This window comes from Episyrphus balteatus, chromosome 4 (genome assembly GCF_945859705.1).
Source record: "Episyrphus balteatus chromosome 4, idEpiBalt1.1, whole genome shotgun sequence".
Taxonomy (NCBI): domain Eukaryota; kingdom Metazoa; phylum Arthropoda; class Insecta; order Diptera; family Syrphidae; genus Episyrphus; species Episyrphus balteatus.
This window is the reverse complement of record NC_079137.1, coordinates 16,839,644-17,128,001: the sequence shown is the minus strand read 5'-3', so window position 1 is coordinate 17,128,001 and position 288,358 is coordinate 16,839,644. Positions and strand designations below refer to the sequence as shown.

Here is a 288,358-nt window from a genome sequence, read left to right as displayed (position 1 = left end):
TTTAGAATTTTTTCTTAAATGCAGTTATCCTTAAATCAGTCTCCTCTATCTATTACAAAAAGAATCAACTCTCTACCACCACGTGTTTAGCCCAAATTTCATCTTTCCGTTTTACCCCTGTTTACCTTATTAAATGACGGAATTTTTAAAAATCCTTCATTTGGATTAGGCTTTAGATTATTATCTTTCAAATAAGCTTTAGGAGATTTTTGTATCTCTAACAGTTCATTTTTAATTTTGAATTTAAATTTTTTGCCGCACTGCGAAAGTGCGAGAGTGTAACGCTAGAAAATGGCGTCACTTTTTTGTGGTGGCTGCCATGGTTCATCGATTTATAAGACGTTATCACGTCAAAAATCAGTTTATTTTTTGATCTTAATCTATCAAAAAAACAATTTTTGATCGTTTCAACTACAATTAAGTAGTCGCAACAACAGTTTTTTGACAGATTTAGATCAAAAAATAAATTAATTTTTTTACCAAACGAAAACACCATCAGATTTTTACACAAAAATCTCAAAAGCAAATAGAAAACGACATCAGAATTGTTTTATGCGGTTTTCGTTTGGTAAAAAAAAATACAAATATTTTTTTTGTTTAAATCTGTCATATACCTTTGGATCCAAAAATAAATTGAATTTTTATCAAACGAAGACTCCATTAATATTGCTGCTGCACTTAAATCATTGAAAAAAAAAAAAAATATATAATTATGTCACTGATCTATTAGAAGTTAGAACATTTATTAGGTTAATATTTTCAGATGGCGAACACTTGTGTTGTGATTGTGCCACATTTTCAATTAATGTTTCGAAAATCTTCTGTTATATCAAAATCTTATTGTTTTGAAATATCCATCGACATTTTATTTGAAGAGAATTAAATTTATTTAAAATAATAATATTTGTTTCATTACAGAAAAAAATCTATATTTTGCGTTTGATCGTACTAGCAACTGCTTAAACAGAGCATTTCGTGTGTTTAAAGTTAGACCACAGGTTAAGTCCTAAACATAGGTCTAAAATTGTTTATGAATAGGCTAAACTCTGGACTTCCAAAGTAATAGCTTAGAAAGAGCTTAGTAGACAACTATGATATGGCCCATTCTATTCAGCATTATAAAATACTTTAACATAAATGAACATAAACAAATTTTCCAGCTTGATCAATCGTCTTCCCCTACTCATACAAATGCGTTAAAAAAAACAGTAGATAAATACAAAATAGAGCACGTATGCGCCACATGTATGTGAACAACGTTTAAAAAATACATCTGTAAAATTGTCAAATGTCAAAAAAAAATCCAAATCCATAATAGTTATCATTGTATATATATTTCTATAGTACTATCATGAAGTCGAATTTAGTATTAGTTCATGTCGCCACTTTTTTGAGGTGGCGCTCAGCGTATTTTTTTCATACAAATTCTGCTTTTTCGAGTCACCACTAGAGTTCCTAATATCGTTTCACTTCATGATAGTACTATGGAAATATATATACAATGATAGTTATCCCGATTTTAACTTTGAAAATAGTTAAAAAATAGTTAAAAATTACTATTTTTTCTCTGTGTGATAGTGAATATTATGGATTTGGATTAATTTTTGACATTTCAATTTCTTTACATCCATTTTTTAAACTAGTGAATAATATGGCCGTAAATAACACTTGCGCTCAATAATTGTCTTCAGTGTTAAATAAACAGTAAAACAAAATCCTTTGAAATAAGAATAGAAAACTTAAAAAGGTTACTTCAGGCTCGTTTATTTAAAAAGTAAATACAAAAACGAAAAAAAAAAAATAAAGAAATATAAACCAAACAAATACAAACAAGCAAAATATAAAGAGCATTTTTTAGTGCAGCTTTGGTCACATAGCAAGCAGTAACCAAAAAGTCATTTAAGGGATTTTTGGTGATCGAATACACCAACACAATCCTGTAAAGCGGCTTGTGGTGGGGTGGCACATCTCATTCACAGCGAATGTTTTTCCTGTTTTCACTTCTATTAAGGCTTGGCCACACCGGAGGGTATGCGGTATAGCTGTAACGATATTTGTACTAAAAAAATTCCACACCTGAACGTTGATGTGTCAGTTTGGATTTTTTTTCATACAAGTACCCTCACCGCTACCCGTACCGTACCGCTACCGCATACCCTCCAGTGTGGCCAAGCCTTTACTCAGAGAAAAATAATCATATATACATAACTTAGAGCTGTAGCAAATCGTATGTATTCGTTACTAAAATGCGGGTATTTGCTTCAGTAACGAGTAACAAAACGTTACTTTCTAAACAGTATCGTTACTCGTGTGTTTCGTTACTGGGTACTGAAGTAACGAAACATACGAGATACGAAACATATGTAAGAGTAACGACCGCATTCCAATTTCAATACTAAATCATCCGATACATGAGATACGAAACGAAGTGATACATTCAATTTGTCGCATTTAGCATCTTCTATCGACATCGTTACCTTAGTCGGAATGCTAACTCCAGATAATTATCTTGAGTTCACTTTTATCTCAATAAAGACAGTAGTTCCAAGGTATCGTTGTGTTATCGATAATAATTTATACAGAAATATCAAAAGAGACACGTTTTGGAATTTTCTCTATGTGGCCGAAACCAATGTGTTTATGACCTTTTTGTTAATGGCCTTGAAATGTAGCTTAAGAATATACAAAAGTTTTTTTGGTTTTTCAAAAAATTTGTTTATTTTCACTGCAAAATTTTCAACTAAAAATAAAGCAGAGAAAACGAGGTTTGAAAATCACTCTCAATAGAAAAAAAAAAATGAAAAATTGTTCGACATGGTTGTATTGAAGTGTTAATATTCCGAGATCTACGAGATGTACTTTTGAAATAAAGGTCTCTAAAGAATTATGATAAGATTACTGAACGAATATAAACAAAAAATTAACAAAGTTTTGTCGAAAAATTAGGAAAAAAATAAAATAAGTTTCCACGTTTGATTAAAAAAAATCGAAAAAAAAAAATCAGTATAGCTACCTTCAAACTCTTATAACATGAGAATGCCGCAACTTAAATTAATGTTTATGACCTTAAAATGTACCTTAGATTACACAAATTGTTTTTGGTTTTTTCAAAAAAAAAAATTTTACACCCAAAGATTATAGAATACTATAATATTTGCTCATACCTACCAACGCACAGTGTGGTAATTCGCCAATCTGACTGGACAAAATAGAAAAAAAAAAGTTTAGCCACATGATTTTAAATCATGAGTTGAGCTTCTCAATAAAATGGGTAACTGTAATTCATGTTTGGTTTTTTTGTTTTCATCTCGGATTAGCGTAAGCTAAGCTTGAAAGTTGGTTCTTGTTAACAGTTGGATGGAGATAATACAAAGTATTCTATTTTTCGCTTGAGTTTGGTTGACGATTAAAAACGCTGTGGTAGTTTTTTGGTTCTAATTGTTTTTTTTAATTGTTAATCTACATTTGGAGGTAAATTGTTTTAATTTTTATTTATTAATTAATATTGCAACTATTTAAAAAAAAATAAATTCTATAAGAAGGCTAGGAAGTGCAAAAAAAAAATATCTTTGTTTTTCAATTAGAGGTAAAGTTAATTTTTCCGCATTTTTCCGGTCTGAAATTAATTAATTAATGTATTGTGGAGTGTTGTCATTAAGATCAGCTATTTACATGTCTCGCGTTTTTTCGACCGCCATACAACTTTTTTCACTTTTCAAAATGAAGTCAAGATTTTCAAAAAAACAAATTTTCGAAAAATGTGTCAAAACTGCCAAATAAGATCGAAAAGACAGTTTTTTTGATCTTTTAATGAGCAGGTATCATCTTTGGAACATTTTTGACAATAAAGAAAAATTAAAAACATATATAAAAGTTTTGTGCTTCAAGTTAAGCGAAAAAAAAAGACAAAAAAGGTGGAAGAAACATTGGACCGCTCTTTAAACATGAATTTCATTTTGCTTGACCAATATTATGTGATAACTAAATAAACAAAAACAGTAGATAGTGAAACAAAAGTAGAAAAGAATTTTTAAAAACTAAAAAAACGGGAAAAATATAACAAACGGAAGGTTAAAAGTCTCCTAAGTGCACCTATCCATTAGAAAATAGTTAAAATCAGCAGAATCGCTCTCCGCAAAATTGAAAAAGCATATTCCAATAATACCGGAAAGGATTTATTGAAATGAGTGAAGGATCAAAATGTATAAAAAATTAAATTCTGATCCTCTGGAACTACTAAACTACTGGAATTTTCAACTAATGAGGCATTATCATTGATGAATGATGCTTTTCTGTCGGAACATCTTAAACAAGTTCAATGCAAAAAGCAAGCAAGTGTAAAAGGCCAGAAATAGGGTCACGAAGAAATTTAGAGAATTATTAGCTTGAAAAACATCGAAGGTAATATAAACACAGCTGTTTTTAATAGGCCCTTCTGTTTCAAGTTTGCATCGCACAAAAAGGAGTTACTTTTTTAAATTATCTGCAGATATTTTTAAAGGTGATGCCATTTTTTATGATTGTGAAGCATATTTAATTAAAATCATTGCTAAAATTTTAATTTAAAGCATGATAATGAGAAAATAAATCATATATGTCACCTGTCAAAAACGTGTGTAAAAGTTCTATTTCTTAATAAAAACTAATTATTCCGCCTCTCTTTTTTCGTGAATAGCAATAGAGCTTTTATTTATTGAGATTTTTCAAGCGTTTTTTTAAAATAATTAAGTATATCCAATCATTGAATACGTTTACGGAAACATAAATTCAAATACTATAAAAATGCATTTTCTTCATCACTATTTTGACCCACTTTTTGCAGAAATTATAGATTTCTTTTTAAAAAATATTTCTTTTTTATAGAATTTTATCTATTCACATTCATTTGTTTAAAACTGTTTAGAAAAAAAGTCGATTTAACGCGAGTTATTAATTTTGTCCAGCTAGATTCGTGATTGGCCACACTGTGCAACGTACGAAAAATACTTAAAATACCTACCAAACACACGAAACGTATCAAATACATAAAATATACGAAATGTACGAAACATATGAAGCATGCGAAAGTAACGAAAGTAACGAAACATGCGAAACACACGAACCATACGAAATATACGAGATATACGAAAAATGCGAAACTTACGAAAGTAACGAGTAGTATTATTGATGCGGGTACTAGTATCAAAAGTAACGTATACATGCGGGTACTCATTTTGTCGTTACTTTTACAGCCCTAACATAACTATTACTGGGGAGAGTACGATAACTTAGGCGACAAGAATTGATAACGGTATTTTGTAGAGGAGTTGAATACAATCATTTTTTACTATGGGAGGGGGGGTCTATCTCCCCCCGTTTAGGCGGGTGGGGTAATTTTCTAAAAGATCACGTAAAATACAAAAAAAATATTTAAAAACAACGGCAGCACTTACAGATATGAAAGATACATACCTTTTTCAAAAGCCAGAGTTGTACACTTCATTTTTATTTTTAAATCAAATTATTTCAATTAATTGTTTTCGAAATAATCAACTTCAAAGTCAAAATTTGGGAAAAAAAAAGTTTAAAAAAACACATTTAATACTATTTTGAACAAGACTGTTAATTTAAATATGAAATGAATTGATTAAATAAGCTGCCTCAATTAATTTCTTATCAAATTCTGAAAACCATATGCTTCTATGCCTTCTAGTTTTTGAGAAAATTGAAAATTAAAAAACTACCTTTTTATCAAATTTGTATTTTTTAGCTGTTTTCGTGTTTACATAAACATAATGCCCCCTTGCAACGCCACTGCTTGGGCACACTATTATAGGATTTGGGTTGGGTGCAAGTTTGGGTGTAGGCAAATTTTCTTCAGAATTTAACAGTTTTTTTTTCGAATTCAAAAGAAACTTTGTGCATACCCAACTTTGACCCAACCCCAAATCCTATAGTGTGTCCAAGCAGGGGGGTTGCAGGGGGGCAGCATGCCATCCCTTACCCATCTCACTTTGATACGCCTTGATGGACTTCATACCTATACCATTTTTATTTAATTTTAAGAATTCGTTTTCTTTCAAAATTTAAAAGTTTTTTCGAATCCAAAAGAAACTTTGTACATACCCAACCTTGACCCCACCCCAAATCATATAGTGTTCCCAAGCAGGAGGGTTGCAGGGGGGCAGCATGCCCCCCTTACCCATCTCACTTTGATACGCCTTGAACTTCATACCTTTACCATTTTTATTTACCATTTTTATAAAAAAATCGAGAGCAGTAACTAAAGTAAGATGTGCAGCTGGAGTCACCGAAGAATTCGAAATCACAGTAGGTGTACACCAGGGAAGCGTCTTGAGTCCTCTGCTCTTTATTACCGTTCTTGATTACCTGCTTGAAGGCAAAGTGACGGACCCAAAAGTGCATCAGTTATTCTTTGCTGACGATGGAGCCATCATAAGTGAAGACCCGATATCCCTGCAACGAGCACTTGATGTATGGGTGGATGTTCTAGAAGGTAGTGGGTACCGCATGAGCGCGAAAAAGACAGAATACCTATGCTGCCCATTTTCTGATCCACACAGGCCTATTCCTGACATTTATTTGAATGGTGTAGTGCTTCCCAAGTGTGAAAAGTTTAAATATCTGGGGTCTATGATAAATAACGAAGGTACTTGTGATGACGATATCAATCATCGCGTAAGCGTAGGGTGGATGAAGTGGCGGGAAAATTCTGCCATCTTCTGTGATCGAAAAATGCCCCCTAAGCTGAAAGGAAGACTCTACACCGCAGTTGTGCGTCCAGCACTCACATACGGTTCACAATGTTGGACAATGTAACAAAAGTATGAGAGTAAGTTAACGGCAGCTGAGATGAAGATGCTTCGTATGACAGCAGGAGTAACAAAGCTTGATAGAATTAGAAGTAAGAAGATCCGAGGAAGCCTTCATGTTAAAAACACCATCTCCCAAAAAATTGAACACGACCGACTCAGTTGGTATTGCCATGTTCAAAGGAGAGATCCTGAGAACCCCGTCAAAAAAGCAATATCATACAACGTTCCAACACGAAATAGAAAGAAAGGTAGGCCTAAAAACTCCTGGTACAAGCAAATGCAAAACCACCAGCATTCAGTTGGCCTTAGAAATGGAACAATACAAAACCGGGAGGCTTGCCGCCGATTTCTGAGGTCAACCCGGCGAACCCCACAGGCGGATCACTAGTGTGAAGCAGTTACGTGGGATAGTTATGATCCCCTCGACATCGAGATCATAACAGCGCCGAGAAAAAGGAAGAAGAAGATCAAAAAATCGCGAGATTCAAATGGCCTAAGAGAAGCAACGAATTTGTCTGAGTGGGACAGAGGACCCAAAAATCCTGAGAACCCACTAGGCCAGTCATTATGTCGGAAAAAACGGCTTAGAAATGCAAAATGACCGAGAAAGCTAAATTTTGGATATGTTGTAGAGGATGCTTAAAAAAGCTTAACTTGAAGTTTTCGACCAAGATTTCCTATGAGCTTTTTCCGCCATTTTGAAAAAAAGGATAAAATTGGTTTTTTGACAATAACTTGGCTATCTGACGAGATGCGAAAATTTTACAAGAAGCTTTTGTGTAGCTTTTAACGAGTTCTACAATTCATGCGTACACATCTTTTGTGTATCATGAACCGTTTTCGAGATATCGATTAAAAAAGTCAAAAATTTAGGACATGCCATTTGTTTTTTGACATAATCTATTTTTGGGTGATGAATATCGAAAAAATTATTAATATACAATTTGTAGACCACATTCAGACCTACAATTTCGTATTTTTATATTTTTGTTTGGACAAAAATTACGACTTCCAGTCGGCCGCAAAGTCGTTTAGTCAGCGCCCACCGACAAGCAAGCCGCAAACAATCATTCATGTTTTTTTTTAATATTTATATTATTATATCAGTAACACATACATACAAATGTATGTATTTATTTAATAAATAATGAGAAGAGGATGGTAATTGTTTTTTTGTAACCCCAATTTTATTAACCCAAATTTTGTAAATACAGTATACCGGCTTTTTGTGTTGATTGTGCATTTTGTAATTTGCTTCAATCTCTATATTATTTAGTTCATCAAAATTGCAATTAGATCAGTGCCAATAATTTTTAAAAATAAAAAAAATTATTAGCAGCATATGGGTGGTTGGAAAATTTAGGATAAATGGTATATGAAAGCGGAAAAATAAATTGCCCACAAACTAATTGGGGGATAAGGGTGGGTGGCGAAAAAGTGGGGTTGGTGTCAAAAATCGTGGTTTTTTACGATTTGTGTCAAAAGTAGACCTCCTATCGAAAAAAGTTAAATGCAAAAGTTTTGGATATTAAAAGTGTCATAACTTTTACTCAAACCATTTTTTTAATACATATAATCTTAAAAATATTGAAAAAATGCAAAAAATGCGATTTTTTTATTATTATCTTTTACCAAAATGGTTGGATTTTAACAAATCTTGGTTAAAAATTACTTTGTTATGTTGTCTATCTATTTTAAATGTTTTTTGAGCAAAAAGTTAATGTTTGGATTTTTCACGAATTTAATTTGAAAAATTGCCTATTTTTCAATTCAAAAAGTTTTTGATTTTTGAAAAGCTTGGAATGCAGTTACTTTTAGATTAAAACCTGTTATTGAAGATTGTATGGAAAAACTATACTTTTGATTTAGAAAATATTGAGAAAAATTGAAAAAAAAAAAAAACAGAAAAACGATTTTTAAGATCGATTTTTCCGTAAATGACAGGAATATTGGCGAGAAATAATTTCCCATAGAAACCAAATTATACTTTTCTAATGGCCTTTGACCTTCTTAATTTCAATCTAGCATTAGAATAGCTCTAACGTGCAAAGTTTTTGAGATATTGAATTTTGAACGTTCAAAACTTTATTTTTGTGATGTATTGGCATGGTAATATCTCAACGTGATGTGATAGAATTTTTCTGATTAAATATTCGAGCTTTTTATTTTTAAAAATTATTGGCACTGATCTAATTGCAATTTTGATGAACTAAATAATATAGAGATTGAAGCAAATTACAAAATGCACAATCAACACAAAAAGCCGGTATACTGTATTTACAAAATTTGGGTTAATAAAATTGGGGTTACAAAAAAACAATTACCATCTTCTTCTCATTATTTATTAAATAAATACATACATTTGTATGTATGTGTTACTGATATAATAACATAAATATTAAAAAAAAACATGAATGATTGTTTTTTTACAACCGAACGGGCGGCTTGCTTGTCGGTGGGCGCTGACTAAACGACTTTGCGGCCGACTGGAAGTCGTAATTTTTGTCCAAACAAAAATATAAAAATACGAAATTGTAGGTCTGAATGTGGTCTACAAATTTTATATTAATAATTTTTTCGATATTCATCACCCAAAAATAGATTATGTCAAAAAACAAATGGCATGTCCTAAATTTTTGACTTTTTTAATCGATATCTCGAAAACGGTTCATGATACACAAAAGATGTGTACGCATGAATTGTAGAACTCGTTAAAAGCTACAAAAAAGCTTCTTGTAAAATTTTCGCATCTCGTCAGATAGCCGAGTTATTGTCAAAAAACCAATTTTATCCTTTTTTTCAAAATGGCGGAAAAAGCTCATAGGAAATCTTGGTCGAAAACTTCAAGTTAAGCTTTTTTAAGCATCCTCTACAACATATCCAAAATTTAGCTTTCTCGGTCATTTTGCATTTCCAAATGTATATAATGACTGGCCTACACGAAGCGGGTCAGGCATGATAGGTTAGGTTAGGTTAAATGGGCTGACAGTTGATCTTGTTACCGTCACACTTAGTCAATGTAGATCCCTTGTGATACCCTGAAGTATTGTAACTTCATGAAAAAGTGATAACCTATGAATGCTATGGTTGTTCGAGCCATTTGGAGGACTTTACAAAGTTCAGTAGGCTATTGCCTGAAAGTTCCGAAAGTTCTTCTAATTCATTAAAGAAGTAGTTTCCTAAGAATTTTTTCCTAGTGCGACAGAGTGCTGGGCAGTGACAGAGGAAGTGAACAGTGTTTTCCTGTTCGTCCTCATTACCGCAGCCTCTGCATAGATCATCCGTACTAAGCCCCATTTTCTTTTTGTGGTATCCTAGTAGGTTATGTCCCGTTAAGATGCCTATTAGGGATCTTAAGGAAGGTTTACTAAGTAGTAAGATCTTGTTTGATTTTTTCTCGTCGAAGTTCGGCCATAGTTTCCTGGTGTGACCGCAGGATTCTAGGAGGTTCCATCTTTCATTTGTTTTTGTGAAATATTGTTGACAATATTTCGTTTTATTTCACATTGTGGGATTCTGATGTTATGGTCTATGAGAGAGGGATCAAGAACTGAGCCCTCCCTTGCAAGCTCATCCGCTTTTTCGTTGCCGAACACATCACTGTGGCCGGGAACCCAGCAGAGTCTTACATTATGCTGCATACCAAGAACCCTAAGCTCTTCGCGACAGCAAGAAACAAGCTTTGACTTGATTAAGGTGGCAGAAATCGCTTTTATTGCCGCTTGGCTATCAATGAAAAAGGTGATGTCAGCAGGTGATATCGCCATCATGGATATTTGTTTAGCAGCATTTTTCACTGCCAATATCTCGGCTTGGAAGACACTGCTGTGATCGGGGAGCCTGAAAGAACTGGCAAGGTTAAGGTTTTCTGAGTAAAAACCTGCACCAACCCCAGTATTCATTTTCGAACCATCAGTAAAGATGGCGATAGTCGACTCATTTGAGAAAGGTACACTGTTTTCCCAATCTTGTCTGTTTGGGAAACTGACATTAAAAGACTTGTTGAAGTCTAAGTAAGGGGTCATGTAATCTGTACTTACGTTGTTGCCAACGTAGTTAGAAAGGATCGTAGTGTGGCCGTTTTGACTAGTATTCCAAATGTTGGTTTGACTGAGTCGTAGGGCGCTGTTTGCTGCTAATTCTTGTACAAATAGATCTAAGGGAGTGAGATTAAGGATTGCTTCCAGCCCTGCGGTTGGAGTGGACCTCATCACCCCCGTAGTGCTAATGCATGCTGTTCTCTGTACTTTGGTTAGGGTCTTCAAGTTCGTGGATTTCTCCAGAGCTTGCCACCAGACTAAGCTGCCATAAGTTAGAATGGGTCTGACAATGGCGGTATACATCCACATGATTATTTTAGGATTTGGTCCCCAGTTTCTGCCAAGAATTCGATTGCATGAGTAAAGTGCAAACGTGGCTTTCTTATATCTTTCTTGAATGTTTGGACCCCAGTTAAGTTTCTTATCCAAGATCACTCCGAGATATTTCGCTTTATCCGAAATCTTAAGTGGGGTGCCATCAATTTTTGGCACTGCAAAAGGAGGAATTTTCCTTCTGTTTGTGAAAAGTACCATTTCTGTTTTAAGGGGGTTTACTTTAAGACCGCATCTCCTGGTCCAGTTACTGACCTTAGATAATGCGCTTTCTAATTGTTCGCTTACAGTGGTTAGGTATTTACCTGTCGCTAGAAGAGCTAGATCGTCTGCGTAGGCTATAACCTTGACACCGCTGTTATTCAGTTTGATGAGAATCTCATTCATCACCAAAATCCAAAGAAGAGGTGATAAAATACCGCCTTGCGGAGTTCCTCTAGATGCGTACATTTTTATATGTGACCCACCTAATTCACTATTTATTTGTCTGTTTTTCAACATGCACACGATCCATTTTATGACCGTGTCTTCTATTTTAAGATCAGTGAGTGCTTTTCCAATTGCACTATTATGAACATTATTGAATGCTCCTTCTATGTCTAGAAATGCTGCGAGGGTATATTCTTTAACCACAAGTGACTTTTCTATTGTTCTGACTGCACAATGTAAGGCTGTTTCTACACTTCTACCTTTTGTGTATGCATGCTGAAAGGGTGATATAGTCTCCGGTCTTAAATAACTGCGGATATGTATATCGATTAATCTTTCAAGAGTTTTGAGTGTAAAAGAAGTTAGACTGATAGGTCTGAAATCTTTTGGTTCTGTGTAACTGGATTTACCAGCTTTAGGTATAAAGACAACTTTGACTTCACGCCATGTTTTAGGGACATATCCCAGTTGTAGGCTATTTTGGAATATTGAGATCAGGTATGGAATAATGAATTCACTACTTTTTTGCAGCATCAAGGGGAAGACGCCGTCCAGGCCTGGAGATTTATAAGGAGAGAAGGAGCTGATGGCCCAGATCAACTTTTCTTTCGTAATAATTTCTCTAGGAATTTCACAAAATGAGTGCAAAGAGTTTGTGGAAACATTTTCCAATTCAGAGTTACTACCTGGGAAGTGAGCTTGCACCAGGAGTTTTAAGCTGTCTTGACAAGATTCAGTCCATTGGTTATCAGGCCCTTTTAGGGAGCCTATAGGAGTGATTGTTTTGGAGAGGATCTTCCTTAGTCTTGCCGAATGATTTGTACATTCGATAGTACTACAAAAGTTTCTCCAAGAACATCGTTTGGCTCGTTGAGTTTCTGTCTTAAATTTTCTTTGACTGGTTTTGTAGGATTCCCAATCACTTTCAGCTCTAGTGCGTTTAGCACGATTGAAAAGTTTTCTAGTTTCTTTTCTTATGTTACTGAGCTCAACTGTCCACCAGGGTGGTTTGTTGTTTTTCTTCGTCGCGGTAATAAGAGGACAACTTTTGTCCAATGCATCGCGTAGAATTCCTGTGAATTCCTCTGTCAATTTATCTAAGCCATTTGGGTCTAGATTATTATCAGTCCTCAGGGGACTGAGGTTCTTAACTATTTCCCTATTGAATACCTGCCAATCGGTACGCCTATTATTCCTAAAGGGCTTATTGTGCCTATCGGCATCAGGGATATAAAATTCTATTAGCCTATGGTCGGAAAAAGAGATTTCATCTAAAACCTTCCATTTTTCTAATAGGCAAGTGTCTGAGTTATTCGTCAAAGTAATATCAAGAACCTCTTCACGTGTTTTTGTAACAAAGGTGGGGGTGTTGCCTCTGTTAGCTACCACAAGGTTATTTTCGATAATATATTCGAAGAGGGACTCGCCCCTAGTATTTATGTCAGTGCTTCCCCATTGCACATGATGTGAATTAGAATCACAACCTAAAATGATATCAAATTTGTTCTTACTTGCAAAAGATATCAACGTTTTAGTGATATCTGCCGGTGGTCCTTCTATGCTATCATACGGCATGTAGGTGGAAGAGAAGATGAGCGTTGGAAGCCCATCGCGTTCCAGTTTTACCGTAGTCTGGTCAATGTTGCTGTAAGTGTTAAACACTGTTTCTCCAATAAAAATGAAAATACTTTATTTTATTTTATTATGAAACAATGTCTTTATTCTCCGGAGTCTTACTTACGACTAAATTGAATACAAAAATTAAAGCATCAATATGCATCATTGTTTATTTGATAGTCTGCACATTCTTCGTTTTGAATGTCCACTTCAAATCATAAATTCCTTTGTCAGCAATTGCATAGAACATATTTTGTTTATCTAACATATTTTGTTTATCTTTCAAGTAGAGACCAAAACGTCTCACCATTAAATTCATCTTAAATATTGTTTATGCATACCACTTCGTTTCTTATCTCGCTTGTGTGTCGAATATGAGTATTGAGTATCATATTCGATGCCTTTGTTAAAATAAAGATTATTTTATGCATAACAGCATAACACCTCCCCCCTTTAAAGTAAACAATAATCTTGAAGAGATTTTGTTTACAATCTATGTTCATCTATTGATTCTCTTGTTATTCGATTTTTAACATTTAATATTCTATTTTTCTTATTTAATTTTTTCTTACAATTTTGTTGTTGTTTAACGCAAAGTATACAAATTAAAATTAATGATATAATTATTATTATTCCAAAAGTTCCAAACATATAACTTAATTCTTCTTTTTCAAATTTATTATATAAGCTATTTATGCTTTTTGATCTACATCATTCAAAGGAATTGATAAATCTCTCAAAATTTTTATGTTTCTTATTTGTAACTTTTCAATTTGTTTATTATTTCTGTTATATAAAGGAATGTTTTCGCAACAATCATCAAAATAAAAATGATATTCATCATCATTTGTTTCACTTATAGTTATGTTTTTTGTTACAATGTATGTATTTTCTGAATGAAATTCGCAATTTGGTTCAAAAATAATTGTACCAATATCATTTAAATATCTTTTTGTAGTACCATTTAAACATTTTTCTTCAAAGGTTGTTTCTTTGCTTAAGGCATATACAGGGTGTCCCACAGTCACCGCCCCAAATGAAAACCATGGGTTCCTGAGGTCATTTTAAGTCGAAAAACTTAAGAGGTAATTTTCTTGTTTTCGTCCCGTTTTCGAGTTACTACGGTTTTTATGATTTTTTCTCTCTTGTCCTTTAACTGGCATTATCTTTGCCAAACTACGTTTGATTTGAAAGATTTTTTTTGCAACCAATCAAGAATTTATTGCAGTTTTAGTTTGTCTCAAAATTTTTTTTTCTGCGGACAACCGTTTCTCCACAATTTTGCATCAAACACAATTTTCTTCGTTTTTTAAGTTGTTTTTTACACTTTTAAATCATTTAAGTCAAAAAAATACGTTAATAAGTATTAATTTTTTGTGCTTATTATTAAAGCCCAGTTTATTTTCATAAAAAAAAATAAGTTTTATTTCATAAAAAAGGCTACTGAAAGTAATTAAAAAAAAATTAACAAACTGAGTGAATGAAAAAAAAAATAATTTTTAAATAAAAAATTAATTTAAATGAATTAAAAACTTTTTCTGAGCTATTGTGGTTAAGAAAAGAACAAATAGATAAAGCTCAGAAAAAGTTTTAATTCATTTAAATTAATTTTGTATTTAAAAATTATTTTTTTTTTTCATTCACTCAGTTTGTTAATTTCTTTCAAATCAAACGTAGTTTGGCAAAGATAATGCCAGTTAAAGGACAAGAGAGAAAAAATCATAAAAACCGTGGTAACTCGAAAACGGGACGAAAACAAGAAAATTACCTCTTAAGTTTTTTGACTTAAAATGACCTCAGGAACCCATGGTTTTCATTTGGGGCGGTGACTGTGGGACACCCTGTATATAATAGTTTTCACTAACTTCATGGAATATTTCCATCTCAACACTTAACTTATTTAGTTTACAATCATTTGTTTGTTTTCGCATAAAAATATCTTTTATACAATTGGGAGTTTTGCGAATATTATTAGTAATTAAATTGTCACAAATAAAATACGAATTAATCTTTTTACATTTTTCGGGTGTAAATGAATTTGTATAAGCGTTGTTTTCTATATTTATTATCAAATATTTTTCATCTTGGTTTAACATGTAAAACTTTTTGTCTTTTAAAATAGGAATGTATATTATTTCATATGTTGCAAATTTGACTTTAGATATTATAGGAATTTCTAATACAATTTTTATTTCTTTATTTTTTAAATAACATTTTACTGTTGATTCTGAAATAATTTCGTTATAATTTTCGATTTTTTGGTTCGTACAGTAAGTTTTCTTTTTCATTGTGATTATTTAAAATTTCTATAAGTTTACTGGGTTTTAATATTATAGGATGTAAAATTTTAACTCTGAGTAATAAAATTGCTTGCAAAGCTATATCTGTCTCAATATCTAATTCCATTGTTTTATCTAATATATTTGATTTTAATTCTCCAAATAAGATTGGTAGATTATTTTGTTCTTCAGTTTTTTCCTTATTTATTTTATCAATAATTTCATTAATTTTCAATTCTTGTTTGTGGTAACCTTCTTGTAAAATTTGATTTTGTTCATTGAGGCTTTTCATTATCTGTATATTAGCAATTTGGACATCGACTATCCTATTATTAGAACCTTTAAGTTGAGATATTCTTTCTTCAATACTTTCTGCATCTTGTGAATCCATTGTTCCAAACAATACTTTTAATCCGGTACCTATTATATTGATTAAACCTCTTTTTCCTCTTTTTCTATTATTTTCATCATTTAAGTTAAACCCTAGTATATCTTTTGTATCTTTTAATCTTCTTTTAATTTTATCTAAATGTATGGATAACGCTTGATTAAATTTGTTACATTCTTGTGAGTAATCTACACACATATTGTTCAAAATTTCTGAATTTGATTGTATAATTGAAATTGTTTTTTCCAGCTCTTGGAAATTTATTGAATTAATAATAATAATTTGTCCACTTTTCACGTATGTTGCTCCTAAAGATTTATAATAGACTCCGCTTGATTCGAATTTTCCATATATTACGCCATGAACGTATATACATTGTAAAATCAATCTGAAAAAGTTAATTTTCTCTTGGTGAGAAATGTTTTATTTTGCTTTTATTATATTTAATATACTGGTTATTTCTTTTAATAACCACTGAATCTCCAATAATTTTAAGGATTTTGTAAGGTCCTGAAAATTTTTCACCTAACTTATCTCTTTTATCGTTTTCAACTAAAATAATATCTTTTACTTTAAAGTCTTTTACTCTCCTACCTAAACTTTGATCGTATCTCTGTTTAGATTTAAATTTATTTTTGAGTTGTGTTTCCTTAACTTGTTTTTCTATTCTACATAATTTTAATTGAAGTTCCTGTGTATAATCTGTATGTGTTTTATAATTTAAACTCCCGAAATCACTAGGTGGATTCGCTTTTCTACCGAACAAAATTTCGTACGGTGTTAAACCTGTACTACAATGTTTTGAAGTATTATAACAAAAAGAAGCGTATTGAAATAGTTTTGAATACTCTGGTTTAGTTCTATCTTTTATCATTGTTCTGAGATATTCTCCTAATCTAGCATGTGCTCTTTCAGCAGATCCATTACTTTGAGGATAAGCACTACTTGTTCTCATGTGCTTTATTTTAAACATTTTGCACAAATCTTGCATAACTTCGTTTATAAATTCACCTCCGTTGTCTGTTAGAATGATTCTTGGGATACCAAAATATAATATCCAATGATCTGTAAATGCTCGGGCTATTGTTTCACTTTTCTTATCATCTATTGGGATAAATTTTATATATTTACTTAAATCATCTTGAATTGTCAAACTGTAAAGTGTTTTATTCCCTTCTTTATATGGTCCGGTTAAGTCCATATCAACCTTTTCTAAAGCATAATTTGCAGTAGAAGTTATTTTCATAGGATTTTTACCTGGATGTCTATCAATTTTTTGTTTTTGACATTGAACACACTTAGATATATAATCGATTACATCTTTATTTAAACCTTTCCAATGGAATCTATCTCTTATTCTAGCTATTGTGACCTTTTGTCCACCATGACCTCCTATAAAACTTTCGTGATTTTCTTTTATTATTAATTTGCGTTCTTCTAAGTCGTTAATATTATAAGTGTCCTCTATTGAATCATTTTCTTCGTCTGAACTATTTTCTGGTATTTCTCTTTCTCTCAATATATTCTGATTTATTTTTTGTCTAACACTTTTGCTTGTACATGGTTCGTCTGTTCCACATTCTTCTTCGTATATTCTACGTAAAACATTTTCATCTTCTTCATCTGAAGAGTCTTTACCAAAAATTTCTTCTATTAATGCATTTGTTTTTTCATCACTTCTAGTCATTACTGGATATATTTTTTCTCCACTTTGAGTTTCTACTTGATATATATTTCTACTCAGTTCATCTGCTACGACATTATCGACCCCTTTTTTATATTGTATGGAATAATCATACTCTTCTAATTTTAATCGCCATCTAATAAGACGACTTCCTGGATCTTTTACGTTAAATAACCATGTCAAAGGACGATGGTCGGTTTTTATGATAAATTTTTGCCCATATACAGGGTGTCCCAAAAGTAATGGATCAAACGAAATATGCTGATAGGCCTACTAAAGGGCTCTCAGAATTTGGTTACTTGTTCATCCCAAATCCTTCAGGTTTTCGTTAATGCAATTCTTGTGAAATTTTTAAAAATCCCTACTTTGCAACAGTATTTTGCTTCTTGCGCCCACTATTGATTTTTGTTTTTTAAAATTCTTTTACAAAAACATTGCCAAATAATTAGGAACAATTTATTAATCACATTATTTTTTATTCCATACGCCATTTCGGTGCAATTTAACTAACAGTTTCAAGTTTTATAAAAAATAAATTTCTAACTTTTATTTGAGCGCAACACCGCAAAAAAATGTGTACGGTGTGTGGATGGTTTATTATTTTAATAATTTGCCCTGTTATTGTCGTTTTCAAAAAAGTATAAAAGTTTCCGAAGTTGCAGTTAGATCGCAAAATATTACAATTTGAATTCAACAAAACAGAGTTTTTCAGAGCAAAAATAAAAACAAAAATAGAGGCTTTTGTTCATAGAAAAATAAACAAATAACAGTTCGAGAACATGTGTTTATTTTTGGTTGTTTTTTGTTCTGAAAAACTCTGTTTTGTTGAATTCAAATTGTAATATTTTGCGATCTAACTGCAACTTCGGAAACTTTTATACTTTTTTGAAAACGACAATAACAGGGCAAATTATTAAAATAATAAACCACCCACACACCGTACACATTTTTTTTGCGGTGTTGCTCTCAAATAAAAGTTAGAAATTTATTTTTTATAAAACTTGAAACTGTTAGTTTAATTGCACCGAAATGGCGTATGGAATAAAAAATATTGTGATTAATAAAAATGTTCCTAATTATTTGGCAATGTTTTTGTAAAAGAATTTAAAAAAACAAAAATCAATAGTGGGCGCAAGAAGCAAAATACTGTTGCAAAGTAGGGATTTTTCAAAATTTCACAAGAATTGCATTAAATCGAAAACCGTAAGGATTTGGGATGAACAAGTTACCAAATTCTGAGAGCCCTTAAATAGGCCTATCAGCATATTTCGTTTGATCCATTACTTTTGGGACACCCTGTATGTAAGGCCTAAAATGTTGAACTGCCCATAAAATAGATAAACATTCTTTCTCTGTAGTACTATACCTACTTTCTGCTTGATTTAAATTTCGACTAATAAAATGAATAGGTAAATCCTTACCATCTTTTTCTTGAGACAATACTGCCCCTATGCCACTATTGCAGGCATCTGTAGTTATGATGAAGGTCTTCTCAAAATCTGGATACTGTAACATTGTAAAACTTTTTAATTCGTTTTTTAACTTATCAAATGCATTTTGTTCTTCATCTCTCCATTTCCAAATAGAATTTTTCTTAAGTAATTTATATAGTGGTGAGGCTAATGTACTAAAGTTTTTGATGAACTTTCTGTAATAGCCTATCATTCCCATAAATGATTTTATACCTTTTTGATTTTGAGGCCTTTGTAAATTATTTATAGCTTCAACTTTCTTTAGATTCGGTGTCACGCCATTACTTGTAATAGTGTACCCTAAATAATCTACTTCTTGTTTTAAAAACTCAGTTTTATCAATTTGAATTTTTAGATTACTACTTTTAAGTCTATCAAATACCTTTGTTAATCTCTCATTATGTTGTTCTACTGTTTCTCCAAAGACGACTATATCATCCATATAAACAAAACAGTCTCTACCTTGTAATCCATCAAGTACCATATTCATCAACCTCTGAAAACATGCAGGGGCATTCTTAAGACCGAATGGCATTCGAAGAAATTCAAAATGTCCATAAGGTGTAGAAAACGCAGTTTTTTCTCTACTTTCTTCATCAAGTGGAATCTGATGAAAACCCGATTTCAAATCTAAGGTTGTGAAAAACTTTGCATTTCCTAGCTTATCTAAAATGTCTTGAATGTTAGGTATTGGATACTTATCGGAAATGGTGATTTCGTTCAACTTACGAAAATCTATTACCATTCTCCATTTTCGGATTCCGCTGGCGTCTAGTTTTTTGGGAACAACCCACAATGGACTTGACCAAGGTGATATACTATGCCTTATAACATTTTCTTTTAAAAGCTTTTTAATTTGTGTATTAACCTCTTCTTCATGTACTTTTGGATACCTATATGTTTTTACATTAATTGGTATGTCGTTTGTTGTTCGAATATTATGTTTAATAGCATTTGTTTCAGATAAACACTCATCATTTAAACTAAAAATATCCTCGTATTCTTTTATTATGTTTCTTAGTGATTCTAATTGCTTTCTATCTTTTATGTGTTCAATCCTCACTTGACCCCAAATTTCATCAAATTTTCTTGAATCAAAATTATTAAAGAACAGTGACTTTATAGGTGCGCTTGAAGAATCGTATTCTTCGATCCGTTGGCCTATGCCGTTTGATTCTACTAATCTATCTTTATCACCAAAATTTTTATTAGTGGACATTGACATTAAAGGTGCGCTTGAGGAATTATCTTCCTCAATCCGTTGGCCTTTGCAGTATGATTCTACTAACGTATTACTTAATTCGTCTTTGTATATTAAGTTTATACATTCTCTTTCATTAAAGAGCTTTTGCTCATTACAATCAATTTTGAATTTAAAATACTGAAGGAAATCACTGCCTATGATTCCATCGTAATAATTAAGTACATCTTCGGTTATTATATGGAAATTAAATTCATTAAAGATGCCGGGTGTCAATTCAATTCCTAATTTCGCAGTACCTAAACTGTTTCTGTTGCTTTTTCCAATTCCTTTTAAAATAATCGTTATATTTGAACGCAAATCTTTTTCAAAAATACATTTTTGTTTAAGTAATGATACTCCTGCTCCAGTATCGATTAACATATTAAAACATTTATTTTTATAAATCATTTCTACGTGAGGGCTTCCTAACATTACAGACGAAATAGTTGCCTCTTTAACTATTCGTTTTTTCGAAAATTTTGTGATTTATTCATATTGTTATGAAATGGATTTTCTCTATTTACTCGTAAATCCTGTTCTTTTCTTGGATTTTGAAGTTTACTAAAATCTTTTTGATTTGTATAATTATTTTGGTAATTACTGTATCTATTTGAATTTGACCTTTGATTAATTATATTGTTTTTATTTCTAAAGCAGTCTTTAGACAAATGACCTAAACGGCCGCAGTTGAAGCATTTCACAGATGTGTGATTTATTTTAATTAGATTTTTGTTTGTATATTCCCTGTTTATGTTAGAATCTTTCGATTTACTACTATAATATCCTAAACGTATTTCTTCTTCCATCGCTAGTTGACTAGCTTCAGAAAGGGTTTTGGGACGTTGAGTATTAACAAAAGTCCCAATTTCTCTTTTTAGTCCAGAGATAAATGCGTTAAGCATGTCCCTTTCAATTCCCATCATTTGACCATCATAAGTTGGGTCTTCAGAATTTTCTATGAAAAGTGATTGAATTCTTCTCCTCGTTAGAGTTTCGCATCTTTGTGTGAATTGAATCACTGTCTCGCTAAAATTTTGACGAAGTTTTGTCATCTCTAGATGAAGTTGCAAACTAGAGTGAGTTTCCCTAAACACTCTGTTAAGTTCATACTTGAGCTCTAGCCAAGTATTTATTTTTTTATTCATAAGCAAAATTTCTGCACTTCCTGAAATTCTACTTTTAATTACTGCAAGAAGCAAAACTTTCTGTGATGAAGATGCCAACTTCATCGCATTGTCGCAATTTTGAATAAAGTTGTGAGCCTTCATAGCATCACTGTTAAAATGTGGAATTATTTTAATTAAATCACTGAGATTTATTCCATAGTTTTCCTGCCTTTCTTTATTGACTTCTAACTCATTTGCACTTGTATTTTTAATGAAATGATTGAAATTTATTTCATTCTTTTGTATCCTATCTTTATTTATTAACTCATTTACATTTGTATTACTTTTCTGTGATTTAGGAATAGCGCCAGTTCTATTACCTAAATCTGCTAATCTTAATTTCTCTAAAGCTGTTTGTAGAACTTTAGTTTCATTATCAACTTTGTTTTCTTCCTCTAACAAAACTAAAAATGTTCTTCTCGAGTATATTTCATTTTTGAAATAAACTAAGTAGTCTTCACCTTCTTCACTATCTTGACTGGCTTCTTCTTCAGAAATTTTTTTGTTTCCTACTATTTCATAAACTTTTAAATTAAATATATTCCCAGTTTGAACTCCAATACATTGAAATTCTGAGTTCAATATGTCTTCATTAAGGTTTAATTCAGAATAATTTGAAGCCATCTTTCCAATATACAGATAATAAAAGCAATTAATTTATATAATAAAATCCCCCTTATTTATAAACTTTGTATAACTTTATACAACTGGTTTAAAATTTGAAAATTAGATCAAAAAGCCTGTTTATTGTTGTCTTATAGCTGTCAAACTTATACAAAAGAGTAGATTGTCTTAACCGCGAATAATGTGATTATTATTTTTATTAAATAAAGGATATTTCCAACAATTTGTAAAAAGTTATGTAGTGTATAAGTAGACAAAAATCTAATAAATACGACTGAATATGTATATAATATGTATAATGTAATATGTTAATTATAAAATTACTCACGTAATCAATTTCGTTTTTATTTTTATGAAATTCATTTTTTTTTTTTTACTTTGAAATTAAATGTTGACTTCGCACTTCACGTGACAATCCCTGATCCGCCAGTCCCAGTTGCTTCGGATTTGATTTGGCTTCAATTATTGGATTGTAGGGTTTTTGTTTTCCACACACTCGTAGTCATTTATGAATTTCGGCTAGATTTTTTTTGTTGCACAATGTATTTTTTTATAGGATAAAAAACTTTATTCAGCTTTTCACTGTTTTAATTTTGTGTTTTTTTTTTTTTTTTTTTTTTTTTTTTTTTTTTTTTTTTTTGTGTTGTTGTGTTGCACTATGTATTTTATAAGATAAAAAACTTTATTCAGCTTTCCACTGCACTGTTTTAATTTTGTGTTTTTCGGTAAGTTAATTATTTTTGACAGAATTTAAATGGTGTTTTCAGAGGAATTTAGAAAACCGCCTCGGATATAATTATTTATCTTTACCGCTGCCACCAATTGTTAAGCACTGTTTCTCCAATAAAAATGAAAATACTTTATTTTATTTTATTATGAAACAATGTCTTTATTCTCCGGAGTCTTACTTACGACTAAATTGAATACAAAAATTAAAGCATCAATATGCATCATTGTTTATTTGATAGTCTGCACATTCTTCGTTTTGAATGTCCACTTCAAATCATAAATTCCTTTGTCAGCAATTGCATAGAACATATTTTGTTTATCTAACATATTTTGTTTATCTTTCAAGTAGAGACCAAAACGTCTCACCATTAAATTCATCTTAAATATTGTTTATGCATACCACTTCGTTTCTTATCTCGCTTGTGTGTCGAATATGAGTATTGAGTATCATATTGGATGCCTTTGTTAAAATAAAGATTATTTTATGCATAACAGCATAACATAAGTAGTTAGAAGAAAAAGATTAAACTGTTTCTTAGCTACTATGCATGTTCTAGGGTTACTATTTTGACTGTCAAGATTTGACTTGTACAGCAGTAGTTCTTTAGATTGTAGACCCTTGATATTCCCTCTTACAACCCAGGGTTCCTGTATCAGGGCTACGTCGTATTGTCTACTCTCCATGAGGTAGACAAGGTTAGCAGTTGCGGCTTTACTATGATGAAGATTGATTTGTAAGATTTTCAATTCCATTTATATAATAAAGTTTAAGTTCAACGCATTACTAACCTGTTTTCTCTCGTTGCGAATCAATCTAAGTTTGCACCTACACTGAGCCAAAAAACAACGTAAAATCAATCTAAACCACTTTGAATCAATGGAAAATCACTACATTTTTAGCCTAAAGTGGAAAATGATTGAATCAAAGTAGCACACTTTAAATCAAAGCTGTTCACACATTAAATCAAAGTTGTTCACACATTAAATCAAAGTTGTTCACACATTAAAAAAATAAAAAAAGTAAAACTGGCATCCGCTGGGGATCGAACCTGCTATACCTGAGTTGACAAGCTTGTGCTTTACCACTGTGATATCTCACTTATAAAAATTGATGTGACAAACTGTAAGTTAAGCATAGGACGACTTTTTAGAAAATTAATGAATATATTTTTTACCATTGATTCAATGTAGAACGGATTAAAAATTACTATGCGTTTTTTCTCTGGGTGTAGTGATCCCAACGCGTACCTTAAAGTCAGCCTTCCTCAGGAGTGGTAAAGATTTGTGACTCAATCTCACCACCACTTCGGTGCCATCATTCGTTCTTTCACACTTGACCCATTCCCATTCTCTGCTCAAGAGATCACTATTCAGGGATAGGATGTATCTCTCAAGCCGTTCGCTGGGAAGGGTCGGGCCTTTGACCAACAGCCTTCCAAGAGGTCTGTTGAGATCTTTTATCTCCTTTACGTCGTTGAGACGTAGTTCGGCGCCTTGCCATGGAGCTGATGTTTTCTGCAAGAACTCCCGAAGCCATTCGAGAGTCACGTCATTCTCACAGCACATCACCTTGAAACCATGGACAGTCTTAAGGTTACCGAAGAGTGGAACCGTCCAGCTCTTGACGATAGCCTCATTGACTTGCTCCAGGATTCTTAGTTCAAGGAGATGCCATTCGTCTTCAGTCAGTTTACGTGTAGGCTTACCATAGTCAGCTATGGCGACGTGGTGACCTTTTACGTTATCCTGAGAGGTTCTATACTTCTTCTTCGTCTTGTTAGGCGAAGAGCTGGTAGGTGAATTAGCATCGTTCCTAGCTCTTTTGGAGGTGCTAGGTGTGCTTTCAATTCCCTGTTCTGCCACTGCACGTAAACGCTGTTGTGATTTGTCCAGTGCTACTCGCTCTTTTGCCGTGAGGGACTCGGGAGTCCTCTTAGCAAAGCGACGGACAATCTTCTCAGCGTTTCGATTCTGACGGCGGCGAATCTCGCTTTCATCGATCGGTCTAGCCCTGGTCTTTTTGCGTATGACCGTAGCTAGGCTCTGGAACGTCGAATTGATCGATTGGTTTGCGGGGTCGGGTTCGGTGGTAGTGTTTCGGTTATCCTGTGGGCTACGGCCCACCAAGTTAGCTTCGCACCCCACTTTGCCCTTTCCCTCGACAGTATTGTCTAACTCACCGACCAGACCAGTCGTACCACCAGGCGGTAGGACTGATTCGGCAGATGAAAGGCTAGGCACAACGACGTGTGTCCGCGTGATCAAGTCCGTTTTTTTCTTTTGGCCTTTGGTCATACGGTTTACGGTTACGGAATCGATGGTGGTGTTTTGGGTAACCTGTGGGCTACGGCCCACCAAGTTATCCTTGCACCCCATTTTATCCATCCCCTCGACATTTGTGCCTTTTCCATCTACTTTATCACTCGCACCACCAGATGATACGACCTTTTTGGTAGATGAGGTGTCAGACGCAACGACGTGTGTCCTCACGATCAGGTCGGTAGTGTCCTTTCCAGACGATTGCTCGTTTGCTATCAAGGCAGTAGCACCCGACGTAGATGGGAAGTCCCCTTTCCCTTGTTTTGAAACATGGGGGGCAGGTGGTCCCATCACGGTCTTACTACTCGGAATTTCTGAAGAGGGGGGGTTTGGGATAAGTTTAGCTTTTCCCAAGCCCTCCCTGTCCATAAAGGCACGAGCATTGTGCAGCCTCATTCTGTCATCCTCGGACATCTGGTCCCAGTCCAGCTTTCCTAACCTCCGGATTGTTCTCTTACAGGTAGAGATTCTACTCCGCCTTGACGAGTTAGAGAAGTTGGAGCTCGCAACGGATGATATCATGCTGGCGCTATCATCGACGTCTATCGCGCTGGCTCCGTCCTCCATGTCTAGGTTTGAGAACGGATCGAGAAGTAAATTCTCCTCCTCCTCAGTTAGCTGAAGTTTCTTGGTATTTTCCATGATACTATCAGTTAAGAATTCGTTTCTCTGCTTACCTATATGTTTTTGTTCTGAAAGAAAATAAAGAAAAAGAAAAGAAAAGAAAACAAAAAAGGAAAAAAGAAAAAGATAAAAGAAAAGATATAAGCAGGTGAGATAAAAAGTAAAAGTTAATATGAAAAAATGTTGTCACTGGCGACTCCTCCTCTCGGTATTGAGACCGCGAAGCAAAGCCTAAGCCGGCAGCCGTGACTTCTACCGACCGTTTAGCGTATATCCCCGCTATGGTTGTATTCATTTAGTTAATTCTTCCATATATTCATAGGGGTGGGCCTCTCTTAGTTTGCTCAAACCCTAGCTGGTAGCTGGGAAAACTAGCCTGCTTGAGGTTCGAGCGTAAGCCCCCTCACCAACAGCAAGGTGGAGACCCGACGAGGGGGAGGTCAGGCATGATACTTTTAAGTTAAAAAAATGTTAATATTGGCGAAAATAGTCAAGAAAATGAAAATCTGATAAAAAGGTAATTTTCTTATTTTCAATTTTCTCGGAAACTATACGGCATTGAAGCATATGGTTTTCAGTGTGTGATAAGAAATTTATTGAGGCAGTTTATTGATTAATTTTATATTTAAATTCACAGTCTGTTTAAAAATAGTATTCAATGTGTTTTTTTTTTTTAAACTTTTTTTCTCCAAATTTTGACTTTGAAGTAGATTATTTCGAAAAAAATTAATTGAAATAATTTGATCTAAAAACTAGAATTAAGTGTATAACTCTAGCTTTTGAAAAAGGTATCATTCATAACTATAAGTGTTGCCGTTGATTTTTAATAATTTTTTTTTTTTTTTTTTTTGTGTATGCTTTCATACTTGCAGGGCAGGTGCTTGCTTAATCAATTTATATTGAAGGTTTTTAATGAACAACAACAACTTGTGTGTGTTACCACCAAGTTTATAGGCTGGAGTTATAGCTATTTCACGGGGACCAACGGTGTGGTGCGATGCGTAGTGGTGATGCGATGCGTAGTGCATCGGCCTCCCAACCGCTAGGTCGTGAGTTCAAGCCTCGCTCGGAAAATTTTCAAAATTAATTGAACATAAGCGACTTAGCACCACTGAAAGGAGTTTGATGATCGGGTTGGTCCCCGTGAAATAGCCATAACTGCAGCCTATGAACTTGGTGGTAACACACACAAATTGTTGTTGTTCATTCAAAACCTTCAATATATTTAGGTAAATAGTTAGATGGAGGGAGTGACTATATACAATGCATTTTTTTTACAGTGGCAGGGGGAGTGGTATATCTCCCAGGGCCGGTTTTAGGGGGGGGGGCAGCCTGGGCCGTCCGTCGGCGGCGTTTTGAGATTGCATAAAAAGTGGAAAACTTAAGGGTGATGTAAATCGACGTCAAAATACTAAAAAAATGATCTTCCGAATTGGACTAAAATCCGAAAAAAATTTACCACCCAACCCTCAACGTCAGCTAAGACTCTAACTCAAACAAATACAAATAGCCGTTTCAGAATTTGGAGGGGGCTCAAGCATCTGAGCTGCCTTTAAATCTCTAAGGGCCAGTTGTACAAATTTTTAATCCGTGGTTCAGCAACTTTTATCTTCTGAATTCAGTGGTAAAAATGATTTTTAGCGCTGGTTCTAGGTTTATATAAGTTGAAATTGCTAAATCCATCCTTGAACCAAAGTCGATCCACTGCTAATCCACCGAAATCGGCGTGTGAAATTCCTGATCCGAGGCTGAACCACGTTTGTACAACTGGCCCTAAGATTTTCTAACAAGTTTAAACTAATCATGTACATTGTGATGAAATCAGCCAAATACGCCTCAATACGCCACTGAAGGCTACGAATAACTTATATCAGAAAAACAGTATCCTATAGACAAAACTTGTAGCTGAGATAATTTTACTTAAAATTGTCTTTTAAAGCTTTCTTGTAGGTATCACTTATACGAGAGCCGGCAGCATATTTTGGCAGTTTTGATATAACCGAAATTCGAGTGTGCACATATCTAGATATGCACCACAGTATATCAACGGAACAAGTCTGGCAGTGATCTTTTTCAGCTTTCCCTTGCCAGACGCATGCAAAGTGCAGCAAAAAATCAATTTTTGGCGTTTTGGTATAACCGAATAAATGATACACCAAAAAATCATAAAAAATCCCCTGATTTCGAATCTGTGGGTACCGCAAGTTTCTTTTTCAGCTTTCCCCCCGCCAGACCGCTTTAAAGCATTTTTAAGTGCATTTTTCTAATAAAAACCCTGAATACTTATTTTCTGTTAGGTATAACCGTATGATGGTAACAAATTAATATTCTTTGTCTATTCCAGGTCTGGAAAATATAATTTTTAGCCAGCTATTTTTCAGCCTTCCCTCTGCCAGACGCATCCAAAGTGCAGTCAAAAATCAACTTTTGGCGTTTTGCTAGGTGTTAACCGAATAAATGATACACCAAAAAATCATAAAAAAATCCCCTGATTTAAAAAATGTGGGTACCAGAAGTTTTGTTTCAGCTTTCGGTCCGCCAGACCGCTTTGAAGCATTTTGAAATGCATTTTTCTAATAAAAAACCTAATAGCTTATTTTCTGTTGGGTATAACCGTATGATGGTAACAAATTAAAATTCTATGTCTATTCCTGGTTTAGAAAATATAAGTTTAAGCCAGATATTTTTCAGCCTTCCCTCTGCCAGACGCCCTTAAAGGTTTCCCAAACAGGTTTTTCCATAGAAAAAACACCTAGTTTCTGTTTTTTTCTTATAAAATTGAAATAATATTTTTTGTTTAGAGTAACCATATGATGGCCAAATATTAACTTTCTCTGCCTTTTCCTGATTTAGAAAATGTAAGTTTAAGCCAGTTTTGTTTCAGCCTACCCTCTGCCAGACGCCCTTAAAGGTATCTCAATAGTACGGGAAAGTTAGATTTTGCTATATGGGGCATGGGGGTCTGGGAAAAAATCCGAAATGCATTTTGTCTTCAGGGATTAAAATAGCATAAGCCCAGGGATCGAAAGAGTCTAAAACCACATTTTGTACAACCGCACCAAGAATCATTTTGTTTGTCCCTATACAAAAAATTGCAATTTTTTGAAGTTTTTTGCCTACAGATCGAAAACGGTGTGTCAAATCGAAAAACCAATATTGTAGCAAATGAAGGTAATTAAAAGATCTACAACTTTTACAACGAACAAAGGAGAATGGACAAATTTGTATGGAACGTGGACGTTGCGCGTCCATGAATGAATTTGTTATTTTATGATTTTATTAAGTCTTACATATGTTTTGCAGAAATTTTATCCTTGTGACGTACTTCAGAAACGTATAAAATGCATTTTTGCATTTAACAATTTTAACAGATTGTCTCTATGTTGTAACTTTACTATGCATTTTAAGTGCATATGATACCCTGTCATTTTTCCTGATTCTAAAGACCTTAATCTTGAATATCCAACCACCAGAACCCAAACTATTAGCTTTTTCAAATAACAATTTCAAGCCTATTTTGAGAGTTTTGTTGTTCAATTTTTTGTTAGTTTGAATCGTTTGAAAAACTGTCGAACAAATGTGGTTGGCTTAAAAATCTTGTATTATGAGTTCTATTGGTCGGATTTTCAAGATCAATGTCTTCAGGTTCAGGGAAAATGACATAGCTTCATATCATTTATTTAAAATAAAAATATAATTTAATTTCTCTTTCACACATTAAACGATGCATTAACAATACTAGTATTGCAATATCTTGCATTCTTAAAGCAATACAGCGAAACATCCAATGTAAAAGTTTTTCCTAAGCTATAGCTCTTTCATTTGATACCAATTTCATTAATGGCCGCTCAACGTCCAAAATGCCCATTCTCCTTTTTTTAAAAAACGCTCAAGTAAAAGAGATGTGACAAAAATATGAAAATCACTTTTTGACGTGTTTAAAAAAAAAACACCCTAACTTTTAAACCAAAGGGATAATCGAAAAATGTTATTTAACATATATTGTAGAAAATTAAATTATTTCAAGTTTGTCATACATACATTGTTTTTTCTGTAGGTTCAAAAATACGCGAGTTATGTGAAAAACTAAAATTTGTATAAAAAAAAAAAATGGCGGCCAAATGACTCTTGGTGCGATTGAACAAAATTTGGTTTACGACTCGTGTCTTTATGCCTTTCGAGCCCTGAAGTCAAAATGCATTTTGGATTTTTTCCCAGACCCCCATGCCCCATATAACAAAATCTAACTTTCCCGTACTATTGAGATACCTTTTAGGGCGTCTGGCAGAGGGTAGGCTGAAACAAAACTGGCTTAAACTTAAAACTGCTAATCCACCGAAATCGGCGTGTTAAATTCCTGATCCGAGGCTGAACCACGTTTGTACAACTGGCCCTAAGGGCAGTGGTTCAGCCATGGATCAGGTGATTTAAAGTGGAAAAAATGTTGCTTTCTCACTTTAATCTGAATTCTTTGACAGTTCAGGTAAAAGCTCGTGGAAATTATGTGGTTTTCCCAAATGATTGGGGTGCTTTTTTTATTTGTTTTGGATGTGTTTTTGATCTAAATAATAAATAAAATAATAATAACACAGCCACTTTTATTGATTTTTAATACTTCTTTATTTATTTATTTATTTTATAAATGGATACAATATTCTTCACAAAAAAAAAAAAACATAACAAAAAATAAATAAAACAACCTTCCAAGAATGCTCCTCTTCCTCATCAGCCCATTAAATGAATAGTCCGGCCGCCATTAGAAGTGGCCAAAAACTAGTTTCACTAAAATATTACTATACATTTGTGTATTTTATTCCAAATCACAATACGATACATTTTCTCGAACTTGTGCTTTATAAAATAAGGACAACTGACAGTGACATTAGGTATATATATACTAAAATTTTTTTGTATATAAGCCTGATCTGCGGTTCAGCTTACTCTCACTTGATCCAGAACTGTACAACCCACTCAAAGTTGAACCTGGTTCAAGAGTTAACTCGAGTTCAGCTGATCCGTGGGTTAACCCTCAATTTGTACAACTGGCCCTAAGATTTTCCAACAAGTTTAAACTAATCATGTACATTGTGATGAAATCAGCCAAATACGCCTCAATACGCCACTGAAGGCTACGAATAACTTATATCAGAAAAACAGTATCCTATAGACAAAACTTGTAGCTGAGATAATTTTACTTAAAATTGTCTTTTAAAGTTTTCTTGTAGGTATCACTTACCGATTATAAATTATAACGTTTCAAAATTTCATACGTATCCCAGTTTTTTTTAATTGCAAGAGAAAATCTAAAATTTAGTAATTTCTTAGCCTTTGACCCAGGCACGTAGCCAGGGGGGGGGGGGGGCTTGGGGGGCTGAAGCCCCCCCCCCCCCGAAATGATTTTCAAAATATACAAATTTTAATAATGTTCTTCGTCCTTTTTTATAAAAAGGTCTAAAAAGCAATTTCTTTTAATAGGTGTGTTTTTTACTACGACTGGGTTAAATTTTAGAAAAAACACAGTCGGGGCTAAGCAATTTACATTTTAAATACAACAAAAACTTAGCCCCTTGGCCTTAGTTAAGCCGAGGGGCTAAGCTGGCCTCAAATTAGCCCGTCGTCTCAAATTCAGCCCAGTCGTAATAAAGAATACATCTTTTGTCTAAAACATATAAGTAGGTACTAATACTATTACCTATTATTACTACATTAAGGTGTAATAACACCTTGTAAACCACGAAATCGAGCGTCATTTTCATCAGCGTATAAAACAAAGAAGAAATATTATTTTCTTTTGGTGTTTGTTTCGTTTAATTAAGTATGTTAATAGGTAACAGAATAGGCTAATGTTAAATTTTTTAATGATGTGAATTTTTTTAAATGGCGGTGTAGTTCAGGATGATGGCAAAATCCTGTGCTTCCATCGGGCGACCAACTAACTCCTACAGTTTTGAATTTTTAGGAAATATTTTTGAAATATTAAAATTTAACGATTTTATGGTCTTTTTTTTAACGAATTTTGTTTTTTGGAATGAAATAATTTTTTTCAAACTAATGCCATTTCTTTAAAAATTAATATTTAAAAAAAATTCTACGTACTTCACTAGGGAATAGTATTATTAGGCTTCACAAAAATTTCAGCCCGATAGGTTCAAAACTGTAGGAGTAAGCTAGTCCCCCGATGGAAGCACAGGATTTTGCCATCATCCTGAACTACACCGCCATTTAAAAAATTTCACATCATTAAAAAATTTAACATTAGCCTATTCTGTTACCTATTAATATACTTAATTAAACTTTTAGTGACGGTAATGATTTGAAATGGTATCCTATTTTAGAAATATAAGTCGATGAATCTGTAAAACTAGTATAGAGCTCCTCTCTTCACAGCTCTCGATAACAACAATTTTTAAAAAATACATCTGAATGTTAAATAAAGATCATAAAAAACCCCTGAAGAAGTCGTGAGTAGCGACGAAACGTTGGGTAAAAGATGGAATAAAGTTTTTTTATTTGCATTTAAAATCAATTGACCAAAGTAGCCCGCATAACCAAATATAAATCTACATATATTCATTAAAAAAAAAAATTGGTCACATAAAACATACATATATCAATCATATGGTATCGTTTTTTTTCTGGAATCATCCTTATTTAAGGAAGTGCAGTTTTAGTGCACTTTATTTTGGACTTAGATGACTAGACTCTGCAAGTATTTCACATCTAATACATCCGAATTTAAGAGCCATCCAAGATGGAAATTATTTTATGTTATCAACAGATCCACATAATGGCTGTGGGTTCTTATCTTAGTCCATCATGTCTCATGTGTATTTTGCATTAAAACAAGAAAACAGCATGTCGATTTGTCGATGATGAATCTCATGGAACTAAAACCAAGACAATCGGATTTCCTGAAAATGAGTTTTGCATGAAAAAACACTATTCATAATTTGAAATTAAGAATCGTCATAGCAACTTTCTGGGATGGTTTATGAACAAAAAAATCATGTTGATTATCTACTGTTTTTATTACATTTAGCATGTAGTATGTAGGCAGTCTTTAAATTATAACAAAATTGTTCACAAGATTTTGAACCAAGCCCCCCCCCGAAACGAAATCCTGGCTACGTGCCTGCTTTGACCCCTTATAACGGACCTAGTGGACGTACGTATACCAAAAAACAGCCTGTTACTGGGCAATTTATCTCATATTTTATTTTCTCAATTAATACCTACCCCATTTCTAACTTCGTTTAAAAAATTTACGTAATTTACATTAGATGTGTCTGTTATTTCCTACGCATCTTTTCTCTATTTCGTATAGGTATGTATCTATGTACCTATATAAATAAATATACCAAAATGGGCGGGATTTCGGCCATCTTCTGTCGAGCAGATGATGCTTATTGGATACACAGATGGAAGTACTCATCTGGGTTCTTCAAGGGATGACAAGAATCTCCTGCTTTTAAAAGTTGGGGTTGTGTTCTTGTTCGAAAAAACAACCAACCCCTACTGTTCAGTGATACTGAAAAAAGTGTATAAATCGATGCTGCAAAATGGTTTAGCTCACAGTCTCAATTCAAATATCGCTTCGTCGGCAGATATACCTTTTCGGCTATTGAAGAAAGTTAGTGAAAATAAATAAATAATTTACTTTCAAAGGCAATACTTTATGGATTAACATAGTTTACACGATATAAATTTTAAGGTAATTTTGAATGATAATAGCTGGAACATTACGTTTTATTGAAGCGTTTCAACTAATTCTATTTCGTTATTATGTGCGTACAGTCGTACACTTTTGAATTTATAGTGAAGTGTTGAAAATGAAAATATGTAACATGATTTAAGCATTTCCGTGAAGTATATTCATATTTTAAATACCTGCAAATTATGTACCTATAACCGTAACTTACGGGTGTATCTTCTAAAATCAAAGCTTTCAAATAACATAAAATAAGTAATTATTTTCCGATTGAAGCACTCCACAAAATTTTATAGAAAATTAAAATGGCGTAGCATCGAACAAAATACTTATCTACCTACTAACACAGAAATATTATGATTAACTCCGGTATAACTCGTTCACAGAAAATAAAAAGCATTATAATATTATATTTTCGGAAAATCGTGCTTTTCGATCCACAGTGCATGGCGGGAATGGGGAAGCGCTTCTATGTATGTATTTTCCTCAGGAGGCACAATTTGCAAAAAAAATTATATACATACATAAATATAAAATGTATAAGTATTTCATCAAATTTTCTAGTCCAGTCAACGAAGAAAAATGAAATGAAAAATATTCTGTAGTCTAGGTTGGTACGAATGACCTACAAGGCTACAAGTACCTATCTACAACATACCGAGGGTTCCCCTGCTTTGTATTTCATTAACGTTTTAATCCAGTGTTTTTCAAAGTGTGGGTCTCGACCCCCTGGGCATAAATAAAAAAATGTTTGTGCTAAAATAAAACACGAATTTCTCAAGGCGACATACATAATTTGCTTGTTAATTTTTTTAATAAAATTAAAATTTTACATTGATCCTTGATAATTTAAGGATTCAATCATTTTCCAAGTTAAGACTGTTTCTCTTCTTAGTTTTTATGTCCAACATTGAAAAAAATGTGACTTCACATAGGAATAATAATTGGCTAAGGACACTAACAACCGCAAAGCTTCCGATCAGCTTAGGATACTCTTAATCCAGAAATTGTCAATTGTTTTTAATTTTGATTCAATTTTTAGCCTGGCTATGCAGCAGAATATATAAGATTTTCTTTGATTTTTTACAAACGGTATGTGATTAAGAACCGAACTTTCCAAAGGGTTAAAATCCATTTTTTTTTATTTTCACTTTCAGAATCCATTTCTGGCAAGTAACTCAATAGATTCATCTCCAAATTAAATAATCTCTGTACGATGATAGGAATGTGGGAATTATAAAATATCGATTTTTCCGGTGAAAGTTCTTCTTTTGAACGCAGGGAAAAAATCAAAATCGTTTGCTTGTTGACCATAAAGTCCTCTCTTCCTTAAAGGTTCTTTTTCAAGTATTTTGGTAGTCAAAAAGATCAGCGAGATTTTAAATCTAGTAAAAACATGAATAATTCGGTTCCCAATTTTAAAACTCGTATAAATACCTTTACCATTGACAGCCACTCCCACTTGCACCCGAAGTGCAAGCCTTCAACGGTCTTAAGAAATTTGCCCATAACTACATGTTATCAAAAAAACATCACAATACTTAAAATTGTGCTTCAATTTCAAGTAATTTTGAAGAGTTTTGAAGAGATTCGGAATATTTAGGTTTTTAAATTACCCACATAAAAACTCAATAATTGTGCCGTTAATTATGCAAGTGGACTAAGTCACTCCTAAAAATGCCATCAAATCTAGCCTAAAACAATTATTATTTAAGGGGTAAAGTTTATTTGAAAGCGAAACTGCAGTAAATAAATTTCTTTATTGTTCCTTTAGTGATTTCATAAAAAAAATACAATTAAATCGTTATAAGAAAATTATTATGTACGTTTTTACTTGCGATATAGGTACTATAGGGCAAGTTTAGGATTCGTAAAAAAAATCGAACTCGAGATAACAATTTTACATGACATTACGATGATGGAGAATGCCAAAAAAGTGGGTCCGGCAATTCTGTCTGTCTGTCTGTCTGTCTGTCTGTGTGTCTGTCTCTATCTGGAGCTGCAGCCTAAACGAGTGAAGTGATTTTCTTCAAACTTGGTGGTTAGCAGTTTTTGGTGATTCCCCAGAGGAGAAATTGAAATTTTTTTTTTATGACCAAAACTAACGGTACCTGCCATATAACGGAAATAGAAAGGTTAATTTTTTTCAAAAACGGCTCTAACGATTTTGATTAAAATTTTTGTGTGTAGTACTACACATAATAGCCAACTTTTTAAATAAAAAAAATATTTTTTGTACCGTTATTAACGGTACCTGTCATAGAACGGTTTTTTTCGTTTCTGAATATCTCGTACAACATTAACCCGATTTAAATGAAAATTTTTGTACAAAAGTGTGTAAGTAAAGATAATATTAAAATTTTAGAAAATTTTCAAAAAACGCATTTTTGGTTTTTTTAAAAATATTTTAAAATTTTTTTTTGAAAAATCAATTTTTTGAAAACGAATCAATGAAAAATTTTGAAATTTAGTTTTTATATGTAAATTAATTATTTCTTCAAAATGGCATACCAACTTTTTTTTTGAAAAATGTTAAAAAATTTTTATATATAAAAAATTATTTTTTTAAAAAACGGCTCCTACAATTTTCGAAAATTTTTTTCTAAAAATACATTTTTATACAAGAAATAAAATGGCATATTTTTTATTTTTTTTAAGATAATTTAAAACGGAGTTTAATTAATTATAAAAACAGATTTAATTTTTTTATACTACTTATGAAATTTCTTCAAAATATCAAATTTTAAATTTCTTGAATGAAAAGCTTTAACATTATAGTTACTTTAAGCATAAGAGCAAGTACGTGCGACCCCAGTCGTGCAATTTATTCTTTAAACAATGCAAAAAGTGACTTAGTCCACTTTCATAATCAAGGGCACAATTTTTACTATAGGAACAATACTATGATCCTGAACTTTACAGACAATTTGTCTTGTCTTGGACAGCCCCCCAAAGTCGCAAAACTTGCTTGATTTTGAAAAATTAATTGGCAATCGTTTTCGTTTCATGAAAATCTAGGGGCGATATTTAGCAAAAAACGCAAAAACACAAAAAATTAACATAGGTAATAAACTTTAGACTTTAGACTGTAATAATGAACCGTTAAGTGCGGAATTTTTGGGTTGTATTTTATTTAAGAAATACCAAAAGGTAAACAAGATATTATATCCAATTGTGATGCAGATAGTTTCCGAAAAAAAACTCCAAGTGGATTGCAGTAAAAAATGGTCGCAGGAAAACAGAATGGGTTCATTGTATATTACGCGCAAGAAAGGACAAATTTAAATTGTCTGAATCACCTTAATAGTGAGACGGCTTAGCATCTAAATCGTGCACTTTGTGATAAAAGTATGAAATTTATATCATAGATTGGTAGTACTCAATATAAGAGTTATTTTGAGATATTGGGAAACCTTGTATTCCATCCAGGAGGGTAGATACAAGAGCTTTTCTGTGATGCACCCGCATTGTTGCATATCATAGTATAGCTAATGAAACATTTTTATTAATATAATACATGATTTCGAGGTAATTTTTAACACCCGAATGAATAAAGTCAATACTAAAATATCTGGACACTGGACCGTCATTTAAAAACTTATTGCATTTTTTATAAATAGTTATATACTTTAAGAACAAGAGCCAAAATATTACCAAGTACTCCTTGAAAATAAGTGGTAGGCTGATGCAATTTTGTATGCACGTTTACTATACCATATAAAAAAATAATAAAATATGCTCATCAAAATATTTCATGTTAAAGGGTGTTTTTTTTTGTTTAGGGCCAATTTTTCAATAGTCAGATAAACCTCAGTTAGAGCTTATTCCTAGGAATAAAAGTTTTTTTTTGTATTGACATTTATTCTTCTGGTAGTCTAACTGACGATTCAAAAATCGGAGCTTAGTGAGAAAAAACACATTTGAAATGGTACCATTGCAGCACATGGAAATTTTTTGCATTTTTTTTTTTGAACCGCATATATATTTTATACATCGTATGAGAATCAAAAATAATCAAAAAATTAATTATATTTACCTGCTATATTTAACTGCTTGCTTTTATTTTTTATTAAATTTTCATACAAATTAATATTTTGAAGGAGTGAGGTTTGTGATAAAAGGATCAAATTAATAGCATTGTTAGTACAATATGTAACCCTCATTATAAGATATTGGGCCACTTAATATTTCACCTATGAGGATGTTTATTACGATGCACAGAAAGCAATTTAAATGAAGTTTTGTGAAATTTGTGATTATTAGATGGCTCATGTACAATGTACATCCTCAGAACTTTGAGTAAAAGACAATTCATAAAGAGTCCAATAACTTTTTACATGATGGTCGAGACATTTTGGTTTTGACTTTATTCGATCGAGCGTTAGAAAATACCTCGAAATCATGTTAATACAAATGTTTCATTCAGTGGCGTACGTTGAGTCGCCGGGACCCCGGGGTAAGACTAAATTTTGGGGCCCCTTTGATATTTGGGGGCCCCTTTGTTACAAAAAAAAAATTAATAGGTATTGGGGCCTCTGTTCTGAAGTAATATTCGGAATGCCACCAATAACATAATGTTGTTATTTTGGGCCCTGATGTATTTATGTTGGGGCAGCTGAATTTATATTTAATTTTCCATTTGATTGTTTTGAACCACTTTTGAGGATCCTCAAATAATATTTTTTTGCTTTTTTGGGGCCCCTAATGTATTATTTGTGGTGGAAAAGATTTTTCAAGTAATATTTTTTGGGGCCCTAAGATAAAATTATAATTTTTCTTTTAAAAAAGCAGTTTATTTTTTTTGGGGCCCCTGGGGTAATCTTTTTTTAAAATCAATATACATATATGTATTGTGTGGCTACTAATGCATTATACATTACACTGAATGACATAATTTGTCTCCCTGGTTACTTCGTAACTCAATTTATGCTAACAGTTTCTTTCTCTGCATTGTCTCCAGTGGGGGCCCTGGGGTCGGTCGGGGGCCCCGGGGCACCGCCCAGCTTGCCCCAAGGGAGTGTACGCCCCTGGTTTCATTGCCTATACTATGATATGCAACAAATCGAGAGCAACACAGAAAAAGTCTTGTATCTACCCTTCCGGATGGAATACAAGGTGGCCCAATATCTCAAAATAACTCTCATATTGAGTACTACAAACGATGTTTATTTCGTGCTTTTATCACAAAGAGCACGATTGAACCATTGAATAATTACAAATAGAAGTGACACCGCAGACTACTCATGCGACTATAAGAGTACCGGAAGATAGATGAACTACAGGTTTGCGCCTCAGCTATCATGTATTTTCGAGTTGAGTCTTAACTAATAATTTTTTTAAACATTCATAAAAAAATTAATAATTATTATTATACATTTCATAGAGCTTATATTGATATAAGTTTTCGTATTTTGAAAAATCATATTAGTCTAGAGAACAAGGACGATGCCTTTTACTCCTACTGGCCTAGGTTCGAATACCGGTAAAATTTGAATTTTTTTTTTTTGCGGAGATTTTTTTTGAGAAATTTAATTAATTTTTATTCTAGTAATGTAAAAAAAAACAATCTCAATTTCCCGTCAGATTCGAACCTGGGCAGGTAAACTTAACAGACATTCACCTTATCCTCTAGGCTATCTTCACTTTTTGAAATAGGAAAACTTTTATCTATATGTATAAGCTGTTTAGGATTTGATTTTGGGTTGCTGGATTTGCTTTTGGATTGTTGGCTTTGCTTTTTTAATTCAACGCACGATACTAGCGACGACAATTTTACAGCGGAAGTTTCCCTGGGTGTCCAGTGTCCACTTCTATTTGTAATTATTCAATGATATAAGTTTTCGTATTTTGAAAAGTCATATTAGTCTAGAGAACAAGGACGATGCCTTCTACTCCTACTGGCCTAGGTTCGAATACCGGTAAAATTTGAATTTTTTTTTGTTTTTGCGGAGATTTTTTTTGAGAAATTTAATTAATTTTTATTCTAGTAATGTAAAAAAAAAAAAAAAAAAACAATCTCAATTTCCCGTCAGATTCGAACCTGGGCAGGTAAACTTAACAGACATTCACCTTATCCTCTAGGCTATCTCCACTTTTTGAAATAGGAAAACTTTTATCTATATGTATAAGCTGTTTAGGATTTGATTTTGGGTTGCTGGATTTGCTTTTGGATTGTTGGCTTTGCTTCTGGATTGTTGGATTTGCTTTTTTAATTCAACGCACGATACTAGCGACGACAATTTTACAGCGGAAGTTTCCCTGGGTGTCCACTTCTATTTGTAATTATTCAATGGTAAAACCATTGAATAACTACAAATAGAAGTAGACACCCAGGGAAACTTTCGCTGTTTTCGTATTCGTATTCGAACCTAGGCCGGTAGGAGTAGACTAATATGACTTTTCAGTATACGAAAACTTATATCAATATAAGCTCTTTGAAATATTTAATAATAATTATTAATTTTTTTATGAAGGTTTAAAAAATAATTAGTTTAGACGCAACTCGAAAATACATGATAGTTGAGGCGCAACCCTATGTAGTTCATCTATCTTCCGATACTCCTATAGTCGCATGAGTAATCTGCGGTGTCACTTCTATTTGTAATTATTCAATGGTAAAACTGAGGAGTTTTTGTTCTGCTTTTTTCTTCAAAAAAATAAGGGAATCATATCTTTTTTTGATTTTATATATCGCCATTGATTTCAATGTAAACGAAGCGATTGCCGTGTAATTTTTGAAAATCAGGTGAGTTTTGCGACTTTAGTGGCTGTCCAAATTGTGGAAGACAAAATGTCTGCAAAAATCAGGATCATAACTTTAGTTGTATGTCGTATCTTAAAATTCCTAACAAATCTCATTTGGCATTTGCACTGCATGTAAAATAAAATGCACGACTTGGTCGTACGAACTTGCTCTTAGAGTTAAAGTTGCTTAAATTTTTAAGAGTTTTTATATAGAAATTTGAAAAAAAAATAAAATTCGTTTTTTTTTTTTAAATAAAATAAAATCTGAAATCAAATTGCCCTCCAAAACAAGTATGCAGTTTTGATTGATATATTAACATGCATTTTTAGAAAAAAAAATTTCAAAATCGTTAGAGCCGTTTTTTAAAAAACTAATTTTTTATAAATAATTTTTTGGAAAAAGTTTTAAAATAAAATTGGTATGCCATTTTGTAGAAATCACTAATCAGCATCTAAAAACAAAATTTCAAAAAAATTCAATGTCCCGTTTTCGAAAATTTGATTTTTCAAAAAAAAGTTTTCAAAGTTTTTTTAAAAATCCAAAAATTATTTTTTTGAAAATTTTATTTTTGGTTTATATTTAAATTATATAAATGCTTCTTCACAAAAAGTTTAATTGAAATCGAATAAGCAGTTTCGGAGATAATCGAAATTTGAAAAAAAACGGTTCTATGGCAGGTACCGTTAATAATGATTTTCAAAAAAATTTTTTTTTTTTCATTTAAAGGTAGACCTTAGCTTAAAACTAACATTTGAATTTTTTAAACAAAATTGTTGGAGCCGTTTTCGAGATATTTCAATTTAACTAAAATCGGTATTTTTTTTTTTCAATTTTAAATTCATTTTTATTTTTCATCATCTTAAAACTAAAACTACTATCTTAAAGCTAGACAAAAATTCATAAAAACTAGCCTACTTATCAATTACTTACAACTAACTTACTGGCCCTATACGGGCACTCTAAGTTATTCTTCATTTTTCTTAATACTAATGCCTTTCGGCCTTAAAACTAATTTAATTCAAATAGTATTTCAAGGTTTTATTTTTTCCAAGAAATAATTTCTAAAAAACTTGGATTCTGATCATTTTTTTGTTTATTTTAAAACTTAAAAACTAATTAAAACTACTTAAACTACTTAAAAACTAATTAAAACAAATTAAACTACTTAAAACTACTTAAAAACTAGAACAGCCACAGCAAGCAATTTTGTTTTTTTTTTTTTTTTTTTTTTTTTTTTTTTTGTATTTTTTTTTTTTTGTCTTTTTTTTTTTGTATTTTTTTTTTCTTTTTTTGTATTTTTTGTGCCACCCCGACTGTCCCTGCTTAAAACTAAACACCTAAAACTATGTAAGCCGGCCAAGGCATAAAAACAAAGACCACTTTAACTATTTACACTATTATGAAGCCACCAAAACTGGTTCTCCTGCCTTACCCTATCTCTTCGGTCCCGATCGGACACAGTCCTACTGAACCGAAGACGCCCTTCTCCGCCTAGTGCTAGGATGTCCCCGTCATACAGCAGTCGCCTGTCCACGGTTCTTCGCCCGACGTGGTAGATTAGCGGAACTGCCAATCTATCCTGTACAAGCCCCCGACTATCTAAATAGAGGAATGCCTCAGGCGGAATATAGCCGTTTAAAGACACACTCTTGAAGTATTCGTCAGTATTCGTAAGCCCCAAAAATGTAGCTATTTGAAGAGGCCATCGCTCTTGAAACGTGGCCACGAACAAGCTTCAGCATAAAGTTATCAATTCTATTTATGTTGGCCCTATTGTATAAAACCAAATTGGAATAGTAATGCGTGTAATCAGATTCGGGTGTTCTGTGCAGACCAAGGCAACGTCTAAGACACTGCCTCTCAAACACCCGAAACTTTTCCATTTGAGATGGAGCAACGTTGAACCACACAGGGCATCCATAGACAATCATCGGCCGGATGAGGGCCATGTAGCAAATCACCTTAACCCTGGTGTCAAGCCGACTGCTATAAAACAGCTGTTTCGTCAGGGCAAAAGCTCCCCTAGCCCTGGCCAGAGCAGCATCCATATGTCTATTGAAATATAGATATTGATCTAGCCAGATGCCAAGGTACTTTACTACACTTTTACTCGGCAGTGGATGTCCGTGTGGTCCAGCGATCGCCAGCTTCCGCCAGTTCCTTCGCGTATCCCCTGAGGCCCTAGCCAAGGGAGTCCTAAATAGAATCGTTTCTGATTTCTGAAAGTTGATTTTCAACTTCCAGTAATCACAATATCGCTGAATTTTGTCAAAGTCACGTTGCAAGAGAATTCTAATGACCTCAACTTCGTCGGCATACGCAATTGCCTGAGTTAGACTTCCTATCAGATCGCTGGTGTAAAAACTAAAGAGAATCGGTAAGTTCACAGCTCCCTGTTGAAGACCATTTTTAATATTAAAAACTCCAGTAGAAGTTACATTGCCACTTTTGACAACAAACGTTCTACCATTGAGCATGTCATAAAGCATATATAAAAGTGGTTTGCTTATACCAAGTCTTGTTAATTAAAGATAGAGACCTTCTAACCAAACGGTGTCGAAAGCTTTTTCCAAATCAACAAGACAGGCACCCGTGCACTGTTTTTTAGATTTGTTCCACTGAATATCAGATACAAGTTTAGACGCGGCGTGAATAGTATCATGTCCTGCCTTAAACCCAAATTGATTATCCGGTATGATATTGTTGTCCTCAGCCCACTGAGACAGAGCCCTATTGATAACTTTTTCAAATACCTTGCTGATACTTGGAAGGAGACTTATCGACCGGAGATTTGCCGGATTGGAGTTGTCCTTTCCCTTTTTCGGTAGAGGATGTACCACTGCTGTTTTCCAACGCTTTGGATAATATGCATTATTCAGAGCGTTGTTGAACAAAATGGCAAAAATGTCAATAGCTTCTTGCGGTAGATGCCGTAGTACAATATTGGATATACCATCGACTCCTGCTGACTTCTTTTTCTTTAATGAATCGAAGATGAGCTTGAGCTCTACCTTCGTAACTAACAGGGTGTTACCCCAGCATGCTCGGCGATGATGGCGTTTGCCAAGTGCTCTTCATTAAACCGGGTAAAACCGCGATTCTCAGATCGCCATTGCGTAATATCATTACGTAGATAAAAGTGATGAAGGAGGGCCCTGTTTTCCAGGTGATGGTTCGGGTTAATGCTAGCATTAACCTTGTACACTTGCTGGAAGGCAGCACCCACCGCCTCCACTTTCTCTTGCGGATCTTCGATTATAAAGAGGTCGTCGTCCAAGATGGCTTCCCCTGGATTTATGCCTGCGGTCAGAAGTACGTCTCTGTTTTCCACAGTTCTCTGGAGCTTAAGACACGGAAGCTCGTTTTGATCATTCCGTCTAAAAATTTTATTAATCTGCGGAAACATACTCGGATCGCTAGAATTAATGGCCCGAATTTTTTTGTCCCAGTACAGATTAATAGACAACCTATAATTTTCTTTGATCAACTGGTTGATGTTTTTGATCGACGACTTCAGTGTTCTAATCTCCAGATCGTGTGGGTCGGTAAATCGCCGGTATAAACGTTTAAGTCTTGTCAATAGTCCGCTTTTTTGTCTGTGGAGTGCGTCAATAGTCGCGTTTCGGTAAACGTTATTTTGGTCACGTTCTTTGTATTTAGGTATCGTTCTGTTCATCGTTTGTAGGATGGTATCGTCCATCTGTTGGAGATAACCATCAATCTCACTGTTTGACAGATTTCTGTCGTTTGGAGGGGCTATGTTATTCGAACGCAGTTCTCTTGCTAAGGCGTTGGTGAAGCGTGGCCAGCGCATCTTACCGTAGTTGTAAGAATGCTCCGGTACATACTCCTCCAATTCCACAAGCTCGTTCGGAAGCTGTATTACGGCGGCGAGTCCGCAGTGGTCGCTGTCGTACTCAATTGTACGAAGGCAGTTTCTTGGGTGTTGGCCCACAGAGTCTGTTATTGACAGTCTTGAGTCTAGAAGCAATAAATCCAGAAAAGAGCCGCTTCTTGGAAACGATGGCCTTTCAGTAGCCAGCACATCAACCCTATATTCAATATTGTTTTGACTCATCCAATTATACAGATGATTACCTCGCTGATTCTGTATTTGATTTCCCCAATCTTGGTGTTTGGCGTTCAGATCACCGGCCATGAGGATATAGTTTTCCTCCAAATTCAGTCGTAGGACTTGAAAAAGTTTTTCGAGTTCTGCCGTAAAGTCAGCTGGTTAAGGTGCTTCTGGCGCATAAGCTGCGACTGCATACACCCGCTTTCCATGTTGAAGAGGGATGCATACAATGCACACCTCAAGCGATCGAAATTTTCGCACTTCACTATTGTATATTACCTTATAACTAATGCCTTTACGTATGAAGATTGCAACACCGCCCCCTTGAGTGGAGTCGGGCCGGTCTCTTCTTACGATATTGTAATTAATATTTGTCAGTTTATGTTTCTGGTTTAGCTTAGTTTCGCTAGCCATAAACACATCGGGACATAGATCTTTCAACAATTGGAAAAGGTTAGCTCTACGTTCGACCCTAATCAGTGAATTTACATTCACAGCTAGGATCCTAAGGGGCCTCTCTGACAGGGACAGCGCGCCCATTACGACCTAGGTTGCGTTAAGCTAGGCAGTTGAGTGTAGATATGATCTACCCTCACTGTGTGCTCCCTTATCTGGCTTTGAAGCCCTGTTAACTGTGCTTGAATGCTCAGTAACAAGGTCAAAACCTCTGATTCTGCCGCCGGTGCTTTAGGCACGGAGGCCTGTTGGACAACCTTTGGTGGCGTTTGTGTCGCCTTTGGTATTGCTCTTTGCGCCATTTGGGCGAAAGAGATACTTGTGTTGACAATCGGAGCACGCCCTACTGGACGTTTTTCAACGACAGTCTGCTTCGCCGTTTTCTGCTGCTTCATTTGCTGAAACCTCGGACAGCCCCGATAATTAGCAGGGTGCCCGACGCTTCCGCAGACTGCACATTTTAGCTGGGCCTTATCTTCGACCCGTTCCTCCCCGAGTTTACACTCCCCCTTATTGTGGTTCTCTCCACACTTGACACAGCGCGACTGCATTTCGCAGTTGGCTGCGGCATGGCCGAACCTTTGGCAGCGCACGCATTGAAGCATGTCACCGCGCCTTTTTAATTTATCCCAAGTGACAACCTGGTAGTTGAGGACGGTGATACTCCTCAAACTATCCAGTTTGCTGTTGGGTGAGAGCTGTACTAAAAATTTCGGCAGCTTCCTTTTCTCCCGCCTGGACAAAGCCGTTTGGAATGGCTTGACGCTGATGATCTCGAGATCATCACTCGGTATATGACAAGTACCGTTATTTTTGGTCCCTCTGGAGAGTCGAAAAATAACGCTACATACCAAGTTTGACATCAATCGGTCAATCCGTTTAGGCTGTAGCTTCGTTTACAGACAGACAGACTGACAGACAGACTGACAGACAGACAGACGGACTTCCGGGACCCACTTTTTTGGCATTCTCTACCATCGTAATGTCATGGAAAAATGTTATCTCAACTTTTTTTTTGTACGAATGCATAACTTGATATATAGTACCTATATCGCAAGTAAAAAATACAATACAAATGTATGTAAATATAAAATAATAAAATGCTCTTTGACGCTCCGCTGTTTACCAAATCATTAATCCAATTTCATTTGACATTCAATCCTCGTGAATTTTTTTCGATAAATATTAAATTTTATTGCTTATTAGATTATTGGATCAATGAGTCCAGATTTTTCACAACCTAACACAAAAATTCCTTTTCTATACCCTTTAGGGAATACAGCCCTTTCTTGTGTGTTCACCAGTTATTATTCTAGGTGTTGAAATATGCCCAGAATGAAAAATAATAATAATATAAACAAAAATATTTGTATCTAAAAGAATGTTTCTTTACTCGAGGGTTGTATTTGTAGAACAATTCAAATAAAGCACCCCACACACAACCCCGAGGGTGTTATAGACATTCTTTTCAAATTATAGTATTTAACAGTATACTCTGAAATGAAACGTGTGTTGCTTCTTTTCAAGTCGTTTTATTATTGAAGGGGTTGACATTTATTTCGTGCCTCTTTTAATGTTGTTGTTTTTTTTTTCTTTATAGGAGAAACATGGTATACGACATGACCCATTTGGTGCCATCTCATAGCATCTCTCTAGGAAGCTACTACATACCTGAAGAGCATGCCGTGATGCCATGTGAAAATGTACCACAGACGACCCCACATACACCCCGTCGCCGAACAACTCCAATTACGAATTTGGATCCATCCGAGCTGGTAGGATTATCACGAGAAGAACGTCGTCGACGTCGTCGAGCGACTCTTAAATATCGGACAGCTCATGCTACACGTGAGAGAATTCGAGTTGAGGCTTTCAATGTGTCATTCGCTGAACTTCGAAAGTTGCTTCCAACTTTACCACCCGACAAGAAGCTCTCCAAAATCGAGATCCTCAAACTGGCGATTTGTTACATTGCCTATTTAAATCATGTTCTTGAAACATAAAACCAAATTTACCTCATACAACAATAGTTCCATATTTTAAGTTTCAAAACCAACTACAGCTGTGTGATAATTTTTTTATTTATAATTTTAATTTAATTTAAGTTAAACTTAGCAGAATAAATAAAATTACTTTAAAAAAGTAAGATTTAACTATATACATTTTTCTTACTTATCCAACCCGTATTTTTATAAAAAAAAACTAGCTAACCCCCACCCGCTTCGCTGAGTGCACTTTTGAAAAAAAAAACCTGTTTGAAAATAATTAAAAAAAAAAATAACTTGTTTATTGTAGTGAACATTAACCAATTTATTGTAATGCTTTTTGATAAAGGTACAACATTTCTTGCATAACGAAAAAGTTAAAGTTATATGCGGTGGTTCCGCTGCTCTTGAGTCTTGAAACAGCATTTTCTGGTGTAAAATATACATTCTCCAAATGCACTGTTAAATGAAGAACTGCTTCGTTACTGCTTATGTAGCGTCCCATTTGATATATATTTGCATATATATTTGAAAGACTTCACAGAATTACAATACTCGAATTTATGTGGGCTTTGAATGATTTGGATAATATCGGTGAATATAGCACAATCCACCGATTGCCAACTTAAATATTCACATTTTTCACTTTCACGATCATTGATTTTCCATTGTCTTCAGTGGAACGCCTACGATGTTAAGGGTATCCATCATTTCCAGTAAGTGTTTATGATATCAAAGCACTTCGATAACGTTTCGAACATTTTCCACCAACCATACATACTTAGTCTAAGAGCCCACAGCAAATTTTGGGAGTGATAACCAAAATGTGAGTATGCAGATTTATAGCCTCATGCGTTCTAATAACGAAATCAAAAGTCTAGCAGCTTTAAATCGAAGCCTTATATAGATTTCGGGAGATTAGATATCGCGAGTTCAGTTAATGTGAGTAGGCTAAATTAACACAAATTCACACTCTGAATACAAACACTGATGCTCTGACATTTTCCCTAAGCCTGAAGACACCAATCTTGACGATGCGATCAATAGAACTTGTTTAAGCGGCTCTGATGTTTTGGAGACTTTTCTGTTTAAATTTTTGTTTGTATATTATCTTCTGCAATTTTATTCACCAGCCAAATCAAAATGCGGGCAAGCGGTAAACCCACTCTAACGAAGAAAAAATAATAAAAACAACAAAAATTATATTTATTTTAAGTGGACCTCAACTCCAAAGCGTTTTGCCCAGGTACGACAGTGGGCTCATCAGTTAGATCTGTCAGTTTAGTTAGTTTTGAGCTGTGACTGCATTTTTTTTTGGATTTTTATGACTTTTTTGGAGTTTTTTTGCATTTTTCTCAAAACTGGAGGGTGACCGGGCAAAACGGACTTGAAATTCGGATTCAGAGGGTTTTGAGCTGTGACTGCATTTTTTTTTTGGATTTTTATGACTTTTTTGGAGTTTTTTTCTCAAAACTGAAAAGTGTTCGGTCAAAACGGAATTGAAATTCGAATTCAGCGGGTCCAAAAACATATAGAAAGATAGGTCTTGTTTCTGGTACATGCAACTTTTTTTTTTTGGTGTGCTGGCACTGTCGCGAAATGTCGCTTTCATCCCCGGCACACAAAAAAAAAAGTTCCATGTACCAGGAACCAGACCTATCTTTCTATATGTTTTTGGACCCGCTGAATTCGAATTTCAAGTCCGTTTTGACCGAACACCTTTCAGTTTTGAGAAAAAAACTCCAAAAAAGTCATTAAAATCCAAAAAAAAAATGCAGTCACAGCTCAAAACTGGAGGGTGACCGGGCCAAACGGACTTGAAATTCGGATTCAGCGTATCTAAAAACATATAGAAAGATAGGTCTGGGTCCTGGTACATGACATTTTTTTAATTTTGTGTGCCGGTGTTATCAAAAGAAAATTCGAAAAAAGAGTCAAGCCTCTTGAGGCTTCATGTAATAGCTGACTTTGGAGTTGAGGTCACTTGACACGGTGGTCTTAAAAACGCGGCAGGTTTTATAAAAATGGATCCCAAAAGTAATTATGCAGATTTGTTCGAAATGATCTCAGGATTCCAAACTTGTAAGTTTCAAAATCGTATCTGATCCCTTTTTTGAGTTACAGGCATTATACATATATATACATTTGACTTGCAATGGAAAAAAAAAAATTAAACAAAAAACAAAAGCACATTATAATGTCCTATACCTTTTTGGAAAGCTTAAATATACTATTTTAATTTGATGTTTATTTGAAGTTGATTGAGTAAATAGTTTTTGAGAAATTTAATTTTAAAGTTATTATTTTAGAAAAAAATATTTTTTTTTCTTTTAGTTTATTTTACTCTATTGTTTTTAATAAAGGTTAAAATTTTTTTTTTAAATTAAATTTCTCAAAAACTATTTACTCAATCAACTTCAAATAAACATAAAATTCAAGGAGTATATTTTAGCTTTCCAAAAAGGTATAGGACATTATAATGTGCTTTTGTTTTTTGTTTAATTTTTTTTTCCTTTGCAAGTCAAATGTATATATATGTATAATGCCTGTAACTCAAAAAAGGGATCAGGTACGATTTTGAAACTTACAAGTTTGGAATCCTGTTATCATTTCGAACAAATCTGCATCATTACTTTTGGGATCCATTTTTATAAAACCTGCCGCGTTTTCAAGACCACCGTGTTGAACTTTAAAATTGAATCCAGCATTGTACTTTCCCAAAACCTTTATGTTTAATGATAAAATCCATTAATGATTTTAACTTTATCTTAAACAAAACGGGCTATTATATCATGTCTACAGCCGGCGATTGTCCATTAGGCAACATAAGATATTTAATTTCTATCCTCTTCGAGTTGCATGTAAAAGTAATGAACGAATCCGGACTATGGTAACGACGAACATTTATGACACATCTTGAGTCTATTCATGCATACTACGTGGACTGCGAGTGTATAAAGAAGGCAAAATAGTTGGTTGGATTATATCATTAACATTACCATCCAATCCATATTAATGGCATCACGAAGATGAATTTAGGTACTCCTTAGATTTGAGCTTCTTTTGAATAAAAGGAATAAAATTGAATCGTTCTGTCTTTTTTTTGCATACATATCCACAGCATATTGATGAAAATATCACCGACACAGCAAAATCTGATTAAGTTCATTTCTGCGAACCATTAACCTGTACGTAAATGTTGAAAATTATTTGTTTTACTAACAAATTATTTTGAAAGTCTGTCTAAATAAATTTGTTTACAAATTAAGCTTAGTTAAAATTTTTAAAAAGCGAGAGTGTTTCTTTACTCGTACAAATTGACAGCTATGTAAAGATAGGAGAAAAGGTATTATTTTTTTTTACACAAACCATCTACATAATAATACCTTTCAAACAAAAAAAAATTTACCAAAATCGGACCAGCCAAACGCGAGTTTATCGGCCACACACACTTAACGAACTCTTTTTTATATATAAGATGTTTGTAAATATCTGGTTTATGTACCCGTTTAAGATGTCTGCGATGGCATCAGTTGTTGTTTTTCCACTTTTGAAGAATGAAATGAGTTTTGTCTAGGAGCAGCACCTGCGCCATATATTTATGAGTATCCTTACTTGTCATGTACAATTCCACTCTAAAAGCAGGAGTACAATACGTTTAAATTTGAAACATTCAGAGATTTCACATCTGAGAAAAAACATTGGAATGAAACTCCATACTGAAACTCTTTGTAAGAATCCAAGTTTTTATGAGAATGCCGCAGAGATTTAATATTTAAAATTTTGTCGTTATGGAAGTCATTCCATGAGAAACTGAAGCATAAATGTGTAAAATGCCCCAAAGAAGTATGCAGAAAGTCATTCTAAAATTTTAAAAAATGAAGCGAAGGGTCAGATATTGACCTTATGATAAAACATTGGTGACAGAAAACCAAGGTAGTAAAATGTTTTTTGGAGACCACCTTTCTCTGGCCATCAGGATAGAGCCTTCTAAGCGATTTTTGTTGTTATATTTATAGACCGAGAGCCGATAGCAAACACCTATTTTCCACACCCCTAAATGGTTAAGGCGGTAGGCGGTCCAACCAAAAATTTTTTTTTATTAAAATGATTTTTATGAGATGTGTGTCTTTGCAAATGCTGGGAGTGAGGTATTACCAAAATGTGAGTATGCAGTTTTAAAGCCTAATGCGTTCTTATAACGAATTCAAAAGTTAAAAAAAAAAACTAAACATATCGGCTCTATTCTTGGAGATTTTTGAATAAAAAAAAAAAAAAAAAAAAAAAAACAGAAAAGTCTCAAAAAACTGCTTAAATAGCTTATATTTTTAGTTCTATTGATCGCACCGTCAAGATTGATATCTTCAAGCTGAGGAAAAATGACAGAGCATAAGTTCTTATATTCCCGAAAACCATACAAGGCCGCGATTTAAACATGCCACACTTTTGAATTCGTTAATAGAACGCATAAGGCTATAAAACTGGATACTCACATTCGGTGTTGTACCTCCACTCCCAAAATCTGCTCTGGGCTCTTAGACTACATATATTGTTTTTGTGCTAAAGCAATACCAAAGATCACTTTCACATTCGCTTTCCCAGTTGTCAGTTGACACCAAAAGATTCTCAGACCTACCCGTAGCGTATACACAATTTCATAAAAATCGGTCCACTCGTTTCAGATATATATTAAAGATAAAGGCTGACACTATGATTTACACAAAAAAGGTTATATTGAAAAAAAGTGCTGATAAAAATTTAATAAATACCTTTTGTGTGAAAACAAGAGTTTCAGAAAAATTCAAGGACGTCCTGCACTTGGCTCATTCCTTCTTGCAGTTGTTTGACAACTTGAGCTGTTTCTATTAGTGTGGTAAATACATTTTTGTTAAAGATTAGGAGACCTAATAAATCGAAATATGCCAGAATTCACTTTTAATAGCAAAACAAAAACCATGGGCACATTTATATTAGGTACCTTTTAATTTTAATTTATCTTATAAGAAATTGAATTGAAAAATTTGAATTTTTGAAACAACGAGGAATAGAGCGAAAGAGTAATACAATGTTCATTTATATGTTTTTAACCACAGTTTAAACCTTAAAACCTAATGCGCAGATCGTGCTAAATTTTAGCTTTCCTAGTTTGAGGACACCTGGTTCCTGAAGAAAGGTGTCTACGCTTCCAGTATGTCAAGCTTGACGGTTGGAGACCAAAGATTTCTATTTGATTTAAGCTTAAGCGGTGTATAAAATAGATAAATAATGAAACGCAGGAAGGTACATATCTAAGTAAAATATTGTTCTAATTTTGTACTAAAATAAAATAAAAAAATTAAGAAAAACTTATAACCGAAAAAGCGTTAACCATTGAAGTATGTATTATGTTGCTATCCTGGAAGATTGGAACGGGAATACGTTCTCACAAAAGGAACCATCCCAAAATCGAGCAAACACACAGGCTACAAACTTTGTAAAGGGTAGTTATGGAGTCATATCACAAACACGTGAACTGGCTTCTAGGATTAACTGATTTTCTGGAACGGTTTTGTTTTCCGGTGAATGGAGCAAGTAAAATATTTCAAAATAACAAGTTGTTAAGGAAATTCCAATGTGCGAAAGAAAAATTCCTGTAGGTTACACTCACTATTCAGTTCCTGTTAGAAAGTACCTACATACATTCGTGTTCTTTATTCACTTGAAATTTTCTCGGGATTTAAAAAAAATTGATTTATGGTTTGAAGTTTGAAATTCGAAATTAAATAAATAGAAAAAACTAATTAATAAAAAAAAACTTGGAGAAGCTCTTGAAAAGAACAGGAATAGAATCAAAGAATGGCCTTTAACTTCAGCGCTAACCAGGTATTGATTGCAAGTTTTTTTTTTCATTTATTCACAATGCAGATACAGTCATTAAAATAATTTGCCTTCGGATTGTATACTTGGTTTCCATGGAGTTTGTGGATCATATGGATAAAGTGTTTGTTTACCTATAAAAGGAAAAATACCTGTTAGTTTTTTTCTGTTCATTTCCTTATGAATGACCTATAAAAAGAAAATGAAGTTGCATGACGAACTAAAAACTATTTCGCAAAATTTGACAATTTGTGACAAATTTGTATTATTTGAATTTATGAAAAAGCTACAAAGTTGGTAGGTACTAGGTACATAATATTATGTAAAGCTTTCACTTTTGAGTGACTATCGAAATGGATTCGGTTATCTATATTCAAATAATTTTATAACATACTGTTTAACCCGTTTATTCAAAGCCAATAGTAGGTACCCAATATTTGTTTTATAGTACATGATTCCGCTATACATTGATCTTCGCTCATCAAGCTATAAACATAAACAAAACGTGTAAGGTTCGTTCAGTATAAAAAGAAATGGAATTCAATTCTTATTTATTTATCTATTCACTAATTTAAGTATCTTAATACATTAACACTTTGTTTAAGTATCTTAATACATATCAATTTTGTTTATTTGGTTTCAGGAAATGATAGTGTTGTAGTGCCAAACTTTTTTTTGGTTCCATAAAAAACTGCAGTGTCACTTTTTCTTAGAATGGGCGCCGATACAAGCCGGCAGACTTACGTGTTTACTATAAATGGAACTCCTTGCTCTATTTGGGAAATCTAGGTACTATATAGATACAAAAAAAAGAAAAAAACATAAATTTCGTTAAAAAAAAAAATAAAACAAAATCTGAAATCAAATTGCCCTCCAAAACAATTCCAAATTAAGATGCATTTTTAGAAAAAAAAATTTCAAAATCGTTAAAGCCGTTTTTTAAAAAAAAACTAATTTTTTATAAATATTTTTTTGGAAAAAAGTTTTGAAATAAAATTTTGTAGAAATCACTAATCAACATCTAAAAACAAAATTTAAAAAAAAACAATGTCCCGTTTTCGAAAATTTGATTTTTCAAAAAAAAAAAAAAAATGCAAAAACTATTTTTTTTTCGAAGTTTTATTTTTGGCTTATATTAAATTATATAAATGCTTCTTCACAAAAAGTTTCGTTTAAATCGAATAAGCCGTTTCGGAGAATATCGGATTTGAAAAAAAAAACCGTTCTATGGCAGTACCGTTAATAATGATTTTCAAAAAAATGTTTCCTTTCAAGATAGACCTTGTCTTAAAACTTACATTTGAACTTTTTAACAAAATCTTTGGAGCCGTTTTTGAGCAATTACAACTTTACTAAAATCGATATATGACAAGTACCGTTATTTTTGGTCCAAAAAAATTAATTCCAAAAACCCCTCTGGAGAGTCTCCAAAAAATGCTGGTTACGAAGTTATAAGTCAATCGACCATCCGTTTAGGCTGTAGCTCCTATACAGACAGACAGACAGGCAGACAGACAGACGGGCTTCCGGGACCCACTTTTTTGGCATTCTCTACCATCGTAATATACATATGTAGATATCATGGAAAAATGTTATCTCAACTTTTTTTTGTACGAATGCATAACTTGATATCGTCGCAGTCGGTCCAAAGGAAAAAGTCAATAAGTATATTAGTACAGGAAAGATAGACTTTTTGGTGGAACGAAATATAGGACGGCTGAATTTTTCAAATCTGAAAGAGGGGTATTAGAAAAGCTCAAGTCCTGGTTTTCGGGACGCCACCCCCCTGGCGAAATCCGCCATTTTGAAAAACGCGAATCGCTCTATACCTCCAAAACTATGTGTCCTAGAGAAATAGTTATCAGGACAAAGTTCTTATAAATTTAATTATCCTTTTCTTTGTAGTACATTATTTTTCAGATCGGGCAATAGTTTTTAGGTTATGTTGTTTTAAATTTTATTTTTTCGTTTTTTTTAAAGATTTTATCATTAACGGTTATAGTAACATAATTTTTTAAACAGTAAAAGTTATAGACCATCAAATTTCCAATAGTTTGGTATATTTTTGAAAGTCATGCGATGTATGAGTCGAAAATTATTGATCTGAAAGCTATAGTCTAAGTACAGGAAAGTTAGTAAAAAAACACAGGCATTTTGTGGAACGAAATATAGGGAGGCTGATTTTTTCAAATCTGAAAGAAGGGTATTAGAAAAGCTTAAGTCCTGGTTCTTGGGAAGCCAACCCCATGGCGAAATCCACCATTTTAAAAAACGCGAATTGGTCTATATCTACCCACTTAACTATTGGCTTGACAGAATAAGTTACTTAACCAAAGTAATATAAATATCTTTTCTTTTGCATTCACTTTTGTTCTGCGTGGACAACACTTTTGAGGTTATGTTGTTTTATTTTTTCGTTTTTTTTTTTTAATTTTTCTCAGTCTCTATGATAAAACGTAATTTTTAGCATAATTTAAGTTGTAGAACATCAAATTTCCATTAATTTGGTATCCTTTTGAAGATTATATGACTTTTCAAACCAAAGATACGGAATAATATTTCAATATTTTCAAAAAATATATAATATAAGATGAAACTTAATATTAGCTGCGTTCCTTTGGAAATATTTATCTACTTTTTAGTACTTAAAGCTGCTTTGAGCTACTTTTTCAATATAGCAAAAGTAGTTCAAAGTAGTTTTAAGTACTAAAAAGTAGATAAATATTTCCAAAGGAACGCAGCTATTGTGATACACATATTTTGTTTTTAGTCAAACATCCAACTTTTGTGATACTAAAAAATTTTGTTTCTATCATAGAGACTGAGAAAAATTAAAAAAAAACAAAAAAATTTAAAATAAAACAACATAACCTTAAAAGTGTTGTCCTCGCTGAAAAACAGTGAATGCACAAGAAAAGATATTTATATTACCTACAACTTTAATTGAGTAGCTTATTCAGGCAAGTCAATAGTGTAGCAGATATAGACCAATTCACGATTTTCAAAATGGCGGATTTATTAATGCGGTTGGCATCCCGAGAACCAGGATTTAGCTTTTCTAATACCCTTCTTTCAGATTTGAAAAAATCAGCCTCCCAATATTTCGTTCCACAAAATGCCTGTTTTTTTTTACTAACTTTCCTGTACTTAGACTATAGTTTTCAGATCAATAACTTTCGACTCATACATCGCATGACTTTAAAAAATATACCAAATTATTGGAAATTTGATGGTCCATAACTTTTAATTTTTAAAAAACTATGTAACTAACACTAATCTTAAAAAAACCGAAAAAACATAAATTAAAACAACATAACCTCAAAACTTTTGCCCGCTTAGAAAAATAATGTACTACAAAGAAAAAGATAATTAAATTTTCAAGAACTTTGGTCTGACAACCATTTCTATAGGACACATAGTTTTGGAGATATAGAGCGATTCGCGTTTTTCAAAATGGCGGATTTCGCCAGGGGGGTGGCGTCCCGAAAACCAGGACTTAAGCTTTTCTAATACCCTTCTTTCAGATTTGAAAAATTCAGCCGTCCTATATTTCGTTCCACAATATGCCTGTTTTTTTACTAACTTTCCTGTACTATATACGATTTCAATAGAAGTTAAGGGCCCAACCCGTAGAATCCGTTGCGTCCGTTCCGTCGAAGTTTTCAACTGACACACAGTGTGTCGTCCCCTTATGATAAATCACTTTTTTTTTTGTTAAAAATTAATATTTTTGCTATTAAAATATAATTTAGAAGTGTCAACTCATATGAAAACATATTTATCTTACAAAATAACCCAGGTTATGTATTCAAAATAAGCTCCGAAACATGAGTACCTCGGAAATTGAAAATATTTTGAGGAATTTATGGGAATCTTTGAGAGTATATATTTCACGTTTGGTAATTGTTTGAAAAATTTTGTTAATGTTATTTTGTTTATTTGAGTGTTGTTGTAAAACGTATAACAAAAAAAAATTAAATTTATAAAATTATATATGAGTTATTAAAATTTCTTTGATAAATGGCCAAAAAAAAAAAATTTAATTTTTAAACTTAATTTAAAAAAATACTTATTAAATCATATCGATAATTTTTTTATATTATTTTGCCATAGGCTTATACTTAATATTGGCAAAGTTTGGTCTGCTTCTGTTTGCGATTACCAGAGATATTCACATTTATGTGCTACGAGTCAAGTACTCAAAATAATTCATTTTTTGAGAAACATCTTCAAGGGGATCACAAAAATGAAAAAATCGATGTTTTTAATAATTTTTAGCCATACACAAGTAACAAAAAGCTGTTTATGTAATTAAAAATATTTTAAATATTGTTTTCAACAAGAAAAAAATTATATTTTTCTGCATACTAGATTTTTAATATAATTACTTGACCCGGCCACGCTCTACTGTGTATTATAGCGTATTTACCAACCTCGCCGATATAAGTATTTACGAAAATGCTAATAAAACGTTATTTCAAAATTTGAAAGCGATTGACAAAAAACTATTCGAGATTTGCTATGAAACGCAAATAAACATACGATTTTTTTGTATAAAGAAGATAAACAAAACAAGTTGACTTCAACTTAAGATTTCTCAAAGTAGAAAAAAGATATTGAAAAGATTTAAACGGGCTTTAAAAGAAAACATTTAGTTCTTTTAGAAACTGTCACAAATTTATTTAAAATAAATCACCACGTTCAAGAACATAACCCCAAAAACTGTTAAAAAACGACATTTCAGATTTTTTAACGGGAATATTTCAAAAACGTGATATGATAGAATTTTTCTGAGTTCGGATTCGAGATCAGCACACCAAAAACCTTACGAAAAGTATATTTTTGTTTATATATAAAAAAAAAATTAATTTTGCTCACAAGTGGCTTCTTCAATAAATGATAATTTCATAAATTATACTAAAAAAAAAAGTAATAGGTTGTTTAATTTGTTAACTTGTAATTTTTTTTCTATTCCTGCCATAAAAACACAAAAAAAGATATTAAAACTCCAAAAACTTAGCTGCAAGTATTTATGATAAACTTTTGTATGGGCTCGACACACTGTGTGACAGCTCGATAAAATACACACGTTCTTATGGGAAGCGACCCATAAGCGACGGATCGGACGGAGACGGATGGATTTGACGGAAGAAGTAGCCCAACTTTCTACTTTTTCATCCGTCGTATCCTTTGACATTGGTTGTCAACAATAGACCAGTTCGATTTTCTGTTCCTGAGTGCACGCCGGGGAATTTCAGAATTAAGAACTGTGTTCTTTTCTTCTCCGATTTTATGAATTGTGAACTTTAATTGTTTATTTGTGAAGAAAATGTAATAAAAGTAACATTTAATGATATATCTAATCAATTATATCAATTAAATACTCAAATTCTGTTGTAGAGTTCAATGTACTATGCCAAAGTCATACCTACAACTCATAATTTGTTATAAAAAATTGTTTTGTATTCTGAAAGGTTCTGAAAGGGTACAAAACTTGAATAATATGGAAAAATTACCTCATAAAAAAGTCGGATTTCTTAAGAAAAAAAAATTTATCTCGGTTATTTTTGAAATATTCCCAACAATGTTCTACCATTTTGAAAAGAGAATTGAACACACCAACTTTTAAGGCAACTTGCCGAAACATTGTGGTGCATTTTTTTTACACTACGGATCATTGGATTAGTATATCAAGTTATGCATTCGTAAAAAAAAAAAAGTTGAGATAACATTTTTTCATGACATTACGATGATAGAGAATGCCAAAAAAGTGGGTCCCGGAAGTCCGTCTGTCAGTCTGTCAGTGTGTCAGTGTGTCAGTGTGTCAGTGTGTCAGTGTGTCAGTCTGTCAGTCTGTCAGTCTGTCAGTCTGTCAGTCTGTCAGTCTGTCAGTCTGTCAGTCTGTCAGTCTGTCAGTCTGTCAGTCTGTCAGTGTGTCAGTCTGTCAGTCTGTCAGTCTGTCAGTCTGTCAGTCTGTCAGTCTGTCAGTCTGTCAGTCTGTCAGTCTGTCAGTTTGTCAGTCTGTCAGTCTGTCAGTCTGTCAGTCTGTCAGTCTGTCTGTCTGTAAACGAAGCTTAAACGGATAGACCGATTGATGTCAAACTTGGTATGTAGCGTTATTTGGCGGCTCTCCAGAGGATTTTTTGGAATTAATTTTTTTGGACCAAAAATAACGGTAGGTACTTGTCAGGGATGGAAAATGACATTTTTTAATTGTACTGAAAATTTGATTTTTATTGTACTGAAATGGGTGCAATTGTATTGAGATATATTCTTCATACGAGAAATTAATTTAAAATTTAATCAAAATGTTATATTTGCAAAAACTCTTAAGTTTTCTACATACATTTCGTTATTTTCTGCGTAAGCGTAAGAGAATTTTTATTTTATTTCGGTAAAAAATATATATGGGAAAAAGTTATTCACAGAAGACTACAAGAAGTAGGTACATATTAAAAAAAATTAAAAAAAAATGCAAATATGTGGGGACCCAAAAATAAAAGTGCAATTTTGGTTTTAAGATTACAATATTTGTACTATTAATGTCGAAAAAATAGAACAGTTTCATCAGTTTTATAAATATAAATATAATAAACAAATTGTAACATTTATTTTGGTTAAAAAAATCTGAAATCAAAATAAACATAAAAATAGATCTGTCGTTTGTTATTACTTTCGATTTCCTCGATTCTTTAAATCTTAGATTGCAAAAGAGACAGATTCAAAATTGTATCGAATTCAGACAAATTGTATTTTTGTACTCGAACAAACTCATTTGTATCGAATTCGATACAATTGTATCGACTTTTCCATGCCTAGTACTTGTCATATACCGATTTTAGTAAAATTGAAATATCTCGAAAACGGCTCCAACGATTTTGTTTAAAAAAATTCAAATGTTAGTTTTAAGACAAGGTCTATCTTGTGATGAAAAATTTTTTTTTTTAAATCATTAGTAACGTACCTGCCATAGAATGTTTTTTTTTTTTCAAATCCGATAATCTCCGAAATTGCTTATTTGATTTCAACGAAACTTTTTGTAATGAAGCACTTATATAACTCAAATATAAGCAAAAAAAAAAAAAATCGAAAAAAATAATTTTTGGATTTAAAAAAATTTTTTTTTTTGAAAAATAAAATTTTCGAAAAGGGACATTGTATTTTTTTGAAATTTTGTTTTTAGATGTTGATTAGTGATTTCTACAAAATGGCATACTAATTTTATTTTAAAACTTTTTTTCCAAAAAGTTATTTATAAAAAATTAGTTTTTTAAAAAACGGCTCTAACGATTTTGAAAATTTTAAACATTTTTTTTTAAATGCATCTTTATACAGGGTGTCCCAAAAGTAATGGATCAAACGAAATATGCTGATAGGAGAACTTAAGGGCTCTCAGAATTTGGTAACTTGTTCATCCCAAATCCTTACGGTTTTCGATTTAATGCAATTCTTGTGAAATTTCGAAAAATCCCTACTTTGCAACAGTATTTTGCTTCCTGCGCCCATTATTGATTTTTGTTTTTTAAAATTCTTTTACAAAAACATTGGCAAATAATTAGGAACAATTAATTAATCAAAATGTTTTGTATCCCATACACCATTTTGCTGCAAATTAACTAACAGTTTCAAGTTTTATAAAAAATCAATTTTTAACTTTTATTTGAGATCAACACCGCAAAAAAAATTTGTACGGTGTGAGAATGGTTTATTATTTTAATATTACAATTTGAATTCAACAAAACAGGGTTTTTCAGAGCAAAAATACAAACAAAAATAGAGGCTTTTGTTCAAAGAAAAATAAACAAATAACAGTTCGAGAAAATGTGTTTATTTTTGGTTGTTTTTTGTTCTGAAAACCCCTGTTTTGTTGAATTCAAATTGTAATATTATGCGATATAACTGCAGCTTTGGGAACTTTTATACATTTTTGAAAACTAGAATAACAGGGCAACTTTTTAAAATAATAAACCATTCTCACACCGTACAAATTTTTTTTGCGGTGTTGATCTCAAATAAAAGTTAAAAATTGATTTTTTATAAAACTTGAAACTGTTAGTTAATTTGCAGCAAAATGGTGTATGGGATACAAAACATTTTGATTAATTAATTGTTCCTAATTATTTGCCAATGTTTTTGTAAAAGAATTTTAAAAAACAAAAATCAATAATGGGCGCAGGAAGCAAAATACTGTTGCAAAGTAGGGATTTTTCGAAATTTCACAAGAATTGCATTAAATCGAAAACCGTAAGGATTTGGGATGAACAAGTTACCAAATTCTGAGAGCCCTTAAGTTCTCCTATCAGCATATTTCGTTTGATCCATTACTTTTGGGACACCCTGTATATTTATCAAAACTGCATACTCGTTTTGGAGGGCAATTTGATTTCGGATTTTATTTTATTTTTTTTTTTAACGAATTTTATTTTTTTTTTAAACGAATTTTATTTTTTGACCTATATAATAGGTACATACCTACATTTTCCAAATTTCTATATAAAAAGTCTTAAAAATTTGAGCAACTTGAACTCTAAGAGAAAGTTCGTGCGACCCAGTCGTGCATTTTATTTTTGACAAGAAATAGAAGAATGTGTGTAAAAAAAAGGAAATTATTTGGCTAAACATCGAAAACTAGAAATCAATTTTACTCTCGCAACGCACTCGTCTCGCAATATTGTAAACCAGGCATTAATGTATTAAGATACTTAAATTATTGAATAGTTATGTAAATAAATGAGAGTGAAAAACATACACCTAGGGCAAATTTTTCAATAGCCAGATAAACCTCAGTAAGTGCTTATTCATAATAATTTCTATTTTTTTATATTGACTTTATTCGTTTGAGAGTCTAACTGATGATTGAAAAATCTGGGCTTAGTATATTAATTTGTTCCATTGTTTTTAATATTTAAAGAATTCCAGCTGTTGTGTTGTCTGAGAATATCTTCAAATAAGATGTAACGGGCGTGAATTTCACACCCGTTACCTGGGCCCCAATATATGTATTTATTTTTTTCAGAAGCCAAAAAATGGTACGGGGCTCCAGTTATTTTGCTGCTTGTCACACTTATTTATCGGGGAATCATGTCATAAATTAAGTAGCTAATGTAACATAAGATCTGTTTGTCTCCTTATTTATTTATAATAACAAGATTCTTTGGCTATATGAAGCTGGCACCACCAAATTCTAATTTTTTTTTCAAACCTACCTGATTCAATTGCCCAAGGTTAGTCCAAGATTTCGTAAGCCCACCCTTAGTTCTAAAATTATTTTTTCACCTCAAAAAATATTTTTTTTATTCAGTGTAAAAATTGTTGGTTTTGCACTGTGGTTCGTGTGCCAAACGGATAGCCCAACTTTTTTGTCTTTATTCCACTATTTTTTCAAAAGGTACAACAAAAAACTTTTTTCCATATCAGAAACCGAAAAATTGTGATTTTTTTCCTGTGAAAAAAAATCTTAACATTAATTTTATATGGACTACATTCAATCAAGTACAAATTCTAAGTCAAATAAATAACATTTGAGGTGGAGTGCAATATAAAAGGTCGCACTGTGGTGTATGCGTACTTTTTTTTGTCAATAAAAACTATTTCTTCTATAATTTTAAAACTCAGCGTAGGATAGCGAAAATAAAAGTTGGGCTATTCTGTGCTAACCTTGGGCAAACAAACCACGGTTTTAAACTAACGATTTTTTCACAGGAAATTTAACAAATTTTTCGGTTTCTGATATGAAAAAAAGTTTTTTGTTGTATCTTTTGAAAAAATAGTGGAATAAAAAAATAAAAGTTGGGCTATCCTGGGCTAACGTCTACGCAAGAAATCCGATTTGTGCATTAGATAAACCCTCTGCAGGAAGACCTCCGTAAGGACATTTTTAGCTGTTTGTGCCAAGCTATTAACTTGTGGATTGCCTGTGAAGAAAAGTCCTATGCAATTTCAGTAAAATGCGCCAAAATGATTTGTATAAGACCTGTCCTTATTCTAATGCAAGCCAAATAGCTTGCATTGACCCTTATGACCCTTACTCATCTGTTTTACGAATACCTGCAGTTGTGTTCCCAAAAAAATCTATAGATGCATCAATATTTTTTAATTAGTTATATTACTTAAATGCAAACAAATGAATATTAACACTGTATATCATTTAAAAACTAGAGTAGAACAACAAAAATAATTCGATTTCTTATTCTATCAAATCACATCATTTAAATCAATATAACGTCTCTTTTGTAACCCTCGCGAAAAATCCAGTTGCCAATTAAAAGAAGATAAAATCAAATCACGGTTCGCCGAAAAAAAAACTAACAAAATTTCGTAAAATAACTAAATATAGAATTCTTGACATGCAATATCTCCAGGTAACGAAGTATTTGTTTGTTTTTCTTAAATCTCAAGAAATAAAAATAAGTAGTTCCCTTCCCTATACGTACCTATGTATACATAAGTATTTATTTTTATAAGTACATTTTGTGTACCCGAAAAAGAATTCAGTTTATAAGCAACTTTTCGCTAAAAAGGATTCAAACATAAGTTTCGCACAGTTATTTAAGTGAAGCAGATTCTCCATTCAATTAAGACAATCGAAAAGCCATCTGCTGGAAGGTTCTAAACGTACATATATTGATAGCAATTGAATTGTCTTTGTTGTATTCAACTATTGTGGAGATCAGAAGCGTGAAATTACTTTAATCGACAAATAGACAAGTGTTTTTCCATTTCTGTTCGCTTTTCTGTTCCAAGTCAAGTCCGCTTAAAAGGACTGACTATTCTAACAAACATAAGATTAATTGTGTATGGTCTGGCACCCTTAAAAAACAAAGTTCTACACGTGTCCTTTAATAAGGTGGAAGGGAGTGATAGCAACTTTTTGACTGAATAATCCCTTGGACGTGATAAATTATTCCCCGGAGGGTTGATTCAGGGAAATAGATACTTTTAGCTGGCGCATCATTTTGTTGCTAACTAATTTTCAGAATTGCACTACTAGCTCATCGGAAGTGTGAAAATGTAATTGGGTTTAAAATCAATTTGATTGGAGAGCTGCTTTTTTGATGCTGTTGAGAGTTGTATAAAAACTGATACCTTCGTTCTCTGATAACCAGCATGTAATTGCCGTGTAAATTTAATTATGTAACGATGTGATAATATGACTGGAACTATGGGGTTGGGAAAAGGCTTTGATCGCGTGTCAGGGAGTGGTTTCGGTATGGAAGTGGTAAACGTGTCGGGGTGTTTGGTCCATTGTGGGTTATTTTGAATATGAGTGATGAGTTTATTGTGCGGGTGTTGACTGCGGCTGCGGCTGCGACTGTGGTTGTTATCTATAATTTAAATATCAACTGAAATTATTACATATTCAAAAAAGCGTGAGACTAAAGAAAACTGTAAGGTTCTTTAAAATATTATAAATAAAAATGAGGACGTGAAAACTTCGCGTCGCCCGCCAGTCTAATTAGATATTCTGTGTGAGAAAGATTCACAACCCATGTAACCCTTCTCTTTCCTTGAAGGGAACATGTGACTTTTTTTGTTAGATTCCCACAAAAGTAAGTAAAATGAATAAAAACTGGCAATAACACTGGTCGGCAAAAATAAAAAAAAAGTCGGGAGAAAGAACTTTGTAAGGTGATTGTAACTGACTTTAGTGTGCTGAATTCAAAATTGTTTACAGTTTTCTTCTATCACGTCCAGTTTTTTAGCTATACTCATCTCAATTTTCACTATTAAGTCTCAAAAACTTATTTTCAATGAAGTTCTTTTTCATGTTTAATCAGAAGTAGCAAACTGGATTTTGGATCAAAAAAACCATTCATTACGATATGCACGAAGGTTTTGAGATATCATAAATTTCTTTTGTAATATCTTTGAGAAAAAAATTAATTTTGAAAAAAATGTAAATATATTAAGGACGATAAAATATTGCGTTTTAAAATTGCATAAGAAGATTTGCAAACAAATATTTTACGGTGATGTAATTTGACGTCAAATATACCCAAAAAAACGCGTTTTTGACCTGTTAATATTCAAGTATTTCGAAAACGTGACGTGCCAGTGAAATTTTGATTTCGGATTCGGACTTTTAGAATACAAAAATCCTTTAGAAAAGTATGGTTTGGTCCTAGCTCTATTTTCGTTGCCGACCAGTGTAATAAAAGAACAAAACTTGAGTGAATGTTTCGAAAAATTAACGGAAACAAAAGACGACATTTCGAGTTTTAGATATCAAGTCTCACTGTAGCAATTTATAAATTTTTCCAACTTTAGTCATTCATTAAACTATAGTTATGATATGATATGATATGAAAATACCTATGTAGTTTGGAAATTTCTCAGTTATCTGACTGTACTGTTCCTAATTTTATTTTTAAATTGTTTTCAAAAATACCCAGCTGGGGGTCAATTCCCGATCTGTGAAAATGTGAAGTGATAAGTTTTATCACGTTTTCATAAAAAATTCGATTCTTGATTTGTGAAAGAAATAAAACAAATGTCTAAATCTTTTCACATGATAAATTATTTATCACAACCCAATATTCTTGTGAAAAAATAATAAACAAATCATAAACACAATTAAAAATAATAAACAATCCCAACTGCACCCGGATTCGAACCAAGGCCAGTAGAGTAAAAGGCAACCGCCTTACTCACTACGCTAATTCGAATTTGTTTATTATGAAAACTTTTGTTCATATAAGCTATTATACTCAAAAATGAAAGTTTTTTTCACTTAGTACTTTTTAGTACACATCTTATCACATTGAGTTTGAGGGTTGCCTGTGAAGTGATAAAATGAAAAAACGCTGTGAAAATTGAAATGATATTATTTGTATCACTTCACAGTTTCACAGATCGGGAATTGACCCCCTGGACAGAATTAACGGAATTCTGACAGAAAGTGTTGTTTTTATGTCAATTTATAGTTTGATCAATTTGCGCATCGGCGTTGCATACGAAAACTCGATGGCCTAGTGCCTGTCTATATAGGTCTAAAAATGGGTTTGGGTTATTTGTTCTCTCGATTTCTATTTATCCTACATAAAAGTTGTGTATACAAGAAACGTAGGCAATAAAATTTCGCGTATTTTATTTTAAGAACATTTTTTCGATATTCTGAATATTAAAAAAGTTACAAGCCAAAAAAGTAAAAAAAACCGAAAAAATGACTATTTTAAAGTTTTGAGCACTTTTTATCAAAATTATGAAAAAACGTTCCGAGAAAAGATTATTCACCTTAAAATTCTCTATGTAGGAGAACTTTTATGTAGGATAAATAGAAATCGAGATATTCAACAAAAACTAATATCCAAGATGGCGGCCGAAAGGTGAATTTCGCGAGTGCGAAAAATCAGGGTAATGATATTCAGCCAATGCTCTATCGAATGAGAAAACAAAATTGGGGTTGGTATAAACTGCAGGGTCAAATTATAAATGCACTGGACTATAGTAGCAGTGTTTAATTGGGTCTCTTGAAGATAGTCCAAAACACTTCTTATACTACAGGAAAAAGTGCTATTATTCATTAAAATAATAGGTTTGGGTAACCCACGCACATAATGGTAAATAAATGGTTAATATCTTTCATCTACCACCGATAAATCTATGCGTCCTTACAAAAATTAAGCATCCTACTCATTTTATAGAGTTATCCGTACACAACAAATACTCTTCATTCTACAGAGAGATAATTGAAATTCTTGTGCAACTAAAAGTTACGGTACCTCTCACATACGACATACCCATTTTTTGTTTAAGTTTAACTTACCAAAAGTGCCTTTTACAAAAGTTTTTTTTTCAAAAACATTATAAGCAGAGTTCCATTAGGTTATTTTGAAGTACATACTTTGAATAACTTCGAACAACTTTAACCACAGAGTCACAGCAGTTTCCAGTATTTCTTGATTTTAGAGAAGGTTTCAAATAGTTGCTGTCAAAAACCATCGTTGGGAGCCTAATGGCTGCTAATACTTTCAATTCTTGTATACAAACAAGTTGTCCATTTTTTCTTTTCAAAAACTCGTTCCTATTTTTGAACATGTTGTTTGTGTATTGACTCTAATGGAAACTACAATTTTCCGAAATCAAGAGTGAATTTGATCTACACTACGATCACGGTATCAGCTACTTTCACAAAAAAAATTGTTGAAAAGCTTTTAAGACCATAAAATAAGTTCAATTTTCGTATTTTGGAAATACATATGTATTTAAGAATTTCAAAAATCTAACTGATGGTTCGTCTAATCGTACACAATTCTTGAAGTCTCTTTTGTAAAATTATTAATTAATAAATTAAATACCACCTTTCCGTGAATCAGAGTAGGTATTTAACTACGTTCTTTTTTTCATTTATTTGTTAAAAAGACAGATGCTGAAACCTCCTCTAAAACAAAACATAACTAAAATAAAATAAACTGATTTAAAGAGTTCAATCCATATGCCAAATCTGTCAAGGCACTTGCTTTTTCTGGTTTTATCGATGATAAATGATATTTGGCTTAGCTATGATTTACTTGTTTAGAAAATACTATGTGGCTTCCATAGTGTGTCTCCTTCTATTTGCGTTAAATAATTTCTAAAAAAGTAAACAACATCTTTGAAGGATTATGTTAAATGCATTTTTACACATGTCACCCCGCATCAAAGCAAATAATACACACACAGGCAATCATGAAAATTACACTGTAATAGGCAGGTTTTGGTGAAAATTTAAGGGTGTTTTGTTTAGTCATAGGAAGGTCGAGGGTAGATTCAATTAGGGTTGTACCGGTAATTTTTTATGGGGATTATAAAGGGATCAAAACGATTGCAAGCAAGTGCAATATAATTTATTGTCTTTTTATTAATCATTTTTTTCCCTGAATGTTTACATTGTTTGCAGATATATTTTGTAAGTTTATATTTCATTTTTAGTTCGAAAACTCGTTTAAAGCACAACGGCTGTGTAACTGGGAAGTACCCAAATGGTATCCTCCACGCCCACGTCAGCGCAAATGTTCAACAAAAATAATAGCCAACGATCGGGGTCATTTGTTGCCTAACGTTAAAAGGTGGTTTTCACGTTTTGTCATTGTTTATTTTCAAAACTTGTATTATGAAAAATAATTCTTTTATGTGTTTTAAGATCTGATGATAATCCTTGGGGATATTTTAAGGGCACTCACGAACTTCCACGTAAAATCTCTCGAGCAAAAGCAGAAGAAATTAACCGAAAGTTAACAGGCAAAGATAAATGGAAGCAATTATTTGAAAACAATAAGACAATCGAATGCAAGGAAGAGGAAAACTTTGAAAGAAGTGAATACAAACAAAAGAAGCTAGAGAAATCAAAAGTGAGTCAAAAGTATTTATAATTTAAATCAAAATACCAAATATTTATTTAATTTAGTAAATCACTGATCCTTCAATCATTTCGGAATCCAACAAACTCTCCCATGCCCTTTCGATACTTTCCGTAGCACTGTTATAGATTTGGTTATTGCACTTTCATGAATACGAGTTCATAATAAAAATAAATAACTAAACTGTACTTTCTATCTTGTATAGTCTTTAGATTCGGAATACGTTCCAGGAGACTTAACACCTTATGAACAACAACATATCTCGAAAGATCTTCTTTTACAGCAAAATAAAGAGCGAGGCAATAATAATCTCGAACCTCAACCAGAAACGAATGACTATAATTTAGAAAGATTTGAGAACGACAATCAATTTCTGAACAGAACTGGTTACAGCCAATCAGCTTTTCCAATTATAAACAACACTACTACTAACGAAGAGGTCGAGGATAATTTTGAAAAAATGCATCTATCTGTAAATAGAGGCATTACAGAAAAACCACATGAACGTTCCCCTTCACCGGTCATACCGGCTTATACAAACTTTCAGATGGCTCGAAAAATGCATCAGGATAATTTAGACCATCAACCGTTACCTGACTGTGTGGCTGATAAAGTATTTAGAAAGTTACAAGCTGAGGGAATCCCACACCCCGGCTTAGCCTTGAACATTAATCCGATTGCTACGGGTGTAGGGGTCAAGACCTACAATGCTGGTCCAACGCATTGTACAAAAATGAAAATTTTTCGCCCGAAAACCTGTGGAGTTGTTCCAAAGGTATACAATGATGTGGCTTCTAATCATCGCCCATTTTCATCCATCGATGCAAAAAAAATGGGTTCAATGGATTTGGCTATTTGTTGGGATTATAGACCAGATAATCCCGCAGATGAACCTAAACTTGCTCGGCACATAGATGGATCAAATGACTCGGCTGGTCCAGCTGTATTTACTTTTGTTAAGACTCCACGAACACCCGAAAAAGTTCAAACTGGACGGTCAGCTGGTGTCTTCACAAGTACTTTTGGAGAACCCGGATTTTTCGATAAAGATATAATGAGACGCAAAACAGACTTTGCTCAAGCCGCTCGTTCGGAACCAGTGAAATGTACCTGTGGAACATCTGCTATGGAATATAAAAATGGTAAAAGCTCGAGAGCCAAAAGTGTATCGCGTAGCGGAAGTTCAATAGCCAAGAATGATTTCGATCATAAACGATATCAAAGTTCTCCAAATCTTTCAATATTTAAAGTGAGTGACTACCTTAAGGAAAATGAGAAACCGTTGCGAGAACATTCATGTCGAAAATATGGAACAAAGAAAAATGATGAACCACAACCGGGATTCTTTAGAAGAACAGCCAGAATGTGTCACAAGATTGCACCACAATCATATGCAGATAATAATGAAAAACAAGAATACAAATCAGCTTTTCGAGCTGGTATACCGAAATTCAACGCCGCAGGGACAGTGGTAAGCTCGGATAGTGGTTGTAGCTCAATGTCGAGTGGATCTTGTTCAACAACTAATAAAGTTCTTGTTGTTCCGAGGCCTCGAAACCCGTACAATAAGAAAAATTATGATATAGAGACATTAGTTCCACCATTTACAAGCTTTAAAGGTGGCGCAGGACAAGGGGGCTACCCAGAGCATTGGAGACTAGCAAGTGTATATCAACATGCGTATAAACCAATTGAACAGCGCAAGAGACCGCTTCTTCAAACAGTCTATAAATAACTTATTTGTAGCAAGTTTCTTTTTATTATAACTTCTAAAAACTCAAACATCAAAATAGTTTTTTTTTATGATACTACATAAATAAAAGTTCACATTAATACATACATACATGATACATGCCTACACGGAATTTTAATTTAGTTTTTATAAAATATTTCTCGAAATTATTTATCTAAGTTCAAAATTACATGCTTCCAAAATACAGAAAAGTGCTTTTTTGTAAAACAACTGCAGTTGTGCATGACCAGGATTTAGCCAGTGAAAATTCTATATGAATCATGAATATAAGTAAGTAGGTATTTCATAGAGCCATTAAGATGGTCTTTCACGTTTGGACCATTACTTTAAGAACACCCTGTATTGGTTCTTTAAACTACAACAGCCAACCAAAAAATGCAGGCTCAGTTATAGCTATCAGTAAAACCCATCAGTAAATTTTTTTTGCTATTTTGAATACTTTAAACTTATTTTGGGCAAAATATTGATGAAATATGTATGTTGAAAATATACTTCATATATGTAGATATACTTCAGAAATTCATTTTATTAATTTTACTGATGAAATTTCATTTTACTGAACAGCTACTGCCAAATACCAAAAAAAAAAATAAACATTTCGGCCCAATTCCGAAAAAGTGAGTTTTTTTGTGTGAGTTTTTCTCTGCCTTGTTCGTAAGGCAATTTACACATTTTTTCGTGTACACAGAGGAACTTACTTGTGTAAAAATTTTTATTTTTGCACTGTGGTTCGTTTGCCCAACGTTAGCCCAGGAGAGCCCAACTTTAATTTTCACTGTCCTACGCTTAGTTTAAAAATTATAAAAGAATTCGTTTTTATTCACCACACAAAAAAAATTTACACATACACCACAGTGACCTTTTTTAATTTATAGTTAAGAAAAATTAAATCCACTGGTGTTTGCATTGCGCCTCAAATGTTATTTTTTTGACTTAGAATTTTGTCTTACTTGAATGTAGTCCATATATAACATTCCTGTTAAGAAGCAAGTTGATTTGTTTCATTTCACCTTAAAACCCACAACATACAAATATTTTTTCAAATGTAAAAATCATTGATTTCACTTGCTTGAAAATTCAACATTTTTTTACCGACAGATGGCGCTCCTATTTACTAAAGATAATTTGAGTATGCTTAAAACGATGGCGTCCTTAGTCAAAGTTGGCTCAGATAAGAAAGATTTTGGCCTTTGAAATTTTCTGTTTTAAGCCCAAAATCATAGAAAAGGCCCATATAAATTTGACATTTATTGGTTTTATATCGACGTTAATAGACCAAATATATGGTGTTTTAGTAGAATTACAGTTTGTAGAAGATATTTAATCAGTAAAATGACTATTTTGAAACTTTTAAACATACATGTTTAAAAAAAAAACACTTTTCTCTTTGTAAAAAAACTTTATATTTTACTCAGTTTTTCTTCAAATTTTATTATTTCACTTTTATATCTTATGGCCAATTAAATGACACTATTTTAATGTTATTTCCTACAAAAAAATTATCAAAATTTCATTTAATCTATATGTGTATGATATAGCTATGTATATCAATTTTTTTGCCAAAACTTTTTTTAAGCGGTTAGGACACTAAAAGTGCTGAAAAAAGGCTTTTTTTTTTTATTAAACGAAATGTGGTAGCAAAAAAGTTCTGAAGTACATATGATATATTGTTAGGCAAGTATTGGGTGTAATTTTAAAGAATCATAAGAAAATAACAAAACAGCGTCTTTACAGTGAATCTGAATAAGCGCCTTTGCAAAAAAAAAAAAGTATCTAGCTCAACGGCAAACAGCGCAGCTCAAGCAGAATAACATTTTCACTTAAAATTAAGTACAAAAATATTCAAAGCATTACTTTGCATTGAAATACGTACGGGATTTATAGATATTGTAACGATGAATTACTGAACTACTTTTAAGATAAAAGTCTGAACACACTACCTACTACTGCAAAGGTAGAAATGTGAACGGACCTTTAATAATCAAGAAACTACCTACCCTCTGAACACATCCCAAAATATCCAACTAGACTGGAAGTATGAAGCGCCCCCTCTTGGAAAGGAAGTTTCGAGAAGCAAAGACGAGAACCTTCGAAGACATTCTCGAATCTCGAAATTCCGGTATAAAAGGGCAGCCATAAACAAAAAATACCAAGACTGGAAACTTTCGTACGTCTTTCCCCCCGAAACCCTTTTGTGTACAGTGCTGTCTGTGAATATATGTGAAAGCCACCACGTTGGTAAATGACGTTAACACGCACACATTTATAGATTCACGACATTCACCACACATTTGACACATTCCACATTCACACACATTCCGGTATAAAAGGCAGCGTAAACACCGACCGGACAGTTTAATCTTGAAAGTGAAAGAGTACAGTACAAAGTGAAATAAAGTGTTGCGAATTGTTGGTAGTAAATAAAGTGATTTAAAAGTGTGTTTGTTTGAGCCATAAACAAAAAATACCAAGACTGGAAACTCGGCGGTCAACTGACGTTTGCCTACAAGCTGCGTGGTGTGGTTTGAGCGAATAATAAAAGTAAATTGAGTTGAAATGAAGTGTGTTCTTATTTGAACGGAAATATAAGTGGAAATTAAATAAGTTTTATTGTGAACCCGGAATAAAACATTACAATATGTTATTAACCCTCTACTGCATACGAAGCCAAATATGGTTTTGTCAGTTTGAAAGCACTTTTCTCTTCTCTGTCACAAAAAAATGGTAAAGATTCAATACAATCCTCTTCTTTGTGTTTCTGAGAACCCATAGAGATAGTTTTTTCGTGTGTCCGACACAAAATATAGGTGTATTTTATGATCACAGGTGAGTCGATCAGTCGGGTGCATTGAAATCGAAAGTGTAGAATATATTCATACTTTAAGTGTTAATTACTGCGTTTCTTTGGAAAGTAAAGTGGAATTAAAAATTTATTTAGGATCGATTGTCTAATTGTGTATGCTATGAACCAATTTTTATTGAAAAAAAGTTATTGGCCTGGTCTTGGGAGGGCAAAAAGTAGGGAAGCCATATTTGGCTTCGTATGCATTCAGGGGTTGTAAATCTACACTATATGTAAAACTTTTTTGTTGGAAAATTTTGTTCCTTTACATTGTTATTTTGCTTGGAAGCTATGTTTTATTCATAAATGGAGTCCCTTCGCTTTTAGAGACATTTTTCACATGTTAACCCCATTTCCGGCGGCGTAACCACACAAATTTCAGGGAAAGGGGGGCTCACCTATAATATTTTTCAATAATTTTATTACTTCTTAGCTTTTGTAAGATCTGGGAGTGGGTGAAAATGTTGGAGCAAGACTTACTTCGACAGTAAAAAGAATGTGAACCAGAAAAAAATATATTTAACGGAAAAAACAAATTTCTTTTCTCGGTTCCATGGCTTAAAATGAGCCAAATTTGAATTAATTCTTAACTTTTTGTAATGCAATGTATTTATTTTACATTATTTTGTTTTTAAATGATAAATATTTATCTTTTGATATTTTTAATTATATTCTTTACATAATCGGAATAAATAAAATTAGTAACATTTCTTACCCCTTAATGCATACGAAGCCAAATTTGGCTTATAAACAAATTTTTTAAACAAATTAATTAAAAAAAATTTTTTTAATGAAAACCGTTTTGAAACAACCCAAAGAACCCATGTAAAGCATTTTTTAATTTTTTCGTCCGCTAATATTAATTCATGCAGTAGAGGGTTAATACTAATTTTTTTTTTTTTTTTTTCAATTCATAAAATTTTTTCCCTAGGTCTGTTGTGACTATTTTTTTTTTCAAGGAAATTATCCATTTTTGTCTTGTCACACACACAAAATTACTCTCATTATGGTCTATCACTCCAGAAAAAGGAGTAAAAGAGTACTCCTTAATAGAGTGAAAAAAAACGACATTAGTGCTTTTTGGGCCAGCATAATTTTAACATAGGAGAACACATGTTATAAATTCAATATTTCTGTCGCCATTATAGAACTTAGAGGCAGGTCGAAAATGACCCGAGTTGGGTCCTGTAAATAAGAGTGTAGTATAATAGTTGGTAGAGAACTTGGCTAAACATTACCGTGCCTCTCGAATTCCTACAACATTTCATATTTCGAAATGTTAAGTTGTAAACGAGATCATACAATAAAAACGAGATCATTATAATGAGAAGTACCCATACACATTCCATAAACAAAATGTTGCCCCACAAAAATCCAATTTCCTTATTAATTTAATCTTACTAAAATAAATTAACATCATCTCAAAAAGTTGCATTGGTTTAATGATTTTATGTTTAATACTAGACTAACACTAGAAAGTTTACGTATTCAAAAGAAATCAAGAGAACTATGAACACAAAAGAAGACACCGATAACATCAAACAAAACTATGCTGTAGCACTTTAACATCAAGTACCTGAAAATTAAGCTGTGATATAAATGTCTTTCTCGTCTAGTTTTATAATTTATTTTTTTTGCTTGTTTTATTTTATATTGTATTTGTTATTTATTTTTAATTTGTGTCAGTGCTGTCGGGAGGATGCAATACGGAGTTTTTAACAATTGAATCATTTATTTGCAAAACATGATAAGTCCACTTTTTTTTTAAATTCGTTTTTTTGACTAAATTTGTACTCCAGGGATAACCACGTCTGTCTTTAAAATATGAAGTATCTACTCCATCTATATTCGATTTTACAGCTACGCGAAATATTTTTTTAGTATCAAAAACAGAATAAGTCCCGGACTTATCATCTTTTGAAAATAAACAACAGCTTCTTTTTGTGAAAATGGTATATTAGATTAATGGCTGAAAATCTTAAGTTTAAAGCTACTTTAAAGTTAAATAAGCAGTCCGGACATAGCATTTTATTCTCAAATACAATTGTTTGATAGACTGGGGCTAAAAGCAAAATTGCATATCCATTTAAAAACTAATTTCACATCCGTTTATTTTCAAAGTATGATAAGTCCAAAAGCGTTTTTATTTTTTATCTTTTGAGCTATCGCTCCAAAAATTAAAAACGAAACGGTATTTTGTAGCTAGGCAAGAGTTCTACAGAATGTATTTTTTATAAATTTTTCTACGCATATCAAAAGAAAATAGAACGTTTTTTTCTTCTCCCGAAAAATTTAAAATCATGGACTTATCATGTTTTGCAAATAAATGATTCAATTATAATGTGATTTAATACAAGTGTAAGAATTATTTATTATTTATTTATTATTTATTTTTGTAACAAAATTATGTATTTAAAATATTTAAAAAAAAAAAAAATTTAGTATTTAATATTTTTAAATTTAAAATGTATTATTTGTATTTATATATTTGTAACAATAGTCGAGTCAAATTAGACATAAAATTTGTAAAATCTCGGAATCAAGGGAAAGTCGATGCATCTGAAATTACTACTCTTAAGCTTTAAAATGGCGTTTCAAACAAAAAGATATCTTTAGTAGACGCAAAGCTATAATAATATAAAAATTAACTTCTGAAAAAGTTCGAATGCGGGTAGCGGGGAAACCACGCAACTTAAAATTAAATCATCATGGATTGGCTTCCTAACAGTCCTAGAGAACATCCCTACAAAGTTTGATCAAAATCTAAAATGAGGCAGCAATTCCGATTGACGCTTGCATACGGAATGACAGTAAACGGTCCATAAAAAACTGTTGTAATCGAGAGCGGTGAAATTTTTTTTTTTTAACTTTCTTATTTGACCCTTTTATAATGCAGCCCTATACTCGTTTTTCAGATGCATCGACTTTCCCTGGATTCCGAGGTATAAAGCTAATTTGACTCCACTACAGATTGAATAAAGAACAAAAATCCCCTGAAAAAGTAAGGAATTCTTACGAAACGTTGGGTAAAAGAATGGAATAAAGTTTTTTATTTATTCGCATTCCAAAAACAAAAAGACCAAAAGAGCCTAATAAAACATAATAAATTAATGATTTTATATTTTTATTAGATAATAAAAAAATGGACAAAACGTGTTAAATATTTTCTTAAAAAAATAAACTATACTTGAATAAATTAATAATAATAAAAAAAGTGAATCAAACAAAATATTATAATACTGGTGCAAGAGATAATAACTTTTTTTAAATCATTTAGAAAAATTATACTCTTCGATGTTTTTATGGAAAACTGACTTCATAATTTGGTTTTTAACATCTCGAGTAGATTTTCTCAGGCTACTCCGCAAAGAAGTCTTCCTCTCCGATGTCAGATCTTCCATTTTAATATAATCTCTTTGGTTTATATTCGATTTGAATTTCATTTTTCTTTCGCTTGTATCAATGATTGATACTTCACGAGCAGAAGGTTCAGTAAATGGCGTATCACTGGCTTCTTTTTGTGGTTTTCGACGTAGGCTATGCCTTATTGTTTCCATAAAATGATTACCCGGTGAATGACACTCTGAGGAAGTAAGCGGTTTCTTCTCCATTTTATCTTCACTAGAACCTTTGTTAGAATGAATCAGCTTCCTGATACTGTTACGAATGCTTTTCATTGTTGATTTGGTTTCAGCTCCAGCGGCGATGGCATCCTTTGATTCTTTCTTAAAAGTATCAATGTTATTTTCGATGCTCAGTGGTGATGGAGGAATTGGATCCGGTCTGCGGTAAGCACGCACAAACGGTGCTGGAGCTTTAAAATCCACAGCAACATCATCATCTTCGGTATCGTCATAGTCGATACCTTCATCATCGGTAAATGATTCATTTAATACCGGATCCTTGACATAAGTTTTGTTTACAGCCAATGTGGTCATCTCCTGATCGGAAGTCTTTTGAATTGGCGGTGTGTCTACGTCTTCAAGTCTCAATGTACCCTGGTTATTTTCTATAATTAATTTAACATTAGGTACTTCTGGCGTCTTAGGTTCTTGGGACTCAGATTCTTCCTGTTCTTCTTGTGAGTTTTCCTCAATGTCTTCTAGTTTTTCACTGAAAGTCCGGCCATCAGATTTTATCGTTTTTCTTTGTTTTGCTTCGTTTATACTATTTTCTAGCTCCAATTGATAAAGGTCGAGCTCTTTTCCAATGTCCATTGTGGTATCTTCTTCACTGATATCGGCCAAGACTCTAGGCGTTTTTGGATTCATAGGAGAAAACACAAGTTTTTCTGCCAACATTTTTGAAGGTGTTAGATTTTTGAAGTCAATACGACAAGCAGTAGTCGGCTTGAATGGAATTCCAATCCGCAATGGTGCATTCGCCAAGTCCAAGCCCGGATTTTCGATTCCATTTGAAGTATTTTCAAAAATCGGATTGTTGCGTTGTATTTCGAAAGGATTTCTAGCTGCAGTTGTTTCTTGCGTGCGAATGTTAAGTGCGGGATTAACAAAGCATTGTGGTTCAGTTGCTCTAACTAATTTTGCTGGAGACTCACGCTTGACCTAGAAGAAAAATATATTTTAAATTTAACAGAAGATTAAATATAAACTATAGTAAAAGGTAAAATTTCTAATTTTCAGCCTGGTTTTTTTTAAGGGTCGATCAAATTCAACAAATTTGTCTAACCAATGCTTTCAAGCATAAGAAAAGCAATATCAAATGGATGTAGCTTATACCGATTTTGTTAAAGCATTTTGTAGGGTTAGTCACCTCATTTTAGTTCAAAAATTAAAATTGTATGGTTTTTTGATGGTGCTCTACTAAATTGGTTTAGATCCTATTTTATTGGTAGAAAACAAATACATAGTTAGAATCGAATTTAATAGATATAATTTCAGGTGTTCCCCAAGGAAGCCATCTAGGCCCACCGCTTTTTGACGTATTTATAAACGATTTTTCATCAGTCTTATCGATGACGGATTGTTTAATATTTGCGGATGATATAAAAATGTTCAAAATTATAATAGATTACAAAGATTGTTTTGCATTTCAACAGGACATTACAAACTTTTATAAATGGTGTGAACGAAATGACTTACTTCTAAATCTGTTCAAATGTTCTATTTTGACGTATAATCGTTGGTTGAGTACTATCATTTTTAATTACATTTTAAAGAGCGTTAAACTATCTAGAGTAGTTGAAACTAAAGACTTAGGTGTAGTTTTTGACGAAAAATTAAATTTTGAGTCCAACGTTAGTCTCTAAACAGGGCCGGTTTTAGGGGGGGGGGGGGGGGGGGGGCAGCCCGGGCCGTTGCCCAAAGTTACAAAAGTTGTATAAATAACGAAGTCTTTCCAATCGATGTTTTATTTACGTATTTTTACTTTCACAAAGGCGCCCCAATTTTTTTTCTATTTTACTTTTTCAACGGCGCTCGTATTTTTGTCCTAAACTTTTTGGAGAATGAAAAATTTTTACTCTCCTAGTGAAAAAACAAAAAAAATATTTGATTTTTCACCAATACAGATATTAAAATTTCAGAATTGGGTGGAAGCGATTCAAACTTTTTTATTGAATTTCAGAATGAGTGAATCATTGAGTGATTCCAATCAAACACGACGTAAATGTACCTAGTTTAAAAAGTTTTTGAAAAAATATTGTTCGAATTAAACCAACTGTACCTACTCTTTAAATGTGTTTAAACAAAAAAGTCAGAGATAAAGGTAAAGTTGTCAATTGAGCCTAAACTACATGAATATTTAATTTTTTTTAAGTTAAGCTTATGTACTTTAATAAACTGCACATTAGTGTGGTCCACGTTATAAGGCAAAAAAAAAACCATATAATTCATTAGTTACCCACGCATTATTTTGCTACAGACATCAATACCAACACATGCTGAAAGTTTTAGCCCTCAAAAGTAAAAGGAAGAGGGCGCTCATCAGCTTTGGAATATTAGACTTTGTTACCCTTACCTTACCCTTAATATCTGATTATATTGTATTAGAACTTGGCTTGAGGTTGGAATTTGGCTTAAACATGATAAGCACGCATGTTCCCGACAACCATGTAAATGATTTTCATGTTTCTTTGGTTTTGAGTCACTAACTAACTTGTTTTGTTAACTTTAAGCAAAAAATACTTACAGACGAATTTAAATGAACAAAAATTATTATCTGTGAAAATATCACTTAACTATTGGTTTTTTATGAAAAACTTTACCACATCATAACTTAATCCACTTGATAAATCAAAAAAAGAGTTAATTACTAGGCATGAGGACCCAGCTATAACAGCATGTGAGCAAAAACTTTGAGCCTGTTGAGCGCCCACTTACACTTCACCTAAAAAGCTGAAATTTCACGTGTGTAATACAAAACACATATGCAACCAATTTTTGAGTGGGGAACAACGGAAATGTAAAAACCAAAAAATTGGACCACCCTACTGCACATTTTTAAAATAAATGCATTAACAAGTATATGAGAGGCAAGAGATAATCTGCTGTTGCTTTGTTTCGTGATTTTAAAAAAATGTTTTAAAATGAATTTTTTTTTTTTAAGAGGCGCCACTTGCAATCTTGCCCAGGGTAGTGCTTAAACCGGCACTGTCTCTAAATCAAACTCTATGTTAGTGTTTTTGAAGCGAAATTTTTCAGATTTTAAGAATCCTTACACTTTTAACTCGCTTTATTGTTAAATTGTTCGACCATTGTTGGAATATTGCTGTATAATTTGGAATCCTGATACCAAAAAGCTTATAACAAGAATCTAAGATATTCAAAAAAAATTTCTAAGATTTACTTTGAAGCACTTCTCATCTATTGATAATTCAAATCTTAATTACACAAGTAGATGTTTATTGTTAGGAAGGCAAACTCTTGAATCAAGAAGAAGAATATACAGTGTCTTATTTGTTCGGGATATTCTTTCTATTGATATTGATTGTGGCTTTTTACTCTCCTCAATTAATATTTATGCGCCTAGTCGACCATTGAGAATGCGGCAATTCATATTTGAAATTCCACTATTTCTCATTGCTGTAAATATTTTAATATGTATTATGATGATCTTGATTTATTTGTACAAAGATCCTAATTTAAAGCATCTTTGCCCACATTACACTGCTCTGCAAGGAAATCCTCCTTTTAATGAATCTATAATTTTCTATACGGAAACGCGTATTATTTATAAAAAGTCAAATATGTAAAGTAAAGTATAATACTTCGGATTCGAACTCAGCACATCAAAAACCGTAAGAAAAGTATACTTTTGTTTGTTTGTTTAAGATTTAGAAGGCAGTGTATCGAATGGTTTATCACAGATAAGATATTTCTAAGTAGAAAAATAGTAAATAAAATTACAAAACACGTATGTATAAATTTGTTTTAATGTACCATTTTATTATAGTTTACTTTATATATTTGACTTTTTATATATAATGGACGTTGAGATTTTACATTGTCTTTAATTAAGGTGTTTTTGTTCATGTGGAATTTACTAAAAACTGCAGGATTTCAATATTTTTGCTGTTTTTGTTAATTAGTGTAAACTTTATTTAATAAATACAAATTTTGTGTCATATGATAGATCATGTTATGAGAAATAAGTCCTCCAAATTCGAGCTTAATAAGAATATTAGTTTTATTTTTGTACTAGGTCAACCGAATCTAAAAGGGTTATTTGCTACAAACTACTCATATTTTTCAAAAACCATTTTTAAAAAAATGGTACGTGCTAGAATTTTTCTGAAACAGATGTAGATTCAAAAAATTATTTAAAGGGAAAAACAAAAATTATAAATTTAGCAGACCAGTGTTATTACACCCTTTTTCATAAATTTATATAAAAATGTATTATTCTAAATTAAAAAAAAAAACTTTAATATTATTATATGCAGAATCTGTGGATTATAGTATCGTAGATTTGAAATAAATAAAATCTTTCCTAAGCACCCTCAGTTCCTACTTTAAGCCAGAACTATTATATGGAAGAAGCAGTCGGAAGCTAATGTCAAATCCTACGTTTTTGTTGTTGTTTTCTTAGACTTTTTGATAAGTTTTCATTCGTCGAGTGCGGTTGCCAGCGCTGTTCCTCTTTGTTTCATCATCATCCGACGCTTCAGTCAATAACAGTTCTACCTTTATAATTAAGCAAACTTTTCTGTTCTTTACTTACCTCAAATGGGTTAAATTGCTTTTCTGGTATATCAAGATTTAATCCAGTATTTATAAAACAAGCTTCTTCTAAGTCAGCCTTCTTTTTCTTCTTTGGTGGTTTTCGAATCACTTCAAATGGATTACCAGCTTCGGCTACTACATTTTGGTTAACTAAATCAACAATTGATTTTACTTCCAAGCAAGCATCCGTTGTCACAAGACGACTGCCGTTTTCTTTGCCCAAGGGACGTCTTTTGCTTGGTGGAAATCTGTTAAATTTCTGAATGATACTTTGGATTTCTTTCTTTGGAGTTGACGAAAAGGCAGCATTTGAAAATGCAGATGCTTTGTGATGAGTCGTATTTGTGGGTGTGTCACTCGAAGGCAATTCTAGGCGTCCTGAATCGCGTTTTCTTTTACGAGACGGTGTTATTATCACTTCAAAGGCATTGTTATCCACTACACACGACATTTTTAATAAAAAATTAATATTTATATGAATGTATAGTATTTGGTTTATTGTAGATATTAGAGAATTATTAGATATCAATATTTTCGTTTTAATTATTTTTGATGACAAGCAAGGACAAAACGATGAAGGACCAACCAAGCAAAAGACGAACTGCCATATTTTAAACAAAATGGAAATACGAAATTGTTTTTGAACACCTGCCGTTTGAGAAATTCACCTCGGATCTGTGAAGTTTTATTGAATTGTGATTGGATCTTATTTATGCTGTCATTCGAATGCAATGCAAGACACTCCGACCTCCGACCGCGAAAGACGGGGTTGCACTCACACACTTGCAACTTTTTGTATATGAACACAAAGTCGAAGGAGAAATCGTGGTGAAAAAACCAATACATATAAAATCGGCTCCGCGGTGATTCTAATTTCCATACTAATTTGAGCCGCCTTCGGACCAGTTTCTGCCTCGAAGTCGGACTCAGCTCCGTCTGAGGCGGAGCGGATTCGGACCGAGGTCGGACCTGCTTGCTTGAAGGGTCTTTTGTTCCTTACCAAATGGTGCGTTCAGATTTGTATCTTCACAATACATCTTGGGCCTTACCAATAATTGGGCTTTTAAGCAATCTGTCTTGTCTTTTTCCTTTTTATCATAACTGTTTATTAAAGAAGTACAAGAAAAAACCAACCAATCAAATCAATTCTGAGTTAAACAAATGCATACATGCCTAATACACGCCACTTTTATTCAGAATTGAAATGTCAAAAGTTTTTTTTTCTGTTTTTTTTTTTTAATTTTTTCTTCTAAAAGCCCAATCAAATTTAAATCTCAGTTAAATATTTAGCTGAGCTTTAAATATTTCTCCATACCAATAACCAATTTAATAGTCAGGTTAAGGGTTAACGTCACGTTAATTTTATAGTTGGTCATTTGACAGCAAAAAAAAACATTTGTCAAGTCAACAAGTTGTTGAGAAAAATTAATAATATTGGCGGCAATTTATTAAATAAGTAAATGGAAAAATTTATTTGTCTATAAATATTTATCTTTTTTATTAATAAATATTCATTAGGGCCTGGCTACACAGTGTTGTGCCCAATCACGTTCCGATTCATATTTTGATTTTCTAGGAACAAACGTCAAAAGGAGGAAAATCCTCACCCCTCTTGCCTACAACCTGACTGGTTAGGCGATTGAAAAATCACCGTGTAGCCCGGCACTTACATTCAGAAAAGGCTGAAAAAGAAAACTAACCCCCTGAATACAATGGTGTAGCTGTGGCTGTAGCTTGTAGCGCAAGTTAAAGAATTCTCAACTTTTTGCTCAGCTGCAGCCAACTTTTGTTGTTGTTTCCCCCAGTAAAATTTTGGCAGTACTACAAGTTACAGCCACAGCTACACCATTGTATTCAGCCAGTTAAAAAGAAATAGATCTGCAAATTTACATCGTCGTACTTCACGATAGATGAACTTTTTTTTAAGCACTTTTGGCCTCCTTGCTTGGACTCCATTTTTTAACTTTTACAACCAAAATAAAAATATATCAAGATATGTAGGTATTTTTTAGTTATGTTTTTTTCATTATTAAGCCTTAACTACATTGGCTCAAAAAGTGAAAAAGTACAAAAGTGAAAATTTTCAAACTCATTTTTATATGAGGGGTATTCACGATCTGGTGCAACAGGCCTAGTAAAAATGTAAAATTTTATTTTTTTACAATAGACCGTGAACGCACCTCTTCTTATCTATAGTAAATATTGAAGCATGAATGATGTTTTTTTTCCTCCACCGTTGCTTCTTTTTTTCATTTTTTATAATTTAATTCTTTGTTTTGTTCGGGTTAATTAATTTTCACTAATTATTTTACATCAAAAGAAACTAAATTACGGGACATGAGTAGCGACAACCATTATAAACAGAATAAAAAAGACAAACTGTTTATCATGGGCGACGCGATGGTTATCTGCCATCTGTCAAAAATAATTTTACTCCATTGTATTTTTATTTTGCAATAGGGTTATTATATAGCAAAAGTGCAAGACCATTGTAAAATTTCAATCCATATATTTTGTTGTTGTAGTGTTGTAAGATTTTACACTTTTGCACTTTTGCAATGATACTAGACCAGTTGCATCGGATCGTGAATACCCCTATGGTTTTCCGGGCTGGAATTAAAACAAATGATGCAGAAAGCTTATTTTTTGGTCTAGAAAACAATTTGTACACTCTTTTTCACAATACAATTGCGCTAGCCAGAAAAAAATATTTTCACTTTTGTACTTTTTCAAAAAGTGGTGTATGTAGTTAAGCCTTTACATTACATGCAAAAAATTTCACTTCAATGATGTCATTTTAACAACAAATGTAATAGATCTGGTAATAGAAGCACAATCAGTTAAACGCGTGTTTATTTTGATTATTAGTACACATCCAATTTAACGCGACGGTAAAATTTAACCCGACGATACTTAAACGTGTGGTTTAACGATTCATTATTGGTAAGGCCCCTGTGTGTGTGAACTTCGTTAAGATTTGGGTTAAAAGGCCGCCTCCACAGGAGATAATTTTTGTCATGTTGACGTGTCTTAACAAGAAATGTCTTGTGGAGGCTCACCATTTCTTGTTATGATTCAATGTTAGACAACCGTGTCTTCGATTTTGTCTGAACACGGTTGTCTAACATAGAATTTGACAGATGTGTTTTTTTTTTTTAAAAAGAATTCTTTTGGAAGTGCAGTTTTTTCATTATTTTTTGTCCTCTCATGAGCAAGGTTGTCTCCGTAGTAGCGGATGACAAAATATATTTGTTTTTTTGCGAATTTTTGCATGTTTAATGTTGAATTGAATTAGATTTCATGAAATGGTATATACTTTTGAGTTTATTTATTTATTTTGAATTTATTTAACAAGTATTATAAATGGTTTTTATAAAAATAGCTTGTTTATTTTTTAGAAGGTAAAAAAAAAACAAACCAAGCAATAGGTACGATTATAAATTGAAAAAAAAAAAAATTAAAAAAAAGAAGTATTCATATAAAATTGACCATATAAAATAAATTTTGTCCGCAAAAAATCATACATCATGATCATCCTCTGGCGAACGAAGCATATGAAATGAATTGGCCGAACAAAATTTGCCCAGCCCAGCCCAGCCAAGAAAATGAAAATTGTTATGTTGTAGATGTTAGACATTGAGTTAGAGAAAAATATTTCCTGTGGAGGCGGCCTGTAAAGTTTTGACCTTGGTTCAATTTTATCCCTTCAATCAAACGAGTCCCACCTCGGTCCGAATCCGCTCCGCCTGAGTCTGACATCGACTACGAAACGGGTCCGACGGTGGCTCAAATTAGTATGGAAATTATAATCACCGCGGAGCCGATTTTATATGTATTGGTTTTTTCACCACGATTTCTCCTTCGACTTTGTGTTCATAGTCAACTATTACATGAAGCCTCAAGAGGCTTGACTCTTTTTTCGAATTTTCTTTTGATAATCATTCTGTGAGGCGCCTACTATTACACGACGCCTCTTGAGTCAAAGACTCAAATTTGACATTTCTCTTTTAATTTAAGTATTGTAGTTGTTGTATTCCACCAAGAAGCAAAAAGGAATGAAAGGGAATGTTGAAAAAAGAAAGAGTGGAAAAAGAAACGTCAAAAAAGAGTCTCAGAATTTTGGCCCACGACTCTCCGGTCGGATAATTTTTTGTTTTATCTTCTTTCTCTTTTGCACTCATTAGTTTTGAAAAGAGGCGCGCCTCTTGAGGCTTCATGTAATAGCTGACATACACAAAAAGTGAGTGCAACCCCGTTTTTCTCGTTTTGAGGTCGGAGTGTCTTTCTGAACTCAGTTTTCTTGTTTGAAGGGATCCTGCTCTGCAGCACAATAATTTGAAACTACTTTATTTATCACCAAAATGTAAGAATTCAATCAAGGTAAAAAATTTTAACGCTATTCACACGGCCTTAAAAGTGTGGTGAACGTTGATGTTCCAGTTTGTAATTTTTTTCATACAATTAATCGTACCACCGGAACGTCAAAGTTCTGGTATGGTTTTTTTTCTGTTTTACATAAACCCTGCGGTGGCTTTTTTGTCGTTGTTCGTTGACTAATACAAACTTAAACAATTGGCCATTAATTTTTCATTTAAAAAGCAATCGGTAGCGTGAAAGCACGTGTAAAAAAGAAAAAATTCGTTAACTCATATTTACAAATTAGTTCCTATAGCTAGAATAAAAATATTTTTACTTTTAACTTTTGTAAAAAGTGGTGAATGTAGGTACGCCTTAAATAATTAAATGAACAGTTCACAGTAGTTTTCTATTCCGTTTTGTGTACATTTTCTTTGCATAAGCACCAACACGTGTGGTGAATTATTTTGACATTTCGTTTTGTTAAACATTCTGAAGAAGAAAAACCATTGAATAAGAAGTACAGGAAGGGGTGTTTATCCAAATAAGTGAAGCCGCTTTTTATTAGTGTGAGTTGTACAGATGCACATGTATTGGTAAAGGGTCGGAGTGCAGATATATTGTTCACTCAAGGGGCGCCAACGGAAATGTAACTAGTCTCGTGAGAGACTTTCGTATAAGTGCTATTTTTTATCATAATTATATACGAATTTTAAACTGTTTCTTTTCTTAACTAAAAACAGACTGAAAATTGTTTTAAAATCATCAAGATTAGCTGAAACATTGGCGGTCAATGATTGTATCGCCTTGTCATCACCAATAAGAGTAAGTTCGCCCATGGAAAACGAGCTCGAAATTTGACAGATTATATAAAATTTTTGACAGTTTATATAAAATTTATTTTTTTTTTTTTATTTTTTTGTGGCTTCACTCGCCAACTCTATAGGTGTGACGTGTGATATACACCCCTTCCTGTACTTCTTATTCAATGAGAAAAACAAACATTTTCGTTCCCACTTTTTTTATTATAATTGATAATTTTGTATAAATAATATTCCCATGCCATTAATTATAATATCCGGTTTCCCATCAAGTGGAAAAACCACCAGAGCGAAACAATTGCAGGAGTTCTTAACGACAAAAGGTAAACAGGTGAAACTAATATCTGAAAATGCAGCCATCCCGAAAGCTGGATTCAAAAAGAATGTTTACTATGCTGATTCACAAAAGGAGAAGATTGTTCGCAGTGATTTGAAATCGGAAGCTATAAGGCTTTTGAATAAAGACGATGTTGTTATACTGGATGCTGGAAATTATATCAAAGGTATACAAAAAGTATAAAAACTTATTTATAAACACTATTTTTTTTTGGTTATTCTGGTTAAGGATTGTTACATAGATATATACATAGTCATCTTTGTGCAAAATAATAAAAACACTCCTTACCAAAAACGTTACACTTAAATTGGGGGGAAATGTTAAAAAATTTGGTATATTTTTATAATGATAATAACTTATGTTGTCAATATACCTACCTACTTAATGCATGATGTTATAAATACATACATTTATTAATAAAAAATGAATAAAGTTCTATTCTGTTATGTGTTTTAAAAATTCTGTCCTGAACTGTTCTAGGCATGGTCATTAAACACCAATAAGTAAAGCTGTTCGGAATAGCAATTTCCTGATTAAACCCCAAAAATTTGAACTTTTCTGTTCATTTCAAGAGGGGCTCATTAATTAGGATCCAAACAATGTATGTAATTCGATTCTACAAAAAATTCGTTGGAATTCGCAAAAATGATCCCTGTAATTCTGTAACCAATGAAAATGTTAGAGCAGATCTAGATTTGTGGAAACGCATGAACTACAGATGTCTCGAAGAGAAGTGTAATGCAGGGGTGGAATCGGCTAAGGTGATAGTTGACTGTCACCTTTTTGATTGTCACTTTTGACCATCACCTATTCTTTGCTCTGAAAAAAGTGATCACCAAAACCCTACAAGTGCAGAAATTTCGATGAGTATTCGACTCACACGCTGGAGACCGAGGTTCGATCCCTACCGGTGCCCATTTTTTTTTTATTATTTCTTAATAAATATTAAAATATTCTATATTTTTTCTTCACAAGAAACAATATTTTACTCAACGTACTAAAATTTTCGTATTAGTTTAGAATAAAAAGTAGTTCGCCGTTGAGGATTTCAATAAAAATAGAAAGTTGCATCTAAATAGCTGTCACCAACAAACCATAACAAAAAGGTGATCGTCACTTTGATAATCACCTTACGTGGAGCAAAAGTATTTATTGTGATGATCAACAATCACCTTAGCCGATTCCACCCCAGCACAGTTTCAAATTGCCTCCAAATAAAATCAAATTGTCACCCTGTGGAGCGTTGCAATTGTCTCCCAGTTCCACTAAATAGAACAATTTTGCTCCCGTCAGCCCTATTTTTCTATAGCCCAGTAATCTGACTTTCGGCAGACTTAAGGTGAGAGGCTTTATGTTTTCTTTTTTGTTAGTGGAACCTTTCGTGAGTTTTTGGCATTCAATTCCTTATCTGGTAAAGACTACAGATGATGACGGTACTTTTTAACAGCCCAAGCTCTTCTCTAATCTTATTAGGAGACGCAACATGATTTTTGCGTGGTTTTTCGTTTTTGTAACGCATAGCATTAGCAATCGCTGAGTCGGAGCATCCTTACATTGCCTTTAGTTCCTTGGAAAATTTGCCATAAGCCCGAAGATTTTTAAAAGATCTCTCTTTTTATCCGTACAAAGCTTCCTGCGGGTCTGAAAATATTTTAGATGGTGGAGACTATGAATCGAACCTATCTTGTAAGGTTTAATGTTTCGCAGGCTAGGACTATAAGCCGTGTTTTTTCTACAATTCACTTGCTTCTTAATTTTAATGTTACACAAAAATAACTAGCTGAATTTATAACTGCTTTTGCATTACAACTTTTTGTATGGAAAGAAAACGCTACCTTACCTCCAAAGCATCACGTTTGCACCAGAAATATTTTTGATGCACATTTTTGAGGCGTTTATGAAATGAACTCAGCCTTAGCTCGTATTTAATTTTCTCAATTTTCGTTAAAACTTTTATCATAATTTTTTATTCGAGACTACCTGTTAGAACGGATATTCCAGGAAGTCCAATTTTATAAATAAGAAAATTTAATTCAACAAAAAATTAAACAAGGTGTTTATTCAACAAGAAAATATGATCGAATAATTTATAATTGAAAAATATCGAACTTCAATATTGTTCGATATTAAAACTATAAATAAAATGCAACTTAATTTTATTTGAAGGTTATCGTTATGAACTATTTTGTGCAACAAAAGCAGCTCGTGGCACACAATGCACTCTCTTTTGTGGCATTCAAAAAGATAAAGCCTGGGAATTTAATTGTCAGCGTACCGAAGAAGAAACGAATCTCAATGCCGATGACGATTCAAAACTCAACAACTCCAATATACCCTATACGCGGGAAATTTTCGATGCGTTGTGTATGCGCTTTGAAGAACCCCACGGGAACTGCCGTTGGGATAAGCCATTATTTGTCGTCTTTCCTGAAGATCAACTCGACTGTGACGGCATTTATAGTTCACTGTTTGATTCAGCTCCATTACCTCCAAACATGAGCACACAAAACGTAAGCTAATTTTATGTATTATACTTTTTTAATGTCTTTATTTACAAACAAAACAAATTATGTATGGGATTAATGTTAGTTGTATACAAACAAAACAATCGTCAAGATAAATAATTTACATTTATTTACTATTCTCATTCCAAGTTATATTTGATTGAATTTTCAGGCTCCTATTAGTGCAACAAATTATCTTTTCGAAATGGACCAACTAACCCAACAAATAGTTGCAGATGTCATGTCATCGCGCAAAATAGGTATTTCCGGACCTGTACCAGTAAAGGGTAGCAATATTAAAGTCGATCTGCCAGACAATGTTAATGCTATTCAATTGAACCGGTTGCGAAGACAATTTCTTAATTACAGCAAAATGCATTCAACTAGCAGCACTTTGGATAAAGTGCCACAATTATTTGTTCAATTTTTGAACTCAAATTGTAAAATTTAAAAATAAGTGGATGTGAAACAAAAGAAAAGAAAAATAAATGAAAAATATAATGTGTGTGAAAAAAAAGAAAGAAACGTAAAGCTAATTCATTTTTGGAGAAGACAATGCAATGTTTTACTAGTTGTCGCTTCATTCAACTGTCATTTCCGCTGGTCTTCCATTCTGCTCAGTTTCTGTTGGCGGTTTCGGACATATACTTGGTTTGCGACACACCCAAAAGAGACTTTCATATTCACTCTTAAGCATGGATCTAGGGTTTTGTGCATATTTTGTACGTACACCAGTCTCACTCTTGATTGTTTCGAATCCGACTGCATCAATTATTGTCATTAGGTCTTCGTGCGTTGGCTCGATACTGTTTTCTGATTGCATGTCGCTGAAGTGATACAACAGTGGGCCTAGATTAACCCATATTCCACCAGGAACTAGAATTCTAAAATTAAACAAAAAAAATGTGAATGGGTGTTAGGAAAATAATTAGCATGGACAAATAACTTCATGCAATTACATTTTAAGAAAACAAGCTTTTAATAAAATGATAAAAATATTACACCATAGGACTATGAAAAAAAAAACATTATCTATCGAAAATTTATTGATTAATTGGATTATTGAAAGATATAAAAAAATGTGATACCGTTAAGCAAAAAAAAGCATTTAAAAAAGAATAAAGTTACACTACTATTATTATAAACGACACAATTTAGAATGGGCCATATTCATAAAGAATTATTAAAGTCGCAAATCCTAAGTCCACAGGGTAAGCTAATTAAGGTCAGAAAACTTAGCTGCTATTCACAAACATTTTCTGTCCAATGTTTAACTAAACTCTAATTTATTGATTTTATTGTTTATTATTAAAATACTAGCTAAACCCCACCCGCTCCGCTGAGTGCACTTTTGAAAAGAATGGAACCTGTTTGAAAATAAATTAAAACCGAAAAAAGAGAACTTGTTTATTGTAATCGGGTTGGGTTCGGTATCCCGATTTTCATAATCCTGTTTTTTAAATTACTGCCATTAATATCCGAATTTTTTTTTAATACTGTTTTTTTTTTTTAAACCCCGCTTTAAAAATCAAGTTTTTTATCATCTCGTTTACTCCCCTTTTTATAACCCCGCTTTTGGAATCAGCACAAGGTGTTTTATTTTTAAAATCACCGCGAGACCCACTTTTTCAGACATCTCCATCATCGTAATGTTGGTTTTGATTAAAATCTAAAATTTTTTTTCGACACGAAACCAATCCTTGCCCTATAGAGCAGGTAAAAAGAGTAAGCGGTTATCTATTCACAGATTTATGTCAGCTTCTCTCTACTATATGTAGTTTTCATACAAAATTTTTTTACAATTTTGACTACTTGACCTTACATTAGCTTCATTTAAAAAAAATATTTACCTACCAAATTTTCCATTGAATTTTTTATTTCAATGCATTTTTTTTTCTTTTTTTCGAATTGGCTAACTGATAGGTATGTAATACTGATAGTGTACCATATTGAGTAGCAGTTATGAATTGGGATTTGCTGTATAAACGGTATTTTAAAAAGCGGGCTTTCCAGAGACGGGATTTTGCTTAAACAGGATTTTTATAAGCGGGATTAAAAATAAAACAGTACCTACTTTGAAAACGGGATTTTAAAATTTTTTTTTCGGGATTTTAGAAAACGCGATATTGAAAATCGGGATTCCAATACGCTCCCATTTCATTATAGTTAACATTAACCAATTTATTGCAATGCTTTTTGATATACAACATTTTTTGTTTTTATATCTTTTGCAAATATAAATTGACCAGATGGTTTTCCTACACGCGAACAGCCAACATATAAAGTTGTCCATGAGAAAAAACAGAAAAATCAATATGTACCACATATTTTTAAAGATTTAAAACAGAATACGCTTTAAATCAAATGGGAAATCTGACGGCATCATTGGAATTCGAGAAGTCAAAACTTCTTCGCCTTTGAATTTTCAACAGCAGTTTTAAATCTTTAAAAATATGTGGTATTGATTTAGAGAATCCCGTTCTTTCTCAATCCACAACATATTGATAAAAAATCTACGACATAACAAAATCTGGTTTAGTTCTTTTCTGCGAACCATTAACCTGTACGCATAAAAATTCATTGCAAAACAGCAACGGTAAATACAATATACTATACTCACTTTGCTTTAAGCGATTCTCGGAAATCACTTTTACCTCGGTAAAATCCTTTGATTACGACTATAAGTTCTTTCAAAGTCCCACTTCAAAAGAAAACGGTTTTTATTTTGAAACTCTGTCTTAGTTAATATTTTTGCTACCACGATAAGTTCCTTTGAATATTGTTGAAAAATATTTATTTTACTCAAAATCAGGCTTGAAACGATAATCATTATTTTGAAAGCCTGTCTTAATAAATTTGCTTACAAATTAAGCTTAGTTAAAATTTTTAAAAAGCGAGAGTGTTTTTTCTGTCGTACAAATTGACAGCTATGTAAAGATGGTAGAAAAAGTATAATTTTTTTTCATACAAACCATCTTCTTATTAATACCTTTCAAACAAAAAAACAATTACCAAAATCGGAGCAGCCAAACGCGAGTTTATCGGCCACACACACTTAACGAACTCTCTTTTATATATTTTATATTAAGGTTGTTAAAATTTGTAGGGATTCCAACCCCACAATCTATTTTTGAGCCATCATAAAATGCACGTGTCGAATCTTCACAACCTAACCGTACAGTTCTTAACAATGTTTAAAGTAGGATTTCAATAGTCCGTGGATGTCAAAAACGTATCCGATGGTACTAAGTTCGTTGTATCGCTGTGACCGAAAGGTTTTAACTTCCAACAACCAGTTTCTTTTATTCTTAACGCTGATACTTAATAATTTTTAATATGAAGGTCGAGTGGTATGTTAGAGATGCAAGAGAACGTTAAGGGCCTCAGGAGTGCAAGACTTTCTTGAGTTTGTTAACCTTATATGCTTTACTGATTGCGAGCCTCCAAAAGTAAGAATGAGTCTTATGACTGCTGTGTAAGTCCATAAATTCAATTTTGATTTAAGACCCCATTTTTGTCCAAAGGTGATCCTGCAGGCATAAGCAATGCTCGCCTTCTTTACCCACTTTTCAATGTTTAGCTTCCAGCTCAATTTATCAATTAGATACTATTGAATTAGAAAAATGCATTCTCAGCTATCAAATGAAATCCGATGAAAAGACTTCATTGTGACTAATAATAGAGTTAAAATAAAACTATAACGAGCACTTATATCTATTCAACGTGCGGGCCGCATGTCCCATCTTGTTGTTCAAATGAAATTTATTTTTAACCCTTATCGAGAATGGCTGATTTAGTGTTTCTGATAAAGACGGAAAGACTATTTATGTCAGTGTGTATGAAACCCTTGGATCGTTATGGATGTACTCCTAGTTGTGACGATAACAAATCCGTGATACAGTTATTCACGGCTAGAAATGTTACACAATTTAGAAAAAGGGGTTCAACTTTTCCTAACCATGTGGTCACGACTAAACTAGCACTTAAGGGTCAAAATCATGGAGGTGGGAAATTTCGATGACCGAATTCTTAAAAAATCAACTTTGTTTTATGATAAAAATTTCATGCTCAAATGTTCGCTTTAGCCATAATTTGTCGGTTCATGAACGGGCAGAGCACAAAAATGTATATTTTTCACTTTACCGCAAAACCCCAAAAATTAGTACTAGAAAACGTTCCTCGAAATGGTGGTAATCTCTTCAAAACGACTTTAGGGGTCTAGAAATAGTATCAATGTGAATGATACACTATTATATTAAGGTAGTAGGTCCTAAATTAATTAAATATAACTTTATTTCTTAAGACAGAGACCGATCTCTACAAAAAAATGCTTTTATGCACCTCCGAAACACTTAGGCCATAAGTAATTTTTTCTTTTGTTTTCTTGTAACTTTTTTAATAAAAGTGTATATTACAGCCATACTTAGATAGATTGCTGAGTAAAAATACCCAAAAAATGCAAAATTATGAGTGTTAACTGCATTATTTATTCAGATTCTAAGAGCGTTCCCGGAAATGACGTTTTGACCTTAATTTTTATTTTTTATGTCACAAAGTTAAACGAAATATTTTTGAGATTATATTGCAGTGGCCTCGATTTTTTATCATAATATCACCAAAAAATTAAAATTTCAATCTAACTACACCCCAAAACGAGCGTTCCCGGAATGATTTTTAAAGGAGGATGACATTTGAAAACAAATTCAATCAGTATTAAAAGTATCATTATTAAATAACCATTGAAAAGTTATTCTCTAAAACGCAAAAATCAAAAACAATATCAAAGAATGAATACCAAAAAATCAAATCAAATCGCAATTTGATGGAAGTTATCTAATAAACACTAAATTTTCTACAAGATTCAATTTTGTCTGTCGTGCAGGATTGTTAATATAGCTACCAATATGTACCCCGAGTGTATAAAAACAACTGTCAATATATTTACAATACAAAACTTACTTATATATGGTTTCGATAAACTCTACAATATTATTTGCGCAGTCTATAAAGAAACATGTCGCCACACAGTCATATGAATTTGGTATTTCATAAACCTACAAAAAATAAAAAGTATATTAGCTCACATTAGAATTTACAAAAAAAAAAAAAAACAACAGATATTGCTCTACCTGTAGAAAATCGCCAGCGGTTATCATTATTTCACCTTTCGGTGGTGACTTTAATGGACACACATCGGGAAATTTAATAGGAGCAATTTGATCACATTTTCGTAAATTATTAACATACTGATGCACCCATGGATACAATGTAAACTGATTTTCAATCGTACATCTAGAGAAAGGAAAAATATTTAACATTCACAAAAAAAATATAAATGTATTGAATTTCTGATACTTACTGGTTCAGCACAAAATTGGAAGCAATCAACATAAAGTATGAAAACTCATTGCCTTCGCAAAAGTATCCTCGGCATGCCAGCTCATATGCCATTCGTCCTAAACCAGCTCCAGGTACTAAAACTTTGACTTCATTTAATTCCCTTTATAACAAACATTAATTTAATTAAAAAAAAAAAAACAACTTCAAGGTGAACTTACATTTTTTCAGGGTCAAAAAAGCTCTCAATTGCATCAATAATTGGTTTGTAACATTGTGAGCGTTCGGGTTCGCCTTCAGCGCTCCAATCACGTGCAAACTGCTTCAGTGTGGACTGGACCTTTAATAATTTAAAAGGTTCAACGACTGGCTGGTATGGTTATGTAAACGAGAGAAGAGCCGCAACACATTGTTTTGGAACATTTTTTTTCCATAAAATAATTAAAATCGAAAAGAATGGAGCTAGCTCATAAGAGGCCACTTTTTTCTACTTTTTACTTACATTTTCCATATCTTGATAACGCACTTTTTGCGACGCCTGACTATCTTCTTGACGAACTGCTGGACCGGGGTATTGGCAGAAGAGCTTTTCAACTTCATCCGAGTCACGTAGCATTTTTTGGATAACTTTAAAATTTTCGTCAATGCAATAGCGGACGTCTCCAATGTGGTTGCGATATTTGGCCAACATATTCTGATGACGTTCATTCAGAGTGTTGAGGTAGTATTCAGTTTTATCAACTCGAGCATATGAATATGATCTGAAATTGTTTTTATTTTGTTTTTAATATTTTGAAAATGAAAACTTAACATTGAAAATACTGTAGAGAGGATGTTTCGTTTCTAGGAATGGAGAAGAAAAAACTAAAAAACAATTCATTCAATGATTGAAGTTATATGAATAATATAGTCCGGAGGGGGAAGTTGAGCGACTGAACACAATTGTACCTATATTATATCCTTAACTGGATTCTGTCTTTCATTACGTTTATTGCAGAGCTAAACCTGTCGTAATAAATACAATGGCCCTATTAAAATTCGTTTGAAAGTAACAAATTTTTCAATGGAATATTTTAAGAGAATCAACAACCAGTAAAACTGTATCAAGAATTTTGTAAAAGGTGGTGTGTTATGAGAAGAAAAAAATAAAACGTAAAAGAAAAAACAGCTAATAATTTCAAAAATCGAAATAAAATATAAAAACATTTTATAACGGGAAATTTTAAATGCAATCTTTTAAAAGAACCATTTTCCTAACATAATCAACAAACATTTTAAAAATACAGGGTGTCCCAAGAGTATTGGATCAAACAAAATATGCTGAATGGTCAACTTAAGGGCTCTCAGAATTTGGTAACTTGTTCATCCCAAATCCTTACGGTTTTCGATTTAATGTAGTTTTTGTGAAATTTCGAAAAATCCCGACTTTGCAACAGTATTTTGCTTCCTGCGCTCATAATTGATTTTTGGTTTTTACAATTCTTCCACTAAAACATTGCCTAATAATAAGAAATAAATAATTAATCAAAATATTTTTTATTTCATTCGCCATTTTGCTGCAAATTAATTAACAGTTAAATGTTTTATAAAAACTCAATTTCTTACTTTTATTTCAGAGCAACACCCTGAAAAAAATTTGTATGGTGTTACACTGGTTTTTTTTGAAAACTTGCCGTGTTATTGCAGTTTTCAAAAATTTATAAAAGTTTCCAAAGTTGAAGTTAGAACTAAAGATATTACAATTTAAAAGAAACAAAACAGGGCTTTTCAGAGAAAAATAAACACATTTTCTCGACTGTTGTTTGTTTATTTCTTTTTGAATAAAAGCCTCGATTTTTGTTTGTTATTTTGATCTGAAAACCTCTGTTTTTTTTTTGCATTCAAATTGTAATATATTTCGTTCTAATTTCAACTTTTGAAACTTTTATACATTTTTGAAAACTGCAATAACACGACAAGTTTTCAAAATAATAAACCAGTGTCACACCATACACATTTTTAGGGTGTTGCTCTGAAATAAAAGTAAGAAATTGAGTTTTTATAAAACATTTAACATTCAATTTTAGAGTTTTTTTTTACTTGTTGTCCAAAATGCGTTTCGCCTAGGTACAACAGTTGGGCTCATCAGTTAGATGCTGTTGTATCCTTTCTAAGATGCAAAATTTTGGTCGATGATTACCAACACTTATTAAAATTACAGCATAAACTTAGTTAGATGCTGTTGTATCCTTTCTAAGACGCAAAATGGTGGTCGATGATTACCAACACTTATTAAAATTACAGCATAAACTTACTGTGAATTCTAATATTTCTAGGGGAATTTGATTAAATTCGTGCACCTAAAAAATATATTGCCGATGGTTTGGCTTGCCCGTAGTCTGGCATAAGTTATAGTAGAAAGAAAACAGAAAACTAAAATAATGATAATAATTTCATAATTTTTGTTTATGTTTTGTGGACTTTATGAATAATATTCAATTTTAGAGTTTTTTTTTGACTTGTAGTCCAAAATGCATTTCGCCCAGGTACAACAGTTGGGCTCATCAGTTACATAGATGCTGTTGTACCCTTTCCAGCATCTAACCTTGTACAGCATCTAACTGATGAGCCCAACTTTTGTACCTGGGCGAAACGCATTTTGGACTACAAGTCAAAAAAAACTCTAAAATTGAATATTATTCATAAAGTCCACAAAACATAAACAAAAATTATGAATCAGTAAACAATCATGAGCTGCGTTCCTTTGGAAATATTTATCTACTGCTTAGTACTTAAAACTACTTTGAACTACTTTTGCTATACTGTAAAAGTAGTTCAAAGCAGCTTTAAGTACTAAGCAGTAGATACATATTTCAAAAGAAACGCAGCTATGCAAAATTATTCCAGCCTTATATTTTTCAAGATTTGTTTTTTTAATTAAGTCACTTCGTGGTAAGTAACTTGGTTATTATAACCTCATGATGACGTTAGCTCGACATAAGTCGTAGTGATTAGTTAATTGGAATACGATGCTTTAACTAGGTGCCGGCATTTTTAACTACTAAGGAATACTATGTTTCCACCTACGCTAAATCCGATATTTAGCTAAGTAGATTTATTTTAAATCTCGAGATTTATTTTAAATCTACTTCCCTAAATCTCAGATTTGGGTTCAGCTACCCTAACGGCCATATTATTCACTCTGGATTTAGTTTGGATTTAAGTTAATTTTAAATCCAATCCATTAAATGTGGATTTCATAAATCCAAGGATTTAATTTTTTGATCATATTATTCACTCAAAAAAAATTATGTGTTTATTCAATAAATTTTGTATAATTTGCATTTATCTTTATTTTTCCTTCACAAAATACGTGAAAAAAGAACTGAACACTGTGAAAATTAATTTTACATCTGGATTTATAAAGTGAAACAGACCTCCAGAGAGCAGTTTAAATTTGTTTGGATTTAACGAGATTGGATTTAAAAAATTGGATTTAAGATTGGATTTAAGTAGTGAATATTATGAAATTGGATTTATTTTTGACATTTGACATTGTTTACATTCAGATGTATTTTTTAAACTAGTGAATAATATGGCCGTAAATCTAAGATTTTCACCTACTTTCAATCCGAGATTTAGAATAAAACTCGAGATTTATGCTAAATCTACTTAGCTAAATCTCGGATTTAGCGTAGGTGGAAACGTAGTAGAAGACACTCTTTCTGGGTTATAGCTACTATAACGACTAGTCTTAGAATGATCGCATACTTTTCTGAGCAAATGCACACCAAGCCTTATATAAACCGAATACAACGAGGCCATTCCTTAGCATTTTACTTCAAACTGCCCAACATTCCTTATCACTGAAATCGTCATACATAATCTCTAAGAGGTTAATGACCATAATGACCATCAAAGATCAAATAAACACATGTCTTGCATAAAGAAAAAAATACCATCTGGATCTTAAAAAAAAAAAAAACACAATTAGCAATCAATAACAAGGAAATATAGCACTGCGAAAATGTTTAAACATGGGATTGTATTTTAAAAGAATTAAGTACATAATTACATGAAAATTTATTAATAATTATAGTCGTTGGATCAAGTTGTTACCTGTAACATTTAAGAGCTTGAATAATGTTGAGGAAATGTCTGCGCTCATCTTCTTCGTCCTCTGGCCGCAGTGGTGGGCTGTATATTGGCGGCCTGTCGTTCATTATTGCTTTTGATTATTAATGAGGTAATGAATGTGCTTTATTTAATAAATTAAATACTAATTTAAATAACTATTTTATAAAAAAAAGGCATAAAAGAAGAAAGTAACAAAAATACTGTTCTTGCGGGTAGATGGTGGAATTAAATTAAATCACGAAAAATGCCTATCTTGTCAAAACATGACAAGGTCGGTTGTGCATTCACAATAGGTAAAAAAAAAAAAAAAACGTGCGAGCAAACATATAAATCAGTTATTCAGTTGCTCTCAAACTACAAATAAGAGGGTGGTTTGTATTTATTTGTGGAATAGAAAGCGAATTCGCTTGTAAAGCTTGGTACGCTGCTGATGCGAAACGAAAAAATTTTTAAGTCTCCTAATTCTAAATTAATTTAAAATCAAGAAAAATCAACATTAAATAATTTTTAAAGCAAGAAATAAATGAATTAAAAGTGAAGTCAAGAAAAATGCACAGGACAGTAAAATGTAAGTGACAAATGAGTGAAAACTGTCCAATTTTTCGCTAGAGCAGCGTACTGAAGCTTAGTACGCCGCTGAAGCGAAAAGAAATGATTTGATTTTTCTTCGTTTTATAAATAATAAAAATAAATAAAAAATAAATTTAGATTTTTTTTATTTTGACTTTGACAGAATACTCGATGAAATTTTTCCGTTAGCATTTTCGTTGTCGACTTTGGAGACTTGAAAATTTTTCGTTTCGCATCAGCAGCGTACTAGGCTTGAGAAACGAAAAGCAAAACGAAATTTTTCGTTCAAGATTTCGTTAACGAAATTTTGTATGGAAAATTTCTTTTCGCTTCAACAGCGTACTAGGCTTTAAGATGGAGAAATAAAAACAATTAGAATAAAAACTTTTGTATTAATAAATTATTTTTTCCCACAATTTGTATTTATTTAGGTACAACAATTGCTTCAGACCGAATTTTTATTTTGTTTTTGTTGAAAAAATGACAGCTTCTCACTACACCTACACACAACTGCGTATGCGTAAAGAATATTCCATAAATTCCAGGTTTGATTTGGAATAAATAGAATGCATTTCAAATGTTCCGGAATGGATAAAGAAACAATAGGGGTATTCACGATCTGGTGCAACAGGCCTAGTAAAAATGTAAAATTTTATTTTTTTACAATAGATCGTGAACGCCCCTCTTCTTATCTATAGTAAATATTGAAGCATGAATGATGTTTTTTTTTCCTCCACCGTTGCTTCTTCTTTTTTCCATTGTTTATAATTTAATTCTTTGTTTTGTTCGGGTTAATTAATTTTCACTAATTATTTTACATCAAAAGAAACTAAATTACGGGACATGAGTAGCGACAACCATTATAAACAGAATAAAAAAGATAAACTGTTTATCATGGGCGACGCGACGGTGAGCTGCCATCTGTCAAAAATAATTTTACTCCATTGTATTTTTATTTTGCAATAGGGTTAGGGTATAGCAAAAGTGCAAGACCATTGTAAAATTTCAATCCATATATTTTGTTGTTGTAGTATTGTAAGATTTTACACTTTTGCACTTTTGCAATGATACTAGACCAGTTGCATCGGATCGTGAATACCCCTAATAAAAAAGTTTATCCGGAATATTCCGAGGAATAAAGAAACGAAATAGGCGTGTGCCACGTTTTTGGAATATTCGGAAAAAATAAAGAAATACACTCAAAATGAGTTTGAAAATTTTTACTTTTTGACTTTTTGCAAATAGTGGCCGTTGTAGGTAGTTATGCCTTTACAAAAATAAAAATTTGTTTCATCATGTATGAATTAATAGCGCGGTACAACTCCCATCTAATTTACCGCTACCATCTCTTGTTTTGTATCGCCATGCAGCATTCGACTGTGCGTGTGCAGTATGGTACAGCGGATCTTTTGGTAAACACACACACACGATACAATCATCGCATGCGATCCAAATAAAATAAAATCGGTACGAAAATTGTACAGTGTATTCCATGCTTAACCACATACGATGTTCTAACTATTGTGAATCATAACAAATTTTGGGACACTTATCAACATGTATCCAATAAACACATCGTCATGTTGTTGTTTACAATCCTTGTATATACAAAGTTATATCTTGTGGAACTGTCAAATTGCGAATTACAAGGAATTACAAATAAATTCTTTTTCCTCGAAATTTTATTTAACATTTCTTACAAATAAAAACAATGTCGGAAAATAGAAAAAAGCGTTATAGAAAACCAAAGGTAAATACATTCTTTGATCTAAATTATATTATTTACCCTTTCCTTACCCCAAAAGCCTGAAGAAAAGCGTACAGTAATATTAGCTAAACGCGATCCAGATCGAACTACCGCCAAGACTTTTGAAGAACAACAACCAATTCAACCCAAGATTTTATTAAAAGCTAAAGATCGAAATGATTCCGGTGGTTCACCAACCACCGTCGCTTCCATATCCAATTTAGTCCCACAAAAAACAATTATTGTCACAAAAGATTCCATCTCAGTTGAAGGCGCCATCGCTGGCGTCTCCAACTTAACCGTTCAACCCAGCTCTCAAAGTCCGAGTAGCTCCTCAACACAACCACAAAAAGAAGTCACATCAGACGTACCTATTACTGAACCGACTCCTATTATGACTCGGCCGGCAACTGTGATTTCCTCAACATCCCAGATAAACTTCAATGCCTCCAAATTCCTGATAAAAAACAATAAAGATTTCCTCGTTGTGGGCATTGTGGGCAGGCAAGGTGTTGGCAAGTCCACTATCATGAATATGTTGGCTGCAGAGGAAATAAACAATGAAGTATACAAATCGATTTTCAAAGACCAAGAAAGTATCTTTCCGATTAAGATCAAACCCAATAAAGGCGCCGCTTGGCCACGTACCGAAAGCATTCACATGTACATTACGAAAGACAGAATGATTCTTCTCGACAGTCCTCCAGTTTTGTGCAATTCCTACAAGAAAGATGAATTGACAAATGAAATGGATGACATGCATAATATCATTATATTCCTGTCGGTTTGTCATTTAGTAATCTTTGTTCAGAATGATCACTTCGATATGAGTCTTGTTCGTTTGTTCACAATGTCGGAAATGACAAAACCAAATCAGGATACCAAACCATTTGTTGAAGATTACTATCCAAATGTTTTATTTGTGAAGAACCGAGCTAAGCGATTGGATTTCTCGGAAGAGGAAAAGGAAATGCAGGATAAAATGCTTAGATTTTGCTTTGAGGAAACTAAATTCAAAATATTTCTTGGCGAAACAGATGAACTGAAGAAAGGGCATTGTATTCCAGATGCGGATAAAATTGTCAATTCATTTCGGATACCAGAATTCAAAGGTACATTACTACACTCCTGCTCAAATTTAACGTACATCCTATTTATTAAACAGTAGAGCCCTACTATTACTTTATGCCACAGTATCATGGTTATTTTCTCAAATGAGACAGTAGTGATCTTAAATTCAAGGTATGGAATAAAATGTTTGTGGGGAAGATTTGGGGAGAGATTTGATGAAGTCTTTCTGTTAACCCGCGAACCTTTTAGAGAAGAGTCATATATTTGCATGTAGTAGAATCTGCTTTACAAAACCTACAGAGTTAGTGAGCCCTCCTAGACCTACGTTAAGCACCCAAATATACTTGACTGATGTCCTCGAACAGCATCCGGTTCCAATCACCCTTAGATTTGGTCTACAGTTTAGTCTGATGCACGATAGTGCTTGCTAGAGTTGTTTAAGAATATCTTCAAGATTTCAATATGCCGGCTTTGGATTGATCACAAAAAAATTCGTATTTGAATTCAATAGAACAGGTCTTGGAATTTTTTTTTTTTTTTACAGAAAAAATATTGAAATATTGAAAAGATGCATTCGATGAACAGATGACTCCGGGTTGTCATATGCGCTAGAGGAGACAATACCAAGTGTATTGAATAAAATTATTGGAAAAAACTTTCCTTGCTTCCTTGCTTCCATTTTTGAATTTTTTTTTCTTAAAATACAAAATTTATTTTAATATCAGTTTTCAGACCTTGAATTGCTTAATTTGGTTCTTTTTTTTTTGGTTGATAATACTGTTGCAGTTTATCAGTTTTTCGACTTGCTAAACAATAAGCAAATACAAAAAAATACACCAGAGAATTTCAAAGCCATTCTAAATAAGATACAGTTGTAAAACTAAAGAAGAAAAAATTGTGCGTTCATTTTGAGCAGGAGTGTAGTTTTTCATTTTTTTTTTGGTAAATTAAACAAAAAAATGTATTCTATTGTAGATGATGCGGCCACCAGCTTTCATTCTGATTTCCAGTCAATCGCAGAGGAATTAAGGCAACGAGTATTTATGACTCCGCGCAATCAAATCTACAGCGCTCCAGGTGAGCTGACCGAAGCGATTTGGTTTGAATTGCTTACAAGGACTGCAAACGAGTGGAATCATTTCTTCTTTAGGACATACAAGGAAGCTCGAATCAATCATTACCAAAATGGAAGTAATAGTGTTGATGCAGAAAAGTTTCAACAGTAAAATAATATATTTTTGTTCAAATACAAAAATTAAAACTTCTCAACACTCTACAAATGAAAGACAATGAAGTGGGCATAATTACTTCGATAGCTTGGATATTTTCTGACACAGTTAATAATTTAATAAATTGAAAGGTCAATTTAGACAAATAAAGAAAACCAAACTGGTAAAACAAATTGCAGCATTTAAATTTTCTTAGAATTAATGCATTTAAGGCTATTGCCTGACCTCTATAGAGTTTTACAATTGGTACGGAAAATGTCATTTTAATTTTTTATATTTCTTACTACTTTGGAACTAGATATACATAGGTAAATTATGTATTTACTTACTTGGGTAGGGCGACCAGCACCTTAAGGCGGCACGGCGCTTCAATCCATGGATTCGGGCCTCAGCGTCAAGCTTTTACAGCCAGCTCTACACTTATGTACATAGATAGCTGCTTCCGGTTTTGCACGCCAATTTGATTGAGGTTCCCTTCCACATGCGTGCGGCACCTTAGACAAAGTCTTCTTCTTCTTAGGTTATAGCTTAGTACAGGTACTATAGGTATTAAAAAAAAATGTTACCTTTATAAAACTGGGCAATAAGTTGGCTTTTGGAATAAGAATAAATTATCAAAAGGGTCTATATAAAATATTATATATATTATATATATATATAATATTTGTGGAATATATTCATATATGACACATGTTTTTAATAAAAACAAGCCAATATGATTACTCTAAGAAAAGTAAGGTATTGCCAATTTAACGCAAGGGTCCTTTTTTTTACTAACACGGGTCAAATATAACCGAAAATTATCTAAAAAACATGATACACTGATGAAATTTGGGATGGAGGTTTAAGATGAAGCAGGGAAAGAGAATCCATAAAGTCCTGGGGACTTTCTATGTATTTCGATCCGGAAACCGGAAGTAAAAATTTCTAAAACGAATATTTTGTACTCTATTTCTAAAGCGGAATGAAATCTACTACTTTCGAATTCAAAAGCGGAACGGAAAGCACTTTCGAATAGAATTGAATTTCGGAACGAAATACAGAGTAGGGCCCCAGAAAATAATTTTTTTTTAAGGGATTGAGTTAGATGTGAGAAAGGTATAATAACAGCTGACATAAATTTTATTTTATTTTTAAATGTAATCAAAAGGTTTTGTTTGTTTTAAACCCTTAAAATCTAAAGAGTCAGCAAAATTATCTTGAGGGAAAAGTTGTTTTTTTTTTTAAGAAAACATAAAATTCAGAATTAGTACCATAAAAACTGACCTTTGGTCCATTTCACACGAAGGCGGCCGGTTTTCGTTTTTGCATTCGTTGTCAATTTATTCGTGTGAAAGCGCCTATAAGACTGTGTAGTGTGTACCCAAGAACAAAGTGCACGGTGCCGTTTTTCCGGGTGCCAGCTTCGTGTGAAATGGGCCTTAGGCGGACAAATTCTCACGACCATGGAATTTTAAGGACACGGACAGGCAGATCAGTCGCATTTTTGTTTTGTAATTTTACAGTACGAATATAAAGAAGACAATAAAATAGCAACAATGCAATGCATAGTTTCTGATGCATCCGCGACCAAATTGTTTATGAATCCAAAATGCAAATATTAGGGCTCCGATTTCGATGATATATTTTGTTAAACTTAACTAGTTAAAAATGCTTCAACTTTTATGGGCTAAAAATTTCCGTTTAGTGAAGAAAAAATTGGCTATGTTTATTTAGACATTCTAAACATTAATAAACAAATTCAAATTTTTCGTTTGTTTATTGTTTTTTCTCTAGCATTTCTTTCATTCAAACAAGTATGATTTGTTGTTATTTTTGAGTTGATTTGTAGTAAAGAGCCAATAAAATTCAGTTATTTGTTCTGAATTTTCTTGGAAGGGAGAAAATATGCTCTGAGACAGGACTTTTGATTTAAAACGAGTTGCAGTAAAATCAGTGCCTTCAAGAAAATTTGATCACGTCATATCTAGGGAGTACCTTAGAATGAATTAATTCCTCAAAAAAAATATGGATTTTGACCCCAAATTTGATTTTGTGTTTTCCCTCTCTGTATACTTAATTTTGTGATATAATTTTTTTAATTTTTTTTTAGTTTTGAAATATGGGTTATGTAAGAACACATATAAATTCGGTTCGGTTTCTTTAAATGTTCTTGATAAATCAAAGTTAGGTCTGTATACCTTCTTACTTTTGTGATTTTAGTTTTTATTGTTGTTTCTAGATACATATTACCAAATAAATTAAATACCTATACTAACTTTATGGCCAAATTTTCAAAAATAAAAAAATGTAAAAAAATAGCCGATTTTTTTCAGTCGCTGGTGATTTCAGCCTATGAATTTGAATAAAATTCTCCTTGATTTTTTGGAATAAAATGAATTTTATACCAAGTAAAAAATATTTAACGCTAGTGATATAATTTATCACTAAAGTTACAAAGGTACATGGGTGCTGCTCTCGGTCTTAAAACAATGAAACAAAAAGTAATTGTTTTATAATGTAATGAATTTATTCAATGAATTCATATTTCCTTCAATTTTTTTTTGTTATAATATTTACATGATTTAATTTTTTACTTCTATTTTACATATCATTTTTTTCGGTTCTTTCGTGTTTTTACGTAAGATTTTCCTTTGCTATAACCTAATGTTTTTAATTTGTTTAATTTTACTTTTTATTTAAATATTAAATTTAATAACAAATTTCATTATTTTTATAATATGGCGATGAAGGTTTTTTTTTTAAATTTATGTTTAAATAACTACTGTAACTACAAATGAGTTTTTTTTTTATAATAAAAAATATTTTAATTTTTGTTTTTTTTTTTTTTTGTAAAATTACTTTCCAGTCTCTTAGAATTTAAATAAAAAAATTTAAGAATGCTTACATTCAGCGATAAAACTATGCATAATTTATGTTAGTACATTCATTATATAAAATATCAATTAACCAGAATTTGGAATTCACAAAGAAGAAAAAGAATATAATTTTTGTTTTCTGTTATGACATTGTTAAACACAGGTAATCTTTTAAGGCTGGATTATAAAATTTATATCTTTTTTCCAAGCTCTCTAATTTATTATTTTGATTTGTGATTTGTAAGGTATAGATGAGAAATAGAACTCAAATGAATCTTCATTTTTAAACATCGTATACTCTTTTTTTATATAAATAAAAATTCATTTTGTTACTTTTGGTTAAAACGATAAGTCCCAGAATTACTCGATTTAATTTGATTCTTTTTCACACTATCAGTGATGAAATATTGGTTGATCGAATTTAGATAGAATTTAGTCGACCGAGCTCAGGTGGAACGTGAGGATGAATCGAATTTACTTTAAAAACAGACTAGTTGTTAATGGATGACTAAAAATGAAGATATTGCGGTTGAATGCTATTTTTAAGAGCTCTATGGTTCTACTATAAAGAGGGTACCTATCTAAACCTGTTGCCAGAGCGGGCTATTGAATATTTAACTTGCTCCTTAAAATTTTGATTTCCGATATATCAAAATTTGTCTCTTAAAGTTTTGAACTTCTGGATTAAAGTTTATAAATTGAAGAAATAAAAAATAGCTATGAGAAACAAAAGGCTTACAGCTATGCCGATTAAAAACAAAAATGAAAGAAAATTTAGTTTCTCGTCGATTGCAAGACATGGATGGGCCTTCGACACTTGCATGTTCTGCAATGCATGTCGATTGTGACCACTGGTAATATTTTCTCTGTGTAAATGCGACAGATTCCAACTTTCAAAACTCTCAACCATACGAAATTTTCCTCTCCCATCCGGATTGGATTTCGCATGCGGTACATTCGGAATTGTTGAGTATTTTTTCTATCAGCAGCAATTGCATATGACGCATTTTACGTTTCCTGCACTTTTAGCCAATAAAAACAAGAAGAGTACATAAATTTGAAATTATGTAGGTATTAGAAAAATTTACCTCAGAACGGTATGAAGGTTTGAAATAGTCTTTTTTAAAACGATTTTAAATACATTTTTCTCTTTTGAAAAATCAAATAAATTGTCTGCTTTGCCGATTGAAAAATTGTTCATCTAAAATTCTATTTCTTTATAGATGCTAGAGTAGTGACAAAGTGAAATTATTGTTATATACCCTCATCTTCATTTTGAATTCTAGGCCTCTGCACAGATGCAGAATTTTTAAGTTTTTAAATCTAGAAATTGAATTTTCTTCTGTTATGTCTATCTTGAATTTTGTTTTATTTTTAGTATAACTTAAACCAACCACAGAATTTACAGTAATTTAGAAATATGGGTTTTCATTTGCTATATCATCTCAAAAAGATGTAAAATACCATCATCATGATAGTTTGTTTGACATAAGTTCATCGCTTTCTTATGAATACTTTTTAGTGGTGTTCTTTTACTCTCAAGCTTATATATTTTTATACTTGTATCTATATTATAATTGTGTTTTTATGTTTACTGTCAAAAGTTTTAATTCTGAAATTCCGTTACTTAATTTTTATATAAGCGTTTTTATTCTCGTTCGTACTTATTCTAGAAATTGTTTTTTTTTTTTTACTTTAATGTTTTATCTTTTTCATCATTGGGTCTTTAACAAATATACATTTAAATGCTAAAATTGGGTTTTTTTTACTTACAATCTAGTTATGTTTTAATTAATTTATTTGATTTCTACTTTTTTGTTTTGTTAAATTTTTAATAATATTTTTATGTATATAATTTAATTTCATATATAAATCGACTAAAACGCTTAAATATTACAAATTCAACATCACTAACAACAGTTCATGTTATTTTTCTTGCTTTTATAAATTTTTCATGTTTTTTTTTTGTTTTGTTAATTTTATTTTAATTTTAAGAATTGTATTTATGTAGTACCTACAATTAAAATTGTGTATTTCTAAAGTTTCGTTTTTTTTTTTTATTTTTTTTTTGTATTTCTTAGGTTATTTGGTATATTTCTGCGTAAACTACAATTTAAAATATGCAATTATTCGTTTGTTTAACAATTTCAAAAATTTGTTTTCATTTTCTAATTTAATTAATTAATTTATTATTTTTGTTTTGTTTGTGTTTATTATATTTTTTGTATTTGAGTAAAATATAATTATACTTTTCATGGAAAGTGACAAAAATAAATCAACAACCATAGCCAAGTAAGTTTAAATTTGTTAGATTTGTTTTCGTCTTAATATTTGGAGGTGTTAACGATTTTTTAATTATTAATTTTAATTCATAAATTTTTGCGACCGAACTTTGTGACTTATACAGTTTGACGGACAATTTGTGTTAAGTATAGATAAAAAAATATTAAATTATCTTAGGTAAAAAATATTAACATGAAAAGGACAAAAAAAAAAAAAAAATTGCAAAGAAACCAAGAGTATTTTAAATTAACAGTACGTCAAAAAAAAATTATAATATATACAATATATAATATTTTTAAATTTGAAATAAACTGTTTAATTTTCAAACAGACAAAAATCAAAACTTGATAGAAATCAATGCATAATAAAACAATATGTAGGTCAGATTTATAATAATAAAAAATAATCAAAGAAGCGCTAAATAATTTAATATCATAAAATATAGCAAATTGTCCTTCATGGTATTTAAAATTTATTTTTTTTTGTTTTTATAACAATTAAATTTATATAATGTTTATATATTTTTAAAAATAACAAGTCTGAAAAAAGCAAACAAACAGTCCTTATCTTGGATTCCAGACTGAATCAATATTTACGTTTCGGGAAATATTAAGGTTTCACCATGTTTTTTTTTTTTTTGTAGTCATGGCACCCATTATTATGACTTGCGAATTCATAAAAAAAATTTGGCGAACCAAAGTAATTGGGTCTATAATAAAAATAAGTAATTTGGAAGTTTAAAAATGATATTGGCACTTCGTTTTCTTTATTTTATTAGTAAATAATATTTTATTAATAAAATAAGTCCAATTTTTACTGTATATCTTTTTTGTATGCAGAAGAGAAACACGGTTATGGAGCCAGTGTAAAATATATGTAAGTACAGTACATACAAGTATGTTGAAAATGTTTTGCTTATTTTTAATGGGTAAGATAAGAGAATTATCTACAATCAGCTATTAAAAACGAAAAGGAGATTTATCACTCATATTAATAATCTGTAGACACACCCCTTTCTTGTGACGTGAAAGGCACACGGGTGCGAATTTGGTTTGTACTTTTCATGCCGTTATAACTTTTTTCGATCCCCATATTTTATGGGGAATATGTACATTAGACTGATTCAAAAAAAAATTTTTTTTTGTTCAAAGCATTGTTGAAAATATTGTTGGAAATGACGAAAAAAAAATATTGTAAAAGTTTCAGCAATTAATGTTAACATTTAGTACCGCCGCATCGCGAATTTCTATTTCCCATACGATTTGTATGGGAAAGATTGTGTATTTGTGTTTAGAATTTTTTATCTTTTCAATGGTTCATCAAAAAGGCTAGATTAAATCATTTTCTTGTATAAAATTGAACGCTCTACAAAATTGCATCTATAAAATTAAAAAAAAACGGACGCGAAAAATTAATTAAAATAATTTTTAGTTGAAAAAATGAATAATTCAAATTTATTGAAGAAATCTAATATGATAGTATTAGGGGTTTGAGAGTTATATAAAAGGATCTGTGAAACCAAAACACAACATAGAATACAAATATTCGAAAATTTTGCCAAATTTTTTGAAAAACCTAATAATTTCATCAAAAAATCGGAAAAAAAATGAGAAAAAAGTACTTTTTATATTTTAAAGTTGAATAACTTCGAAACGCGGGGGTAAATCAAAAAAATTAATAAGAGCTTTTTTGTAGAGCGGACAATTTCATAAACGAAAATGATTTTGTCAAGCCTTTTGGATGAACCATTAAAAAGATAAATTCTAAACACAAATACACAATCTTTCCCATACAAATCGTATGGGAAATAGAAATTTGCGATGCGGCGGTACTAAATGTTAACATTAATTGCTGAAACTTTTACAGTATTTTTTTTTTCGTCATTTCTAACAATATTTTCAACAATGCTTCGAACAAAAAAAAATAATTTTTTTTTGAATCAGTCTAATGTACATAATGAAATTGACGTAGAATTTTCCGAAGATTGAGAACACTTTTTTGAAAAATCGTTAATTTAAAATTTTTGTACTGCCAAATTCGCACCCGTGTGTCGACAGAGGGTTAAGAGTCATTTTCAAACCAATATAAGTATTGTAAGTAATTTTCTTTTGACCTAAATAAAGAAAAGAGTATTATCTGTTAACAGGATAAAACTTCAAGGTAGTAAAGACCTGAGAAAGTGATTGACAATCAAAGCCCTCTCTCGAGCAATAAATGTGTCGCTGTACAAAGCTCTCATCATCATTGTCCCGCAAAGGAACATTGACGAACATTGACGAAGATGGATGATAACTCTTCGGATTTTTTTAAGAGAAAAATTGTTCGGATGATTTCACTGGTCAACAAAATTAAACTTTTTTTTTTTGTTACAGAAAACAAGGTATACTTTTCTATAAGTTTTTGGTGTGCTGAGCTCGAATCCGAATATTGAATATTGTATTTGAACCATGAGATAGAAAACTTGTTCGCTGAAACACGTATAGTGTTAAGTAAACTGAAGAGAAATAGCAGGCGCACTAAATATAAAAAAATGTAAAAATAAAACAAAATCCGATAAAATTACATTGGGAAACGGATAGTTCGGTATTTAAGATCCACTATGGATGACCTATCAGAGTTAAGAAAACCTATCTAAACACTTTGGAAAAAAGAGGCTACTGGAATTGAAGAGTCACTGTGATTAGAACAGCAGAATTAGTATCGTGAAGAAAATTAATTTTAATCTACAATTCAATGTTTTGAATTTTCAACAAATGTTTCAAAAAATAAAATAGTATTTTCCATGGAAATCCAAGATAAGGCTGACGTTATTTTCATTCTTATTTTTTTTTTGATTTATAAAAAGTAGAAAAAAAGAAATAAATTGTAATTGGTTTTGTTTTTTTTTTTGTGTGTTTGTACATGTTATTTGGCAGTTGAAAATTGTTATTTATAGTTTTATGATTGAGGCAAGAAGAAAAAACTTTTTAAATGCATTGGAATGTTTTTTTTTTGTTTTATATTATATGTACTTAATAATTTGAGTTGTGTTTGCATGCCTTTTACCTTGTTTTCTATATAAATTGAGCTAATTTAATTTTTTCCTAACTTTTTGAAAAGAAAACATTTTATTTTATAATTGCTTTTCTGTACATTGTGAAGAAGTGTTTTCTTATCTTTTTAATTACATTTTAAGTATGGTTTCAATTTGATTCCTTATTCCTTTTTTGTATTTTTTGATTTTTTAAGGTCAATAGAAAATATTTCTTTGTTATCTGTATCTATAGTTCTTTGATTTGAGATTAAAACAAATAAAAGGAGAGTTGTTCTCAAAATAATGGGAATAATGAAATTGAAAATAATTGAAATTCTGTTAAATGGCCCCAAGTAAGCAGTTGCGTTTTGAAATGAAGGATACTTGAAATAACACATAAATTTGAACTTTCTGTAATAAATTGTGTTCCCTGGTTTATTGCGTCAAAAATTATGAATTACAGATTGATAGTTTTTCTTTAGCTCCAGTCAGTATTTTATTATTTGGGCAACAACATTTTTACTTTGACAATTTTTTTCGGTTTCATATTATAACCAAAATCGATGATAGAATTTCTGCATTCATTTTCTCCCAAAAGCCAAATTTTACTATCGCTTATGATCAATATCTTTGGGTAGATTCATAAAAGTTAGGGCCTAAATATTTAGTAAAATTTCTATGAGGAGGTTAGCTTTGCAACTTACCCGGAGGTGCTTGATTGATGTTGCGTTTAACATGAAAATTGCAGACTAAACACTAAGGATGTGGTTATAGGACGAAGAATACGGAAAATAATTCCGAGAAATTTATTGAGATTGTAAACGCAACGACAACAATGAGTCAAATGGATTTCGAACAGGTCTAAAACTGAAATAGACTATAATGTTGAAGGCGGTGTTAGGAAAGATGTTGAACTTCTAAAGTTCTACCTGCAAGCAGTGTTTCTGTGACTTTGAAGTCCAGTAAAAATCAGCTTTTTTAAAAGCTTTTGAAACTATGGAACACTCGTGCAAAAACGGCTTCGAAATAGGTAAGGGTTTGGAGCGTTTCCTGAAGAATTATTTTACATTGCATAAATCTCACGGTTATCTACAATCTACTATTTGACGACTTTTAGTTCTTGCCCTTTGAATATGAAATGCACGGCGTGAAGATGATTCCACATTATAAAACAAGATTGACGTAACCCTAATTCATTTTGTGTTGTTTTTTTTTTTTTTGGAATGTCACAAAAAATAAATTTTCTACACAAAAGAGAAACAACCTACATAATCTTAATCAATATTTTTTACGTAAGTTGTATCATATCTCCATTCCATTCCATCATATTCGTAAAAAACTAACAAAACCAAGAATATCAAAATGTGGATTAGGTCACTCATACTCTCAATGTCGAATATCTATGAAAAATCGACTTTTCTAAGATAAGGACAAATGTTCTTATTGCAGTTCTCTAACTTTTAAAAGGCAGTAAAAAGCGTCTTTATTTGAGAAAAAGTTAGGAAGATGCTTAAAAGTTAAAATTTTTTAAAAAGTTCCATGCTAATTTCATTTAAATAAGCTATTTTCAGTTTGGCGCCATAGACGTGCATTAAACGTTGATAAATAACGCAAGTCTTTGGTCCTCAAAAATAAACCTTTACTCTTAGGCAGTTTTAGTACTGGACCAAAATAGAACAAAGCTTTCATTTAGTATTGATAAAACTTAGATAGTAAAACGCGCCTAGTGTGATATAAATTTATAAAAGTTTTTTGTACCGATTTATAAAGGGACTGAATATCGACCAAAGCCTAGTAAGCTGCTCAGCAGCGTACTAGGCTATAGAAGAAAAAAGTTGGTCGATATTCATATATGTAGATATAAAAAGTTACTATATTCAACGACTTTCTCTGATCGATTATGATCGATTTTGCAACAGAATTAAATTAAAATGTAATTTAGATTTGAAAACTGAATCTAAAAAGTTCCCTTCATAATCGAAATAACACTACCAAACACCAAATGAATCATAACACTGCGGTGTTAACTTAAATTCACGTATTTGACGTATATTTTCGAGTTTTCAAAACATGTAAAGTGGATTTATGTAATGTTTTTTTAGTAGAGTAACTAAAACAAATTATTAGGGAACCCGGCCGAACAGCTCTGATTTTGACGATTTTTTTTTTCAAACGTAGGTAATTAAAAATACTTTAAAGTCTATATATTAAAAATTGCCGGTGTTGCCGTATTGTTTTTTAAAATTAAAATTAATTTTTTTCTTAACTAAACCATTTTTTTTTTTGCTTAAATTTCATAAAACAAATGATAGCAAAAGATTTTCTAGTAATTTAAGGAAAATATATAAAAGGCAGTAAGGGACAATCTTCCATCGTTTAAGCGATAAATGCAATTTTCTAACATTCTGACCTCAAACACAAAAAAAATATTTTGAAAACAACGGCAACACCTACAATATTTTAAAATACATTTTTAAAAAGCCAGAAGCTCATTCATATCTCTTAAATTTAAATCCACTAAATTTAATCAAGACTTTTTGAAAAAATGGTCCTCAAACTCAGAATTAACAAAAAAAAATGTTATTAGAAAAATTTAAAATGACTTTTTTTCAAACTTTTTCTAATAAAATATGAATTTATTTAAAAAAAATGTTTGGCCATAAATATTATCAGTTGAATTTCGAAGCAAAAAAGGTAAAATATATCACACATTTGAAAAAAAAAATGAAAAATTACTTCAATTTCAATGGTTTTTTTTTATTAAAACTGAATGTTTGCATTGAAATAATTAATTTTCTCAAAGACTGTGGTAAATAGGAACTTTAAATTTTTGCTATTTAACTTTCAACAGTAAGGGTTATTAAATGAATAAAAAATAATTTTATGTTTAGATGTTGAACTTTAAAAAAAAAATAAGTTACATTTTTTTTCAAAACTTTTATTAAAAAAAGTTCTTCGAAAATGAAATACTTTTTAATTTTTTTCATAAACCGCAATACATATTGACATTTCCTTTTATAATTTGAAATCATAATAAATGCGGCCAAAAAAATTTGAAAATAAATGCATTTTATATTACGACCAAGTTTAAAAAACGACATGTTAAAATTTTTTCAATAATTTTTTTTTTTTCAAAAATCTGAGTTCAATTACCATTCTTTTAAAAGCCGTTCATTCAATTAACTTAATTTTAATTTTACATATATGACTAAGCTTCTAGCTTTTAAAAAATGTTTATTTGAATATTGTAGGTGTTGCCGTTGTGTTCAAATATTTTTTTTTGTGTTTGAAGTCAATTAATAAGAAAATTGCATCTATCGCTTGAACTACGGAAGATTGTCCCTCACTCCTATATATTTTTTTTCCTTGAATTTCCTAGACAATCTTTTGTCATCAATTAATTTATGAAATTTAAGAAAAAATTTTGAAAAAAATTTGTTTTTGTTCACAAAAATCTTCAATTAAATTTAAAAAATCAAAACGGCAACACCGGCAATTTTTAATCTATAGACTTTAAAGTATTTTTAATTACCGACGTTTGAAAAAAAAGATCATCAAAATCTAAGCTGTTCGGCCGGGTTCCCTAATATTGCCAATTTTTGAGCTTTAGTTACTCCACTATTTGTGTTTTGAAAAAAGAAAAAAACATAAAAACTGACATTTTGAAAATGAACATACGTCGTCAATCCACGGCAAAACGACTGCAGAACAATCCAGTAAATAAAGGCTCTAAATTAAAAAAATAAATGCAAACAAATCGTTAAGTCTGAAAGGGGGTAAAGGCTCCCATTCAGGATATCTCGTTATTTTTTTTTGTTTGAAAACAAAGCGTATCTTGGAAAATTCATGATTTATAAAGTTAAAAGCTTATCAAATTGTACACAGAAAAATGATTTTATATTTTTTCTCCAGAAGCAATACTAGTCAATACGGAGGTTGGAAATGTCAAAAACTTTATAAACAATAGGATATTTGTTCTGTGCAATTAGATTTGGACAAGAAAAAAATATTCAAAAAAACTTTTTTCTGGTGTAAATTGTTGAGAGAAACGGACTAATTCACATCCCCTGAAAGCTCCCGACAATGATGTCAGGACTTTGGGTATATTATAGCTAGCGGTCAACACTACCATTTAAAATAATAAGCCAGGCTAAAAGATAATCTGCATTTATTTTGCCTTCGCTGACTGGATTTTATTATAATACGACAACAAGCACAAAGGATTTGTATTTTTCCTTCGCACTACATGAATTTCGAGTCATGACTTTTAAGATAACAAGATCTTGATAAGATTTTTATGAAATGAGTATGGGTTTTTTAATGAAATATCGATTATGATGGATTCTGTTTTAAATGTAATAATCTTTCAGTAAATTATTGCAATCCTATTATCTACACTATGTTTTTTTTTGAGAACTTTGTATGTATTGTATTGTATTTGTGTATTTTTGTTTGATTTAGTTTCGTTTCGCTTTTCTTTATGTATTTTGCTTTGCTTTTCTTTTTTTTATTTTTCGGTTTATTGACGTCACAAAAATTTATTTCGCTTCGAATTAATAATAAAAAATCCCTAGCAACATCTTGTCGTGTATCCTGAATCCTGATATACTGAAAGTGTTTTACTGATGGTGTTTTTGTGTAGAGTAGTGTCTTTTTTATTATTACCTCTGCCGCCTACCACATGTAGGAGGAAATTTTTATGACGTCTCTAAAAATCATACTTTGAATGTTTTTTCTCTGCGATGCTGTCGCTGCACTCCATTTGATGCTAGATTACCATTGCTAGCATGTTGCTGTTGTTGCAATATTTGTTGGCTTTGCTTAATGGTGGCAGCAACATTAGAGCGATGATGTTGTTGTTGTTGTTTCAACAAACGCACCTCATAGTCTCGCGCATCGGCAACGTCAAATGTCGCCGAACGCTGTGTTTTTGGATAGTAATCGTACTCGTGATCGTCACAACTAGGGTGGTTAGTTGGCGGGGCATGGTACGATAAGGAACGTTTACTAGACTTTGGATGTTGCCGATGCTGATGATGATTTGAAGAAGACGATGAATGGGACTGCGCTGCGGCTGGTGGAGCAGAAGTGGACGACGATTTTCCAGCTGGACATCGTCGTGCTACATCAACGCCACCGCCGCAGCAAGCACACTCCTACAATTCGGTAACGGAGTAGAGGTCGTTGTTGGCGTGAGATCCACCACGTTTAAGAGATCGATAATAGGCATTTTGTTGCTGCGGGTCGTAGTGGTTTTTGCTACTACTTTGATGATGATAGCCAGATGAGGAAGAATTAGCATTGCTGTGGTGAGAAGAGGCTGTAGAGATGACATTCGAGGCTTGACGGTGCGACGAAGATGACGACTGTTGTTGGTATTGCGGGTAGTGTTGTTCTTGTTGTTGATGCTTCGAACTGGTTTTATATTGCTCCATGTAAGACATTCCTGAGGAAGATTTGTTAGCGTTTTCTAGGCTCTCACTTCGTCGGGATCGTTCTGGTTGATGCGCCACATTTTGGCCGCCACGATCATAGCCAAAAGTGCTATGTGTCGATGGGTGTTGCTGTTGTTGTTGCTGACGAAGGCTTGAAGATTTTGGAGGCAGGGTTTGCGGATTTACATTGGAATGTCGCGAGGACGACCGATCTTCTTTGTGGCGATTCTTTGGTGGTAGGGTCGGTGGAGTAATCTTGGTATTTTGTTGCGGCTGTTGGTTTTGTATTGTGTAGGATTGTGGATTGTTTAGTAGATCAGCGCTTCGGGCGTTAGAAATTTGTAATTTTTGTGAAGTGGGACGCTGGAGGGAGCGGTATGAGTTCAAATTCGCGGCACAAAGTGGCTGTTGGGAGATCTTCGTTGAATGTTGTTGTTGATGTTGTGGGATATCGGGAAGCGGTTGATTGACTATTGAATTTTGTTGTTTCATCTGTTGTCTGGATTGTGATTGTTGGTGCTGCTGTTGCAGCTGTTGGGGCTGTTGGTGTGGCGGCTGAGATTGCTGTTGCTGCTGGGTTTGCTGCATCATAGAGGTAGCATTTTGATTTGGTTGGCTTGGTGGTGGTGGCCGATAGGGCACTGTTTCAATGCTATACACCGAAGGCAGTGGTTGCTGCTGTAATTGCTGCTGTTGTATTTGTTGTTGTTGCTGTTGTTGTTGTTGTTGTTGCTGTTGTTGTTGCTGCTGTTGTTGCTGCTGTTGTTGCTGTTGTTGATTATGATATTGTTGTAATTGCTGTTGTCGCTCACTCTCCTTTTTAGCAGCTGCGGCTGCAATCGAGCTGCCCACACCTGTAGTACCTGGAATGTCTGTGAAAGTGTTCGTTGTTGGAGTTTTCTTGTAGGGTGGTATGCAATCTGGTTGATTGCAATAATCCTTGGAAACAGTTGCAATGCTGGGTGTCTTAGCGCTTCGCAAATTTGGACTAGGACTCGTTACGCCTTTGAGGGACCCACCATACCTACCCACATGACGCAAAGTGGCGCATTTGTTTGCTGTTGCCGCTGCCACAATATTGAGATTATTATTTCCCCGGACCGCTTTTGGACCTATACTTATGTATTTAGGATCGAATCGATTAAAACTATTATTAGTTACATCGCGGGGGTCTTTGGTGTCGCCATTTTCGTCTAATTTGTTTGTGCTGCCGCCGAAGCCGTCGGTTGTTTTGCAGATTGTATGAGCAGTTGATGTGGTTGATTTGATCGATGAAGCTGATGAACGAGGTAATGTTGCTGATGCGAAGATGTTCTTCATTGACGAACTGCTGCCTGCATTTAAGTTGCAGGCAAGCGATTCTCAGTAAAAGTCATTGGATTCTAGCGTTTTACACTGTTTGCTAAGGGTGGCATATTTGCCATTATTTGGGCCGGCTAAATATGCCGATTGTTGAGATGGTAACCGACCCAATGTGTGGTGGCCACTCCTGTGAACAATAAAAAAAAGTGTTAGTAAAAATAATTATAGTGTTAAGAAGGAATAAATGTAAATATTACATCAATCTAAAGGCAACCAAACCGTGTAGTTGTGAATTTTTGCTATACGGTATGTTTCTATAACATTTTGTAAATCTAATACTCAGTTCCAAATTTGCATTTATAAAACAAAAGTTGGTTGAATTATTGAAGATTGTTTTACTTTTTTTTTTACAAGTAAAATTATTTTATGTACAAAGCTTATAAAAATTAGTTAATGTGTTTCGCAAATGTTTTTTATGATGATACTAGTTTTGAACTTTTGACTTCTTATTGATCTATCAGATCTTACACATTTGAGATAATTGCTATAATTGCTAGCTAAAAGATTTCTGGAAGAAGCCTTCCTAACCTAATTACAAAATCCCATTAAAAAGTTGACCAGTCTTCCTATAAATTAGGTTTAAAAATCCCAAATTTCAGTATTTATCAACTACCGATTAATAGTTGTAAATCGTAATAAGGATGTATTTTAAAAAATTGATTTTATTGTGACAAACTGAAAATAGTTGTAGTTTTCAGTTTGTCACAGAAAAATCTTTTTTTTTTTAATATTCAAAACAAACAAGTTATCAAGATCATGTATTCATGTTTTCGCTTTGACATGTATTCACTTTGACAAAAACAAAATATATTTACATAGATATTACCTGAAGTAAGTAATTTATGTAATGGGTCGTATGCAAAAAAAAAAGCTTAAGACCTTTTCACACTTATATACTGAAAGTGAGAAAAAGCTTAAGCTCATTTTTATTGAATATGACCCAATGAACCCAAGAAAGATTTACAAGTGCTAACTTTTATTAGATTATGTAAGAGGTGTTTTTTGTTTTTGTTTTTTTTTTTTTTTTTCTATCCAGCAGTAGTCTGAGAGCCCCTACAAAAAAGCAATATCTTACAAAATCCCAAGCATTCATTTGGCTTCAAAATGGAACAATACATAAACCGGGAGGCTTGTCGCCAAATTCGAGGTCAACCCGGTGAGTCCCATAGGCGGATCACTAGTTTGAAGCATTTACGTGGGAGAGTTATATTCCCCTCGACATCGAGATCATAACAGCGCTGAGTAAAAGGAAGAAGAAGAAGTATGGTCACCATATAACTCAGTTCACATAGACCGCTTTGAGAGCATCCAAAGAAGGTTCATTAATTTTTGTATTGTGAACTATGTGTGGAAGTGTCTATAATCGCCGGTATTCTGCTAGCTATCTAAAGGCCCGTGAAACTAGTGTTTAGTAATTGCTTTTTTCATAATTATTCTTCAATAACCTTTAATAATAATAATATCGTCACTTGAAAAGCAAACTGACATATTTACATACATATTATGTATGTAACTATGTAAGTTTGCTTTTCAAGCGACGATGTGTTGTTTTTGCTTCTTCGAGCAAAATTTTAACCAAATTAATTGGAACAGCTAAATTGAAATGCACAGATTAAGATAATCTCTCACAACATGTAGACAGCTAACTGAAAGACCCCACAACTAATTACACCGCATTCATGTCATCATAGGTTAGAAAACTTGTATGAAGTTTTAAATAATTTTACCTACCATTCCCTGCATTATAATAATAATAATTTTTTTTTTGTTGAGTTTAAAAACTTATTCCTTTTAATTTAACCTAAATAATGGCAAATCGCAGACAGTGGTAAGATTTTGATCTGAGTTAATATAATATGTAAATACTAAATATACTTAAATTTATACAAGTTTATAGCCAATTAACAGTCATTCAATATAAACCCTTTTTTTTACCTAACTTCACCTATACAGTTACATAGTATTTTTTTTTAGCGCGGTCATTATTGATTCTTATATATATTTACAAAAACTCTTTCTAAAAATAAAAAAGATACAAAACAATCAATATATGTGTTTACGGACAAACTCTAGTCTACACACATGCTAATACTTTGTTAGCATGAATAGTTGAAATTTTGAATTTCCTACGATTCAACACACACAAAAGTACTTAAATAAAGTTTTTAGCTACCCACTCGGGCGTATACTTAATATTTGCTTTAAAACTTCAAATAAAATTGTGCAGCATGATGATGTATACAAATGAAAAATAACCACTCAAACCAAACAAAATGTGAAAAAAAAAACTTATTAAAAGTTTACATTGAATGAGACAATAACTTGATGAACTAAAGAGAACAAAACTTAAATGTGCACATTTAATATAGGTATGCTACTAATGGAAACTTGTGTTTTTTTTTTGCAAATCCCTGGTTAGTTTGTGTGCTTGTTTAATAAAAATAAAATGAAGAACTGAATATTAATAAATAAATAAACTCATAAATGATAAACTAAAGAAATAAAAAATAAATAAATAAAAAAAAAATAAAAATTCAAGCCATGCCTTGTGCCATGCACCACAACATCATAACCGGGCGGCGGTGATGAGTTTCCATCACCACCTCCAACAGTGTTAGGGGAAGTAGTTGCTGTGTATGCCAACCCTGATCTCAATCCCGCGGTTCCATTTCGATGATGGTGTCCACCGGTTCCACCCACTCCACCACCCGCACTCAGAGTACCACTGTGCGCCTGTTGATGGTGGAGTAAAGTTCGATTAATGGTCCCTGTGCCAGCTGGAAGGGTGGGTGATATCGATGCGTTCGGCGCCGAGGATATTGGGAAGAGTGGAGTTGTTTCGGATTTATCAGCCTCCATGGGTGGTCTGAAATGTAGTATAATCATGTATTTAAAGCCTTTAGATTTTATTTATGTATTTACCTTTTTGTTAGATATATCCAGGCGTGTGAATCTGCATAGACAAGAATAGTGAGCAAGAATGATGTGAGTAAGCCGGCCACCATCATCAGACTCAGACCAAGAAGACCTCCACCACATAAGCCCCTGAGGGCATCCGCATAATGTTTGTCTATGAACCGACGATCCAGCGTCGCTGACAAAACACTCAAATTTCGTTTGGTTTCCTCGAGGTCGTTGTCCATTCGTTCGAGTGTGTGGCGGATGTCAATACGCGGAGAGACATCTTGGCTCATCCTGTTTACGAACGACAACACAAAAAAAGATATACAAATAGTTTATATTGGGAAGAGATGGCTAGTGGGTTATAATACACACCTTGATACTAGGTAAACAGATTCTCTAGCACGTTCGACCAAATCTCTGGACTCATTCAAACGTAGAATGAAACGATTCCTAAGAGTACCGCAATTTAGAAAGTAGACGTAGGGGCTCCGCTGCAAAAAGAAACAAATATTTATAGATTAAAACAAAATAATGAAGCATGATAAACTGTAATAAATGAAAAGCAATGTGAAGGTGGATATAATAATTGTAGTTATTAGTTTATTACTTATTATTATTTATTTTCTTCTTCCTGTAATTAACAAATTAAGTCATATGGGTGGTATTACGATCCGAAGGTGCTTTTTTGTATTAGAAGTACTCATTTCTGAGTGAAAAAAGTATACGAACGATAAGTAACATTAGTGTCCCTGTCTAGTCTCCATGCTTGGAACCTGAATTAGCTGTCGCAAATTCGAACAAAACAAGTAGATTTTTAAACAAAAATCTCAAAACCCACTCAACTTCAATATCAATACAAAAAAAATATTAACCCAGATCCTAGAGCATTGCACTCCTGCATTACATTAAAATGTACCCACCTTGTCAGCTCAATGAAAAAAAAAAAAACTTCACTCATATCTTGACAATATTTTAAATTTCGCTAGGAAAAAAAAATAAAACGCGCATTCATTCCAAAATCCTTTCAGAAATGTATGTAAGCCAAAAGAAAAAAGCAGGAAAATATACAGAATGATGAGATACCTTACCTTTTGCACATTGCTATATGATAAGCAAATGAATGATGTAGAAAATGTTTTTGCAGTAAGAAAAAAGAGCTCTCTATGTAATTTAACATTAATCAGGGAGTATAAATGATGTCCAAAGTACACAGACTGTTGCTATTAAAAAAAGTCCCTAAATGAAAAATATAGCAGTTAAAGTGAAAATGTAAGGACAGCATTATATATGCTGAAAGAACCAGAACACAAAAAAGGATAGCTAGGTAAGCAAGTTCCGGGATTACCCCCATATTCGTAATGGGTAATGTTTCAGCGATGTTTTCGTGTAGTTTTTGTGTTTCTTTTTTTAAACCGGATGGAAATTTAAAGACAAGATTTTGAAATGAATTTAAGTGAATGCTTAATGAATGAAGTTACTTTATATTAAGAAGGTTAACTACATTGTAAGTAACACAAGTCATAATATGGTGGCTTTTCAAGAATACCGGCATAACTACGGTGACCATCCGTCCCGGTTTACCCGGGACTGTCCCGTATTTCTATAGCTTGTCCCTGGTTTTTATTTAGGAAACCCGGGACGTATAAGTGTCCCGTATTTTGTAATTTGTCCCGTGATTGTCCCGTATTGCCACATTCTCTGATTTTTGTATTCAAAATTTGAATTACTTTGTACCAAAAACAAGAAAACAGTGGTTGGAAAATAAAAGTTTTTTTAATTTTTCGAATAAAAGCATTAGTTTTTAAAAATTCTTCATAAATTAAAATTTAATTCCAGCTTGTTTTCAGGTTGGAAAGCTACACCAGAAACATTTTTTTTCGAATAATGAACAACATATGAAAGAGAAAGAACCCAGCTAAATTTCAAAACTTTTCAATATTACAAAATTTCAAAATCATTTCAAATTAAATTAAAATGTTAAAAAACAGCTCTCACAATTTTGATAAAACAAATTTTTTCAGAAGTTATTAACAGCTCCTATTAGGCTCCGTGAAGCCAGAACTGCGACCTCAAAATTTTTGAACCAAATTTGTCTAATTCGTTTGTCCACCGTTTGTCCATGTTTGTCCACCCAAAATTTTCGTTTGTCCACCCTTCAAAAAAATTTTAGAGCAAATTCTTTTTTTTTATAGGAAGTCTGAAAAATGAAAAATCGTCTAAAACGCTCAAATTTTGAGATAGGCGTGTAAAACCAACTGCAATCGTTTGTCCACCTCGAGTTCTATATACATACCAAATATTATCGTTTTTCCACCCCCCGTTTAGGAGCAATTTAAAAAACAAATTTTGCACTGAAAAATTAAAACTCCCCTAAAATCCCCAAAAATCAATTTTCATCAAAAATTCAAACTGCTGTCGTTTGTCCACCTTGAGTTCTTTACGTATACCAAAAATCATCGTTTGTCCACCCTCTGTTTAGGAGATATTCCAAAAAGAATTTTTTTATAGCAACTTAAAAAAAAGTACGCATACACCACAGTATACCTCTACTGAAAATTAAAAAGTTCTCAAAAATTATTATTTTTCAAAAATTCAAACGGCAATCGTTTGTCCACCTCGAGAAATGGATACAAACAAAAAATCATCGTTTGTCCACCCTACGTTTAGGAGATATTCAAAAAACAAAATTTGTACTGAAAAATTCAAAGTCCCAAAAAATCTCCAAAAATTGACTTTTTTCAAAATTTCAAATTTCTGTCGTTTGTCCACCTCGAGTTCTACACGTATGCCAAAAATCGTCGTTTGTCCACCCTACGTTTAAAAGATATTCAAAAAACAAATTTTGTACTGAAAATTTCAAAGTCCCATAAAATCTCCAAAATTTGACTTTTTTAAAAATTTCAAATTTCTGTCGTTTGTCCACCTCGAGTTCTATACGTATACCAAAAATCGTCGTTTGTCCACCCTACGTTTAAAAGATATTCAAAAAACAAATTTTGTACTGAAAATTTCAAAGTCCCATAAAATCTCCAAAATTTGACTTTTTTCAAAATTTCAAATTATTGTCGTTTGTCCACCTCGAGTTCTATACGTATACCAAAAATCGTCGTTTGTCCACCCTACGTTTAAAAGATATTCAAAAAACAAATTTTGTACTGAAAATTTCAAAGTCCCATAAAATCTCCAAAATTTGACTTTTTTCAAAATTTCAAATTTCTGTCGTTTGTCCACCTCGAGTTCTATACGTATACCAAAAATCGTCGTTTGTCCACCCTACGTTTAAAAGATATTCAAAAAACAAAATTTGTACTGAAAATTTCAAAGTCCCATAAAATCTCCAAAATTTGACTTTTTTCAAAATTTCAAATTTCTGTCGTTTGTCCACCTCGAGTTCTATACGTATACCAAAAATCGTCGTTTGTCCACCCTACGTTTAAAAGATATTCAAAAAACAAATTTTGTACTGAAAATTTCAAAGTCCCATAAAATCTCCAAAATTTGACTTTTTTCAAAATTTCAAATTTCTGTCGTTTGTCCACCTCGAGTTCTATACGTATACCAAAAATCGTCGTTTGTCCACCCTACGTTTAAAAGATATTCAAAAAACAAAATTTGTACTGAAAATTTCAAAGTCCCATAAAATCTCCAAAATTTGACTTTTTTCAAAATTTCAAATTTCTGTCGTTTGTCCACCTCGAGTTCTACACGTATGCCAAAAATCGTCGTTTGTCCACCCTACGTTTAAAAGATATTCAAAAAACAAATTTTGTACTGAAAATTTCAAAGTCCCAAAAAATCTCCAAAAATTGACTTTTTTCAAAATTTCAAATTTCTGTCGTTTGTCCACCTCGAGTTCTACACGTATGCTAAAAATCGTCGTTTGTCCACCCTACGTTTAGAAGATATTCAAAAAACAAATTTTGTACTGAGAAATCGAAAAAAAATATTACGCATACACCAGACTGAAAATTTCAAAATCCTCAAAAATTACTTTTTTTCAAAAATTCAAACGACAATCGTTTGTCCACCTCGAGAAATGGATACAAACAAAAAATCATCGTTTGTCCACCCTACGTTTAGGAGATATTCAAAAAACAAAATTTGTACTGAAAAATTCAAAGTCCCATAAAATCTCCAAAATTTGACTTTTTTCAAAATTTCAAATTTCTGTCGTTTGTCCACCTCGAGTTCTACACGTATGCCAAAAATCGTCGTTTGTCCACCCTACGTTTAAAAGATATTCAAAAAACAAATTTTGTACTGAAAATTTCAAAGTCCCATAAAATCTCCAAAATTTGACTTTTTTCAAAATTTCAAATTTCTGTCGTTTGTCCACCTCGAGTTCTACACGTACACCAAAAATCGTCGTTTGTCCACCCTACGTTTAAAAGATATTCAAAAAACAAATTTTGTACTGAAAATTTCAAAGTCCCATAAAATCTCCAAAATTTGACTTTTTTCAAAATTTAAAATTTCTGTCGTTTGTCCACCTCGAGTTCTATACGTATACCAAAAATCGTCGTTTGTCCACCCTACGTTTAAAAGATATTCAAAAAACAAATTTTGTACTGAAAATTTCAAAGTCCCATAAAATCTCCAAAATTTGACTTTTTTCAAAATTTCAAATTTCTGTCGTTTGTCCACCTCGAGTTCTACACGTACACCAAAAATCGTCGTTTGTCCACCCTACGTTTAAAAGATATTCAAAAAACAAATTTTGTACTGAAAATTTCAAAGTCCCATAAAATCTCCAAAATTTGACTTTTTTCAAAATTTCAAATTTCTGTCGTTTGTCCACCTCGAGTTCTACACGTAAGCCAAAAATCGTCGTTTGTCCACCCTACGTTTAAAAGATATTCAAAAAACAAATTTTGTACTGAAAATTTCAAAGTCCCAAAAAATCTCCAAAAATTGACTTTTTTCAAAATTTCAAATTTCTGTCGTTTGTCCACCTCGAGTTCTACACGTATGCCAAAAATCGTCGTTTGTCCACCCTACGTTTAGGAGATATTCCAAAAAGAATTTTTCTATAGCAACTCTCAAGAAAATACGCATACATTCCTTAGTAAAAATAACCAAAACCCCAAACAGTTTTTTTACAATAATTTTAGCACTAATTCTTATTCAAATAACTTAGCACTTTAATTTACCATACTAACTTAAACTATTTATATGAACTAAATACAGTAGCCCAAAAAAATTTAGGAACAAACAAAATTCGTGATTCTTTTTTTAGTGATTTTTGATAAGTTGAAAAATAATCGTATCATGACAAAACAAAAAGCATGTGAAAGCTTCATTTTTCTGGTTTTACAATTTTAGAAGTAAAGATTTTATTTAAAATGGTGATATAGAAATAGAACAGTCTTATTTTCTCTTAAGGAAGTGAGAAATTTTTTTTGACAAAGTCATTTATTATTTTTTGAAAGGCTATTCATTTAGCTTATTTGTTTTTAAAGACTTCATTTTCAGTCTTCAAACAAATATTCATACTCTTGAATTAAACTATTCATACCTCAACAACGGATCACTTTATAAAAAATGAAAGGATACATTTGAAATACCTAATCATTTAATTTTCAAAAAAAAAGTAAGTTAATAAAAAAAAATTTTCTCACTGCAAAATTAAAAATTGTCAAACAAATTTTTGGCTTTTCATACCATTTTTGGATACTTTTTTTCATATAATTAGATAAAGTGAACCTAGTACTGAGAAAGTGCTTAGTTATTTGAATAAGAATAAGCTGTAACATTTTTGAAACAAAAATTTTTACTCTGGTGTATGCGCAATATTTTTTTTCGATTTCTCAGTACAAATTTTGTTTTTTGAATATCTTCTAAACGTAGGGTGGACAAACGACGATTTTTGGCATACGTGTAGAACTCGAGGTGGACAAACGACATAATTTTTAAATTTTGAAAAAAGTCAAATTTTGGAGATTTTATGGGACTTTGAAATTTTCAGTACAAAATTTGTTTTTTGAATATCTTTTAAACGTAGGGTGGACAAACGACGATTTTTGGCATACGTGTAGAACTCGAGGTGGACAAACGACAGAAATTTGAAATTTTGAAAAAAGTCAATTTTTGGAGATTTTTTGGGACTTTGAATTTTTCAGTACAAATTTTGTTTTTTGAATATCTCCTAAACGTAGGGTGGACAAACGATGATTTTTTGTTTGTATCCATTTCTCGAGGTGGACAAACGATTGTCGTTTGAATTTTTGAAAAAAAGTAATTTTTGAGGATTTTGAAATTTTCACTCTGGTGTATGCGTAATATTTTTTTTCGATTTCTCAGTACAAAATTTGTTTTTTGAATATCTTCTAAACGTAGGGTGGACAAACGACGATTTTTGGCATACGTGTAGAACTCGAGGTGGACAAACGACAGAAATTTGAAATTTTGAAAAAAGTCAAATTTTGGAGATTTTAGGTATGGGACTTTGAAATTTTCAGTACAAATTTTGTTTTTTGAATATCTTTTAAACGTAGGGTGGACAAACGACGATTTTTGGTATACGTATAGAACTCGAGGTGGACAAACGACAGAAATTTGAAATTTTGAAAAAAGTCAAATTTTGGAGATTTTATGGGACTTTGAAATTTTCAGTACACAATTTGTTTTTTGAATATCTTTTAAACGTAGGGTGGACAAACGACGATTTTTGGTGTACGTGTAGAACTCGAGGTGGACAAACGACAGAAATTTGAAATTTTGAAAAAAGTCAAATTTTGGAGATTTTATGGGACTTTGAAATTTTCAGTACAAAATTTGTTTTTTGAATATCTTTTAAACGTAGGGTGGACAAACGACGATTTTTGGCATACGTGTAGAACTCGAGGTGGACAAACGACATAATTTTTAAATTTTGAAAAAAGTCAAATTTTGGAGATTTTATGGGACTTTGAAATTTTCAGTACAAAATTTGTTTTTTGAATATCTTTTAAACGTAGGGTGGACAAACGACGATTTTTGGCATACGTGTAGAACTCGAGGTGGACAAACGACAGAATTTTTAAATTTTGAAAAAAGTCAATTTTTGGAGATTTTTTGGGACTTTGAAATTTTCAGTACAAAATTTGTTTTTTGAATATCTTTTAAACGTAGGGTGGACAAACGACGATTTTTGGCATACGTGTAGAACTCGAGGTGGACAAACGACAGAAATTTGAAATTTTGAAAAAAGTCAAATTTTGGAGATTTTATGGGACTTTGAAATTTTCAGTACAAAATTTGTTTTTTGAATATCTTTTAAACGTAGGGTGGACAAACGACGATTTTTGGCATACGTGTAGAACTCGAGGTGGACAAACGACAGAAATTTGAAATTTTGAAAAAAGTCAATTTTTGGAGATTTTTTGGGACTTTGAATTTTTCAGTACAAATTTTGTTTTTTGAATATCTCCTAAACGTAGGGTGGACAAACGATGATTTTTTGTTTGTACCCATTTCTCGAGGTGGACAAACGATTGCCGTTTGAATTTTTGAAAAATAATAATTTTTGAGGACTTTTTAATTTTCAGTAGAGGTACACTGTGGTGTATGCGTACTTTTTTTTAAGTTGCTATAAAAAAATTCTTTTTGGAATATCTCCTAAACAGAGGGTGGACAAACGATGATTTTTGGTATACGTAAAGAACTCAAGGTGGACAAACGACAGCAGTTTGAATTTTTGATGAAAATTGATTTTTGGGGATTTTAGGGGAGTTTTAATTTTTCAGTGCAAAATTTGTTTTTTAAATTGTTCCTAAACGGGGGGTGGAAAAACGATAATATTTGGTATGTATATGGAACTCGAGGTGGACAAACGATTGCAGTTGGTTTTACACGCCTATCTCAAAATTTGAGCGTTTTAGACGATTTTTCATTTTTCAGACTTCCTATAAAAAAAAAGAATTTGCTCTAAAATTTTTTTGAAGGGTGGACAAACGAAAATTTTGGGTGGACAAACATGGACAAACGGTGGACAAACGAATTAGACAAATTTGGTTCAAAAATGTTGAGGTCGCAGTTCTGGCTTCACGCAGCCCTCCTATTATAAAACCATTTTCTTGATTTTTGACTTTCTCATAAACGACTTAAATGATTTCAACGAAAATGTTCGTTTAAGCAATCTCATTTTATTTTATTTATTTTTTTTTGAAAAAACAAAGTTTTCAAAACGATCCAACAAATTTTTTACTGGTCCCGGGTTTCACTTTTAGAAATATGGTCACCGTAGGCATAACTCAATAAAGCAAGTTTACAGTTATTAGTTTTTTTTCACAGAATAGTTGCTGACTGGAGGAATCTGATTATTTACCATACCAAAAACATGGTTTCCACAGTTTGAAAACTGACTAATGGTCACGGATTCGGTTATGTTGGAGCAACTGCGTTAGCATTGTTTTATTTTCGCAGTTTGGTTACATATTCTGATTTTTCCTGACAAATGGGAAATTAAATCTTTTTTTGTAACTGTGTACGTACGAAATCTGTTCACATAAAACAAACTTTCCACAAAAAAAAAATATAACAATGTTCAGACAAAGTGAATGTGCTAATCTTGAGAAGAACCCAGATATTTGAATCTGAGTTCGATTTTTTTAAAATCTGAAGTTTTGAATGGTAAATGAAATAAAATAGAACACACATCTTTCGCCCTCTTTATAGCTGTCAGATACAGAGATTTGACACCGAATTGGTAAATGGAAGACATGACTGTTCTGACGATCAAAAACCAGTTTGATAACAGGTTAATTGAGTGTTAGAACAACTGTTTGATAGTTTGAGTTTGGTTTTTGTGTGTTGAAACAGTGAAATCGGTTTGCACAGTTGAACGACTTTGCAGAGTTTCGTTAAAAGATTGAGTAAGTGTGAATGAGAAACAGTTAAATTTGTTTTTAGAATAGTTGATTTCAAATAGTCGTTAGAGACCCAAGCAGTCCACCGTGCGGCTTGCAAGGTCTTTAAGTAAATAGCAAGAGTCCTAAAGCAGTCGCTTCAAAAGCTCGTTTTAGTTATAACCCCACTCTCAAAACTTTACTTCAGCTCTTAAACTAAAAAACACAGACAAGCTTACTATCCCTGATGATTTTTATGATTTTAATTTAAAATTTAAACTCGCGTTTCACTTAACTGCCACTATGGTCCACTTTAAAAGCTCTGGCGAGATTTTAAATTTATTAGTCTCCATAGTTCTATGTCATCTTGGGTAGGTAGGTCCTCCGCTTTGAGAGCGCGTTGCATATTATAATCCCTTAAATGGAAATTAATTTCATAAATCGATAGAGATAGTTTACCATGCTCTCGTGACACATATTCAGTTATAGGTCTTTCTTAAATTTTTTTTTCTTTTCGTTCACATCGCAACGCCCTGGTGGTACATGATCCATGGAATTGGATAAGCAAGCAACCCACTCGGAAGGGAGTTTCTCTGAGCATACATTCATTCGTTATATACATACAGTGCGGTTCACATGGTTAGACGCACCAATTTTCGTTTACATAAATTTCATTTTTTTTTGTGTGTGTGCAAGAATAACCAAAAAAATTGTATTTATTAGAATGGTTATTTAGTTCTTAATAGAAAAACAAAAAGAAATAGTAGGTGAGTGGAAGTTAACGGTACTTTTTAGTCCCTCTTGTCTGTGATGTAAGAAAAAGGGCAGCTTCTTTCGGTTCACATGATTAGACGCACACCTTAAATTAGTTAGTTTGGCGAGATCTATTGCACTGATTTGATTAAATTTGGACGATTAAACATCAAGAAGTTATTTTTTAGTGATTTTCATTCAAAATCTGTTAAAAAAATTTCTGAGCGCGAAAGAATAAGGGATAAATGACGCGTTGGATTCCAAAGGTCTTTCCATTAGCCCCATTGCCAAAAAAATAGGATGAAGTGACTATTTCGAGAGAAATTATTTAAAAAAACAGTGCCTCCTACGAAAAAAACTTCAAAGGAGGAACAATAGAAGCTTTAACACGTCAGGAAAAATGAAAATTTATGAAAAAAGCGTCGAAAACAGCTCTATCCCCGAGCAAAATTAAATAAAAAGCTAGGCTAACGGGAAGAACATCAACTTTTCGGTGAATTTTTTTGAATGCTGAACATCCTAGATTAAAATTAAACTTAAAATAGTTTTCAAAAAGCACAATTTGAAAGAAACAGCGGATGGAGATCGCACGTCTTCACATAACGTGGGAAACAAGTTTTTGAAGTTTTTTTTAAATTTGCGAAATGTGTTTTTTCTAATGAAAAAGAATTTAATTTGAATTGTTCTCATGGGTATTTAGACAACTTTCACGATTTTCACAAGGAGGAATAGTTTTTGACACTTCAACATTCAAGAAAAGGAGGAGTAATGGTTTTGGGAGCCATTTAATATTACTTTCGATTTAGTTTTCGTTTCAAACCGATCTTTTTTTCAAACGGCGTTTTTTAAAGACTATTTTTAAGTTTAATTTTAATCTAGGATGTTCAGCATTCAAAAAAATTCACCGAAAAGTTGATGTTCTTCCCGTTAGCCTAGCTTTTTATTTAATTTTGCTCGGGGATAGAGCTGTTTTCGACGCTTTTTTCATAAATTTTAATTTTTCCTGAGGTGTTAAAGCTTCTATTGTTCCTCCTTTGAAGTTTTTTTCGTAGGAGGCACTGTTTTTTAAATAATTTCTCTCGAAATAGTCACTTCATCCTATTTTTTTTGGCAATGGGGCTAATGGAAAGACCTTTGGAATCCAACGCGTCATTTATCCCTTATTCTTTCGCGCTCAGAAATTTTTTTAACAGATTTTGAATGAAAATCACTAAAAAATAACTTCTTGATGTTTAATCGTCCAAATTTAATCAAATCAGTGCAATAGATCTCGCCAAACTAACTAATTTAAGGTGTGCGTCTAATCATGTGAACCGAAAGAACCTGCCCTTTTTCTTACATCACAGACAAGAAGGACTAAAAAGTACCGTTAACTTCCACTCACCCACTATTTCTTTTTGTTTTTCTATTAAGAACTAAATAACCATTCTAATAAATACAATTTTTTGGTTATTCTTGCACACACACAAAAAAAATGAAATTTATGTAAACGAAAATTGGTGCGTCTAACCATGTGAACCGCACTGTACATCCATGCACATGCGATTGATATTTGCACTTGAAAGAAGGGTATAGGGTGTATGAGAAATATTCATAGAAAAAAATTGACGGCACATCTTCCGTTGCGGAGTTGGAGCTCTCGAGCTGCCGGATACAGACATTTTTGCAAACCGATAACCTCAAAGGCATGTAATAAATTTCTCCGAACGGAACGGGCTCTGACCTCATGTTTTTTTTTTTTATTTGCAGAAAAGAATGGTGCTCCAATCAAAAATTATTGTTGACAGTTAGTTTGGGAACGAAAACGGGAAACGTTCATATGGTGTAAGGGTAGTGAAAAGGATGGTTCTTATGAACAAATGTCAAAAGTATTTTAGGTTTTATTATAATTTTATACTTGCATTGTCTTATGGATTTGTGAAACTATATAAAAACAAAAACTTACCATTCCAACTTGGCGGCACATAAATTCGTGCGGTCGCATACAAAAATCACCCGCTGCTACCGATGATGCCAAATAAATACCGGATAACAGCCAACAAATTATTATACAAAATAAACCGGAAACACTGAAGAATATTAAAGCACATCGTGAACGTCTCGCTACACCTATTACTAATATCGTGCACAGGAGTAGCAGCAGAGTAAGAAAACCCAATGTTGCTGGCCAACGTATTGATTCGTATAATTCACCTAGCTGAAAAGTACAAAAGCAAAATTAAAAAAAATGGATAAAATTATTTTGTATTTAAATAAAAAAAATATAATAATACTAATTTAACTTACATGTAAAACACCTTTAAGAGAGGTATCATTTTCGGTTCCCTTCGTTTTCATAAAATATAGAACCATGTTGTCTAAGCTGGTTACGGCTCTAGAGGTATTATCGCGCACCAAACGACATGTGTCTAGCAGAATTGTAACTGCAGTTTGATTGTATTTCGATTTGTCAATTTGTTCTTCCAGATTGTAGCTTTGGACTTTTGTCTCGAGATTAATTTTAATGGATTCAGTCTGAAAAATGAAAATAGATTTTTTTTAAATAAAAGAAAATATTCATTAAAAGAGCTCTTTAAAAGTCACGGTATACCAAACGGCAATACCTTTTTACATATAGCGGAATTTAATATTCAATTCCCAAAATTTTCTAGTATCAAACATTTATAGAATTAAATATAAAAATGGAATTTTAAAGACGTCTTTTAAAACAACTTGGTAGATGCAGTCTAATTTACAAATCTGGGCAATAAGACAGAGTAGCTTAAGCCAAAAAAAAAAAAAATTAAATTTGAAAACCAATCAACTCTTATGTGCATTTACTCATTACATACTCATTACATACTCATTACATATAAATACATGATTCACGTAGAGACAAAAAAGTTTTTACAAAACTACATGATTTACCCTTTTCTTTATATACCTTATGCAAAAATATATTAGTACATTGTTTGAAAATTTTGAGAGGCATTTTTCTTTTAAGTTCCGTATCTTTGGTTTGAAAAGTTATAATCATCAAAAGTATACCAAGTTAATGGAAATTTGATGCTCTATAACTTTTATTATGTTAAGTAATTGTGTAACTATCATAGAGACTGAGAAAAAATAGAAAAAACGAAAAAATAAAAAGCAAAACGACATAACCTCAAAAATGTTGTCCTCGCTGAAAAATAGTGAATGCACAAAAAAGATATTTATATTACCTACAACTTTGGTTAAGTAACTTATTCGATCAAGCCAATAGTTTGGGAGATATAGACCAATTCGCGTTTTTCGAAATGGCGGATTTCGCCAGGGGGTTAGCATCCCGAAAACCAGGACTTAAGCTTTTCTAATACCTTTCTTTCAGCCGTTCTGTATTTCGTTCCACGAAAAAGTCTATCTTTCCTGTACTACTAATGTTTTTTTGAAAAAAAAACAAACGCTAAGTTATCTTGTTTTCGTTAAATGTGTTTTTTATTCTTACGAATAACGAAATGCAAACGTAAAAAGAGTTAAATGATATGTGCTAATCCCATGTAGGTAGTATTATCTTCTGTGTTAAAAACTTTTAACACTTAGGGTCAAGGTTCTTTATTGTTGTTTAAGTTGGTAAGTATTAAGTCAAGAAATGCCGTCTTTACATATATCCTCCAAAGTTTTCATAATATTTTCGCACTTAGGTATATACAGTAGCGTACAAGAGCTGTAATGTCGCCTGAGGCAAACTATTTTAATGTATTTATGGAAAAAAATACACTGTTTTGTACAAATTCTAATGCAGGCGTATTTCAAAGAAACGTACTTTTTTTTAAAAATTATTTGATTAAAAGTAATTTCTGGGAGAAATTATTCATCTTCTATAAATAAACACACAAAATTGAACTTGCTTTATAGAGAGGCGGCTTAGCAACAAAAGCGTGCACTTTGTGATAAAAGAATGGAAATAATATAATTGGTAGTACTCAATACAAGAGTTATTTTGAGATATTGGGCCACCTTGTTTTCCATCCAGGAGGGTAGATACAAGAGCTTTTCTGTGTTGCACCCGCATTGCTGCATATCATAGTATATCTAATGAAACCTTTTACTTAATATAATACATGATTTCGAGGTAATTTTTAACGCCCGATCGAATAAAACCAATAGCAATATGCCTGGACTGTCATGTAAAAAGTTATTGCACTTTTTATAAACTGCACAATTATTTTTCATACTTTTACTTTTGCACCTCCTTCAAAACATTAATTTGTACCTATAAAAATTTTATAAAAAATTAAAGCAAGTTTTGCATGAAAATTCAATATTCCATGGTAAATATTATTTATTTTTTTATTATTTTTGATTCTCATACGATGTCTAAAATATATATGCGGTTCAAAAAAATGCAAAAATGTTCTATGTGGTGCAATGGTACCATTTCAAAAGTGTTCTTTCTCACTAAAAAAACAACCTTTAACCCGAAATATTTTGATGAGCATATTTTATTATTTTTTTATATGGTATAGTAAACGTGCATACAAAATTTCATCAGCCTACCACTTATTTTCAAGGAGTACCTACTTGGTAATATTTTGGCTCTTGTTCCTTAAGTAAATGACTATTTATAAAAAGTGCAATAACTTTTTACATGACGGTCCAGGCATATTGCTATTGGTTTTATACGATCGGGCGTTAAAAATTACCTCGAAATCATGTATTATATTAAGAAAAATGTTTCATTAGCTATACTATGATATGTAGCAATGCGGGTGCAACACAGAAAAGCTCTTGTATCTACCCTCCTGGATGGAATCCAAGGTGGCCCAATATCTTAAAATAACTCTTGTATTGAGTACTACCAACGATATAAATTTCATTTTTTTATCACAAAGTGCACAATGGAGCTTTTTTTTAATGCTAAGCAGCCGCCTCACTATTATGCTTTATTATAGTTCGAAGAGTAATATTTCTTGGTGTTATGTTTATAGAACTATATTTATCCAAGATTCATTCTGAATTAAATAAAAATCTCTCTAGAGTCATATTTGAGCATAAGAAAACGTCAACTTTTAATCTCATGAAAAGCTACAGTATTTTTTTGGAATGAAGCTGCACATTTTATAAAAAGTTATGAAAATGTTTTTCTTAGTATTTTGATGTTCTTTGAAGTCTAAAGGGTAACATAAACGGATAGATCCCCTATAACATTAGCAGCGTTTTATTTTCTCGTGATCCAGATCAGATCATTGTATTAATTTGCGAAACAATAACAAAACAAAATCCTGTTTTTTTTGTAAAGCTAATAAAAACAATGATCTGATCTGGATCACCAGGAAAATAAAACATAGCTTTTATTAAGTTATTGCAATATTTTCGAAATAGGCTCTGACGATTTTGATAAGCTTTAAAATGTGTTAGAAATATTATGCTCTAGTTTTAAGAACATTTGTTGTTCCTACTCCTTACAGCAAAGAAGTTTGTTTCAAATAATAAATACAAAATACTTTTGTGACACACAGAGAAAAAGAACACCTAAAATTAAGCGGATTTCTGCATGGTTTTTTGCCAAGATGACTTTAGACTTAAATTAAGCGGAAATCCTCAAAAACAAGCAGGAATATGAATTTTATTACATATTTAAAAACTTTATTTTGTATTTAATCTTAAATTAACCGCTTAAACTACCTTAAACAAATTTTTCGTTACACAAATACCGTTTTTATTAGTTTTAATAATTTGGTCATGAAAATAAATAATCAAGAGGGGATACCCTCTTAGTTTGACAAATGTTTGCTCTTATGGGGTATTTGCTATGTTGAAAACGAGTACCTAAGTCTTAATATTTCGAGAAAAACTTAACGAACCGAAAATTAGAGCACCGCAAAAAGACCATTTGCTTATTTTCCACATAAATCTCACATAAAAAATTTAATTCTAGAAGTATAATTTCTATAAGAAAATCATTTACCACATTTTAACTTGGGCGCCAGGATTTGGTAACGGGTTTTTGTAGAGGAGTTCAATACAAACTTTTTTTTCTTTGGGAGGGGGTCTACCTCCCCCCGTTTAGGTGGGAGGGGCAGTTTTCTAAAAAAAAAATTATCAAAATAAAAAAAATTATTTAAAAACAACGGCAACAATTACAGTAATAAATGATACCATTTCCGAAAGGCAAAATTGTACATTTTGAATTTAATTTAATTTATTTTTAAATCAATATATTATAATAACCAATTGTTTTTGAAATAATCGATTTCAAAGTTAAAAAAAGACGAAAAAAAAATTTTAAAAACTCATTTTATACTATTTTTTGTCCAGACTGTGAATTTTAATAAAAAAAATTACTCACATAGAAAACTGGCTCAATTGATTCCTTATCGAACAGTGAAAACTATATGTTTCTATGTCTTCTAGTTTTTGAGAAAATTGAAAAATAAAAACAAATAAAAACAAAAAATATTTTGAAAACAATTTTGCCTTTCGGAAATGGCATCATTTATTACTGTAAGTGTTGCCGTTGTTTTTTAATAATTTTTTTTTATTTTGATAAAGTTTTTTTAGAAAACTGCCCCTCCCACCTAAACGGGGGGAGGTAGACCCCCCTCCCAAAGAAAAAAATGTTTGTATTGAACTCCTCTACAAAAACCCGTTACCAAATCCTGGCGCCCAAGTTATCCTACTTCGTGCCAAAACAACATTTTTGTTCTATACCTAAAAGTTCGAATTTCTGTATCTGGGTTGAAATCGTAAATGGGTAAAAATTTGACGAAGCTAGATTTTTTTCAATGGGTGAAGGTAAAAAAAAAACCGTTTTTTCCCCTAAATCCAGATTTTGGGGATGTTAGAGACTTTTTAAATACCGTTTCGTAATCAGTGCAACTAGCTCTACAAAACGTGATAGGTTTCCGCCCGCGTATATTTTGAGTGTTACACCGTGTTATTATTACTGTGAAAAGTTTGTAGTTTCGAAACATCGTCTATTTCTCTTATACTTCGTGGAAGAGAATTCCATAATCGAACTGAATATACGAAGAACTGACGCTCGGATGTGAGGGAGCAGGGAGGTATAGTGCGGATGAGTAAGCATACGATTCCTTTGTGAAGATGGCATAGTTATCATATCAGTGAGATATTGAGGTTCACGGTTGAGGAGTATCATTAAGCATGCCGCCCTTTCTAAAATGCCGCCCTAAACATTTTTGCTGTAAGTTTCATGCTTTACACGCGACAGGGTACATTTATATAAATTTCTATTTTTTCTTGCATTTCTATTCTGGTTTTTTTTTTGTGTGAAAATAATGCAGCTGTCATTCTGTCTAAAACCACTTGTGTCACATCATAACTAAATCCACACAAAATTGAAATGTGAAAGATTATGACATAATTGCCAGAGACCCAAGTTTGTCGCCGGTCGACTGACTTTTTACACATTAACCGTCCCTTATCCTTGTGCATACGTCAGTGTCATTAAATGAGCTTTTTTGTTCATAGTTTTTCTTTCAATCGTCCTTTCTTTCTTTCATTCTTTCTTGGGTCGGGTACACTACACCGTTTTGGCTCATTCTTTTACTGTAAGCGGATATATATGAGCTTATTATAAAACTCTAATAGTTCTTCATCGGGCGAAACTCCCCGCCCATATGACAAGTTTTTTTTTAATTTTTTTTATTCCTTGTTATCATTTGAGTAACTCTGCAGGACACACAGGCGACACATTAAGTCGTACAGACAATACGCCCGGAATGCAGGAGCGAGTTATGTACGTGAGGTGTACTGGTGGTGGTCTGGGTGGACGTGGTTGGGTGGCCTTTGCAAAATAATGACGGCAATTTGCTATATTTCATTAGGGGATAACAAACGTTTATACACGTCTGACTGACACAAACTGTGCGAGTGACATTGTTGTGTTTGGTTGCATTTTCCAAATGCAATGCGCCATGCCAGTCACGTAAGTTCACATAGCTATATGAATATTATGAAGCTAATTCGTTAAAGGACTAACTGTCAGGTTGTGGGTGCCGCTTGGGTTTAAGGATAGTCCAATCACCCTATTTACCACCCAAAAACTTCTAAGGGTTTTGTTTGCAATTGCAATGATGAATGAGTTTTAGTGTAACTAAGTAGGTATGTGTGTGTGTTATATGCACTTTGACGGGAATTTATTAAAAGGAATTTAGAGTAGCTGTAATGGAATTCAATTCAACTCCCTCGACTGATGCAACTGCAACAACAAAGCGGCTTGTGATCTCGTATACAATTTTGAAAGAGTAGGTCGTAGCTTGAGTTTATTTTGAGCGCATATACATTACATACATAGGTATATGTTTATGTATGTATAAGGATAATAATTTATCTTTCTTTCTATTCTCAGAGATTCATGAAGAATCTAGCGGCAACTGCGATGTTGACGACGACGACAAACTCTTTAAATTCAATTTTACAAATACATACAAATATTTCCAAATTTGTAGGAAGAAACTTTCTAAAAGAAACCCTTAGTTTTCATTTGCTTGCTCCTTTTTTAGGAATTTCGTAGAAGATTTATGAAAGTGTCGTAAGTTGTCTTTTAATTGTGTTTTTTTTTCTTGTCACAAGTCATATTTTGGGAAATATAATTTTAAGCAGCTAGGAGGTGTATTTGCATCATGTGACTTTTAAAGCTTGACACTTAATTTAAAAACATAAACACTCGAAAGCGAGTGAATAAGGGCCATTTGCTGAAACGAAACTTAAATATTTATTTAGAACATAAACTCTTATTCTTTAATTTTTTCTCTGCGTAAACTGTCACATAAGGTTTTATGTAGAACATAAATGCTTAAGTTTCCTTTTAGCAAACGGCTCACATAGGGGTATTTAGTCAATTTAGGCGGACAAAACACGAAATTTTAAACTGATCCAAACGTGAAAAATCAACATCCTACTAAAAGTAGATATTTTGCTTAGCATTTTCTTATAGTTTTAAAATTGATTATCACTTCAGGTGATTAACAGCAGCGGTCTAGAGTTCAAAGTTTTCAGCCCAAAGATAAAATTAATTTTTTTTTGTAATTTAGCGACTGTGCTTAAGTAAGTACTTTTTTTTTTAAGTGGATGTAGAAAAAAGTTTTTATGGAATATTGATAAGGAGATACGAAACTGTCTACTAGATGTTGTATCTTAATGTTGTATTACTTTATAAATACAAAAGTGATATGTTGAATCTTAATAAAAATTAATCGTAAAAAACGTAAATTTCTGTGTTGGTAAGGAGATAAGTTATACAATTTCACAAAATTGTGTGCTAAAATTGAATGTTTTCTAAAGGTTAAACTCTTATCTAATTGAATCTGTAAAAAACAAGTGCAACTTCGACACATTATCCCTTCTTAAAGGTTTGAGGTTTTGAAAAATGGCTACCTTGTATTCAGCATCCATATTTTAAGTTTTTTTAAAGATTCAACTTCTTGAATTACAGAACCTGAATTCTTATGATTTTTCCTAAATTTTAAGACCTTTATCTTGGCGATACCATTAATAGAACTCCATTTATAAGCGTTTTAACAAACCATTGGGATCCATTCTTGACACTTTTTTGTTTGAAAAAAAAGTGGTTTAGGAAGAAAAATGTTTTCATTGAAATCAACACTTAAAACACTTTATTCCAGTACTAAATACAAGCTTTTACCTTGTTGATGAAGATAAACCGGAAAAATAATTTTGTCCGGGTATAATTGGCAAACACCCCTATGTGCGGCTCTAAGTTCATAATTTTGTTTAACTTCTATACATTTTGCGTGAAATTAGATGCTTAAGATTTTAGGAAAACAACGCGAAAGAATTATTTAAAAAGCACTTCTATTTTTTTAATGTAAAGTAGTCCATATCGAAAAAAAATTATATTTTTTCCTAAAACTGATGTAAAAGTCTAAGATCCCGCCATACACTAACTTTTTCTCATCACACTCGATGCGATGGACATTAAATTTTCGTGATAAGCAAAACGTGATAGGGTTGCCCGCCAATTTACCGAATATCGCATTCCAACTAACTTGAATAAAACCATAGAAAAGTAATATTTAAGTGGAGAACCAACATAATCTATTAATATCCTATTTTTCTTTCTTTAATATCAAAAGAATAACAAAATATAAAAATGCATCAGCTAGTTATTATAAACTCCGTCAACCCATTTTAATATTTTTTCGCCTTTCTGTGATCGTAGTAATTTTTAAAACCAGGAAGGAGAGCTTCATACATACATAAATCTTCATTCCATATTTTTATACATATAAACCCAGCCGTAGCTGCTATCCTAGCGCAATATTAAACTCAATCTTCTCTATTGGCTATGTCAACTTAACCAAGCCATATTTGAATGAGTTAAGGATGGAAAGGAGTATCTACCTATATTTTTCTTTGTTTTTTTTCTTTGCTGTATTAAAGAAACCAAAATATTCAACCAAACGGATGAGGAAAGGAAGATGGAAAAGTTTCAATTGTGCGATGTGATTTCCATCAGGTTTATTCAAGAAAAAGTCCTGAAAACTTATAGAGTATTTTTTTATTCAGTGTGGCAGGGAGCACAGAGGGGCGCAAAAGCAAAGCAGACTATTATTTGCAAATGCAAATTTAAAGGTGACACATCTTTTGGACTATGAAAAAAAGTAAACCAAATAACTGCAAGAAAAATATTTTTATACGCTTAGCAGAGATTTTAACTTTTTTTTTATTATTTGAAAGTTAAAGTTATGCACAAAATCTTAATGGAATTTGAATTGGGAAAGCAATTTAGTTTATTATATTGGGCTTTATGAGTTTGAAAGTTCAAAAGTTCATTTGAAAATTCTATGACAGAAATAAAGTTTGTGGTTTAGGCTTAGACTAAAGTACAAACTTTAAAGTTTAAACAGAGGTTTTAGATCTTTGAAATTTATTTGAAAACATTTTTGTTTATTAAAAATTAACTGAATACATAATATTGTATACAAATTTGTTGAATAAAATTTATACAGGGTGATTCAGAAGCAATGTGCCAAAAAGCTAGAGTGTGTAGGTTGGGTCGAGACAAGAAGAAAATCGTAGGAGAGGGCGGGGTCTATTCCCCTTCGTTAAGCGGGGAGGGGCAATTAAAAAAAATTTACTTAATTTGGAAAAAAAATTATTAAAAATCAACGGTTACACCTAAAATAACGTGCTATACCTTTTTGTAAAGCCAAAACGGATCATAAGAAAACTATTGAAATCAGTGAGCATTGGTTTGGATACGAATATCTTCTAAACGGTTAAAGCAATCAATTTGATTCCAAGGAATTTTTTGTAGAACGTTTAAGCCCCTACAAGAATATATCTTGCTAATTTGAAAATAATGAAGTTTCAGTGAATTGGAAATTTCTTAAAAATATAAAATGTTTTTATATTTTTTTTTAACTTTGTCCTCGAATATCTTTAGAATGGTTAGATTAATGAAAAAAGTTACCAGACCTTTTTTGTGGAGCAATCAATTTCCAACAAGAATATGTCTTGCGCGTTTGATTATTATAATTTTTTAATTTGTTACAAAATTAAGAACAAAAAACGAATTTTTAAAGATTTTCTCGATTTTTGACCTCAAATATCTATTCAACGGTTAGATAAACGAAAAAAGTGTTTAAGGCCTTTTTTGTAGAGCGTTCAATTTCCTACAAAAATATGAAAAGAAATTTGCTAAAAAGTCAATTAATAAAAAAATTATTTTTTTTTTAGTAGAAGCTTGATGTAAAAATGAAAAATTGCAAAGCGGAGGACCTTCCCATTAATATAAAGAGCTCATATTTGGTGTGTATATTCTAGAGGTGTCTAGCAATCGGTTTTTAGGAGTACCAAATCAAAAAAAAGAATTTCGATTTTTTTGACCCACCCTACTGTACATACCCAAATATGTTATCATCACACGTTATAAGCCTTTTAAGCCAAACGTATCGTTTTTGATGAAATTAAATTATGTACCTACCTACCTTTTTTACACATTCAAAGTTAAATACGAATTTTTTTAAATAAAATAAAAGTTAATGAATTTTAGATGTTGTTCCGGTAGTTACATTTCTCTTTGAAACAGGACAATTTAGTGAAAGAGATAAATCTGACATGAGAATTTGGCAAACAAAAATATTGTAAAAGTAATTGTTTCATTTTGTGTAAATTCTGAAATAACATTACAACTGCTCTCTCTCTCCTGTTGTATAATAGGAAAATGGTTTGGGTATGTTAAACCAATGCCGTTTGAAATCCCATAGGTACAGATTTATTATATATTTATAGCTGTGATTATGAAAAACTGAGGTCAAGGTTAATGATCTACTCGCCTAAATTTTAGTAAATCAACTACATACATTTAATATATTCATGCGTCGACAAAATTACTCATTTATCATTCAAATTAAGAGGAAAACAATAATGTATTGTCATTTCATGGCTACTTTCGAAACTCATTTTATAAATAAAAATGCCCTTACCCTAAAATATATTCTTCACGCACCCGTTCCACTTAATTATTGGCAACATAAAACACTTTTTGACAACCGTAATGCTTAACGGTGTTTTGTAAAACATAAGGACATTATAATGCTTTTTGTGCACTCGAAAAAATTACGTTGTAAATGTTTAGTTTAATTGTATGTTCGATTAAATAGCACATGAGCCGTTTAATTTGTTCAACAGCAAAATGTTACACATACGCCACAGGGAACATCTTTAAGAATATATAGATTTTTATATTATATTTTTTCGGTAATGAAGTCTCAGTTATCAAATTTAAGTCAACATATTTACTAGTTTTCTTACACATCTAAATATAAAATATTTAAAATTGTTTTTAAGTTTAGGATTCGTACGGTTTTTTTGGTTTCTGAATATCTCGTACAAGACTAACCCGATTTCAACGAAAGTTTTTATACAAAAGCGTTGAAGTGAAGGTAATATTTAAATTTTAGAAAAATACATTTTTGTTTTTTTAAATATTCCAAAACTGGTTGGTGAAAAATTTTGAAATTTCGGTTTCATGTGTAAATTAATTATTTCTTCAAAATGTAATACCAACTTTTTTTGTAAAATTTAAGAAAATTTTTAAATATACAAAATATTTTTTAAAAAAACGGCTCTAACGATTTAAAAATTGTTTTTCTAAAAATTTCTTTTCATACAAGAAAACAGATGGCCTACTCTGTTTTGTGATCAAATCATTAAAAACGATTTTTCATTAATTATTATAAAAACAGATTTTAGGTATTTTTTTTTACATTATCGGAAATGTTCTAATAAAAGCTTTAAGATAAGAGCTTCTTTTACCATAACAGCGACCTAGTCGTGAATTTTATTTCTATAGTATGGTACAAAATTGACTTAATTTGAAAATTTGTAACTCAGGTCTGAGATTTCGGACAGAAGTAAAATTAATAATAAATTTGTATCTCGTTTTTCTTTCAGTGTAAATTTTATCAATCTTTATGGAGATACCTATAGAGCCAATTTGATCTAAAAATCTATACATATGTATATCTGCGCTGCTAACTTTTATTAATTAAATAACCAAAAATGTATATTTCACTAAAAGGCGCTCCCTGGTAATGAAGGTCATCATTCATATTTTAACGAGATACATATAAAATATGTAAGTACCTATTATCTTTTTTTTTTCTGTTTTTTAGAGTCCATTTTATATTCACTTCTATTCTAACACAATGTGCTGTGTTTTGAGTACCTTCTCTGACAGACACTTTTGCAAAGAGGTTTTTAATGATTCTGTACTCCAAACTGACCGTTTAATTGACAACATGCTAAATTCTAATTAAGTTCATTCTATTTCGAAAAGGAGCTTTTGTAAACGACCTTCTCCCTTGATGACATTACTATTTAACTATTCAAGGTGTTGTTTCATATATTTGTTCTATTTCATTGCCGTATTGTTGTTCTTGAAATAAACATACACACACTCGTAGAAAATCCTGAATTTTAAACACCTAGAGTTATATGCATAAGCACTAGGCAGGCATACATAGGTACATTACATACATATGTTAACTCATTTTTTGTTAATAGAAGTGGGGTAAAAGGGGTCACGTATTTTGTATTTGTAAAAGGTTGTTTTTTAGCACCGTACTTACTTTAGAAAAGTTGTACCTGTCAAACTATTTGATCAGTTTGCAAATAATCAGTATTGCTAAGACGGATTAGCTTTTTCAAGGTTGGTTTCGATAAATGCCTCACCACACAGAATGCGTTTTAAAGCCTCATTGCATTAGTTTCATTTTTGGTATGTTTCCATACTTGCAGTTAGACTGCTGTTTTCCGCCAATTTTAAACATTGCCAATCAGAACGCGTTTTCAACGCCGACGCACAGTAAGACCAATCGCTCATCTAGCGGAATTTAATTAAAAAATCACTTGCAAGAATCTAATACCTTGTACTAAGTAACTGTACTAACCTTGTACTAATAACTGATCTTAAAGTTGGAATTTGTGATTTTTTGAGGTAAAATTGAGGTTTAAAGGTGCTTTGGTTTTTTAAGTGTTTTTTAATTTGTTATTGAAAATTTTGTGTGTTTTTATTAAATATAATACAGGAGCATATCAATTTAAGTAAAATCTCATTTCATATGATGTTCAATACTTTGCTATTTTGCTTAAAAGTTGAAAAATCGTGTTTTTTGGGTTAATTTTTACATTAAATGGAGATAATTTAAAATTATTCCGCATTATTCCATTGAGAACCCATATTAATTTTAAAGCTTGATATATTGGCTTTCCTTTTGCATTTTAAGTGGCTGCGCATAGCTGCGACACCCATACTTTTTTTTTTTCATTTTCGAACTAGGCTTCCAGAAAAATAACTACTATTCAAAGAATCAAAAACAAAATTATAAGGATTGTAATGTTAATTTGAAACGTTTTTTGTGTGGATTTTTGTTGCCATTAACAGGTGTATTAAATGGTCTTTATTCTTGTTTTCTAAAAATAATTTTCGTAATTTTAAGACGCAAATTCTTGATGTTTAAGTGTCTTAATCTAAAATTAAATTCCCTGCACCACCAGTGCTAACTCAATACTTACAGGGGTATCTAATTTTTGTTTTTCAGGCATCTAAAGCTTCCAACTAACTCTATGTGTTAAATTTCAAAGACAAAGTTGTTTCCTTATGTTTCAATTTTCTTAAAAACTAAAAGGCATAGGAACATATGGTTTTTAGTGATTGAAAAAGAATTAATTGAGACAGTTGGGTGTATCAATCAATTTTGCATTGACATCCACAGTCTTTAAAAAAAATAGTATTCTATGTGTTTTTTTTAAACTGTTTTTCCCCAAATTTTCACTATGAAATCGATTATTTCAAAAACTTTTTATTATAATAACTTGATTTAAAAATAACAATTCAGTATAAGTATTTTGTCCCTCCCTCTTAAACGGGGGGAGATCGACCCCCTCTTGTATTTAACTTCTCTACAAGAATACGTTACAATTTTTCACCTTCTAAGTTATCGAACTTTTGCCCAAAAATGACCCAAATTAACCTCTTTTGGCTAAAAATATGAAAAACTATTGACAAAATTGTTGCTTAGTTTCATTTTCTATATATTTGTTATAAATTCAACAAAAAAAAAAATCCTCGAAACTTGTAATCTGTGAGCGCTATTAATTTAATTCCGCTAGATGAGCGGATTGTCACACTGTGCGACGACGCACATAGGAGTATTGTCATCAAAAACCTGGCCATAATTATTTTTTATGGTTTTTGTTATTATTTCTGTTTAAAAAGAGTAGTCCTACAAGAAAATACAATATAAACCTAGTTTTTGTTATTTTGATTTTTTTAACCAAAAACTAAAAAAATTGATTAATGGCCTGTACTCCGCCTGTCGACATTATTTTTCTCAAATTTTTTTCCTCATCCGTCATCCCTAATACGCAATTCTCAGTTTCTTTTCTCTCTTCCCCAACCTTAATTAAGATCACCCAAAATAAAATACACTACTAACATCAGTAAATTTAATTTAAAAATAAAAAACGTTGCATAAAGTAAGCAGTATTTTCTATCAGAAAGTGAAAAACTAATTGACCCTCGATTCTCTAAAGAGCACCTAAGAGCACCCAATTTTTGTTGCATTGTGTTAAAGAATATATAAACTAACTCATAAGTTTCAATTCATCGCAGAATAACGGGGTATACTAAAACAAAATCATTAAAGTTCAAATAATAACTTACCAAAAATATCAAGTTTTTAGATACTAGTTTAAGCCTGAATTAAAATAGAAAAAACCATCTAACATTTTCAAAACTTTATTAATATCCCCCATTTAAATTTTTTTAGATTTCTATCACAACACTTCGATATCGCATATAGAATAACTCTTACCAAAATACTTCGCATTCAAATAAAAATGAGGTGGATGTAACAGTTAACTTTGAACTCATTTTTTTACAAGACACAGACAGTTTTTACTGCAAATACTCCTATGTGCGACGGTCGGCCGCGTTGAGCTCAACGCCAACCAAAAGTTAATCCGGCACCGTAAATTTCTGGTGATTAAGCGTGTCTCCGGCATAAAAAGGGTGAATGGCTTAAATGCCCTTAAGTTTATTATTCAGAAAACGAATGCAATTTTGCTTCGTTATCGCCATTAACTACCCCATCCATGCAAACCTGTGCTAAAATGAGCATTCGAATATAGTTTTTGCTGGATATTAAGGTGGGAAATGTTGAACTCTTCTTCGTATACATTTTTTCAGTTCCCTGCTTTTTTTTCCTGTCGGCGTCTGCCGTCTACTTCTTAGTCTACAGAAGAGGACACTTTATCGTAACGAGGGGACATCTTATTCAATTGACTTCATGTTTGTGATTTAAAAAAAGAAAAAAAAAATCTTCACAGTTGAATTTATTTTCATTTCTGTGATAAAAATGTTGTTGAAGAATAAAGTGACATCTTTCAAGAAGGGTTCTATTCTTTAATTAACATTTTGCAGACATCTCTTTAAAGTTTTGTTGTATTTATCAAAAATGTTGACATTTTGCTATGATACATAGCTAAAAAATCAAAATACTTAACAGCAGTACACAATTTCGCATGTGAACAAAATTAACATAACTCTTACTTTAAAAAGCATTGATATAAATTCCTGCTCAAATTTAACACACATCGTATTTTTTTACAGAAAAGTCCTATTATTACTTTATGTCACAGTATCATGGTTATTTTCTCAAATGATACAGAAATGATCTCAAAATCAAGGTATGGAATAAAATGTTTGTGGGGAGGATTTGGAGAGATACTAGCCGAAGTCTGCTGTCAACCCGCGAACCTTTTAGAGAAGAGTCATAAATTTTCATGAAGAAAAATCTGCTTAACAACACGTACGGAGTAAGTGAGATCTCCTAGACCTACGTTAAATACCAAAAGATACTTGACTGATATGGTCGACTAGCATCCGGTTCCAATCACCTCTAGATTTGGTCCACAGTTTAGTATGATGCACGATAATACATGCTAGAGTAATTTGAGAATATGATTCAAGTTTTTATGCCAGCTTTGGATTGACCACACAGAAATCTGGATTTAAATTCTTGTCTTAGAAATATTGGCGAGATGTATTTGCGATGAAAATCCACCTCCAAGCAGTCTTGATCAACTGAAAACTTCAGTGAAAGAATAGTTACAACAAAACCTTTAAAAGTCAATTCGTGGAATGAACAGACGACTCCAAGTCGACAGTTCCAAGTATTGAATAAAATTATTAGAAAAAACTGTCACTTGCTTCCATTTTAAAAATTTTTTTTTTTCTAAAAAAACAAAAATTATTTCAATATCAGATTCCAGACCTTGAAGTGCTAAATTTGGTTCATCTTTTTTTGGTTGATGATTTCGAATTGCTAAACAATAAGCAAACACAAAAAAATACACCAAAGAATTTAAAAGTCCTTTAAAATAAGATACAGGAGTACTACGGAAGAAAAGAGTGTGCGTTAAATTTGACTTTTAATTTTACTATACAAAAAATATCGTGTTTCCAACATTTGCTTAGTTCTGGCAACAGAGAAATCTACGGTGTAAAAATGTTACTGTCTATTTTAAGAAGAGCCTCATCGCGATTCAAAGTGCTTTTTTTATTTGTGTAAATGCACGAGATTGAAAAGTTTTTTTTTTTAATTTAAGTGTCTTAATTAGAATTGAAATATATTTCAGACTTATATGAAAACTATTCTGCATTTAAATATTACACTGGAAGCGCAATACCTGCTCCCAAAATAATTTCTCCAAAAATTTATCAACCAAATATTAATATAAATTTAAATTCTTTAATCACACTAACGAATAGATACAAAAATTTTAATTTTATTTCTAAAAACTACCATCTCATTCTGCTCATTTATTTATTTGAGAATATATATGTATTTGAAATAATCTCATTCGTTATATGGCACAGTTTCACATATACGTTTATGTGTGTAAGGATTTTATTTGGTTTGGTATGAAGCCATTATAGCAAAACTCGAAGTCGACTTTAAAGATTTCGGAAAATTTCATGAATTTATAAGTCCCCCAAGAGCATTATCAAAGACCAACAGCGGAAGATATTCACTTTTCGAAGCTAATTTGCACCCCATATGTACAAAAAAAAAAAAATACTTTAGAAAGCAAAAAAAAAAAAAAAATAAACAAACAAACCCAGGCTGTCATAATACAACCGGGAAAACATAGCCAGCTATAGTGAACACTATGCACTTGTCTTCCTGCTGCCCGGCTTAAGGTAAATCTCTTTTCATTCAGAATATGTGCCACCATTTTTTTGTCCCTGATGTCGCCTCATGTGCTCGTAGATTTTTCTATACAAATATACACACATTTTTTTTTTTCATGCCTACATTCTAGTCATCATTTCTACATCATCCTCATCCGTGTTCGCCATTGAGTGCAGGACACTTTTCCTTCCTCTTTTATAGAAACTATCGTCCTCATTCTTAAGTTGAATTCCAGAGGCTAAAAGGAAAGACAGAAAGAACAGTGTGCAAAGAAACCACCTTTAAAAAAAATCAATTCCTTGCATTTATATAGACAGCAGCCCAGTAGCATCAGATGATGGGAGACCAGCCAAATGGAATCCTGGTTTGTGGTTTCTTTCTGCTCCTTTTACTCCCGTTTCAACAGTTTTTTTTTAATGTTTGCTAAGGCCATCGTCATCGCGTTGATGTTCACCCATAACCCATATAACTGCAGAGATATTTTCTTTCTTAATCTCGGCAGGAATCTTCCTCGAGGCGTGGCTGATGCTTGCATGTTGGAAAATTGGGATGGGTTTCTATACGAAGGATTTAGTGGTTGGAATAAGATTCATAAGATATAATAAAACTCATTCGCAGAGCGCCATTGGGAGCGGCAATTATCTATTGGTTTTTAAGTGTGCTTTATTATTTGTCAAGTTAATCATCCATATCGAGTATATTTTAAGATGCATTTTGACTAAATAAAAAAGAAGGTTTCAATCCTATAACTTCAAGATTTGTTCGCCAGTAAGAGCATTTGAGTTAAAACCCCCTTTTAATTAAAACCCAGAATCCAGACAGAAACGAAAAGAAACGAACGTTTTCATTCAGCCCATTAACCCTTGCAGGACTTTCATCCACATACAAAGTGCGGAAAACATTTCTCGGAGTGCAGTTCAAGCCCACTCCATTCGTTCTGTCCTCCATAGCTAGGTACATACATAAAGTTGCCGAAAGAATAACGTTGCAATGACGATGTTGTAAAGTTTTTTATTTGTTATTCTTTTTTTCCTTTTCTTTCAACACTTGGTCTAGGTATTCGCATAGAATATGAAACTCATTCCCGTTGCAACTCGGAAAGTTCCATCCTCAACAAAATCATCAAGCACGAGATCGACATTCGACACACATCATAACCATGCAAGTATTGATTTTATTTAACGGTAGCAAGAAGCCGGCTCATTAACTCCCGGTCCCGATGGAGTTTTTCTGGGTATAGGGATTTTTCTTTTTCTTTCATTTTGTTGTTCCTTCTCGATGTGCCAATGTGCAGTGGTGAACAATTTTCTCCGATACTCGATTAATTCTTTTTAAAAGTCAATGTCCTTGCAGTGCATTCGAGCAAGAAATTATTTTCCGAAAGCAGCAAGCGAACGAAACCCGAAAGGTGATATTATTGATTCTGTGTCATAGCCATGGCAAGACTCATTTTGGTAAATTTTTAATACCGACATGATGGGGGATCTAGGATACTAAAGGACACGGCAAACGACAACGACATCGTCCTTTCCTATATCGATTTCAATTAATACCTCTTTCATGTCGTTGTGTCGTCTCGTCATCTAAGGATAACCGTATTTTTTTTTGCATTTTTATAATGAATGCGACAGGCGAATGAAATGGACACTATGGATTAAGGTGATCCACTAAGCCGCCTAGACAGTCAAACTTCGGGTCCGGTCCGGGTCGAAATCACTTAAATTTTATTCTGTTTCGTCCCCTCTTATATTTCTGGAATAAATCTCCCGATCTTTTGTGCAAAAAGCAAATAATTACTTTTCATTTAATCTCTTTTCCGCTTCATGTTGGAGGCTTTATTGGATTTTTTCATTCTTCTTTGTTGGTAGTTTTCGAATTTAAAAAAAAAAAAAAATTTACGTCTTTAAGTGTTTCGGGCATAGAACCCGGCAATTCGGGACTTGGATGCTAAAGCAACTATTTTACATATTGTATCTGCGTTTTATTGTAGTTTTTTTTTTGGTTTCGAAGAGAACCAAAACTTATGTGTGTTTGTATATCATTTTTATATTTTGGAATAAAAATAAAAGTTTCAGTCTTGGGGGTTTAAATTAATTGTCAAAGGAAAGGAAATATTTGCATACCTATAGTAAAACCTATCACTTGGCAATGTGGAATTTATTACATTGCCTTTTCCGTGGGTGTCTGTACCTGGAGGACATTCTCGAAGAAAGAAACAAAGAAAGAAAGAATCAGTTACTTTCCAGCTAAAGTTGGATTACAAAACGGATTTAGGGAGCGATAAACTTGTAGATGATAATAAATCACAATTAAACTATTTAATATTGCAGAATTTGTAAGTTAAAAAATTTTTTTTATTGAGATAACAGGGACAGTGCGGTGGTTCCAGGAAAAGTTTTTACGAGCTCGTATGTTTAAACTTAAGGACAAAGGATGTTCGAAAAAATGTCGTTTAAAGGAGTTTAAATGAAAACATTTAAAACAGAAGACCATAGAAACCAATCTTCCAGCAAAGGGTCATGCCTTCAAATAAGATTTCCTCATTTAGGTGCAAGATCTTATCTTCCCAGTTCAGATGTATTCGGGGAAGAATGAACTTTGATAAAAGTGGATGAGAACGATTTAGATTAGATTGTTTGGTAATCCAACAAGTTTCCAAAGTAGTTACCAGTAGGCGTAGACAACGACACGATAGTGTTTGGTTTGTGAGTATTTAAAAAACTACATACTTTCCACTGAAATAATCCGCACAATTATACATTTTTGAGACATCTCCTAAGATAGTGTTTTCAGTTTCCATTTCACTATCTCCTAAGTAGACCAGGGTCGATAATTTTTGAAACCAAAAAAAATTATAGTAGAATGAAACCCATTGGAAAAGGAGGTGAATATGATGAAAATTAAAGGAAAAATAAATTACGCGCGAGCCGAGTTCGGGAAGTGGTAGGGTTGAGTTTTTAATGGTTAAAAATGGTATATCTCGATTTCCGGCAAAACTACAAATCCTATAGAAAAAAGTTGTATGGCAAAGTTCTAGGTAATAAAAAGATCTACAACTTTTGTATTAACAATTTTTTTACATAACCTCAAAATTTATGTGAAAAATTAAAAAAACCGAGTTTTTGGTTTTTTATTTTTATCTTTTTCAAAAACAAAAATTTTTCTACGATATTTGGTGAAAACCTACCTTATTATATCCCAAATACACTGTAATTTATTTGATTTAAAATATTAATTTGTTCTCCTTATTTTGACTTAATACCAAAAAAACATCCAAATTTTCAATCGAAAATTCACGTGTCAAAATATCAGCTTTTTTCAAAAAGTCGGTGGGCATTTCGTTCGTTAAAATGTCTATTTTCTGATGGTGTAAAAAAAAATTTACATTAGTATACTATAGAACATGTTCTAGTAAAATTCAAAAAATGAAAAAAGCTTGAATTCGAAAAAAAATTTTTATCATTGTTTACAATTTTGGCCTATTTATTCAAATTTACACTTTAATTATTCAAAAAACGTAAGATTAATCAATGTTACATGAAATCTTACGTTTTTTGAGTAATTAAAGTGTAAATTTGAATAAATAGACCAAAATTGTAAACAATGATAAAAAATTTTTTTTCGAATTCAAGCTTTTTTCATTTTTTGAATTTTACTAGAACATGTTCTATAGTATACTAATGTAAAATTTTTTTTACACCATCAGAAAATAGACATTTTAACGACCGAAATGCCCACCGACTTTTTGAAAAAAGCTGATATTTTGACACGTGAATTTTCGATTGAAAATTAGGGTGTTTTTTTGGTATTAAGTCAAAATAAGGTGAACAAATTAATACTTTAAACCAAATAAATTACAGTGTATTTGGGATATAATAAGGTAGGTTTTCACCAAATTTCGTAGAAAAATTTTTGTTTTTGAAAAAGATAAAAATAAAAAACCAAAAACTCGGTTTTTTTAATTTTTCACATAAATTTTGAGGTTATGTGAAAAAATTGTTGATACAAAAGTTGTAGATCTTTTTATTACCTAGAACTTTGCCATACAACTTTTTTCTATAGGATTTGTAGTTTTTACGGAAATCGAGATATACCATTTTTTACCATAAAAAACTCAACCCTCCCACTTCCCGAACTCGGCTCGCCCGTAATTTATTTTTCCTTTCATTCTTATCATATTCCCCTCCTTTTCCAATGGGTTTCATCCTGCTATGATTTTTTTGTACTTTTTAATGTTTTTGAAGGCATCGGCACTGGTCTAAAGATAGTGTTTTCAGTTTCCATTTCACTATCTCCTAAGATAGTGTTTTCAGTTTCCATTTCACTATCTCCTAAGATAGTGTTTTCAGTTTCCATTTCAACTATTTTCATACTTCTTCATTAGGTAGGCTTTGTTACATTCGTAAAAAAATATGTTTGTTTTCTCAAAACTTTGCTTGTTTGGATGGTGAGATGGTTTACCTCCAAAATCGAGGTAAAGAGAAGAAAGAGATTATTTTATTAGTGACACTTATTCAGCTCTTAGCGATGCAATTGCTTATTTTCTTCAGAGCCCATTCCAGGTTTTGATTAAACTTTTCTATTAGTTTTATTTTTTGGAATTATTTTACCGGGTCTAGATTTGAGGTATTTCCAGGATTTCATGGGCTTTGGTTGGAGAATAAATCACGTAAACTTACAAGAAAAATATCTCAACCCATGCAAAAGCACCACTTTGAACATTTTGGATCGGAATGAAGTCTGAATATTTTTTTTCTATATGGATATAATATAGGATTACAGTATTATTTAAAGCCTGGAAAATGGGTTATCATCAAAATATTTTGATGCCGTTCTGCTCTGAAGCCATTTTTTTCCAAGTGATAAACAAGAAAGTAACAGTAAATTTTGTCCATCCATTCATTGTTTTTATAAACTTTTTCGTTACTTATGTCGTTTTCTTTCACTCTATTAAGGAGTACTCTAAATTTTTACTCCATTTTCTGGAGTGAATGAACATAATGAGAGTATTTAATTGTGTGTGTGACAAGGCAAAAATGGATAATTTCCTTGAAAAAAATAGTGATAACAGGCCTAGGGAAAAAATTTTATGAATTGAAAAAAAAAAAAAAAAATTAATATTAATAACACATAAAGCATAATAAGCGTTCGTTGATAATACTGCTTCTACACTTCCTTTTGATTTTCGTTTCGGTCGATCCGGTGCGTCGCGCGCTTCTACACGTAGTATTTTTTTGAAGACACAAATTTGACAGCTATTTTCTTTGGTTTTATTTTGTTCTTGTTTTCGTTTGACGACTTCTACAGGAAGACGTAAACGCACAAGATGCACATCAGAACAAAGGAGAGAGAAAGATCAATTTCTACTGTGATCTTATGTGCATCTTGTGCGTCTACGAATGCGTGTAGAAGCAGACTGTATTTAAATTCCAAAAAAACAACACCAAAATATACAAAACGAAAAAATCTTCCTTCCCTTTTTTCGAACTCTATTTCTCCTTTGCTCTTATGGGCGTCTCGCGCTTTGCGTCTTCGTGTAGAAACGGACTTAGTTTTAATTTTTGTATATTTTTCATTATACTTCTGATCGTTTTTTTCTGCCTAATTGACACACACCCATAGTTTGATTATTGTAAAATAAAAATATCCCATTAACACAGAAAAAAATGGGATTTTTTTTATATGGGACAGGATTTTTTTTTATTGATGAAGAACACTGGCTGAACAATTTTTTTATTCGGTTTTTAATTTCATTTTGGAAAAAGTGAAGAATTAACGAACAAAATGGAAGAAATATATCTGGCGGAATATAATACAATGGAAAATATATTCATAATGGTTGTTTTTGTTCATAACAAAAGAGTTTGAAAGAAAAACTTTTCGCATTTTTCACTTTTCAAACAAAATTTTAAAATGTCAAACTTCAAATTCGTAAGTGTGTGTGCAAATCGGTGTAAATCTGACTAAAAATGTGGAGTAAATCTGGGGTACTCCGTAGTACTAAAATTACTCCGGAGTAATTTTTTTTTTAAACTTTTGTGGCGTCAAAGAACACGAAACCTTCAAAAGTGAAAAAATAAGTACTAAAAGGGTACTCTCATTGAAGTGAAAGAAAACGACATAAAATTACTCCGGAGTAATTTTTTTTTTACACTTTTGTGGCGTCAAAGAACACAAAACCTTCAAAAGTGCAAAAATAAGTACTAAAAGGGTACTCTCATTGGAGTGAATGAAAACGATATTCTAAAAATTCAAAATTCGTTCCAGTAAATGTCACCTAATATTGTCATCAATTATTTGGTTTATTTGTCGTGGTCTTGTTCCGTCATTCTTTGAATAACCACTCGCAGTATATAAATCAAACAATTTTCCTTTGGTAACATAAAATAGGAGTAATTTATTAGAAAAACATCCCCATACTTGTAAGAATCATATTCTTAAATCAAACTAAAAACTAACCACCCCACAAAGAACCATTACTCAACAAAACTTCAATTGTTTTAAATGTTTGCTTACTCTCAATTGCCTTTTCATATCTGGTCTTTACTATAAAATCTAAAAACATATACAATACATCCGTAACTTCTGAGTATTAAGCAAAAAAAAAAAAATATATACAATAATAATATAGAAAGAATAAAGAAAACCTCGATCAGAAAAGGAAAATTCCGTCTTGCATTTTAAGAGGCTTCATGAATCCTTATCTACATCCATTTCAAAATATATTTAACCTCATACATGCTCTCTAAACTTTAACCAACAACAATAACCAATAACATCCTTGATGTCGACACGCCCAAGGACTTTTCCGAAAAACTCTGACTTCCATATAAGAGAAAAGAAATTTAAGAGGTTTCGTTTTATTTCGCCTTTACTTGCATTGCTTTGTCCTAGTATCATTGTCGTTGTCGTCATCGTCGACCTAAAAAAATTAAAATAAAAAGAAAAACACCAAGAAAGTGGTAAAAGTTCAAAGTTTTTGAAATCTCTTCTTGTCTGTCTGCCATCGTTGCCGCCAATTTACGAAAACTTGCATGTCCTATGCAACTTCGATAAGGACCGACCCAAAAAAGGTGCGACACACAGAATCTAATCCTCCTTGAAAATTCCCTTTGTGTGGGCATACATACATATCTAAACGACAATAAAGCAAAGACTTCCGGTCTACACCCCTTTTGAGTGCCAACATGAAAAAAGAACGACGATAAGAATTTTTAAACTTTTTATTTTAACATTGTTTAAAGTGTTCACCAATCTTTATATGTGTAGGTATATAGGACAATGTACATGTCTTTAAAAACGAGTGTTTTCTCTAAGATGTTAGATTTATCAAGAAAATCAGATCTTAAATAAACAAGTTCAACTTCATATACATCATCAATCTGTTCTTCTTAACTCTTCTAAAGATAAAATAAAATAGAACTTGACGTTTTAAAATTAGCAAAAGTCACAGTGACAGTGACAGACTTCGCTTAATTTTAAAATATGGATAAATCTAAGAACAAAAATTGGTTTGGACACTTTAACATCGCTTTGGGTCGGGAATTTAACAGACATTTCGCATCACTAAAACATGAGGAGGTTCTATTTACAGAACTGTGTAGAAAAATAAAAAAAATTCATACTATGTTTCTGTATATTATTTTTTTTTCAATGAAAAATATACCTATGTACGCAAGCAAATTTTAAATCAGTTCGAGACAAAATGTCTTTTGTTTTTGTGCCAAATTTTCATTTGAAAAATTCGACATGAAGCACAAAAAGTTTTGAGGAGCCAGGAAGAAGTATGATCGTTCAATTTTGTGATATTTGATGGCTAATATTCGTGAAAAAAATTACACGGTACCTCAGCACAACATTGTTAAAGGAGCAAATATATTTGAAAAAATAGTTTTTTTTTTTGTAAAATGCACGTTTCAATTGGGTTTGAAAAACTCTGAAAGAAGTACGGAAAAGCTTAGTGAGTGGTTGTGTTTTGGATTGGCTCTTTGAAATTCATCTTTTAAATTGGTAAAAAGCGTATTGGCATTTAAGTTTGTAACAACTCGTGACGAATAAGGTGTGGCAGCTGTTTCCTCATATTTGAATGCATTGCTAGGCCGAGTTAAAGCGCGCAAAACCAGAAATAATATTTAAATTAATACGCTCAAAGCAAACAATTTCGTAGCTAAGTGCCGTCATTGAGTGCTTTCATATTTTCACCAACGAGTACTGCAACTCTAGTAATTGTGTGAGTAGTTTGTATTTAATTATCACTTATACAACTATATTATTTCAAAATACACCGCAAGAGCAAACACCTACACCAACATTTCTCAAAAATACAGACCCTTTACCTTGCGCCCTTTTTCTAAACCTCGTCTCTACAAATCTGAAGCTTTAATCTGTGTCGTACTCTGGAGAAAAGAATTGAAGATGCTGAGAAGTACTCCAAAAGATTTAATATAATTGTAAGAGGTCTAAATACTAACTGCGTAGATGAAGCTAAACAAGAATTTCAACAAATTTGTAGTACAAAGCTTAAAGTCTCTGCTATCACTAACTCGGTTAGGAAGATTGGACGACCCAATCAATTGCCTTCATCCTACATTTTCGAACTTTCATCGTTAAGTGATGTGCATTCAGTATTATCTTCATCGATTCTTTTGAGAAATTCACCTATATCCATTAACAAGGACCTTACAGTGAACGAAAGATCAGAGAAATATCATCTCCGTCAGGTGAAGAAATGTCTTTTGAAGGCCGATGGTAGACTGAAAGTAGAAATTAAGCGATGGACCCTTTTGGTGGATGGTCGGCGCTATAAATGCAACAAAGACAGTTTGATTACAACATTCAATGAGGGTGACAAAGTTTTTATATCGAATCTTTTGAGTAAAACCGAATCCGAGTATCCAGTCAACTTAGCAGCTTCAAAAAATGTTCAAGAAAAGAATAAAAATAATTAGCAACCCATTGTCTGTCAGGTTTTGTTTTATAATATTGCTGGTCTTGTAAACAAATCATTAATATGTAACTTTTTTAAATATATTTGTAATTTTCAAATCTTTTTTTTATTTGAAACGTTTGTATTGCCTGAAAACTTTAAGAACTTTGAAAAATTTTTTGTCGGTTTTAAATTAAAATGGATTCCTGCAACAAAAACTCACAATTTTGGGAGAGCCAGTGGGGGGTGTCTTTTTGGATATCAAAAAACCATCGAATCTGTTTATCAGCTTAAGTTCATCGACACAAACGATATGATATTTCTGCAGGGTTGTTTTGCTGGGAACTATCTTAGTTTAATACCAATTTATTTGAATTGTAATAATTGGAAAAGGGATTTCCTAACTCTCAAAAACTTTTTCTCGGAATTTGGTTCTACCAATTTCATTCTTGGCGGGCACTTCAATGTAAGGACTGGAATAAATGGAAACGTAGACTGCCACTCCATCCCTCCAACTTTTGTTGAAAATCAACGACGTTCCAAAGATTCCACCTGCGACTCCAACTGTAACTCTTTTTTAGAATTTATTGAAGATATTGGAGCCTACTTACTTAATGGCAGAGGGTTCAAGGATAAAACTGGCGAATTCACGTTTGTAAGCAGCAGGGGTTCGTCGGTTATTGACTATTGCTGCCCCTCTTATGCTGCTTCCTATTTGGTAGACGATTTTGTTGTTGGTTGCGAAACCTTCTCTGACCATATGCCGGTGATCTGTTCCATTAAAACTAGTGAAACAATAAGTGCAAATAAAACTATGAATCTTATGCCTCGAATCGAATATCTTTCCTATAGAAATAGTCTTGAGGCACTCATACCTAGAAAAATAATAGAATCGGATTCTTTGGAACGCAGATGCAATGCCATTAAAAATTGTATCTACGAAGCGAATGGCGTCCCCAAAAGTTGTGTAATTAAGTTTGAGCCTAAGAAGCCTTGGTTTGATTTGGCCTGTTTTTTAGCCCGAAAAACTGCTTTTAAACATTTAAAAGACTTTAGGAAATCCAGCCTCGATATCTGCAGAAACAACTACAACACTGCTAATAAGAAATATAGGAATTTATGCAAACGGAAAAAGCAGGAATGTTACCAACACATTGCGAACAATTTGCAGTATATTTCTTCAGCCAAAGAGTGGTGGAAGATTGCTAAAGAGATACGTGGGGATACGTTAAGAACGACAACAGTTGTTCCAGCTAATGAATTCAAGACACATTTCCAGAAATTACTTACAGTCACACTTGATAGTGCTTCATTCAATTCTGAACTTGTTGCAATTCAAGTACCACAGTTGGATTGTCCAATTGAGTTAGATGAAGTTTATTCTGCGATATCATTGTCCAAAAATTTAAAAACTCCAGGTATGGATAAAATACCATATGAATTCTACAAAAACGCGACTCCGTCTCTGATTTTTGAAATACATAAGCTTTTTGTTAACATTTTTGATTCTGAAAGCGTACCAAGTTCGTTCAAGAAATCAATCATATACCCCCTTTTTAAGAAAGGAGATGCTAACCTAGTGTCTAACTATAGAGGACTGTCTTTTCTCGACACGCTTTATAAATCATACACCTCCATTTTATTAAAAAGACTTACGACTTGGGTTGAAGAATATAACATCACCGAATTTCAAGCTGCTTACAGAAAAAACTACTCTACTGTAGACCAAGTATATAATTTGTCGTGTCTTATACAGCTTCAACTCAATGAGAAAAAGAAACTATATGCATTTTTCATTGACCTCAAAGCTGCATTTGATAACGTCGACAGAAATGCCTTGTTTCACAAGCTTTCAGCACTGGGAATCTCAACGAAAATGGTTGATGTAATAAAAACGCTCTACTGTGATACTGCTGCTGCTGTTTGGGATGGTATAGGCTCCACTGAGTTCTTTTCTACTAACAAAGGTGTAAGGCAGGGTTGTGTCTTAAGTGCGCTCTTGTTTGTTCTATTTTTAAATGATTTACACGCCTATCTTCCTATTGGACTGTTAATAGAAGGACAAGCGCTGAATATTCTACTTTATGCCGATGATATTGTGCTTTTATTTGATAATCCAGCCAAACTACAACAACTCATCAATAGCTTTATAGCATATTGCAACAACTGGAATCTTGAAGTTAACCTTGCTAAATCTGAAATAGTTATTTTTCGAAATGGTGGACGTAGAGCTGCTAGTGAAAAATGGTTTTTCAATGACACCGAAATAACAGTTGCGAATCACTGCAAATATCTCGGTGTTGTTTTTAATTATAACATGTCCTGGGATGAACATTTGAATAATAGGCTTTCATCATCAAAAAACTCAATTAATTCTACATGGTCAAAACTTCTGCGTAATAAATATGTCCAACACTCAACAAAGTTCAAAATTTACGATGCTGCATCTAGATCTATTATGTTGTACTGTGGTCAAGTATGGGGATACCGTGAACGTAGTCAACTCGAAAAATTACAACGGTTTTTTATAAAACGATGTTTTCTTCTACCGGATAACACGCCGAACTATGCTCTTCACATCGAAACTGGTCTGCCTAAGGCTTTTCTCACAACTTTAAAACTGCACTTTTCTTATATACGAAGAACCATGTCTCTGTCTAATGATAGGCTTCCTAGAATTTTATCTGAAGCAGTGATAAGAAAGAGCATCTTCTGGGCGAAAGAATGGTTAGACCTCTTTCACGAAACGTCTATAGATTTCACTTTCAATATAGATATAAATGAGTGGAATGGATTGCATAGTATTTTACTATGTAAGCTGAATGAGAAACATTGGAGTGAGGCTACTACCAAAGCCAATTTATCCCAATTCCATGACGAGTACTGTAATTTGTTGTACACTGGAGTACCAAACTATTTCGATGATACAAACCCTCGGGATATGATCAGTCTCATCTTCAAGGCTCGCTGTGGACTTCTAAGTATCAATGGAAGGGCTTTCCAAAGAGACACCAATGGGATATGCACACTTTGTAACCTCGATGCATCTGAAAATACTTTTCATTTCATTGGAATATGCCCTATTTTCAAAGGATACAGACTTAAATTTCTTGGTAATAGAGCTGTGTCAATCGTGATTGATTCGGTCTTTTTGATCCGTTCACCGAAAATTCTGAGTGATTGCAATCACTATAAACCAAATCAATCAATCCTTATATCAATCTCGTTCATAAAATAAGAAAGTACGAAGTAAAAAAGTACGTTTCGTTCATCCAAATCGTTTACAATCAAAAACCAGGAAGTGGAAAAGAACGTTTCGTTTATCCAAATCGTTCACAATCAAAAACCAGGAAGTGGAAAAGAACGTTTCGTTTATCCAAATCGTTTAGAATCAAAAACCACGAAGTGGAAAAGAACGTTTCGTTTATCCAAATCGTTCACAATCAAAAATCATCTAAAAAATCTCTCAGAACTCGGATTTCGTTCATTCCATTCATTCTCAATCATCATTTCGATTCCATGCATACAACTGATACAAGTTTATATAAGCAGGTTCAGAGTTTGAATTGAATCGGATTCGATTGGGAATTTCTATCGAATATCTGACCTTGACTTTTTATTTTTGATGTATCTATTTCGACGTTTTGAACTTGGCGGAGACATAATGCCTTACTAATAATCAAATTTACCATACAAATTTTCCAAAAATATATTTAAAAAAAAAAAGCGGAGATAATTAGATTTTTAAAAAACTCTCATAGAAAATATAAACGAAAAATTGTTTTATATGGTTGCATTGAAATGTTAATATTTCAGGTTATACGCGATTTCTTGTTTCTTCTCTCATTTGTCAGAACGAAATGAGTGAAAAAGAAATGGTTTCGATTAAATGAACGAAAGAACGATTGATAGAAAAGACCGAATCTTTGGTGAAATCAATCTTTGAACGATTCGATCTTTTGAAATGAATGATTTGCCCAGCTCTACTTGGTAACTACGTGCTTTCACACTCTCAACTCCTAAACATCCTAAATGGAAATTGCTATGATAATCTTTATCTCTATTTAAAAGCTGCACTTAAATACCGCTACCTCATTTTAAATGAATTTTCTTAAACAAACTAACTCTTAAGCTTATATTTTTTTAATGTAACTTTTTTTACCTGACAGACAACTTAATGTTATTGTCTAAACTAATTTTAATATACCAGCTTAAGCCATGTTTTTGTTAATCACTTTTCATGAAAATAAAATTATATCTATCTATATTATATCTATCTATCTATCTATCTTAAAATCAAAAAGATTCTATCCCAACAATCGAAAATACTAAAGGACTGAAAAATACGGAAAAGCTGCAGTTATTCAAAATGGCGATGGCGGTCAGAATATTTTTTTTATAATTTAGAAATGTATCTAAATTGATACCAAAAAGGTGTTCGATCTTCAATTTAGGTACCTACAGCTGTTCATGTTCCAAGAAAAAAAAATCAAAAAAATTGAAAACAAAATTTAAAAATTGCCAATTAAGAAATATAATACTTTCACACCATTCATTATGCCATTTCTTGGATTTTTTGTTTGAGCAACAATTTTCACACTATCCTTTTTTTAAATTGACTTTTTTGGCATTCTATTGTTGCCAAATATGTTTTAATGTAAAGATAAAAAAAATATTAAATAATAAAAAAGTTTCAATGTTTCAAAACTGAGTATATAAATTTTCGTTTAACCAAAATATAATTTTCTATATAGATTCTAATTTTCTAAATTTGAATCTAAAGCAAACAAAAATCTATCATCTCAGAAACGTGACGGAGGAGACGTTTTTTTTGACTCCGGATTCGAATTTAGAAAATTGGAATCTATAAGAAAAGATATTTTGGTTCAGCGAGAAATTAAACAGTGGAATTTTTAATTATTTCATGTTTTTAATCTACATACATCTAAAAAACAGGAAATGATCAAAAAGGTAGTAGCAATCTGCTATTACAAAATAGCAGATTTAAAGAACACATTTTCGAGTCGCATAGAGTTCGTTATGACTGGTTGTACCTTAATTCATGATCGAACACATTTTTCATATCAATTTAGCTAAATTTCTAACTTATATACTGTTTTTTTAAAAATAAAATTATATTTACAATGTTTATTCTGTCTGCCATTTTAAAGCCGCCATTTTAAATAAAACTAATATGCTTTCTTGACTTTTCGTGAAGAAATGGCCGTGCAAATGATTGTTGACGTCAGAAGCACTAAAGGCACCACTGTGCAGTGGGGTAATGCACTGTCAAGTCAAAAAAAAAAACCGTTAATGTGAATTGAGCCTTTTGCAACATTGAATCGTAAGCAATTTTATACTCAACGACACTGAGTCTTTACTAAGGGTACAATAATTAATCGATTGTTATGCAAATAGTGATGAAATTAGGAAACATTTTACTTACATATATGTACATAATATGTATATATGTACATATAGTATATAATATAATACCTTTATTATATTCTCTCAATTGGTATTGAGAAATTTGTATGCCGATTTGAATTTCCCATCATGGAAAAAAAATATTGAGCTCAAAAATCAAAAACCTCGTCATTCTATCATGAAACCCATTGCATTAATTAACCAGTTTTGAAAGCTTCTTTGTCTCTTTGTTTTAACTTTTAACCTCGCATATACGAATAGATTTCAAAATATTTAACAAACGATCATCATTAAAACGAGGTTTTGAAAAAAAGTCCTTGATCCCCTGTAAACTTTAAAGCAGACAATATTTGAGGATTTTGTTTTACAACATTGTTGAGAAAGATGGATAAGGCATATTGAAAACTTACACAAAAACCTTTTTGCCATGAACGTGTGAGATTGAAATTCTCACTCTATTTTCGTTGCCTTGAATGCACCATTTTGTTTAATATTTTACAATGTAAAAGTTAATAATTTATTAAGATACAGCTAGGGTTCATATCACGTACTGGCACTTTTATATGCCGAATTCTACCCCTGGGTCATTTAGTAAAAGTGAGTGTGCAATCCCCTAAAAACTATATACACGAAATCATGGCACGTGTTTTTTTTTGCTTCAAAGTATGTATCTTTTCTCATGTTTTCCGCTCTTATATTATAGTTGACTATAGAAATCTCAATTGGAGCAGGGTTTTGTAAAGTTAGTCTTAAAGTTAGAAAGAGAATGAATTTATTATGTGTGACCTCATACCAATGGACACCAATCATGTCCAATGCGATATGAATCAATGCTGTGCCCTGAACAATACTCATGTGGGTCACTGTACCACCACCGAACCGAAATGAAAGTGTCAGGCAGGAATTCAAAATGACCGTAATACTCCATTTTATAGAGTAGAGCACAAGAGAGAACGAGAGGAAAGCAGCCTGCCTGGTAGAATGGCATACTTTTAGGCTCGAAATGTGTTGTATGAGATTTTATGTGTTGGCTTCATCATTTCTCGTGTGGAGTTGTGCTGAAGAATTATTTATCCGATGTTTTCTCATTTCAACTTTTTTTTTTATTTTTGTTTTGTTTTTGCTTTTGCTTTGTTTTTGAAATTGTACTCGTTTTAAATCGAAACATGAACAGCAAATGGAGATGGGGTAGCGGCAAAAACACGGATACACTAATTGGTCAATTTGTAAGCCTTTCGTTGCATATTTTTATACAGAAAAAAAGTGAAAAAGCGAGAGACGGAATAGACAAATTGGGAAATATAGTTCTAAATTGATGAATAGAATTAGTTTTTGCAACTAAAGTTACAGGATATTGTGGACAACGAGAAGGAACAAATAATTTTCCGGGCATGCTAGTGAACGAAATAATTTATTTAACAAGTAACTTTACCTTGAACATAAGTTATGTGTATGTTTAGATTATTGAGGTCATGTTGACAATGATATGAAATTCTGCTGCAAAAAGAGTTATTCACATAAGCTAATGGTTGTGAAAAAGGCCAGTTATGACCATGTCGGTGCAGTAATTAAAACTGTCAGAAATACATCCAGAGCTTGTTAATTTGGTGCATGAAAATTGTATACAAAACAAACATAAAGGTTTATATTCAACTATCGTTCAGTATAATAAATTAAACGCTTAATTGTTCAAAATTGAGCATACGAATTCGTAGGCAAGAATGTCATTTAAATGAAAATATATTATATTTTTATACATTAAACTTTTCCAAAAGAACCTCCAAACCTGTCAGTATTTAGGAAAAGTAACGGTGTTGATAAAGGCGAGAGATTTATACTTAAATCGACCAAAGTCAGCAAATACCTTGAGTCATTGTGCGATCAAATCATCGACGATCGAGTTTAAAAGTATGTCCATCAGCGGCAAAGGGCTATTTGTGTGTGAAGGTGCGTTAAAAGTACCTCTCATGGGACAAATTCGTTCAAGAGTTTTAATTGCTGAATATGATTCCTTGCCATAAAAGTGCATTTCTGAGAAAACGGCAATACTGGTGGGTTATCAGTTTTTTTTTTTTTTTAATTTAACTCGAATACCAAGCCTTACTTTAAAATGGCTTAAAGACATTTTTTTTATTAAACTATCATGTTGGTTAAAAAATTTGGTTACTGGTTAGTTAGACTAATAGTCCAGTGCATTTATAATTTGACCCAGCAGTTTGTACCACCCCCAATTTTTTTTTGCTCATTCGATAGAGCATTGGCTGAATATCATTACCCTGATTTTTCGCACTCGTGAAATTCACCTTTCGTCCGCCATCTTGGATTTTATTTTTTGTTGAATATCTCGATTTTTATTTATGCTACATAAAAGTTGTGTATACAAGAAACGTAGGCAATTAAATTTCGCGTGTTTTATGTTAAGAACACTTTTTCGATATTCTGAATATTGAAAAAGTTACAAGCCAACAAAATAAAAAAAACAGAAAAAAGTGACAATTTTTAAGTTTTGAGCACTTTTTATCAAAATTATGAAAATTATAATTGCCTACGTTTCTTGTATACACAACTTTTATGTAGCATAAATAGAAATCGAGATATTCAACAAAAACTAAAATCCAAGATGGCGGCCGAAAGGTGAATTTCACGAGTGCGAAATATCAGGGTAATGATATTCAGCCAATGCTCTATCGAATGAGCAAAAAAAAATTGGGGGTGGTACAAACTGCTGGGTCGCCCATATATGAACATCATAAATGCACTGGACTATAAAATTTTATCCTAAAATCAATGAAAAAAAAAATTAAAACAAAAAAGAGGATTTTAATTTATTTTACTAAACCACTTGCCATTTGATGTCGGTATACGTACAAACTTTGTATACTAATAAAATAAAGTAGAAGTAAAATCCTTTGATTATATGCATATTTTAATTTTTACTTTGTTTTTCAAAAATTAGCACCTTTTCCTTATTTTTGAATTTTTTAGTAGAAAGCAAGATTTTAAAATGCGATAAAAAGGTAATAATTGATTACTTTTGGACTTTTAAAAGTTAACTGAACTTAAAATATTCATTAAATATAAACTAAGAAAGATAAACAAAAATCAAAGTGCCTCCTTATGGCTTTGTGTGCAATTGTGTGTATGTGTATTTTCATAAATACTGATCGAATGGGTGGACCGATTGTCATTAGACTTGGTTCATTGCATAGAACAATAAACATAACATAAATTATCTCTGATTGATGTTAAATAAATAAATAAAATAGAAAACAATTTTATACAAACTCTTTTCAATGGCATAAAATAACGTTTCTTGTCAATCAACAACCATCGAAGAGTTTCTCTTGAAAAATAAAACAAAAAAATAGACCAATGAGTTTTAAACAAAATTTTTCGGCTAGCCAAAAAAGGGATCAAAATCAAAAAGCTTTCCTTCAGTTATGTTAAATTTGTCTGGCCATTGAACAAACGTTAACTAGATTGAGTATCTAATAATAGAATATGTTCTTGCTAGTTGATCATGTTCTTTCGGATATATTCGTCTTTACGAAAAATTTGAAATAATTTCATTTGAGGATATATTTTGAAAACAATAGGCTTTTTTTTGCAAAGCAATCCGCAGTAGAATTTCCAAATATTAACACTGAATAAAAATGTATATGCTGGCACCAAGAGAAAGGAAAACGTAAACTTACAAACTTCGTCGAAATTCTATCCACAGCTTGGCTTAGCTACTAATTTTATTGGCAGCTGCTTGTTGTTTATGTAATGCATGTAAACGCCACCGCGGATACGGATAGCAATGCAAAAAAAATAATAGTAATAATAACAGCTAATAGTAAATTGAAAACAAAACAGATTAGAAGTAGTAATTTTTCACTATTGGCACTCGAAACATCGACCCGTTTAGAATTAAATTGAAAAAAAAAAATATTTACATCAACAACTAAAAATAGTGTGTAAAATATAGGTAGTTTCCAAGTTTTTGTTTTTTAACTTACCTGTTTTTTCAAATTTCCTACAAGTCCTTCGACTTGTTTACCGGAACTAAAGGCTTGCAACAAGCCATTGTGGAAATCATCGTTTCCATATAAACCTGTAAAGTACAAACATTATTTTTATTTTATTAATAATTCTTAAAAATTTGTTAATTAAAGTGTGCAGATATTATTGCCATAGTTAAGGAAAATAATTTAAACAACTTTTCTATAAAATCAATATTTTTAATTGATGCCATTTTTTACTTGCGATATAGGTACTATAGGGCAAGTTTAGGATTCGTAAAAAAAATCGAACTCGAGATAACAATTTTACATGACATTACGATGATGGAGAATGCCAAAAAAGTGGGTCCGGCAATTCTGTCTGTCTGTCTGTCTGTCTGTCCGTCTGTCTCTATCTGGAGCTGCAGCCTAAACGAGTGAAGTGATTTTCTTCAAACTTGGTAGTTAGCAGTTTTTGGTGATTCCCTAGAGGGGAAATTGAAATTTTTTTTTATGACCAAAACTAACGGTACCTGCCATATAACGGAAATAGAAAAGTTAATTTTTTTCAAAAACGGCTCTAACGATTTTGATTAAAATTTTTGTGTGTAATACTACACATAAGGGCCAACTTTTTAAATAAAAAAAATATTTTTTGTACCGTTATTAACGGTACCTGTCATAGAACGGTTTTTTTCGTTTCTGAATATCTCGTACAAAATTAACCCGATTTAAATGAAAATTTTTATACAAAAGTGTGTAAGTAAAGATAATATTAAAATTTTAGAAAATTTTCAAAAAACGCATTTTTGGTTTTTTAAAAAATATTTCAAAATTTTTTTTTGAAAAATCAATTTTTTGAAAACGGATCAATGAAAAATTTTGAAATTTAGTTTTTATGTGTAAATTAATTATTTCTTCAAAATGGCATACCAACTTTTTTTTTGAAAAATGTTAAAAAAATTTTATATATAAAAAATTATTTTTTTAAAAAACGGCTCCTACAATTTTCAAAATTTTTTTTCTAAAAATACCTTTTTATACGAGAAATAAAATGGCATATTTGTTTTTTTTTAAGATATTTTAAAACGGAGTTTTATTAAATATAAAAACAGATTTAATTTTTTTATACTACTTATGAAATTTCTTCAAAATATCGAATTTTAAATTTCTTGAATAAAAAGCTTTAACATTATAGTTACTTTAAGCATAAGAGCAAGTACGTGCGACCCCAGTCGTGCAATTTATTTGTTTTAACAGCGCGACGATATTTGGTATTTAATTGATCTTTACTTAAGAAACATAAACGAACAAATTTGTGACTTCCACTTTTTAGCTATACTAGTTTAAAATTCAATTGCAGTTTTTAACACGATCTTGCAAGCTGGTCTCGTCATTGGAAAAATTGGGAAAGGAAATTGCCACATTCAAAAGATTACCAAAATTAACCATATCAACGACCCACCCAATTTGATTTTATTGTGTTGGGGATGAAAGAAGACTTACGTTCTGTTGGATTCCAACAATGAAACTGGAGTAGTCAGGTAACTAAATTATCTTATGTCACTCAAAATTACACAACAGAACGAAATTCTAATAGGAGCACAACTTTTAAAGATGTAGGTAGGAGTGCATACTCCCGGCACTTGCCTAACCTTAAATGAAAAGAAGTCACTAGCAACACAAGAAGTTTCAAGTGGCGGATCGGCTTACAAATCAGACACAGTCTGAGGACCAATTGATAGGACAAGCTCTATTGGTAGTAGAGAAAATCTGAAAAACAGTCCTATCACTACCATTCCTATCCCCAGCAAAACAAAACGGGCCAAGTGCATTACCGCCAATATGCTGAGATTGAGAGCATTTCAGAACCAAAGGTCTCTAAAGTGAAGAACTCCATCCTCTTGCTGGAGGAAGAATTTTCCCTTCCTCGAGAACTGGCCTCAGTTACTGACATTTTAACCTTGCCATCATTTTCTTACTCTTTTTTTCAAAAGGGCCTGTGAAAGAGTAAGGTTATAGGGATATTAAGGAAAGCCTATTAGGAAAATTTATCGTAAGTTCCATTAGATCGTGGCAAAGATGTCATGGATTCCTAAGCGACGATTTACTCATAGCGGAGTCCGAGTCGAACTGTCGTGGCGAGCAGACTTGTATTAAGTGTGACAAAACATATTTCTGTATATTTGACTTTTACCTTGACGGCTTTTTGCCGCTCAATTAAATTTTCCTTGAGCCAGTGAGACAGTAACTCTATAAAGTGAAAATTGGTAAAAATACAAATAATATTATTCCAGCATTAATGCTGGAATCAGATAAAAGTGCAAATCAATCTAGTGCACGTGATTCCCTTGACATTTCAATCAATGATAAAAATAATCTACCCATTATTAATTCACACTTAATGAATGATAAGAGAGCAACAAGTAGTTCTCTCTTAAATCAGATTTCCGCGAAATCAAATGAACTAAAGAGAGTCGCAGAATATTCTCCGACTACATCTCCAAGCCAAGGGATTAATCCCTCGAAGTTCTTCGCAGAAGAGGTAACAAAAACAAATCAAATAATGATTGTCGATGGTGATAACAGTGTCACCCCCACCTCTGAGTGGACAACTGTCATAACGAATTTAAAAAGAGCCGCCACCAGCTACCAGCCAAGGCACATGAGAAAACAAATAAATGTATCATCTACGAGTAATTCAAATCTTTCAAACAACAAATTTGTTTTTTTCCTCTTGCAAACATAGAGACAATGCAAAAAAATACACAAATTGATCTTACTACAGCAAACAACAACAAACCAGATGAGCATAATCCTACAAACAATACTAATGTCAATTCTTTGCCTCTTAATGCGAACAAATTACCTTTTTTTCCACCAATATTTATTTTTGGTGCTAATTGCACACTTTAAGTGATTTAATAAAACTTGCAGCTACTGAATGTAAAGTTAAAGATCTTGAACATAAATTTGTCAATATGGGTTACTGTAAAACAAAGGTTTATGTTAGCCATGCTTCTGTACATAAGCTTAGCATTGATCGTCTTCGCGATACGGGGATAGGGGCTTTTTCATTTTCTCCAAAAGGCACAAAGAAAGTGTCAATCTTGTTGAAAGGTCTTGACGGGGGCACCCCAATAGATAAGATAAAAAGAGCTTGAGAGTACGGTTCCTAATGTAAAAATAAGCAAAATTACTCCTTTTACTACATCTAGAACTAAGCAATTAGATCAAAAATTAAATATGTTCCTCGTGCAGTTAGAGGTAGGAGAGTCCATTAAGGATCTTACTTGTGTAAGATGTTTACTTTACCATACTGGGAAAAAAAGCATAACCGGGCAGTACTACGATGCTACCGATGTCAAAGTTTTGGGCATTCTGGGGAGTGCTGCGCTTACGTCAGTCGTTGTGTTCTCTGCGGGGAGAACCACGGTTCCGTAGATTGTATAAATGCGTTTAAGAATCTGAAAGAAAAGAACAAAGCTGTTCCCACTCCGAAGTGTGCTAATTGTAACGAAACTGGTCATGCAGCTAGTTATCAGGGTTGCCAAGCATATCTCAAATACAAAGAAAAAAAAGACGCATATTCTCAAAAGACTAGACAGGTTGTAAGTAATACTAGAGATTTTGTTGAAGAATCTATACGTAATTTCACAAAGCCCAGTATTTCTTTTGCTGATAGAGCAAAAGACGCAATCGATATAACAAGAAGTTATACAGTTTTTTTAATCTGAAAAAAATCCAGCTTCAACAACCGTTTCAAATGTTCAAAAAGGAGAACTGAATGATTTTCTAAACGAAGCTAAACAGTTGTTTAACATCTCGTTTACAGATATTCTCATTAAAATTAGTATAAATTGATCAAAACCCAGGAAGAAAAAATGTTTTCTTACCTTGAGTTTGTTGCTTCTATTGTGGTATATTGATGATATCGATGAATTTAAACTCCATAATATCACATGAAAGAAGACTTCCGCTTTTAAATATATTAAAAACTAAAAACCCTCAAATTTGTTTCCTTTCTGAAACTAGACTATCCGAAAGATATAAACCCTCATTCGAGAGTTTTAATATAATAAGAAACGATATTGGTAGGAGGACAGCAATCTTACTTGACGAAAAGTACAAGTTTGGCTCTGTTGTTTTCCGAAGTAATATTTTCTCTGTGTGTCTTGCGTCAATTTCCTTTATAAAACCCAATGGTTCCAATTTTCGCCTTTTGGTTGGTAGCATTTATATCCCATCAGACGCAGGGACTGCTCTGCTTAGAGAACTAGATGACCTTTACGCACTTACCAATAACTATGATGGAACTATAATTGGTAAAGACTTTAACTCTCGTCACACCGCCTCGGGTGATAGTGTCCATAACAATAATGGAGTTCTGGTAAACAATTGGTTCAACAATGGTCCATATTTGAATCTCGATTTAATACCTTCGGATACACCGACTTTTCCAAGATCCGGATCTTATTTAGACTTTTTCATAATTTCGTCAACCCCTAATCCTGCGCGTTCTGTAAATAATTCTTATGTGGCTTCAATTTGTAAAACGTTTGCAACCTTTTCTGATCATTTTGGAATTGCTTTTGAAGTAGTTCTGGACGACTTTTCCCCTATATTAATGCCTTTGCCCACATACAGAAGCTTTAAAAATACTAATTGGGATGCTTTCAGACTTAATCTCCATGTCTCATTATCGTCTCTAGTTTTACCAAATGATAAAAACATGTCTAACTTAGAAATCGATAGTCTTATAGATGATTTAAATTCTACAATTGTTTCAAGCATAGAAAGCCATTCTAAAATACATAATTTGAATAATCACAAGTATAAGTGTATTTCAGATATAACAAAAAAACTGATTGAGTTACGAAAAATTTGGCTGAAACAACTTAAAAGACTATAACATCGGTACCTGAATAGAGTTAATCCTGAATATTTAGAGCTTAATTTAAAAATTCAGTGCATTAGTAAAATTATAAAAGTAAATGTTAATCTTGATCTTAACAATTGTTTTAGATCTAGACTACTCAAGCTTTCAGGGAAATCGATAAAGTTACCGGCAGGAAATTCTTTGGTACAGACATTTCCAAGGACATGCTTTTCCATAATGGGCAAGAGTTGACTGATATTCAGTCTAAATTAACTGCATTTAAGGTTCTTTACTCTTCAAGTTATCCTGATAGACAGCCGGATGACCGTATCTTTGATCATGAAGTCTTATCAACAGTTAATCTGTTCAAAGAGAATTGTTACTCTGAAACACTCATTACCTTTTCCTCGATAAACATTGCTAGTGATCCAGCAATATCGCCGTTTACTTCACCCAATAGTGTAAATATTTACAGATCCTCGCTCAATAATAAAAAGTCTTCAGGTGTAGATGAAATTTCTAATTTTATTTTAAAGAAACGCCCATATTCGTTGGATATAGTTTTATCATTGATATTTAATCAATGTATTAATAACACCGGCACACAAAAAAAAAAGTGTCATGAACCAGAAACCAGACCTATCTTTCTATATGTTTTTGGGCACGCTGAATCCGAATTTGAAGTCCGTTTGGCCCCATCACCCTCCAGTTTTGAGCTGTGAGTGCATTTTGTTTGAATTTTTATGACTTTTTTGGAGTTTTTTGCATTTTTCTCAAAACTGAAGGGTGACCGGGCAAAACGGACTTGAAAATCGGATTCAGCGGTCCCAAAAACATATAGAAAGATAGGTCTGCTTCCTGGTACATGAAACTTTTTTTTTTTGTGTGCCGGGTATGACAGCGACATGTCGCGACAGTGCTAGCACACAAAAAAAAAGTTGTATGAACCAGAAACCAGACCTATCTTTCTATATGTTTTTGGGACCGCTGGATCCGAATTTCAAGTCCGTTTTGCCCGGTCACCCTCCAGTTTTGAGAAAAGTGTAAAAAAGACCCCAAAAACTACCTTTTTTTGAGTTTTTTGCATATTACTCAAAACTGGAGGGTGACAGGGCCAAACGGACTTGAAATTCGGATTCAGCGGTCCCAAAAACATATAGAAAGATAGGTCTGGTTTCTGGAAACAGGGTAAGATCTTGCCAATAGCCAAGAAAAAGGGTACACGAGAAGTTGATAACTTTCGACCTATTTCGCTTCTATCTAAGAGGGTATTAGCCACCCCTTTAAATATCTTCTGTGAAGATATGGATATCATTCCAACCAGCCAGTTTGGCTTCAAAAGAGGAAACTCTACTGAACATGCTTTACTATTATTTCAGGATAAGGTTATTCAAAATCTTAGAAATAAATCTTGTACTGTATGCTTAGATATTCGCCCTGAAAAAGCGTTTGATTCGCTTTGGCATACAGCTGAACTTTTCGCTTTGGATTACCAAAATTATTTTTAGTTTCTTATCAAATAAGACAACATCAATTTTTATTAAAAATGAGCACACAGATTTTTCCCTGTGAATTCAGGTGTCCCTCAAGGATCGATACTGGGACCATTTTTATTCAATATTTATTTTTAAGACTTTCCTCTCTCAGACCCTTTTTCAGATGAACCTGGTTCACTACATTACGCCGATGACACCATCATTTTTGGCAAGTGACGTTCAACCAATTTTAGCCCTTAACAAAATTAAGCGCAGACTTCCTCTAGTGGAAAATTATTTCAAAAAATGGAGATTGAAAATCAATACAAGTAAATTGACATGCTTTAGAAACGCCAGTGGGAAGGGACATTATCTTGCGGTTAAAGAGAGCAAATCTCTTAACCTACAAATAAATAACTTCCCGATTCCATTACGTTTGGAAACAAAGTATCTTGGAATACAATTCCAAAATAGATTTCTTTTCAATAAACATGCAGGAAATATACTTAAAAAGGCGAAAATGCTTACAGGGTCATTAAAATCTCTATTCAACTCAAAGTTCGTGTTAGGATCAACGAAAATTCTAATGTTCAAAACCCTCATAAGACCAATTCTGACATATGGGTTTGGTACTTGGTTTACCCTATCACCCACAGTTGCAAAAGAATTAGAGATTTTTGAGCGTAAATTATTGGGATTTTGCTTTGGTTTGTTTAAAAAACCAAATAAAAAATGGTTTTCAAATAAAACAATATATGATGCTACCCAGGAGATTTTGCAGCCTAACTACAGTGGAATATTTTGCTGTGGTTTGTTTAGAAAACCAAATAAAAAATGGTTTTCAAATAAAACAATATATGATGCTACCCAGGTTACACCTTTAATGCGGTATCAAATAGATCTTCTTTTAAAAAAGATGGAACGAATAAGTTTCCATTCAAACCAACAAGTAAGATCCTTGATGGGCTCTAATACTAATGACAGCTTGGTTGACAATTATTATCTTTCACCGTTTAATATGCTTAATGAGGGGTCTGTAGCTCTTTTAAGACCCGATACAAATGGCAATTTTCAAGTCCCGTTTTATGAAAAAGCTTCTTCCTTAAACTATAGGGGATGACACTTTAGAAATATATGAAAATTTATTAATTTTTTCAGTGGATGCTAACATAAACTTTTACTTGTTGTTACGGTTTCCCTTTGTACAGTTAGCTATATTTTCATGTAAGGTGGATATCTTTAGTTTTAGTCTTATTTTAGTTTTAGTTTTAATTTTAGTTTGTAAGTTATATTTACCAAAATAGAGCAAAAAAGTTATTGTTCGCGGAGCAAGCGACCAAAAATTTATGATATTTATATAAGTTATGAATTATTCCTTACTTCGTGACCTTTGTTGAATTAAATATTTAATCCTATGTGGGCTTGAGGTCTTTTACTTAGCTTTTTCTAATTTATAAATCCGACGTTTCGAGTGTGTTTACACTCTTCTTCAGGGCTAAACATTTTTAAAATGAATAAAAAGATGCTTATTACAACGAAAATCCAATATACTTACATTCTATTTAATCTAAAGAAATTAATCTTAAGATCTTCTAAATCTTTGTTTTTGTTTTTTGGTTTGTTTATTCTTAAATATTTCAAAATTAATAGAGTATTGAGTATTAGAGACATTGTCTTTCGCGAAAAAAAACATTAAAATAATTACGGATACTTTACTTTCCAATTCCTTTCCAATACGAACATTATTGAATCAATATTTCAATCCTTTGGTTTAGACAAATTTAGTAACAAATGTTACACAATTTTCTTACAGTAGTGTCCAATATATTCCTCATCTTTCAAATAGAATTTTAAACGCTCCTATAAGAAATAAAGAAAATGTTCGCATTGCTTTTAAGTCGGCAAATATCCTAAGAACTTCATTGTTTTCGAATTTAAAAGATAAACTTTCTAAAAATGAAAAATCTAATATTGTCTATAAAATAAAATGTTTAGGAGATGGGACAAATTCTTGTCCTTCAGTTTATGTAGGTACATCAATGCAAAAACTAAAGAATCGTATAGCTGGTCATAGATTTGATATAAATAGCGGACATTCGCAAAAAACTGCTTTAGCTTTGCATTGTATTGATGAGGGTCATAGACCAAATTTCACTGACGTAGATATTTTAGACACAGAAAAACATTATAGTAAGAGAATGTTAATAGAAATGTTACATATATTAGATACCGATAATACGGTAAATAGAAGATCTGATTCTGAAGGACTTAGTAATATTTATAGTCAGTTTGTTCAAAGGATTAATTTAGGTTAAATATTATTTAATGGTAAATTTAAATTTAGGTTTAGTTTTAAACTGAACTTGATTTTGTAGATTATATTTGATAAGAAATTTTGAATTTCTTATCAGATTGATTTAAAAATTTTTTATATTTTGAAATTTCAATGATTAAAAACGTCTTTTTCAAGACTTTTAATTTTTGAATTTTGAAATATTTAAGAATAAACAAACCAAAAAACAAAAACAAAGATTTAGAAGATCTTAAGATTGATTTCTTTAGATTAAATAGAATGTAAGTATATTGGATTTTCGTTGTAATAAGCATCTTTTAATTGATTTTAAAATTTTTAGCCCTGAAGAAGAGTGTAAACACACTCGAAACGTCGGATTAATAAATTAGAAAAAGCTAAGTAAAAGACCTCAAGCCCACATAGGATTAAATATTTATATAAGTTATGAATAACTTTGAATTTTGATAATGTTTCCAATATTTTACTAATTGTTTATATAGTAAGACATATCTTTAAGTCGACCAAAAAGAAAACTTAAATTTTGTAATTGAATTATACTGAGTTTATTTGCCTCAATAATGTTAACTTGAACTTGAACTTGATTTACGCATAGCAAAATAATTTCAAGACTTCAAAAATGAAATTACGTATTTAGGTATAAAGGATGACGAAATCAATCTAATTTTTATAGGTCTACAAGTGAGAGTCGGTTTTTGATGATTTTGGAGTCTTATATTTCATCAATTTGTTGTCCTTAAAGTCCAATGAATTAAGTAGAACTGTTTTTTTTTTTTTAAGATACAAATTGTTCATTCATTTGTTTTTAATGTTTGTATATTTGGTAATTTGAAAAGGATTTTTACATTATTTTTTTTTCAACTAGGACTCTCTTCATCTAATGTAAATCAGTATTGATAGACGTACTATTTGAATTTGTTTCACCCGGTCTTCCTTAACTTTAAAAATGGTTAACTAACTGGACTACAATATAGTAGACTTTGCCACTCCCTTGGCAAATAGATTCTTTAATGAAAACGAAAAGGAAAGAAATAAAAAATACGGAAAATAATTTTTGTTTTAAGCGAAGTGATGGAATTATGTAATTCAATCTCAAGTTCAAATGACATTTTCTGATATATGCGTTTCGCTCAGGTACGACAGTGGGCTCATTAGAACCTCTGGTCTTTGGACGTAACGCATATTGAAATAGGGGTCATTTGAACTTTAAAATTGAATTAAATTCATCTCAGATATCTCTGCTTTGACAAGTAATTAAATACTACACAGATCGTACAATAGGTATGTAGAACAAAACTGACATTTTTTGTACTATTCATTATGTTAAGAGTAACAGACATACTTGATAAGTTTGACCCGTATGTGAATATGTATATATACATATATAGGGTGCTAATTGCCGACCCTTCAAACTTGGTTAAGAAGGAAAGCATAATTGCTTTTATCAATGTTAGTAAGTAAATTTGACACCTGATTGTAATTACACCTCAAAATTTACTTTTATTAATATAAGTTGGTACTATCTTGAACCCAATAGAGATGTACCTAAAAAAAAAACAAAACAGGCAGACAAGATACGAGATCTATTTTAAATGTCCGTCAAGTTAGCATTACCATTTTCGAATTTCGAAATTCTAATGATGCAGTGAATTGTCGTGAATTTGTCGTAAATTTGTCGTGAAAGAAAAAAATTTGTCGCGCCCGTTTTTTTAAAAATAACCCCTGGTAGTGCTAACTTGACAGTCAAGTTAGCACTACCACCCCTCAAAATGTCTCAAAACGAATTTTAAACCGAAAACTGAGTATGCAATTAATTGTCGTGATTTTGTCGTAGAAAAGTGGCATACTCAAAAAAAAAAAATTAAAAATTTTTTTTAAAAAATAACCCCTGGTAGTGCTAACTTGACAGTCAAGTTAGCACTACCACCCCTCCAAAATCTTAATACGAGCTTTAAATGGAAAAAAAAGTATGCCAATAATTGTCGTGTTTTTGTCGTAGACAGATGGCATAAAAAAAAATTTGTCGCGTCATTATTTTGGAAACTAGGCCTCCTAAACTGAATTTCATAACTACCTTTACCAAGGGAATTTTTTTTTTTTCAAAATGCCTAATTGCTATAAATTTGTCCATAATCTACTGTCCCTCGATAATTTTTAATAGATTATGCAAAATAAAAATTTTTCCCACCCTTATTTTGCAAATAATGCCCAATTAAGTGAATTACCCAAACCTAAAGCGCTAGGAAAAATGAAATACCAAAACCTAGCACTACCATATGAAAGCTTTTTGTTTATTGGACTTTTTTTTTTTGATGAAAATTTGTTATAAACAATTGTCGTAAAACGTCTACTATCAAATTCAGCCATAAAAAAATTTGTCGCGTCCTTACTTTAGCAACCAGACCCCCTTAACTGAGGCAACTAAAATCTGAAATTTTTTTTTTAATATTTTATTTTTTTTCTTTATTAATGCTTATTTCATATAAATTTTGCCATAATCTATCGTAACTCGACGACTTTCAACAAATTATGCCAAAAAATAATTTTTCGCGCCCTTATTTTGAAAGAAACACCCAAAATGGTGAATTACCAAAAGTTACCACTACCATATGAAAACTTTTTGTTTATTGGACTTTTTGATGAAAATTTGTTATAAACAGTTGTCGTAAAACGTCTACTATCAAATTCAATCATAAAAAAATTTGTCGCGTCCTTACTTTAGCAACCAGACCCCCTTAACTGAGGCAACTAAAACCTGAAATTTTTTTTTTAATATTTTATTTTTTTTCTTTATTAATGCTTATTTCATATAAATTTTGCCATAATCTATCGTAACTTGACGACTTTCAACAAATTATGCCAAAAAATAATTTGTCGCGCCCTTATTTTGGAAGAAATACCCAAAATGGTGAATTACCAAAAGTTAGCACTACCATATGAAAACTTTTTGTTTATTGGACTTTTTGATGAAAATTTGTTATAAACAATTGTCGTAAAACGTCTACTATCAAATTCAGCCATAAAAAAATTTGTCGCGTCCTTACTTTAGCAACCAGACCCCCTTAACTGAGGCAACTAAAATCAGAAATTTCACAAATTTTCATCAAAAAGTCCAATAAACAAAAAGTTTTCATACGGTAGTGCTAGGTTTTGGTATTTCATTTTTCCTAGCGCTTTAGGTTTGGGTAATTCACTTAATTGGGCATTATTTGCAAAATAAGGGTGGGAAAAATTTTTATTTTGCATAATCTATTAAAAATTATCGAGGGACAGTAGATTATGGACAAATTTATAGCAATTAGGCATTTTGAAAAAAAAAAAAAATTCCCTTGGCAAAGGTAGTTATATGAAATTCAGTTTAGGGGGCCTAGTTTCCAAAATAATGACACGACAAATTTTTTTTTAATGCCATCTGTCTACGACAAAAACACGACAATTATTGGCATACTTTTTTTTCCATTTAAAGCTCGTATTAAGATTTTGGAGGGGTGGTAGTGCTAACTTGACTGTCAAGTTAGCACTACCAGGGGTTATTTAAAAAAAAAGAATTTAATTTTTTTTTGAGTATGCCACTTTTCTACGACAAAATCACGACAATTAATTGCATACTCAGTTTTCGGTTTAAAATTCGTTTTGAGACATTTTGAGGGGTGGTAGTGCTAACTTGACTGTCAAGTTAGCACTACCAGGGGTTATTTAAAAAAAAAAACGGGCGCGACAAATTTTTTTCTTTCACGACAAATTCACGACAAGTAACTGCATCATTAGAATTTCGAAATTCGAAAATGGTAATGCTAACTTGACGGACATCTATTTTAAGGAACTCTTACGTAAAAAGTCTAAGCCTATAGCTTTGGTAATAGTGCGAAGTATTTTAAAATTCGACTTTGTAATTAAATAATCCAAACTGCAAAAACAGGAGTCCTTCGAAAACCAAGAACTCCAACATCTTATTTAAAGTTCAATAAACTAACCAGTCTCTGATTCTGAATTTAAAGAATGAAATCATTAAAACAAAGAAGTTGTTCAACCAATTGCATATCTGAACAATAAAAACAACACAATGCATTCCGAAAGTCAAAAATTTTACAAAAAAGGTATAACAACCCTTGAGTAATTGAAAAAAAAAAAAAAAAATAGGTGTAACTTAAACGAATTACCAAATTACAATTTTTATTATTCTCTATTTTTGGAATTATTTTAGACTATACCTACCTACACAAACATAATATTGCACTTACCTAAACCAATCGCTGCACAACACATCAATGTGATGATAACCAGTGTGCAGTTTTGACATCTCTGTGTACTTGGTTTCCTTGGCTTTCGATCACAGCATCTTGTCAATAAATACAGCAGTAAACCAAATAACGATAATATAAGTAATGCGGCGGGGATGGACGCTAATATACCCAAGCTCTGTAAATAAACAAAACAAAAATATAAATACTATTTATTTAACAATGAGTAAAAAAAAAAAGAAAACTTTATCCCTAAAGTTTGATTTTCAAGTAGGACTACGAATATAAAATAAAATAAATAAAATATAAAAGTTAGTCCATCGAAATGACCCGTAGACGACACTGATTCCTGTTTAGTATGCTACATTCATGCGAACTCTATTTTGGCTCTGAACTATACGTGTGAAAAATTACACAAAATGTTTAACGAAAAACGAAGTATTCATATTTGCCTTAGGAAACGAACACTTTTTCTCTGCATACAATTAGGAGAAAAGGGTTCGTTTTGAGTTTCCTGTATTTGTATGGGACAGAACTGAAAACTCTAGGACAGAAAAGAAAATAAGTAAAAAACTTCCTTCGGTCCAGTTCAGTTTTAAAATGCACACCATCAACGTTTTTCTCCGTTTGGCAGGCAAGGTTTTGTTGGTCTTGCATATTTTCAAAACATTCCATTTTATAGCTTCCAACCTGCCCGCTCGTCACAGTCGATCGCCATCAGCCCTTTCCGTTTTGGATATCGTCGTAAGGATAAAAGAATTGCAAAAACACATACAAAATACAAACATATATACACATTTTGCCCTTTTAAGAGAAAATGGATGTTTTTTGTTGTATCCTTGTTCTGTTTTGAAATTGGCATGGGAATGGTGAAGTTCGATGGACTTCATTCATTTATTCCAACACACAGACTGAAAATGCAGGCCCTGAGTTATCGACTGGTTCCTGGCGCTTTCTAAACAATACTTCCACATTTTTTTGTATTTTTTTTCCTTTGTAACAGTTAACTGCAAGTTTTGTAACTGTTTTTTTTTTTTATTATTATTTTACTTTTAGTAAACGAATTGGGTTGCATGGCAGGTTTTGGATATTTGTTCACGTATTTTGACTTGTTTTTTTCTGTGTTCGGGAGGCTTTTTTGATGTTAAGGGATGCCAGATGTAAATACCAAAAATGAAATGAATCGCATCAGCGTACAACTTTATAAGCTTAATAAAAGTTTTTATAGACCGAGTTCTATGGGACCTAATGCAGTGATTTTTAGGAATAGGAGTCAAGGTTTATGTAGAGGTTGTATGATTATAATTGCAGTTGCCAAACGTTCCAAAAATAACACCACAGTAACTTCACAATCATGTTAAGTAAGCCCCTCTTCACCACCACACCAGGTGTAATGAATTTTGTCAAGTTTAGAATAGAAATAACCCACGATCTATCAACTGGTAATTTTACGTAAAAACCCATGTCTCTACCGAGGTAATCCGTATTTTAATGAGCCAATCCTTAATTTTATTGGTGCGATCAGTTATCTTCCCATAGGACTCATGATTATACCAGGACGTGATTTTTCTGGGAAACCCTATTTATGTATTTTCGAGACTATTATCTTTTTATATTGCGTGATATACTCACAAAAAATTATCTTGTTTTTAAAATCAATCTTTTTTTAAGTATCATTCAATTTGTGCCTTGTCATTATTCAGTTTCCATGAACAATGTGAGTCAGACACTGCGTCAATTGGTAAATGCAGAATTTTGTTGTACTGTTGTACTGCTTCTCAATAATTTACAGTGTGTGCGCTCTCAAAAGTGATTAATTTAGACTGAAATCTATTTAAAAAACCCAAGGTAAGTAGGTACCATTGATTGATTAAAAAAAACTGTAGTTATTTCTGGGGTTCTGGGATTGGGCAGTTGGAAAATATGAAATGTAGGTATAACTAATCCGTTTGGAAACTAAATTGAGAGTGAGAATTTCCTTATGGGTCCATTTTCTTTTTTTTTTGCGTAGCCCTCCTTGTCGAAAGTTTCGCGTGAAAAATTCCAACCGGAAAACTTCATTTTCACTTTTACTTGAGGTATTTTGAATTCCGAACAAAAAGTTGTTCACGTTCGCAAAACTACAGGTATTTTTAACTTTTCCTACTTAAATTTTGATGGCCAACAAAAAACTAGTTTAGCGGAAAATATCAATTCCCTTCGTGTGAAACTTACAATAGCTTTTAAAATTCCGGATGGAAAAAATTTCTAAGTGGAAAGATTTCCACGTGAAACTCAGAATAAGACTGATATTGTTTGTGTTTTTCCCAACTCTTTGTGAGAATGTGGGCCTGTGTTTATTTTTTTACTATTATAAAAAAGATACAAAACATGCAAAAAGCAATAATTCGAAATGTTTCGTCTAACCTCCAATAATCAAATCGATAGTATATGTACTTGTTTATACATACATGACAACCCCTTTTGAGCCTGCGAATCTGTGAATCACTTTATTTAAATTTGATTTTCTCATTTTGTTTTAGGCTAGGCAGGCAGGCAGGCAGGCAGGCAGGCACACATAAAAGGTCGATCTTTAATTTACACATTGTTCCTGGGTGTTTTGCTTTGTGGGTTAATGAACAAAATCAATGCATGTGAATATTGAAACGAACAAACCCACATGAAACTTATCAAAGAGAATATTTTAATATATATTTAATGTTGCGTTGGAGCAAGATTTTTTTTAGTTTTTTTTTTTTTGATATCTCCGCAATTTAACAAGAAGGTAGAAAAGTGCAAATTATTGGACAAAGAATTAAATTTGTAGTTGCAAAAATATTTTTATTGTGCGAAACGGTGTTTGTAGGTTAAAAGGACATGGACACGGACCTATTTGCCATGTTAACATTGTATTTTATACCCACATTTTCTGTTGACGTCATGGATGTCATTTTTGTTGGCTGATTATGTTCTTGAATTTATTCTGTGGTAAAAAAAAAAAAATTGTGTATTCACCTTGGGAAATATGGAGTTTGGGGTGCCATTGACTTTTATTTTTCTGAGTGGGATGGAGAAATCTTTTCTAGAGGTCTAGAGTTTTTCTTTTGCTTTTGAATGAGCTTTTATGGTTCAAGGATATGGTCCAAAAAATTTTCATCAACAAAGTTGCATTTTAGATGTCAACAGAACAATAGGTTTGATATACATAGGTCTTGGTCAAGTTAAAAGAAATATTAATAAATGATTTGCAGGAAAAAAGATTATTAGGGCGCGGAAATAGGTTTTCCGCTATGTACGTGTATCAACTTTCCGCCTAAGAAAAAATTTTTTTTTGAAGAATATTTGTATGAAAGAGTTATGGTTAGGATAGTACTCAGAAAACCAACGACATTGGGTAACATACGGGGTAAGGGCTTTTTTGAAGTTATACTTCTTATGGGACGGTGGGTGTGAAAATTTGTTTTTTGACAAGAATGTCAAAGGGATTATGACGCGATCGCCATCTCGGAGACAATTGGGCAGCAGGGCTGTCGTTTCACCTTTAGAGTTGGTAGTACTTTAGTATTTAAAAATGCAGTACGGCAAAAAAAAAAACACATGAAAAGAAAACAACATAGATTAAAACTAATTTTGTATTGATATAAAGGCCATCAATCGTAGATAAAACTTAATTTTTTTTTTCTCAAAAATTTAGCCCCGGAAATTGGTATGAAGATTCTTAATTTCCAATTATAAAGAGAAGTATAACTTCAGTCGCGTGTACATGTGTACACACCACACTCTTTTTTTTGATTAACCTTGAACACTAAACAAGCTTTAAAGCAAATCTTAAAAAACGCCTATAATCCAGCATGGAAATGAAATCCTTTCTCAGCCGATTTTTTTTTTACAATAGGTGAAAAAAAACAACCATTTACCCACCAATTTTACACTAATTTCAAATTTTAAGTTTGTATAAGTTTGTACATACATATATACAAGATGTTCCAAAAGAGAAATATATATAGGTATGATGGATATTCAAATTTGAATTCAACAAAACTAAGTTCTGCAAAGGAAAAAACAAACTACGACTATAGACGTTCGTTTGATCGATCTTATCGCAACATTTAATTGGTGAAAAGTTTCTACAAAAATAGAAGGTCAATTAACACATTTTTAGTTAATTATAAGGCTTTTAATTTGAGAAAAATATAAGTATCCTTCAAACAACACAAATTGGCTGTACAGACTTGAGTTAATATCATCTCGGCATTTCTATAAATGCCTAAAATATCAAATACTGTAACCCCACCATTAGCCACAATTAAATAGCACTTCTACAATTCAAAACATTTTCATATAATTTTCAATGTTCATCGACCACAATCAATCATTCACTCCTAATATAATAGGGAATAAATCTCATAGAGAATTAATATACTACCCATTGCATTTCCCTTTGAATCTATGAATGTTGATGCAATTAAACATGTCAAAACCACTGTCTAATTCTGTTTTCAATCTAATCTCGAGTGCGCGCAATCGAAAATGTAACACAAATTATTTCAACTAACCAAAATGCCGCTTTGTAGATTTATTTATATATAAATAACACTTACATACATAGATACATATATCATTATGTACTGTTATACATATACTATGTAAATTTGTTTAGATCTCATTTATTTTGTATTGAAAATGTCAATCTTTTATTGGTTTTGACTTGAATGCAGCAGACAATGTTTGCATAGTTTTTAAAATCCTCTTTGACATAAAACCCAATCCCTTTGATTTTATTTTCAATTCAATTATTTCAATTGCATTTTTTTCAAATAAGAACAAAAAAAAAAAGAAAAAATACACACATAACATACAAAGATTACCATTGGGTAGAAAAGAACTCTTACCACAAGATTTCTCTTGTGATTGACACACATTCCATGTTAGGAAGCAAAACCACACAGTACCTAATTACATTCGAACAAAGTAACTCATTTATTGGACAATTTATCATCCTTCATTTCACGTTGTCTAGGCTATCCGCTATGCTGATAAAAGTTTCACTCGCACAACGTTGTACACAAAAAGGGATCCAGTAACACACAGGTTTTGAAAATAGCGTGGTTTAAATATTTTTATAATTATTTCATTACAATTTGATATTGTTTCGTTTTCAAATGACATGCATTTTCAATTCGAAAGATTTTTTATTAGGAGCGCTTGTCCGGAACAAATTTCTTCCGGAAGTGTTAATTCAGAATAGGGCTGATCAACTAAAAAAAAATTCGAAAACAGAGTCCAATTCACGGGAGGTGTTTGGTAAACGTTTTTTCTAGAAATAATGTTGAGTTTAATATATATTATATATATTAATTATAAATTTCCTTTTAGGGAAAATGACGGGGCGTAAGCAGTGTTGCCACCCAACTGATTAAAAATGTAGTCTGGAGGAGTCAAAACGTAGGTAGTAATTATTTAATTTTTGAAAATGCAGAAAAAAAAAGGTTTCAAATTTTAAAATAAGAAAAACATTAACATATAATGTTTTTTAAATTTAAAGCCTAGTTCACAGAAGAAACGAAAATTTTCTTAGTCTTCATAGTCGACAGCGAAAATGCCAACGAAAAAATATCATCGAGTATTCTGCCAAAAGTCAAAATAAAAAAATTACAATCAAGAAATGAAAAAACTTAATTCCTCAAAGATGAATAATTTTAAAAAAGCATTTGTTGAGTTTTGAAAAAACACTCCTCAATTATAAATAGGTTTGAGAGCCTGAACAATTCTTTGATTCTAAACCCCTCTTTTGTAACTTTTAAACTCATGGTAAACATTTTTAAGTGACATAAAATTCATTTTTCATACAAATAAAAATAATTTTTCTGATTTTGAGCGAAATTCAGTTATATTAAATGGATTTTATTGCAATTCTAAAATTGTGTTGTTCAGTGAGTATTCTGATTGTAAGTAGTAAAAAAAAAAATGTTCCGCTCCCAAAAACGAAAAGTCTCGCGATAGTTCCCCAAACAACTCATATGATTTTCTTAATGCATAAATTAACATACACAATCGAAACTATACCTACTTTCCTAGTTTTCAAGCTTCTTTTAATGCAGACTTAGAGAGAGCTATAGATTTATTTATTTTCTTTTCTTATAATTATTTGTAAACATGGGCGGAGCTCATTCTTTTAATACTTCTTCCGCAGTCCTATAAAAATTGTGTTCAAAATTGTAATTAAACAGCATTATCATTGGATGTTGCATTTATATTCATAAAAGCAAAATGACAATCAATATACTGTCTAGTAGACATGTTTGTTTGTCTGTTTTCTACTTCATCTTCTTCCTCTTTGACTTTTTTCTATTTGTTACTTTTTTTACTTGGCACAAAAGAAATAATATACCTATGTATTAGGGTACTTCTTAAAAATCAATTTTCGAAATTTTAATGGGACACCCTTTCATTTTCTTCTTCCTGCCTTAAATATAAATTGGGTAAAATTTGGTCCAGTTTAAACACGTTCTAGGGGTCCGCTACCACAATTTTGAAAAATACACCAAATTTTGTTTTTTTTTTTTTTTCTCAGAAAATTTTAAAATTTGTAATCAGAATTAAGTACTTTATATTAAATCTTTAACTGTTTTGAAAGAAATTTTGATAAAAATACAGCGGAATAAAAATGAAGTTTAATTTTGAATATTTTTGAATTTGACATTTTTTTTTTGTGTTATTCTGTAGAATAACTAACTGAGTGATCTTTCTTAATTGAAAAATTCAATGATTTTATCTGATTGTTTATGAGCCTAATATCTTTATTCGACAGACAGTTACCTGACTGTTTATTAGAAGATTGAAAAATCGGGTCTTAAGCGTACTTTGTATTGTAACGAAAAATTTTTTGTTTAAATTGATCTTTTTTTTTACTTAAATCTTTAGTGAATGGTAGCGACCCCTAAATTTTAATATTAAAATCGGTAAAAAATACCATATACCTACTATGCTTATATGGTATAACATAATGCAGGGGTGTCCCATTAAAAAATCAAGAAAAAGATTTTTTCGACCATATAAGAAGCACCCTAATATGTATCCTAGTTAACCTTGGCTTGTCATTTACAATTTGGGAACATCTTGGGACATTAGTTCCAGACTCAAAATATTGAGAACAATAGGTACGTAAAATAATTTATTGCAATTAGTTAGAAAAAAAAGATTCAGAGTCAACACTTCGTCATACATTGAAAAGTGTTCGATAGTTTTCAAATGGGAGACTATGATAGCTTGTTGCAGCTCTAGATTTACCATAATTTTACTGTAGATTTTATATTATAGAGCAAGTTCGGGTAATCCAGAGCAGGCGGGTAATGTGAACTCCTGCCATTGGAGCAGTGCAATAATATTTCTATTATCAAACGCAAGTTTACCAACCGAGAAAAGCAAATCTATAACTTTCTTTGAAATCTTGTTTTCCTTCAAACTTTTAATAAAAACAACCAATTTAAACAAAATAAATCATTAATAAAGCACCCTGTTTATTGGTTTATGTAAATTATCCTTTTCAGAGTTCCCATTAACTCCATCAAAATGCTGGTATCTATAATTTTGTTATGAAATCTGTATTGGAAATTGAAAAACAAAAGAATAATAATAAAACAGTTCATGACATGGTGGATTTTCTTCACAGAAGACAGACTAAAAATGTGTTGGTAAACGCTATAATTCATATAAATTAAACTCAATTTGCCTTTATTTCAATTAAATGCATGTCGAACTATTGCCGAAGGTACACCGACACAGATAGTTTATTATTCATACAAATTCCACATGAATATACATAAATTTAGCGAAAAATAAAATTGCCTTTTGTCTTTCTTTTAATGTCATCAAAAGTTTGATCATAATTTGCTTGGTGAAGTCAAAATAATTAACCGTTCTTTTGATTTGATTGCACTTAAAGTTGGAGTGCATCAATTAGGCTAAATGTTTGTGTTTTGCAAATAGCGCAAGCGATCTGCCGCCAACTCTATTATTTGTCATAGTTCGGAATGAAATGTTGCAATTAAGCAAAATATAATTTAAATTGCACGGCAAGAGTTTTAAGAAGTATATTTAAAAAATAGGAGAACCGAAAAACATAGAACAGAATAGAATAGAATAGAATAGAATAGAATAGAATAGAATAGAATAGAATAGAATAGAATAGAATAGAATAGAATAGAATAGAATAGAATAGAATAGAATAGAATAGAATAGAATAGAATAGAATAGAATAGAATAGAATAGAATAGAATAGAATAGAATAGAATAGAATAGAATAGAATAGAATAGAATAGAATAGAATAGAATAGAATAGAATAGAATAGAATAGAATAGAATAGAATAGAATAGAATAGAATAGAATAGAATAGAATAGAATAGAATAGAATAGAATAGAATAGAATAGAATAGAATAGAATAGAATAGAATAGAATAGAATAGAATAGAATAGAATAGAATAGAATAGAATAGAATAGAATAGAATTAGAAAGAATATAATAGAATAGGTATATTCGAATTTTACATTCCTCAATTTAATTTAAACCCAGGTCAATATGAAATTATTTCAAATCACTAAAATTTAACACTATCTCCCATACTATTAAGCCCACCATGCCAAGAAACTTATGTCATTGTCATTGGCATTTGGCAATTGAACACGCAAACTGAACGAACAAATTAATTTGCTCAAGAGATCATTTTAAAGTTGATTTGACAGATAAGAGGATATTTTCAAAGTGTTTGAATTGATGGGGCGTATCGAAGGAAAAATTGAGATAGTTTGGAAAGTATTCAACAGTGGATGGATCGCAAACTTGAATAACTAAACATGATACGCTTAAACTTAGTTCTTGTGTAGTTCTGCCATAAATGCTTGAAGTGTATTATAACTTAACAGCGATAATAATTTTCACTTTCTTTGGCAATAGAAACTTAAGATTGTAGTTGTCTTGAAGGTGATGGGCTTAAAAGTGGGTGTGTGGATATCATTTAAGAGAGAAATTATTCATCGTATTTCAATGATGAAAATGGAAAGGCCCAATCAGAAAGTGGGGAATTATTTATTCAACGTGCACTTTTAACAGTTTTTTTTTTGTGAAAAAATGTGTAACGTTTCTTTAATATCTGGATGATGGAGTTCCAAAGTTTTAAAAAATACATTTTTTTAATTGGTTAGATTCGTATGCCGTTTTGTTGAATACAATTGTGATGTTAATTCACATTCAGAAACCTTGTAACAATTTGCCATATAAAAGGCTTGCATTCAGCTTAGTTATTTTTGAAAATATAAAGGGTATTTTATTCTCTACTGTCACGTCCTGAAAAAAAAGCTGATTTTGAATCTCTGAATCTCTGCAATTTTATAAAAAAATATTTATTCAAATCTTTTATTAAAAAGAAAATTATTTAGAAGCGTGATTCATAACTTACAGATTTAAATAATACTTTGTTGTTTACTCCAATGAGACAGGGCCGTCTTTAACTATCCTGGGGCCCTTGGGCACACAAGAATTTGGGGGCGCTTTTGGAAAGTAAAATAAGAACAATGGTTGGCTTAAAGGCAATAAATATAAAGTACCTAGTGTCTTTATTATTGACAGGGGGTGCCAATAATACGTGCATTGAGACATCAATCGTTGCCACTGCCAATAATTGTATACTTTTTATACTGCCAATAATAATTAAACCCTGGTATCCGTTATAAGTTTCAGTTTGAAGAATTGGAAAAAAAGCTCAAACGGATTGATAAATTTGCTAAAAACTTGGTACAAACGATATGTACGTAATTTCCAAGAGCTGTTTTTTAATTTTTATTTTAATATCTCCTTTTCAACAAATATCTATAATATAAAGTTTTCGAGATATTGCAATTTTCTCAAAAACGGATAACGATTTTGCTTTGAAAAAAAAAAAACATGTAATGCTGCTCAGAAGGCCGCACTTTTGAAATAAGAAAAATATTTTTTGGACCGTTATTAACGGTACCTACTTGCCATAAAACCGATTTCTTAATGTTAAAATTAAAATTAAGAAAACTTTTAAAAAAAATTATTTTTGGATTACAAAAAAAAATTAATTCTTTTTTGAAAATAATTTTTTTTAAAGTTACTTATTTTAAATACGAGAGCAATTCGCAATGCAAATTAAACAATGTTTGGATGTGCCTACCGTTGTACAATGGCGTTTTCCATTGAACCAAAACATTGATGTACCGTCGACGAGCCGGCAATAGTTTTTTCTTAAACGTTTTCCAACGGAAAAAGTATTGATGTTTTTTTGCCGACGAATTGATTCTTTTTTCGTCTTTTAATACGATTCTACATATTATTTTTCCACTGATTTTAACACGCACTACAAATTTGACAGTTTTGAGAATTCGTTGTTTGTATTAATAAATAATAAATAATCTTACCTACAGTGGAAAAAAAAAGATATTTTTCTTGTTTTTTGAAAATATTATTGTCTAATTTGTTTTGAAAATTGAATTTGGGTTTGGTCGTTTGGATTTAAAATTTTGTCCGCATACAACGCCATTTAATTTTTCTTTTTGAAAACATATTTTTTCCGTATAGGTGTAGAAAAAAATTTATTTGATTGTTTGGTTGCCATATAAAAACTAAAATTTTTTGGTAGATGGTCTGCCCGACAAAAATTCTTTAAGAATAAATGTGTGAGAGAAACTTTCGTTCCTTCGGGGCCCCCCTGAGAATGGGGGCCCTGGGCACGGGCCCCGTGTGCCCTTATGGTAAAGACGGCATTGCAATAAGACCAATCGATCGGAAACTTACAGGATTTGGGAAAATATATGTTTAACAACTGTATTCAACCGGAATGGATAGCAAAAAATTGTATTTAAGCTATGCATATAGCACCACATCACCTCTTTAAAATATTGGCTAGTGCCTCGAATAATTTCCTGCTGCTTCTTTACTTTTTTCGTTTCACCGCCCTTTAACTTTCTGATTTTGGTTTCTGATCATACATGACCTTTTCAAAACTGGGAATCGTGACCATGAACCCGATGGAATTAATCACTTTCATCTAAGGATTTCGACACTCGGAGAAAAAAATTATTAAAAAAAAGTCTACTTCCTGTCGAGATACGGCGAATGAGTGGATTGTTTATTGTGTAAATTCTTGAATTCACAGGAAGAGAAACAAGTAATATTCATACAAACCATTCCCATACATAAATGAACAAAAATATGAGCTTTATTTCGTGTGTCCTTATGGCCATTGTAAATTATGGTGGTAATGGCGAAAATCATGAAATAAAAAAAGAAATTCAACATACCTCATCCTGTGACGAACCTTTAGTACAAATGTATTTTCCTGAATTTTAAAATTTTATATTACCATAGTGATGGCAAGTAACAAACAATACACCTGCACAAAACAATACCAACAAAAATAATGAATTCGCCCATACCTATAGGTACTCGTAAAATGTATGAATTTTCATTTCAAATGTCAGCGGTGAATTGCGGTGTGGTGAATTTCATATACGAATGAACGTCCAAACGGAAATGACATACAAATTATTACATCTGAATGCGTATGTAAGTAATTGATTCAACGAGAGAGTGCCTTCTATACCGCAACCTGTTAACCATCACATACACACGGCAAAGATGTCAAATGTCAGTGAGATAGCCGAATTGTGCGATTGTGCAATTCACAATACGGTGGCCACGACCTGTCGGAAGCAATTGGGTAAATGTGTTGTTCATAACTGTTGATGCATCAACGAACGGGAACTGTAGAGGGATGGAGATAGGGTTACTTTATACTGTTAATTTAGTTATTTCAAAATTGAAGTTCAATTCCATTTCATTTGGCTTTCAAAGGGAAAGAATGAGTCTCTTTGTAAATGCGCTCATCATGTTTATTCAATGGATACAAACAAAGAAATAAAAGAGAATAATTGTTGAGTAACTAAAGTCGAAACGCAGATTTTAAATTGGTCTATATAAAGTTTTGACTTTGATTTTTTTTAAGTGATGATGCCCTAGAGCGGACTTTAAGAGATAATAATTATAGCAATCAGTGGAATTGATGTGAAAGATGTTAAAGGGGTTAGTTGTTTGATATTAAATTTAGATTCCGAAATAAATGAATAATTTAGTAATGGCAAGAAGATGAAAGTAAATGGAAATAGCCTTGCTTTGTGGTAAATGACATACAAATTCATCACAAAGATTAATGTTAGTTAGAAAAGGGTAACGAGTAAAGAATAAAAAAAAAAAACAAAACATTTAAGCCAGTACCAGCAAAAAAACCGAAGATCCTATGAAAAGAATTCCCAGAAATACTTAAATACTTCTATTGACTAGAAGATAATTTGCATCCCCGATACCGATTCAATTGCTAAAATATGTGGTTGAGTTGCAGCATATGCAATATGGTCGAGATTGGTGACTGATTGTATTGTAATAATAATAATTTTATAAAAAAAAAAACAACCGACTGCTATGAATCAAAACTTGGATTTATGGTTTTCTCATGCACTCTTTTTTCAGAACTGGATAAAATTGGACCACACTGAATGCACCAGCTTTCGAATTTAAAAAGAATTATCAACATTGGTTCAACCAGTCCGAATTTATGAGGTAACAAACATAAAAAAAAAAATACAGACGAATTGATAACCTCCTCCTTTTTGGAAGTCGGTAAACAATGAAAATCAATCTAAATCTTAAAAAAAAAAAAATTGGTTGGGCCATGAATGAGACGCAAAGAAAGTATAAATTTTGTAATTGAGGAGAAAAACACAACATCGACTCGGCCAGAACATCACAATGGACAGATGTGATTTTGAAGTAATCAATCGTACAATGACATCAGTGCCAGTGCAGAGATAAGGCGAAGAATCACTATATATCCTGGATATCTGTGAACCTAGTTCTTAGACCTACAAAACTTGTACATCACACGATTGATTTTCGTCAAAATAAAATGAAAAACTCTACAGACTTATTTACACATCCATTTCCGCTCTAAAGAGCTCTTATATTGATCCAGAAATCGCATTTATAAATCTAAAAGCATACACAACACTGCATTGTTAATTGTTGTCTTTGTCATTGTCATCGCCATCACATTGGTGGTTATATTGCTAGACTCTTTTGGTAACTGCTGTGATCGATACATTTGACGCCTTATAGCCGTGAACGGACGAGCACAAAAATACAAGAAACTTCAATTATAGTAGAGGTAAAATCATTATGACTATGGAGTCATTTTATTTTTCAAGTTTTATTTGCTTTTTTTTTATGGAAAATGTTTGGTTTAGGTATGCCAATCACGTTGATTTAATAAAAATGATGGTCAGCGGTTCCTTTTCTTTGTTGGCATTCAAGAATATTGATCGTCGAACCTGGGTATAATCGATTATCGATTTTTTATGTCAAATAGGTAAGACACTATTGATTTTCAAGTATAATGTTGTAAGAAAGTTTGTTTTATGTGCGACTATTTACAGTTGAATTAGATCTTTTGGTATGGAGTTACATACATATATTTTTCTTTTTGTTATTCACTTATTTTAGGAAAATTCTATTGTTTGAAAGAAAATTCTTAATTTACCTATGGAAAACTAAAAAACTTGATCGGGAATGTCTTTTCTATTAAATTCTATTTAACAACTTGGTAACCAATCAAACCTCAACTATATTGATTGTTGTTCAACAGATAAAGAAAATTTCTTAAAAAAAAAAAAAAAACAAAGTTTCTTGCTTACAAGTTTCCTATACGGCGGGATAAATAAGAACAGAAATCAGTTAGTAGTTCCTTACAAGTAGAACTTTGAAGCTATACATAAAATGAATTTTTCCTGTGGTTCCTACTTTTTTTTAAGCCAATCTCAAAACTTTATGGTCCAGAAGTACATAATTTCAATGAAAACCATTAAATCGAATTCTTTTGTAATATTTCACTATAAATAGTCTTACCAAAAGCAACAGAAGTACAATTACCTACTTTCCAATCGATACTTCTATACCATCAACGAATGACTCGTGTAAAATAGTATGCGCATTCATCATATTTCAGCTTTCTTCTCAAGTTCGACGACTTTTAACAGAACCGCACAAAAAAAGACACCGCTATTCTATATTATATCCACGATAAAAAGAATAAAACCAAAAACGAAAAAAATAAAAAAAGAAGAAAAAGAAGAAGAAGGAGAAAAAAAACATTTCTTTCATCGCCAAACAATAGCAATCCCACAGTGGCGCACTGTGCAACTCAAAATGGAACTTCTCGTCCGATGAACCGAACCGATGATGCATGCAACTGAAAGCATTTTCTTCAGCCGTCATAAATGCAACAATTTTAGTTTTTCGCACGTGAAACGTGACTTACGCTATTTTTCATTTCTTTTTTTACGATCCTTCACAATTGATATAAAAAAAACACAAAGCAAAAAAAAAAAAATTTATAAGAACATTCTTTTTGATTTACATTCTTCATTGGACGGAAGGGGTAAATACACTATAGGAACCACCCAAAGCTTAAGTTATTCCTGAGGGAAACGCATACACTACATTTTAATTTACTTGACATATTTGTGTTCAACAACTTGCAAATGCAACTTTGCCATGGTTTTACTATGAACCTTATCGTTTGATATAATTGTGAGGCTATAAATACAAGGTGCGGTGTCGGTGTTGTTGTGTAGCGTTGTTCTCCATATGTCAAAAGTCTCACCATGCCAATGACCTGGTAGTAGGAACTTTGTATTGCTAAGTGTTGTACCTGCTTTGAATTGAACCTTTTGAAGATTGATTTTTTTTAGCTTTGAATGCGTAATAATTTATGTTAAGATAATTGAACATTAGGGTGTGTCACTTTTGTATGGCCGAAAAAAAGTACCCTAATTTTGCAATGCAATAGTGGTCAAAAGTTTTATTAGGGTCTAAGGTTTAATAATATGTAAAAAAAATGTATAATATCGTTCGTCTTTGGCTCGCTCAAATCGGTTGAAGTTGTTAGGAAAAAAACGGTTTTATATGAAAAAATTATTTTTTTTCTTCGCATATTATTTCGCAGCTTCTTTACTAAGTGTTCAATTCCAACAAATATAAGCTTAAAAGTTTTTTCTTATAAAGATATATATTTGTTTTTGTATTCAAACGGTGCAATTAAAAAAAAAACATATATTTAAAAAATCTCTAAAAATTCAAATTTCTTCGATTTCTTCCTATATTTTGAGCGAGCCAAAGATATTAATTAAAATGAAAATTTTAAACCCAGGATTTATTTTTGATAAGTAATGCAACTTTTAAAAGCTATTACATTTGAAAATGCCATACTTTAGCATTTTGACACACCCTATTGAACATTACTTTTAATGAGCTGAAACAAAGTTGTTGTCTAAGCTGGTTTGAAACGTGAGTTTAGTTTAGGGGAAAATAATTATCGCACTTGAGATATTCTGATTTTTTTTGTGTATCCAATTTTTTGGTAAATTTCGAAACACGTAACAATGCGAATGTATAAAATTATTTTAAAACATCAAAGAATCTTAACCATAGAGTAAATCTCTACACCGAGTAAAATCCTCGATTTATTATCGACATTATCCTACTAAACCGTTGTTTCTTTCATCCAAGAAACCTTCATTTTATCGGTTCTGCTTATTTTGCACCGAATATCGGACGGTAAAAAGGAAATTTAACTTTTTTGGTTTAACACAGATTTCTACACTTCACAAAAGTTGAAAAATATTATAAGCATTCGCTCATGCAAAGTTCTTATTTATAGTTATAACTCAACGTGAGTTGGCATTTCTACTTGAGAATTTCATAAGTTCACACTAAAAATTCAAAACTTCAGGAAGAATAAAATATTTTTAGTGGACATTCAAATCAGTTAAATTTTAGTGTACGCTCGATTGCGAAAAAAGAATCCTCATGTCAAGAATTTACTCTACTGAAGTGTCGCCTATATTTTTACTATGAATAAAGACTTGGCTTAAGGGGATGCTTAAGATGTTTCTCATCTTACCTACTGGAGATGAGAAAAATATAAATTTGAGCAACAACTAACAATTCAACTTTTATATTTTGTGGGCTCACATTAGTGTACTGATCCAAAGACAGCGCAGAATTGGATACCCTCTTGATCAATGGAGTATTAAGAGCTCCTCACGTAGTCAGGTATCGAAGCTGGGATATCTTCCAAAATTGCTTTTAGTTTGCATCATTGTGTAGGAAAGGTTTTGTAAAATTTCGTTAGGTATGTTTTTTACTGGATTGGAGTACAATTCCAGTACTTTTATCTCTTATCTCTTTTTTTTATATCTTTCATTTGTTCTTTCAAAGTTTCTTATTAATAGGATTGCATTCTTCAACTGTTCGTAGTAAAGCAAAGGAATCTTTGGTGACTCAAAAACTTAAAATCGGATTTCCTATCTCATCAAATCATTTCCTTGAAAAAACAAAATTTTACTAAATTGATCATTGATTAAATGCAAAGTTCAAGAATTTAGCTATTTAATTTTATAAGCAAACAATAATAGGTACTTTCGTAAGAAAATAAGACTTTACTTTGTGAACCAAGAAAATTTTTTATTTTTTTCTCTCAAACATTGAAAGATGTCTATTGATTTTTCAAATAATTACAAATTTCAAGAACGCCAATGGGATAGCAGGAGTAATTAACACTTTTAATACTTTTGTTGGAAAATTATTTTCTTCAGCAATATTCCTGTGAAGAAAACCTGGATAAAGTTTTTTCATCGATTTTTTACTCTGTTTTGTTGTGAAAATGTAAACACCTTCTGGTACAAATATTTTATAACTAAATCCTGTCAGTCGTTAGAAATACAAACTTTCATTGTAACATTTTATTGGTAAAAAAAATAATAAACCTAAATAAAGTGCATATACATACATTATATTAAATCCGATTCCCCATGACCAAATGTTGGTAGTCATTTTCCAAAAAAACTTACACCTGGAAGCGTTTCCACTCCGACTCTAGAGTACCTACCTACAATTTAAATTTCTAAACTAACTTTTTTGAATAAATTTCTTTTTCCCATAGAATTTTTAAACGAAAACATAAAAAAAAAATGCTTCGAAAATGTATCCTCATCACGACTGACCTGTACACCAAATTGCTGCAAAACTTCTCCTACATCGACACCCAACTTCGTCATAATCATCTTCTCTACGGAAAGATGATGATGATGATTCAGTTTTGCATTTAGATAGAATTCAACATCAACATCACTTTGCTTTCCAGCTAGCTACAGCTAAAGACGACTTTTACCGGAAGCAGATGAAAGATGTCAGAAAATTCTTACGCCAAAGCCATCATAGCCGCACCATAGCCACTTTCATATGCAAATGATTTCTCCTGATGTTTCTCTCTTTGGCTGTCATTATAATTCCTAATGGGGTGAACATAAAGAAGGATGCAATGCAAATTACAACTGGCAAAAGTGCGTTCTATTCGCTGTGCTAACTTACTCTCCGTCCCAGTCCCCGTTGCACGCGCAGCCAGTCGATTCGGATTGTTGTTGTTATTATACGATGATGTTGATGATGATTCCAAGGACAAAAGATAGACTGGGCAATAAAATCGTGAACACTCGAATCAACGGAGCGTGTTAGCTCAGATGGGAGTCGTTTACCTGTTTGTGTCTGGCTCTGAAGGCGGTGGAATTGCGTTGCACATATGCTGCATAAGTCTATGACCCTATCCGTGGACACATTCATGATGAATTATAATCAGTCAACTTTGTTTTTTTCTTCTTTTTTTTAATTGTTCCTATGTCGGCATGTCAAGTAGAGATGGGGATGTTTGTAATGCAAGCAATGCCGGATTAAATACAAAAGCAACAGCTTAGGGGCTTGTTTTCCCGGGGCCGAAAAACGCTTGCAGTAGCAAGGAGTTGAGCTGTTATTCTGATCTATTCATACATCAGCGCCTATTCTTTTTCGAGAAAAAAATTACTTCCACCATATTTTTTTGATTGAACTGCATTTACCTATAAAAGACAATTACCAAAAATGTATAAAACTGTATAACAGTACCGTAAAACCGGGTGACTTTGGCACGTTTTCAAATTCAAATGTGAATAACTTCTGCAATTATTTTTTTTTTTAATGAAGATTTCAACCAATTTACCTACTTCGCTCATTCTATAGGTATGAATAATCTTGAAGAAATCTGTCCGACAGTTCTATAGATAAATGCCAAAATATGGGTGGCCAAAGTCACCCTCCATTCCGGGTGACTTTGGCCGGTAGGACGTTTGCTATATTTCCAGTTCAACTACAAGTAGCACGTCAGTCTAACCCAGCCCAAATGAAAGAGCAGATTTTTTAAAACATGTGGGTATTTTTTTTTATTTTCGTACACAGAATTTTCGGTTTTTATTTGATTAAAAAAAAAAACAAAAAATTAAAATAAGCATAAATTTTGATATCCTTCAAAGGATATGGAAAAAAATAGTCTCTCTCTGCGGTCAACCATTGGAACAGGAAGTTTCTTCTCCAGATCATTTTTTGTGCAACGTCTTTTTTCTCTGAAGCTGTACCCAGCACCTCTTCGCAGGAATGACACTGTAGCCTCATCGTTATCAACATTTAAGATGCAGCCGAAGTAAAATGTTATTTTAGAAGCCTATAGGAAACACATCTTTCGGCACTGTTTTGTTTTCGAGTTTGCCATCTTATACGCTGTTAAGGTCTTCATCCATAATATTTTAAGAGGCCGAAAGAAGGCCATGTCTAGTGGTTGAGCTGCCAAATGTTGATATGTATGATCTGATAACATTTTAATTATATTCCCAAATATCAGTTTTGTCAACATATACCAATATATAAAAACAAAGTCTAGTGCAAAAATTAAGAGGGTGACTTTGGCCACCCGGCCAAAGTCACCCGATATGCCGGCCAAAGTCACCCTACCATATGGCATTTTTTATAAACAAATTAAAATTAATTTTTATGAAATAATTACAAGGGTAGAATAAAAGTAATTCAACTTGCAAAACAATACACATATCGGAGTTAAAGTCATTTTGCAATCCTATTTCTTCAACATGTTCAAACCATCCAACATTTTCAGGTGATTTTTTTTTAGCATTTTTAAGAAAACTAAATTTTAGTATAAATTAATATCTTATTTTAATTAAATAAAGCTAGTATGATCACTTTTGAATTCATCAAATTATACGAATTTACAAAGAAACTTGGAAAAAATCAAACAAGTCCTTCATATATTAACAATTTAAAAAAAAAATGTCTATGTCAAAGTCAAAGTCACTCGCCAGGCCAAAATCACCCGGTTCTACCGGTATAACATGTTATAATGGAGCAAATATACTTGCTTTTAGTGGCGCGGATCGTGGACTCAACCAAGGAGTCTCTGCAGAGAGGGAGAAAAAAGAACAATGTAAAATCAAATTAAAGAATTGTTGTTTTTAAAAACACACGATTTCAACTTTTTTAAAGTTTTTCATTTCGATTTGAAATGGGTTCGTTTTTTTCAAATGTCAAAGAATTATACTTTTTACTCTGAACAATGTAATGGTAAAATGTTTAATTGTCAATTGTACATGAAACATGAAACTTAAAGTTCCAGTCATTTAATTTTCTGCTCAAATAAAATTGAGAAAAAGATCAAAAACTAAACAACTACCCTCATTCTGCCAACTGTGGATCAGTTGTTAGAAAAGTGTTGCTCGAAAGTAAAACTATTCTTGGTTCAAATCCCGGCTGAGGTGTAGTGATGTAATTAGAGCTAAAAAAAAAGGCAATATTAGGGAACCCGGTCGAACAAAAATTAAGTTAATTGACTGAAGTGTTTTTGAAAAAATGGTAATTAAAATCAGATTTTTTGAAAAAAAAAAATTATTGACAAAATTTTAACATGTCGTTTTTAAAACTTTTTCGTAATATAAAATGCATTTATTTTTCAAATTTGTTTTACCACATTTATTTTGATTTGAAATAATAAAAGGAAATGTCAATTGTATTACAGTTTATGAAAAAAATTAAAAAGTACATTTCATTTTCAAAGAACTTTTTTTTAATAGAAGTTTTGAAAAAAAAATTTAACTTATTATTTTTTAAAGTTCAACATTTAAATATAAAGTTATTGTTTCTTCATTCAAAAGCCATTATTGTTGAAAGTTAAATAGCAAAAGTTTAAAGTTCTTATTTGCCAAAGTCTTTGAGAAAATCAATTATTTCAATGCAAAAATTCCGTTTTTATCAAAAAATCCAATGAAATTGAAGTAATTTTTAATTTTGTTTTTCAAAACTGTAATAAATATTAACTTTCCCTCTTCGGAATTCATCTGATAATATTTATAGCAAAAAATTTTTAAAAATAAATTCATATTTTACTACGAAAAATTAAAAAAAAGGCATTTAAAAAATTTTAATAACATTTTTGTTTCCAAAATTCTGAGTCGAGGGCCATTCTTTCAAAAACTCTTGATTACTTTTAGTAAATTTAATTACGGACCGACGTTTGATCATCATTTCTTTGTTAATACCTACTAATGGTAAAAACTTGGTAAAGTTATCTATTATTATAGAATAACTTGTAACTGCCTTCAAAAAATGTTGATGTCTTCTTTGGTTCCTCTCATATTCATTTTTTAATGCAGTTAATTTTTGTTTGCCCATGAAAACAACAAAAAGATGTCCCAACCTTACTGTTACTGTATTGACTTTTTTTAATGGAGACTAATGAACATCAATACGAATTCTTGTAGAACCAGGGATTGTATTCTCGAACCATCATCAAAAAGGTAACAACAGTTAGATTCAATTTATATTCTCAGTAAAATCCAAAAAATAATAGAGCATGCATACAAAATCAAGGCGGGCACTTAAATTATGCAAATTAAAATTATCTCAAACAACAAAAATAATTTTTTTATTTAGCCTTTCAAGACTAAAGCAAACAAAAAAAATTGTGATCGAGAGCTTACGGGAATGATATGGAAGAAGAAATAAATTTATTTCGAACCGCTACCTACTAAGACACCTCCTCAGTTCCTTTGCATTTCCAACATGGCGATATTTTCTGTAACTCTTGACAAAATAGTTCCGTGTTTAAATGGCTTAGATTAGGAGCAAGTTTTTGTCAAAATACATCATATGGAAATTTTTTAGAATTCAAGAAAATGTCGACAGTTTTGATGCGTAAGGGGGTTACAAGGTTTGTCAAGATTCAAATCAGTTTACAAGTGACCACGACAGGTGGAATCTTGTCAATTAGAAACATATTATGAAGTTTAATATTGTAACAAACCCATCTTATTGGGATTCCATTTGCAACATAAATAATTGACCCCTTAAAATTTAAAAAACTAAAAATCCTTAGGCAAAAAACTCAGTAGAATTGCCCTCTTTTACCAAAACGTAGTTTTTTATGACCATTGGGATTTGGATACGAATATCTTCTAAACTGTTAAAGCAATCGATTTAATACCAAGGACCGTTTTTAGTAGAACGTTTGAAAACCTACAAGAATACATGATCATTTGATAAAAATAACTTTTCAGTAAATAAGAAAATTTTGAAAAAGTACAAAATGCTTTTATAATTTTTTTTCAAATGTTTGATTAATAAAAAAAGTACATAAAACCTTTTCTGTGGAGGAATCTGTTTCCTACAAGAAAATGTCTTTGATGATTATAATTTTTCAATTCGTTACAAAATTAAGAAACAACAACGAATGATTTTTTCAAACTTTGGACCTCGAATATCCTTTGAACGATTAGATAAACGAAAAAAGTGGGAACCGGTTTATGTTGTAGAGCGTTCAATTTCCTACAAGAATATGTAAAGAAATTTCTAAAAAGTCGATTGATAAAAAATGGATTTTTTTTAAATATGAGATTGGTGCATAAATGGAAACCTGGAGAAGCAGAGGATCTTCCCATAAATATTAAGAGCTCATATTTGGTGAGTATTTTCTAAAAGTATAAGATCATAAAAAAGATACCTATTAGGTATTTTCGACCCACTCTTTTATAGATTTATTAAGCAGGCGAGTGTTTGTTTTCGCTGTGTGTAATATACAAAAACATACGCAAATATTTATATGTACCTATAGAAGAAAAACGCCCCTCATCATCGTGTTCCTAGTCCGCCCCTGAATATGGTACATTACCTGCCCACACGCGGTTAGAGCTACCGACAACGGTGAACAAGAGCCAGCTTTGTGTAGGTAGACGAATGGTGTACGTGGTAACAATGAAGCAACGAACCTGCATGCTACATTGGTACATATAAGGAAATTTTATGCTTTTATTAAATTATGTATATTAAAATGTTTTAATAATCTCGGACAATGATCCCGATGATGTGGAAATTTGTGAAACATTTCCAATTAAAATATTTAACGATGATGTTTTTTTTGTATCGTTTATTTTTGAAATTAAGAGCACACAGCTAAATTTTGGATAGTGAATTAAAAAAAGGTAACAAAAAGTTGAAGCGTTAAATAAATTAAATTTTGTTTTCCATTTGAGATAAAATGAATATTAAATAAAAAATTTATTATTAAAAAATTTCCTTGTATCGATTTTTCTATTTATAATAATGTACGTCATGCGAAGTTTTTCTATAATCATGACCTGCTTTTTTGTCGTGTCAATTTCATTCGAAATTTACTCTTTCATGAAACCAGAAAAAGTAAAAAATGATTTAAATTATTTAGTATGGCATACATTCTCACGAAGTAAAATAGGCAAGATATCGAATGAATGTGCCAAGTACTTGCGAGTGTAGCGAATGAAATGCGCCTAAAATGACTCTGGAAGAATTTTCGGGTTAGCAACAGAAGGACTGGTGATGAGATTCAAGAATTTGCAGAACTTTCACCAAGAAATTCTTAGTTTTACTCGGAATGAAATCAGGAAAATTAAGACAAAATGGTGGCCTATAATAGGTTGTCATTCGCAATAAAAACTTGAAGTCAATGTCCATCAACTTGAGATGGAAATTTAAAGGGAACTGGCTGGTGATCAAACTGTATGAAAGACACTCTTTAATCCCCTTCAACGCAAGGTGTACGCCTGTCCTTTTCATTCCTCTGCAGAAACTTAAACATGATGGGTACTAAATATAAGTCAAAATAATTTTTTTATAAACTAATGTCTAGCACCTACAATTGCAAGTAATAATTTAAAGAAAAATAATGAAACAATCGTTCGAATTTGTCCTAATTTTACAGCACTCAAATAATTGACAATGAATGTGTGGTTTAAGGGCGCGCCATGCAACACTAAATGTCAATACGCTCCATTGATTACAATGACAACAGTTTTTTTCTGCGTTTCGACGACAAAACCTCAACGGAAATACACAACCAAAATAAAATTAGTCGCATTGCTGAATTTCACTATTAACATTGGTTGTCTATTTCATGCTGGAATATAGGACCAATTTAATTGGATTGATGTAAATGACAATGGGAACTTCAACCAGAAAAAAAAGAAAAGAACTCCTGGGCTTTAGGTAATATAGGATGGTGAAAAAAAAACACAATTTGCAGTGTGACCCAGATTTTGGATTTTTTTTTAACCAGAACATAACGTCCTTAATCCTTGAGGAAAATTGCATTGAATCCTCCTACAGGATTAAATATTTAATAAAATCCAACAAATATAGAATTCTCTCTTGCCGGTTGCTATAGAGCTAAGGATTTTCCAACTTTTCGAGCTGTTCCTCAGTCAATGACCTGGCCGAGATGGAGTGGTGAATTACAATTTTTGGCGATTATTATAAAAACAAATGGAGGACGATAGATAGAGTCCTGTCGCCAGGCTTCAAGAGGATTTTTTTGCAAACGAAATGGGTGTGGTTTTTTTTTGAGGTTCAAGGGAAGAACAGATATTTTTTTTGTGGTGTTTGTATAAGCCAAAGCCTCAAAGAGATAAACGTCAATTCGTTTTGGGATTTAAAGTGTTTTCGTTTTTGGAATTGCAATTCACAACTGCTTGTTAGCGGTTGAATCTGTTCAAGGGTATTTTAAACATGTTTATGGGTTAGATTTTATAAGTTTTTTTTTTTTTTTGTGAATTAGGGGTTTTATTATTATTAAATTATTATCGTTTGGATTTTATTTAGAAAGCAAAGATTAAAGGGTAAAAAAACCTTATTCAAATATTTTCAATAGATAAAATCAATGTGTAGGTATATTTTAAAAACTCGTTTTGGTTCAAATATTAGATCAATTTGTTTAGTTTTGTTTAAATTCTCCATTAAAAATATAATTGTTAAAAACTGATAAAAACTTAATGCAATATTCTAACAATAACGATTATCAAATTGAAAAACGGTTGAGAATTGACTGAGAAATTTTTTTTTTTTAAATCAACCCAGGCAGAGATTCTAACTTTGTAACGAAGCGTAACATGCTTTACTATATATATATTCCCTTTTACCTAATAGGTAGAAACAAAAATATTAAGTAAAATCATACATTTAGTTTTTCTGACTTTTATAATTCACATCCAGTCATACAAAGTAATATAAGCAAGCGATAAGAAACCAGAACAAAAAGAGATGTACCACCAGGGGCCAAAATAAAACCTGCTGATCAACCAGAGCTATTGCCTGCCGTTCTGCGTGCCACCAGGGGCCGAAACAAAAACCTGCTGATCAACCAGAGCTATTGCCTGCCGTTCTGCGTGCCACCAGGGGCCGTGAATAAACCTGCCGATCTACCAGAGCTACTGCCTGCTGTTCTACGTGCCACCAGGGGCCGAAACAAAAACCTGCCGATTTACCAGAGCTGTTGCCTGCCGTTCTGAGTGCCACCAGGGGCCGTAAATAAACCTGCCTATCTACCAGAGCTTTTGCCTGCCGTGTTGAGTGCCGTTAGAAGTAATAAAATAAACTTAAAGTTTCTTTCCCTTTTTTATAGGCTGCAAGTTTAGGACAGGAAAAACGTCTATTCCGGCTGTGGGACTGCAGCGATTGATTATTTTTTAGTAATCTTTATTATTTAACTTTATTGTTATTATTAGTTTGTAAGAGTTGTTTTGTTAATTTTGAACAAATAAAGGTTTTTGTTTTCAAGGTTTAATAGACCTTTACCGTTGAAGTTTTGGAGTTTTCTTCAATAAGAACCCTGGAAATACGACGAGTTTAAACCTCGGCTGGAAAGCAGAAACCACCTCATAACTTTTGGGTAGAAAACAAAGAGATTTTGGGGTGGTGGTCTATTTTTACTTTTCTGGAGCTTATGAAATGTAGTATTTTATTGAAACCACAATCCACAATTAATACAAAGGTCTATATCAGCCATATCCAACTCTGTGGGATTATGATACCAGTCTCCAAGTTTTCATCTTTTTCTGGTGAGTATCTTATTAGAGATCGAGATGTCAAGTCTACATTTGGGGAGTTCATAAGGAGAAGTTTATTATAATCTCAACTTTTTAAAATTCGTGCTTCTTCTTTTGTAAAAAAATCCTGCAGCCATTGGCGTAGAAGATCACTTGAAACACATATAGGAATTCGGTTGTCAGGTTGGCTGTCTAACTCCGATTTTGTTTTCCATTGACAACGAAAGTTACATTATATGTGTCCCTTACATTTAACTAAACATTGTTGTGACTATCTCTTAAAATGATAATTTTTCAAAACTGAGTACAAGTAAAAAATGAGGAGCCGAGAAACCTAGCTGTTGCATTATAGAAACTAAATTCTGGAATTTCAAGTAAATCTAAATAACACCGGAAAGCACTCAAAACATCATTGATTTCAGGCTTCTTAGTTCCTGCTAACCGCTTTTTTTTTTGCAAAGTTACATTACACTGAATAGTAACACTTACTTTACTGTCGGTCATTAAAATAATAATTTTGTCAATATATTAATGAACTGATTGTATCCAGTTTCAAAAACAACAAAAAACAAGCATTTATAGCAATTTTCGAACAACAAAAAAACAACAGTCCAGAAAGACCATTACACTCATGCCGGTCAGCATAAGGAAAAAAATCGATTTTCAAAGAATCTTTGTAACACACAAACTTCATTCCCCCAAAAACACACATTTCTTAGTTGTCATTTAGCACAGACACAACGAAAAATATTCTATCATAGACACACATATTCTTTAAAGTCAACATGACCCTTCACACTTACCATCACACTGGATAAACGTCTGCAACAGAACTTTATAGCAATCAATTGTTACTCAAATGCAATAATATATATCTAGCCCCTTTTTGTGTTGCCACAGGAAATATTCTTCAAAGATCCTCATTGAGATTAATACTTCAATTGCTCACGCTAACCATATTTCCCAAAACACCATCAACCATCATCATCAGCTAGGCTATATGGTAATCCCATGGCACCCGACCCGTATGATGGAATATCTTCTATATAGAAATAAATAGCACACGGTGCTATGCAACCAACTAACATCCAGTAAAAGCAACAAAAACAACAACCGAACCATCTGCCACTTTGACCCAATAATTTCCACATCCGAAACAGCAACATAAAAATAGTTACACTTCTGGACCACTTAAAGAGAAGAGCCTACTAGGTAATGCTTTGCAAACATGGATACACTTTACACCAGGCATAGATTCGAAACTCAAAGATCGAGTTCTGCCCACTCGATGGGGCACACAGTTCTGTGGTGAAAGATTGTATTGGTGGTAGGCACTTCTGAAGAGAGCAAAGTTCTGGTTGGTCTTGTTTCTGGGGCAAACAGGAGAAATTTATACGGGATGGAAATTCAGGAAAGAATATGTAGAAATAACCAGCCGCCCGCCTGAACGACGACGACGACACCACTACGACGTATCCAAAGACGTCAGAAGAGATACTACAATACAATCGAACTTACGACGGCTACGACCAACCGGTCGGTGTAGGAGGAAGCAGCATGCATGCCATGCAAATCTTCGTTTTAATTTGAATTTTTATTTTTACTTTTTTTTTTCAAAGATGCGGGCCGAATGAATAATTCACCAATAGCTTGTGCTCTCCAGAGTTCTATCCGGACTCCGAACTTCTTATAGAAACAAAAACAACATACAAAATGTTCACGAGAAGTGAACTATTGTTCGTGAAAGCGCGTGCCTGGTGTGAGGTGAAATCGATGAATTTATTAGAAGAAGCGTCTTGCCTACGCATAATAATTGTCAAATGGTAGAAAAACAAGCTGTTAAAGCGGAAGTGTTAATTTATGGGAAATCAATTTGCATCATCACGTTTAAATATACTTCAAGCACAGACCGGAAGTAAGGGAAAAAAAAGAGAAAAAAGTTATGTGTATTTAATGCAGAAAAAAAAAATTTTAACCCTCTTGTGTGGATACCTCGAAAAAGGTTTAATATTTGAAATAAAGCGTGAATGACCTAATAGGTGATTCATTTTAGAAAAGGGTTTTTATCAGGATTTAAATAAAGAAATAGGTTATAAAAATATATTTCATAGCACAATTTTGGAGTTGAGGTACACAAAATTTGTGTTCGTAGGTTTATAGGTAAAAGTTGATAGTCTATCAGCTTTGCTTTTTTCTAATTAATTTGAAGAGGTTACATTTATGAAAGATCGTCTATGTCGTTAGAACGCTTGGAGTTGGACCAAAACAGGGCAACGGCTAAGAAAACGAACAAATGTCTTCTTTTCCTACTACTGAGATACCTACCAAAGAAAGTGTTATAGGAGATTCTTTGCTTACTTTTTTTTCTTGATTCTTTATGCTTAATTTCTTAGCTTCAAATTGATGCCGAGACAATTCGACAAGACGTAGCGGTACTGATTAGAAGAACAACAACATCATCCACAACAACAAGCAATGTAAGCAGAGACGAATGGGTTGCATTGAATGATTTGCGTAGGGAAGAAAGCATTTTCATTCTCCCTGCAGACAAAGGTAATGCTACTGTTGTTGTAAATAAAAGTGATTATTTCGATAAGATGAGTGTTCAATACACAAACACTTATTCGCCGGTTGATTATGATCCTACAGCCCGGGTCTTAAGAAAAGTGACAAAGCTCATTAATGAAAATAAAGGTATCTTGCCAAATAAACGCCTAATTCCCTCATGTACTCAGGCACCAAAGGAAGGGTATCCTATGCGACCGATAGTGAGTCAAATAAATGCTGCGTGTTACATTTTAGCAAAGCATTTAGTTGAGGTTTTCAAACCATTAATTGGGTCGACAGAACACCACGTAAAGGACTCTTCACATTTTGTGTCGATTCTCGGCAGCTTAAGACTCGAGGAGGATGAAGTAATGGTGAGCTTTGACGTCACATCACTTTTTACAAATTTACCTGTGCAGGAGGTGCTGACTGTTATCAGGGAGCGTTTACCATCTACCGGAATCAACGACAACTACATGCCGCTCCTGGAGTACTGTCTATCCTCGGGTTATTTTTGTTTCAATAATTTGGCTGAATTTGGTTGACAATGTTCTCCAGGCAAATGGATATTCAAGGAAACAAAGAACGTGGAAGCCAAAGGTGTCGCAGGAGAGGGAAGAAAGCAACCTGGACAAAAAAGCTTTCTTACCATATGTCAAGGGGGTGACGGATAGGGTTGGCAAAGTGTTAAAAAGATATGGAGTAAAATCCATATTTATGCCACCAAAAAAGGTAAAAAACTATCTCCAGTCACCAAAGGACCAATTTCCGTTTCAAACACCGGGCGTATATGCTGTTCCTTGTAGAAGTGGGTCGTGTTACGTTGGACAAACATTGCCACCCGCTTAAAAGAGCATATAAGTGCGGTTAGCAAAATCCAACGGGAAAAATCGGCAATTTGTGAGTACTTATTGGACAATCCAGACGAACACCACTGGATACACTTCGACCAAGCGAAGGTGTTAGCTCAAGAGTCGCACTACATCCCACGGCTGGCGATTGAGATAAAACGCCACAAAAACTTCAATCGTGACGACAGTTTCAAGCTTTCGCGGTCATGGGATACCGTCATTAACACCTCACGGTCATCCCAAGTTGAAGTAAAAACACCCTGTGATGTAGTGAGCATTGTTTGCTCCCAACAACTTTCACCTCAAGAACAACCCCAACAACAACAACAACCAGAGTTAGAACAGCCTACGCACAAATACAACTTGCGGAGCCGTTCTAACCAAATATAACATTTTACGGCAGTTTCAATGAAACTTGAAGCGAAACGTTCGGGGTGAGTACAAAAGTACTTTCTTTGTTAAAAAACGCGGCTAATCCGAGAATATCACATTCAGATTCAGATGAAAGTGATACTAAGTTCAATGTTCCAGCTTTCAAATTCATCGCAATACTTTTGGATCAATTTCCAATCTTAAGCATTGCATATCGATTATGAAAGTTTGCGTTAGGCTATTTAGGGAGAACACCTAAAATTGTAATTTGATACTTTTGACTTCAATGAATAAATAAATGCAAAGAAAGTGTTGTTCAAAATGTCTATGACGTACCCCCGAATTTTTGTATATTTACTGTACTGTTCTACTTGCCAATTTTTAAAACTCCTAAAATTATTTCATTAAAACATAGACACACAGAATAAAACAATATAAACAAAAAACAAAAAAATAAACAAAAACATGTCACTATCAATTTTGCAATCTTCTAATTGAATCAATTCATCTTTAATTAAATCACTTGTAATAGATAGCCGACAACACCAACTAACAGATATACTAGAACATTTGTTTGAATATCACACGTAGACTAGAAACTTCAACAACCCACGCACCTATCAAGCTATAATAATTTTCACACACACGTCAGTCGACTTCAGTAACTTGTCAAGTACGTACATTATACGAATATATCTATTCAAACCGCGCAATATAGGTACTGATATCTAAATTGCCTGCCTTAATTTAATTTTCATTTAGATTGCTATTGTTTATTTGATATAAAAATCAAAAGATACTCCTACATTATATGTACTGAACATGAATGAAACAACCGGGCAAGAGAGCAGCAGCTACTCTGCTTATAACTACAGATATAGGCTATCTATATGGCAGCATCCACTCAACGGTCAGTTTTATTTTTTAAATTTTAAATAATATAACAGTGCTGGTTCGGGGGCATACAAATGTTGGCAGTCGATGATATTAAAAATTCACAAAGCGCTGAGTTCGCCTTAAAGCAGCGACATCCAATTATTATATTTATCACAAACTGTCAAAAAAGAGAATACTCTTACAACTTTTCGACAGTCTGTCAGTCAACTATAACAACGTATATAGTGCGCCCTAATAAAATTGAACCCTTTTAAGTTTCAACGGTTCACGGATTTCTCGAGGCGACCCTGAATTTTTTATCAACTTATATATTTGTGTTAGACGGAGTGACGACTGCTACGGACGATCCCCTCTCTTCCTTGTTTTAATTAAATCACTGAAATATTTTTTTTGTTTATTTTGTTTTCATCCGAATTGTTATGGCTGCTATGGAACATATCAAAGTGGTGTAAAGATACGGGCGCACAATCCCTTGTCTGATAAATGAATCGGAAACTTGATGTGGTTGATGATGATGGTGGTTTCCGTTGATATGAAAACGGATTATTATTGTTTTTTTTTTTTTTCAGGGAAAAACGATTACCAAATTACTTTTTCTAAACAATGCAAAAATGCAAGGAAAAAAAGTTAAAATAAATTATTTAAATTTGAATAATGTAAGTCACTGATAATATTATGTGGTTATTCGTATTCGCCTCAATGATATGAATAAATCTGCCAGTTGGTTTTGGATAGTTTTTTATTTTTTTTTTGTTTTTCGTGATAATGATTATTTTTGGGTTTAATAAAGCCAAAAATATGATTTAACAACCACTCAGATTTGATTTTTTTTTAAATTTTAATTGAAATAAAGAATTTAAGTTTTGAAAACCTTAAGGTTCATTTAATTAAAGGCAACACTAAAACTTCCGTAACTGGCCGGGAAAATCGATAAACAAAGTTCATTACCGACACTGATCCATGGTATTGATACTAGCAGTGTGTGCCTGGTATACAAAGGAGATGGCACATTTTTGGGCCCAGTGTGTGCACTAACGAAATTGGTATCAAATGAAAGGTGACGATAAGCACATTACGTGGGTAAAATATTTTCAAATTCGTTAGTGGGGTTTTGGAGATATTTGAGTTTGAAGTTTCGGATTTCAAAATCAAGATTTCAGCTATTTTTTCGAACAATTAATCGAAGAATGCGTAATAATGGATGTACAGAAATAATATTGGTATCAAATGAAAGGTATTTCTCTTGTCTATAAATCTGTATCAAAAGTTTTTTTCTAAGTTAAAAAAAAATAATACATATTAGGTACTTACTTCTCAAAAGGTGACTTTTTTAAGCGAGGCCTTTGGCACATCGAAATATCAAAATATTCAGTGGTGACATGTACTTTTTTTGCAATTTTTGCATAGCTTAATGCTTCTAGAGAAAAATGATGTACTAAAAAAAGAAAGATTAATATATTTCCAATCTTAAAAGTTCCTGCAAGTTTTCTGTCCGACCAGTCATTCTCGAGATATTGAGACAAATGCGTTTTTCAAAATGGCGGACGCCCCATAAGACCAAACAATACGCAAACTGAGATAAACCCCTCTTCAATACTGCATTCAAACTTAGCTGACATCATAACTTTTTTCGGATTTTTCCAATTGACTGAACTATAGTTTCTATTTTTATTATTTAATAGGCATATTAAAGCGCGTTTTTGTGTATTTTTTTTATTATAAGGTTTTTGTATTATTTATAAAACTGTTTTATATATAGAATTAAAGGTAACACATTAAGCTATGCAAAAATTGCAAAAAAAAGTACATGTCACCACTGAATATTTTGATATTTCTATGTGCCAAAGGCCTCGCTTAAAAAAGTCACCTTTTGAGAAGTAAGTACCTAATATGTATTATTTTTTTTAAACTTAGAAAAAAACTTTTGATAAAGATTTATAGACAAGAGAAATACCTTTCATTTGATACCAATATTATTTCTTAACATCCATTATTACGCATTCTTCGATTAATTGTTCGAAAAAATAGCTGAAATCTTGATTTTGAAATCCGAAACTTCAAACTCAAATATCTCCAAACCCCCACTAACGAATTTGAAAATATTCTACCCACGTAATGTGCTTATCGTCACCTTTCATTTGATACCAATTTCGTTAGTGCACACACTGGGCCCAAGCTCCATAGAAGCCATTTCCTTTGATTTTGATTTTGAAAACAAATTTTGTGTTTTATCATTATTTTTCTAAAACTCATTACTAAATGGACATTAGCTGGTTCATTCAAATCTTACACATTTTTAGACATTTAATGTTAGAGCAAACACTAGCAACCATGTCGTTTGTTTTCTATTTCTGAACTATGTTATTTTTCTAGATAATTTTTGTATTAAGGCCTTTGTTCTTTTCTCTTTGTTAATCTTCCTATTTTACAAGGTTTTTCTTTTCATTTGAAAATTAATTCTTCCATTAGACAGTGTTTTAACAAGAGTATATAATTTTTTTAAATGCATTTCGACAAAGATTTCAACGAAATTCAGTAGATAAATAGATGAACAAATTTTGTTTAGATTGGATTGCGTCTAAATATGGTGCAAGAAATAATTTTGTGTTTACATTTTATCTTGGGGAACTTCTTTCCATATTGAGTGTTTGAATGTATTTTTTGTAAATTTGAAAACAATTTACGTAGAACGTTAAACAGTTTTATAAATTGAACTTCACGACCTAACCAAATCCGTTGTTTTCGAAAACCCAAATAAAAAAAAAATAGTTTTATGTACAATTGTAGGTACATGATTGTATGTATATTAGAACAATTCTTTTAGTTTTTATATTTGATGATTGAACCTTAAATAGAAAAAACGGCGAAATGGCGTTTAATAAAATGGATTTATTATATTTTTATTTATAGTTCCATTGTTCACAATGAAATTCCAAAAAACTTGTTTGAGGTCCAATTCTTCTAAATTAAAGAAAGTTTCTCTTATAATATACAATTGCTCCTGTTAGATTTGTTTATGATTGAGGCAGTGATTGCCAAAGTGGCCTGACTGATTTTTAAACTTTTTGCAGGTTTGTATTAAATAGATTTATTTTTTTTTTTTCGTTTTCAAAGAAGACAAAGAAGCAAAAATAAGTTAAGCCATAATGGCTCTTCTGACCTCAATCGTAGTTACCTTTGACTTTTAGATTGAAATATATCTATAATTTCTTGAATATAAAAATGAAATGAAAACCATCAAACAATTTTCTGAAGAAAAAAACAAAAATATACGTTAATGGATAGTTTCCCATTCAATGTTCTTAAAATTTGCTCTTAATATCATTTAGCACTGTGTCATTGTCGACTGTACCGAATCCACACCGCAACTCCATGCAGTCCGAATAGCCAAATCATCTTGAGTTTAGTTATACTCTCGCTGTTGTTCACAATGCTCAGTGTCGGATTTATTCAAGTCCATTCATAGTTCATAATGAGAACTTTTGTTTGAATTATTCATTTCGACAGAAGTGATTTAATTGTTTGAGACTTTTTAGATACATAAAGCGCAAACTATTTGAAACCTCTTACGATGGATTTAAAAATTCATTTAGGAGAAAATTATTACAATGACCCCAGTGATTTAACCAACACTGAAATTAAAAGTCTATTCCGCTTTATTCAAAACTCTAAACCGAAATTGTTGGAAGTGTAGGATCTACAGATTCATATGTGGTGCCACAATGGGACTTTCTCTGGCCTTAGTGTGGCCACTTTACAGCCTTCAGTCACTTTTGCCTAACCGAACCTATGATGTTTACGTTTTGACTAGTTTTGGAGCCCATGACGTAAGGCCTTGTAATAAATCCGTCACTGACCATATCCGATTAATGTTAGTACCGGTTCGTTCCATCATGAGCTACAATCTCACTCTTTTAACCACTTACAAGTTACAATATCACCATAATGTGCACAGCCACCACCCCTCCTTGTGCAATATAATAGCATTAAAGTGGTTTTGAAGTTACACTGAATCCGCGTTCGTTCTCTCTTTCTCTATTTTATTCAGTCTTGTGTACCCCATGCTATGACAAGCACCTCCTCGCCCAAAGCCATGTCCCACTACCATCAATTTTGAAAAGGTGTATGCGAGGGAGACAGAAGAAGATTACACCAAAATTACACTCCGTGTATTTTTCTTTTTTTTTTAGTGGATTAGTTGTTGCACAATAGAACGACTTGAAGTGGGCTATGAAGTAGTGGTAGCTGCTTGTACATTATATTCATTCACTTTTTGAAACGGAATTGGACCAAGTCTATGCTTAAGACTAGGTCGTAATCGTCGTCGTCAACGCAAGGGATTAGAAACAAGTCCGCTTCTAAAGAAAAAAAAAATTGGAGAATAAATACTGTTTAAGTTGCTAACGCAGCAGTTTATACTCGTACATTTATAAGAAGCACGGTTATTCAGGTTAAGATTATTTAATTAACGCAATTTTATTGAATTCAGAACAGTTCATCTAGTTGTGGTAATAAGAGTTGTTTTTTTTTTTGTCTATAAATTCTTCATTTTGAAGAGGACATTTTTAAGTTCGTTTATGTAGTTGAATATTATGCATCAAAGTTAATACAGTCACCAGTATTTAGGGATTGGGTTTTCTGATGCGGAATTGTTATACCAAAAGTAAATACAAAAGTATTTAAATGAAACAATTTTAATCAAAGAAAAGAAAAGTTTCAATGGGGTCAAACTACCCGGCCGTTTACTGGCATTTTGAGAGGAATCTCTGACAAATTCATATCGGAAAAAAGTAGTGGTTCGGATTGAGATTCGCTGTTTTCCAACTCATGTGTCTGCTTTGTCCATTTTCTTTCTTTCACTGATCAAACAAATATTTTGTCATTTAATTTTCTCCTGGGATTGCTATATGTATTTGCAACGTCCTTGACCAAGACAACTTCATGGTTGTTCTACAGCAACCATGTTCCTGAAGGTGGCAACATTTCAGATCAGAATAAATAAGTTAATGAACAAACATATGCATATGTATATGGACGACAGGTGTTTTTTTTTTCTGAAAGCATGAATATATTTAGACCTTATTGGATTTGAAATTCCGCAAGTGTTTTTAATTCTGAGTAATTTTCGTCGAAAAACCATAAAATGTAAGTGAGTTACACAAATTTTATAAATAAAATTTCAAGTTTACTTCAATTTTATGGAAAATCTTCACACTTGGAGGGCGAGTACTTAGCGTTGATTTAAGGAGCTCATACACTGAGGGATTTTTTGAATACGCTTAAATTAGCTTCGCTTGTAACTAACTAACTAACAATGTAATAAAATCTTCGAACTTAATTTTGACCAACTTCCACTTATCGTGCCGAACTGAAACTTTGTATATATAATTATGTAGTTCGGATGACAACATATGATGAGACAAAAAAGTAACAAATAAAATATATAGTTTAAAAAACTAAAATTACGCTTTTATCAAGCACTAAAAACTATAAAATAATTTATTTGACTTATTTTATAGTTTTTTACTGCGTTATAAAAGCGCATTATTTTTAGTTTTTTAAACTATATATTTTATTGTTGTACATTTCCAACAAAATTTTGAAACGAGAGTGAAGGAAAACAACTTTTCACAAAAAAGCACCCTGATGTACATGTGGCTTTTATAGTGACAGCCAGACGATGATCAAGGTCATACATTTGGGCATGACAACGTCTTTTAAATTGATCTGGTAGTACCGAAAGCCGAATTCAAATGAAGGGTCACAAATAAACTAATGATGAGGTCTTATAGTATTTACTGAGCACTTTTTGATGGCATCCTTATTTTTAGAAAACAAATTTAAGCCTTGCTAAGAAAATAAGTAACTGACGTGCCTTTAATACTAAGTTGTATGAAGAACAAAATTTTAAAATGCGTTTTTCTCGGAATGAGTTGGAATGGACTTGTGCTGGAACCTTCAAATCATATTACCACATTTATGAAAGGCAGGATATAAGCAGCATAATAGGTACCTGTACAGGACAGTGGCCGATCGAAGAACATGCGGCAAAGGTTGACACACTCCATAACACTTCTTATCAAAGTTGTTTTGGGAGAATAAAAAGTTGATCAGAACACAAACATGGAGATTTACAGGATTAAATGAGTTCTTCAGAAAAAGCATGCTTTAGATGCTTTATTGTTTATCTAAAAAATATGACTTCTTTGTGTGAAAAAGGAGAATAAAAGTCACGTGTTATTGATGAACATATGTAAATAGCTCAACCCTATATTGTGTATATGATACCTAACTTTCCCGAGACTACTAATTAAAGAAATATTCTTGTAAATTGTAACCGTTACAATACCACATCGAAGAATCTCTTTGATTCTTCTTGTTTATTTTAAAACCAGTCTCATCTCGCTTTGACATTTTTGTCCTCATTACTAATACATAAAACAGTGTTTTTTTTTTTGTGTTTTAGTTTAAAGACCCACATTTCCCCCTTTTAGTTTGTACTTTCAGTGCAGTTCCATTACCCTCAGCACATAGAATACAGTTCCTACCAACTATGTAGGTATTTGGTTACAGGTCGCGCATAGGGTTGACATATGATACTCCTATGCACATGCATTTGGTGCAAAAAAATATATCTCAAATATCCCTCGACCTCTCACACATAGGCTGACAAACGGTTTAGATTTGGACAGCAACCGGTGTGTACAGTAAAAATAAATAAAAAACAAACCTGAACGCCTTTTGTATTTTAACTTACTGTTTCAATGTTTTAACTGATAAAAAGGGTGTCAAGCCCAGTCAGAGAAGAATTTTCATTTAAAGTGCAACAAAAAAAAGGCGAAAATGGCAGTGATAACAAAAAATAACCCCCAGTGTTGTTGCACTAAAGGTGTTGAGTGATTTGACAGCTAATGCTGTACGCCATCAGTGAGATAGTGAGTTGCCGCGATGGGGCCTTAAAAGTTGTTGCGGCAGCCGACTGCATCAATTGTGATTTAAAAAAATAAAATAGAATGGGGATGCACCGAGATACCTACGTATAGAATCCTCAGTGCACTTTCCTTTATGAAACAACGGTTGTGGACACATGACACCAGAAAAGGCAATGATTGACAGTTTTAGATAGCAGATAGGTACACGTTGGTTAGGTACATACATACATTATGTAACTGTATAAAGTACACCCTTTATATTTTTTGTGTGTTTTTGCTTTGGCTCATGTGAATGTGTTCTATCAACGAAACTGCCACCCAACCTCAAACCAATTAAAAAGGACATCATTGGCAAATAGCACTTTGACTTTGGTCAAGTAGCACTTTTGTGGCTGTAGAAAGTCTATGAGTTTTTTGTTTTTGTTATATTTATGTGTGTTGCCTAGAGGGTGCTCAAATGGCACTTTTGTTAGGTGCGGTTTGTACGTACATCACTGAGAGGAATATTGAACTATGAAGGAGGGCATCAGATATATGTCGATGCTTTGCAAACTGATTACAATAATTGAAGTGACCATCTTTTTACTTTTTAAATTTTTAATTAGATGGAGAAAATATTAAAAGTTGAAGTGAGTTTGTTGGAACTGGGATGTTTATATATTGTTTCTTCTTTTTTTGCGGTTCAACTATTGGGTGGAAATTTGAAATGAAAGCTAAACGAACAAAATACTTTCTTTTATTTGCCATCAGAAGAATAGTTCACCCTTATTGGAGTCTACAATGTGTAATAGAAAAAAATTAATTCCATGGGAGGATTCAATTTATGTCCTTTCTGTTCATTCGAAGGACAAAATTCTCAATTCATTGCCAAATAACTGCGTATAAAATTGACGTTTCTCTTTGCATACAAAAATTTCAAAATATAATTGCAAGCAGTAACAAAAAGGAAATAGGAAAGAAGAAGGAAGAGGACATTTTTTATCCGTAAAAAATCTCGGTTCAGGGATACTTTAATATATTTTGCTTTTATTTTTTTTTTTTTTTACTTGCTTTTTTCTTCTTTGTGTAATAGGCTATTGATTATGTCGAAAAAAACAGGGTAGAAAGGAACTAAGACGTTCACGGGTTTTTATTGCAGGAATCGTTCAATGATTTATAAAAGAAGATAAAACCGCGGAGTGCTATTAAATGAGAGGGTGGAAACTGAAGATAGGGGTGCAAAAGCCCCCTTTATGGTTTTTTCAATATACCTCGTAAACCAAGCAAAATTTTGATATATTGCACATAAAACTTTTTGTAGAGAATTAAATTTCCTATTGGAATAATGTTTTTTTTTAAATTGAAAAAAAAAATTTCATACCAAAATAGTCGAAACAATCATAAAAAAAATATCAAAAAAATCGATTTTTTGAGTTTTTTTGCTTTTTTACTTGTACATTTTTTTTGGGTTAAGATAGACATAAACGTTGCTCCAAACAAAAAAAGAAGATTAAATTTCCTTCAAAATGCTGTAGGTACTCACTAAATATTTTCATTGAAAATTGACCGAAGTATTCCCATTTTAATCTATCTTTTTTTTCGCATTTTTAGTTTTACTCAAGTAAAACAGAAACATTTGAGGGGAAAGTACGATAACTTAAGCACCAAGAACTGATAACGAGATTTTGTAGAGGGGTTAAATACAATCATTGTTTAATATGGGAGGGGGGGTCAATGTCCCCCGTTTTGGCGGGAGGGTCAATTTTCTAAAAAAAATACTTAAAATAAAAAAAAATTATTAAAAAACAACGGCAACACTTACAGTTTTGATTGATACTTTTTTCAAAAGCTAGAATTATAAACTTAATATTAATTTTAAAATGAAAGTATTTTAATCAATTGTTTTTGAAATAAACGAGTGATTCCGATAAAGAAAGTATTTTGTCTATTTTTCAATTTTCTCAAAAAGTAGAAGGCATAGGAACATTATGATTTTCATGATTTGATAAGAAATCAATTAAGGCAGTTTACTTTGTCGATGAATTTCGTATAGGAGTCCACAGTCTTTGTGAAAATTGTACTCAATGTATTTTTAAACTTTTTTTTCACAAGTTTTGACTTTGAAATCGGGTATTTCAAAAACAATTGATTAAAATAACTTCATTTTTAAATTAATATTAAGTTTATAATTCTAGCTTTTGAAAAAAGTATCAATCAAAACTGTAAGTGTTGCCGTTGTTTTTTAATAATTTTTTTTTATTTTAAGTATTTTTTTTTAGAAAATTGCCCCTCCCGCCAAAACAGGGGCACATTGACCCCCCTCCCATAGTAAATAATAATTGTATTTAACCCCTCTACAAAATCTCATTATCAGTTCTTGGTGCTTAAGTTATCGTACTTTCCCCTCAAATGTTTCTATTTTACTTGAGTAAAACTAAAAATGCGAAAAAAAGATAGATTAAAATGGCCATACTTCGGTTAATTTTCAATGAAAAAATTTAGTGAGTACAGCATTTTGAAGGAAATTTAATCTTCTTTTTTTGTTTGAAGCAACGTTTATGTCTATCTCAACCAAAAAAAAATATACAAGTAAAAAAGCAAAAAAACTCAAAAAATCGATTTTTTAGATATTTTTTTTATGATTGTTTCGACTATTTTGGTATGGAAATTTTTTTTTCAAATTTAAAAAAAACATTATTCCAATAGGAAATTTAATTCTCTACAAAAAGTTTTATGTGCAATATATCAAAATTTTTCTTGGTTTACGAGGTATATTGAAAAAACCATAAAGGGGGCTTTTGCACCCCTATCTTCAGTTTCCACCCTCTCATTTAATAGCACTCCGCGGTTTTATCTTCTTTTATAAATCATTGAACGATTCCTGCAATAAAAACCCGTGAACGTCTTAGTTCCTTTCTAAACTACATAATCAATAGCCTATAAGCTTATCGTTCTTTTATAGAGCGAACAAAACTACTAAAGAACAACTTAAAACAGAAGACCAATGATAATGGTGAATCTGAAATTTTATCACAAATCGATTTCTCTACTTTGTTTAAAAAATAAAATAACTTGCAAGAAAACTGAAATTAATCATAAAAATGGTGATTATTGATGATTGGAAAATTAATTCGAAAACATTGGTAATAAAAAGTTACAGTGTTTTGAGAATCAAAAACCATAAAAAAATGTCAATGCACACCAGGTAGATGAAAATTTTAAATAAACCATAGTCATAATTATTATTATTATATCAAATTATATCAAATTATATCAAACAACTGATTTGATGTAATGGTGTAATGGTTATCTCGCTTAGTGGCGACGTTACATGTCCTCAGAGAACTCTGTTGGAAATTGATATCATCACGTTCAAGACCTACAACTAAGCAAAGTTTGAACGACTCATAGATCGACCCAAGTATTCTTACTTAACTTCTTAAAATATAATTACCATACAATTTGTAAAAGATCGTCCAAGTTGAAAGACCTGCATACAATAATGAACGATGTGATTTCTACTTGCGATATAGGTACTATATATCAAGTTATGCATTCGTACAAAAAAAAAGTTGAGATAACATTTTTCATTGACATTACGATGGTAGAGAATGCCAAAAAAGTGGGTCCCGGAAGTCCGTCTGTCTGTCTGTATAAGGAGCTACAGCCTAAACGGATGGACCGATTGACTTCAAACTTGGTATGTAGCATTTTTTGGAGACTCTCCAGAGGGATTTTTGGAATTAATTTTTTTGGACCAAAAATAACGGTACTTGTCATATACCGATTTTAGTAAAGTTGAAATTTCTCACAAACGGATCCAATGATTTTGTTTAAAAAATTCAAATGTAAGTTTTAAAACAAGGTCTATCTTCTAATGAAATTTTTTTTTTTGAAAATCATTATTAACGGTACCTGCCATAGAACCGTTTTTTTTTTAAATCCGATTATCTCTGAAACTGCTTATTCGATTTCAACGAAACTTTTTGTGAAGAAGCATTTATATAACTTTAATATAAGCCAAAAATAAAATTTCGAAACAATTTTTTTTTTTGAAAAATCAAATTTCCGAAAACGGGACATTGAGTTTTTTTTTGAAATTTTGGTTTTAGATGTTGATTAGTGATTTCTACAAAATGGCATACCAATTTTATTTTAAAACTTTTTTTCCAAAAAATTAGTTTTTTTAAAAAACGACTCTAACGATTTTGAAATTTTTTTTCTAAAAATGCATCTTAATATATCAATCAAAACTGCATACTTGCTTTGGAGGGCAATTTGATTTCAGATTTTATTTGATTTTTTTTTTTTGTTTTGCACCTATATAGTATATAAAAAGTCTTAAAAATTTAAGCAACTTTAACTCTAAGAGTAAGTTCGTGCGACCCAGTCGTGCATTTTATTTAGCTTTAGCTCCGTGCAAGTCGTCTTAAATTCTTGAGTAAATTTTAGATCGGCTAAATTTTAGAGAGAATTTTGTATGAGCGCTAAAATTTAGCTCGATCTGTGTACTAAAATTTTAAGAATTTGAATTTGTGAGAACGAGAGAACATATCTTTTGAGTAGCAGACTTGCAATTTTGTTTATCGCCTTTCACAGCCGTTCAGTATAAGAAAATTGATTTTCGTTCGTCTTAAACTTATAAGTCTGTGTTAAAACTATTTAACGGATGTAAATCTAGTAAATCCTTTTCACCACTTCTTGTAGGTGATTCTTTGATTTACATTACCTATTCGAAAAAAAATGACTATTATGCCAAAATCACGAGTTTTAACAATTTTGTTCTAGGTTTTCTATCAAGGAAATAGCCAGTTGAAAGGTATTTTTTTAATCTTAGTATTCTAACGATTTGCAGCTTACGATGTTTTTGATTTCAGAAAAATTTTCTTTTTCTCTTGTGAACATTTTCTTAAAAAATTGTAGATTAGATCAACACAAAAAAGTTATTCGTTCTAATTGTTGGAAATCTACAATTAAATGTTGTCTACAATTCATAACCTTACAATAATTTGGCGAGAAGGGCTCGACATCCACAAAAATACACCTGTGTTTGTGGCTCACATGATTCAATGAGAAAAACACTTAAAAGGAGGTTATCTGTTATCAAGAAGTTTCACTGTGAATGAGGAGGATATAAATATTCCGTATGCAGATCACGTTTAAACGAATGAACGTTATTTTAAGGAAATTGCTTCTTATCTGGTGTCGTGTTTCATTTGTTGTTTTCCATTATAAAATATAAAATATACCTATGTACATATGTATGCTAAAATATAAGCAAACAACGTCCAGAGTTTGTCTGACATCATGTAAGGAATATCTTAAATGTTTTGGACAAGAACTAGTTAGGGAAAGTAAAATTGTCAAAAATCGAGACTATAATAATTCAATCATCAGTTGTAACAATGGAGTCAATCCAACATTTTTCTAAAATGTCTTTATAATAATAAAAAAAAAATATTATTGTTTTCAAATTAAGTGGGGTGGAAGTTTTTAAAAGTTGAGTTACGATTTCAACGAAACGAAAAGCAAAGCTCTTCTATCAAGGACTTTAATGATATAATCATGGTGGTTGATTAAAAAGTGCGGTCCAAACGCCATAAAATAACCAATACAACCTATAATATAGCTTATGCTAACTAAATATTTGTTCTGAATAAGTTTTTTTTAATTTCATGTTCGTCGTCAGGTAGTTATCGACGGAGAGACGAGTTTCTTTCTTTAATTTTAGCTTAAACCAATACAGAAACAAAAACACAAAATTATAATAAAAAAACGTTTTCGGATAAGGATGACTTTTAAGCAAAAGTTCGATAAAAGCAAAACAAAAAAATCTTGAATATTATAAAGGGATATGAGACGAATGCATTATGAGACATACTTCCACATACAGAGTTTCGATTGTAATTCATCGATCAGCTTGTTGGTTTTTGTTAACCCATTGGACATTTATTTCCATAAAAGGTCGCAAGAATGTTGTATCGCATTTCAGGTTATTTGTTGTTGACTTTTACTTTTATTTAGTTTTTTCACCTTATAAGTTAAATGCGGTATTGTGCAAGTAGGTACATTTTTTGTTTTACTGTTTTTTTTTTTGTGAATGGCCTTATCCTACTGGAAGTACCAAACCGTTAAGTTAAAAGTGAAGCTGAATATGCAAATTTGAATTAATTACCGGCTTTTATGTTTTATTTGGTTGTTGATGTTTTATTTAACACATAATTAATTATAATTAAAAGTTGCTGAATACGTACAAGTTGATAGTTGGAAAATAAAGCTTAATTTGCACTAAGGTTGTGATGAAGAGCTGTGAACTGGGTTACCGAATTCAAAATGTGTAAATTTAAGAAAAAGAAAGTCCCTTTATTACAGCACAGAATTAGACATCTCATAGGTTAGAAACTAAGTTTGTATTTAGTAGTTAGAAATTGCCGAATACACACACGTTAGTTGCAAAGCTAATTTTAAAGATTTGAAAAAAAAAAACAATGTAAACAGCAATATTTCAATCATGATTCATGAGTCTATCTTGAGACTAATTAATCATGCATTTTTTTGTTTGTTGCTGACAAGAATTTTGATGACAAAAAAAAAACTGCAATTCTAAACTGTGCGAACAAAAATCATAATCTCGTAGATATTTGTTAATTACACTGAGCACCAGTGACACAAGCAACATGCATATTTTTTGCTTTGGTTACTCATAGTATATTTTATATGTAGCAGTCAACAAATTGCATTTTGCTCGATTCGACAAAAGAAATGTTTAAAATTCAAAAATTGTATATGTAAACGAATTTTTCACTTTTATTTTAAAGAAGTAACAGTGCTGGAAATCGATGTAGTATTTGATAGTCGATTCAGTAAAGCCCCTGTTACTTGAATTACATGGTAATAGACTCTCCCTCCCATACGTTTTTGGCTCATTCCTCCTGAATCACCCTTTATACTTCATTTAAAAGTACTAAATTTCAAATGTTATAACAAGTAGGTGTGTATATTGACTGTGCAGCTGGTTAAACAAAACAATTAACTTACCTAGTTTGAAAGTAAAACCAAATTAACTCAGCAAATATAGTAACTTATCTATTGATCAACTTGATGCTTCTGAGATTTTATTTTCCGAGTTTCTTAACCCGTTTACCTGTTTTTTGTATTCGAATCGAGTCAAGATTTTTGTCAAGTGAACGTTAGAGGAGGCCAAAAGCATTTAGTACTTGAGGTTTTCATCGGTTCGCACAGACAAATTGTAAGGAAACGCTAGTTTTTTTTTTATTCAAATGAAAACAAAACGGAAGATCCCTTACAATTTTTTGTCTTCTTTAAAATATTGTCCAAAAATAAAACCAACAGTTAACTAAGATCAGTCAAATTTAATTTAGATTGTTAAGGGTCAAGATTTTACTCTATTTCCGCAACTGATCGCACTATTTCCAACATTTAATTAAGGAAGTTGAGAAAAATCCTAACTTTTGTAGGTAACGACTTTGAAATCCGCTCGTATACATTTTCATTTAAATTTCATACAAAAATATGAAAATGTGTTTAGTCTAGGAGTGTATTTCTTTGACGCACAGTGTAATAATTTATTTCTTACCATTTAAAGTTTATTGGATAAATAGCAATCATTCTAAATAATAGTTAATCACGACATTGGAGACTCTTGTTAAATGTATTCTAATCACGCACTCATTAAGACTCATAGAAACATTTTAAAAATTCAATTAAAGCTTATCAATCTATTGTGATAGGTAAGAAAGGCCAACATCTACATGAGAGGAATAAATTGTACTGTTACTATACATAGTTAGAGGGATGATTTATGTTAAATCAATCGAATTCTATATTCTATTGAAATTCATGTATCCACTTTTATTTATATTGATTGTATGAGTATGAGTATCCTACTAAATATTCTTCCATTTAAATCTATTTTTTGTAGTTATGCCATACAAAAGCGTTTAAGGCTAATTTATAAAAATGCTGTGCTAAAGAAATATAAAACTAGAAATTCGCAACGATTGTTAAAAGAATTTTAAAAACAAAACAAACAAACAAAAAACTATTTCTAAGTGCAGAGTATATTTGCAATTTAATATCTATACACTATATTCTTTAGACACGCTGCCGCCAACACCCCACTTGTTGAAATTTGACATAGCATATATGAGTTTTAGCTTCGTCTTCGTTACCTATGCGGTTTTTTCTGCACATCGTTACACAAAGTTTTACATTTTTTTAATGCGTCGATGCCATACAATGGCGTTAGTTTAAAAAAAAAAATGTTTAACTACAATAAAATAATCCGCTTATACTCTAGAAAACGTTTACCCCTAATTTTGTTTGTTTGCTCAGTGTCATAAGTTTCACTTGGTAATTGTCTAAGTACTTGTAAATACCGCTTTATGGTATGTACTGTACAGTGTACATTTATGTATATTGACAGTGATGGTACATTTTTGTATATACAGTCAATTTTCTAGTCAAGATTATGCTTTTAAGTTTTAATAAAAAGACATTTTGAATATTTATGAAAAACTTCAATCGTAAAATGCGTTTGCATAACATTTCGTTCAAAGACGATTTTTTTGACTCATTTGGTTCAAACTTTCAGAAAAGTTATAACATTTTTTCAGTACGGTTTTAGAGTCTCGTGGTTTTTGAGTCTCTATACGAAGGGTGAAAAAAAACTACAGACTGTTACTTTCAAACTTTTATACACTATTAAACGTTACGAAATAAGGTAGGTACCCTCTTTTTTGCAAGCGCAATGGTTGTGTTAAAAAAAAAACTGCTTATTTTGTTCGCTCCGACTGAGTTGTAAAATAATCCGAAGTGAATATTTTAAACTATTGATTGGAAATAAATTGGCTTTGCATTTTAAAAAGGTGAATAGGTTACTTCCACAACAAGATCGGTATTTTAAATTTTGATGAATTTCCGTCTGTTCTTCTCGTTTTTAGTTTGAGTCGCACTCTTTTTTTGTAGACCATTTAACTTAATTCTTCCAAACATGTTACTATGATCCAGACATACGTTTAGAGGGAATTGACTGTAAAAGTTATTAGCTTTATTGTATGTTTTGTTTATTTTTCTTTCTTGCTTCTCTGCAGTCTTTGGCAATAATTGTGATCCGCTTACATTGAATGACTCAGTGATAAGTTCATGTCACAGTTCAGGATTATGATGCTTAAATAGCGTTTTAAAATGCAACTTTTCTTTACCCATCTTCGTTTAACAAAAAATACCTAAATAAAAACAAATACAAGTAGATACATTTTTATTTGCGGACAGATAAGAGATATAAAATTCTATACCAGGTCTATCCGTGTATCCCATCTATAACTCAGGTTGATGGTATTTTTGCAATTTGCCCCTCTTCTAATTTTATCTCATTGTTTGCTTTTAAAAATAAAAATTCATTTTATTTACTTCATTTTTTTAATTTCTGCTTTGTTTAGTAGTTAACCTTTTGTGTTGTATAACCTTTTCCGCATCGCAGAGAAAATGTGATGAAGATTCGTCTATGTTTTTTTTAATTAACTCATCAACTTACCTGAAAATAAAAGAAAAAAAAATGGTTAGTTGTATTGTTTTGGTTTTTTTTTCTTTTAAATTAAATGAATGGTAAATGAGATATTTTAGACTTCTTCAAACAAGAAAATGAAGAAATTATTTCAATTGAGAGCAAATGCTGAATTGCTCAGAGAGTTTTATTAATAGAAAGTCAATGGCAGCATTTGGAAAAGAAAATATATTTTGATGTTGAGGGAAAAATGTTCTCTAAAATGAGAAAAGAAAAAGAGAGAGAACTTAATTTAAAGTACTTAATTGTAAAGGGAATGGGAATATAATAGCTAGCCTTTAAATCTTTTAATTTGTTGTTTGTGTCTATTATTGGATTAAAAGATTCTTATGAAAAATCTTTCAAGGATTGTTTTGCAGTTTGCTATGAGATAACTATTCCCCACATATTAAGCGTTTAGGAGATGAAGGTGCTAAGTGATATTAAAAAAAAAACAATGAATGTTTAAGTTTTTTTTGTCTTGCCCATGTAGCCATTGATTTTCAGAGTAGAGAAGATCTGATTGGACAGGATTAAAAAAAATCTAATAACTGCTAACAAAAAATGTCGCATCCACAAATAGTTTTTTTTTTTTTTTTTCAAAACCAAGCACTACCATAAGATATTTTAAAAAAAACTTTCGGGGCGTTTCCCAAATATTTTTTTATCTACATAGAGAAAATGCTCTTCTAAAATGTATCTTTCTTATAAAAATAAATGGAATCCGTTGAAACTCTGTTAAAATCAAAGTGAACTTCATTTCATTTTAACAAGAATTTTCTTCTTAAAAAAAGATTAAACAATAATAAAAGGATTTTCAACTTAATTTTAAAGATTCTTTTCTTTTGGCATACATTTTGACTGTAGATGGTTTGTTTAGGTGCAAGAAATTAAGAAGATTTGTCCGCTTATTTTAAGTTGTCTTCTTGGCAAATAACCATGCAGAAATTCGCTTAATTTAATACATGTTGCATGTGTTTTTTTCTATTTATTTTTCGTGTATCTACCACAAAATTACGACAGTTATCAGTCTGGTTGTGTGAATTTATTTTACTTTGTTAAAAGCACATAGAGTTTAAATGAATTACCTCCAAACATAATTGTGGGAAAAAATGTTTAAAAAATTATCATTATTGGTTGCCAGTGATCATTTACCTATGTATAACCGTACGTTTTCTTCGAAAATGTATGAAGAGAAAAGAGAAAATCCACACAACATTCGAACTATCGAATTTGTTTCTTATTGACAATTTCTGGGTTCAAGAGCATCTATATTCAACAGTTTTGCATTTTCCTTTTAAGTCGAAGTGGTAATTATTTGGCGCAAAATACAGTTCATCAAAGAGATCTGGCAAAAACCCAAGCGAATCAGAAAGTCTGTGGGGTTTAATTTGGTAAGGATTGCACCTTAAAATAAAACAAATTCAATCCTATAGGAGATTTCAAACGCAGTAACTGTCTGCTGATGCATTTAGCTGCCGAAAGTTCTCTTCCACCGGATCAATTGTGTTCGGTAGATGTCCCCTGTGATCGTGTGACCTGATTTCAACAGCTAAAAATAGAGCACACATTTTTAGGCTGCCCTTGACGTTTTTTGTCTTCCACATCAAAATCAGCGCTTTTGAATCGTCGAAACCACTCACGACAGCTCGGTTCGTATAGAGCATAATTGTAGTAAACTTCCACTAATAAACGGTGACTTTCAGCAACAGGTTTTTTTTTTATTGAAGCAGAAAAGTTAAGCTTCCCGCAAATTAAATTTTTTTAGGAGGAACTCGGACTTTTCGACGCAATAAAAATCTGTGTTTTTTTTTTCAATTTGACCAAATGAAACATACTGATTCTTATAGCCCGTTATATAAAAAATAGCTTAAAAATGATTATCTTGTGTTAATACACTCCTGCTCAAATTTAAGCCACATCATATTTATTTTACAGAAAAGTCCTATTATTACTTTATTTCACATGGTCCACAGTTCAGTCTGATGCACGATAATACATGCTAGAGTAGTTTGAGAACATCTTCAAGATCAAAATATGCCACGTTTAAATTGACCACACAGATATCAGGATTTAAATTCAATAGAATGTGTCTAGGAAATGTATTTGCGACCGAAATCCACCTCCATTCTTGATCAAGAGAAAACTGCTGTGAAAGAAAAGTTACAACAAAACCTTCAAAAGTTAATTCGTGGAATGAACAGACGGCTCCAAATTATGATATGAGACAATGTCAAGTATTGAATAAAATTACACGGTGTAACACTCAAAATATACGCGGGCGGATACCTATCAGGTTTTGTAGAGCTAGTCGCACTGAATACGAAACGGTATTTAAAAATCCCCTAACACCCCCAAAATCTGGAGTTACGGGCAAAAAACGGTTTTTTAGACCTTCACCCATTGAAGAAATTCTAGCTTCGTCAAAAGCTTCGAGAAAATTGAAAAATAAAAACAAATAAAAACAAAAAATATTTTGAAAAAAGAAAAATCTGATAAGATAATTTTTCAATTTTCTCAAAAACTAGAAGACATAGAAACATATAGTTTTCACTGTTTGATAAGGAATCAATTGAGGTAGTTTTCTGGGTGAGTATTTTTTTTATTTAAATTCACAGTCTGGACAAAAAAAGTATAAAATAAGTTTTAAAAATTTTTTTTCGCCTATTTTTAACTTTGAAATCGATTATTTCAAAAACTATTTGTTATAATATATTGATTTAAAAATTGGAATCAAATGTATAATTTTGCCTTTCGGAAATGGTATCATTTATTACTGTAAGTGTTGCCGTTGTTTTTTAATAATTTTTTTTTATTTTGATAATTTTTTTTTTAGAAATATGCCCCTCCCACCTAAACGGGGAGGGATAGACCCCCCTCCCAAAGAAAAAAATGTTTGTATTGAGGTCCTCTACAAAAACCCGTTATCAAATCCTGGCTCCCAAGTTATCCTACTACCTGCCGAAACAACATTTTTGTTCTATACCTAAAAGTTCGAATTTCTGTTTCTGAGTTGAAATCGAAAATTTTTTTTTTCTAAGCCAATTTTGAAGTGATTTTCATAAAAAATACCTCGATTGATTGGGAAATAGATATAGTTTTAGAATATATTTTTTAAATAGCATGTTGTTTTGAAAACAAATACTTTAAATTGATACCGAAGTTGGGCAAATGACGAAAAAAATGGAATTTTTGAACTTTGACAGCTAATAAATTCTAAGTGGTTTAACCGAGTTACATGTTTTATACTTTTTTAAAAAGGTTTATGTATCTTCTATCAGAAACTGTAACAAAATCGAAAATGGGTAAAAAATTGACGAAGCTAGAATTTTTTCAATGGGTGAAGGTCCAAAAAACCGTTTTTGGCCGTAACTTCAGATTTTGGGGGTGTTAGGGGATTTTCAAATACCGTTTCGTAATCAGTGCAACTAGCTCTACAAAACCTGATAGGTCTCCACCCGCGTATATTTTGAAACCTCATTTTTGTAACACCGTGTTATTGGAAAGAACTATCACGTGCTTCCATTTTTTAAAAATTTTTTTCTTAAAAAACAAAAATTATTTTAATATCAGTTTTCAGACCTTGAATTGCTAAATTTGGGTCATCTTTTTTTTGATTGATAATACTGTTGCAGTTTAGCATTTTTCTGACTTGCTTAACAATTAGCAAACACAAAAAAATACAACAAATAATGTTAAAGCCATTTTAAATAAGATGCAGGGGTATAACTAAAGAAGAAAAAAGTGTGCGTTAATTTTGAGCAGGAGTTTATGTTTTATTTAAAAATGAATTGGTATTATTATGAAAATATCAACATAAACATAAAAAATATGATAAAATATTTTTATTGTCAACTTAAAAATGAAATGTAATTAAAAGATAATTATAGATTCCATTACAAAAAACAAAAAAAAACAACAAGAAAAACAAAATATGATATACCTACTTAATAGTCCGGTCAAATTAGACTAAAATAAGGGAGTGAGGTTTCACAATTTTCATAAAATACTTTTTTTACATTTTGCATCAAAAAACAGATTTCAAAATTTTTTTAAGGAAAATGCGCAATAGCTATGAAATTTTTAAAGTGTTTATGTACTCATTCAATTGGTGTAGAAAATTATAAAAAAAAGAAATAAAAAAAATTCATTCATTCTTGGTTGCAGTGAACGAAAAGATGATAAAATTTAAAATACACTGAACGAAAAAAAGCTAATATTTTATGAACTGGTTACGATAGATCTTTTTTCTTTCTGTTTTTAGAACAGTCATAAGTGTAGCTATCAGCCGTTTTATGGTTGTCCATTCTCTATCGGACACATTGTATATATTCAGACCTATTCTAAACAAAAATTCCCAGGGAAATGGTTTCGGGAGAAGGGACCCAATCGGAAAAATGGTGAAAATTTTATTTTTGTTTTGCTTTCCCCATATTCTCAACCATCGAAGAACGAAATTCGAGCTAAAAAAATAATGAAATTTCAAGAACTTTTCAGTTGGGAGTTCTTTTTTCAGAATAGGCCTGATTATGACGATTACAACTCAACTTCAACTTTTTGAATCGTTATATCTAAGAAACGGTGGGTCTTAGGAAAAAAAGTGTCATGACACTTTTTATATATAATAATCTGGTCTACAATTCTTGCATTGAAAATTTTTTGATAAGACTTACCGTTTTGCAGAAAATCGTGGAAAACCAGTTTTTGTGACCTGACCATGTAAATTTTTTTCCAGATCTCGGATCGATGAGGACTTTTTAGATTTAATTTATGATGGTGTTTCCAACAATCCTACCAAATTTCAGCTTGCTGGGAATTAATGTAACCTCGGATGTCTAAATTGACCGGACTATAACATTAAAATTATTTTTACAAATTCAAAAAGCTTTTTACAGCTAAATTTAAAAGACAAGTAGCTAATAATGCAAATAAAAATGTAAAATATACATAGGAAGGACCAACGAATGATCGAATGAACGAACAAATGAAATTATATATATTTTTAAAACAAATTTCTTAACAAAAAACTGGATTAAACAGTAGTAATCTAACTTAAGTTTTAAATTTTTCAAAAACCAAAAAAAAAAAATACATTTTATTTTCTAATATAAGAAACAATTCAGAGAACAAATTGTTTGTTTGGCAAATTTTAATTCGAAACCACCAATTTGTTTTTTTTTTTTTTTTCTTATTTTAAGATGACCTAGTACGCTGCTGAAGCGGAACGAAAATGTTTCTAAGCCTCCAAAGTTAGCAACGAAATTCAAAATTAAATAAAGTCAATAAATTTAAACTTGAAAATAATTTTGAAGACAAAAAACTGGAAATAAAAATTCACAAGAAGCAAAATTCTTTTGGACCAAGAATTCGGTCGGATCCAAAGTATTTAAAATATTACACACAAACCATTAAGCTTTCATTCTAGACTACTAAGAAAGCGTGCATATTAGACTGATTCAAAATTTTTTTTTTTTTTTGTTCAAAGCATTACCGAAAATATTGTTGGAAATGACGAAAAAAAATACTGTAAAAGTTTCAGCCCTTAATGTTAACATTAAATACCGCCGCATGGTTGTCCAAAATGACTTATCTCGTTGCAAAAATCATAACTTTTGAACGGTTTGAGGTAGCGGTACAATTTTTTTTAATTTGAAGGAAATTTCCAGGGCAGTTACACCAATGAATTTCAAGAAAATTCTTTTACAGGGTGTTTAGGAATCATCGGCCGAAAACAGATTTTCTTTAAAAAAAAATTGTTTAAATTAAAATTGGTATGCCATTTTGTAGAAATCACTAATCCACATCTAAAAACAAAATTTCAAAAAAATACAATGTCCCGTTTTCGAAAATTTTATTTTTCAAAAAAAATTTTCAAATTTTTTTTTTAATCCAAAAATTATTTTTTTTGAGATTTTATTTTTGGCTTATATTTGAGTTATATAAGTGCTTCTTCAAAAAGTTTTGTTGAAATCGAATAAGCCGTTTCGGAGAATATCGGATTAAAAAAAAAACGGTTCTATGGCAGGTACCGTTAATAATCCATGCATTAAGCCGAATAGGGTATGTATACAAACCAATTGTTGAGCCAAAATAAAAATATTTAGCTGCGCATGCTTGCGCACTGCCGAGATTTTGTACTTTGAAAAAAAAAAAAATAAAGGCTTGAGCAAACGCTTACTTTGGCATACCTTGACCCACGTAAACGCTTAGTTCTCTGTTAATAGTAATGCTAGCAACGATTTTAAGGTTTTAATTTTTAGAAGAAATATTATAAATTGTAACTGCGTTTACATTTTTTTTTTATCTTTTTTTATTGGTCAGATATTATTTTTTGAAGGATGTTCCGTTGTTCTTGTCCGTGATAATTTTTGACAAATTTGACGACAAAATGAAGATTTATTTAATATGCTATCCATATCATCAGATTCAATTGTTTCATCTTTAAGACACGTTAGATCCAAAAAAGAGCTTAAAAAAAGCTACTGTTCAGAGCTAATTAGTCTATTAAATATTAAAAGTGATGATGATGGCAGTGAACTTTTTACTAAAAATTTATAAATTGTTGTTGAAGACATTTTATGTATATTTTTACATAGGTAGGTACTATACTGCCCATAATTTCGTAAAGGCCCTATCTACAAAATTTTCGATTTTGATTTTTTTGTATATTTGGAGTTAGGGCATTGTCTCTGATTTATCCTCATTTATTTTTTTAGCCTAGGTCTTCAAATACGTCAGAAAATTGAAAATGAACTTTTGATTTTTTTCATTTTTATATGAAAGGAGATGGGGCAAAATTATATGGGACTTGGGCCATGAGCGTACATTAATGAGACTAGTCTCGAATTGAAGCTGGAGCTTAGTATATTCAATATATGAAGTTTTTTTTTAAATCGAAAGTCAGGGTCCTGAGATATAAGGCTCCAAAGTTCGTTCTGATAACCATTTTCTGTCCCTTTTATATGCAAATATCATTAGAACTATAAGAGCTATATGTAAGTTTTTGATGTCAAATGAAAGGTTTTTTTTGTGCCTTTTCAACAATATATAACACATATTACACATAAAAAAGAAACGGCGAAAAAATAAAGAAAAAGTAAAATATTTATGAAAAAGAGAGTAATCCTGAACAAGTTTAAGGTTGACCTGAAAAAACGACAAAAACTAAGGATGAGGCTTTGTTCCTGAAAGCCTCTGCAATAATAATCCGCTTTTACCAAAATCGGATTAGATATTTTTTCGAGATATCCCCGTAAAAGGGTTTTTTTTTTGTGAAAAATTCATACCAAAGCAAGGCACGAGTACGATAACTTAGGCGCCGAGAATTGACAACGGCTATTTCTAGAGGTGTTCAAAACAAATATTTTTTCTTACGGGAGGGGGGGGGGGGTCAATGTCCCTCCCTTTAGGCGGGAGGGGCAATTTTCAAAAGAAATACTTGAAATCATAAAAAAATTATTAAAAAACAACGGCAACACTTACAGTTATCAATTATACTTTTTTCAAAAGCTAGAGTTATACACTTGATTTTAATTTTTAAATCAAGATATTTCAATCAATCGTTCTTGAAATAATCGATTTCAAAATCAACATTTGGGAAAAATAAGATTAAAAAAATACATTGGATACTATTTTTGTCAAGTTTTTCAATGAGAAATTGATTGATGAGTAAATTGTCTCAATAATTTCCTAATCAAACACTGAAAACCATATCTTCTTATGCCTTGCTTCTAGTTTTTGAGAAAAATGAAAAATAGAAAAACTAATTTCTTAATCAGATTTTTATTTTCTTGGCTGTTTACCATTATCAAAAATCAGAAAAGATCGATATTCATACATAGAGTCAGTAAAGAGCTTTGTTCTTCTTAAAAAAAAAAACTAGATTCCCATTGTACGCTCACCACAGGCGAGCCCTGATGGTGCAGAGAATAGTCCCCAAAAACTTAATCCACTGAAGGATTTGAAAAAAGTTTTCTTATTTTACAATTTTCTCAAAAACTAGAAAGCATAAGAAGATATGGTTTTCAGTATTTGATTAGGAAATTATTGAGACAATTTACTCATCAATCAATTTCTCATTGAAAAACTTGACAAAAATAGTATCCAATGTATTTTTGTAATCTTATTTTTCCCAAATGTTGTTTTTTTTTAAGAAGAACAAAGCTCTTTACTGACTCTATGTATGAATATCGATCTTTTCTGATTTTTGATAATGGTAAACAGCCAAGAAAATAAAAATCTGATTAAGAAATTAGTTTTTCTATTTTTCATTTTTCTCAAAAACTAGAAGCAAGGCATAAGAAGATATGGTTTTCAGTGTTTGATTAGGAAATTATTGAGACAATTTACTCATCAATCAATTTCTCATTGAAAAACTTGACAAAAATAGTATCCAATGTATTTTTTTAATCTTATTTTTCCCAAATGTTGATTTTGAAATCGATTATTTCAAAAACGATTGATTGAAATATCTTGATTTAAAAATTAAAATCAAGTGTATAACTCTAGCTTTTGAAAAAAGTATAATTGATAACTGTAAGTGTTGCCGTTGTTTTTTAATAATTTTTTTATGATTTCAAGTATTTCTTTTGAAAATTGCCCCTCCCGCCTAAAGGGAGGGACATTGACCCCCCCCCCCCTCCCGTAAGAAAAAATATTTGTTTTGAACACCTCTAGAAATAGCCGTTGTCAATTCTCGGCGCCTAAGTTATCGTACTCGTGCCTTGCTTTGGTATGAATTTTTCACAAAAAAAAAAACCCTTTTACGGGGATATCTCGAAAAAATATCTAATCCGATTTTGGTAAAAGCGGATTATTATTGCAGAGGCTTTCAGGAACAAAGCCTCATCCTTAGTTTTTGTCGTTTTTTCAGGTCAACCTTAAACTTGTTCAGGATTACTCTCTTTTTCATAAATATTTTACTTTTTCTTTATTTTTTCGCCGTTTCTTTTTTATGTGTAATATGTGTTATATATTGTTGAAAAGGCACAAAAAAAACCTTTCATTTGACATCAAAAACTTACATATAGCTCTTATAGTTCTAATGATATTTGCATATAAAAGGGACAGAAAATGGTTATCAGAACGAACTTTGGAGCCTTATATCTCAGGACCCTGACTTTCGATTTAAAAAAAAACTTCATATATTGAATATACTAAGCTCCAGCTTCAATTCGAGACTAGTCTCATTAATGTACGCTCATGGCCCAAAAACGCCCCATCTCCTTTGCGATATTACATTTACTATTTCCCTCTATAACTCAGAACTAAGAAAAGTGTAGTTAGGGCCTTTACGAGATTATGGGCAGTATATGTCAAGTTATACATTCCTATAAACAAAAAAGTTGAGATAACATTTTTCCATGATATTACGATGGTAGAAATGCCAAAAAAGTTGGTCCGGAAGTCCGTCTGCCTGTCTGTATAAGGATCTACAGCCTAAACGGATGGACCGATTGACTTCAAATTTGGTAGGGGAAGGTGGCCTAAAATGGCCCCCCTAAGGAAAATGTCCTATATCTCGAAAAACAGTAGCATTCAAACTTAAATGCTATATACATTTCAAAGTTTAATATATTACTCTCACATTTTTTTCATTTGCGAGTTGAAAAAGTTCCAAAAAGTATTTAATTTTTTTAATTTTCAAGACGTCTACAAATTTCACTGATCAAATTTACCCGGGTAAAATGGCACACTGTCCAAACATACGTGATTTTAAATGCAAAATTGAGTCAAAGGGCTTCTTTTCCATTTTCTTGGAACAAGTGGTGCTTAATCAGCCCAGATCTTTCATCCAGTCTATCAAAACCCAGTTCATGTTGGTTGCTCGTCTCGTTTTTGTAGTTTTTGCAACTTTGAGTGTTTTGGATGCTTTTTTCCAGGTTTTTGACGGAATCAAGGGCTTTCCTCAGTCCAGGACTTCCTCTCAGTACATCGTTCATAAATAGCAACTATTTTCACTTTAAAAAAAATAAAATGTGAAAAAAAATTTAAAATGACATGTGAAATAGGTATGCCATTTTACCCGAGCACTAAGTAGGCCATTTTGCCCATTTTGAGTTTTTTCAATTTAATTTTTACATCAAAAAATTTAAAATCCTTTTAAACCAACTTATTTCAGTAAATTAATAAGAAATACATCATGCGTACACACATTAACTTCTTTTTCCAAAATACAATGTTTTTTATACTTTTTTTTTGCAAAAAAATTTCACAAAATTTTAACGAGTTTACTTTTTGATGTGGATAGAGACAGTTTGACCTGTCAAATTTCAAATAATAGCTTGAAGTTCCTGAAATTTCGTATATGTTGGTTTTGCCAAATAAACTAAAGAATCGCGTTCATAAAAGTTTCTAATTATTTTCGATTCTACGATTTCTAGCAAGGGGGCCATTTTACCTTGGGGTGCCATTTTAGGCCACTTTCCCCTATGTAGCATTTTTTGGAGACTTTCCAGAGGGGTTTTTGGAATTAATTTTGTTGGACCAAAAATAACGGTACTTGTCATACACCAATTTCAGTAAAGTTGTAATTGCTCAAAAACGGCTCCAACGATTTTGTTTAAAAAATTCAAATGTAAGTTTTAAGACAAGGTCTATCTTTTAATGAAAAATTTTTTTTTTTGAAAATCATTATTAACGGTACCTGCCATAGAACGTTTTTTTTTTTTTAAATCCGATATGCTCCGAAACGGCTTATTCGATTTCAACGAAACTTTTTGTGAAGAAGCACTTATATAACTCAAATATAAGCCAAAAATAAAATCTCAAAAAAATAATTTTTGGATTTGTAAAAAAAATTTGAAATTTTTTTTTGAAAAATAAAATTTTCGAAAACGGGACATTGTATTTTTTTGAAATTTTGTTTTTAGATGTGGATTAGTGATTTCTACAAAATGGCATACCAATTTTAATTTAAACAATTTTTTTTTAAAGAAAATCTGTTTTCGGCCGATGATTCCTAAACACCCTGTAAAAGAATTTTCTTGAAATTCATTGGTGTAACAGCCCTGGAAATTTCCTTCAAATTAAAAAAAAATTAAAAAATTGTACCGCTACCTCAATACGATTTGTATGGGAAAGATTGTGATGGTTCATCCAAAAGGCTTGACAAAATCATTCTCTTTTATAAAATTTTTGGTTCTACCAAAAACTCTTAATTAATTTTTTTGATTTATCCCCGCGTTTCGAAGTTATTCAACTTTAAAATATAATAAGTAATTTTTTCTCATTTTTTCCGATTATTAGGTTTTTTAAAAAATTTGGCAAAATTTTCGAATATTTGTATTCTATGTTGTGTTTTGGTTTCACAGATCCTTTTATATAACTCTCAAACTCCTAATACTATCATATTAGATTTCTTAAATAAATTCGAATTATTCATTTTTTCAACTAAAAATTATTTTAATTAATTTTTTGTGTCCGTTTTTTTTAAATTTTATAAATGCAATTTTGTAGAGCGTTCAATGTAATACAAGAAAATGATAAAATCTAGCCTTTTTGATGAACCCCTAAAATGAAAAAAAATTCTAAACACAAATACACAATCATTCCCATACAAATCGTATGGGAAATAGAAATTTGCGATGCGGCGGTACACACTGGGGAAATTTGTATGGGAGTGCGGAAAAAATTAAATAAAAACTGAACCACTGAATAGATTTGGATGAAATTTTCAGGGATGACAGTTTTCGTTGTAAGAAATTATTATTATTCATTTCCGCCCACTGCCACGCCCTTTTAAAAAAAATTGTGAGAGTAATAAAGAATTCCGATTCTCAATTTACTTGTACTTATAGCATTTTTTTTTTTAATTTTTTTGTATTATTGGAACCACCTCAACGATTTTAAATACATTAAATGGAAAAGAATAACTCATAGTAGTACTGTTGTCGAGGTCCACGTCCACGCAAAATAAAAACCCCAAATTATAGTTAAAAATTATTAAAAAAAAAAAAACACTTTTTTCATTTTTTTATACAAATTTTTCAAAAGTTTATTCTTTTAAGAGAGCCATTTTTTCCTCAATTAAATGACTCTGATTCTTCTTAATAAAGGAATGGGTCAGATGATCTGTATTTTTCAATAATAATTTCAATTTAAATCTTGAGACATTCCATTAGATTTCTGCTTAGATCTTCGCATGAAATGCTTAAAATTCCCATTATTAATAAAATGTATAACAAAAAGACGCATAATCCCTTTTCACTCGTTTTTAATTTGAATAGTTTTCAATATATTATGTACATACATTTCAGTTACATATAACGAAAATTAATTTTTCTGAGCCAAGTTCAAAAAATCAAATGTAATTTTATTGTAGTAGATTTGTAAAAAAATGTGTTACGAATTAATCTTATTTTCTCTATTTGTCTTTTCGGATAAAAATTTCAAGCTTGCAGCCAAAAAAACAAAAATCTGACAAAAAGGAGATTTTTTACTTTTCAATTTTCTCGAAAACTAGAAGGCATAGAAACATATGGTTTTCAGTGTTTGGTAAGGAATTAATTAAGGCAGTGTTCTTCATTATTCAAATTGAATTCAAATCCCCAGCCTTGTCAAAAATAGTATTGGATATGTTTTTTTAAATTTTTTTTTTCAAAATTTTGACTTTGAAATCGATTATTTCAAAAACAATTCACTTAAAGAACTAATTTAAAAGCTCAAATTAAGCCTAATATTTTGGCTTTTAAAAAAAGTGTCATTTATAACTGTAAGTATTACCATTGATTTTTAATATTTTTTTGTTATTTTAAGTAATTTTTAAGAAAATGATTTTTGCGACCAAATGAAGTTTTCAATTACCAATAAAAAACGCAGTGGCACCTGGTGGCACCCAAATTTGTTCTTCATCGAAAGGGAATTTCATAAGGAAAAAGTTTTTAATATACTCTAACTGTAGGCAAGTGTAGCTAAAATTACATATACAAAAATATGAAAAAATCAAGCCATATTTTTCTCTTTTCTTTAAATAATTATATAAAATAATTAACATCTTTAAAATTAATAATTTCTTCGATTTACAATAGACAAACGATGGCTTCTTTACGGAATAATAAAAGTGTATGAGTCGGCTCAAGCTAAAAAAAATTACACAGCTTTAATTTGAGGGTATTTTCACTTCGTTTTTTATACTTTCAACAACTTGTCCCTTTACAAAGCTCTAAAAAGTAAACTACAAGTCCGATTTTAGTAATTCTTTCTGATTTTGATTCAGATTTTATTCTAGAATTTAGAAATACTATTGAAATATTCTCCGAGGAACTTTAAATTTTGGACTTTTTTCCGCAAAATCCCCAGTGTGCGGTACTAAATGTCAACATTAAGGGCTGTAACTTTTACAGTATTTTTTTTTCGTCATTTCCAACAATATTTTCGGTAAGGCTTTGAACAAAAAAAAAAAAAAAATTGAATCAGTCTAGTGCATATGTAAGCATTTATTTAAAAGCCTTTTCAAAGTTGAAGTAAAATTTTCAAAAAGGGTTATAGAAAAACGTGTTTTAGAATTATTTAGAAATATAATTTTAAGATTTTTTCTTAAATATATATTTTAGATATCACTGTCTTATCTACAAAATTTACTCCAAGACATATTTAAAAATGAGCCAGATATAAGAGTACGAAAATTTCTGAGAAAAACATCATTTTTTTCTTGTGACTCTGTATCTTGGAAACCAAAACATTTTGATAAAAATAACTTGTGGATTATGAAAGAAGGGACAATTATCTGTGCAATCCAAACAAAATTTCGTATCTTAAACTAAACCACTGTGCGACATCTGGCGTAAAAAGATGGAAATTAAATTTTGCTCTCAATACTACCTAGCATTATGAATTTAATTAGATATGCATGTTTATAAAGCAACGTTTAAAAAACAAAGAATTTAAATAAATAAAATGTATATATAATATACATATTTATCACTCAAAAGAGCTTACAAATCCCACTATCTATAGTAAAATAAAGTTACCTAACTTTTGTATTAAAGTGAAGAAATAATTTGCAGAAAATACACCAAATACAAAATCCACGCATTTTAAATGAAAAATTATATTTAACGATGGCTTGAAATAATATTTATATCACTTTTTTGTTATAAAGTATATAAACAGTAACTAGCATGGGCTGTTAGAACACAAAATAAATCTGTATGAAAAAATTATGCAAATTTGGAAATTCGATGCATATTTCATTTTCAATTTATCACTGATAATAATAAATTCTGATTAAATAACAGTGGGATACCTGTGTACCTGATTTTTAATGTTTATTTGTTGATTTTATGTGTAGGTTCGACTGTTGTGTAAACTATATATGCGTTCATTTTTTATATCTAAATTAAATTAAAATGTAAAAAAAAAAATAAACCGAGTGAATATTAATTTCCTTTCCATTCACTTCAAATACCATAATTATAAAATCTAAATCATCATTAATTTATTTCATATTTTATCAACCCGCCCAATTAGTAAATCGTTCATCGAATTCTTCCTGCGCGCACCTCTACAAAATTATCCACATTCCTATTACTGATTCACCCACCCGATGGCGTATGCAAAAAAAAACAAAACTTCTTGAAATTATTTCAATTCAACAGCAATTACATAAATTTCTTCCTTTATATCCTAATTTAGAATTTTCCGGGAATGGGAAAAAATTTTATCCAATTAATTCACGCCTTCCCAAGTAATCATTTAGCCCCCCCCCCCCCCTTTCTCACCAGTTAACTCCGTACCACTCTCGTCTCAAACAGCCTTCCATTCCCTCCCCCAACCAAAATCAATGAATCTTTGAAAATTCAAAGTTTTTTTTCTGCTCTTCTTCATTCACATTTCAATCGATAACGTAATCAAAAACTCAAGAAAGTCATGCAAGAGGAAGGTGGGAGTGGGATTCTCAAATACACCAGAGTTCCTCAAACTACACATCAGGGAATTGACTAAATTATTCCCCTTTCTCTGTTGATGTTCCATCGAGTTTTTTTATTCTCTTTTTCTTTGTATCTACCACAGAGTTGGTGAATTTGTAACTTTTATAACTTCAGGGAAAGATAGAAAATTATAGTATTTCTTTCCTGAATCTCCCACCTAGTTTGCGATAAGGGAACAAAAAAAGAATGAAAATGTTTTTTTTTAAGAACTTGAAGACGAGGGCTACTGTATAGTATGTTACTTCATTTGGAAATAAAATGTCCTTAAGAACGTGACATAACTTTTGAGAGTTATAAATTTCCAAATAAAATACATACATCCAACTATTCGGCTTATCATATTCATCTTGAAGATTTTTTGAATATCTGTGGTTATTGGTTTAAACATGATAACTGCCAAAATCGAAATAGTTCATTTATGGCTTTCAAATGTTTATTTTTTGAAAGTATTTAACTAAATAAATATAGTCACTTCTAAACGTACGTTTATTTTTCAATAGTGAAAATATAGTCAAAAAGTATCAAAGAAGTACTTTATTAATGACTTTCTTTGAATGCAGTTATCATGTAGCTATGATATGAACCAAATACTGCAGATATGTATTTCAGTTCATATTAAATAGAATTAAACTTTATAGATTAAAAAAGAATAGGTAAATAAAATCTCTATTAAAATATTATAAGGAAGACACTTTACAAGTACATTTATATTTTGTTTTTATAACAAAAAAGAAAAAAGAAACTTAATGAAACGTCGAACGAAATATTTTTCATAAAATTTTCATCGATTAAAAAGAAAAGTAAAGAACTACACCTTATAGAGTTGGTCTTTAAAAAAAAGTTAAAAAAAACTCCACATAAATATTCACTACAATGATACAATAAATCGATTATCTGTTTGCCAGGCCAGACATTCGTTGACCTTGTCATACCGCTGCTGGCTAACTGAATGCAAGATATATGAAAGCTTATGTGTCCATTTATGGAATTAACTTGTGTGACACTGGGAACAAGATGGATGTCAATTGAAGATTCTCCTTTCAGTCTCTCTGTTCTTTGTGATTCAAAAATACCATCTGTCATTTAATTTGATGTTGGAGCTCAATTTGCCTTTCAATTTTCAATTTCTCAAATGCTTTAAATCAACGATGTGTATAGCTTCATTACAAGAAGAAAAACAGTAATTTTTATTATTCAGAATGAACTTTATACATAACTGTTTTGCATTTTTGCGGTAAACTTGGCTTAATTTATGCACAACGACAACAAAGACTTAAAGCGAATACGATGTAAGAGAAAAAATAGAATACAAAATGAGCAAAGGTTAATTCCGGAAGTTTCATCTTGCATTCTACCTTGTACATCAATGTTCTATAAATGAAATCGTAACAAGTTCAATTGTCATTCAACAACAACAAAAAAAAAGAAAAAAAATTTTTCACTTTTCAAATTAAAGAGAAAGGGACATTCCATATATTTTGGATTACTAAGGGTATATATTTTTTTAACTAAAACCACACAGAGATACAAAATCCAAACGGTTAAAAGTTCTATCGTAGTTTTTTGAATTTTTGGAATTAGGCCTTTTTTAATATAAACAAATTTAGTTTTTAGTATTCCGATTTTTTTACAGTTTTCAAATATTTTTTTTATTAATTTCAAATATTTATTTTATTGAAAACTCTTTGAATGAAAAAAAAAAAAAAAACATTCAAATGTACCCTCAAATCACACTTGGAGGTTGATAACCATCTTAAAAAATGCAGCAAAAGATAGTTTTTGTTTTTGCCTATGGGAAAATCCAATTTTAGCACAATTTTTCATAATTGATTGAGTTTTTAATATATTTCTGTTAAAAAATTGTTTGCCAAAACATAAAAAAAGTCAATGTGTTTGAGTGTTGTTATCCACCTACGACACTGAAATAAAACAAAAGACTGTAGGCCATTTATCATATTTATTAAATGACTGAAAATCTTTTTTCAAAACTGCTTGATAGTAGGCAATTTAGAAAATTATTTTAAACCTTATTGGTAAAAATTCGTGTTTTTTGCAATGACTTGCACATTGGACTGTATGCGATGTACTAACCTACAAGAAGAAGATGACACTTTTAATCAGTGGTGTGCGCTGATGATGCGTCTAGAAGGTAATTTTCGTGTAAATGTGAATTCGTTTCGTGTTGATGTGTGAAAATTAAAAAAAAAAAAGTGTGATCAATAAGGTTTAAAATAATTTTCTAAACTAGGCATTTTGTAATTCGATGCACTTACGTGGAATTTCTTTTTTTTTTCAAATACATCACATCATAGAATAATTCTGCAAGATCCAGAGCTAATTAACTAATTAAAAATGGCAGCAACAAGAAAACAACAAGGTGTATTCAAAGTCAGTCGAAGACTAAAAACGAAATAAAGTTTTTTTTAAATATCTATGAGTATAAAAATATAGCTTTATTCGGATCTCAAGTGTCTTATCATTGGTTTGGTATCGTAAAAGAACTGCCCATCGAAGACGAACAAAAGCTTCACTTTAATCAAAGAATTCTACAAGCTGCTTGCAGATGAAACGAAAGTTAAAACGAATTAGATAAACAAAACAAAATCCTAAAAAATTAACAAAGAAGGTTAAAATTCACTTCGTATTAAAAAAAAAAAAACTATTTATTTGCATTCCAAAAGAGAAATCTTTTAAAAAAAACGTTCCTACAGTTTACAATCTAATACCATTAAAACATTTTTATTTTCAAAGTACCTAAACTACTTTCAACACACTTAAATCAAACTCCTGACAGTTAAAAAAAATCAAGTAATAGTTCGTTTTTTTAACATCTTAAGGTCAGAAACAAAGAAATAAAAACTTTCAGATGAAGAAAAAAAAACATCAAGGCGAGAATAATAACGCTGAATCAGTTTCACTGACAAGACAACCAGTGAACCAATGCCCAGTGGGGATTTCGAAACAATTTCTTTTCTCTTTCTAAACACTATTTTTTTCTTATTCCTCCGGCCTCCCTTCGTTGAACTTTTTATTCCCTGGAGTATACTTTTTGGGGTCATCATTCTACAAACTACAACACAACTATGACTATACGATACTACAACTGCTTCTCTGATGACGTTGATAATGTTGACTTGTACACAACATACACCTCAGTTGATGATGAAGTGGTTCTATACTCCAGATCCAGATTCCTCTTAGCTTCATATTATACTTTAGGTTTTAACTCAAATTTAACTGCTGGAGGAAAATATTTGTGTTAATTACTCTCTACACAAAGTTGCATATACTACTACTAGATACGTTTTTTAGGTTAACAGAGAATGCAAGTGGATCAGTTCAATGCGGAGGAATGTGAATAGAAATAAAAACACTATTAGGACATCGGCAGCAAACATCAATGTTTTCTTCTTTATATATATATTTTTTTTTTTATTATTTTTTAAATCACGAAACTATGTCAAACCCACCAAGTTTTTTTTCTATGCGAGAGGACAATTTTTAATGGAAAAACTGATTTTATTTTTTCTCTTCTAAAATTGTATGAATATACAAATGCCAAAGAGAAATTCTAGTTATGTTCTACTTTGACATAGAAAATTGTTGGAAAAAAACACTCTTTATGTCTTGCGTTTTGTTGACATTAGATTATGGAATCTAATGGGAACTGTTTCAATATACCTACTTTATAAATATATTTGTTTTATATCATCACAGTTATGTTTTATTTTAAAGAATTATGCAAACAATAGTGTTGTTATGTAACTTAATTTGATTGCATGCATTTCATGCTTTCAAACAACACTCAACTCTGGAAAAATACTTTTTGTTTTGCTAGAAAATATAAATAAAAACCAAAAAATTATAAATTGGGGCATTGAAACACATTTTGTTTTAATAAAATTAATATATTTTTTATCAAGAACTAATTTTAAACTTTCTTTCTCAAAAGATTCTTTTTATTTATTTACACAAAATAAATGAATATGAAATAAATTTATGTTTATAATTGTAATATTTTGTTTTTCAGTTAAACTAGATTTGAAGCAACCGTAACTGGAGAGATTCTTTAGAACCATGGCCTAAAATAAGTATAGACAAATTTTGGAAAGCTCAACGATTAGTAAATCAACTCTGCAGTTCGCTTTAAGAAACTTAAAGATTCAAGCAAAACATTTTAATAACGGTTTTCGAGGGGTTAAATAATGTGAGTGGACTAAATTGACACTATTTATTATTCTAAATGAAAAACCAGCTGACTTGATTTTATCGTTGACTTGAGAAATAGTAAAAACAGTATTCATCTATTGATTAGACTCCTTTATTTTGATAATACTAAAAAAAAAACACTATATGTAGCAATATTACATCCGTAAAACTATGTGCCTGCTTATTGCAGTTAAGAAAATTATTTAACGAAGAAGAAAACCGAGATATTTCATAAATGAGAAAAAAAAATCGAGTAAGCCGGTTTTTGCCCTCAGGTGACGATAAAGAACTGATACTTTCTCATTTTTTCTTATCACAAGAAAATATTAACTTGAAATAAAAACATATTATCTCAAACCTTAAAAGTCTTTCTATTTATCATTTCTAAATCGTTTTTAATCCAGCCAGATCAACTTGTACAAAATAGTAAACTGCGCATATCGAAAATATACCCAACAAACAATTTAAAAAGGATAACTTAATGCGCAAGAATTTGTCCCCTCTGCCAAATTTATTGCTAAAGGAACACAGAATTTCTTAACAATTAACCTTAAAAGTCTTTCTATTTATGATTTCTAAATCGTTTTTAACCCAGCCAGATCAACTTGTACAAAATAGTAAACTGCGCATATCGAAAATATACCCAACAAACAATTTAAAAAGGATAACTTAATGCGCAAGAATTTGTCCCCTCTTCCAAATTTATTGCTAAAGGAACACAGAATTTCTTAACAATTCTTTATACCTACTTCAAAATCATTAAACTACCGGATATGTTCTTTTCAATTAGCTATTTACACACAAATCTGAACAAAAAAAATTCTTCAAATTCCAAATGAACTCTACTAGAAATAGGAACAAGCTCCCTTTTGTTATTTATTATGCCGCACACACACTACGCACTTGTAAAACTAGTTTCCGGGCTTCAAATTTTTCCAACACTTAAACATTAGATTAGACACTTTTGAAATTAATGGAACAAACGTACATCTGTCAATGGCGTAGCAAAGTCAACTTAAAAAAATCAACAACTGTCACAAAATTGTTTCAACTTTAACCACGGTACCTATCGTATCTTTCCTATTCAGATCGGAATCATCATTCAGCAGCACTTGGAGAAAAAACAAAAGAAATATATCCAAACTGTTCCTTGATATTCTGAATAACGATGCAACGTGTTCTGCCCAACCAACGAGAAGTTAAAAAAAAAAAATATATTAGATTTCTTTGACGTATACACACAGGCACACCCTTCTGCCCCTTTCAATGAAAAGAAATGAATTTTTAAAGTCGATTGATTCGGATAATCGAAGAAGTATTGATGCTGAAGGATCCAAGAAGAACAAGAAGAAGAAGATGAAGACAGGCCAAGCACAAAACCGCCTGAAAGGAAACACTCTTTGATCCATTTGTGGAAAACAGTATTCAAAAGGATTCAAACTTTTTATTGCCACAATGTTGAAAGGCGAGTGGATATAAAAAAAGGAGCAGAGCACAAAAAATACGAAAATGTTGGATTTTACGTTTTGGACGTAGTCGGACGGTTGGTGTCGTCTTATTCAGTGAATAGAATAATGATTTAATGATTTTTTAGGGTATACAGAAACGATATCTTTAAATATATTTATATGTTATTCCTATTCAATGTAATATGATTTTGTGTCCATTCCCCATATAAAGCGAATTCGTCTTTGTATAATTACCTTCTTCGCCATAATGGACTCTTTTCAAAGTTTTTTTTTTTTTTAATGCTAACATTAAGGTGTCTCTTTATATCTGTTTAGCATGGAAAAATGCTAAAATTACATGTTATTTAACGTCAATCGTTGAAATCATTATTATTTTTCTCATAATTCTTAAAATGTTAGCAGTATCGAAAAGTATGTACCATGTATCTAGTCTATGTAAGTACCTATGGCGTTCTGACTTAATTTTTATTTGGTAACATTTTGACTAGCCCTGATATTTAAACTCTCATTGAACGAAATATCATTGATCATCGATTTCTCAAAAAACAATGATCGCACAGAAGATTAAAGGTATGTTTAAAAATTTTCAATAAATTCTCTAAATTACCTTGTATTTGGTATTTTTTTTAAAGCAAGCGATCAATTTATAATTATGTATCTTCAAAAACACTAATGGTAATTCTGTCTTTTATATTTGATTGCCGAAAACCAAAAAGTTTCAATTTGTTTGAAAAAATTAAAGGATTACATTTTTCGCTCTTAAAAACTCATAAACTTTTTGATAGATATTGAGGAACCCATTAGACTTAGTTTTAAAAAATCTGGAATAAAAAATGTTACGCTATGACCCAAAGAAAACAACTCTATAGAGAACGCAGCAGAATGAAATTGTATTATTAAAGACTCAAGAGTATAGATCCATTCCGAAGAACATTATCATTAAAAAACAATAAAAAAAAATTATATTCAAAATTTAACGACTTCACTCGATTGAAAATGCATCGAAAAACCGTTATCGACAGCAAGTAGGTGTAGTGGAGGTGTAATATGGTTATTTAGGAAAATTATAATCTTTATTGACTTAAAGAAGGAAGACATTTTTTTCAAATTTTGAAACTTACGCTATAAAATAACGACTAATAAAACCCTCCTACTCAGATATGGGCACATACATTCATATATTTTTTATTCTAAATATATGTTTTGAGTGATATTATATATATAATTACCATACTTTTTTTAATATGGAACACAAAAGAAATACATACATACAGTTGTGTTCAAAATAATAGTAGTGCCTGCAACAAAATAACACTTGTTATATTTACGGTGCTTCTATGGTTAAAAATTTAATTTCTTTGATGTCAAAGTTTGTAACGGTCAATTACTAATAAATGTATCGTAATTTTAAAGTGAAAAAGAAGGTGCCAAATCATTTATCAATGATTTTTGGTTGTTCTTTCGAATTTGACCTGTTCAAAATAATAGTAGTTAAAGTTATTTTTTAAGAATTTAAAAGCGGTTTATAACTTAGAATATTTATTTTTGGTGTAAAAGTAAGTACTCATATAATTTGAATAATTTTTCAACAAAAAACGATTTGTTTCGGTTTTAATCTATTTAAAGTTCGAAGAGCAAAACACTGCAGTTCGGATAACGGAAACTTATACGAAAGCTGCTTGAAGAAGGGAAAACCTACTTGGAAATTCAAGTTTATATTAGGATGCTCCCCTACAATGGTAGCCAATGCAATAAAGTCAACGAAAGACCCGAAACGCGCGGTAGAAAAAGAAAAAAGACCGCCGTAGATGACAGGAGTAATGTCCAGACGAGCAAAGTTGAGCCTTCTGCATCGTTGTTTCACATCCAGAAGGCTTTAAGCCTGGATTACAGTGCAGTGAAAATTCGGAGGCGAATGTTAGACACTAATTTGTACGCTTGAAGTCCACGAAAAGTTCCGCTGTTAACAAAGAAATATGTTTAAATTCTTAAATTTTCGACCCTCCATGTTTAACTGTTTCCGTCGTATACTTTGGAACATATTCCGTATTGGGTGGACGTCGGACGTATTCTGGAGATCCAGTACCACCAAAGGGGACAAATATGCTCTCATCAGTAAACAATATGTTACGCCATTACTTTGCTGGCCAGTTTATGTGGTCTTTTACAAACTGGATACGCTTTTTAACATGTTTCGCTGAACTTTTTGTGGACTTCAAGCGTACAAATTAGTGTTTAACATTCGCCTCCGAATTTTCACTGCACTGTAATCCAGGCTTAAAGCCTTCTGGATGTGAAACAACGATGCAGAAGGCTCAACTTTGCTCCTCTGGACATTACTCCTGTCATCTACGGCGGTCTTTTTTCTTCTTCTACCGCGCGTTTCGGGTTATTCGTTGACTTTATTGCATTGGCTACCATTGTAGGGGAGCATCCTAATATAAACTTGAATTTCCAAGTAGGTTTTCCCTTCTTCAAGCAGCTTTCGTATAAGTTTCCGTTATCCGAACTGCAGTGTTTTGCTCTTCGAACTTTAAATAGATTAAAACCGAAACAAATCGTTTTTTGTTGAAAAATTATTCAAATTATATGAGTACTTACTTTTACACCAAAAATAAATATTCTAAGTTATAAACCGCTTTTAAATTCTTAAAAAATAACTTTAACTACTATTATTTTGAACAGGTCAAATTCGAAAGAACAACCAAAAATCATTGATAAATGATTTGGCACCTTCTTTTTCACTTTAAAATTACGATACATTTATTAGTAATTGACCGTTACAAACTTTGACATCAAAGAAATTAAATTTTTAACCATAGAAGCACCGTAAATATAACAAATGTTATTTTGTTGCAGGCACTACTATTATTTTGAACACAGCTGTAATTTCACTCTTCTTTATCTTTTAAAATCTTATTGAATGACTGACTGAGCAAGAAAGCCAAAGCACAATGGACATTGGATACGTTGACGAATTCATAAAGATTATCACGCCTACACACACTTTGATTTCTCTTCATCTGGTTCTTGAGATATAATATGCAACCAACAGCAGGTGGAAGAAAAGAATAATAAACAAAAACAAATTAACAGGTAGGCGTTTGAACGTCGCCATCGATATGAGTAGGAGGCAGAGACTATATTGTTTTTTCTTTGGAAGGTGAAATACTCGTATCAACTTAGCAGCTTTGGGTTATCAGACGACAGGGATGACACAGTTAAGTATGTATATTTAAAACTTATTTATTATAAATATACACCTGAAAGCTCCATTATAAAAATAATTTTTTTTTAATATGACTAAAACCTTACAAATCCTTTTACTCCTTGCCTTACAACCACAAGGTGCACTCGAATACTTTGTTTAAATCAATTGAACCATCTTCAACTTATGTGTTGACTATAGAGAACGAAGTTTGATCTGAGGGCAACATTATGTTTTAAGCTGTGTTTCTAAACTTTTGAAACTTTTGCGGGGACTGGAGCTCAAACAAAGCCAACAATTAGTGACAACAGTGTTTCTTTATTTAAAAAGCCTAATCTTATTGAAATAATATTTTTAAAATCTGTTGTTGCTGAAAGATAAAAACATAGGTACACATTTAATATTTAAATCCTTTTTTTTTATTAATTTCGCGAAATTCACTCCATCTGCCCCACTGTTCATACAAACTTACTCGCGAACGTAAAAGTAGTTCACGAAGGCGTTTGTAGCAAAAGCAGGTAATCCACTTCTTTGTTGTTGCTATGTAATGTGGTGATGCTGTAAAAAAAAAAATAATCTATATTTCTATATTTGCCGCAACAAGATGCAGAGCGGATGCAGAGGATTTCATATTCTTGGCATCCAGGAAATATGGACGAAGAAGAAGGAGTCGTTCTAAACGACGAGCATTGGGAAATAGTGGAAAGATGGAAATAAGATTATTCATCATCATTGAAAAGAAGAGGATGAAAACATAATTTCACACGAGGAGTAGAAGTAGGAGCAGCACCAAGCTCCAGCACTGGCATCAAATCATTCTTGCCGTTGCTGCTGCTACTATACTTCTGCTGCAGGTGGTGGAAGGAAATTTTGACTTTAAATTTCATGATGATAGAAATTTCTTGTATTTCCGGTTCCTCTTTTAGAGGAAAAAAAATCGAAAAAGAAAAAAAAAAAACAACTGAAGGAAGTAAGGAAAATATTTACAGCTTTGTGGTCATGTGGAGTGAAGTGCTGTTTTGTAGGCGATAAGCACCTCTGTATATTCTTCATCTTCTCTAAGCATCCATTAGAATTACACGCTTGACTTGGTAACTTCAAGATCTAAGGCACTTTCAAGTTGCAGCAGCAGGCAGGTGCACTGTTTTCATTTTACACATGACAGCCTTTTGTGTGTGTTTTCTCTCTCAGAAAAGTTTATGTTTGGGTTAAGAAACTATATGCAAATGCCAGAGAAGCAAATATTTAATTTCTTATTAGTTGTTCAATATTATTTGAAATTTTTGTATTTTGATAAAGAAACTTTATGAAGTCAAAGGGTATTTTGAATGAGGACTCAAGTTATTGATGTTTTATTAAGGTCTTCCAGTTTTAAATTGATGATGAATTGAAGTGTCTAGGGCGCAGAAGTGAAGAAATGAACAAGCACCCTTTTTGATTCTTATTTATTTTATGTCAGTTTTAAATATTGTCTTTAAATATTTTTGGTTTATATTTGTTCAATAAAACGAATTTGATGGAAACAAATATTGCTGCTGCACAGATAAAAGTTTTTCAATATTTAAGCTTCTAAATTATAAAATTGACATACAGTATGGAAAATTATTTTAAAAATCATATTTATTTTAGAATTCAAGAAAAGTGTTTTGTCTTTTTTTGCTATAAAAGACTACCCAAATTTGATCTTTGACGTCAAATATCGTTTAAGGATTTTTTGGTATCTCTCAAAAAGCGTGAACCTTTTTAACAAGGACTAAATAGCATGAACGTATAAACAACGCTCTGGATGTTCTTGTATAAGCATAAGCAACCTTATTTATTGATTCAATTCGTTCTTTCGTCATACATGTTGATTCCAACAGTGTACGAAATCATCTACACCTCAGTCAAATTGATTACATTTACGTCTTCTGAATACACTGTTTGTCTATATGAGTGCGTAAATCACAATTTATATATATCTAATAAACATACTGTATTCCCTTCAAGAGTGTGTTCAGGACTATCAATTTATACCTGCCACATGCACTTATACAGCTGCAATAACTACCCAGCTATACCAGCCAAAACATACGAGATGAAAGTCACTTTTAGTTTCCGTGAAATGGTCACCGCTTTTGGCGAACACTTTTTGTTTGCTTTTATTTGCTTTTATTTCGAGTGAAATGGTCTCAAAACACGCAAATTCTGAAATTTTCTCGAATACTCCCGAATATTCTACGTAGAGCATGATTTCTTTTCCATGCTTATTGCTTATTGAAAAGCAAAAATTAATGGATATCTACACTCCGAGTAAGTTTGATGATTACACAGTCACACAAAAATTAAAAAAAACTTCTGATCTGGGGATGCGACTATGTTCATTATAAATTCTTTGGGTCGCTGAAACATTTCCATTTCACCCCATCAAGTCAGGTTTTCGAGATAACCTCCAAAAACATATTCGTTTTACGGTGTCTGTCAAAACTTTTTGATGTTATCTAGAAAACCTGACACGATCGAGTAAAACGGACTTCGGATTCGGTTTCAGCTCCTAAAAAAAATATTACATATAAACATAGTCGCATCCCCAAGCAAGAACTTTTTATTTTTGCGTGGCCAACTTGCCGTGCTGACTTGCCGATATGACTAATTAAGTAATATGTTTTTTTGGTCGCCGAAGTCCGTTTCATTCGATCACGTCAGGTTTTTTTAGATAACCTAAAAAAAAAAAATTCACAGACATTCTGAAACGAACATCTTTTTTGAGGTTATCTCAAAAACCCGACGTGATAGGGTTTCTTCTTAGCTTTCTACGTTTAGTTTTCGCTGAAATATCATGTGTCTTTGGTCGTTTCTTTGTGATAGCATATTATAGAAAACAAAGCATTTTCCAAGGATTTACTGAAAACTATTTATTTTTTAGCCAAAGTACCATGTCAAAGTATTAAAGTTATAGCCCCAGATAAATATCTAATACATTCAATCCCTATAATGTTTACCCCCTTAACGCTAGTCTCACTTCTTTTAGCGAAGGGAAAAATGCAAAAACCAAAAATACTTTTGGTCCACATAAAATTTAATTAAAATCCATTTCCAAAAATGGAATTGAAAAATTAAAATTTCGCTCAATCAAGTGAACCGCAGTTTAAACAAACAAGACATGTTTACAACAACCACTAAACCAGCCACCTTTTGAACTCGCATTCGAGTCCTTTTTCCGTGTGTCATTTCCAGGAATTCTAGGTACTCACGGAAAAACGTAGTTTTTCTATGCATTCTAATTTGCATTAATTTTCCCCCGGAAAATGTGCTGGCGATTCCGGAACTCTTGATAAGGGTTTTCTTTTGATGTGTGTTTTTGGTTTTTTTTTTGGAACTTTATTTCTACACAGAGCTTGTTATTTTGAATATAGGTGAAGTAGAATATCAGTTAGACTTGCTTTGGTATCGATTTATATTAGTGTCATCCCGATACTTACTCTCACATACAAGTACATATATAAGTATACATACATACATATCAATATTAAAACTCATTTCAAAAACTCATATAATCCAACTTAACCTCACAGAAATGAATACATACACATATTTATATATTGCATATTATGTACATACATACATTTATACAAAAAGCGGAACAAGTAATGAGGTTCCACCAACGCCGTCGCACTCATATCATATTTCAAGCTTTAATCTGTTCTACATGAGGAGCACGTAAAGTCCTACAGCACGGGCTGGGTATTGGTATCAATTTCATATGTCAAAAAAGGCTTCAGCTCCGGCTTTGGTATCTGTATCCTTCACCCGCCATCGGATTGAGGTCGAGGAATAAATTTTTAATTTCCAATACATACCTACTTTTCTCTCTGACAATTGGAGGGCACCGTGTGCCGCGTGAAAAAAAATCGTTACAAAACTTTTGCGTACACATCGCATGTAGCACAAATGAAAAAAAAAAAAAAAATAATAATAAGGAGAATAATATGTATTGAGGTCAACCATGTAAAAATGAGGGTACCCTTGGTTCTACCGCGAACAATGATGATGATGATGATTATGATTATGGGTGTGGTGATTCCATCCTATAACCTATCTAATCTCTCTGAGGGCCCTCGGCGATGTAGTCCTTGACGTCCTTTGTAACTCATTAACAATAATCGCCACGTTAAACAAAGCTAGGATTCTTTACTCGAGATTCTGGATTTTTTTGCTGGTTTGTGCAGAAAAAAAAAATGCCGCAAAAGCTTTTCTCGTAGAAATGGGTTGGCTATAACTAGGACAATGGCAAGGATAACGATGATGCTGATGACGATGCGATGGTTGCGATAGGGACGATGACGTTGCCAACAATCAGAGTTGATGCACTTACGTCAGACATAAACTCTGTTGCCCGGTGTTTTAGTTTAGGTACATGTCCTCCTATATTTTCCATGAATTGCTGACTTTCATTGCAGGATACGAAAACAAACATAGGGAGGGATAGAGACAAATAGACAGAGAGTAAAATTAGAAAACTGATTGTAAATATATAATGTGGTGACCATCCTCTTTGGAATAAGAAAATATTTTTAATAATTTATGATTTGCCATCAAATTGTTTAATTTTTGTATACAATGAAAGAAATTTAAAACGTTTAATTGTGAATACATTTTAACAAAAAAAAAAGTATCAATAGTATGGTTGTGGTTGTATACAAATTAAAATTAGAATACTTAAACAACCATTGGTACCCAATATACTACTTGAATCTTAAATGCGAGTCAGAGTTTTGTTTTTTGTGAGGCTGACTTAGTTAAAACAAATCAAAAACCTAGCGTTTATTTTCCTCCGGTCAAGTTTTTTGCATTGGAAAATTCAAAAAATCTCACACAAAACTAAAAATAAAAACAAACCTTTTTGATAGTTATACATCCTGTATTTTTTGGATAAATAATCTCGAATCTTTTCGGCACGAAATTGTAACTCGGAACATTTTTTATGTTTGAAATAATGTTTTCTTTTTCCGTTTTTACACTGCATTTTTTTCTGGCTTGTTTGTGAGGCATTTCATTAATATTTTTCGCAAATTTTAGTTACGATTTATTTGTTTTGCTGGGGACCACAACGGGAAATTATAAAAAAAATAACCTTGAATTTAAGAATCTTTTATATCTCGATGATGTTTATAATTCAGGGAGAAATTAATACCTTAATTTTCCGTAAACTTTTTTCATTAATCAGTGCATTTCAATAGATTTTTCAAATAACATACAAATCAAACAGATTTTTTTCAAACTCCACCAACAACCGACCACTCTAGCTATTTAAACCACCCTGTATAAACTAATACATAAAAGAAACCATCTTAGAAGTTTAAACGAGAAGCTTGGATGGATTTCAGCCAGTTAATGGTTGTGTGTTTTATTACATTGTAATAATACAATGGATCAAAGATCCTAGATATTAATCGAGAGGTTTTTATAATGGTTTTAAAAGCATTTGACTACCATAGCTTGAGATTTATAGAAGTGCATTACGGTTTATTTTTATTTCATAATACTTGATTGTATAAAAAGTACTCTATCACCAGAAAGGTTCAAGTTTAATCAAGATTTATGCAACTTGTAAGGCTTATATACGTTTCTGATGAAATAATCTCTCAAGGTTACAAAAATCTGAGCGACATTTTTACAATGCTATCTTAATGTAATCATTAACTTAAGAAAATAAAACGGTGGCGGATTAAAAAAAATTTAAAAGCAAATCGTTGCGTGACTTATGATCTGATTATAAAAATGGATTTTTTTTCAATGTAGCACAAGTTGTCTATGGACCTAAAAACAATATTGTATATGGAAACGTTAGTAAACATAAGAGAATCAACTTATATTGATCCAATTGAAAGGGTGTTAAAAATGAGGTATATTTTACTAGGGAAAGAAAGGTTTTTAAGTTAGTTAAATCCATTTAAATCGGTTTATAATTTTTACCGACTTCCAAAAAGGAGGAGGTATTCAATTCGTCTGTATTTTTTTTTTTTTTTTTTTTTTTTTTTTTATGTTTGTTACCACATAACTTTGGACAGAGTGAATCAATTTTGATAATTCTTTTTGTATTGGAAAGCTAGTGGCTGCGATGTGGTCCCATTTTAATTTCGTTCAGTTTAAGCCATAGGAACTATTAGAAAAACCAAAAAACCCCGTTTTGAATCATGGAAGTCGGTTTTGTTTTTTTGATAAAAATGATTATGTGCATGTAATATGCCCGCCCTTTAGGGGGTTTTGGCTACCCTTAATATGTATTAACACAGTTACGAGCGTTGGAAAAAAGGCAAGGGTTTAATAGGAGAAGCTAATGCACGTTGGTTTTGAAATTCTGTATATTAAATTTGGAAGGAAATGCGTGTAATGCAGGCGTGTACATAATGCATTCTACATTCTCATAGTACGGCTAAATAAAGATTCTTTTAACTTTACGGTACGTTCGAAATTGAGGGTACTTAAATCGGCTAAACAAGTAGATTAAAATTTTCAGAAAGCAGAATTTGAGAAAAAACAGAGCCCTACGGCACAACAGTGTTTATATTATGGGTTTCAGATTTTAATTCATCCAATACAACTTGAATTGAGCGATTCAAGTCTATTGAATTATTAAATATTTAATAAAACAAGGGTTTAATGGCATTAGTATTGCCTCCAAATAAGTATAGATAAATATAGTAAATATTTTTGACAGGCAGCTTTTCGATTTCCTTGATTTATTTTCACTTTGATGTTAAAAAAAATCTTGTGTCGCTTGAATTAGCATGGTTTGTATTTTAGAAACTTTATTTCTTTAAATTTTTCGGCAAAGTTTTAAAAACACTTTTTATAAAACACACAATTTTAAAACCCGGAAAATTTACTAAGCAAAGGTTGTAATTTCTGTAGCAAAAGAAAAATAATAGAAGCCACTAAGAGAAACATCTATCAAACGATTGTGATACACGGGTTTTCGAAAAGTCCCTTTTAATAATCCAATAATTGACGTTTACTATGTAAACTTGGCTTGTCATCAAAGCCATAATTCAATCGCTCCAAATTTGTCTTCAATATTTAGACATAATTACCACAAACATAGGAATTTGCTTTACGAAGATACATTTTGATAAAATACCAATATTATAAAGCCGTAATTCATCCTACCAACATTAGGGTATAAAAACCACAAGTAAATTGTAACCAATTAAGACTTGCACTCCATACACTCAAAAGTCAATGCAATTACTGATTACCAAAATATATGTATACATAACCGCAAAGTGTTCGCAGCCGTTCCTATTCGTTGTTCGCCATATTTTTTCAAACCAATGTCTATCAGCAAATGCGACCCAACAAATATTTATAAAAAGCTAAAAAAAAGAATAGTTAGAAACGAAGTGCATGGCGTAATTTGTTTTTTTTTTTTTTTTGTCTACTAAACGGATATCAGCTAAAAGTATCTGGAACAAAAAGTAAATAATTAACCGATAAGAAATCGCAGCGACTCTTTCGTCCACATTTTTTCTTTTCACAAAAAAAAAAAAAAAAAAAAAAACAAAATGACTCGACCAAAAACACATAGCACAGGAAAGACACCAAACAAAATGTACAAACGTGCAGCGACCGGCAACCGGCAGGGGCATGGACAAAGATATGATGAGAAAAAAATGTTTGTGACTTTTAAAATATTTTTAGTTCAGAGATAACAAAATGTCTTATGTCCGGATAAAGTGTATCTCATTTTTGTGTCTGTGTTAAGATACACAAAACGAAAATGTATGAACGAAGTTGTCTTTGACGGCGAAAATGACGAAGATTCGTGTTTGCCAGGACAGTGACAGGCTCTTTGACAGACATAGAGGGCGAAATATATACGTATATCAACCATGAGCTGAGCAATAGGGAAAGGGACTCACTAAACAACTGCAGCTGGATGTGACGTTATGTACACAAGAATCGTGATGTTTTTCTTTTTTCTATATAAATTCCACTTAAATTATGTATGTTGATTGACGTTGAAATTTCTCACATAAATAGCTGAATATAATTGGAAATTTTTTAGAACTAATGAGTAACATTCATATGCAAAAGTACAAGAACTTCATTCATTCGATGGCTTGTGATTAATATATTGATTTTTGTAAAATGAATTCGATGGATAAAAAAGATGAATCATTCTATTAGGGCAAAATTGTCATATTTGGTTTGGACTTAACAATGTATAAGATGAAGACATAATTCCAATGCTATAAGCACAGGAAGTTAATAAGACTTTGGAGTATTTAATTGAAAAATAAATAGGTTGTGAGTGAAGATACACAGCTTATTGAAGTACCTAATATAAAATGACAAATCAATGGATGTTAAAAGCAAAACACAAACAACAAACTGACAGAAATAGGGTAAGTAATTCTTTCACTCTTTTTCTGTTCTGTGTTTCACAAGTAGATAGGAGCACTTTGAACGCGTTAGTGTCTGAGATATGTTTACTTTTTGTGTAAATAATTCCATCTCTAGTGAGGTACTAAATTTAAAAGGAGTTGGAAGTAATATCACTATTCAGCATTCACTTACGATACCATGGAAGCTATTTTATGCACAAAAATCAGAACTTGAGATTTGCATCAAATCATAATGATTTGCATAACAATGAATGTCTTTGGCTCAGACTTGGGCATTATTTGAATAAATTTTAAGCATCTGGCATCAAAAATAGGCAGGCCCATATTTATAGCCCAAACAGATCCAAACTTTAATAATCGCAGCAATAAGTTATATTTTTTATTTAACCTAAAAGTTGATAAAAATAATGTGAAAATATGCAATTTTTTTAAAGAGCTTGTAATTTTAAAACAATCGTGAAAAATTAATTTTCCAAACATTTATTTTTTTTACTTCCCCCCAAAAAGTTAAATTTGGACTTGCCCCTCTTTTGATGCAAGGCTCTCATTTGTACCTTCATTAATGGAGCCACTTTACATAAAACAAAAGTTTAGTTCGTGAATTTTGCCTAATCTGACTTCACATAGCCTATAACCATTGAATGAGGAAGTCGTTTCTAACGATACTTTATTTGCCAATATATGAAAAGTAAAATAAGAGGGAACAAACATACTAGCCAGACACACAATGTTAAATTAAAAAAAAAAAAAAACATATCTGTAGCCTACTTCCATAATTCAGAAGCAGCAAACAGATAAAATTTGCAAGAACGTTCCAAGAGTTTTTTTTTTAAACTGTTTACAACTTAAATTTAACACAACACTCTTCCTAGATTCAAGAAAAAAAATGGTTTCTTGCAAGAAACCGCATGAGTCTTTTAAATCAGTAAAACTTGGTAATTGTGAAAAACGCTTGGGGAGGAACATTCCTCCAGTAGTTTTTAGTTTACATTGTCTGTGTATCAGAGAACTCTGGATAGTTGAGAAAAAGACTCAACGCCTAAAAAGACGAGATAAGTTTCGTACATACGTGAATCATATAGACATTGCGGCAGACAAAGCAGGATTGAAGTTAACTTCGAGTTAAATCACCAAGTTTGATGATTTAACTCTGGATCAACTTAACATTTGCTTTTAGGGCACGTTGGGTGTTTATTCACTGCTGAAAAATTGTTTCTTCAGTTAACTGGAGTCAAGTTAATTAGCTAAACTGTGTTAATTCAGCATAGAAAAACTGGCCCTTAAATTATGGACTCTATACAAAATACTGTGGGTATAAAATCAGACCGATACTTGTATTGTGTAGCATGAGTCATCCACGAAATACTGGTTTAAAAATAAAATTCTCCAGTTCTCAATTTTATTATTAATGTTTACTCATTTTACTGTCAAGACCGAAATTAATAGATAACTTATGTTACTCTTATCTTAAATTTCTTTCTTTCGGTACTTGAAAACGTTGAAGCAATGAAGTGTTTCTATCCATGACAAAAAATTTACGCCGATATAGTTCAAACCTTTAACCATAAAATTGTAAATTAATCGCTTTGATAACCAAAACGAGAATATTCAAATGCAGAAGTATTAAATTTCTTTGTGACAAAAAATGAATTAATATGTCAAACAATTTTTTCAACTGACTTATGCACTTTTGATATCGATTACAACCGAGTTATTGTCAGAGTGACGCTTTGGTTTGATAAAAATTCGAAACATATCAGTCTAGTTTTTGTTTTGACACTCCGATTAAGGTTTCTCCCTGACATCTGGTGGCATGATTCACTCGGTGGTGACGTTGTCGGCAGCGTGACATAAATCGCTTGAAAAATAGTGATTTACAAATCCGCCAATATGACAGTATAATAAAACGGGACAACCAAAGCAAAATCTGTGCGCCAGCCAACCAAGCCATACCATGCCTTGTGTAGTGTAGTATGTAGTCGTCCCTGATGCGACTGTGACTGTTGCTGGGTGTCTCCGAGGAAATTCCCGAAACAAATGCCAAACATCTGCCTTCCAGTTGTAAATTTGTTTTGCAGGCATTGGACAGGGACACAGGCAAGACATAAACGACGAAGAAGGAGTCAAGAAGAAAATTTCCGGCGCAAGAAAAGGAGAACACAGATAACCGGGCGGGTGTAGGACTATTTGTTATAATAGTTGGAGACTTACAAGAAGACGAATTAGGAAACAGACATTCGGAATGGGAAAACCAAGGAACATTTTAACCGATGACAGTTTAGTTTAGGGTCCTTTTTTTGGTGTTGTTTTTGTTTTATTTTTGCTCTGTGAAGGGAAAAGTTATTAGGTTTTGTGTATATGTGCCTGTTTGGCTGGATATCTTTTGTTTCTCCCGTGGGTCCTTGCGCTGCTGACAGAATGCCATTATTCAAACCGAGGAGTTGATGCTCCTTTTTCTTCAGATGATTCATATCCCAGCTACATCTATATTGCTGTTGTTAGTGCTGCTGGTTCTGGTGCGCTGCTATTTCTGTTCTGTTTTTATTTGTTCGGTTGTTCTCATTGAGCCCAGGACGATGTTTTATTAGATTTACAAAAGATTAAATATGGTGCTTTGCGCCGCGAGAAGCTTTTGCGAAATTGGGTTTCTCTACGGGACTTGAGGCTGGCTCTTAGTTTTGAAATAATTTTTAAGATTTTAGATTTCTTTTTTTTTGTTTTGTTTTTGTTTCATTTCGTTGTGCTTTTGTTTTAGTTTAAATTAAACTTTGGATTTGGATTGCATCTTGGCAAACTAAGAAAGCAATTTGAAGATGTACAAACAAAAGTTGACATATATTTGGCAGCAAATGGGTATGATTGCGATGCGATACGGTGCGGCAAGATGGGAATGTAATGAAATTAAATAATCGCGCTACAAAATCAGACACAAGAAACAAAAAAAAAAAAAACAAATTATTGGAACTATGATGTGGTTGTTGAAGAAAGTTTTTTGTTACTCTGTTAATTATTTTGATTGAACAATGTTTTTTTGTAATTAAAGAAATTCTTTATGGTTATTACATAAAAAGAGAATTTTGTTAGAGTTGTGTACATTTAAGTTTATGAGAAATAAAGCTCGCTATATGAGATTGAGTTTTGTCGGGCTTGACGGTTGACACATTGATTAGGGATTATTAAATAATTTCATAGCACCTCTTCTTAATTCTGGATTTAGGAAACATTTCTTTTTCTTCGACCTTTTTTTTGTGACACGACAGGTCACAAAGAGAAAAATAGTACTGCCTAAAAACCTACTGTGTTGTTTTATAAAGAAATCTTTTTAACACCAACGAATAAAAAAGGTTTTCTATAGTATAGAGATTTCTTATTATTTGTATAGAAACAACTAGAACGAACATTGTAACCAATATTTGTGTAGTGAGTTGGTTCAGGTGGTAATGTGTGCAGCTAGAGAGTTAGAGTTTTCGGTTCGATCTCCAACATGACCGTAGTTTTAATTTGTATTTCTTGGCAAAACCCTACAAATGCCGATTTTAAAACAATCAGAAAATCCGGCACAGTGAGCCTGAACAAGTTTAAGGTTGACCTAAAATGACGACAAAAACTAAAAATGAGACTTTGTTCCTGAATGCCTCAGCAGTAATAATCCGTTTTTAGTATGATATGAATTTTTCTCGATTAAAACACGTTTAATCCGAGTTTTGTAAAAACGGATTATTATTACTGAGGCCTTCAGGAACAAAGCCTCATTTTTAGTTTTTGTCGTCATTTTAGGTCAACTTTTAACTTGTGCAGGCTCACTGTACCGATTGTTTTCATGGTATAAGAAGACAAGGTATGATCATTAGAGTCGCCATTTTACAAAATGGAGTGATAAGTTTTTGACGTTTAATCTGGCAAAGTCAAAAGCAACAACAATTTCAAAGACAAATTTGTTAACAACAACAATTTTAATGGGGCAGCTGTCAAAAACTTAGAAAGCCATCTTTTTTTTCTTTCATCCGACAGTTCTCGATACAGACTTTTTTCTCGTGCTCATACCTTCTCTTTTTATACCCTTTCTGACCCAGCGTTACTCTCATGTAACATATTTTTCAAAATTCGTAAAAAATATTTCATTAAATAATTTTTTAGGTTTCGATGGCTTAATTGATTAATTTTATATATGGTCATAATTTTGAAAAAAAAAAAGATATAAAAAGAGTACCAACTTTAATTTTCAAAAAATTATTCATAAGAATAGTTTTTTTTTAATCCTCGAACGGATTTGATTTATGTTAGCATCTTAATAAAATAAATCAAATTTAAGCTTCTTTTGGAGCTGAAACTGATTTAATATGTTTTTTTTTTTTCATTAGAAGACGAATTTAATCGTCAGTTGTAACAACGGAATAAGTCCACTTATTTCTGAAATTGACTTTTTGATGCAAATTGTATCGTTAGGCACATTTTCTAAGTTGAAAAAAAAAAAAACAAAAAAATTATTTTGGGTGTCGAAGTTACAGGGGTTGAAAAATGTTATAAGTTTGAAAAACAGAATAAATCCAGGATTTCAGGCCATCGATTATGTCTTAACTAAGACGTTTACGGGTTTTAATTGCAGAAAACGTTGAATGGGCTATAAGAGAAGATAAAACCGCGGAGTGCTAGGGTGAAAATTGGAGATAGGGGTGCAAAACCCTCTTTTTGTTTTTTTTTTTTCAATATATCTCGTAAACAAAGCATAATTTTGATAAATTGATTTTAAAACTTGTTGTAGAGAATCAAATTTAATATCGGAAAAATGTTTTTTAAAAATTTAAAAAAAAATTCCATAAACAGTCCAAAAAAACAAAAACAAACCAAAAATTTTGAGTTTTTTTGTCTTTTTTCAACAGTATTTTTTTTCGGGCATTGAAAATTAACCGAAGAATGACCATTCGAACCTATCTTTATTTTCCCATTTCTTTTTTTACTCAAGTAAAAAAAAAAAACAACAACAGAAATGTTTGTTTTACTATGTATAACACTTTTTTGTTTTGATTACTCAAACTCTAACAATATATTATAATCTATTGATATTATTAAAATTTTTGTTTTAAATAAATGTTGATTTCATTCAAAATTTGGGTTTGTGTGAAATTTCAAACGGTAAGTTGTAAGAACGGAATAAGCACAACGTTTTTAAACCGTTATAGCTGTCTCCCAGAAACCGATAGAAATAAATTTTTTGTTTCATTCGACTCAAATCCTAATAATCTTTATTTTATCTGAAGGTCAAACGTCTGAAAACAGTTAAATATAGAAGCTATTCAGTTTTTTCAATTTTGCAAAATAGACTTATTCCGTTCTTACAACTTACGATTCAGTTGAATGTTTGTTTTTTTCTCATGACATTACATACTTTGTTCAAGTGACCTCAACCCCAAATTTATAAAGCGTTTCGCCCAGGTACCACAGTGGGCTCATCAGTTAGATCTGTCGTACCCTTACTAAGACGCCTTATTTTGGTCGATGTTTGCCGACACTATATAAAACTCACAGCATGAATATACTGTGAATTTTAATATTTTAAGGGAATTTGTTTAAATACAGACACTTAGAAAATGTATGCTCGTGGTCAGGCTGATATATCATACATTGTACATTTACTAAATAAAAAAATTTAAAAATTTAATCAACTTTGAAATGAAAGAGCAAGTTCGTACGACCCATTCGTGATTTTTTTTTTATTTTTCAATTGGCGACTATTTTGTTCCGTGTACATAAATATTTATTCTTCAAACTTAACAATTTTATGAAACACAAAACATATTGCAGTTATGATCTGAAGTGGAATTTGCTTTTAGGTATTTCAGACAAATTTAAGTTACCCGTTTTAATGGCACAATGCACTAGCGACTTTAAAACATGCTTCTGGGGAGTACACTACGAGAGCATTCCTCTTGCATTCACAGCCATGGACGATGGAAAGGAAAGCAAGAAAGTATCTTTATCTCTTGTAGAAGATCCCTATTTAGTTTTTTTTGTTGTATACAATTCCATAAAAAACATGAAAAAACAAAGTTCAGTCACGTTTTGCAATTTTAAATTCGTTTGGTCTTGGATGGATTTCAACGACGAACAAGTCTATTAACTTATTTCTCCGCCCAATTTCTTGTTTTTCTAAAATCGAAATGACAGTGGAACTGGGTTAGTATGGCAAATAAAAGAATTCGGTTTTCCTATCTTTGATTAGCTAAATAAAATTTTCTCTTCTTTTTTGTTACTCCTGTTTTAATTATTTCAAATAATTTTTTTAGACAAAACAAAATATTATTCAAGAAAATTTTATTTGAAATTTATCGATATGAAAAAATAAAACTTCTCAACACGGGGCCAAGAAATTGGAAGTATGTATAGCATTATTCAATTAATTATTGTAATGCTTATTGAAAAATAAAATGCACGACTGGGTCGCACGTATGTACCAGTGGCGTATCCAGAAAAAAATTTGGAGGGGGCTTGAAAATTTTTTATACCTTTGGTGAATGTACGAAATTTTATTCTTATTTAACCGACTTCCAAAAAGGAGGAGGTATTCGTCTGTTTTTTTTTTTTTTTTGTTTTCGTTTTTATGTTTGCTACCTCATAACTTTGGACTGAGTGAACCAATTTTGATAATTCTTTTTGTATTGGAAAGCTGGTGGCTACAATGTGGTCCGATTTCAATTTCGTTCTGGCCATAGAAACTATTAGAAAAATCATAAGACCCAGTTTTGATCCATGAAAGTCGCTTTTGTTTTTTGATAAAAATAATTATTTTTATTCATCTTTGATCGAGAGAAAAGCGATGTGCTGCGGTACTGAAAGGGTATAGTAGCATTTTACTGCTCTCGACTTCCGAAATTCGACCGAATGTGAATTGAAATCACTTTTCAATTTCACGTGAAATTGATCTTCGATCGCTTTCGGAAATTTCAAAAATGTTTCGAACTGTCGAAACTGAAGGATTTTCCATTTTTATTTTGTTTCTAACGTGAATTTACAGCTGCTCTAAACACGGATGCAATTTTATTGGCAACTTTAATGGAAAAACAGCAGAATTTAAAGAAAAAAAAAAGACGTCACATTTTGCGAGACATATCAAATATGTAAGTGAAATGCCGAACATGGGCGATATTATTGCAAATTTTCAAAGAAAAATTAATTAGGTAAAGTGTAAAGCGAATGAGGTTGCAACACAGAGGCTGTGATGAATTATCATGTGTTTTATGTATTTTTTTTTAAATTAACAACAAATAAACATTACAAAACAATAAAAATATAAGTTTTGATAATTAAATATTTTGTCAAAAAATTGCAGATTCATTAAAAAAGCCACCAAATTCACGAAAAGAAAAAAAGTGAATCTAATTCGATCAAAAAAATTTTAAATGAGTGAGAAAATACAGAACACCTAATTTCCCTATCGACAAGTGAATGCTCAAAAAGTGAAATGCAGAACGTGAAAGTCTCAAAAACTAATTTTCAATGATGTTTTCTTTTTGATGTTTAATCCGAATTATACATTTTTTCATAGTATGTTCCTTTTTTAATCCAAATCAAAAGGAGATATAAAAATTTTTATTTCCAATATCTTTGAGAAAAATATTATTTTTGAAAAAAAAAATAAATATACTCAAGATAATAAAATACAGCGTGATTGCATGAGAAGTTTTGCAAAATTTAACGGTGATGATGTAATTCGACGTCAAAATAACAAAAAAAATTATTTGAAGAATTCTGAATTGGTCTAAAATCCTAAACAAAATTATCCCAACCTTCAAAGTCAACTAAGGCACTTACTTAAACAAACACAAACAACCATTTCAGAATTTGGAGGGGGCTCGATCATTTGAGCTGCCTCTAAATCTATAAGATTTTCGAACACGTTTCAGTTAATCATGTAGATTATGATGAAATTAGCTAAATAATAACATGATTTTGGAGGCTTGGGGGGGGGGGCTTCAGTCCCCTGAGCCCCCCCTCAATACGCCACTGGTATGTACTTGCTATTGCAGTTCAAAGCTCTTTTATGCTCGTTTACTTGTAGATTTTAAGAGCTGCCTCTATATAAATTTTAAAGAAATTTCGTTGATATTGGGGAAGAGCCGACATTTAGGGCAAAATTGTATTAAATAAAAATTTTTATTTTGTTATTTGATTTTTTTAAGAAAAACTAAAAATGTAGATGGACGCACAAATGCACGGACGCACAGACGGACAGACAGAATTGCGAGACCCACTTCTCCATCATCGTAATGTTGGTTTTGATTAACCACAATTTTTTTCGATACGAAACCAATACTTGCCCTATAAAGCAAGTAAAAACATTGTAATGCTTATTGAAAAAATGTCCCTTCATTCACATTTTCCTTCGTTCCCTGACTGGCTTTCATTTACTGTTTATTGTATTTTTTTTTTTTTTTTTCAAAAATCTCAGAAAATACTCGTATATTTCGATAAAGAGTGTTCTCGCAACGATTAACAGTGGCAACTGGCAACACTTCAAGTCGAGAGACCACACGAAGTTGCGTAATCAATGGGTATTGCTTAACACAATCATTTTCTCAATGCACAAATAGAAAAATTCTGCACACAAAGTTCGGGAGACTTCTGGGTAAAAGAGGAAAAGTTATTTTCTACCTATTTATTTTTTTTTATTGTAAAACTTTGAAGTTTTAGTTTTCAGCATAGAAAAAATCACACAGAATATCTAAAAAAAAATAAGCAAACAATAACGAGGATGATAATGATGAAGAAGAATAACAAAATCATAAGATTCACCAAACCCAAGAGCACCATGTGTGCACCAGACTCGACAGAGAATGCATTCAGAGACAGAGTTCTTATTTTGTAACGCTTTATGGTCATTGAATGTCATTTAAGTGTGCGCCGAGCAGACTTGGACCATAACAATATATGAAATCAGAAAAGAGAAAAGTTTTCCAATCACAATGTGTTTTCTTTCTTTTTTTTTTTCTTTATTTGAAGAAACGAAAATAAAGTAGGAGTGAGTATAAATTCTGACGAAACCCTTTTATTTGCTTTGTTTCCGGTTTGTTAAAAAAAAAATCAAAGTCGATCTCGGTTCTTCGATGGGAGTCACTTGTGGGACGTCGCGTCGTCGTCTTCGTCGAACTTGTTGTCGATATTTTCTGTAAGAATAAAAAATGATGATGATGATGACGGAGAAATTGTTTTGGTGAAACTACATACCTATGTATGTTTAGGTATTGAAGAAAAATGAGTGGGCAGCAGACACAAATGAACCACACACTGACTGATGACGCGACGCAACGCACGACCAACCAACCATACATAATAAAAACATACACTGATTTTCTGAAATTAAATTTGTTTTTTTTTTTGCATTTTTAGTGGCTTTGACGCTTTTTTATCTGTTAAGATTTCTGTTTTGAATATAATTCATTGCTTTCGTAGCAAAATCCAACATACAGAGGACATATGCATGTGAAGCCACAAAACGACAAGCCCAACCAATGAGCAATATAACAGTGATGTGGTGTTCAAGGACTCACAGCAGCCACAATTGCATTTTGCATTATTGCAAACACATTGTTGATGGTTGGAATTAAGAAGTTTATTTTAGGCTTGTTCATAGCTGCATTTGTATGTGTTTTATGACAGATATGTAATATAATGAGAAAATGCGATCATCTACTTTAATATGACCTCCGAAACGGCAAACGGTAAATATGTACATATAATGTTAATGTATTTTACAGTTAATGTTTTTATTAATTAGGGGAGAACGGGACATAGAGGACATTCGAAACAAAGAAGACCTTTTGCAAACCATAAATAAATTACTGCTAAATAAGATACGCTTATTACAATGTTATACAACTGTGCATTTTTTTTATTTTAGACCTTTGCCAATGTTAATTTCCCTTTTTTTCTCGTAGACAAAGAATTAGGTGTTTTTTTGTGCTGTTTTAATTTTGTGAAATATTATATTAAACATGTCTAATCAAGTGTGTTACTACATTTTCTTAAAATACTCCGTTTTTTTGCTAAACAATCCTGAAAAAAATTCAAGCAAATTAGATAACTCAATTGATATAATTATTCAAAAGTTAATTGATTGTTCAATCCAAATACATATTTGGTTTTCTAAAAAAAAACTTAAATTTCTTTTTCTTATAAGAACTGAAAAAATGCATTGCAGATACATGCTTTATGCAGAAAGTGGAGGTTAAAAGTCTTAACTGCTGAAATGTGTTCTATGGAAAGTTAAGAGCAACTATTAAGAAGATAGTCAATTTGAAAAATTGTAAAATACCGAAAATAACGGTTTCTCTCTTTTCACCTAGGTACTCTTTTGAACTATGAAATATCACTTAAACAAATTTTGATTTTGTACATTCTCTACTAAATGAACTTATTTTTTTAATTTGGTCAGAATTCAAAAATTTCAGTTTTTCGGACTATAGGTAGGTATATTTTCCACAAAAAAAAATATTTATTTACTTATTTATTTACTCATTTTGTATTAAATTTTAATTTTTAATGCTGTGCGTAGTCAATAGTTATTTGAAATTATAACCAAAAACTTCTAATTATCACAAGAAAATTACATATATCAATATCTTCCAAATTGAATGGATTTATTTACAATTATCAGAAGGTATTATTTCATACATATTTCATAATTTATAATTTTGACACCTAAATATTCACATAGTATGAATGTACCCACAAAAATGTAAAAATTTAAGAATAGAAAGACTACATACAGTGGTGGCAAAATAATTAAAAACGTTCTCCTTTGATTACAAAATGTTATTTTTTTTTTACTATAAATACAAAATATTTAACAAATTTTTAGCAAACACGAGTGATGATAATAATATACATATATAATAATTTTAGAATTAATCCAACAAAAGAAAAATATTGCAAAAAATCTAAAATATATTCCAATTTTGTGTGGAAATATAATTAGAAACACTGAGGAATAATTACTAAGAAATACCTATCCTGTTTTTGATTTTTAGCATTTACATTTGCAAAACTGGGTGAATTAATTAAACGTACAATTAATAAAAGGGACTATCACCAACTAATTTCTATAAGTTGGTTTATGCCACATGTTCCAAAAAAAAAAAATAAAACTTCCTTAACAATTCCTGACAGACCAACCTATTTATATTTTACAAAAAGGAGGTGCAATAAAGAGGAGATCCCTAATAAAACATTGAGCTCTTCAAATGTCTCTGTTAAAAAATATTTCTAATATTTTTTATTTTTATTAAGGACATATGTACCTACATACATTTTGAGAAGAAAGAGCGTGTTTCTAATTATTTTTCCACCACGACTGTAGGTATCTTTTCAGTTTCACCCAACATCTCTTTTTTCTTTTGACATTTGACAGTCTTATTCATCTTCGTTTCTACCACATGGTAAGTTTTTATTTTCTTTTTTGTTTCTCTACTTCTTCATCAAGCGCCTGTTACCCCATTTAAATACGTCATAGATGTTAAAAAAAGAAAAATGAGAAAATCCTGGTGACATAAAAGGAGAAGAATAATACAAAAAAAAAAAAAGAAAACAACTACATGTGTATAGTACACACCGCCTCTCGCTGCATAAACACAAAAATCTCTCACATTATCACACTGTTTCGCAGTTGCGTAAATGTTTGGAAAAAAGAAAATAGGAAAATAAAACAATACGGAGAGCCACCGTGGAGACTGGAGCGGATTGAGATCTGAGAATTTGATTCCTGGTCCTTTTCGCATGTCAGTGTACGAATACAACTGCTGTCTATTGAATTTTATTTTTGATGTCTGACAGGATAACCGTGTTTGACTTCATTTCTGGACACAAAACTTTCCTTGACACGGCTAAGAAATTTAAAAACATCAGTTTTATAGAACTTAATTTCTATTAATATTGATATTGTGTTGCACTGACCCGGCTTTTCAAATTTTTGTTAAAATGCCATGTGTGTCGATTGTGCAAAGCATTGTTTTTCTTAATACTTTCAGCTGTATTAACTCAAGGCCATTTTAGGAATGAAATTTTGATTATTCATTTAGAATTTAGAAGTTACATCACTGTTGGAAATTAATTTTCTTAACTAAAGGTGAGATTTCACATCTCTTCTCAAAATACAGCTTTGTTTTTATTGAAACAATCGATTTTTGTTGGGGTAGCTGTAAGTAATTATTTCGATTAACTAGGAAAACATTGATATCTGGGTCGCAAAACAGATGTTTAAAATGAAACATTTTTTATGTAGACAAAATATTTTAGTAAAATGTTGAATCAACATTTTACTAAATTATTTTTTAGAGAGTTAGACATCAACATTGTTGATGTCTAACCCTTCAATTAACTAAGATAACGATGATTTAACGCTTGTTACGATTTCTAAGCTCTTAGATCTTAACTTTTCTTTTATCAATTGTTTAGATATTTTGAGCCACCACTGTGAATAGTTTCAATATAATTTTTCAGGACAAAAGTATGGCTTAGGAAATTTGAAAAAAGAATTTTTTTTAGAATTTGGGAAATATCAAACTCGCTGATGATCTCGAGCCTCAATAAGATACTTACAAATACTCACATGACAGAGGTAAATGAAAAAAAAAGAGGTATAATTTTCAATTTCGCTGGTTGAAGAGAGTACTGCAGATTCAGAACGACTTTGCTGTATCGAAAATCCTGTAAGGCAATGGAATAAAGCAGATTCAGCCCTAACCAAAAATTATAGTTTGATTGATTTTTGAGGTGGCAATCAATAGATATAACTCTCGAAATTTAATTTTTCTAACTGTACTACACGAAACACTACAACAGATACCTCCTGCTAATTGCAGTTTCTCCAATTGAGCAATTGAGAAATACAGTACGGTCGAAGAGTATTTCCCCCTAGCGTTATAAGCTGAAGGATGAAACCCCTCTTGGTGTATTTGAATGTCCTGTTCTGTTCTATTCTGATCTAACTATTAAATTGATGAACAGAACTTACTTGTTCTTCCCTGATGAGGAAGTCGTCATAAATGTTGAAACTTCGTAATATTATTTTACCTTCCGAATTTATTTAGGCATCGTTAATATTCGTCGGAATTTATTTCTAGGAAACAAAATATCATAGCAGCCGATACCAATGAATTGCGAAAAAAATTCTTAATAATTTAAGTACCCATGTTTGAAACAAGGGAAACTTTCCCTTGTATTCACTATAGCCCCATCCTTACAACTAGCACTTGATAAATGCTCAGGCCTATTCCGAACATTTTTTTCAAAGCAACAGTGCTTCCTACGATTTGGGTGGATGAAGAGGCGAGAAAACTCTGACATCTTCTATGTACTAAATATGCTCCGAGTATTTCAGAACTTACATACGGATCACAATTTTGAATGTATAAAATGAAGCTAAGATGAGGAGGTGAGGCACGAGTGCGATAACCTATAAGATTTGGGGTGGGGGCAAGGTTGGGTATGAACAAAGTTGCTCTAGGATTCGAAGAAACTTTAACTTTTAAATTTTGAACAAAATTTGATAATTTGCCGTTGTTGCCGTATTTTTTTTTTTTATTTTAGGTCATATCTTTGAGAATTGCCCCTCCTGCCTAAAGGGGGGAGGTAGACCCTCTCCTATAGTAAAAATTATATTTGTATTGAACCCCTTTACAAAAAATCACCATCAAATCTTAGCGCCCACATTTTCGTACTCGTGTCGTTCAAATTTATGTACATATTTATACAAAACACCGGTTTAAATTATTATTAAGGGCCATTTTCTGAAACGAAACTAAAATATTTAAGTAGAACATAAAATCTTATTCCCTACTTTGTCCTCTGTGTAAGATGTCACATAATGTTTTATGTAGAACTTAAATTCTTAAGTTTCGTTTGAGCAAACAGCTCTAAATATGAAAGTTAAGATGTTATTCTATGTATAAACCGTGGTTTCAGTACTCAAAAATACAAAAACATATTTTAGCAGAGAAAACCAAATAGTCTACGATTGTAGACCACGGGACTACTCGTGTTACATTTCACTGGAGGTTTAAAAGCTTTGAATATAATCCTTTTTTGGATTTTAAATCCATTCAAAACTGTAAAAACAGATCTCAACTTGGAGTCTATCAATGCCTAATTTTATCCAACGAATCACAATAATCCTAATATATGACCATATACATACACAGCCCTATGATGGTAGCCGATCGGAAGAAAATTTTATCCGATTTGTACGAATTTTTCAATTTTCATATGATTTTAACCCTTCCGACAGTAAAATCGGACAGATGTACGAAAAAAAATCTTAGGTGCGTTGAAAATTTAAAATACATGCGATGCTATGCAGTGAACTGTCAAAATATTTGAGACGCGTTGTGCTTTATGCTTTTTTTTCTTTCCGATTCTTCCCGATAGAAAATTAAACGTGAAAAATTATCCGAAAAATATAAAAACCAAAAAAATTGGAATAATTTCTCTCCTCAAATTCGGGTACCGTGAATACAAAAATCTTCCGATCGGAACTTTTCTCCGATCGGATATTTTACCGATCGGCTACCATCATAGGTCTGACAGTGCTGTTAAAAACATTCCGGATTTTTTTGTCATTTTCATCAATTGAAATTTTATAACACAAAACTGGAACAAAATATTGTTTTAATATTTTTTCTAGAAAGTTTATATACCAGTTAAGCAATTTCAATAGAAAATACTGATCTAATGAAATAACGGAAAAATGGGTTATAGTTATCAAATTCGTTACTGAGTTATAGAACACTTTCAAGCCGAAATAAAACAAAATATTATCCCTTTGGAAAGTTGCAAATTGCAACGTCAAGTGAGTTTGATATCGTCAAAAAATAAAAAAGCGAAAAATCAGTTGAAGCAGATCACTTGGGTGGATGTGGTTTTTGATAAAGGATCCTTTTGCGACTTCTTAAACGATTTTTGAGGAGCTAAATCTGCCTCCAACATCAAGTTCTGTAAGGAAGGGTTTGAGAGATTTGGTCTTTATGTCTTTCGGCTCAGAAAAAAGCCATTCCTTTATAGGTACTAAGCATTGTCTAAAAAATTAGGCAATGAATGGACATTGAAACACTTAAATTTCAAAATAAAAATACTTTATCATGGTTGTATTTACAAAAAATCATCTGAATTGCTTCATAACACAACGGAAAAATATGCTTTTCAGTGATAAAAGAAATTTTAAATTGTTTTATTCCAATCGTGAAACGGCAGCTAGTAGCTCAAACATGGACATGTTTGAAACCAAAAACAGTGAAGCATAGCAGATGATCAGTGAAAGCTGAAACACAATCACGCTTTGCCAGATGCGTCGTCGCGTTACGTTGAGAAATCCTCAAAGCGCGTTTCTGTCACTTTGACTTTGAACAGCTGATTGAAACATAAAATGTGCTGTCAAATAAAAAAAAAACACAGTCACTCACAAAATTATTGGGCCAAGTCTTTATCTTGATTTAAATGTGGAAAAATGAAGAAGGATATTATAATGTGTTGTAAAATACATAACAATTTGTTTATTCTTTAATCCTATAGTTATAAAAACAAAACCAATCAAAATAAATTGTTTTTTAAACAACAACATCATTAAATTATTGTTGTTTTAAATACGTAGATTGTTTTTATTTAAAATATCTCGATGTCGTTTTTTTGTGCAAAATCTATATAGAGAAACAAAAAAACACACCTAGTTTTGTTATAATTTATTTTTTTTATTCACATTTGGCCCAATAATTATGTGGGTGACTGTAAGTATGTCTGATAAATGTCGCTTCCTTACGTTTCCTTACGTTTGTCAAAAAAAGCGTACGTAGAAAAAGCGTTATTGTGGCACTTGTCAAAATCGACGGCAAAGCGTGATTGTGTTTCTGCTTTGAAGGTTTGGGTTTTTTTCAGCTGTAGGCTCTAGCCCGTTACACCAAATCAACGGAATTATGCATCACTTCCAGAATAGAAAGATGTTGGAGTCGATAATGGCTCCATTAAAGAAGAAAGAAATGTCTCTTTCTGCAAGTTATGATGCCAAAAATTCTTAAAAGTTCGTTAAACAGTAGTTTGGGGCAGAAAATACTCTTGGTTTAGAATAGCCGTAACAATTATCCAATTTGAAATCGATTGAAAATTTGTGTACCATCTTTAAGTGACGGGAAGAGAAGAAAAAGCACACCTGAGCAACTAACGTACTTGTAGCTTTGAAAAATGACTGGGACATATTTCTAGTTCTATTTTTAATAATTTGGCCAAGTCAAAGCCTTGTTAGTGCCGAGTAGTCTTAAAAAACAAAGTTTGCTGAACAAAATATTAACTTGGAATATTAACATTGAAAAATCCGGTTATCTTTTCACAGCCGAAATTCTGACTTTACTTCATGACACCGTTACACCCTGCTTACATACGCCGTTGGCAGTAAGCTAAGGATAAAGCCGGCTGAACAATCTTGTTGGTTGAGGGCCAATTCAACCCTTAGTACCTATTAATGATAAATGGAGATAAACAAAAGTTTATACATTAACGTAGGAGATTCCTACTAGGAATCTTTTTAAATCGCAAAGAAATAAACTGACTTCTGTAATTTTTCTATTCTATTGCATGGCTTCTCATATTTTTTTTGTTAAGACCACTAGCTTACTCAAGAAGAAAATCGCACGCGTGCTGTTGTAGGAGATACATTTTTCTTTTTTAAAAACATCCATCAAAACCAGTGCCCTATTGCACCAACCACTTTGCACTTTTCATTTTGCAACTTTGCAAAACAAAACTTTTCTGCAAGGTAAAAGTGCAAAATGTTGCACCAAAAATTAAATTTTCCCCAAATTTGACATTTCTCTTTTTCTTCTTTAAAATTTTTTGTTGTTGTATCGCACCAAGAAGCAAAACAAACGAAATGGAATGTTGAAAAAAGAAAAAGTGGAAAAAGAAACGTCAAAAAAGAGTCTCACAATTTCGAGCCACGACTCTCCGGTCGGACAGTTTTTTGTTTTATCTTCTTTCTCTTTTGCACTCATTGGTTTTGAAAAGAGGCTTCGTGTAATAGCTGACTTATAGCGTTTTCGTTTGGGAATTCTTAGAAGCGTCCGGGACTGTCCGATCCGGAATGCCAAACGATCAGAGTTGGATACTTTTTTTTATTCTGAAGTTTGGGTTTCTTTGTATTTGTGAAACATCAAATGCGAACGTCTGATGAAAGTTTTGTTTTGTTTATTTTTTTTTTATTATCATTAAGTTATCTATTTTTGTTTTGTTTTCTTCACATTATTTTAATATAGTTTAAAGTTTGTGCATAGTTAAAAATCTTGAAATTTAAAAATGAACAACAAAGAATGACATTTCATTACTTTGACGTCTTAAGTGTTAACATGTGTGCGTGATTCTGGTTTTGATTCTGCCTCAAAATTCGGAATCGATTTTCTCTTCTTTCCAGAATTAGAACTGTCATTGAGTGCCAAACGATCAGTTTTAGAATCGTTCGGGAGAATTCCGGACAGTCCCGGACGACCAAACGAAAACGCTATTAAACAATGAGATCTTTTGAAATTTTGTTGTACTTTACTTTATCATTTGTTATTTTTTTTTTGTTTAATTTGTTTAAAGAAAAAATAATAGAATATCATTATTTTAACTTTAAATTGCAATCATTCATTGAATGTCGCATAATTTTGAATAAGGTGGTTGACAATTCTAGAGGAAGCTATGTGGCCATAAAGCAGAGGGCAGGAGTGCGTTATTTATTTTACCATAGTTCATTTATGTTTATAATATCGAAATATGGTCTTTTGCTTAATTACAATTTGTATTTATTTGACAGCTGAACATCGTTCCTAAACTCCTTTGAAGTGTCAAATAGTCACGATTCGTAACTATTTCCAATTCACTTCCGTGATCTGAAGTGTGTTGATCTGTGAAATCAGGTGTTTGATTTTCAATACAATACAAACATTTTTATTTCTTTTATTTAGCTGCGAAAAAATTAAATTAAAATGGAATTTTTGAAATTTTATGATGAGAGAAAATTTATTTTGAATAAAAACATGACTTTCAGTTATATTAATGGAATAGGCATTATTCTAAAAAAAAATGGTAGTTTGACAGTTTAATATTATCTAACAACAAATAGTTCCTAAATGATTTGTAAAAAGAAGACAACAAATTCCAACAATGTCACTTCAACTTGTTTTCACGTACCTACCTACTAACCATAGTTAATAAATTATTCAAAATAGTTAATTATTCCTAATTTCAAAATTTATTGTTAATTTAACATCACTCACGTAAGACGTAACTATTACTAGGTATACTATTCATCTTCAAAAAGTCGTTCAAAGCGATGTATTTAAAATTATCATTTAATATACCCGAACTTTACACGAGAAATGGCCATCCGCAAATGAAATTTTGTCTTTGCATATTATTGCAAAACTTTGCAGAATTTTAAATGGAAAGTGCAAAGTTTTTTTGTTTGGTGCAATGAAATCAAAGAATTCTTTACAAATTAGCAAAACTTTGCGCTTTTCAGAAAAGTACTTTCTGTTTTGCAAATTTGTGGTTGGTGCAACAAAATTTGCAAAGAAGGAATTTTTGTTTTACTTTTCAAAAAAATAATTTCCTCTTTGCAAATTAGAGTTTGGTGCAACAGAATTTGCAAAGTTGCAAAATGCAGAGTGCAAAGTGGTTGGAGCAATTATAGGGCCCAGGTGAATTTTTTCGATTTTCCAATGAAAGAAAAAGAAAAAAAAAGAACCGAACAAATAGTTTCAAAAAAATCTCTTAACTATTCAATTTTTTCTCTCAAAATTATCCAAAATCTATTGAATTTCTTAATTTTTTTTTTTAAGATGAAAATTGAAGTAAAGTTAAAAAATATATCAAAATGTTGATGTGTTAACGCAGCTTTGCCAGCAATGAGGACGAGAGATTTTCACCATTTATACCTACACACCAAAAGACAGAGAAACTCCAAAACGGAATCCTTTATAGAACCAAGGATAAGGGATAAAGCAAACATGAAAAATAAAAAAAAAAAAAACAACAAAACCAAATATAAAAAGAATTGAAGATACTGCTTTGCTGCTGGATGTCGAATAGGTACACCTTTGAAAATTAAAAAAAAAAAAAAAAAAACATCCCTCCCACCCTCTCAACACCCAACACAGAGTCCAATGCAAAGGAGACCGAGAGGAGCAAAAGCAACGATGATGATGATGATGATTATAATATACTCTTGTAGAAAAAAGTAAAAATACAAAGAAAAAAGGAAAGAGTTGGAGTTGAAATTGAAGTTGGAGCTGCTGCTGTGCTTTTTTCTTCAACTACTACCTACCTCGAGATAAATATCGCTGTCCGGATTGAAAGTGTCATTAACCCGACGAAATGTGTAATTCACATGCGGAATCGCATGTAGAATTCGCACAAGGATACTGGGTTGGTCCATGCTGCTGCTACTCGTACTGAAACTGATGCTGATGATACTGTTTGCTCCTTCAGCTCTCGCTGACGTCATAAAAGTGTAAGTTTATCCTTTTTATTTTGTAGGTAGAGCTACACACTCTGGCTGGCTCTGGTTTGTGTTAGTATGGTTGTTGAAGGTTGTTGTTTTTGATGGTGATGGTGAGAATGTGGCGACGATTATGATGGGTGGAGAAATATTCGAGATGGTGGAGTTCTCGCTTCACTTCACCCACTGCTCGAGGTGGCAAAGAGCTGTTTTTTTTTTTTGTTTAATTTCTTTTTTCAAACCGCAATTGGCACTATTATTAGATTGATACAACGACAACGACAATATAAAATGTGACAATAAAAGGAATCACAGAGATTCGCCCGGACAAGAGCAAGAGGGTGGGGTGCTTTAGTGCTCCCGGTTTTTTTTTTTTTTTTTTGTATATTTCTTCTTTTCTCTTACACCAAAACTATACGTCGTCCTTGTTATATATATATACAATATATATTTATATAACACTCACTTTCACTTCACACAGAAGGTAAATGATGATGCCTAGATGTTTTTCGCATTTTATCACACATTCTCACCTCCATGAAGTAAAGAAATACAGGCTTTTTGTGGACTTTGATAAAACAATTTCTTAAATTTTAGATAAATCAAACCTTATTCACTGCAATTGAGATTTTTTTTAAATTTAAAGCACACAATTGAATTGAAGCATATCGCGCACTGGGAAAAAGGACGAAGCTACGACGACAGCGATGAAGAACGACGACAACGGCAAGTTGCGATACAAATTCCAAAAAGAAAACAGAAATCTCATTTCATCCCTTGGTACACGTTGGTAGTGGTAGTGTGGGATATACTCCGATTTTTTGAATACGTGAACGTACAGATAGAGCTATCTCTTTTAAACTTGATTAGGATGCCAAGAGGCAAGAGTGAATCAGAAGCATGAAAAACGACAGTGGAGATATTGATGTTGGTATTGGTGTCACAAAGGAGCACATTTTGATTTTACATATTTTTTTTTGTTATAATTTTATTTTTACTTCAAACTGGAACGCACATAAAAATATATAAAAATTGATAACATAAAAAATTCACGTGGAATTCTTATCAATTAGATAAAATTAGAAATTTCACAGTTAAAAGAGAAAAAAGTAGTGTTGAGTGAAAATTTTTTGCAACAATCGAATTTGTTTTGTTTTGTGCGAGAACACTCTGATTTTTGGTTAAAGTCTTGAAATTGAGACAACACAGCACGACCGATGATGAGAAACTACTAAAAAGAAAAACTAAAAGGAGTTTCTTCTTCGTTCCAGATTCCAGAGAAAATGGGTCTAAAAGAAAAACTGCAAAAAGCCCGGTGATTAGAATGAGAGCGCATGCGATTGAGGTGGTTTGTTAATTTCACTGGAAAGAGTGAGAAAAAGGGAGAAAAGTTACCCCGTTTGTATGACCGATTTAAAGATCGAATTGAAACTGAATCGAAATTTCGATCCAGGTATATGGAAGTACCAGATCGAGGAATCGAATTGAAATAGAATCGAAAACACAATTTTTCTTTTAAATATATTTGCAGTAAAATAGAAAAATCTAACCAAAAACAAGGTGCAAGTAAAACTAGATATCATAATACATACATACAGTAAAATTTGCAAATAAGAAGACAATCACACACAATTTCCACAATAAATTATATCTCGAGTATTCAATTCGTTTGGTATATATGCATATTTTCGATTCGATTCAGCTCCCCGAGTCGGATCGGATCGACAAATCCGGATTCAATTCGATTCAGGTATATATAGACCTAAATCCTGATTCAATTCGGATTCAAATCGCCATACAAACGGGGTAAGTGTGTTTGTTTTTGTTGAAAAAACGACATGAAATGGAACAAGAAATCGGGTCGGGCATGGTGAATTGGAGAGATTTTGACATAAATGAGGTAAGCTTGAGTATTTAGTGTGAGAATGTAGATGGCGGGGTAAGCAGTACTAAAAAAAAAAATTGTTGTGGTCGATATGAATGGCAGCATTCACAATTATTTGCATCAATTTGCGTTTTACAATTTGGATTTGGAAGGATTTGTTTGTTGAACAAAATATATTTTAATCAAAATTTGATACATTCGATCAATCTTTCATGCAATGCAAAAACTACAAATAGCCAAAGCCACAACGCGGTTTTCCTTAAAAAGTTTTCGAAAACTCGAAAAGTGTTCACACCGATTTATTTTCAGATTTTCGTTTGACATTTGAATTATTTTGCTAATAATACCGACCACACATCTCCAAAATATTAGCAAAAATAGTCAAAAACATACCTATATTTCAATGATATGAAAACTGTTTGAATAGTACAAATCATTATAGCTGCGTTCCTTTGGAAATATTTATCTACTGCTTAGTACTTAAAGCTGCTTTGAACTACTTTTTCAGTATAGCAAAAGTAGATCAAAGTAGTTTTAAGTACTAAGTCAGCTATTACATGAAGCCTCAAGAGGCGCGCCTCTTTTCAAACGTAATGGGTGCAAAAGAGTAAAAAGATGAAACAAAAAATTATCCGACCAGAGAGTCGTGGGTCGGAATTCTGAGACTCTTTTTTGACGTTTCTTTTTCCACTTTTCCTTTTTTCAACATTCTCTTTCATTTCTTTTTGCTTCTTGGTGCAATACAACAACAAATTTTAAATCAAAAGAGAAATGTCAAATTTGAGTCCTGGACTCAAGAGGCATCGTGTAATAGTACGCGCCTCACATAATGATTATCAAAAGAAAATTAGAAAAAAGAGTCAAGCCTCTTGAGGCTTCATGTAATAGCTGACTAAGCAGTAGATAAATATTTCCAAAGGAACGCAGCTTATAACAATCATTAACTCATAAGCAATAGTTGTTTTGTTTTTTTTTTGTTTATTTGGTATATAGATTTTGTGCAAAAAAACGACATCGGGATTTTTGAAATCCGTGCAAATGTTTGGCACCACTGTAATTTGACGTTCTTATGTATTTTTTTTTTACTCCGTATGGAGTAAATCATCCTTGCTGGATGAAAAAAAAAAAAAAAATTAACAAAAAACCAAAAATCATTTGTATATTCTTAGCTACATTTTAAGACCAAGTTGCATAATGCTTCACGATATCGTTCTTGTGTTTTAGTCGTTTGAAGGTAGCCATATTGAATTTTTTTTCAATTTTTTAAAAATCAAACGTGGAAACTCTTTTATTTTTATTTAATAATTTTTCGAAAAACTTTGGTAATTTTATACATATGTATGTATGTATATTTGTTCAACAATCTTATCAGAATCCATTTAAGACTTTTATATGAAAAGTGCATTGCGTATATCTCGAAATACCTATTTACATTTCAATGCAACCATGTCAAACAAATTTATGATAATTTTTTTCTATGAGAGATTTTTTTCAAAACTCATTTTCTCCACTTTTTGTTTGTTAATATTTTTAGATATTTCTGTATAAAATACCTATAACACAACAAATAAATTACCTTGGCACTACTGTTTTTATCGAGAGAAAGTAAAATCTGGATAATTATCTGGGGTGTCATTCCGTAATTTTGAAAACCATAATCGAATCGATGATAATCGTTTTACAGTTTGAGAATCTTAAAAGCTATTTTAAGTCAATTCTGATTCAATATTTCCTAAATAGTTTATTAGTGGAGTAACTAAAGCTCAAAAATTGTCAATATTAAGGAACCCGGCCGAACAGCTTAGATTTTGATGATCTTTTTTTCAAACGTCGGTAATTAAAAATACTTTAAAGTCTATAGATTAAAAATTGCCGGTGTTGCCGTTTTGATTTTTTAAATTTAATTGAAGTTTTTTGTGAACAAAAACAAATTTTTTTCAAAAATTTTTCTTAAATTTCATAAATTAATTGATGCCAAAAGATTGTCTAGGAAATTCAAGGAAAAAAAATATATGGAAGTGAGGGACAATCTTAAACAGTTCAAGCGATAGATGCAATTTTCTTATTAATTGACTTCAAACACAAAAAAAAAATATTTGAACACAACGGCAACACCTACAATATTCAAATATACATTTTTTAAAAGCTAGAAGCTTAGTAATATATGTAAAATTAAAATTAAGTTAATTGAATGAACGGCTTTTGAAAGAATGGTAATTGAACTCAGATTTTTGAAAAAAAAAAAATTATTGAAAAAATTTTAACATGTCGTTTTTAAACTTGGTCGTAATATAAAATGCATTTATTTTCAAATTTTTTTGGCCGCATTTATTATGATTTCAAATTATAAAAGGAAATGTCAATATGTATTACGGTTTATGAAAAAAATTAAAAAGTATTTCATTTTGGAAGAACTTTTTTAATAAAAGTTTTGAAAAAAAATGTAACTTATTTTTTTTTTTTAAAGTTCAACATCTAAACATAAAATTATTTTTTATTCATTTAATAACCCTTACTGTTGAAAGTTAAATAGCAAAAATTTAAATTTCCTATTTACCACAGTCTTTGAGAAAATTAATTATTTCAATGCAAAAATTTAGTTTTAATAAAAAAAACCATTGAAATTGAAGTAATTTTTCATTTTTTTTCAAAAGTGTGATATATTTTACCTTTTTTGCTTCGAAATTCAACTGATTATATTTATGGCCAAACATTTTTTTTAAATAAATTCATATTTTATTACAAAAAGTTTGGAAAAAAGTCATTTTAAATTTTTCTAATAACATTTTTTTTTAATTCTGAGTTTGAGGACCATTTTTTCAAAAAGTCTTGATTAAATTTAGTGGATTTAAATTTAAGAGATAAGAATGAGCTCCTGGCTTTTTAAAAATGTATTTTAAAATATTGTAGGTGTTGTCGTTGTTTTCAAAATATTTTTTTTGTGTTTGAGGTCAGAATGTTAGAAAATTGCATTTATTGCCTAAACGATGGAAGATTGTCCCTTACTGCCTTTTATATATTTTCCTTAAATTACCTAGAGAATCTTTTGCTATCATTTGTTTTATGAAATTTAAGCAAAAAAAATGGTTTTGTTAAAAAAAATTTAATTTTAATTTAAAAAAACAATACGGCAACACCGGCAATTTTTATTCTATAGACTTTAAAGTATTTTTAATTACCTACGTTTGAAAAAAAAATCGTCAAAATCAGAGCTGTTCGGCCGGGTTCCCTAATAATTTGCTTTAGTTACTCTACTATATATAAATAAAAGTTTTCGTATCCTTAGAAGTCGTATTAGTCTAGGTGATTTAGTAGTTGCCTCTTACTCGGGTGTCCGAGGTTCGATTCCCGAAATTGAAATTGTTTTTTTTTTTTTCTCAATAATCGTCAATAAATAAACGATAGCTAAATAGGTCTCGTTTTTGAAGAATTTATTCCTTTTTAGATGCAATATTTGATTTTTTAAAAGTGTTTATTAATTTATTCCAATCACCGAATAATTTGCAAACTCCACTAAGAAAAAAAATATTAATGATTAATTTCTACGAATAACCATAATGTTAGAGTAAATTATTTTAATATGTGTAACAAAACATTTTATGCATTTTCCAAAATTATATTCAATGTATGTAAGTTTTGACTTTTGGGTCATTAAAAAATTCTTATTGATCCAAATTTTTTCGACGTTTAAACGCATTAATTTTGGAAAATAAAAATTTTCAAAAATTATATAGGTACGATACGATTAAGAAGGCAACTTAGAGACAAATCAAATCCCTTGTCTCTTCCAACGCATATGTAAGTGTACATGACCATTTTGATAATAATTCTCACAGATTTTTTCAAAACTTTTGCCTATCCAAAGAAGCGTTCGTTTTAGTATTAGAAACTATTAATTTAAACAACGGCCGCCGTTCAACATACATTCCGGCTATATCTTGTATTAAAAAACGAATAGTTTTTGGATACACATATTAAAATAATTTACTCTAACATTATGGTTATTTGTAGAAATTAATCATTTATATTTTTTTTGTTTGTGGAGTTTGCAAATTAATCAGTGATTGGAATAAATTAACAAACACTTTTAAAAAATTAAATATTGCATCCAAAAACGAATAAATTTTCCAAAAACGAGACCTATTTAGCTATCGTTTATGTATTGACGATTATTGAGAAAATAAAAAAAAAAAACAATTTCAATTTCGGGAATCGAACCTCGGACACCCGAGTAAGAGGAAACTACTAAATCACCTAGACTAATACGACTTCTAAGGATACGAAAACTTTTATTTATATAAACTATTTAGGAAATATTGAATCAGAATTGACTTAAAATAGCTTTAAAGATTCTCAAACTTTAAAACGATTATCATCGATTCGATTATCGTTTTCAAAATTACGGAATGACCCCCCTGGATTTTTCAAAAATCTATACAGATAAAGTTTTTTTTGTTTTAAACATGTAAATTGTTTTGATTTCAAATATCTCGATGTCGTTTTTTTGCACAAAATCTATATAGATAAACAAAAAAACAAAGCTAATATAGAAAATTTTGTGATATAAATTATTTGTATTCCTTTTATACTATGTTTCCACCTACCCTAAATCCCAGATTTAGCTAAGAAGATTTATACTACGTTTCCACCTATCCTAAATCAGAGATTTAGCTGAATAGATTTAGAATAAATCTCGAGATTTATTCTAAATCTACTTCCCTAAACCTCGGATTTAGGTTCCAACATCCAAGATGTTCACTACTTTCAATTCGAGATTTAGAATAAATCCCGGTGCAACGAAAAGGTGTACAATTGCTAAATTTTATTTACCTACTACTACAACTACAACAAACAAATTTTGCACCATTGTATTTTATTTTTGCAATAGGGTTAAGGGTATAGCAAAAGTGCAAAAATAAAAAAAATTATAGTCTGTATATTTGGCTGTTTAAATTTAAGAAAATGTTACACTTTTGCACTTTTGCAAGATACAAGACCATTTGCATCGAACCGTGAATACCCCTACTGTTTTTTTTTTTTTTTTTTTTTTGAGAAAAAAAAGTTTAATTGAATAGCTATTTTTTGCTATAAATGTGTTTTTTTCTTTTTCACAGACGGAAATTCATTTTCCCGAACAGAGCTGATTCATAATAATCAAAAAAAGAAACGAATCGTTCCACGGATTTGTGTTTCAATTTCACACAGTTTCACTGATACATTTCTGTCAGATAAAATTGATCGGCTGCATTTCAACCAGGAAAACTGAAATTTTCAATGATAAGAATTTTCAATGACAACATTTTCAATGATTGCTATAAACGACCTGTCATGAAAATTCCAATGATTGGTTTTAATTATCGTCGCCTCAATAAAATAATGTCGTATGTTACATTCGGCTACTTTTGGGAAAACGCAATTAAAGTTCAGATTTTTTTTTCTCGAAAACTGTACGGTGAATTTTTTTAAAAATATCATGGCATATACAGAAAATATTTGTCTATTGAATTATGTTAGAATTATTTCAATATTCCAATCCAGAAACAAATAATAGTCAATTTTCTCCAATATGCCGATGTCGTATGTTACGTTTTCACAGAAACTATTTGTTAGCCAAACACATACGACAAATTGATGACACATACGACAAAAATAAGCAATGTTTTATTCGACACTTTTTTACGACATACGACAAATAGATGTCAAATTCAATGCGCAAAACAAATAACTAACGTTAATTTATTAACTTTTTTAAAACACATTGGCTCTTGGTAATAACCCGAGTTTAGCAAAACTCGATTTTAACAAAAACATCAATGATAAAATAACATACCTACATCTAACTTCTAAACAATTGGTTTAGAAGCAGTTCACCTATAAAATGACAGAACTTTTTTAATTTGGAAGTGAGATGTATGTTTTATTTTTTGTTAAAATCGAGGTTTCGCTAAATTCGGGTAGGTACTATGGGTTATTGACTTCACAACAAAATTCTTTCCTAAAGATAAAATCACATAAATAGAAAAAAAAAATAATAGGTAGATTATTTTTAAAGCAATTTTAGAATTAATGAGATCACAGTTTACTAAAATTAAGTTATGGGACTTTTCACGAGTCGTTTTTTGCCGTGCGGCGAAGCTTTTCGACCAGTGTGCGGCTAAAATCGACTCGTGAAAAGTCGGCCTTACTACTCAAATTATTACAGTTTTAAGATAGCACGATAAAAGCTTCATACAAATTTCGTAGGTCCAAGTTTTCATTGTCACTGGATTCGAATTATTGGGGGAACCTAAAGGATCGGCATCAAAGAATTCATCTTCCAATATTTCGTTACGTATCCTAAATTAATAAAATCATAAAACCACTATTGTATGCATTTTGTATGCATAAAATAGAGCATAAAGCTCCTCGGATAAACTTGGCGCAGGTCGACTCGTCCGACCTGCTCGACATCTTAATTGCAACTGAAATTACACTCGTCAGTACATTTCCTTATGGGACAAACGACAAACGTTTACTGAAATTCCAGTAAAATATTGTTGTATGTGTTGCAAAAACAGCACATACGACAATTATTTACCGAACGAAGAAAAACACAGATTTGTATGAAAAAATTGTAGTATGTGATAATTTTTGTCGTATGTGCACGTTTTCTGTGCACTTACGACAAAAAGCTACTGAAAATGTTTGTACACCTACACATACGACAAAATGCATAGCGATTATCTCGGAAACGGATACAGATATCGAAAAACGGATTTCACAGAATGAAGGAGAAAAAATCAATTAGCAAAACTGCATTCAAATCTCAAAACCTCAATTTTGCACATACGACAATATTTTATTGAGGCGACGTTATGAAAACCAATGATAGCCATAACTATCTCGAGATTTATTCTAAATTTCGGATTTGGGTTCACTTATCGTAAGTCCAAGATTTTCACCTACCCTCTATCCAAGATTTAGAACAAATCTCGAAATTTATTCTAAATCTACTGAGCTAAATCTCGGATTTAGGGTAGGTGATGGATACGTAGTATTAACTCCACGGCCTTTTCTTCCATACGTCATACAATGGTCGGAAAAGTATTTTGACAAAATGAACATTTTTCTAACTGATGAGAATAATCTGTAACGGTAAAACATAAAATAAGGAAGTTGACGGTTATTTATTAAGTATATTATGGTGAATCTCATGATGGTCAATGTCAGTCATATAGTTGGTATTATGCTTCGAGGCTGTATTTTTTGTATAAAAAGTACTAGGTAATTTTTGAGGGAAAAAAATATTTTGACAAACGTTCTTTTTCAATGTTGGTAAGGTAATGCATTTTACGTGTTTCAAGCACGTATAAAACTGACAGATTTGTAAAAAATTGGACAAAACGGCGAAACTTAACATTGAAATTAGTGCATCTTCTGTTGGAAGTCATAATTTCGGTGTTTTGTGTTAAAAAATCTATGGAGAACTGAATTTATCACGGGAAATTAAAAATTACCAAATATGAAAACACAAAAATATAATTATACAACTATACTATTCAAAATTTACCATAAATGGACAAAAAATGAAAAAAATGCACTAAAAAAAATAGACGCATTTTGAAGAATTCACTTTAAATCGGGGATTGACTCCAAAAAGTCTGAATTTGGAAATGCCATTCTTTTATCAAAAACTTTGTTAGCGAAAGTACCCTTTGCATTGAACTCGAAGAAGACAATTTCACCATGTTTATGGGATGATAATACAGTATTTATCTCATAAAACAAAAATCGAAAAAAAATTGAATTCTCAAAGGGACATGTTGTTGTGCTTTTCGCTTCTTGAACAAACTTGACCAAAATTTTACGGAGCTTCAACAGTTCCTTTACTTTTCCCGGATCATTGAGATAGAAATTTGTGAGAATGTGGTCCATAAAACTTTGTTTTTGAATGAAAGAAGCATACCAATATGTTCCTTTGAGAATTCAGTTTTTTTCAATTTTTGCTTTATGAGGTAAGTACTGTATTATCTTCCCATAAATATGGTAAAATTGTCTTCTTCGAGCTCAAAGCAAAGGTTACTTTTGCTAACAAAGTTTTTGATGAAAAAATGGCATTTCAAAAT

General features: G+C 31.8%; 9 protein-coding genes across 11 annotated transcripts; 4 read left to right on the top strand and 5 right to left on the bottom strand.

The window, feature by feature from the left end:
• The first annotated feature begins 33,361 nt into the window (after positions 1-33,361).
• On the top strand, positions 33,362-46,805 carry LOC129920198 (helix-loop-helix protein 1). The gene is made up of 2 exons (XM_056001447.1): positions 33,362-33,473; positions 46,347-46,805. Exon 2 carries the CDS (start codon positions 46,354-46,356, stop codon positions 46,747-46,749), a length of 396 nt encoding a protein of 131 aa, XP_055857422.1. The 5' UTR covers positions 33,362-33,473; positions 46,347-46,353; the 3' UTR covers positions 46,750-46,805.
• Positions 46,806-52,410: 5,605 nt separating this feature from the next.
• Positions 52,411-69,769, top strand: LOC129918220 (uncharacterized). Its single transcript, XM_055998623.1, has 4 exons — positions 52,411-52,593; positions 67,498-67,634; positions 67,709-67,916; positions 68,131-69,769. The coding sequence occupies exons 1-4, from the start codon at positions 52,567-52,569 to the stop codon at positions 69,658-69,660; spliced, it is 1,902 nt and encodes a 633-aa protein (XP_055854598.1). The 5' UTR covers positions 52,411-52,566; the 3' UTR covers positions 69,661-69,769.
• A 5,858-nt stretch (positions 69,770-75,627) lies between these two features.
• Positions 75,628-81,805, bottom strand: LOC129920184 (uncharacterized). The gene is made up of 3 exons (XM_056001417.1): positions 81,704-81,805; positions 80,702-81,378; positions 75,628-77,085 (listed from the first exon to the last, which is right to left on the bottom strand). The coding sequence occupies exons 2-3, from the start codon at positions 81,152-81,154 to the stop codon at positions 75,790-75,792; spliced, it is 1,749 nt and encodes a 582-aa protein (XP_055857392.1). The 5' UTR covers positions 81,155-81,378; positions 81,704-81,805; the 3' UTR covers positions 75,628-75,789.
• Positions 81,806-85,525: 3,720 nt separating this feature from the next.
• Positions 85,526-89,172, top strand: LOC129920191 (protein KTI12 homolog). Its single transcript, XM_056001429.1, has 5 exons — positions 85,526-85,628; positions 85,803-85,884; positions 86,006-86,383; positions 88,384-88,727; positions 88,894-89,172. Exons 3-5 carry the CDS (start codon positions 86,119-86,121, stop codon positions 89,170-89,172), a joined length of 888 nt encoding a protein of 295 aa, XP_055857404.1. The 5' UTR covers positions 85,526-85,628; positions 85,803-85,884; positions 86,006-86,118.
• A 28-nt stretch (positions 89,173-89,200) lies between these two features.
• LOC129920188 (carnosine N-methyltransferase) lies at positions 89,201-98,413 on the bottom strand. Of its 2 annotated transcripts, none has more exons than XM_056001422.1 (7): positions 98,157-98,413; positions 94,561-94,819; positions 94,280-94,428; positions 94,081-94,221; positions 93,851-94,013; positions 93,681-93,775; positions 89,201-89,605 (listed from the first exon to the last, which is right to left on the bottom strand). In XM_056001422.1, the coding sequence occupies exons 1-7, from the start codon at positions 98,258-98,260 to the stop codon at positions 89,302-89,304; spliced, it is 1,215 nt and encodes a 404-aa protein (XP_055857397.1). In that variant the 5' UTR covers positions 98,261-98,413; the 3' UTR covers positions 89,201-89,301. The 2 variants fall into 2 exon arrangements, with proteins under 2 accessions (XP_055857397.1, XP_055857398.1); XM_056001423.1 differs by having other exon boundaries at positions 94,280-94,398; positions 98,157-98,411.
• A 1,926-nt stretch (positions 98,414-100,339) lies between these two features.
• LOC129920186 (protein SMG9) lies at positions 100,340-102,964 on the top strand. Its single transcript, XM_056001420.1, has 3 exons — positions 100,340-100,494; positions 100,550-101,603; positions 102,538-102,964. Exons 1-3 carry the CDS (start codon positions 100,456-100,458, stop codon positions 102,786-102,788), a joined length of 1,344 nt encoding a protein of 447 aa, XP_055857395.1. The 5' UTR covers positions 100,340-100,455; the 3' UTR covers positions 102,789-102,964.
• A 12,696-nt stretch (positions 102,965-115,660) lies between these two features.
• On the bottom strand, positions 115,661-116,101 carry LOC129918219 (uncharacterized; the record flags this gene model as incomplete). The annotated part of the gene is made up of 1 exon (XM_055998622.1): positions 115,661-116,101. A coding segment is annotated over one exon (441 nt), but the record flags the coding sequence as incomplete, so codon positions are not given.
• On the bottom strand, positions 116,096-117,700 carry LOC129920185 (alpha-protein kinase 1-like). Its single transcript, XM_056001419.1, has one exon. It carries the CDS (start codon positions 117,698-117,700, stop codon positions 116,102-116,104), a length of 1,599 nt encoding a protein of 532 aa, XP_055857394.1. The 3' UTR covers positions 116,096-116,101.
• A 42-nt stretch (positions 117,701-117,742) lies between these two features.
• Positions 117,743-279,648, bottom strand: LOC129920183 (protein tweety-2-like). 2 transcript variants are annotated; one of them, XM_056001415.1, is made up of 9 exons: positions 278,195-279,648; positions 180,177-180,354; positions 167,289-167,383; positions 132,511-132,738; positions 132,170-132,421; positions 121,019-121,137; positions 120,665-120,937; positions 120,288-120,608; positions 117,743-117,869 (listed from the first exon to the last, which is right to left on the bottom strand). In XM_056001415.1, the coding sequence occupies exons 1-9, from the start codon at positions 278,372-278,374 to the stop codon at positions 117,743-117,745; spliced, it is 1,773 nt and encodes a 590-aa protein (XP_055857390.1). In that variant the 5' UTR covers positions 278,375-279,648. The 2 variants fall into 2 exon arrangements, with proteins under 2 accessions (XP_055857390.1, XP_055857391.1); XM_056001416.1 differs by having other exon boundaries at positions 120,387-120,608.
• Between the last annotated feature and the right edge of the window lie 8,710 nt (positions 279,649-288,358).

Coding starts and splice junctions, on each gene's coding strand:
- LOC129920198 (XM_056001447.1), top strand. CDS start 46,354: ATGGTATACGACATGACCCATTTGGTGCCATCTCATAGCATCTCTCTA.
- LOC129918220 (XM_055998623.1), top strand. CDS start 52,567: ATGGCCTTTAACTTCAGCGCTAACCAG. Junction 67,635..67,708: donor TTGTTGCCTAACGTTAAAAG/GTGGTTTTCACG, acceptor ATGTGTTTTAAG/ATCTGATGATAATCCTTGGG. Junction 67,917..68,130: donor AGAAGCTAGAGAAATCAAAA/GTGAGTCAAAAG, acceptor TATCTTGTATAG/TCTTTAGATTCGGAATACGT.
- LOC129920184 (XM_056001417.1), bottom strand. CDS start 81,154: ATGTCGTGTGTAGTGGATAACAATGCCTTTGAAGTGATAATAACACCG. Junction 77,086..80,701: donor AGCAATTTAACCCATTTGAG/GTAAGTAAAGAA, acceptor TTTTTCTTCTAG/GTCAAGCGTGAGTCTCCAGC.
- LOC129920191 (XM_056001429.1), top strand. CDS start 86,119: ATGCCATTAATTATAATATCCGGTTTCCCATCAAGTGGAAAAACCACC. Junction 86,384..88,383: donor TGCTGGAAATTATATCAAAG/GTATACAAAAAG, acceptor TTTTATTTGAAG/GTTATCGTTATGAACTATTT. Junction 88,728..88,893: donor CAAACATGAGCACACAAAAC/GTAAGCTAATTT, acceptor TTGAATTTTCAG/GCTCCTATTAGTGCAACAAA.
- LOC129920188 (XM_056001422.1), bottom strand. CDS start 98,260: ATGAACGACAGGCCGCCAATATACAGCCCACCACTGCGGCCAGAGGAC. Junction 94,820..98,156: donor CAAGCTCTTAAATGTTACAG/GTAACAACTTGA, acceptor AAACAATTTCAG/ATCATATTCATATGCTCGAG. Junction 94,222..94,279: donor TTTTTTGACCCTGAAAAAAT/GTAAGTTCACCT, acceptor TTTGTTATAAAG/GGAATTAAATGAAGTCAAAG.
- LOC129920186 (XM_056001420.1), top strand. CDS start 100,456: ATGTCGGAAAATAGAAAAAAGCGTTATAGAAAACCAAAG. Junction 100,495..100,549: donor AGCGTTATAGAAAACCAAAG/GTAAATACATTC, acceptor TTACCCCAAAAG/CCTGAAGAAAAGCGTACAGT. Junction 101,604..102,537: donor TCGGATACCAGAATTCAAAG/GTACATTACTAC, acceptor ATTCTATTGTAG/ATGATGCGGCCACCAGCTTT.
- LOC129920185 (XM_056001419.1), bottom strand. CDS start 117,700: ATGAAGAACATCTTCGCATCAGCAACATTACCTCGTTCATCAGCTTCA.
- LOC129920183 (XM_056001415.1), bottom strand. CDS start 278,374: ATGACGTCAGCGAGAGCTGAAGGAGCAAACAGTATCATCAGCATCAGT. Junction 121,138..132,169: donor TGTGCCGCCAAGTTGGAATG/GTAAGTTTTTGT, acceptor TTCTTTTTGCAG/CGGAGCCCCTACGTCTACTT. Junction 117,870..120,287: donor GTTGTGGTGCATGGCACAAG/GCATGGCTTGAA, acceptor TATTGTTCACAG/GAGTGGCCACCACACATTGG.